Here is a 288,358-nt window from a genome sequence, read left to right as displayed (position 1 = left end):
TGGTTGTCTTCCTGTCCACGTCCATGTGTGAGCTCCCATGTTGGTGCATGCCTGTATTATCCTCAGTCTTGCCTATGGCTAAGCTAGAGTCTTAGGGATCTTTTGGCCAGTGGGAGGTGGGCAAAGGTACCATTTGTACCAACAAATGCTGATCCGTCTCCTGCTCGCCCTCACAACCTGGCTTCTGGATGCTTGACGGGAGCGTGCCAGTCTCCTGCTTCATATACCCAGTAATTTTCTCATCAGAAACATTTATTGATACTTCCTCCATGCGCAGTGATAAAGTGTCAAACAAGCAGGCAAAGCAGAGCACTAGCCCCGGTGGGGCTCAGAAATAACGGTCAGCAGCCAGATGTTTATCACATTTGGGTTTTGCCAAGGGAACCAAAAAGCCGAAAGCCTGAGGAGAAATGCTTGGACCAAACCAGGCCTGACCAGTGATGGATGAGATTTTTCTCCTTGGATCAAGTACTTTTGTTTCCTCTGATTCATTGACTGATCTTAACATTTCATTCAGTGTTCTGTCTCCTTCAAGCCTGATAAAGACAGGGGGCTATCTCTAGCCAAAGCCTGTGTGCTATAGCAAGCATGGCTAGCCCTAAATGCCCATTGAACACCACTCTGCCATCCTGTGACCCAACCAACTCCTTAACAAAACACCAGCATCTGGGCGGCTTAAACAACAGAAATTTCCCTTCTCACAGCTTTGGAAGTCCAAGGCTAAGTAAGGTACCAGTAATTCTGGGTTTTGTCTGAAGCCTGCCTCTTTAGTCTGCAGATGGTGGGTTTTCATTGTGTCTCTACATGGTACCCCCTCTACAGGGGTACCCCAGAGATTTCTCTATCTGTCTCAATCTCTTTTTATAAAGCCACAAATTGGATTAAGGCCCGCCCCCAAAGGCTTCATTTTAACCCAGTTACCTCTTTAAAGATCCTGTCTCCAAACGCTGCTCATTTGGAGCTCATTTACTAGGGATCAGAGGAGGATTAGGATTTGGCCCATTTTCTTGGCGATTCGCATCCAGCTTAACCGCTGCCTTCTCACCATTTCTAAAAATTACCCATATCAAGGATTGGTTCTGCTGCATCTATGTTTTTGTGAGTGAGGATCTAGTAGAAGTCACCTGTCATTCTTAGAAAAATAACCCTTTTGCCTGTCAGGCTTCTGCTTGAGTTCAGGAGATCCAGAGTTATGTGGCTGCCCTTGCCAGCATGTGTAGGGGCAACTGAGCTGACCTTGGAGACTGCCTCCCTAACCAACCATGTGGACACATAAGGAAGGAAACTAGCGACTGCTTGCCTTCAGCTCAGAGTGCTCACACTCCAGGATGGAGCCTTATTGCCGAGTTCTGACGCTTGGTGTGCCAGCTCACAGGGCTGACTACAGAACCCTGCTGTTTTCCTGTCTGGCTTGTCTTGGTGGGCGATCTTTCATTCTGTCATTCTCTTTTCTCTGCTGGGTCAAGGATACTAATACCGTCTTCCCTTCAAATCCTGTCACTGTGGACAAATGCCCAAGAAGAAAGCTGTTCTCCATCCTTGGTGATGGGGCATAGGAAACCTGTACTATTTTGCGTTCAGTCATGGCTATGAGCAGTGTGTGTGTGTTTCTGGGCTTCCTACTTATAAAAGCATTCCCAGAATACATTGTCCACCCCGCTTCACTTCTTCTCCTATGCATTCCCAAGCCATTATGGAAGCTCTTTGACTTTCCTGATGGAAAAATCTTCACTTTCTTATTGCAACAAATTGTAGCATAAGCCACGGGCCGAGAGCCGAGCCTCGGGAATCTCTGGGCATGCGCGGCTTTTCTTCTGTTGAATCAATCTGTGGTCGGCTGCCCTTACAGTACAGAGCTGCCATTTCTCTTCCTTTTCTCACCTCTTGGAAGAGAAAATAGGCAAAATAAATTAAAAAAAATGAAAAAAAAATCCATTTTTCCTCAGTAGGGAGCACCAAGAAACCAGCCAGGCCTGAAAAATGGGAAATGGTGGATATAATTTTGATAGACTTAAGACTTAAAAAAAAGTTTCAAACTAATCTAATCACATATAAAGCACATGCCTTATGACTATAAAAACTTGGTCTATATGCTTCTATGCCATTTATTTGTGTATTTTGAATGAAATCCTTATTGAGTTTTTAGAAATTCTCCAAGGGTGCATGAATGAACTGTCAATTAAATTGCACAAATAAAACTGATTTCTCCAGCATCATAAATTTGATCAGTTATAGAGAATGGCAGTAACACTTGTAAAGAACAGTAAGAGGTCCTTGAACTGAAAAGATGGGAAGTGAATGTCCTTCAAAATCGTAGTTCCAGTTTTTGAGACAGCCACATTATTTTGAGCAAGAAAAACACCCTCTGAACTAGTTAATGTAAAGCCCTTGAGCTTGTTAAAGCAGGCTGTCTTGAAAAATGGGCAGTAATTTTATTGTTCAGTGTATTCGAGGGAAGCGGCCCAGCCAGCTGCTAAGAAGGACAATGACAACCACAGCCCCAGAATGAGGAGAGGACCCTGCTCTGGTGGTGGTGGGTGGGGCGGGGCAGAGAGCGCCCTGCTCTGAGGAGAGTGAAAAGGAGAGTAGAAATTGCTCTTCCCACACAAAGGACGCCAATCATACTAGCACTGCCCTTCAGAATGAGAGAGGAAACAGTCTTCTCTCGCTTGGAATGGGAAGTATCGCAGTAATGTCCTCCCAAAGTGAGATAAATCGAGCCCACCAATTGTAAAAGCATCTCCGGCTATTTGTTCCATCAGCATTCTAGAGGAAGAGGTGAAAGGACCTGAAGAGTCCGCCTCCACCTCAGCCTTTGTAAACCAAAAGGCAATGGCTGTGATTTACGGAGAGGCTGCTGTGCTCCAAGCACTTGCCCATTCTTGTCGCAGCCCCGGTGAGGAGAAGCTTAGCCTGTCCGACCTTCCAGAGGATGCGGCAGGTACTCTCATGACTGGCCCTCCAGGGATAGAGCCATGGCTTCAAGAGCAACCCTCTGCTCCGTTTGTTTTATTTCTTTTCGAAAAGTGTTTGAGTCAGAGTGAATCTGAGTTCTGGTTTGGATAGCAAATGTCCCCAAAGTACATTTGCCATGTGTTGAAGCTTTGGTTCCATGGTAGCTAAAGTTGAATAGACCATGGTGGCCTGGGCTTCAACAATGGATGGATCTGTTAAAGAATTCATAGCTGAATGACTCTTATAAGATGGGACTTAAATGAAGGGTATGTCTTGTCCCTAGCCTCCCCCTACTCCCTTCTTTCTCCCTCCCTCTCTTGCCTTCCTCACTGCTGTGAGGTGAGTGTTTTGCTCGGTCACACATGCTATAGTTGTGATGTTCTGCTTCATCTTAGACCTAAAAGCAACAGAACAATCCACCCGTGGGCTGAACCTCTGCAACCATGAACCCAAACAAGCCGTTCCTCTGTCAAGCTTGATGGGCCAGGGGGTGGGGAGCGGGGTCAATATTTTGTCACGGTGAGGGAGAAGCTGTCTGACACACCAGATTGGCTTGACTATAAAGCAGAGAGCTGTGGTGGGCTTTCTTCTTTCCCACCCTCCCGTCCCACTGTACTAGTAATAGAAATCCAATTGGCGCGTGTGTGCACAGACGGATACTTGCTGCCCACTCAGCTACACGGCCAGGCAGCGCTAAGACGTGTCAGAATCCCCGGTGCGAGGGTACAGGCTAAGCCACAAGCTGTCCTTTCCCTTTCCCACACACACAAGGAGACAGCTTCCAGCATCCCCAGTTCACATCCTTCCAGCCCCACAGAAGAGCTGTGTTCTCTGCTCCCCAGAGCCACGGTTAAGAGTGGGCATTTTGGCGAGGCCACTTTGAGTCTCACAGACACCTGGACTAAGAGAGACAGGTGCTGACAGCTCCAGCGCCAGGTTTGGAGCCTGGCAGGGGTGTTACATGCCTTTGATCCCAGCACTTGGGAGACAGAGGCAGGTTCGAGACCAGCCTGGTCTCTGGAATGGGGGTTTGGCATGGGACATTTATTCTTCAGTAGCCTTGAGAGTAAGTGGATACTGAACTAGAGAAATAATGTCCACGGCGCTCTTCTCAGAAATAGCCTAATAAAGTGTCATATCGAAGAGAACTCAGGGAAAAAAGAGATCCAAAGGCAAGGCTGAGACAGAGAGAGCTGCAACACCATCCCATCGGAGTTCTGCAAGAGTCGGTGCCTAGAATCTCAAAAGCAACACCAAGGTCCTGTTGGGCCAAGCTGACTGCTTGGAAGAAAGACTTAGTAAAAAATATATGGAAGGCAGTCAAAGTCACCTCTATAGGAAAGAAGTCACAGACACGGTGTGCCTATAAGGTTCTTGGGCTGTGGTGTACACCGCCCATTTCTGGCTGCCAGCGGCTCTGTTCATGCTGGAGAAGTTGCCAGGAGAGTGCATCTGGATAGCAGCAAAATATCTGCAAGCATCTCTGGGACATAGCCCATAGACAGAAAACCACGGACTAGTGAGATGTAGTTACACCTTTGAAGCAACCGTTCTGCTCCCTAGTTATTAGCAGATTGATGGACTGTTCAGGGGAAATGAATAGGGATGTGCTTCTAAGTGGCCTTTTAAAAAATGGTCTAAGTCAACATTTTTATCTGAGTGAATATGATGAATAAGTAGAATTTATGTATATCATATTTTTCAAGGGATTCAGTGCTGGGAAGAATAAATAATATCTTAGGGGACTAACCCAGGCTCAAAACCATCGTTTTAATCAGAAACATTTGGTCAGTACCAAAAATGAGCGGGGATATATCAAACATCTGCATTTGGAGCTTTCTAAGTAGCACTATGGTAATACATATGACATCTGTTTCTATATAGATATATGTGTGTATATATTAACACACATGAAGCATTCTGATTAGCTGTATGACAAGCATTTTTAAATTAAAATAGGTTTTAACCATTAGAGGCTAGATTTTTAGGTCCTGAAAGCATCCAGACTTCTGACTGCTGGGGAATTGGGAAATTCATTTGGTGGCTGCACTTCCCCAAGGCAGAGTTCTGGGCAGGTGCTGTCTTTTTAGCTGGCATTTGTAAGGGACCCTGACCCCTACCTGGCTGGTCTTGTCCATCCAGGTCCATTGACCACCGTGGGCTTATTTATAAACTCTCAGCGTTGCCTGCCAGAACTGTGTTACCCTTTCCACGGTGGCTAGTGAGTGGACAAAGGAAAGCTGAGGAGCTTCTGCCCAGGCCATCAAAGACCCAGAGGAAAGAAAGAAGGCAATGAGTTTTCAATGGAAAGATGGCTTTTAACCTAAAAATAGCTAAAGAACAGGCGCTAATACCTATGAAGTTAGGCGAATAAGATGTAATCTACCCAGGTTTACAGAAACACAACGTCTACGGCAAGGAATCTTTTCATATTTAGTCATTGTGACTGCTTCTGATCATCCATCAGCCGTCTGTCCCGAGGGCCCCAAGCACAGGCACCATCTTTACTCCTGTTTAAATGGTGTTCTCCAAAGTAAGTCCCATGGAGAGGGTGTTCTGCTGAGCTTGTGAAATAGTGGGCTAGCTAAAAGTGGTTCCAGGCCAGTGTGCTGATACCAAGACTCAGCCCATCTGGACCCGGATCACCATGTATTGTTTCCAAGTATGTAAATCTGTCAGCCATCACTTGGTGGTTTCATCAGAAATGTCCAGTTTGGGTTATTAACATCAGAAGCTGCTTCTCTGACTCTTAGCTGGGCTACCCTACCCAGCCGCATCTGCTACTGTCTCGCCTTTGCTACCCCCTTTGAGTTCTTAGTATCATTTCTATTTTGATCCCTTAAATAATATTTTCAAACTTTTATCAACTAATGAAATGATTTTAAGCTAAAAAAAAAAGCATGAAAGTAATCCAGGTGTGGTGGTATATATAATCTAGGAAGATGGAGTCGCCAGAAACTCAAGGTCAGTCTTGGCTACATTGCAAGTTCAAAACCAGGCTTGCTCCACGAGACCCTGCCAAATGAATAAAGAATCCAAACTAACTAAATGAATTCTATTTTCTCCAATTCTCATCATGCTTTACGTTAAAAATAAATCATTCTTTCATTGGCTGCCTTGAAACATCAAACAACATTATGCAAATTCTCTCTTGCTCTCAGAGCTGTGGCTAGCTTTCCTGCTTTCAGCTGTGGTAGATGGAAGCTTATTTCACTCATTCGCAGTAGAGAACTTGAATATAAAATTCTCAAAGTCATTTTCAATGACAGACACAAAGACCTGTTGCCGGGCTCCTGAGAGCCATTGTCTCGGGAGCCCGTTGGATTCGATTCCTTTGATCTCCTGACTTTGTCCTACTGTAAGTGGTCTAGCATGGCTCTTTGATGTGTTTAGGCCTAGGCATTTTTTTTTCATTCATTCATGCAAGGCCATTTTATTCTAAACCCTCTTGTCTTCCTATCATCTCTGTGGAACTTTGTCTATTTTCTCTTTTCGTTTTCTCTGGTTTTCGGAAGATGCTCTGGTAACATGTTAAGCTGTTTCTGTGTCTTGTGCCCCTTGTTTTGTGTTTAGAGGCTCTCTTAGACTTTATCCTCCAGGTTACTTCCAGCCCCCTTTTCTTTCTCTTGTGGATTCTTCATCTTGGAAACCTAAGTCTTTTTTAAAAAATTCTCTTCCATTTTCTGGATGATTTTAGTTTTCTTCAAGCTCAGTATTTCCCCCCTTTTTTCTTGTTAATTTTCTTGAATTTTGGATATTTCTTGGTTGCTTATATTTTGAAACAGCTTTATCGATGTAAATCACATACCGCATAATCCCTCCGTGTAAAGAATAGTCCATTGGCTTTGACGTCCTCACATGGGTACATACCCATTACTACAGTTTTATTATATTGCCCCAAATAAAGCTCATGCTCCTGAGGGCTCTCTACCCAGTCCTCTCAAACACAAGCTACTCCCACTCCCACCCCCAGGCAATAACTGTATCTTCATCTTTGTAATAAAGTGTTAGGAAGCCTGGCTTGTGCCTCTCCGCTTCCAGAATGGAATCCAGTGGTAGGGAGGGAAGGAAGGAAACCAGTGGTAGGGATCAGAACTACAGAGTTCAGAGAAGAACTGGGGCGGCAGATGGGCTGTCCTGCTGCTCTGTGTTGAGCTGGTTCAAAGTCAGAAAACATTCCGTTGTTGTCGATGACGTGGGAGGATAGAATCTGTTCTGTTTGCAGCTGTCTCCTGCACGAATAACCTAGCACACGGGTATCATGCATTGGTAGATTCAGTGCACACAGTAGGTATCATGCATCGGTGTGTTCAGTGCACACAGTAGGTTTGCATTGGTCAGTTCAGGGTCATGCACCTGATGCTTCATACACTGTGTTCACGTGCTTATCTCGTCTTATTTGAACACTTGGATGAGGCTGGTTTGCTACTGTGTGTTAGGGAGGGTTCGGGTGTAATAGCTTATCTTCACCTTAGAAGGACTTTCCCTGCATGCCCCCGACCACTGGACTTTTAAGAATTTCACTGATGTAGAAGGACATTGAATTTTGGTTGGATTTATTTCCCATCCCATGATGCACCTATGTGTTACCGACAAGTCCAGAGTGGTTGCTGCCTCCTGCTCACTTGGTCCAATTAGCATAGTGTCATCAATTTCATGAACCAATGTGATTATTTTGTGAAAGAGACAGATGATCGTGATCCTTTTGAACTAAGTTATGACACAAGCTGGAGACTTCATATGTCCTTGAGGTAAAACTTGCCATCTGAAATCAAATTGCTTCAGTACCAAGAAAAGGCATTTGCTAGATCAATGGCTACAGGAGATGCTATACCACATCTGCTATGGCAGCTGCAATTGGAATCACTACTTAAGTTTTCAACAGTCAATTATCATTCTTCACGATCCGTTTGTGTTCTGCACTGACCAGGTAGGATAATTAAAGGGAGATGTGTTGGGAACCACCACCCCTGCGTCTTTCAAGTCCATGATGGTGAAACTAATTTCTGCAGTCTCCTAGGATGTGATACTATCTCAAGAGGCAACTCCAATGGCTTCTATTTGGCCTTGCCAACCAATAATAGCCCTCACTTCGTAGGTCAGGAAACAAATGTGGGAATCCTGCCAATGTCTGAGTATACCTGTCCCAACTATATATGCTGAAACTGGAGAAATAACTACAGGATGCTTTTGGGGACCCACCTGACCTATTCTAAGTCAAACTTCGGCCAAAACTCCATTAATCAACTGGCCTCCATAAGCCCCTACTTTAACTCGAGGGCCACAATGTTTCTTGGTGTCCTCCAGAATACTATTCAGATCCAGTTTCCAAAATGCTGAAGGTCCCTTTGAAGAAGGATTGGAGAAATGCTAACAGTACAACTTTTAGGAATTTTATCAAGGTCTTTTCTCGGGAGAACTGGGCCATCCCTTCATTCAAGGGATTATGAATCTGCAAACTGCCTCATTTGGGACTTGGTTAACACACCAAGATTCCCATTTGTCATGATCTAATTTAGCCTTCCTTTCTTTTGTTTGAGAATGTTTCTGCTTATACAGCTCAAACAAAAATGCAATAGATTTTTTTCTTGTTTTTTTTTTTTTTATCTGTTTCACTTCTGGAAACATCATGATTCATCTGTCAGTACCAAAGGGCCGTACAAGTCACACCGGCATTAGTCACTGTGCCTGTCTTGGGTCAGGCCATTATGGATATGGCTTTGTTTATGTCACCCATTACAATAGCTAGGATCACCTTGCCTTTGGCAATTCAGTGCTGCCACCTGGCCCCTGCTGCTGTGGGAGCCAACAACTGAGCATCAGCATCTCCAGCCTAAGGTCTGGCACAAAGATTAGAGGCTACAACAAAACTCTTCCAATGTGTTGGCACCCCTCTTGCCATTTTGTGTTTTATAGGATTGGTGAAGGGCGTGTCTCCTGGGCCTTCCCATTGGGGAGGAGTAGGTTTACACAGTGTACACACTCCAGCATTACAATTTTCCTGAGTCTTAAAAATCCCTTCATCAGAGCTGGGCACTCCCAGCACTCGGGAGGTAGAGGCAGGCAGATCTCTGTGAGTTCGAGGCCAGCCTGGTCTACAAGAGCTAGTTTCAGGACAGGCTCCAAAGCTACAGAGAAACAGAGAAACCCTGTGTCAAAAACAAAAGCAAACAAACAAACAAAATCCGTTTATCAGTATTAAGCCAAGGGATATCTTAACGCCTTTTCAGAGGGCCATCTCTTGGCAGATGCTTCAGCCAATCACTCAAAGAAATTCCTGACACCCTTTTAAGTGAGCAATCTTCCATATTAAACTTACATCAGTCCTGCATACAACAGACGTGATTTGTCTCCATTTAGAGCCAAAAGCTTTGGCTCAGAGAGCTCAATGCCTTACCCAAGGCCACACACCCAGTAAGGGGCAAATTATTTCACACCTGAAACAATCTTCTACTACCTATCCCTCAAGATGACAGGCAGCTTCAGGGTGATGCCTGTGTCCAAGGACCTAGCCCAGGAAACAGGACTTTCCTGGTGGTCCTGGCATTGCTTTAGGAGGAGGGAGACTGCCCCTTCGCCCAGGAGGAACCGAGCCAGGAAATCTGCATGCCCTCCCCATCCTCACCCATCTCAGTTTCAGTTATGAGATACCTTTGAAATTATTTTCTCTGAGCAACAGAAATTCCGACTCCTCTCCCCTTCGGTTTCTCAATGACACTCTCTCCCTCGTGTTGTTTCCTAGACTTTAAATAAAATGTAAGATCTGTGGGGACTGGAAAAAAGTCGGGGATCATGCTTCCAGCCACCAACTAATTCAGTGCAGCTCCCAGGTGGGAAAATCAATGGCTGCCTCGCAGAGGTGGATCGTGCATGCCGCTGTGTCACGCCGCAGAATCTCTCTTCTCGGGAACTTAAGTGCCCCTCCATGGTTCTCAACTCTTCAATGCAGGATGTTTCATGTTTGCCTTTCTTCAGACACACTGTATGTGTTTTGAGTGGGAATCTGAGTGGGTGGTGCCTGAGGAGATGGTTTCTGTCTGTCAGAAGGCTTGCTTGAATTATCCAGTACTAGCAGAAATCTCCGGGCATCTGCAGGCTGAGTTGCCCCTGCACTGGTGGAGAAATGGGCTCCAGGGGCTTCTACACCTACTGAGAGCCTTTCTCTGATGTTATGTCGCTCTAGTGATGTGTTCAGAGGTTGGTCAGGTGTGATAGCACACATCTGGAATCCCAGCACCCAGGAGGGAAAGCAGAGGCAGGACTGCTATATATAGCAAATTCCTGTGGAGAGAAAGGAATTTCTTTTTTTTTTTTTTAAAAAAAAAAGAAAACAAATTATCTTTTTGCATTTTACATACCAATTCCAGTTCCCACTCCCTCCCCTCCTCTCATTCCCTCCACCTTCCTCCCACCCCATCCCCATCCACTCTTCAGAGAGGGTAAGGCCCATTACTTTGGGGAAGATCCAATGCCCTCCCTACTATATCTAGGCTGAGCAAAGAATGGCTTCCCAAAAAGCCAGTACAAGCAGTAGGGATAAATCCTGGAGCCATTGCCAGTGGCCCCGCAGTCTGCCCCAGCCATGCAGCTGTCACACATTCAGAGGGACTAGTTTGGTCCTATGCTGATTCCTTCCCTGTCTGACTGGAGTTGGTGAGCTCCCATTAGCTCAGGTAAACTATTCAGTGGTGTCCCCATAATGCTCTTGACTTCTTTGTTCATATTCTCACTCCTCCCACTCTTTTTCAACTGGGCTTTGGAAGCTTAGCCCAGTGCTCCACTGTGGGTCTCTGCCTCTGTTTCCATCAGTTGCTGGGTAAAGGTTCTGTGGTAAAAGGGCAAGGCCAGTTCAGGCACCCTCTTCTCTATTGCTTAGGGTCTTAGCTGGGGTCATCCTTCTGGATTCCTGGGAATTTATTTCTCTAGTGGCAGGTTTCTTGCTAGCCCCATAATAGGTCCCTCAATCAAAATATTGCTTTCCATATTCTCATCTCTGCCCTTCCTCCATCTCCACTATCTCATTTCCTCAAGTTCTCCTCCCCTCCTCTTCCCCTTTCACCCTCCCTTCTCCCCCAGCCCCCATGCTCCCAATTTTGTCAGGCGATCTTGTCTATTTCCCCTTTCCAGATGGATCTATATATGTTTTTCTTAGGGTTCACTTTGTTAATTAGTTTCTCTAGGGTTGTGGACTATAGGCTCATTATCCTTTGCTCTCTAGCTAGTGTCCACTTATGAGTGAGTACATACCATGTTCATCTTTCTGGGTCTGGATTACCTCACGCATGATGGCTTTTTCTAGTTCCATCCATTTGCTTGCAAATTTCAAGATGTCATTATTTTTTTTACTGCTGAGTATCACTTCATTGTATAAATGTACCATGTTTTCTTTATCTATTCTTTGGTTGAGGGGCATGTAGGTTGTTTCTAGGTTCTGGCAATTACAAATAATGCTGCTATGAACATAGTTGAACAAATGTCCTTGTAGTATGATTGAGTATTCTTTGGGTATATGCCCAAGAGTGGTATTGCTGGATCCTGAGGAAGGTCGATTCCTAATTTTCTGAGAAACCATCATACTGCTTTTCAGAGTGGTTGTACAAGTTTGCATTCCCACCAGCAATGGAAGAGTGTTCCCCTTACTCCATGTACTCTCCAGCATAAGCTACCATTGGTGGTCTTAGCTATTCTGACTGGTGTAAGATGGTATCTCAGAGTTGTTTTGATTTGCACTTCGCTGATGGCTAAGGATGTTGAAACATTTTCCTAAGTGTCTATCAACCATTTGAGAGTCTTCTGTTGAGAATTCTCTATTTAGATCTGTACCCCGCTTTTTAATTCAGTAGGCTGCCCTTTTGTCTTATTGACTGTGTCCTTTGCTATACAAAAGCGTCTCAGTTTCAGGAGGTCCCATTTGTTTATTGTTGCTGTCAGTGTCTGTACTACTGGTGTTATATTTAGGAAGTGGTCTTCTGTGACCATGCATTCAAGGCTACTTCCCACTTTCTCTTCTATCAGGTTCAATGTGGCCAGATTTATATTGAGGGATTTAATCCATTTGGACTTGAGTTTTGTGCATGGGGATAGATATGGATCTATTTGCATTCTTCTACATGTTGACATCCAGTTATGCCAGCACCATTTGTTGAAGATGCTTTCTTTTTTCCATTGTATAATTTTAGCTTCTTTGTCAAATATCAGGTATTCATAGGTGTGTGGATTAATATCTGTCTGTTTTTATGCCAATACCAAGGTGTTTTCATTCCTGTAGCTCTGTAATTAGAGCTTGATGTCAGGGATGGTGATGCCTCCACAAGTTCCTTTATTGTACAGAATTGTTTTGGCTATCCATGTTCTTTTGTTTTTCTATATGAAGTTGATTGTTGATCTTTCAAGATTTTGATGGGGATTGCATTGAATCTATTGAATCTATAGATTGCTTTGGGTAGGATTGCCATTTTTATTATGTTGATCCTACCTATCCAAGAGCATGGGAAATCTTTCCAATTTTTGGTATTTTCTTCAATTTTTCTTCTTCAAAGACTTAAAGTTCTTGTCGAACAGGTCTTTGGTTAATGTTACCCTGAGATATTTTCTGTTATCTGTGGCTTTTGTGAAGGGTGATATTTCTCTGATTACTTTCTCAACTTCTTTATCATTTGTATACAGGAGGGTTGCTGATTTTTTTTTAGTTGATCTTGTATTGTGCCACATTACTGAGGGTATTTATCAGCTGTAGGCTTTCCCTGGTAGAGTTTTTGGGGTCTCTTATGTATACTATCATATCATATGCACACTGCGAAAGTTTGACTTCTTCCTTTCCAATTTGAATCCTCTTGATCTCCTTTTGTTGTTTTATAGCTCTAGCCAGAACTTCAAGAACTATGTTGAATAGATATGGAGAGAGTGGACAGCCTTGTCTTGTTCCTGATTTTAATGGAATCACTTTGAGTTTCTCTCCATGTGATTTGATGGTGACTGTCAGCTTGCTGTATATTGCTTTTATTGTGTTTAGATATGTTCCTTGTATCCCTGATCTCTCCAAGACCTTTATCATGAAGAGGTGTTGGATTTTGTCAAATGCTTTTTCAGCATCTAATGAGATGATCATATGGTGTTTTTATTTCAGTTTCTTTATATGGTGGATTGCATTGTTGGATTTTTGTATGTTGAACCATTACTGCATCTCTGGGATGAAGCAAACTTGGTCATGATGTATGATTTTTTTTTATGTGTTCTTGAATTTGGTTTGCCAGTATTTTATTGAGTATCTTTGCATCTATGTTCATGAGTGAGATTTGTCTGTAATTCTTTCTTGGTTGAGTTTTTGTGTGGTTTCGGTATCAGGGTAACTGTAGTCTCATAAAAAGAGTTTGATAATGTTTCCTCTGTTTCTGTTATGTGGAACACTTTGAGGAGTATAGGTATTATCTCTGAGAGAAAGGAATTTCAAAGCAATTTAATGCAGAGGGTGCTGAAGCTACCTTTCGTCCCCTTTGTCTCCACCCTTCCCAAGACTGAGGTCCGCCAGAAGTCCTGATAAGGACCACAGCTCTCTACAGAATTAGAGTATTTGTTTCCCACTTGGTGAACAGACGTTCACCTCACCCCTCTGCACAGCCACATAGGACTTTCCCACAAGCCAAGAACTAAGTCAGCAGTTTCGTTGTACTACAGGGGATTTCATGTCCATTGCTGCTCTAACTGATCATAACTATTCTTTAAATACACTGCTTAATACTTCTTTCCTTTGTGGGCATATGTGTCTCATGCACATGTATTATTCTAGGAACAGAACCCAGGACCTCACATGTACCCTGAATCCCTGAGCTTCACCTCTAGTTACTATGGCATATTCAATGCATGATTATTAAAATAGTAATTAAATTTGATGTCACTTGAAAAATCACTGACAGTACTGATGAACTCTGACTGTGTGGGCCAGTGGGATAGACAGTGAGCTCCATTCTGATGTCCTGGTTCCTCAGCAGATCAAAAGCACAGGTCAGTGAATACCTTTGCCTGGCCGAGAGTTTTTGACACTGGTGATATCAGAAGACACAGAATAGGGAGGGAGCTGGAGCCATCTGAAATGCCTATTAGCACATCTTCATCATGATGGCGTCAGTTGTGGCTGGGAGGGAGCCAGCACTGAGCTCCACTTCTTCGTTGTGTGACTTAGGGATGTGTTCCTATGCAAGGCAGCCGCCATTTGTCAGCAGCTTGAAGGGTTAGGACAGTGCATGAAACATGACAACACACGTGTGCCTTAGGTGGCCCTTAGCTGAGCCTGAGATCAACCTTCCTGAACAGACCCCCTCCCAGAAAGAAGTCATTCAGAAACAATGGCCCCAAACCCTGCAGTGTGACCGTGGCTAGTCCCGGAACACAGGATTGTGGGTGAGGTGTATCTGGTGTAACTTTATTTGAATTCCTCAGCTTTTTAGTTAGGCTGTCTTGGACTCAGTTGGAGCTTGCCTCTCCTATCTTACACTCCTTAAACTCCTGCCTCTGGATATATACATATATCCAAAATGGATAGATCTGTTTTTAACTTAGCAAAACCAGTGGTTTGGGAGAAAGTTCTCGGAAGTTACACCCCGCAGAATGGCGAATGCCTGGTAGGAGTTAGGACCCTTGAATCTGAAGAAAACCTGGTCCATCATCTAAGAGGCAGTCCTTCTAGATGATGTATGGAGGATCAAACCATTGAGAGCCTTTCCTTGGCCACCCCGGGCCCACCTGTGGCTCTGGGCAGGCAACAAGGCAGATAAAGCAGCATGAAGAATACAGGTCTGTCACTGTCCCCAAGGTTAGTTGGTGACCTGAGTTCATTGGCACTGGTGCTGGGCATTCTGGAATGAACTTGGTTAGAGACATCCCCGCCTTCTTTTTCTGTCTTTTCTGTTTGTATTTCCTTCCTCCGTGGTGTTGATCCTCTGGCTACTGTATGAGTAAGCCTTGCTCTTTTCTCCCCAGGGATCTTCCTAAGGCACACTCTTGGGTACATCTGTTCCCCTGGCTCTTCTGACTGCTGCTGCTTCAGCCTGCCTCTGGGGACATCTGTATTATAAGAGTGGGTGGTGCTTGAGACCAAAATGTGGAAGCTCTGACTGTCTAAGTCTGTTTGCCAAGCAATGCAGGAATCTACTGATGCCTAGAAGGTAAGGCTTCTGTAGCCATCTGTCTACTCAGGCTTAAACCTCCTGGGTTTTTATTCTCCTGCCCTTCAGGTCTTTAGGAGCGTAGCAAAGGAGACATGGTTTCCCACTCTCATTCTGCGTATCAGAACTTTAGTCTATTTAAGGTTTGGTCTCATAAGTTTTGTTGTCATGTTTGTTTTGTTTTGCGTTTCTACCATGCAGGGCTGGGTCTATAGCCCAGTGGTAGAGCTCAGCTCGTGCCAGGAGTGCAGGAAGTCCTGGGAATTTTCCGTTCCCAGCAGTGGGGGCTGGAGGGTGGATATTCCATGCCAGTCTTGATTTGATAAAAGACAAGGGATGAATAGCTGGCCTCATTTATCTCCGCTCACCTTATCTTATAATTGCAAAGGCCCACATTTTTATAATGGGGAGTTTCCCCCGAGACTTCCTGTGTGAATTGTTTATTTGATGGATGGCCCTGTACACCTGTGTGTACACGCTGCATGCCTAATGTTGTCATTTACTAGGAAAAACATAACATCGTGTCCTGAAAGACCTTGTCAGCAGCTGAGGCAGTGCCGGTCGGAACAACATTGGGTTTCCTCCCTGGTCTTGTGCTCATGGACTGGAATAAAGATTCCTAAGTATGCAGCTGTGGTCTGAGGAGGATGTTTGTCCTTTCAAGGCTACCTGGGACTGTGAACTGAGGCTGTCCAGGATGTACATCAAAATTTGTTTCCTGCCAGCTGCCAAATGTAGCATTCATCGGAGGTTATCAAAGATGCTGAAACCCACTCTTGGAGAGTCCACATGGGTCTTGCCACTTACAAGATAGGCAAGTTGGTGAGGGGCTGTGTGTAGCCCATTCCTCTTCACAGTGCTGTTTTGAGAAGGTCTCGTGTGATCTTGGGTGGGAAAGGGTCATTGTTTTAGAGCCTGGCTGCCCATCTAGACCAGCTACTCCTCAACATGTTTCCAAGGAACAATCACTCCCTAGGAGGTTGAGAAAAGCCATCCATCTATAGCTCACATATATGAAAGGCCAAATAAATCCATTTAAATGCAGCAGACAGTGGCTAAAGGTGTCTGAGGTTCTGAAAAGCAACTTTTGGGCAAACAGACCAGTCAGTAGGTTACTGGCTCAGTAACCTCTCCTCAGTCCTCAGTTCCCCAGATGTGGTTAATAAGGATGGAAGAAGAGAAGGGCGTGTGATCGGACTAACTAGTGAAATAGTGTTTTCGACTAGATGCAGACAGTGTGGGAATAGGGTGAGCATGGGGAATGAGATCCAGGTGACAGGATCGTAGCAGTGACTCTATCCGGTACCTTGCCCCCCTCGCCCATCCTCTGGTCCTGATCAAAATGAACCTGCCTGGCACCAAGCTGGAGGGGAGTGTCAAATGCAAGGAGCCTGTCCTTACCTGTGTGAGAGGTGGGGACTTCGCCAGTCTTCATGACTGTCTACCTCTTGCTGTGATGGCACTTGGGTGAGTCCTTAGGACAAGGAGTCCACCAATTGAGCTTTAAGCTTAGGTGAGCCTTCCACCGCCTCCTCAAATGTCCTCTAGAAAAGAAGACAGCTGTGCCTTACAGCAAAGAAACTTGGCAAGCTCCACCTTACCCACGGGACGAGGCTGGCTTCATCAGTGTTGGGAGGAGGGGCCGCCTTCCTCTCATCAGGGCAATGAGAAGAGCAGTGTTTAGCCTTGAGAAAAGCAAGAGATGAAGCCAGCTCAGGAGTTGCTGTGTGGAGCACCTGACCGCTGCTCTTCAAAGCCGTCAGACTGGGAAGTGCGGGTGGCAGAGGAAGCTGGTGGGACAGCATGGGTAATGTAGACTGCAGGGAAGGGAGATTGCACTGGTGGGAAACTCACAGGAGTCAGAGCCTGGAGTTAGTTAACAATACTATCCCAACATCGTCTCGTAGTTTGGGGAAGAGTTTCTTAGTAGTGTGAGACCTTAATGACAGGAAGGGGCTCATGGGGACTCTGTGCTACCTTCATAATAACAGTCTGTTTCTCCATAATCATCACAAAACAAAATGCCTAGCTTTAAAAAGGTCATGTGTCAGCAATACAAAGGTTAGTTTTCTGTCACAAATAGGAAGTAGTTGAAGGCAGTGGAGGTGAGCAAGTCTCTAAGAACCAAAGCTTCGGAGTGACCAACAGGGTGAGGGCTTCAGGAAGCCGGCTGCTCTCTCTGGAGAGCTCTATTTGTTCTTCAGTTTCCCATCACTAACAAAACACCTGAGACTGTCAGCTAAAACAGGAAAGGTTTGTTTAACTAGCATCTTTGTAGGTTTCAGCACATGGGTATGTGACCCTGTTGCTATGGCAACATGGTATGTCATGATGTGATCATGTGGTAAAGGAGGCCTTTTCACTTCGTGGCTGTTGAGAAGCAAAATATGAGAAAAGAAGTTAATGTTCTTTTCTAGCCCCCCCCCCCCCCAGTTATCCGACTTCTTCCCCCTAGGCCCAGTGTCCTAAAAGTTCACTACATCCCAACTGCCACAGGCTGGTGACAGTGCTGTTAACAGATAAGCTTAGGGTGACCTGATGATCAACACTATAGCCCTCCATCTCCAGGAGTCTGTCTCTCAGGAACTCACGGCCAACACTTAAGCAAAGTCAGTACACTTTGAACATCCCTCATAGAGAATGCTCCGAAAACCTAAACTTCTATTAGAATTCAGGTACCACCATGTAGAAAGTGCAGTACTGTGAAACTTGCTTTCACATATAAAATTATTTAGGTCACCTATGAAATGATCTTCAGACTACATTACAAGGTATATATTTATTAGACTTCAGCTCTAATCTGCCCAAGATGGCTTAACTATTCCAAAATATGAAAATATCCAAAATTCATAACACTTATTCAGAGTAACTCATCAAAGTCCAACTGATGAATGAGTTTTACTTGAATTGCTTATGTAAGTATAGGTGAGAGGTCGCAGGCATAGAAATGGCTTGAAGACAGATGCATCAGCCCAAGTCTGCTGCCGCATGGTGATGGCTTGAGAGAGCTGCAGCCCTGGAGCACACTGCACAGTCTGCAGCCATTTGGAGGGTGTCTCTTCCGGGCAGCCTTTGTGATCCGAAGCTCTTTGGGTAGCTCAGCTTGTCTGAGAATGACTATCAGTTGTCCTCATTATGTAGATGTATTTGTAGAGGGAGGGGCCTAGTGAATCCTGTCAGTCTCAGGGACTTCCTGAAGACTTTGTGTCATATAGTTCCTGAACTTAAAGAGCTTGCCTGCAGCTGTGTTTTACGATGGAATGTTTACCTCTCTTCAGAACATCCCATGTCTTAATCAGAAGCTTCCCTCTGAGATGAAGGGTTTTCTCTCAGAGGAACTAACAACATGAGAACACACCCCAATACAGACACATAATTAAAAAATAAAACCATGTTCTTGTAACCACATGCTCAACCCTGCCACTCCATCACAAAAGAGGTCTTTGTTATGACCGACACGAGGAGCTTATAGTTGAGATTTCTTAGAATCAGGAACGGAGCCCATTTTACTATCGTCAACTTCCCATGGAAGCCTGGAGTTCCACAGAACACACTTTGGGGAAGGGCATTCTGTTGGCTAGAGTATGTCTCTTCAGTCTGAATGCTTTCAAGAGTTTAGCTGTTAGGCCTGGGAAGGAGTATGTCACGTAGCTGTCCTTTGCAGTTTTTGAGTGTACACTTGCTCCTGTCAGTGAGCCCTCTAGAGTGTGGTCTAAGGGCCTTCCGGTGATACCTGAATCAGGGACCAGATTAGATGAGGCAGACCACATGTGGGAAGGATCCCCAGACTTGCCCTTTCATTAGAAAGTAAAACTGAGAAGTAAGGAGGTGAGTGTGAAGGGCAGAAGCTGCCCTCCTCCACAAAGTACCTCTCCAGGAAGCTGGTACTTGTTACCAAGAGAGGAGTCAAAACCCTCTCTATATTGGCTGGAGAGATCCTAGCAAAGATTCCAGTTCAGAGGCATGACTCACCTCATGCCCGTGCCTACCTCCTTTGGCCTTCTGCAGGATGGGTACCATTTTAGCTACCATCATTTGATGACAATGGCCCACTGTGTCTTGGTTGGCGGTTCCTGTCACCTGGCCAGTGATGAGTCAAACTGTCCTTTCAGCGATTGCCCTCACAGGGGCTTTTTTAATGGCATCTCCTGCTCCAGACTTGACCTTCAATCACTGGGCAACAAGAAACATTGAAAACAACCTCAACCGTACGGAAAATGCTGTGTGGGGAACTGCGTCTAAACGCCACCACTTTTGGATGAGCGATGCAAGAAAGTGGGCCGCCTGGCAGGTGCATTCCTAGCTGATGGGAACCTCAGGCTGCTAATGGCTCTTCTGGGACAGGGCTGTGCAGGCAGAGCTGGCTCTTGTTGTAGCAGAGTAACTGATAAGGGAGACATTACTCAAGCATGCCAAAATAACCAGGGGCCTAGGGAAGACCCGTAGCTCTGACCAGACTTCCTGGCCAAAGGCTAGCTCCTTCCCATGGGTACAGATGACAAAAGCTACTTAATTTCTTACTGTGTACACATCATGGCTAGCCTTCCATCACAGGGAACAGAAAAGCTACTTGTTAACTAATGCATCATGTGGGGGCCTTGGTATATTTCCACCGTGAAGGGCAATCATTTATTAGCCCCGTCACTCTTTCCTGCCGCGTAATTTCAAATTTCATCCATGCTGTGACATATATCGGTGCTTTGTATTGCTGAATCATATATAAGGCAGAGCCTGTCATTGTAGGAAAACAGTCACCAAGGGTGGGTGGGCCCGGGCCCTCCTGTAATGCTAATGGAGTGTGTCACTCCCAAATGTATGGAGCCAGTCTTCTAAAGTTCAAGTGCACTTTCCTTGGGATAAGCTCAAGTTTGGCTAAGAGGCCTGTGGAGTGGATGAGATCATTGATACTGTTATGTGTGACGAGACAAAAAAAAGTTTGTGAACTGAGAAGCCAGGTTGAGAGGCTACCCACCAGGCCAAGCGTGTACCTCGCTCTAAATAAATAAAAACCATACTTGATAACCCACACACAAAAAAATACAACTTCTGAAAAGCAGTACAGGCGGAAGAAACATCTGCATGCTATCCCTTTCCATCTTGAATGCCCTCCCCATGACACCAGCCTGGAGTTGTGTTGGGATGCTGCAGAACCTTTAATAGATGGGGGCTAGTGGAGGAAGTTACATCATTGGTGCTGATGAGACTGTGGACTGAGACCTCCAAAACTGGGAGCCATTTCCTCTTTTTTGAGTTGCTTGTTCTGGGTGTTTGGTCATAGTGTTGGACACGGCCTCTTCTGGTTTAGAAAAAGTGTTCTGGTTATCGGAGGAGATGTTAGTGAATCTGTATGCAGCTCTTGTCACTCTGTTGGATTATTGTATTAATGATGGCTAAGTGTTTTTTGGGAACAAACCTCTTGTCTCTAAGCTTCCTACTTTGTATTACAGTCTGGGTAGTGTTTGTTGGTTATTCTCTGTGGCAAATCATCTGATCCAGAAAGTTCCCTGGAGAAGCCTTCTATATAGATTGGTGGAAGATAAACAAGTTGTGGCATTTGCTTTGCACACTCATTGCTGTGGCTCTCAGTATGTTTTCATAGTAGATTATGCGTTTTGACGGTTTTATTGAGAGGTAATTCATACACCATACAATTTGCACACTTTCGGTACCCAACTCAGTGGCTTATGATGGGTTTACAGAGTAGCGAAAGCATCTCTACAATTTTAGAACATTTTCATCTCATTAGCTACACCCCAGTCTTCCCAGTTCCCCATCACTGAATAAGATATAATCTACTTTCTGTCTCTCTAGGGTTTTCTTCTGCAGACATTTTATATAAATTTACTAATACTCTATGTAACCTTTGGACCAAACTCTTTCATGTAGCATATTTTTAAAGTTCATCCATGTTGTGACACATATTAATACTTTGTATTGCCAAATTATATTCCATTTTATAGATATACCACATTTTATATATCCAGGTAGCAAATGATAATCACGCGCACTCTTTTCCCTTTTGGGCAAAGAATACTCTTGTTATGAAATTTGTGCATAAGTTCTTGGTGGGAAGTGTGCTCGATTGTTCTTGGATGTGCATTTAGGACTAAACTACTTGATCACTTGATAACTTCTGTTTAATATTTTAAAGAACTGCTAACCTGGTTTGAAAATATATGTGTAACATTACATTTCTATCAATAATATGTGAAGTTTATAATTGCCGCATACCCTCCCTTTCACTAACTGTGTTTATCCGGGTGTTGTCTGCATGTATGTACACATGTGTGTGTCCGTGCGTGTGCAGTCATGCCTGCCTGTGACTGTGTGCATGGAAGTCTGAGGTCGATATTATGAGTCTTCCTCTAACACTGTTCACCTAATTTTTTGAGTCTCTTAGTGAACCTGGAGCTCACTGATTGGTTAGGCTAGCTGGATAGCGGAGCTCACTGATTGGTTAGGCTAGCTGAATAGTGGAGCTCTCTGATTGGTTAAACTAGCTGACTAGTGGAGCTCTCTGATTGGTTAGGCTAGCTGAATAGCAGGCTCAGATTGTCTGACTCCCTCACTCCCAGTTTACAGGTAGTAGGATCATGCTTAAGTGCAGGGGATGTGAGCTTGGGTCGTCTTACCCAGAGCCTGCCCTTGCCTGTCTTGATTCTAACCATCGCTCTGGGAATGTGGCAGCGTCTCCTTGCTCTCCTTGTGATTCTCATCTGCACTCCTCTGTCAGGTGATTTACTCATTTACTCATGTGCTTAGTGGCCACTTGTATTTGTTCTTTAAAGAGATGTCTATTCTGATCCTTGGCCCATATTTTAATTGCACTGTTTGTCTTTATGTTATTGAGTTGTAATGGTTCCTACTTTGTTTTATTGGCTTATTGATTTTTGAGGCAAGGTTTCACTTTGTAGCCTAGATTGGCAATCTTCCTGCCTTGGCTTTCTCAATGCTGGGGTTACAGATGTGCACCACATGTTTGGCTTAGTTATTTTTTATGCATTTCGAAGACAAGTCTTTTAGCACATATATAACTTGCAAGTATTTTCTTCTATTCTCTGGGTCATTATTTCTGCCTTTTTAACTGTATATTTTTAAATTTTAATGAAGTCAAATTTATGGGGTTTTTATTATTGCTGCTGCCTATGCTTTTTGGCATCATCTCTAAGAAACCATCAGTTCAGACAAAGACATCAAGATCCACTCTTGCTTTTGCTCTGACATTTAGGAATTTGATTCATTTTGTGTTAATCCATGTGTATAAAATGTGGATGGGCCAGCCCCATTCTGCATGGACCCTAAATTGTTGTACATCACATTTCTGAAGAGGCCCAGGCAGGCACCTCTGTTTTGCAGTCATTCTTGTTGACAGGAGCTCACCTTTCCACACAGCTGCAGTCTGCAGCTGGAACTAGGCATCACATGAGCACAGAGGCCCTCATCACATCGCATCCCTCTTTGAAGCCAGCCTAGCTGGTATGTCCCACTGTCCCAACTGCCTTTGAGCACTGAATGTTGCCCCATCCTTCAGCACAACTGAGCATGTGCAGGCTGATCTGCTTTTCAGAATGTGGATGTCCTGGCAGCACCCCCCCCCCATTTATTAGCGTAGTAACCTTAGGGGGTGCTTAGCTTCTCTGGGTGCTCTTTTCTCATCTTAATGATAAATGCTTCGCAAGGTCATTGAGGAGTCAATGGGATATCCTAAATGGTGTGCACAGTGTTGGCGCCTGAAGCCTAGCAGGTATTCCGTAAATGACAATCGCCATTATTCCCTTGGCACTCCCTAACTTGCCTTGCCTCTGAGCCACTTGTCTCATCCTTGGAATACAAACTTTAGCAGAGCAGGAAAGCTCCCGAGCTTTGTTCAATCCTACACCCGTAGGGCCTAGAATAGTGCTCAATACACAAGACGCTCTCGGTAAATATTTGTTGATTGGTTAAATATACAAACCTTCCACCACGTAAACCTAAAGATAAGGATAAACATTTTTAAAGCCGTGTGTCCAGACGGTTGTGGTGACCCATACTGATGAGATGGAGTCAGGAGGATCGGGGGTTTGAGGTTAGCCTGGGCTACACCGTAGAGACATACATTCAAACAATTTATAAAAAAAACTACGAGACACTACAGAAATAACTTCTTTTGATTTTAGGGGAGCTGTGTATTGATGTAACAAGGCAGCAAACCTGCAAATGAGGTGAATATGTCGTCTCTGGGAGGTGTGATTTCATTTTCAAGATCCTAAAGAACCCAGTGATCCTTTAATAAAGTTAATTTATTAAAGAATTTTGAGGTCATAAAAAGTTAATGCCCTCTCCAGGTTTTCGCACTTTCTTGGGGAGAGAACAGCCTTCTCCATGACCCTTCTTTGGAGCAGCTATATTGAGGCCGAAGTGGGGAAGCGAGAGACACAGATGCAGCCTGCCTTGCAGACATTCAGTATCTGAATAGAGTGGGAATTTGCTCCACCCACTATTCCCTTTCATCTACCCCCCCATAATAGTAAATTGTCAGTCCTTTCACACCACCTTAAAAGGAATGGATATGGACTTTAACCCCTCCTTATTGTGTCTGCCCACTCAAGGCCTTAGGTGCTGACAAATCCTGAGGAATCCTGGGTAGGTTTCTTAGCGTCATCAGCAAGAGAGGACCAAACAGAGACAAAAGCCTGGGTCCTTCGACTCTGTTCTGCATTAATGAGTTCTGTAACCAGGGCAGTGTGGCCCTCTCGGTGTGAAAGCCATTCTGCAATGAAGCTGGGGAGAGTGAGTGGCTCTGAGGAAGCCACAGAGTCCCTTCACGTCTCTGGATCCATCCTAAGCAGGGCCTATCCAGCTCTTCCGTTGTACAGCCCTGCGGCATTTGCAGTAACGGAGTTTGTCAAGTGACTGTCAACCTCCAGATGCTGTAAAGACATATAGGAAGGATAACACAAGTCCATCGCTGGAGGATTACAGGCATGGCGTGTGGTACTACCTGTGAGCTTACGTGTGCAGCTTCACTTGGCCATACAGAACGAAGGAGAGGCTCAGATACAGCCGAGAGAAATAAATATGAAGCTGAGCCCATGGCAAGTCTGGTGTCTTAATGGCTAAGAGGTCACGTGTACATGTTACTTAGAAGAACAAGGCAGAGAGGCCCGGGCTAGGAGTTCTGAATTCAGGACTCTCCCTGGAGTGCAGACACGCTGTCACAGCTCTTGTTCCTGCCTCAGTCTCCTTCTCTGGAGGCCAGTCATCCTTTCCCAGGGGCTCACAGGATGGTGATGGAGGCAAATAGTGGTCAACAGGCTTTTGGAGAGGCTTGCAGAGTTGCAAAGGTCCAGCTTGCCGAACTTTAAGCTCTGTGACTTGCACATGCTATGCAATTTCCCTGGGACTTGTTTTTTTTTCCCCCATTGGTGGATGACAGAAATGACCTGGAAGGGTTCCTATCTAGACCTAGTGAGAGCCTCAGGCGGCACCGTGTGCAGCTCAGCAGTGGCCGTGTGGCTCTCTCGGTGTGAAAGCCATTCTGGAATGAAGCTGAGTTGACTGGGTGCCTCTGAGGAAGCTGATTCATGAGATCTAGACTCCAGAAATACCAGTGGAGCTGTAGCCCGTGGAGCACTAGCCCATGGAGCACTATTCAGCCTTGAAAAGAACAGCCGCCTGTCACATAGTGTGGCAGCAGGTGGGCCGTGAGTCACTGCACAGTGTTCAATCAGCCTGTCTCATAAGGATAAATGCCGTGCAGTTTCCCTCCAGTGAGCAGTCGAGCTTGTGGGATAGAAAGAGCAGGAGGCTCTGGGGAGCTGGGAAGAGAATGGAGAACTGCTCCCCCACTGGGTGTCGATTTTACAAGATGGAGGCATTCTGGACACCCGTCTCAACGTGCTGAATCTGCTGGAGATGGCTAGACCGAGTGTTTGGGACACGGAGAGTGGGCATGATGTTTTTGTGTAACAAATATTGAAGTTAGCACAATACTTAAGGTGATGCCCAGATGGCAAGGGCAGAGGAGGCCCCTGCTTCCAGGGAAGTTAGGATTCTTCTAGAGAGACTTAAGTGCACCATTGCTGGGGCAGTGGCCTAGGACAAGCTTCCGGGCACGTAAACTACGGGTTCTGTAGGTGTAAGTCAGGAAGGATTAATCCCTGTTCCTCGGTTTGCTGTGGGAATGGAAGGAAAGTGAGTTTAGGGTAGTGGGCAGGTACTCACTGTGTCAGCTGATTTTCTTACCACTGTGACCAGACAGCTGGCAAGAAACAACTTAAGTGTGGAAGGGTCTATACTGGCTTTTGAATCCAGTGTGTCTTAGAGGGGAAGACATGGCAGCAGGAGCATACGGTAGCTGGTCCCGGTGTTTGTATAATAGGGAGGCAGCAAGAGAAGAATGTTGGCACACAGTTGTTTCTCTTCTTTAAGGGAGGACTCTTTTGTCTGTTCAGTCTAGGACTCCAGATTTTGACAACTGCCGTGGTCTTTTCTCCTCAGTTAAAACTCTCAAGAAACACTCTCATAGACATGCCCAAGGAATGTCTCCTAAGTGACTCCGAATCCAGTTAGGTTGATGGTGAAGGTTAACCTAGCCCAACACACTCAGTAATGTTTTTCTTCCCTGTTGCAGAGAGGCCGCTTGTTCGTCCTGGCTGCCCAGAACCAAAATAATCACACAGAAACTGTGTTAATTAAATCACTGCTCTAGCTCTAGCTTCTTATTGGCTAACTCTTACATATTAATTTAACCCATTTTTATTAATCTGTGTATTGCCACATGGCTGTGGCTTGCCTGCTAAAGTTCCCAGCATCTGTCTCCAGAGGCAGTCTATATGGCGTCTCTCTGACTCCGCCTTCCTTCTATCTTGCTATAGGACAAGCCAGTTTCTTTATTCATTAACTAATAAAAGCAACACATAGACAGAAGGACCTCCACACCACTTCCCTTTACCATCAGGTACTCTCGCAAAGAGATTTGCAATCTGACAGAAGAGGTAAGGAAAGGATCCAACTACAACAAGCATCACAAACCATAGGAAAAGTGGGCTGTAGGAGGGGTGGGGGTGAGCAGGGAGGACCAAGCCTGGCCTGATCTGCCTTGGAGGTCCTTTCCTGTCTAAAGACAGAAGCAGAACAGACAAAGGAGTCTCCCAGAGATCTCATGCTAGTGACGTCCCAGCTGTCAGCATCTCCTTCTAGATCTGAGAGGCAGGAAGGGCAGAGGAGGTCTTGAGCCATAGCCTTCCAGCTGTGGAAACTCTGGGGCAGCCTGTCAGCCACTCCTGTCAGATTCCAAGTATGAGAGACGTGGGAAGTGGATCATCACCCCCCCCCTCCAAGAGGGCTGGCTAGCAGAGGCCAGCAAGGCCAGCAGAACAAGCGATAGTCTCTCTTTTGAAAGCATATCTTTCTGAAGGGATGGATGGCTAGGTGGTTTGGATGGGGCCTTCCCAGGGTGACCATCTAGATTCCCACTGAGCCCTCGTGTGGTCTTCGTCTTCACAGACAGTTCCGTGTGCTGGGTTTGCTGAGGAGAGCAATGCCATCGTTTTGTTTCCTCTTCTCTCCGTCAATACACCCAACCTTTACCGGGAGCATAAATGGTAACTTACTTTGATCAGCTGCCAACTATGGAATGCCAGGTGATTTCAAGGAAATGTCTCCATGCCAGACTTGTGCAAAACACCCATGTTTGCCTTCACTTCCTATGGCATGCATTGCTAGAAGATATGGGCCCTGGAGCTCCTGGACACTGATTATGAGCTGGCAGTGATCAAAAGCGACAGAATCTACCAGTCCCCCGAGCCTTGAGTGGAAGAAGAAGCTAACAGTCAGTTAAAAACAAAAAAGTGGCGCTAACATTTTAGATCCCTGAGTGTAAAGAGCTGAGGTCGGCTGTCACCTTGTCCGCATTAGGTCCTCACATTGTGATTTTTTTTTTCTGGCAGTATCCTGCTCTCCCTTGCACAGTCAGTTTGAGGAAGTGGAATCTGGGATCCTTGCCACTCTACAGTACCTGGTGGCCTGCCAGGACTTTGCATACAGTGCAGTTTTATCCTGGAGCAAATTTGGTACCAACCCAGAGAATTCTTTCCAATTTTCTTTCTCCACTTGGCATTCTTGCCACTCTGCCTGTCCTCCCATCAGAAGAGGAGTGAGCAGACCCATGCCTCACAGGCTGTCCTGAAGGTCACCCAGAAACTTCGGCGAATACCCTGATGAGGGTGTGGGGGTTAGGAGGTGAATCCGAAAGGTAGAAGTTTGCTAGTGAGGACTTCCTGAATGAGCATCTATGAGAACCATCCATATAGTTGAATTGGATAAGACCTGCTGGGATGGTTCACAAGGGTGGGAGCTTTGCCAGGACAAAACAGTTGGCCCATGAGATTGCAGGGGCTTTAAAGGGCACATGCTCTTCTTTGCCTAGTTTCTCTTCTTCTAAGCATGGGCTTCTTTGGGCTTAGATGCCTAGAGCCTTCAAAAAACCAAGTGTGTGTGTGTGTGTGTGTGTGTGTGTGTGTGTGTCAGATGGAGAGAAATTGAGAAAACTTAGGACAAGAGCAGATAAGAAAGAGAAATCGACTTTGAAATAGTTCTAAAAATGGTGTAAGAGTATTGTAGTCTGTTTTCTGTTGCTGCAACAAAATACTCAAGACTAGATATTTATAAAAGGAAAAAAGTTTCTTTGGCCTGGTGGCTCTAGACTGGAAATCCCACAAGCATGGCCCATTAAGGACTTCCTGCTGCTTTATCGGAGGGAGCCTAAAGAAAAACAAAAGGCTGCGTAGCCTCCCCTTGTGACCACTCACCTGGAGATGACTAATCCTGCCAGAGAGGCAAGAACCCACTTCAGAGGGCTCCATTTCCCTCCCCATCTTGCTGCAGATCCTAACACATGGTTGTCTGGGAGACACACTCACACCCCAGCAGAGAGCAAGAGAACATGAGCCGGCCCCTCTACTGTGGTTCTTCTGATTGTGTTACCTCTTGTCCATCTCTGTCCAGCCCTGTTCCTCTGAAGCCAGACGCCTCTGTCAGTTGCATTTCACAACAAAGAGCTGAGCTGTCTGGTCAACTCACGAGCCTGTGCGATGACAGACGGAAAGTGTAATAGTTCGGGAGGCAGAGGCTAGGCGCCCCTCGCCAACACGGTCTGTATCCTTTGCCTTGCCTTCCTGCGCTGTTGGAAGAGGATGGGGGAGTGTCTCCCCTCCCGAGTTCTGTTACTGCTCACCTGGACTTGACCTTGCACTGGAAGATTTGCAGAGTGGCTTTGACAGGAAGCTCTATACTGCTTGTGTAGTGCTGTCTTCAGTCGCAGAGGGAAGAGAAGCCGAGAGTGCCAAGCTCAAAGTGAGCCAAACGGAGAGCAGGGCTGGACGGTGGTCACTGGGATCACCACAGAAGATGGCGGGGAGTCCTTGTCCTCAGCTGCTGAGTGACTCCATATGCAAAGAATGCTGCACAGACACAGACAGCAGTGACAAGAGCTGAGCTCCTGGGTCCCAGACCCCAGCCCACGGGGGCCTTTCCACACAGAGGGCGAGGATATCAGTAGTAACTTGAATTGCATGTACACGACTCTTCCAGTGGCCCTGCAGAGTGCTGTCGTGTGTCATCTTCTCGTTCTGAAATGTAGCCTCAAGCTTAGCGGACCTAGAGTTGAAAGGCAGCCCCATGGCCCTGGACCCTGAAATACTGCTTCTCCCACTAAGGGGTGCTGTTGTCTGGGTTGGTGTTGGGGAAGGGGACTGCTAGGGGACTGTTGGTTCCTGGTGTAGAGGGTGGCCCCACAGCATTGCTGGGCCTTGTGACCACAAGCCCGCCATCACTTCCACTGGTGGAAGCGGTGCACAGACTCCGGGGCCACAAAACTGCAGAATGAGCAAGCTGTACAAAGCTTCTCATCTGTTAGGATTTTCTGGTTAGGAAGAAAGGTCCATAGAGTGAAAGCGTCTTGTTCACGTGTAACTGATCTGTGTGGCTTGTTGCCAGATTGTGCCAGTGGGTGACTCATGTCAGAGGTCAAGCCGGGCTTAAGCCACTGAAAATAATTATCACCCACTTCCATGGTGACATTCGATGCCCTGTCAGTGAAAGGGCCATTTTGAAACAAGCCAAGCAAGAGGCAGCAGCCCATTCCAAAGGAGGCTTTGTAGGAAACTAGACATGTTCAACCCGCGCCTGCTGCTTCCCAGCCAAATTATCTCAGGCAGTGTCCATAACTGAAGAAGACCAATTTCCAACATCTGGAAAATGAAAAAGACAATGACATCGCCCTTAAAAGTTCATCAGCAAAACCAACGGGACCACCTTGGAGCCCCTGGATAGCACATCTCTGAATATCTCTTGTTCAGGAGACAGGGGTTTTGAGTCTCTAGTGCTGAGACGCGTGCACACTCTTCACTAGTTCCTGTTTGGAAAAAGCTTTCTCCAAATGTAAGGATTGTTGTGTGCCTGGTGGAGAGAGAGGCTGGAAATGTCAACCGGGTTTGAAAAGGTAAGAGCCACATTGTCTCGTTAACTGCCCAGAAAACTTCTGATAAGAGATGCCTTCCACGTTCTGAAACTCCCAGCTCCTTTAAATACATAACGTTAAAAGTATAGTGTTAAGAAGCCCAAGACTTCCGGCATTTCAGATCTGTCTGGGAGTGCAGATACTAAAAGCATAACAGATATTTAATGGAATCTGTCTTTTTGATGATAATTACAGCATTCTGAAATAGGCTTTAAACACATCTGTATACGCAAACTGCTACGTGGAAATTGCTTGCTTCAAGGGGGCATTCAGTATCTCGCCAAACTTTCAAGTTAGATAACTACTGTTTAAATTGATGGCAGGTGTTTGATCTATAAATAAGAGTTGTACTTTGCACTGCGGGGCTCTGTTTACCTGCTGCAGTGTTCATTTGCAACACGCCGAGAACTGGAAAGGCCAGAGGCATTTGCATCAGTGGTACCCAGAAAGTGGCAGCTAAGATGGTGCTTCCACACTTCTGAATTCTGGAAAGAACCCATTCTTCTTTTGGAGATAAGAGGCTATGTTGGGTTGGAAGGTGAGCCAGTGGGCCTGAAGAGACCTGAGGAGGATAATGAAGAGACATATGGAAGGATCATGAGCACTAGGGCACTGGCCCAGAGCATCTAATAACCCCCATAGCCACCGAGAAAGATCCTCCCTAGGGGCTGGGGAGATAGCTCAGTGGATAGAGTTCTTTACCATGCAATCATGGAAACATAAGTTCAGTCTACCGAACCCACATAAAAACTGTATGAACCGTACACAGTGGCCTGTGCCTGTAATGCCAGCTGGAGGAGACAGAGGCAGGAGGATCCCTGGAGTTTATTAGCCAGATGGTCTAGCCCAATTGGCTAACTCCAGGTTCAGTGAGAGACCCTGTCTGAAAAAGCAAAGTGAATGCAAACGGGAAGACAACTTATACCAGCCTCTGGCCTCCACCCACGAATACACACACACACACACACACACACACACACACACACACACACACACACACAGAAAGAGGGTAGGGGGGTGAGAAGGAGGTTTCCATAATTTTTTTTATTGTTTGTTGTTTTAGTTGCTCTTCTTCCTCTTCTTCATCTTCCACTTCCCTTTTCCCTTCCTCTTCTCACCTTGCATTTCCTGGTCTCTGGGACCACCCTGGCTTTATCAACCTCATTTCTATGCAATATGGCAGTACCAGCAAATTTTCATTTTCCCTTGAGGAGTGCTTTCAAAACCGGCCCTTTCCCCATGACGCCCAGATCACTCCCGATGTTCCAGACACACCATTTTAGTGCGGAACCTGGACACACACACTGTCAGGGGCTTTCGCTGTTCCAATTCTCACACATAAAACTACATCTCAGGCCCATCACTCAAAAGCAGAGAGGCGGCAACAGCTCATTTCTGAGGGATTCTGGGTTCTGGGTTCCAGAGCCACTGCCGGAGCAGAGGCCATGGTGGAGATGGGGTGAACACTGGGCAAGGCAGTGCTACATGACTGGGTCCAGACTGCTCCCGTCGCAGCTCTGCCCGCACCTGTCCCATCTCACCAGGGATGAATTGTCCTCATCTAGGGAGAACTGAGGAAGCTGTGAGATAGATACCTGACTCCAGCACACACACCGTAGCCACGGGAGATCATTCCCCAGGGAGAAGCTCTCAGTGTCGACTGTGCAATACAGCCAGCAGGCCTCCCAGCCACAGCACAGAGCTCTCTCCATCCCTTAGGTCTGTCTTTTGTCACAGTTCTCCTCAGGTATTGGGTGAGAGGCCTCAGTATGGAACCCAGCAGGGAGGCAAACCGTCTAGGCTTGGGCTAAATTCATAGTCTCCTGTCATGAGTCAGGGCAGCAGAGGAGATGGTACATCAGGGAAATCAGGTTCTGTGATGAGACAGGTGGAATCAAGAAGGATGCCCCCCAGCCAGTGAGATGGCTGGTGACCTCTGTTTGACCTGAGACCCACATGAACAAAGGAGAGAACTGTCTCCCACATACTGTCCTCTGACCTCCACCTGTGTAAAGAGGCACCAGTGTGTGCACGCAGAACGCAGTCAGGTTTTTTTTTACCTGAACGTTTACCCTCTGAGGCCAGTGTGAGCTCCAGGGACAAATCCCTCCTCCAGAGCTGTGTGGTAATGAGAGAGAGAGAGAGAGAGAGAGAGAGAGAGAGAGAGAGAGAGAGAGAGAGAGAGAGCGTTCGTTGGGAATGAAGCCTGCAGTGGTCCTACATGTTCACAAACAGGGACTTGCTGAGTACATGGAGAAACCTTTGTCCTGCCATTACCTCCTCCCTGCAGAGGCTTCACAGAGTGGTGTAACCCTGGGGCAGCCATTCTGCTGTGTCCTCTTCAGCATCTCCTCTATTTGTCCCAGCCACACACAGCTTGGTTGGTAGAGGATTGTCTTTTGAGTCTCGTGTCCTGCTGTTACAGGGGGTTAGGGTCTGGCTAGGTGCTTTCAGGTTCTTGACGTCTTTATTTTATGAAATAAAAGGTGCACACAGATGCTAAAGAACCCAGATACCTTATTAAAAGCGCAGCAATATACAGATCAGAAGATATATCCTGTCAAGAGTGACAGTGGTTCACATGACTGAAGATACCAAGAGCCCTGATTGCCATTTGCGTCTTTCTTTTATGGGGTTCAACGGAAGGAGAAGCTTGTTTGCTGAGAGGTTTAGTGAGGGCGGTTCTTTTATTTTGATCGACAGGAGTGGATTATGTAATCTTTGCTCACTGTGCAAGTCCCTTCCCTTAGTGCATCTGATTTTAATCATAGGTACACCCAGCTATGCCTAGGCATAAGGTGGCTCCTAGAGGATCTCTCTAAGAGGTCACTCAGGGGACAGAGTTTGTCTATTGAGCAAGCACTTAAAATCAATCTGGGCGGGATTGGCTCTCAGACTGTGTTCCGGGATGCACCTGAGTTGAAAGGGGGGCATTATTAATGGATTGCTAAAAGGAGCGACCTTGTTTCCATTGTTTAAAGTGGACATCCTGCAGGTGGTGTTTCTAGGTTGCTAGGTGCATTTGGAAAGGGTAATGTGGATAGCCCAAACCAAAAGAGTTCCAGGTGGTGAAGCTGCCCTCTATGCTTGCCTGCCTCAATGCTACCACAAGCTTGGGTCCTTCCCTGGCAGTTTAGAAAAGTGTTTCCTAACATTGCTCTCTTTTTCTCTTCTTCCCTTCCTTTCTGGAACTAGGCACCCACCCCCTGAAATCAGCAGCAGGTATCTTGAGAAGGGACCCTCTATATGAAGTTAGATCTCTTTCCTTCTACCTTGTGAACCTATGATGAAGAAAGGACCTATGCTGCCCTTTCACAGGTTGGGCCCTTGAGCCGGGATAGAAATTGCTGGTCCCTGATGCCCACAGACGTAGATCTTCAAAAGCTTTGACAGACACAGCTGAAGTCGTCAGAGAAGAAGAAGCTTCAGTTGAGAAAACCCTCCCATCAGATTTGCACAGAGGCAATCTTGTGGGGTGTTTTCTTCATTAGTGATCAGTGTGGGAGGGCCAATCCCACTGTGCGTAGGAATGAGCAGACTAGGCAAGCCAGGAACAGATCAGTAGGCAAGCCTCCTCACTCTCAGTTCCTGCTTCAGGTTCCTGCCTTGAGTTCCTGCCCTGACTGCCCTTGATGACAGGCAGTGATGGGACTTGTAAGCCAGACAAGCACCTCCCCTCCCTCAAGTTGCTTTTGGTCACAGTGCCTTTCTCACTGCCATAGAAACTTAGCTAAGACACAGTACATGTGTCCGTGTGGAGACAGGGAGGAGGGAAGGGCATGCGCAGTTGGGAAAGGGACAGCCGGTCCTACACAGAGTTTTCTCCCCCTCCTCTTCCTTTCCAGGCAGATGACTTGTAAGCCATTTACCACGTGATCACTAGTAGCAAGGTCCACACTTGCCGTGTGTTTGAGATTAGTGAGCATCAGGCACCAGGTGCAACCCGGAGCCCCAAGTTCACTGAAGACCACAGGAAAGCTTCCGCTTATATCCAGACTGACTTTTAAAATAGTAACCTAATTAGTTTCCATATACAAGTTATGAAATGAGGTAGGACAGTATCCCCGTGGAGAGACTGGATATGCTTCAGTGTGCATGCACACACGTGTACACACACACGTGTACACACACACACACATACACAACAGAGGTCAAGAACCTTAGCAAAGTTAGAAGGCTCCCAGGCACTCGGGGAGGAAGAGCATGGTCACCTAATGCCCTCTACCTCCCCCGCCCCCCCACCTGCTGCTTCCCAAGGCAGCTGACTCTCTGACACAGTGACAGTGTTTGAAGGCTAAAGTTGTGTCCTCTGAAATCGTCATCAAGCCCGGCCCATTTCTGATTTTGTTAGAGATTTGGTTGGTTTTTCCCTCTAGTGCAGGTGGGGGACGTGGGTTTGTGTGTGCACATTGAGGGCTTTCTGGGGTGTGGAGGGGGCTGTGCGGCCATGTCAGTGTTGAGTTCTGAGGAACCGAAGAAATAACTATGAAAGTACGGCACGCATGGGTTTATCCTGTGTGAGTGTGTGTGGGGGGGGTGAGGTGGGGGTACCGTAACCCAGCCAAGAGCCTTTATCTGATTAATGTAGCAGAACTCGACCGCGGGAAACCCAACTCCGTATTAGCATATCACGAAATATGCAGTGCAGCTGCCTGGGAATGGCCGGTTTATTATTGCTAGGGGCTGTCCTGGGTTATGATCTGGAAGAATTTGAATCGCCCTCCACATTTTTTTCCCCGCTCCCGTTTGATTTTGGCAGTAGCAGAAGAAGAGAGTATTCCCATGAGATTCAATTATTTCCCTTCAAAATCCTCTTGGACTCATAATGGCTATTAAAAATGGAAGGCACCCATATCTCATGCCATTCAGCTTAACTGGTAATTAAAGTGCAATTAAATTTTCCACGGTGTAGATTGTGTCTGTTTTTTTCCAGGGGAATTACAAACCCTGAGCCCTTGAGAATTATAGGATTAAGCTATAGACATTTAATAATTCAACTTTGATCCGATGCCGCCACTGATGGGCCTCTAAAAGGGAATGGGGGTGTGTGAAGTGTTGTTCTGTTATTAATGGTGAATTTAAATTTTATTTGGTTTCTTAGAGACCAGAAAGTAACCAGCAGGCTATGAAGTAAGGGCATTGCAAGTATAGTTTTGACTTGGCAGCGGCCACTATCCCCAGTACAAGTGAGCAATTACCTTTCTCCTGCCAGGCCAGTTTCCCTGAAGTAGTTTTGTGCAATTTGGGACATTCCTGAGTTGTCACCAGTGAACAGGCATCAGCACTTGGCCGGAGTTTGGAGACAGAATTGCTTGGCACCTCAGTGGCCTTGGCCAAATGTCCATGGCTCCCCATTTCTTCCCCCCTGCCCACTTGCCTACATTTCTTTCTTTGTTGGTTAAAAATGATTTTGCGGAGCAGGATTGTGGCGTTAATCATGTTTTGACTTCCGAAAAACATTTTGCTTTTCTGAAGCCACGCCCTCACCAGATCTTTGTGTCAGGGAGAGCAGTCTAGCTGGAAGCAGAGGAAAGGGCCTCTTCCTGCAGCCCACCAGCAGCAAGACACTCGTGTCCATTGCCGCCGCCTGTGCCAGCAGCTTCTAAGAAAACAGAGGTACCGCAGCTTACCACACAGCGTACTCCTGATTGGTGGTGATTACAGATACTATTCTCAGTCCTGATGGGTGGTGATCGCCATCCTCAGACACTATCCTTGGTCCTGATTGGTTGTGCTTGCTGCCCTCAGATACTATCCTCAGTCCTGATTGGTGGCAACTGTCAGATACATTTTTCAGTCCTGACTCATCTCTAATTCTGGGGGAGATAGGACTCAGTGTCTCCTAAATCTGTTACAAAAATTCATCTCACAGAAATATCATATGTAGGGCCTGGGGATGCTCAGTCTGTATAGTGCTTATGACAGGAGCATGAGGGCCTGAGTCCAGATCCCCACTATACACCAAGAGACCTGCTGTGTGTTTGCACACACACACACACACACACACAGAGAGAGAGAGAGAGAGAGAGAGAGAGAGAGGGGGGGGGGTGGGGGAGTGGAGAGAGAGAGAGAGAGAGAGAGAGAGAGAGAGAGAGAGAGAGAGAGAGAGAGACCATGTCTCAAATTAGCAGGGTATGAGTTTAGTGAATGAAGACAGTAGGCCATGATTTATGGTATTGTGTTTGCTGTCAATCCAACAGATTTTAATGCCTGCATTGCCTGCATCTCCACTGTGGAACTCTGGCCCAAATGTGTTCCTTTCCTTTCTTCTTCTTCTTCTTCTTCTTCTTCTTCTTCTTCTTCTTCTTCTTCTTCTTCTTCTTCTTCTTCTTCTTCTTCTTCTTCTTCTTCTTCTCCTCCTTCTCCTCCTCCTCCTCCTCCTCCTCCTCCTCCTCCTCCTCCTCCTCCTTCTTCTTCATTTTAAATTTAACTTCTGTGAGTAGCAAATAAGTTGAATCACTCAAAAGACTCCTAATTCTTAGTGTCCCCCAGGAACTACTACTGAGTTCTCTGGCACATAGTAGGCACTCAGTCTGTAGATGGTCGCAGGGATGAAAGGAATCTCCCAGATGAATTAGATGATGGTGTTATTTATCCTTCCATCTAAGTCGGTTGTTCAGTCCTTAGGGTGGTAATAAGTACGTGGGAATATATGTCATGCTAGAGCTATATAGATTCTAGAAGTAGTGTGCCCAGGCCTGGGTGTACTTGCCAGGAAGAATGCCAGACCCCGACTCCTGCACTCGCTCACAGACCAGCACAGCAGCACAGAGCCAGCTCATATGGGAATGGCATCTAGCTCTGAGATGGCCTGGGCCCATGGCTAGGATGAACACTGAATACTGGGTTTTGAGATTGTGACTAATAAATGGTTAGAAAGCCAACTACTTCTTGACTCCAACTTTTCTCTGGTGGGTGCCATAGACTTGGGCAATAAACTGAAATCAATCTTTATTAGTTGCTCAAAACAGACACATTAGAAGAGCAGAATTTATGCAGAAAAATGTGGGACCCAGCTGAGCGTCTGGCCATTGCTTCATGCGTGGCAAATACTCAGCATGGTTCAGAAAAGACTGAAAGGGTTGGGAAGCATCAAGTCCTTGCCTAATATTTTATTAGAAACCCATAAGGACACGCTAATAAATTTAATCCTTAACAAATAAGAGTTTGCTCATTCTGGGCCAGGTTTACCTCATTCCTTGTGCAGTTTTACATGGGTCTTTCACCCTGTAGTTTCTTGTCTATGGTAAGGACATACCAAGTTTGTCTTTCTTATATCCTGAGGATTGGAATAGCCTGATTCTTGCCGTCTCTGTGGTAGATCGAAGCATAGTTGTTGAATTCACAAGTGGAAGAAATTTCCCCGTGTATTTGTCCTGTTTGGACAGGCTACATATTCTTTTCTTTCCCCCTTGCTCCTTGAGTCTTGGAAAAGCTCCTTATCATGTGTTTAAGTACCTCTGCCTTGACTCCATGAATTCGGGAATCAGAAAAGAAGCCTAAACTCTTGAATTTTGAATATGTGATGTGTCCTGCCTACTGTGTGAACATTTTAATAGTGGTTGTGGTACTGGAAGGTTTTGTATGTTGTGGCTGTTCTGTGTGTTTGTATATATGAGGGTGTGTCGCTCTGAAGATATCTGTTAGCTCGTATAACAAGGAAGTCCATGAGTGTCCGGCTTCGGGAATGGCTGCATCCAGAGCTCTGAAAACACAGCAGGATACGGTCTGTCTGGATCTCTGGTTCTTCTTGAGTCAGCCCCATAGTCAGGCGTACTGGACTTGAGGATTTTTTTTAAAACTGATGATGCGCACGTTGGTCATTTTTCTTCTAACATTTGCTGTCTATAGAAGTAATTTGTCCTTTTCCTTAAGAGCCTTCTGTTCTGGAACCTCCCAGAAGGAATTCCTTCCTTGTCCTGTTGTGGCCAGACTCTGCATTTGGACCGTCATTCATCTTTTCTGCTGGCATCCCCCGTACATGGAGATCAGCAGGACTCCCTTTTCTCTAGCCATCTCGGGTCTCTGTGCAGCCTTCACTCTCTGACACCATTGCTAGTCCACCATTTCTGCCGACTGAATTGGCATGTTCGTGCAGCTCCGCCCAACTAGCAGGTCTGGAGTGGCAGGGGTTCTCAGCAGCAGCAGTTGCACATAGGAAGCCTCGCATTAATTTTTGCATAGATGGTTTTTCTCATTTTGTTGTTGGTGACTTGTTCCTGGCCTCTCTCCCGACCCTTGGTGGGATGTGTACACAGCTGGAGGCAAATAGTAGTGTTGGAACATATGGTAAGCCATTCATAACGGGGTCCTGTGCCCAAGATCCCGGTCTTCCCTGTTGTTGGTGGAGGTTCTGCATGCCAGTCTGGAATTTCACATTAATTTAGCTTCTGTGACTCCAGTAATGAAGAAGGATAGGACTATCCAGGCATTGCCGAGAAGCTGGTCTGTGTGTGCCAGGGCAGTTAGAGAGGACGATAGAATTTCAGAGCCAGAAAAGACAGTCCAGAGACAGACCCCTGCTTCTTGGATGATGCTGTCATGACTCAGCGCACTAAGGAATTTGCCCATAGCCAGAACTGGTTAAGAAGCCAGAGGCTCTTGGTCCTGTCCCAGTCATCATCCCCCAAATCAATGCTGCCTTGCAGAGCGGACAGTCAGATGAATTTCCCACCTTCTTTGTAGCTGCTTTTGTGGAGGCACTTGAGAGAGTATTGGAAGCTGCGGGCACCTTAGCAGCGTCTAAAACATGGTTATTTCTGTCTCTGGTGCTGCAATGCTTCTACTTGGGAAGATGTATGATTTTTTAAAAAGAAATCAATATTTTAAAAATAACAACTAACTTTCTAAGAATAAGTGTATACCGTAAAATGGGTAAGAGCTTCATACCAAGTAGCTATTTTGTAAATTCTTTATGTTGTTTTAAAATTAATTAATCAATTTTATGTATATGAATGTTTTGCCTGCATATATGTCTGCACACCATGTATCTACCTAGTGCCCCCAAATGCCATAGATGTCCAAACCCCTGGGACTGAAAATACAGATGGGTGTGAGCTATCATGTAGGTGTGTGTGTGCTTTGAGCTCAACCCAGGACCTCTGGAAGAACAGCCAGTGCCTTTAACCACTGAGCCATCTCTCCAGCCCGAACTTTTGTAAACTTTTAAAAATAATCATCCTATGATTTAGGGGAATGACTTTCTGGCTCTCCGATGTTAGGATTTATGCTAGAACCTCAGGAGACTTGTAGCAGTTGGCTTTTGAGGACCTTGTGACCATTATAAACTTCCAGAATCTCTCCATGGAGGCACTACTACGTCACGCCTCTCTCATTCTTTAGGTCTTCTGTAGTTTTTCTTAATGAAAGCTCACACTGGAAGCAACTCAATTACAAAACCGCATCACCATGGCCTAGGTTGACAGCCAGGGTGACATACTCCCACAGGCAGCTCACCAGGATGCTGCCGTCTGTCCGTTAGCCAAAGGGAATGATTGACAGGCAGAGCAGGACCTTCCTGAGGGTCCACAAATGACATTGCTGTGTTCTGTAAGAAAATGGGCTGGTGTTGTTCAAAGTCAGCTTTTGATTCGGGTGGTCTCTGTTTTGGTTTAGGTTTTATGACTCTTTGTTTCCTTCCTGTGACATGATTTTGTTGGTGGTGTTGTTTATTGAGTCCCCAGCTGGAGTAACTTACAGTCAAAGCTGTAGGCTCAGTTTTAACTTGGCATCGTGGCTTAGCCTTAGCCCAGCCGTCTCAACTGAGTCTTAAAAGTTCCTGATTCTACCACTCTTTGTATGAAGGAAGGTTCCTTCCATAGCCCTTTGGTCTTCATTCAGGGTGACTCTGAGAAAGCAGGGATCCCCTCTTCCTGAGTGGGTTCGTTGTTGAGCTCAGGAGCAAGCAGAAGTCAGTCCTCCTGAGCCTTGCAGCTGTGCAGGTTTGACCAACTTGTCTTCAGTATCTTCAACCATAGCTAAGGATGCTGAATCGCTCCGGGCCACACTGGCTCCTTCAAGTGCCCCGCGACCCCAGACACTCTTCTAGAAAGTTTCTCAACCACTGTGGTGTTATTCACCTTGAATCAAATCTGCTACTCCCTTTATTGACCTCATTATTGTTTTGTTTTTCTGAAAATTCTTCTACATAAAAAAAGCATTTGGCACATTTTAAAAGTCTAACTATTTTAAATGTTTGTAATTGGTCCTGGTATAATGTAGCACAGCCCAGGAAAGTAAACTTCTTTATGGTCGTGTTCTCTAAGTGGAACTGTTTATTGGGCTCCTCCTTCAGAAACTTGCCTATAAAAGCCAAAAAAGACCCAGTCAGTTTTTTCTCTGCACAGTATTTCCTAGCTTTTCAATTCTCAGGATCTTCTGTAATGGGCAAAGAATTTGCTGGGAATGACCCCACCCCATATGCTAATGACCCCACCCCATATGCTAATGAAATTCAGTGGGCACCAAGATAAGCAGGGCCTGTGGTGTTTTGCCTCCTCCCATGAATCTATAGTCCTGGTGGCCAAAGGAAAAAGTTGTCCTTGGGCAATCTGATTTTTTTCCCACTCCCCAAGGCCTGCACTGTGGTACGTCTCATCCCCCTTGTGGTTCTGGAATGTCCACGGCTTGCTGGCTGGTCCCTATTACTAACTGAGCGAAAGCTTCATTCTTTTCTTATGATTGTGTACAGATCATTCTTCAAGAAGAAAGTTTTCATGAGTTGGTATTCCAGATGTCCCCTTTCTCAGCCAGTGTGATCTGCGGAAGAGACTGGCTTGTTCACAGAGGCACATCTGCATGGCAGGCCCGTGTGCCATACACCGCTAGATGCAGCACTGTAGCTTTTTTTTTTTTTTTTTTTTTTTTTTGGTTTTTCGAGACAGGGTTTCTCTGTAGCTTTTGGTTCCTGTCCTGGAACTAGCTCTTGTAGTCCAGGCTGGCCTCGAACTCACAGAGATCCGTCTGCCTCTGCCTCCCGAGTGCTGGGATTAAAGGCGTGCACCACCACCGCCCGGCAGCACTGTAACTTTTAAAAGTCATACGTGAACCTTGTCAGCATATAGCTAAGCATATCGTGTGAGCCGCAGACAATAGTGATATGATTGCAGAACATAGCATATAGTTATAAATTACACCAAGGAAGGAAAGACACCCTGTCATGGGATCTTCATAGTAGGCCCAGAGGAGGGGCTGCCGTAGCCATGACCACCATAAACAACCTGAGTTCATCCTCCTGAAGAATATGAAAAAGTAGGGTGTCTTATTCTGAGGGACCTCAGGATGGCGGGCTTTCTGCTGTCACTTGGAAGCAGAGGGTCTTAGAAATCAGGAAGCAGAAGCACAGAAGGGCCACTGAGGAGTAGCAGGGTCCCTAGCAGCTCGGTGTGTCCCCTCCTGCCCTGCCATGTAGGCGTAAGCCAGACCCACCAGCCCACTCTGTTGTGATAGGCCCTTGTTTCCAGCACATTGGCCAGTTATTGCCCAAGGCTGCAGAGAATCTTTTTGGTTCTTCCTTCTTCTCTCTGTGAGAGACTCCTCGGGGAGCTGCCCAGTCCCTGTCAGTTCCATTCCTTGGGGCTCACCTCTGGTTATTAGCTTCATGGCGAACACTGCTGTAAGAGTGAAGTGAATGGGTCTTGGCTGGCAGGCATCCATCTTCTTGCCTGTGGCCTGAGGAAGAACGCTCCTTGAGAACAGGCACGGAGGCTGTGTGAAAGGAGGGTCAGGACAAGTGGTCCAGAATGAGGCTGGTCAGGTAGGTCACATCTTAGGTGGATGCTGCATAGCAGTCTCCTCTGGAGTCCTTGGGGTGGTGGGAAGTGCCAGCTGCTCACACAGTTCCTGTGAATCCCAGCACGCATCTCTAGGTGAGGGATCCCACAAGCAGCCCTCTGGCTCACTATTAACAAACATCAGGGAGAAATTTGCCCAGGACAGGACAGACAGGACCTGTCAGCATTAGAGGCCAAAATACAGAGCAATGGACCATCTATGGTCATTTACTCTCATGGTTGATGTTCCAAAGAGGAAAACAATTTCATTTGCATAATCTTGCTCTTCACTTAGTCGCTTCCCAGACTCTTTGCATTCTGCCATGATGCCAGTTTTACTGGAAGCGGGATGGAGGGTGGGAGATGGAGGTGCTTCAAGACTGAAGCGTCTTCCCCCATGGAGAGTATAGGGGAAGCTGCCCAGTGTAACTAAGCTGCAGGCTCTGCTTGGTAAAGTCACTGACCCCAAACTCCGGGTCAAAGGAAGGGAACCAGGGGCTGACACATTTACCTTCAAACATCTGGATCCAAGAATCCCTCGGAGTTTCCTGGATTTTGAAATAGACAGTAACAACTGAGAGTTGCATATTTTTTTAAATAGCAATGCTTCCACTTTCTAGACTAACTCATTTCCCCTGAGGAACATTTGGCATACACGCATAGTCAAGAAAACTCTTCAGGTTTTTTTCACACCAAGCTGCAAATCTGAGCTGCTTAGCATCCATGAACCCATGTCATGGCAAGTCTTATAGCTTTCGAAGATGGTAGAATTCTCTGGAAGACAGAGGAAACAGTCCTTGAATGAGAAGCATTAGCATTCTCTTGATCCAGCTCTTTTTCAGAACCTAGAAGCAATTGAGAAGTCCCATCTTGGCCCAACTTTGGAAACATGCCAGTCAGGACATTTGTAGCCCAGCCTGAGCTCTTGGGCCGTGTCCTGTACTGCCAGAGAGCAGAGCCTCAGTCCTCACGGTTGTCCCTGTCGCTGGGCTGAGAGCTCCTTGTATATGACTGGGAGATAGCTCAGTGAGTAAAGTGCTCACTTTGTCATTGAGAAAGCAAAAGATGAATCTTTAGAGCCCAAACAAAAAAGTCAGGCATAGCCGTGTGTACTTGTAACGTGGAGATCGGTGAATCTCTGGGGCTCACTGGCCACTCAGCCTAGCCTACTCAGCTAAGTTTCATGCCAGTGTAAGACCCTGTCTCAAAAAATCAAAACAAACAAACAAAATGTAGATGGTATTCCTAAGGAATGACACATAAGGTTGTCATCATCTGGCTCCCTCAATGTGTGCACGTATGTGTGTTTATACCCAGACGCATGTGTACCGACACACACTTGAACCTATGCATGTGTACACACACACACACACACACACATACAACCTATTGGTACTACTGCTGAAGCAGCATCCTCTGGTCCCTGGTCCCTGTCTAGAGTTATTGCTACTTAGTGGCTTCTCCCCCTCACTTGCCTGTGACCTTCCCATTCGTACTGACTAATCAGAAACGTCTCAGGTCAGCAGACATTGGCTGGGCAGGGTGCAAGTGTATCACAGTGGTCAAAGAGTGAGTCACAGATGCAGAGGACATGGCAGAGTGAGGGACACTTCAGGACGCTCACAATCATTCCTAGCAAAAATGCTTCAGCATCTGTGCATGGTGTGTTTTGTCAGCCTGGACTCACTGGACTTGATCTGTAGTAGCGTAGAGGAGGCTGGGACTGATGTCTCCGTTCCTGCTGTCTGTACAAAGAAAAAAATGTATTTCTTAAGAAAATGATAAATCTGTAGGAAATGGCAGAGGCAATCTAGCCCGTTCCCGCTGCTATTCCAGCATGCCACCCCGAATAAACATAGTTAATCATAGTTGGCCCCTTACTGTGTGCTAGCACAGTCCCACGGAGATTCTGGCTGGCAGTGTTGTCAGCCGCTGCTTGCTGCTGTTGCGAAGGTTCACACAGATCAATCTCCACTTTGTTAGGAGAATCCAGAGCTCCCCATTGCCATCCGTTTGGATGTTCTCTCGTCCCGCTTAGTCCTGTTTTGTAAATTTGTATTGCATTTCGTTTTCAATATAATGTTGGAATGACAGGATCTTTGATTATTGTACGTCATTATTTAAGTTCCAGATAATCCCTCCGTCTTAGTCCTGAAAAGAGATCAGATGTCTCATCCCAAGAACCATGCTTCCTCTTTCTTTGTGGCACACTCTGGATTCTCTTGACCTTCAGATTTATGCATTAACTTTAATGTCCTTGATGTGTAAGGCTTTTTTTTTTCCATCAATAGGATGGAAGTGTATCTGTATCTGCTATTTGGGGGATATTGTGATTGCTTGTAATATGATCTGAAGAATATTAATCAGCTACTTAGAGGTGGGGCCACCAAGATGGAGCAATCAAAAAAGGAGCATGTGAGGTCATGGTGTTTTACCTGAAAGGGAATTCTCATTGTACATGCTCTGGTCTTGAGGAAAAGAATATGGACCACAGAACAGATGCCGGTGATTGGCACACATGGGCCAAACGATGAGGTCAAGCCAGAGGTCGGGGACCCTGAGTCACTCAGCACAGTTAGAACGAACTTTCAGGCCACCAGTAGACCAATGACAAACGGAGGGACATAGCCAGACCCCAAAGCAGGATGAACGCTCTGGTTGAGGAAAAGACCATGGAGCGGGACTGGGGCCACATTCTGGCTGCTTGGCTCTGGGCGACCACAGAGGACCTGCGGGCAGCCTGGCCTGTGGAGTGGGGTGAAGGCGAGGTACCCATGTCAGGAGGTGCAGATGGTGGATGTTGACCCTGAAATGATGGCTCTTGGGAAGCCTGTGTGTCCTTGAGGTACAGGATTCCTACGTGAGAGGATCCTGATGTGGGCTGAGATAGGCTACCTTCTACCTTAGTGACAGACCTCCATCCCTGTCATTGAGAGTAGGGTGTCTGAGCCACCACTGAGGAGTCCGTTCATGATGGGAAAAGAGGGCATCAAGAAAGACAGTGAAGACGGCCGAGAGCAGTGAATCCATTCCATATGGAAACAAAAAAGTAGCCTAAAAGTCTTAAATATATCGCAAACACTTTTAAAGCGGAATAAATAAAATGGGAGAATTGAACCAATTAGAAAACTGAAAACTATAGTCAGCGAAATAAAACAATGAATTTGTATATTGAATCAAAAAAGAAAACTGAGGAATTTAGTTGGACAGAAAAAGAAATCTTTTTAAAAATTATTTTTTTAAAAATAACTTATGGACTAGAGAGATGGCTTGGTGGTTAAGAGCTCTTGTTACTCTTCCTGACGCAAGGGAAGGGGGTGGAAAGAAGGAAGTGAAGGACGAGAGTAGGGCCAGGGCAGGGCGGACGAGGGACACTGAACAGGACAGCAATTAAGAGACTGGGCTAATGGATCTTCAGTGAGGTCTTCTTTTAAAAGAAGAGCAATGGCAAACCGAGAGGGCTAAAATGAGATGTGCCCAGCACATCCATGGTAAGGTGACAGTGTGACTTCTAGAGTCTGAACAGAGACTGGGACGCCCACCAGGTCTCTTCCGGGCCTGAGCCTCGCCTAGAAAGCAGAGAGCCTTGGCACCGCTCCGTTCCTGCCAGCAAGTGAGGCCTCAGGTGGAAGTCTCCCGAGCAAACGTGCAGAGAGCATGCATGCTGCCTGCACCTCCAGAACACAAGCCTTCGCCGCAAACGTGCAGAGAGCATGCTGCCTGCACCTCCAGAACACAAGCCTTCGCCGCAAACGTGCAGAGAGCATGCATGCTGCCTGCACCTCCAGAACACAAGCCTTCGCCGCAAACGTGCAGAGAGCATGCATGCTGCCTGCACCTCCAGAACACAAGCCTTCGCCGCAAACGTGCAGAGAGCATGCTGCCTGCACCTCCAGAACACAAGCCTTCGCCGCAAACGTGCAGAGAGCATGCATGCTGCCTGCACCTCCAGAACACAAGCCTTTGCCGCAAACGTGCAGAGAGCACGCTGCCTGCACCTCCGGAACACAAGCCTTTGCCAGGGACCGTTGCTCGGTGTGTGTCTGATTTGTAAAGGGACATATTCATCACCATTGTGAGCCTGGGTGGCAGCAGCTACTGAGATGAAGGAAGAAAGCCAGAGAAACACTTAAAGGTGGCCCATGCCTTTGAACTTGATTTCTCCCCCAGGTCCCTCCCCTGCCCAGCTCCCCCTGCTCTATGTATCCCTCTCGCCTCCTTTGCTGCTACAAGGGTCACAATCTTAAAAAAATAAAGCTGTGTGCTAGCCACAGACTGTTTGGCCTATTTATAAATCACAGCTTAACAGTGTCTTCATGGACTCATTCTGTGCCCCTTTGGCCTGGCACCCCCAGAAAAGGATAAACCAGCAGAATGTCAAAATTCCATGTTTCCTCAGGGGTTCGTAGATGGAAATATGTCCTCTTAGCTTTAACTAGGAGCTTGTTTGGTGCCTGTTATCACAAACAGACCTCTTTTGGGGTCTGTTGTGCCATGAAGATTAAGCATAAAAACTTAAAAAAATCTGGTTGCAAAAGAATCCCTGGCTGCTAACAGATCTAAGCATGCCCCACTCACCCCCCTCAAAAGAAAACCACGCTAGCACAGACTCACTTTGCAGTATCTTGTGTTATGTGACTTAAGTCAATTCATCAACTTTTGCGAATTTTAATTTTCTCACATATTAATGAGAATGTCTGCAATAATGTTTATCCCCCATGCAGCTGGGGGATTCATTATGCAGAACTCAGTCCCTATACCAGTACCCTGCTAATTGTAGGCCATGAATAACTATTTCTTAATGAAATGAACGAATGTCTAAAGCACTTGGAGGCTCCTAGGATGTAGACTCAGCTGCATCCTAAGCCAGCCCTTGGGCAGGACACTTTCTCTTCTGCTCCTCTTCTCTCTCTCCCCCTCCCTCTCCTTCCTTCTCCTTCTCTGTCTATCTCCCTTCTCTCCCCTCCCCTCTTTCCCTCTCTTACACACACACACACACACCCCTACACCTGTCTAAAATTAGACTTTTTATGAAGCAGTCTAATTGTGTCGCTAAGCCTGGCAGTGAGAACTTCTGTGGAAGGGAGTGGCTCAGAGGAAAGGGAAGGGGCAGGAATTCTGGAGGGACATAAACAGAAACATGACTGGGAAGGAAGACGGTGATGGGGCACCAGGCAGGGTGAGGCTGGCAGTGCCACGCAGAGGCTCTGCTGGGGCTTTTCCAGTGGCTCCCCAAACACGGAAACAGTCTGGCTGGGAGATAGAAAGGAGCAGGTGAATAAATTGAATTTCTGCAGAGCCAGTCCCTCCTGGTACTCCTGGGAGTGTGCATAATTCCACTTCCCCCCACTTCAGCCCCTCCCCCATCCTCTTCGTCTCTGCTTTCTCTTTCCTAAGAGTTAGATAAAATCATTACCTTCAGAATATGATAATCCGCCTGGCAGAGCCCAGCTCCACAGCCCCACTCAAGGAAAACACAGACAGTGAGCATATAAACCTTGGTTGCCGACGGAGACACAGTGCCACTCTGCCCTGACTTTGGGACTCCTGCCGTTTCCATGGGCTCTTTGTAGTGTCCTGGTGTTCACAAAATAAGCCAAGCCACTGCATTAGCAAGCATTGCAAGCAGCCCTCTGAGGCCCAATGGGGGATTTGGAAGGATTCTGCCTGTGCTGACCAGACCTCTCTTCCTGGGTGAAATACCATTTTCCTTTTTTTTTTTTCCAGCTGACTTCACTCCCCGTCGAATGCCTGGAGCAATTTAGTAAAGGCTAGTGGCCAGGCAGGGGAGGTGTCGGCATTCTGGGGCATCTGGGAGGAGCTGCATCAGCCTTAAACTTGGCTTCCTCACAGTGCAGCCTATTAAAGGGGGACAGACAGGGTGAGGAGCACCGTCACAGCTACGGCTCCTGCGTTTCCTGCCGTCTAACAGCAACCGAATCCACTTTTGATTTCCCTGAAAAAGAATTTGTCCGGACATATAGAGTGGATTAAGCAGGAAATATCTTTACCTCAAAGTGGAAATAAGTATCCTGACTAGATGAAGCAGACTGCAGTCCCATTCCAGATTCTGATTGGGCCCCAAGTTTTATCTCAGCAATTTTGTGATTCTTGAAGATATTCAGCCACCTTAACAAAAATTGGCATGGTCTATTCAGATGGCTCAAGAGAAGCCAGAAACTCCTGATCTTCCTGCTTCTAAACTTAGCTTAGCCTCTGCTAGGAACTTCCTGTTAATTTGTCCCTGACTTTTCTGAAAGCGTTCCCATCCCTGGATGGTCATTGTGGCTCGGTTTGGAGCAAGATGTAGGTTGTAGTCACTTTCAGGACCCAATTTTATCTTTAAAGAACTTTGTTGCCCTTGACTCTGGCTGGACACTCCCCTGGACCTCATAATGCCAAAGCAGGTAGATCACAGTGAACCCCACGATTGACTCAGCTGGTCCAGCATCCGTAGTGATGTGGGATTCATACGGCAAGCATAATAGTGGTATTTCTACAGCCGTGTCCTATACTCAGGATGCTCTTTAACTTCCCTTTTTAATCTACTCTTTGAGTTTTTTGTGCTGTTTGAGAACCAGAATTTTGAACAGACTGTTCCCACTGCCCAAAGTATTCTTTTTTTCAGTCAATCCAATTTTGATTCATCTATCAACCTGTCCCCAACAAAAATCTCTCTTCTGGGAAGGTCCCTCTGGGTTAGAGTAGGTCTGCCTGCTGGACGCCGTCCCGGTTTTTGTTAGAACCTTACAAGTGCTCCACAACTGTGGAGAAATGTAGCTACCTAACAAGGGAGCCTTTTCAATTGCCTTTGTGAGCACAGCCTTCTCTAAAGCAGGCTGGGAGGCCTTCGCCAAGGGAAGGAGACACCAGTAAGAAAGCCACTGGGAAGTCTTACACTGTCAACGGATGGAGGGGGAGGGGGAAAGACAAATGACGCTTATTTCAGAACGTTGATGTGCGCTGGCCAGGCATCAGGGCTGGACTTGACGAAGTGATTGTAGAAAGCATCGCTACTGTGGAATTGTGGGATTCAAAAGTAATGGGAACTATATGCAAACAGCAGCCACAGAATACTCCAGAGAGACGGAGACAGAGTGGCTTTCCCCGCCAGCAGAAGTGAGCCTTTTAAAGCAAGAATAGCAGTAATTTGCACAAGTGTTAAAAATCTACTTCCAACTGTAAAATTCCTGAAATATCCCTAGCAAGGCAACGGCTCTGCGCGGGAGATGATGTGCGATCTTGAAAAGCAGTGAAAATGGGATGCGCATTGTGAAGGCGCCACCCTAATGAGCACAGTTCTGCTTGCTCCTCCATCAGCCTGCTGGAGACCAGAGAGGTCTTCAGAGAGGAGCTGTGAAAGCCGAGTTCCTCCACGACGGGATTTGTCGAGTATGATATGATTTGGCATTTCTCCATTTTCTCTGATTTTGTGCAGACAGTAGAAGACTGTCATAAATATTTTCTGCAAATGGTGTTATAGATGGAAATGCAGCTGGCAGAGAAGCGGTCTGTGATTTGCTGGGTTGCTAGATTCCGGGTCTTGCGTGAGAAACAACCATGCTGGCAGGTTCATTGGCTTCACATTTCTCCAACACGCTTCTTTGTCTCTCACTTAAGTGATGAATTCAGTTCTGCCTGCGGACTCCTGGTGGTCGGGTAATGCTGGGCTACGGGGACTTCTGTGCGTAGTGGATTCGGGGCACATTAGGGGCTATTGAAACTGATTGGAAATGTTACCGTGCACTGTTAGATGTTAAGCCAGTGCACAGAGCTGCCTAAGACAAAGCCGGTGGGTAAGCGAGGTGTCGTGAGGCCTTGAGGTGGTTTGGGCAAATCATGTAGCCTCCTGGGATCTTGGCTTCCACATCCATGTAATCGTGGCAATAAAATGCAGTTTTTCCCAGTGGTCAATGAAGCTAGTGGCTATGAAATTGCCCCAAAGCACATGAAAAGCATACACTTAAGCACAATGTCATAACATAGTCTTTTGGCCTTGGCACCCAAACCCACTTTCTGTAACCCTCTTTACCTTCTTAATGTCCCATTGCCTTCACTGGCCCCATGGTCACCACCAGTCTCTACTCGGTGCTTATCTTTGCACAACTTTGCTCTCCGCTGTCAATCTCAAGCTTAAGGAGCATTTCCTCAAGAAAGAAACTTGGTCTGGCGAGTTGGCATACTTGGTAAAGACACTTGCGGCCAAGCCTGGTGACCGGAATTCAATCTCCGGGTCCCTCATGGTAGGAGAAAACTGACTCCCACAAGTTGTCCTCTGACCTCCGCACATCTGCCCTGGCACGTATGCTCCTCCCAGGTTAATAAGTATATTATCAATAAGTAAGTAATAAAAGGGAAAACTTCGTAGCAATCGAAATAATTAAAATTGTGAAATATTATTTCATAATTTTATACTATTTTAGGAACTATTCTAAAAAGCTCTGTAAAAAATACAGGAGCACAGGAGCAGGATAAGTCCCTATAATGTCTGTGCACAGGTCGGAACGGAGGATGGGAATGAAATACTCTCTAAATTATCCTTCTGAGCCCCCCCCAACCCCAGGAGGAGACACACTAGAGCATATTAGAAAAATTGTATCAACCCGAAGAATCATTTATGTGGGTGGTGGAATGCCCTTTAACTGTTGTGAGATGCTCTCAGACAAGCGGGCCATCTAGCTGAGGCTCCAGATGTCATGGAGCAGGGAAGAGACATCTATGCTACACTCTCTCTGTCATTCAGACCCGGGAAGTAAATGGAGGGAGGAACTGATTGTTTTCTGTCTGTGCATTTGGGAGTGGTTTCTTGAACAGCAGTGAGTGACTGCAGCAGATCCTATTGAGCTGTAAGTGGCTGGGACTCCCTGTATGCATCAGGGCCACACTGGGTTTCCTGAGGAGCAGTGGAAACCTGGCGACTAAGGGTCATGAATAGACATGCCCAGGACTTCGGGGGTGTTGTCTACACTGGATCTTTTGTCTTTCCACACAAGTTTTAGAATTCTGTGGATTATCTATACATAAACTCTTATTGGGATTTTGGTAAGAATTGTTTGACCTGGTGGATCAGCATGGAGGGAATTGGTGTCTTTCTCGGCCTTTCAGCATGTGAACCCAGTATGGCTTTCCATCTTGTTTAGATCTTTGATTTATGTTTTGCACTCTGTAATTTTCAGTATAGGCATATTATACCTGGCATGTTTTATATATGTATATTTTAACATGTTTCTTTATATATAAAAATAATTTTGTCTGCTCTTTGATTTGGGTTTTCATGTATTTGTTGTAGAAATTAAATATGCGGTCAATTTGTGTATACGGAATTTCTATCGTCTGGACTGAATTCAGTTGTTCCCTTCTGGAACATTCTGTTTTGTTTTATTGAACCAAAGATCCAATCCAAGGTCTTCTATATGCTGCCACTAAACTATATCCCTCGCCCTCTTCGCCCTTTTAATTTGAGACTTATTGCCCAGGCTGGCCTTGAACCAGTCTGTATCCCACCCAGCCTTAAACTTCTAGTCCTCCTGGCACAGGCTCTTGTGTATCTGGGACTGCAGGTCTGTGCCACCAAGTCTGGCTTCTTGGGATGATTTTAAAACTTGCTTGGTATTTTCTGTCTGGTTTCTACCTATTTTAATCATGTAATCTTAATTAGAGACATTTTCTTCCCTTCTCATCTGTATCATGCGTCTTCTTGTCCCATCTGACTGCCTGGTTGCACTTCGCTACTGAGTTAGGTAGAGTGGAGTGGTGACAGTGGACATCCTTGTGTTCGCATCAGTGTTAGAGAAAAAAGATTCAGGCTTCATGGTTGCCAGTGACATCATACGCCAGCTGCCCTTTGTCCACCAAGTTCAGCTGTTTGTAAGTGTGCAGTTCAGGGTTTTATACATGTGTAAAAGTTATACTGGAGGCCCTATAATCAATATTTGAGAATATCCCTCCCCTGCAGTCCCTGTTCCCTGACTCAGCCTAATCAGCTTCATAGGTGCACACTCTACTGTCTCTGGGTTTTTGCTTTTTCTCAGAACTGCATGTCAATGCAATCATACAGGGTGTCTTAGTTAGAGTCACTATTGCTGCGATGAACCAGCTTGACCGAGGCAGCATGGGGAGGAAAGGGCTTACTCGGCTTATGTTTCCATGGTTATCATCAAAGAAGTCAGGACAGGAACTCAAGCAAGACAGGAACCTGGAGGCAGGAGCTGATGCAGAGGCCATGGAGGAGTGCCGCTTTTACTGCCTTGCTCCCCATGGCGAGTTCAACCTGCTTTCTTAAAGAATTCAGGACCACTGGCCCAGGGATGATCCCCCCCACAATGGGCTGGGCCTCCCCCATCAATCACTAATTAAGAAAAATCCTTACAGACTTGTGTAATCCCTGTTTTACAGAGGCATTTTCTTAGTCCAGCTTCCCTTCTCTGGGTGACTCTGGCTTGTGTCAGGTCAACAGAAAACTAGCCAGCACACAATGCACGCTCTCCTTTGACAGCTCTCACTGCAGAGGTCCACCATACTACAGCCACCTCTCCGTTCCTGCCCGCTGCTGCTGATCAGGGACGGTTTCCCATTGGATCCATTGGTTTGGGAGACACCAGGCTTGTTCTTCCCTCCCGCCAGCCCCACAACCATTGCACCATCTTACTTCTCAGGGCCCTTCCAGCTCTTACCTTCTCACAGCACGTACTACATTTTTAACTGACTAACATTTTACATACTTTTTTCAAGAAAGAATAAGGGTGGTCCCTAGCCTGCTACAGTATTTGAAACAGAATGGAAACAAAGTTTCTCAGATTTGAAAAGGTTCAAATAAATATTTTTAAAATCTTAGAAGAATAAATGTTCAGACTCCACTTACAAGTTCTTCCCAGTACGGTAATGGCAGAATGGCTCAGTCATGTCAGTGTGCTCAGCTCCCAAGAGGCTTCGGTGGTCACACTCAGCTTCAGAGCTGGCTTTCCTTGCCTGTAGAGTAAGAGAGAATAAACTGTGGGGGACCAATGAAAACGTCCTGGTAAAAATCACATTCCCATGTTCTCTCCAGGACTCAATATCTACCATGAAGTCATTGTATAATTGTTTATCCCGGCTGGCCTTCATAAAACACGTAAAAACAGCATCAAATATTCATACCTTAAAATGGTGCTACAGGATCTGCAACAGGCTCGAGAGAGGCAAAGGACAGTCGTGTCACTATTAGGACTGTTAAAAAGAAAGCTGCTAACACGAAGAGGAATGTGGTCCCTTCTGCCTGGACATTCTGTCCAGTTTGCAGGACAGTTTCCCTACTTTGCATCATAGTGTTGGTGGGCAGTGGGGGGGGGGGAGCAGGTTTGGCAGAGGGAAGAAGAAACCAGGACAGAAATCCAGCCCTTGGTGAAGAGTCAGCCAAATCATTTGGTGAGATAGGAGCACATCCAGGGTGGTTGGACCACGCATAAATACAGAGACAATCTGAAAGTTACAGACGTAAGCCATGGGCACTCAGTTCTCAGTGTCTTTAAAGAAACCTCAGAATCCAGACATCCTGGCTCAGAATTGTCACCTATCTGTTTGCGACTCTGCCTGTGCATAGAAGCAGCCTGGCTGTCCCAGCCTCAGCCAGGCTCTCTGTGTGGACACACATTCACCCTGAATTTAGAAAGAACAGTCAAATGAAGAAAGGACCAAACAAGCCTTTCGGCTCTTGGGAAATAAGTCACTTACACTCTGGGTCAACTATGGGAGTGGGTGTGGAGCTGTCTACTGGAGCATGGGTAGCCTCTCCAGGATCACTTGCCAGAAAGAAACTGACACTTGTTCCACCAGCAGCCGTCAGTTGCCAATAGTTCCCAGGCAAGCAGCAGGACTTCGTGAGCCCTGTCCCCCTCCAGGCTAGGATTTGGGTTGACTTGCTATTGCGCAGGTCTGGAATGTGTCATCACAGGTCATGTGTGCTGTGGCCCTGTGGTGCCCGGCAGATCCTGTTTGGGTGTAGATGTCACCTACCTCTGGTTCCTATCATCTTTCTGCCCCTCTTCCACAATGACCATTGTCTATCCTTATTTTTTAAAGTATGCAGCAATGTCAAGCAATTTTTCCATGCCCTGCAACTAATTAACGCATATTTATCAGCCCTGAGGGATATAAGAGTTTGTGTTTGAATATTGTTGTACGCTTTCCCAGTGCGTACAACACTATCCTGTCGCTCTTTTAGACCTGGGCAGTGGTGAGCGACGTGGTCACAAAGCTGCTGCAGCCCTCTTCTGTCTCCTTCTCTCTAATTTGCTGCTTTGCAGTCCAGGCTCTGCTCCGGGGCCTGGACATTTAGACTAAACACAAAGCTTCTTCGGATTCTTTAAAAAAATAATTAGAGACTCATCTCAACAATGGACGATACACAAATGACCCCTGACCATCAGATCTGCAAGAATAAGAAAGCCCCACCTTTCGGGCAAAGGGCCTACTTGGAAGTGTGTAAGAGACGCGAAACATGAGATGTGTTATTGTGTGTACAGAAACGGTCCTGCTCACTAAGTTTGTGTCGTAAAAGAAACCCAAGAAAGACTTCATTGTTCTGTTGTCAGGTCCCGTTACAGTGTGGCTCTGTGAGCGTTCTTCTCACACGAAGTAAAGCGCACAGAGGTAGCAGGGACACATCTGACTTTCCCGGTGCCGTGGGACGCTGGGAGCCCGTGTCATAGGTACAGTAGGAGTTGAGGGTTTGAGGCGCAAGTGGGCATCCCAGCTGCTGTCCCCAGTGCCAGGGATGGTCCATCCACTCGGCGATTAGCAGCTTTCCGGACTAATAGTGTGGGTTAAGTGAGGCCACGGCGAGGGCTTCTTGGGCAGTGTGCTCTGTCTTTCCTCTCTGGCTTTGCTTCCTGTTAGAGAGGGAGCAGGAGAAGGAAACAACCAAAAAGTTATTTGTTACAAATCAAAGCTTCCCTGTCACAAAGACATAAATAAGTTCCTTACAACAGCTGCTTTAAATTAAACAGAGCCTGGGGCACATAGGAGGAGCCTGAGGCCACTCACAGAGCCGTCCCAGTTACCCATGGTGTCTGACGCTGATTCCTCCCCGTGAATGGAGTCCCAAAGCCGAGTATCTCAGTATTGAGTGCAAACTGCTGCTTCTGCCATTTTACCTGTCAAGTCTGTGTCTGGAACAGAGTGGGGAGCGCTGCACCCCACTCACTGTGTGATTCAATTTGATTTAAGGCTCAGAATGTAATAAAACACCAGCACCTTTGGAGACTTGTGGCTATAGGAGTCTGTTTCTCCCTCCCTCTCTCCCTCCCTCCCTCCCTCCATCCCTCTTTTCCTCCCTTCCTTCCTCATGAAAGATAGAATTGTAATACCTGCTTTTCGCACCAGGTTCTCAAGATTTCTCATGGGGTGGGATTGTCTCCAAGCTCATTTTCACATAGAAGATGTGCAGTACGTCTCCAGGGTACCTGCTGCTCCGGAGGCTGTAGTCAAGCAACCCCATCAATATAGTCAACCCAAGGTTGTCTGTAGCCTGTGAGCAGTGAGCCTACGTGAACACTGTGGAGGCTCGAAAAAGAGAAGGCGTCACCATCTCTGAAGGGAGAATGTAAAACCCAGTGACCGGGGTACTTTTGGTTTGGTTCAATTAAGGAAACTGTCAGACATTTGCCGGCTGTAGTAGTAGGATGACCTTTCATACCCGGTGGCCAGCTCCTGTTATGTGTTAGCCCTTACCTTCCCAGCTCTTTCCCATTGGTGAACTGTCGTCACGACGCAGTCTCTTTGAATCTGTCTCGCTGTCTTTTATTATTTGTGAAATTTCTCACACTCAGTGCTTCGGACTTTGTTCTGCCCCATTTCTTCCCTTCTTTCCTCTAAGATCCCAGCTAGCGTGCATTTCCCTCCTGTGAATTACAATAAATACATCCATTCGTCCTGCATTCCAGTTTGCAGATCCAGGACTAATCTGATCTTAAATTATTAAGTTATCACTTCTACAGTTTCTGTTGCCAACTTTTATATAATTCTAATCTTTGTTAATATTCTTCCTTATTATTTAAATTTTGAAATATACTAATTATTGTTGTTTTGTTTGTTTGCTTATTTGAGACAGGGTCTCTCTACTTAGCCCTGGCTGTCCTGGAACTCTCTGTGTAGATCAGGACGCCCTCATACTCACAAAGATCCGCCTGCTTCTGCCCCTTGAGCTGACACGCAGATTAAAGGTGTGCACCACCACACCTGACATATTATGGTTCTTTTAACAGTCTCTGTCAGAACCTAAATGTTTTCTACAAAGGTCTGTTCCTCTGTGTGTTCCCTCTCCCTTGGTCTTCTGACAGTTGTCTTCTTGTGCACCTGGTTAGAGTTGTGCTGACTACAGAATATCCTACAGAGAAGCCGAACAGACAGCTCGAGACTTAGATGATGCTGTGTCACTCACAGAAGCACATTTTTACCGCTAACAATCAAGATAAAAATGTATCACCTTAATTCAGACAAGGTTTGGATTAACTGGTTCATTCTGCGTAGCGGTGGCTCCATTTCTTGTCTACCACACTATTCCTGGTCGCAGTCCTTTGGGAGCACTGATAGAAGTCTTATTGAGTCCTCAGTGTGGGTTACTGTGTGCCCTGTCGGTGAGGCCATCAGAGCCACTGCGCGGCTGATTGGTTTGCCCGGCCCTGTCTCTCAAAGCTACAAGGATGAGCTCTGCTCATCAGCCTCACCTCCCTAAGCTTCCAGTCCTTTCCACAACTGTGAGCTGTTAGGACCCTGCTGCTCCCCATGGTCTGGCTTGCCTTCAAACAGGGTTTTAAAGATATTTTTACCACTTTTTTCTTGTTCGTAGCAGGAGTCGGTCTGGAGCAAGCTAATCCACCATTGCTGGGAAACGGGGTTCTGCCGCAGATACTTAAATCACATCTCAGACAGACATTACATCATTTAACACAAAACAGGTGGACATTCCCTTAATGCTCAAATGCCATCGCTGCTCAGATCTCCTTCGATATCTGAGAAAGGCCTTCGAATCGTTGCTCCGTTTGAATCGAGATACACCAGGCCTGCACAGTACATGCGCTCGTTACATCTCTTAAGTCTTTTTAAATCCCAACTGTTCTCCCCTGTCATCTCTTCCTTTTCCTTCCATGACCTGTCAAGGACCCTGCATTGAGTGCCGTGGGTTCCCACAGCCTCAGTGCCGCCAGCTGCTTCTACGCTCTCCTTTATCGCTTGTGTTTCCCATAAAGTGGAATCTAACTTTATGGGCTCCATTAGATTCTGTTTGGGTTTGTTGGTTTCTGTTTGGTTTGGCAAGGATGCTGTATAGGTAATGCCAAATAATTTTAGCCGCGTCCCATCAGACAGCACTCCATGTCTGGTTGCCCCATGCCAGTGACTGATCAGTGGGTTCAGATTGCAGCCGTCTAACCCACCACTGGAAGATTCCCCCAGCATCCTTTCATCTAGCAGATTTATCTAGTGATACATTTTCTCCCTGAAGCGGATTTTCAGGAGTTGTAAGCTGGTCTTTCAAACTCCATCACCAGTCCTCATTTCTTAGCTAAAACCCGTACAACGAGATCTATATATTCATGCAGACTCAACAGGCAGGTTAAGCTCTCATCTGAGAACCAGCAAATGCTTTGTGTTCAGGTTTTAAAAGCAGGCTCCCTGTAAATGGCAAGCTCAGCCACTACTGAAGCAAGATGAGGGTTGCTGTCTCACATGGAGAAAACTGGGCACGCAGCAAAGGCAATGCATGGGCTTCTTTTCTCTGTGTCCTTTGAATTCTCGGCTATTCCAATTCCCTGACTCTCGGCCATTGCTTGAACCTGAGAGCAAGACCTTGTATGCCTACACTGGGAAACAACTGGAACTAAAGCTATTCGTGCACTGCCCTATCCTTCTATCAGACCCATGCCCTCTGAGCACTTCCTCACAACAGCCTTGGGGGCAGTTTTTGCATCATAGGCCCAGCCTTCTGGGGCATGGGATTGCTTGCCTCCTTCTTCTCCTCCTCCTTCTTTTTATTTTTTATTTTACAAGACAGAGTTTCTTTGGAGCCTGCCCTGGAACTCTCTCTGTAGACAGGCTGGTCTCGAACTCACAGAGATCCCCCAGTGTCTGCCTCCCGAGTGCTGGGATTAAAGGCGTGCACCACTGCCGCCTGGCCCACTTGCTTGTTCTTATAAAAAGAAAATGTGTAATGCTCAGATGAACACAATGCCCTGTAAGCTGACTGTGGTGTTATATGCTTCTCACGTGCTTTTGTTGAGGTGTTTCTGAGTCTGGGGCTGTTTATCCTAGCAGGCCCTCAGGTCCTGTTGAATCAACTCTATGACCTTGTTTGTCTCAAATCCTTCTTTTTTGTGACCAGTTTTAACCCTAGTGTCTCTGACATGAGGGCTTCTTTTCCAGTTCTCGGTCTTCCCTATCTGGTGAAGCTTTCTTCACGCCCTCGAGAGCATGCCATTGATAGAATACATGGGAGCTGGGCATGTCTGCAGTGGACAGCCTGGCCTCAGACCCCTCCCCTCCAGATCTGCATCCAGCCTCCCAACCATGGGTAGAGTGCCTTGCCCTACCCGTACCCCACAGGCTGAACCCAGCACCCCATCTTCTCAGTCTAAACTATCTCCCTCTTGCCTGCTCCCCAAGTCACTGTGGTCCTTGCTGCTCCCCAAGCACCAATGTCTGTGCTGTGTCTCGGGGAGGGAGGGATACTCATCCCCTGCCTATGTTGTGACGTAATCCTTATTTCTCCAGCTTAGCTCTGGGTCCACCAAGGGTGAGAATGCAGAGCCTGAAAGTCCTGGACCCAGAATCCGGCATCTCACAGTTACGCTGTCCCCCCTCACTTTCATGCCCTCATTCCCGTTCCTCCCCAGCAAACCTTCAGGCTCTCTTTGTAGCCTTGATTGACATCTGATAGCCCTGTAGGTGAAGACCAGCAGACCCTCCACTCTCATCACTTCCCTGTGTGGGAGGTTCATGGAAATCCCACACCCCAGGTGGGCCACCCAGCATGAGTGAGCCCCCCTCTCAGCTCCCCGAGGTGCTGCTCCAGCCAGTAATCATGACTCCAGTTCCACATGTCAGCTGGGAGACCTCCAGGAACCAAAGTCCCTGGCAGACTCCAACTAAGAGCCAGCTCACTGAATTTTTGTGTGGGTGTCCCACCCCCACCCCCGCTCCCCACAGGAACCTCCTCTTCGCCCTCCCTTAAGAAACTCCACTCAGTTTTCAATCTTCCGGTGACCAAGGCAGGTACCTGTCACGGCATAATTATGCACCACTTTCTCCGCCATCGCCGAACCGAAAGATTTTCTTTCCTCCTGCTCTGTGACATGACAGACACCCACTTAGCGGAGAGATTATTAGTATAAAATTACTTTTTGGCCTTTAAATTTAACTATACCATATTCACAGCAATAAAATAAAACCCCAAATCCAGGTGTGCTTTCCGGGGAACGTGTCTGGGGCAATTACCTTCTGATAATGGCGTCCTGCACTTAAGCCTTTTGTCTGAGGCTCTCGAAATCATTTCCATACAACTCCATAATGATGCTCATTCTGGAAGGGACAAGAGGTGAAATGGGTGAGCCCGTAGCATACACCAGAGATGAAGGTGATCAGGGACCCAGGTGTCTGCTTTGTTCCCATTCTCCTCCCTTTCTGGGTCTTTAAAGAGGCGTGGGCCGCCTTCTGTGGCACCGCGCTTGCCCCGGGGTTGCCAATCTCCCTTTTTAAGAGCGGGAATGGATAGGTTTCTATATCCAATTTCATGGGGAGGGGCTGAAGCAAGCGGAGGAGGTGCGGAGGAGCTGTTACATAGGAGAGCTTTCCCGTGGATTGAGTGGCCTCACAGATGAAAGGCAGCTGAAGCAGAGCCACGCGGGGCCAGGACTGTCTAAATCAGCTCCTGGACCGTGTGTGCCCCTGGGCTATAAAGACAGGTGCCTCCGTCTCCACATAAGAAGTGTGTCCTGCTTACTCTTCCTGGTTCTCTAAATGCCCATCCTTCTTCCTCTAGCACAGACATTTCAAGTTCTGGGTACCAGCTTACTGCACATGTCCTTCTCCAGTCCGTCCAGCTGCCAGTCACTTCTCTCCATTGGCTACTCCATCATTTTCACCCTCCACTCAGGCTAACAAATTGGAACTGAGTATATGACTCACAGGATTTGAGCACTAAATTACTCTCCTTCCTGTAATGTTGTTTTAACTCTCGTATGAATGTTTCTCTGTGTCTGGTAGGATCACTGGGCCTTGAGAAAAACACTCATGTCCGGCCAGAGTGGTATTTCCCCTCGAGCCCGGACATGATCCTTCATAGACATCAGAAACTTGGCGTTCACTTAGAGCACTGGTTCTCAGCCTGTGGGGTCACAACCCCTTTTGTGAACCTCTGTCTGCCAGAAACTTATACATTACAGTTCATAACAGTAGAGCCACACGGGGTATGCAGGTATGAAGTAGCAATGAAAATACTTTTATGGTCAGGGGTCACCACACGAGGAACTGTATTGAAGGGTCGCAGTGTTAGGAATGTTGAGAACCACTGGCCTAGAGCCTGTTGGAGGCAGAGTAGACAGTGCTGTGGGATCCAGTATGATACGACACAGTACTGAGTCCTCATTCTTGATCCACCACGCCCATCCTATGCTGTGCTTTATGCCTGTGACAGTCGGTATTAATTGCTAACTTGACAGCCAGGAGACATGTCCCTGCCCCCCCCCCCCTGTGCGGGGCTGTCGACAGGTCAGCCTCTGAAAAGGTCTGTAGGGAATTGTCTTGACTGTGTCGATGTGGCAGAGGGACCCCCTTAATGATGGGCAGGACCATTCCCTGGGCTCGAGCTCCCATGCTGCGTAGAATGGGGAGGGAAAGCTGAGTAGCAGAATGGATGCGTTTATTGCTGTCCTCTTCTGAGTGTGGATGGGCTGTCGCTTGGAACTGTCAGTCAGTGAATCCTTCCTCCTTTAAGTTACTTTTGTCATGGCATTTTATTACAGGAACAGGAGAAGAAACTGAAACAATACTAAAGACCTTACATATGAGTTGAGTTCTACATGTTGGGTGTGGTGAGAACACATACAGACTGGGGGATCTTAACCAGTGGTGAGAGAAAGTAAGCACACAGGAGCTGGAAGAAGGTAGACCGTGATGGGAGCCACAACTGAGACTCAGTCAAAGGGCTTTGAAGAGGAGCTGTGGCAGCTTCTATTTGGAATCAAAGAAATTCTCACCCGTTTAGTCAACAAATATATAGTGGTGGTATGTGGGAACACCCCCAGTCCTCTTCTCCAGAGGAGGGAGGCCCTGCCTGATGGTCATGTGGCCGTCTTTAGAGCTATCTCTTAGAAAATACTGGCCCTGTGCTCTCCCTGCTTCCGCCACTCCTCATCTGTGAGCCCATGCAGCCTGTGGTTAAATGCTCCTGTGTAGCAGATCCCTTGTATTTACTACACACACACACACACACACACACACATACACACACACACATATTGATGGAGCCAGGCTAGTGTTGGAACTCCGTGTAAAGAGGACCTGGATCAGATTCATATTCCAGAATGCAGTGCGGGATCCTCTAGATGTAATTGCAGAGGTCCAGGTGGATTTCTCTTTTCTAGTGTTAACCATAAAGTCATCCAGTTGTCTCACCCCACCCCATTCCCAGTGCAGAAGGATTCTAGGGATCTGAAGAAAGATTGTTACGTATCAGTTCCTCTCAGCACTGGCTTCTGGATCGCACACAATTTCCCTTCAGGAGCTGATTAACAGCCACAGCCTCTCTTCCCCAGTCTTCCGAGGCAGCACTGGCTGCGAAGGTGAGAGCTGCTGACACTGTTTGCCCTTCTGATCTCTTCCAGGATCTTTTTCCCCGGAAGCCACCCTGTCCGAGGTGTGCAAGTGATGAAAGTTGGCAAGCTGCAGCTGCATCAAGGCATGTTCCCCCAAGCCATGAAGAATCTGAGGCTGGTGAGTGTGCCAAGACTCGGGTTCTGCCTGGTGTACCTTCCTCTAGCTGTTGCCAGGCCTCTGCTTGGTAATTGCCAAGCTCTGTTTTAGTGTGTGGGCACAAACACATACATACACACACACACACCCGAGTATGCTGGTAAATGTTTAACAACCATGTCTAAAAACATTTGTAACACTTGCCAATTTCTGTGGTAGGAATGTACCCAAATGTAATTCATTTTACACTGCCAGTACAGAATCAACCTACTTGTGTATTATGTGTGCATGTGTGCACACACATGTGTGTAGGTGCTTGTATAAGTGTGTGTACATGCATGTGGAGGCCAGAGGTCAACCAGCTGTCGTTCCTCAAGAGCCATCCACCTTATTTGGGGGAAACATGGGATCTTTCTGACTTGCAGCTCATTGATTGGACTAGGCCGACTGGCCAGTGAGCACCAGGGACTTGACTGTCTCCATCTCCCCAGCATTGGGGATTATAAGTCCACTCATCTACACCCAGCTTCTAGCATGGGCTCTAGGGCTCAAACTTAGGTCTTCATGCTTGCATGACAGACACTTAACCTACTGAACCCTCTCCCTGGGCTCCTAATTATGATTTTCATAGTCACTCTTACAAACTGGTGTGAGTCTCAGAACACCACAACACGTGTGCCCTGACCTACAAATCCCCCTTCTTCACATTCTCTGAACATGGTATGTCTCTTCTTACGGTAGGCAGGACCTGGTCCTCCGACTCTAGACTCTGCATCTCCCCTTCCCTCTCCCCACTGCTAGAATGGTTGCCTTGTATCAACACTGACTTACAAACTCTTACGTCTTTACAAAGCCATTTCCTCTACATTAGATGTACCTCCTAGCCTCCAGGGCCTGGCAGGACCCTACTGGTCCTTCAGGGCTCAACTCCAATGTCTTTGTTTCCTTGGTTCCTACAACTCTTTGCTAGTGGTGCGCATGGAGCACTTCCTACATTTCAGTAGGGAGCCACTGTCCCAACCCCGGCAACCTGGACGTCATTGTTTCTCATCCCAGTAACTAACTCAGCATCAGGCAAAATACCTAGAACTAAGAATGTATTTGTTGTTGGAGGAAAAGGAAGGGAAAGAATGAGAAAGTCAATACAGTCTTAGCAGGAAGTGTTAGAAAATGCAGTGAAGACCTGGGTTATTGCTGGACCGCATTGCTGGAGTTGTGTATTTTCACCCTCTTAAGAAGTTTCTCTACCCAGAACAGCCCAGGACTCTCCAGACTTGGCCTTCCCACACCTTCAGACTGCCTCTCCGCAGTCCACGGCAGTCAGTTGCTTCTCTGGTCCCTGCACTGTGGGTCGTAGGAGACATGACCTGGACTATGGGCTTTCTTTGGGAGCCTTTGACACCTGAAGGGTCTTCTGGGACTCAGTACTCATATGTCAGAAAAGCAGTGGTAGAAGGATTGAGCACCCCTGCAAGGCTTCCCAGGCAGTGTCTAGAGGTTGACTGGGCCCATGCCATGGCGTTTTTAGCCAAGAAAGCTGATAAATGCCGAAGGGATTATTAATGCCAACTTGTATTGCACGCCAGCCACCTTGTCTACTCCTGCTTCCTAACCGACATCAGCCGTCAGCCAGTGGGAACAGCATTGGGGCTCTTTGGTGGTTCCGCTCTTTTCCCCCTCTTTCTTTAGCATCTTCCCCAGATGAATGCAAGGACAATCTCCTGCAGTCTTGGGGAGAACTTCCCTTCTCTTGTCTGGTCAAGTACGCATCAACCAGTCAATCCAGCTAGACAGAAAACCCTTTGGTCTACTGAGTGAAGGCTCCAATAGAAAACAATATGGAGTGAAAGCTTCCCACATATATCATGTACCCAACCCAGGGTTGCCATGCATGTAAGTATTTCATAAGTGATTAAACTGGCCCCTCAGTATATGTGGGACTTATCCATACATGGCTATACTTGGTCCTCATGACAGATGACAGCTGAAGGTAAGACGGGTGTTTCCGTTCATGTTTGGAAAATGAAACACTAAGTTGGAGATGCGTAAAAGCCCATTTAAATCTCTTTGAGGGACAGCCAGTTCTGTGTGTTCTGCTTAATTCAATGTGAGTTGCTGATTAAATAACACTGCTACTTAGAATGAGACCCATTATGGTCCCCACAGTTTAATGGAGGAGACAGACATGTGAAAAGGTTTTACGAATCCACACTAGAATGCAAGACTCCTCCCTTCTCTCAACTGTCCCTTTTAAGGATATGATGCTTCCTGGAAACACTCAGTATTCAGAAATGCCTTCAAGCCTAGCTGAATTTCTGATGCCATTGTGGAGGCGAGCTGGGGAGACATGAGAGCTTGTCTGGCCCTCTTCCGCTCTTCACCGGGGGCTGAATTCTTGCCATCATTGCAGAGCTTCCGCTGGGGGCATTAAACACCCTCGGCTGCGAAGACTACCGTGAGCCATGCAGACAGCGGGGGCCTATGGGTGCTATGGCTTGCGTGGAGGATTCTTGCAGGCCATGGCCAGATCCTTCTGATAGCCTTCCTGTTGCTGTAATGCTTCTACCCTCTGTCATGCCTGTCCCCTTCTTGGGAGGTTGCCACACCCTCTCCAGAAGCTTCTGTTGGAAGTCTGCCTGGCAGTCCCTGCTCTTGGCGCCAGAAATAAGCCCAAGCGTGAGTGCTGAGGAAGGCCAAGCGAAGGCTGTTCTGGGAGGGACCTGGGGTCATCGGCCATGCTTCTGATTTTAGAACACAGTCTCACCCAAGACAGCCTGTCTCACTCTAGACAGGCCCAGGCTTCTTCCGAACACTGTTTGACTTGAGATAAGTCTCCAAGCTTCTGGTATGTTCTTATGAGAACCCCAAGAGTGAATATGTCCCCTGGCAACATGGCAGAGCACCAAGGGTGCCAGGTTTAGAGTCACGGGCTCAGGTTCTAGTGCCACCATGTAGCTTTATAACTTGAAGTGAGACACTTAGTCTCTCTGATTATGGTTTTATTTTTTAGGTGAGGATAACAACTCTTCTATGGAGTTGTTTAGATACGTGGTTGAGGTAGTGTTGAGGGTAGGCTTGCCAGTCTCAAGCATTTGGAGACTATGGTCCTGTTGTCTGGAACCTTTATTAATTGTGTTTACAGTTTGGGGTCACAACCGGTCTTCCTTTTGAACAACTACATCCTTCATCTTAGGGTGTTACCCCAAGGGGAATGGGGCTTCCTCAAGGGACTGATGTGTCTTATGTGTCCCCTGATGGTGCCAAATACAGACACGTGCCATCCACCCTGACAAATTTGTACTGGAGTGAACGTATTTCTTAGTGAGCAGGAGCCCCAGCATGTCTGTGTGTAGCAGCCCTCTCTTGACCGTTTCTGAGCATTTCCTAGCAGATGAGCCAAACTTACACTGGCCCGTGAGAACATGCATGACCTGCAAGCGTAGGGGCAGGTCAGGGGCTTCCAGAAGAAAGCCTTCCTCCCGAGTTCCTTCAGGTCAGGGGCTTCCAGAAGAAAGCCTTCCTCCCGAGTTCCTTCAGGTCAGGAGCTTCCAGAAGAAAGCCTTCCTCCCGAGTTCCTTCAGGTCAGGGGCTTCCAGAAGAAAGCCTTCCTCTCGAGTTCCTTCAGGTCAGGGGCTTCCAGAAGATAGTCTTCCTCTCGAGTTCCTTCAGGTCAGGGGCTTCCAGAAGAAAGCCTTCCTCCCGAGTTCCTTCAGGTCAGGGGCTTCCAGAAGAAAGCCTTCCTCCCGAGTTCCTTCAGGTCAGGGGCTTCCAGAAGAAAGCCTTCTTCTCGAGTTCCTTCAGGCAGTCTGGAAAGCAGGAAGGAAGCCATCGGCTTCACCCTTTCTAACAGAGCCACCCTCTTCAGAGAGGCGCCCTGGCTCAATCCTGGGAATAATGAAACAGCTTCCATGCGGTTTCAAAGCCCAAGCACGACACAGATCTGAGAGTGTCTTCAGAAACAAGGATAGGAGTGTGTCACAGGTTCAGCTCGGATCCAGCATCCTGTAGGGGAACCTGCACGTCCAGCTCTGATGTCGTTTGCTGTCTGCTCATTGCTCAGCTGAAATCCACTCCTTGTGACTGCTCACAGCAGCCCTGCAGGCTCTGCACAGTGCTCCCTCCTCCTTCTCTCCTCTCTACCACTCTGGTGTCTCCCCGTATGTTCCTCCAAAGGCTTTTGTTACTAACCTGACTTCTTGGCCATCAAGGGCCACCTGCCTCAGCCACACCGTCAGTAGGCAGATGTTTTTCGTGGATTTGTTTGCTGCTGACTCCCCACCCTGGGTCCCAGCCTGGTTCCTTTGCCACCAGAAGTCACTCCGTCACCCTTCCTTTTCCTACACAACGTTTGCTACCCAGGTTCACTGTGTTTCTTCTCCTCTTGTTATGGGGATCTGTTTGGCTTTTCCTGGTCCTAAACGGGAAGTAGAGGCTTCAGGTCCCAGAAGTTTTTCCTATGGCTCATAGAAGCCACACTTGTCAATGGCACCCACTCATCCAGGCAGCCCACAGCACAGCCATGCTGGTCTCCACTCCAGACGGCACGTTGCTTTCTCGCCCTTCACAACAGCCAAATCATTCAATTTTTCTCTTCCCATTTCTTAGCTCTCTGCAGTAGTTTTTAATCTCTGTGCTTATGCTCACATTTAGGAATCTGATCCAAGCCCCTGCCCTGCCAGAGGAGAATGAACAGATCCACAGACTTGTATAGAAACCCACAAAGCTTTTCTAAGACTCTTTAAGCATTTTTGGCCCCTCTGTACATGTAGGATCACAACTTGGCGTGTGGGGAGGAGGGAAGAAAAGAAGACAAGAGGGAAAAGGACATGGTGCCATAAATGTTACCAATGCCATCAAATCCCTTGGCTCTGATACTTACGAATGTCACCTACTAAATTCCAATAGGAAATAATAACATCAAGTGTGTGTTTTTAAACAATAAGAAAGAGAGGAGATACAGGTAGAAAGATGGCTCAGTGTTTAAAAATGCTTGCTGCTCTTCAGAAGACATGAGTTCATTTCCCAACACCCATTTTAGAAGGTTCACAATCTCTTGTAACTCCAGCTTCAGAGAATACAACACCCTCTTCTGACTTCCATGGGCACCAGTACATATGTCCATGGGGGCGCGCATGTATACACACACACACACACATTTTTAAAATCAAATTTTATGAAAGAGGAGGAAAAGAAAAAATGATGATAAAATGTAGGTGGAGTGGTTAAAGCCATCTTTTAAGCAAATAATCATAAATCTCCCTGTTAACAGTGCTAAACTCAGTAGTGGCAAGGAGCTGAATGGAAAACCTGGACTGTGTCTCTGGCCGGCACCATCAAGGTGTCTTCCTCCCACCCCCTTACAGAGTGATGCCAGGGACAGCCGGGTGGAACAAGGTTTGCCTACAATTCAGATTCTCCAGAGGTCCGCGTTTCAGTTGAAAATCGCCCACCGTACAAAGAGCCAGTATTAATCTTCAGCAGCGATCAGTAGATGCCAGCGTTGAGCTAGCCGAAGCATAGGAGTCATTTGACAGTGATTTTACAATAGCCATCATCGAGATGCTCCAGTGAGCAATTACAAATACTCTCCAAACAAATGAAAAAAACATAGAAAGAAGTGAAGAGGGAGACAATGTGAAGGAGCAAACAGAAATTTAAGAGCCCATAAATTCAGTGGGCAAAATAGTGGAGAGGAACTGAGCTCAGGAAGGGAGGTCACAGCATGGGCTGGAAAACTCAAAGACAGAAGGAGGGACTGTCCACTCTGAAAGCAATCACACAGGAAGGAAAGCATAAAAAAGTAAAATTGAACAAGGCCTTGGGATCCTGGGGACCGATGAGTAGTAATGTTAGCCATCTGACATTACACTCCCAGGAGGAGAAGAGAAACAGAGCAATACAGAAAGTACTTGAAGCAATATCAGAGGCATCCAAACCAGAAAAGAAAAAGAAAGTTTTGTCTTTGCCACAGATGACAGATTTTCTATGTTGAAAACACACACGCACGTGTACATGCAAAAACACCCCCCCACACATTATGACTAGTAAATTAGTATAATCTAAAGTCAGCATTCACAAGCCATTTGTGGTTCTATATACTAAAAAAAATGAAAATGAATATTTTCATTTTTTTAATATTTATTTATTTATTATGTATACAATATTCTGGCTGTATGCCTGAAGGCCAGAAGAGGGCGCCAGACCTCTTTACAGTTGGTTGTGAACCACCATGTGGTTGCTGGGAATTGAACTCAGGACATTTGGAAGAGCAGGCAATGCTCTTAACCACTGAGCCATCTCTCCAACCCCGAATATTTTCATTTATAATACCATAACATACTTTAAAAATAACCTAAGTAATTAAGGAAAGAAATTAAAACATAAACAGTGACATCTCATGCTTATGAATTGGAAATTTGAATATATCAACATTGCTCAAAATGATATACACATTTCCATCAAGTGATCTATTTATTTTACAAAATTTAAAAAAAAATCTTAAAATTCACATGGAAACTTAAAAGACACCCTCATCCCCAACAAAATAGCCAAAACAAATCTCTAAAAAAGGAACCAAGTTGGAGAATGCCAATTCCTGATTTCAGAAAAAAAAAACTTATTACAAAGCTATAGTAATCAAAACAGTATGTTACTGGTATACAGATGGACACATAGCCCAATATGTATACAATAAAAATGCAGAATGAGACCCTCACACATATGGAAAAGTAATTTTCACCAGCACCACTCAATAAGGAGAGGACAGTCACTTCAACAAGTGGTGCTGGAGAAACAGATGTCCACATGCAAAGCCATCAAGCAAGATTCACCTCACCACATAGAGAAAGTAACTAAAGTGGATCAAAATCCTAAACTTAACAGCTAAAACTAGAAACAGATTAAAACCAATAAAGAAAACCTCAAGACCTTGGATTTAGCAATGGTTACTTGACTATGACAAAGGCCTGGGCAATTAAAGACCTAGTGGTCAACACAATGAACCTCATCAAAATTATAAACATTATGCATCAAAAGGCAATCCATCAATGGAGTAAGAATGTAACTATAGACACACAAAAGCATATTATTTGGCCCTAAAAAGGGTGAAACTCTGTAGATGAAAGTTTCTGTCCCACCCAGTTCCACAGCTTTTCAGTTCCAAGTGAACACAGAGAGACTTAAACTGTTTGCCTATTGCTCAGGGTTATTACTAACTAGCTCTTACAACTTAGATTAACCCATAATTTTTATCTATGTTTAGCCATATGGCTTTGTACCTATTCTCAGTAAGACATTCTCATCTTGCTTCCTCTGTGTCTAGCTTGCAACTGTGTCTCTGCCTTTCCTCTTCCCAGAATTCTCCTAGTCTGGTTGCCCCACCTATACTTCCTACCTGGCTAGTAACCACACAGTGTTTTATTAAACCAATACAAGAGACAGATCTATACAGTGTAAAGCATTATCCGACAGCAAAACTCTCACACATGCTATGCCATGATGAACTTTGAAGGTATCACACTAATTACATATGACATACATTGCTATATGATTCTGCATTTGTGAGGCATCTAGAACTGCTGCACACAGCTGCAGCAAGCAGAGCAGTGCTTACCAGGGCCTAAGGGGAGCTCCTAGGGTAGGTGCTCACTATGTAACAGACACAGCCTTTCAGCATGGCATGGTGCAGATGTTCTGCACGTGAATTGCAAGCATGGTTGCCCAATAGTGTGAATGCACCTGTGCCACTAGCCAGTATACCTAAAGATGGCCAACATGGTGTCTTAGTTAGGGTTCCTATTGTTATGATAAATCAGCATAACCAAAAGCAACTTGGCAAGGAAAGGGTTTGTTTCTCTTTACAGTTTGTAAGTCTATCACTAAGAGAAGCCAGGGCTGGAATTTAGGGCGGGAACCTGGAGACAGGAGCTGGAGCAGAAGCCATGGAGGAATGCTACTTACTGAATTGCTCTTTCTGGCTGCTCAGTTTGCTTTCGCAGGATCACCTACTGAGGGTTGACACAGCCCACAGTGGCCCTCCCGCATCAAGCATCACTCAAGAAAATGCTTCGCGGGCTTGCCTACAGGCCAATCTGGTGGAGGCATTTTCTCAATCAAGGTTCATTTTTCCCAAATGACTCGAACTTTTTACCAAGCTGACACAGCCGACAAGCCGGCTAACCTGATAAAGTTTGGGCTAGAACTTACATATTTTACTGCAATAGTTTTCTGAAGTGATGGAAAACTACCTGAATTTGGCAAAAGTAAATCCCCTGAATTAAATCTAATTCTCACCCAGATCTGTTACTCGAATAGAACTAAAATCCCAAGCCAATCCTCAGAGTAACAAGAGGATAAAATGAGTCCTGCCGATAGGGGAAGAACAACCTGAATCAGAGTGGTTCACCAGAAAGCCTTCAAAATGGCGCACTGTTTTCAAGTGTACTGGGAGGAAAGAATTGACAACCCCCAAACCCAGATTCAGTAATAGCCTCTGCCAGATGTTGAGAGGGAGATCGAGCAGTTCACAGTCTCAGGGAAATTAAAAGACCTCATTACCATCCGATCTCTCCTAAAAGAACTGACGCCCAAATCCTTAAAACCAAAGGAAAACAATAGAAGAAGGAATACCGAAGCATCAGGAAGAAAGACTGCAGTAAGCAAAAGTGTGAGTAAGTGGATTGGTCCTTCTTCCCTCTAGTTTTCTGTGCTGACAGTCAACGCCAAACTTGTAGTGCCGTCTGAGGTGATTCTAGAAGTAAGTAGTGAAAACAGCTGGATAATGACACTCCAAGGGGGAAGGTAAAAGACAGAGAAGAGGGAGGTCTCTGTACCAGATTCCAACTGCCAAAGTGAGGGCACCACTAGTCTATAATCAGAAAGGAGGCGGGGGCTTAAAGCAACCGCTTCTTAAAATGCTGTGTAAAGGAATGTATTCAAAGACACTACGGACGGGTGCCATAGCTCGGTTGTTAGAGTGCTTGCCTAGCACGAGCCTGGGGTTTGATCTCCAGCATCTCCTTACAGGAATGTGGTGGTGCACCCATGTAACCTCAGCACCGGAGAAGGAGAGGCAGTAGACTGAGAAATTCATGATCATTCTTACCTATACAGCAAGTTCAAGGCGAGCCTAGACTACATGGGGATTTGTCACTACATAAAAAAAATCTTTAAATGACATGTTAAAAAATATATATGGGAACGCAGAGGGATTCAAAAAAGAAAACAAATACCAAAAAGGAAGAAAGAACAAACAAAAAATAAAATTATATATTTAAATTCTAATGTAGTAATAACTACATTGTGAATGATATAATCTATGTAAGTTATCTAAATACTCTAAAAGGTAAAGATTAATAGAATAGATGTATTCCCAAGTAACCCAAGTATGTACTGTCTATAAGAAACTCTATTAAATATAATGATATGGACAGATTGAGAGTAAAAAAATAGAAAACACATCATGAAAACATAATCAAAAGACAGCTGGAGTGGCTATATTAATATTATATAAGTAGACTTCATGGCAAAGAAAACTTTTCTGGAGACCAAGGGCATCACATAATGGAAATGTAGTCATCTACTTAGAAGCTATGATAACACCAAACATGCTTGTCCCAAACCGCATGGTTTCAAACGGTGGGGGAAAAAAACCCTGTAGAGCTCTGCTATGGAGCCCGAGACAGGAGGATTACTAGGTGGAGGCCAGCCTGTGCACCCTAGCAAGTTCAAGAGCAGTCTGGGTAGCACAGCAGATTCTGTCTCAAACCCCAACCAAACCAAACCTATAGATCTGACAGGAACTAGAAAACCGCAAGGAGAGAAGCAGCCTGCAGCCTTGCCGTCTACAGTTGACGGGAACGACTAGGCAGAACACCGACAAAGACGGAGGAAAATTTATTGCTCCCACTGGTCAGCCGGGCCTTAGTGATGTTTATAAAATGCCCTCCTCAACAAGGGCGGGAGAGACGTGACGTCCTTTGCAAGTGTGTAAAGAACACAGGTAGAGTAGAACACATGCCATCTTCCAGGTCATTAAACAAGTACCAATAAATGGAAAAGGTTCATGAGTGTAAGAGTCACACAAAGTAAATTCTCTAACCCCAGTGGAATCAAAATAAAATTAAAACAATACTTGGAAACAGAACAAATATCTGCTTCCCCTTCTATCTGAGGGAGTGTCCCACCGCTACTGCCGCCCGAGTCATGGCTTAAATGTATTCATTTGATGACACCAACGTCCTGGGAACATGTGTGACTCCTGCAGATCCCTCGGGAACTATGTTAATGCTTATTGAGTTGATTCTGGAGAGATTCAAGGGATCTCAGTTCAGTTTCCAGCACCCACGTGGTATCTTACACCATCTGTAACTCCAACTCCAGGGGGTCCATTGCCCTCTTCTGGCTTCTGAGGGGACTAGACAAGCATCCAGTGTACCTACATGCATTCGGGCAAAACACTCAACTCATAAAATAGAAATAAGTAAGTCTTTTAAAACATTATTATATAAAGATAGTACCACAATAACAACTCTGTGTATGTGTGCATGTGTGTATGTGTGTTTTGCCTGAATGTATGTGTATGTACCATATGCATGCAGTCCCCATGGAGGCCAGAAAAAGACATTAGATCTCTTGGAACTAGAGTTACAGACAGCTGTGGGCTGATTTGTGGGTGCCAGGAACTGAACTCAGGTTCTCTGCAAGAGTAATGTCATACAATGTTCTTAACCACTGAACCATCCCTCCAGTCCCAACAATAGCACCTCTTCCTGGCATGTTCTTTCTGCTGCTGACGGGCACCCTGAGCTCACCACATCTGTAACCCTTCGTCCTGTGGGCATCCGAGCACTTTGCCTTCACCGTGATGACCTCATAGGTCCAGACTGACAGGGCCACAGCCCCTCCCGCCCCTCCACAGCAGGGACCCAGACTCACTGGAACTGCCTGCCAGTACAGGGCCAATGAGTAGACAGATGGTCTCTCCAAGGATAGGCTGCCTCCCCCAGCGCATTCCCTGCAAGGGGAACGGACATTTGCAGTGAGTCTTTAAGGGGCAGAGTGGAATGGGGTCTGGAGGGAGGCTGCTGAGCTCACATGGATCCTCAGAGGCTTTGGGGTTTCCTGCTGCCCATTGCAAAGGGACTCAGTGGCCCTGGAGTGGCCTGTGGGTATAACTCCACTGCATTCCCTTCCGGAATGCCCAGGCCACCTCCCCAGCACACACAGGGCTTTCTTCCTGGGATGGACAGAAGAGGAGAACTCGCTTCAGTGTCCCCTGGGGTGACCTGATCTAAAGGACCTTATCTTGCACATGTTTCTTTTCCTTCTGATTTTTATGTCCATATTTAAATCATGCTTGGGGAAGTCATTTATTGCATTCCCCAGGCTCACAGTAGAAAGCATATGAGATCCTTGATAAGCTTAATATATTTATATTAAAAATTAATAAGAAAGCCATATTGTTTCCAACTTTAAATCATAATTTGATCTCATTCATTTTATTTAATACATGGCCACAATTCTAAAATTACTTTAAAAAATAGGATGAGATGGAAATCAGTTCTGGGGCCCTTTTCTTTATTTCTCAGCAGAGAGCCCTGCGCCTCTCATGTGGCAGACAATCTACATTGCCATTTCCGGTGTGACATTTAGAATCCGTGCGTGGGTGCAGCACATCCCACTGGAGGCTGCCAATAAATCCTCCGTGCCTGATTGTATGCAGGCTCCCTTTAAATGCTGCCATTAAAAAATAAAATTTAATGGAAAGCGAGATGCTTTCCCCAAACCGAGCCTGCTCCAATTTCATATTTCCTTAATCTGTTTTATACGCCACCGCAGGAAATTAAACTGGAATTGTTCTCTCTGACGTGCACATGTGTAGCATCTGGGAGGCGCCGAGCGCAGGGAGACTCAGCTCCCGGCAACAGTTGCTCTGGCTTGCCCAAGATTTACGGCAGCTTCATTGTGGGGGGCGAGGTGAGAGGAAGCAGTCACCTTCCAGCTAGGCTGAAGAGGTGTCCCGAGCACTCAGGGCTGTCTTCTGTCCCAGGCAGGTATTTGTAGACACGAGTGGCATCCAGGACAAGGACCAGATGTTCTCCTCCATCATCAGTCTTCCCTGCTCAGCATCTCACAGCGTTCACACTGCAAATACGTGAAAGTCGCTGGCAGGCTTGGCGTTCTGCTTTCTTTCCATTTCTCTTCCACATAAGACTACCCCTCAGAGAAAATCTTGTTCATTTATTTATCTAAGCTCTGGTTTCTACACAAGTGATGCACTTTTGGCCTTTATCCCCCACCCACCCGCCACTATCACTGCGATCTTCACGTTAGTCCTCTGTCCCCTCCCTATACTCCTGTCCTCTGCTTCTAGCCATTGTGGTACAGAATCCTGGACCACTAGCGCCCTATTCCCGTATGACCCTAGTGTTGAGGTCCCCAGCAAATGAGAGGACACAGAGCACAGCCAGCATCCCTTGACCTGGGCCGCGCCCAGGGTCCTCAGGCTGTCTAAAAGTGGTATCCAGGACGCTGTGTTTCTTCGTGGTCACTGCACTGTCCACAGCTAGAGGCTGTACTGGACAGGAAGAGAGGACACTGGCAGGGTGCTGCGAGCTAGGCAATCCCACTCTGCCCCGAGTCAGGCCAAGTGAGTTGGAGTTGTTTCTTCTGATCAGGGCTTCTGGCTAGGCATTTTTGCCCTGCCTTCAGGAAGCTGTCTGGGCAGTGAGGCTGTGAGCTCAGGTGGTGGCAGCTTCCCTGTCTTCTGGGTCCTGCAGCCCCAGTGTGGTCATAGGTCCCAAGTCTCCAGTGGAGCGTGGGCACCTGCCCTGCTACCAGGTGGCAGCTCTGCCTCTTCAGTGGACAGGAACATTCTGGTTGGGACTGGAACTGCAGGAGGGTAGTGAGGAAGGAAGACTGGAAGCAGAAAGATGCCTGGGAAAACACAGATCAGCCTTCCACTGTCGGGGTGACAAGAAGACAGGTTGCCATTTGTCTGTCAGTCAAGTCACAGAGAGGCCCAAACAATAGTGAGGCCAAGCCTTTGGTCTGCTTAGGAGCTGTGAAAACATGCCAGCAGAGGGCACTGTGCCAGGGGAGCCCTTTCTCAGGATAGATGCAGAGCCAGGTCCTGTTTGCAGGAGGCCCTCCCAAGAAAACATTCACCCTCCCCTGTACAACACAAGCGTAGCCAGCCCCAGGTAAGCAGATAGGAGCAGGACAGCCAGAGTGGCTTTTGAGAATTCGCCATGAAGGATCTGATCCAGGAGCCTCTGTAATGACACCGCCATACAGGTCTCTGCCTCAGACCCCAGCATGTCCAGCACAGCCGAGGGCCCAGGGCGATGCAGAGAAAAGAGAATAAAACATGAGGCTTCAGATGTTGGCTTTTAATCTCCCAGAGTCGGTGGCCTGCAAGGTGGGGCAGCTCCTCCTCTCCCCCTCCTCCAACAAGCCCTGCCTCAGAATATGTGTGCAGTAACTGCAGCAGGACAGACCTGTGCAGATTTTAACAAGAAACAAGTTCCCTCATCTGTCCCGGCCCCTCCTGTAGGCCCGACTGCTGCTGCAAGCCCCGAGCGTCAGGACTTTCAGTTTTCCTTTTTCTTCCTACTGACATCTAAATGTAACCCCACCTCCTGCCCCTCTAACACACACACACACACACACAGAGAGAGAGAGAGAGAGAGAGAGAGAGAGAGAAAGAGAGAGAAACAGAGACAGACAGACAGACAGACAGACAGACAGAGCCTACTTGTTTTCTGTTCTTTAGCCCTAAAGGGAACACCCCTACAGAAACATGAAGAGAAGCCAGGAGCTCAGGCTGGCAGCGGCCATCAGTCAGAGAGCTTAGTTGCCCTGCCTTCTGTCTTCCCCTCTGTAGAGGCAAGAGTGTCCGTCTTGATGGATGTAGCGAGGACAGAGTGGTCCCACTGAGACCTATTCGGTGCTTTCCAGCTCCAAAATCTCTATGGCTTTAAGGTGCACGAACCCAAGAAACCCAAGAACTGCACCCCTAAGGATTTATCTCAACAAATACTTAACAAAGGGGGGAACAAAGGAAAAGGAAAATACATACACACACAACAATAACAACAGGAAACCCATAGCTGGAAGATCTGTGTCATGTCATAATCAAAAACAACTGGAAGTGACCTAAATTTTCAAGAGTAGTTTATGAAGTAATGTCTGTAAGCTAAACATGGTGGAGTTACACACACCTGTAAAGTGGCAATCGTGCTGACTTTAGACTAACCCACAGTGGTGGCCAGTGGCTGATTGCTGGGATCACGGCACTTGTGCCCAGTGGGATGCATGTGTGTTTTGCAGGGTGCTTTGGTTGCCCTGGAGCCCATCCCGTGGTGCTTCCCAGCCACCAGCCATCTCGAAGGGTCTTTAGAACACAGTCACACAGGATGTGGTAGCTTTGAATTCCCTTCCCTATTCCCAGCCTGCCTCCCATTGAACAGTGTGTAGTGCTGCTGTTTGAGCCATTCATTGCTCGTGCAAACCATCCAAAGACTCAGTAGAGCAAAGAACAATAAGATTATGTTCACAGTTCCGGGTCATGGAACTGAGCATAGTGGGAAATGGCTTCTGCCAGGATGCTGGAGTCAGCTGAAGCCCCACTGGACACAAACCCGGTGACTGGGCTCTCCTGTTAGTCATCCAGAGACGCCACATGTGGCCACTGCACGCAGCGTGGGCATCCTCACAGCTTAGAAGCTGGTGTCTCAGGAGCAAGCACTAGAGACCAAGGCAGAGACTTCTTGCCTTTAAGTTGCTAACTTTATTTCTTCTGGATCCTCATACTGGAGTAGCCACAAACTCAGCCCAATTTTCAAAGTATCCTAGGGGTGGAAAGTCAAGATTTAGTAACAGACCGAACATGGAGGCTGAAAGAAGGGAACGTCCGCATGCTGCCACCACACTGGCACACACCAGGAAGAGAACGCAAAATGTGTGTGCACAGTACATAGTGATTCAGATGAAAAAGAAAAGTGCCACAGGGCAGCTGGATGGCACAGCAGATGGAAGAGCTTGCCACCAAAGCTGGCAACCTGAGTTCTATCCCTGGGACCCACAGGGTAAGAGAGAACTGGCTTCCTCACATTGTCTGCTCACAAAATACATGGAAGTTTTAAAACCTTTTGTTAGGAGGAAGCAACTTACTGTTTATTCTTTTGTGTGACTGACCTGTCTCGGTGAGAATTAACGAACCCCCTACGTTACCCACCTAAACCTGTGCATTAGTGTAGTCACTGGAGATCATGGCTGCCCCAGGGTGCCCAGTGCGGAGCCCACTTTCTAAGCACCCAGGCAGCACCCATGCCACCTGTATTCTGACTCCGTGAGCCATGGTGCTGCCTGCTTCCTAAAGACCAGATGCCCACCTGTGGGCCACAGGGCCCCTAGATCATTGGGAAACGGTGAGAAGCCAGGCAGGCGCTTGTCTGTTTTGAGATAGTAATCTGTCACCTAGGCAGGGGCATGTCTGTTTTGAGATATTAATCTGTCACCTTTCCTTTATCTTTAGGCCTTCGACATTATGAAAGTGACCCATGGCCGAGAGCACAGCCTGATTGAAGATTTAATTCTTCTCCTGGAAGAATGTGATGCCAACATAAGAGCCTCCTAAGGCCAGCCAGAGGGACAGGGGAGGTGGCGCACCCTCGTTGAACGCCTTATTGAGGTCACACACTCTGTGATGTTTGCTATGTGAACCTCCTGTAAAAAAATGCCATTCTGTGTTTCTGTGGGTAACTGTGTTTCTGTGGTGTGTTGTGAGAAGACCCATTCATGGTCAAGCAGAACCATTACAATAAATACAAAAGTTGAAAAGAGTTGAAAATGCCATCTGGCAGCTTGGCTTTGCCTACTCATGGGTGACTTTGATGTTTAAAATCTCAGCATTGGAAATAGGAACTTACCAAAAAATAGGATGAAAGGCTGGGTGGTGGTGGTGCACACCTTTAATCCCAGCATTCAAGAGTCAGAGGCAGGTAGATCTCTGTGAGTTCAAGGCCAGTTTGGTCTACAGAGTGAATTCAAGAACAGCCAGAGCTATGTAGAGAGAGCCTGTCTCAAAAGACAAAAGAAAACAGAAATAGGATGGAATAAGCTAAACCTTCCTCTTTGGATGGATATAGAGGCCGTTGGACTAACATAATCATTTTCACCTCTACTCCTAAACACAAGTGTATGTCTATTTTGTCAAGAAGTAGATGTTTTATTGCTGTTCTTTTGTTTTTATTGACATGTATTAATTGTACTAAATAATGTGATTCGCTGTGATATTGCAGTGCTTGAATACACGTGTCTAGTGTGCACCTTCCAGGACAAATCTGGCCTCCCTGTCTTTCCCCTGCCTCTACAGTTCACGTTTCTCACATCACCCACCCTGACTTTCACACACGAGGGAGAAAGGGTCACACTCATCTCCGTCCCTGGCTTACTTCCCTTCGTACAATTTTCTCCAGTTCTGTTCATTCTGCTACAGATGACAGAATCTCACTCATCTCTACAGATTAATAATATTCTGCTATTTACCTGTCCTTCCTTTTTCCTTGTGCGTGTTGGTGAGGGCCTAAGGTGATTACAGCCTTGGCTGTGATGAGTAGCTTCACAGTAGACATGGACCGACAAGTATGTTTGGGGGTTACAGAGTTCATTTCCTTTTGACATGTACCTAGAAGTAGCATGGCTAGATCCCATGGAGTCCTGTTCTCATAGGGCCTCCTGTCATCCTGGTTTCCGTTCCCACCAGCAGTGTTCCTTTTCTCCATGGTCACACCAGCATCTGTTACCTGGGGGTCGTGCTTGCTTTGTCATTGGCTCTAGTGGCATGGTAACTGCGCACCTGATTTTCACTGCAGCTTCGGTGTCCCCGATGACTGATGATATTATTGTGCCTCATGTGCTTGTGACTGCTCAAAGCAGCTGCTCATTGTGTAGTCAGAATCTTGTTCTTTGAATTCCCTACACACTATAAATATACTATGCATTATGGCTATGAACCCTTCATTGGGAGGACCGTGGGCAAACAGTTCTCTCATTCTGTAGACTGATTCTTTCCTCCGTTGTTTTGTGTGCTGTACAGAACTTCCGTGTAACCATTTGTCTCTCTTTGGTTTTGTTCCGTTCACTTTTATAATAATATAAAAAAACCCATTGCTTATTCCAGCATCTGGGCATTGCCCACACTGACATGTCTCCATGCGTATTTCCAGTTCAGATCTTGCATTTGGTCTCTGGTCCATCATGAGCTGAGTGTTAGGCCAGAATGACAGATGAGAGTTCGGTCTCCATCTCTTGCATGTGGTGCCCGCTTTCCCTGCATACCTTGCTGAAGGGGCGAGCTACTCAGCCTGCATGGTTTGGGCACCTTTGTGGAGAATAAACCGATTCTAGGTGTGCGAGCCAACTTCTGGGCTCTCTGTTCTGTCCCACTGGTCCTTGTATCTCGTATTACTCTATGACCACACTGCTTCTGCCATCACGGCTCTGGAGTACATCCTGAAGGGAGGCCCCGTGTTGCCTCTGGCCTCGTTCTTTTTGCCGAAGATGATTTTTATCTGTTCTGAGCCTTTGGTGAAGAAGCAGAAGTTTCTTTCTGAATCCCTCTCCAACACAGGAGTCTTTATCTCAAAGCCCAGTTCTAGGTCATATCAGACATTACCAGAAAAGGGATGTAAGCCTCACACAAAAAGAAAAAGATATGGAACTCAGCTCGTTGTGTAAACCTTGTGAACATTTTATAATTCTTTGTGTATGTTATTATTTTCTTGAACTTTGTTTTCTGTAATTGCTTGAATCTGTGGTTCGGTGTGTTAATGGGCAGAGCAGAAAGCTCTATTGCCCTCCAGTAAACTGTGTTCTCACCACTATTCAAATGGACTGGCTTCCTCTGTTATTGTTGTCTTGTCTATTTTCCAACCCTTTGGCCTGTGTCTCTGTCTTTCTGCTTTAGATAAATAACAAAAGTATTTTCCTTGTCCAAAAAAAGTTGAGCCTTGTATGGTTCCCTGGTCCCGGAAGCAGTGTGGTCCTTCATGTTTCAGTGAGAGTCTGGTAGTAAATCAGGCCCGTGGGTTGTTGCAGATGACATGGTCCTTAGACAACAGACTTCCATCCACACCTTACGTTACATGGATACAGATGCAGGGGATGAATGCAGAACCCAGAATGGCGACCCTCAGAGGGAGGGAGGGAGGCCAACACTGTCAGACGACACACGGTTGTCTTACTGAGCCTGAAGGAACAGGCCATACTTTCATGACAGAGAAAACTGACAGCTGGAAGCCGGGGTCCGCCTGCCAGACAACCACTGGCCATGGAAACAGTGAAGTGTGCAGGATGTCTTATGCACACCCACAAGCTCCAAGGCCTTTTCCTACGGGTGCTTCTGCTCATGCCCCCGCCGCTATGCAGTCAGCACATCCGTAAGGCACATGCAGTCTCTACTAACCACAGTAGCATGCAAGGTGGTTTCACAAGTGAGGAAACAAGCTTGAAGTCAGATGTGCTGGAACCCCCATCCCCCAGATTTATTAAGTAGCTCTGAGATGACCTTGACCTCAGCCTTTTTGGAAGGACCAGTTCTACCGAGTTCAGCAAATACGTATTAAATGATTCTGATGTTTTCCAGGAAAAGATAACACAAAGGCCAAATAAAACCCATATGATCTCAAAATGAACACTGTCTGGGAGAACTTGTATCAGTTAGATTTTACTGTGTAACAAATAACCCTAATACTTAGAGGCTCAACTTAATTTTGTTTAGCTCATACTGCTGTAGGTCAGTATTTTGAGCTGGGCATTTCTGATTTGTCCCAGGAATTATGGCTCCACATGGTCATCGGTAGGTTGCTCAGAGAATGGGAGTGGCTAGGTGATGTAGCTCCTTAGGTTGGCTAACCAGCTGTGCCCACGTGCCAGGAGAGTTCCGAGAACAGTAAGTCTGTCAACCCCCAGTCGACCAGGACTTTTCAAGCCTGCTGCCGTCACATTGGCTTTAGTCCCACAGGTCAATGCCAACCTCAAGGCCAACTTTGAATCACGTTCCCTTCGTTGTAGAAACAGCTACAGTCCCACTGCAGGGCACAGACACAGGGATTGGGAGATAGTGCCATCTATGGCGTTCACCATAGTAACCCGGAAACCATCTTTATGTTACTGAACATTTAATGAATATGATGAAATCTACGCTCTATCCTTCCAGAAACAGAACAGAATAATTTGTTATTAGGATCCAGATTTTTAGAACATCCCAGAGTCCGTCAGTGAATTCTTTGTCATTCTCACCAAATAAAAAATAAACTTCCTACATTTTGGAAAAGAGAAAGCCAGTAGAGAGTTGCACTGTTCATTCCCTTTAAATTTGCTGGGGAAATGCAAAGGCCCCAAGAGAAAGTCGGGGGAATAGCTAACGTGACCCATGGGCAGAGTTCATGAATAGATTGCTGTACTTGCCAACTTTCTGAGTGAAATTTGTCAGTCACTGATGATCCTGGATTAAGAGATTTGTCTTCACGCCTCCTAGAGAAAGTCTGATGGGCTTTGAAATCCCTCTCGGCCGGCTTGTAATGTGTGAGGATGAAGGCGCCCTGCCTGCATCCAGTTTTAATAAAAAGCAAATATTTGAGCAGAGGTAAACATTTACCCAATAAAATTCTAGCAAAATAATTTTGGCAAAGAGGGAAATGGTCAGAGAACACAATTTAAAATCCGTGTCGCCAGTGGCTGAGGATTGATTGCGGCCCCAGCCTCCGCGAGACTGTTTCATTAATCCATAGTCATTGTAGCGGCCGGCTTTTTTCACATCAGTAACTTGACGCCATTAGTCGCTCCTCTGGGATGAGAACACATTCAAACTGAAAATGAACACGCCGGGCATAATTTATAGCCGTGCCACATGAATGCCAAGAGTGTGGGGAGGAAGCTGCTTGGGAACCTACTCACAGTGGCTACTCAGACCTCACTTCCTCTGAGCAGCAGCCAGACAGCTGCAAACCACAGCTCCCAGTTAGACTAGCTGCAGGGAGGGCGGGAGATTCCATACAGAAGCCAGATGTCTTGAAAATTCCTTCTAGTCCAGTCAGGAGTGGATGTTAGGCTCCCACAGGGGAGCCCACTGGGATTCTGCAGGGAGAAGGTTCTGGACCTTGTCTGTGGAGCACCGTGAAATCCTCATGATGAGCAATCAATCACTGAAGGAAGCTTCTGGATGGCGATGACCCCTCCTTTCCGCTGAGGTCCAGAAGCGATCAAGCTGATGGAGGAATAAGCAACACCCCCAAGTCAGGATACCTTCTCAACTCTTCGGGCTTTGTAAACTTCAAGTGGATGATGCTGACAGCATGTTCATACTAATCCAAAGCAGAGGGAGCCACAGCTCTTCCTCCTCCATCTCTTCCTCCTCTGTCGCCACCTCAGGACTCCATCTCCCTCCCATTCAGTTACTGACTCTCCCTTCTCCTCTACCGAGGGAATACATCCTACCCATCCCCTGAATTACCTTTGAAATTTCTTATCCATTCCCAGAAACTTCCCAGGCTCCAGCATCGTCCCTCAGCTGCTGGACAGATGCCTCGTTCCTCTCCCCTGTTATCCTCCCCTTTCTCCTCCCTCAGAGCTTCAGAGGCGCCTCCCAGAGGAGCCTCCCGTCATCATGCCCTGTATCTAGTCTTCCTGTCCTTGAGAGACAATTTTCTGTCCTTCTGGAGTCTTGTGTGAACGTAACCTTCCACTCCAGCTAGGCTAGCCTCCCAGGCCCAGACCCCAGTCTTTGTCAGGGCTCTGTGTGTGTGCGTGTGTGTGTGTGTGTGTGTGTGTGTGTGTGTGTGTGCGTGCGCGCATGCATTATAGAATATCACTGTGGGATCTGAAACTAGAAAGGAGGGGGGACATGGAGATCTGAGGGACTGTAGGGAGAGGGTAATAGAATATTTTTGACATACGAGTAAAAAGGGGAGAGAAGTAGAAGAGATGGGTCCATCCACAAATGTATCAACCTAAATATGAAAATGCCACAATGAAGTCTGCTACTTTGCATGCTGATTGTAATCCATTTTTAAGCAGTAAATATAGCGGCTGGAGAGATGGCTTAGAAGTTAAGAATATGGGTTGCTCTTTCAGAGAACCCAAGTTCAATTCCCAGCGCTTATAATGGCAGCTCACAACTATCTGTAACTTCAATTCCAAAAGGAATGTTTCCCTGTTCTGACCTTCAAGGTAGTGCACAGACATGCATACAACCCGATGCTTACACATATAAAATAAAAATAAATTATTTTTTAAATTATTTTCCCTTTTAAAATAAATGTTGACTAAAAACTGTAAGTCAACTTTCATTCCTATGAATACTCCCAGATGAGGCAATGATGTGGCTTTATTTATTATAGAATATTATTTTAAGGTGTGTTGCTTTTATTTATGCTGCATTTGTTTAACTCTGTGAAGCTGTGATTCTGTGCCTGTCTAAAACACCTGATGGCTCCAATAAAGAGCTGAACGGCCAATAGCAAGGGAGGAGCAAGGTTAGGCGGGGCTGGCAGGCAGAGAGAATAAAAAGAAGGAGAAACAAGGAAGAGGCAAGAACTCATCAGGGGCTCTAGGGGCCGGTCACCCAGCCAGCTGTGGAGTCAGAGGGAAAGTAAGATAAGAGAAGTAAGAGAAGGAAAAAGCCCAGAGGCCAAAGGCAGTCGGGGATAATTTAAGAAAAGCTGGCAAGAAGCAAGCCAATCTAAAGCCGAGGTTCCTAACCAAGAGAAAGCCTCTGTATGTGGTTTATTTGGGAGCTGGATGAAGGCCCCTCCCCGCAAAGCCAAAAGAATAAAACATCACATAACGTGTAGCTCTCTGGTGTTCCTTGTGTCTATATTTCTGCTTAACTCTATGGTAGAGCATCTTTATTGTAACATTTTCCAGGACTCTTTCGTTCCACTGCTCTTGCTGTGAATTTACAGGAATCCTTGCTCATCTTTTGTTCACTAAAGGATAAAACTAAAGGGGAAACGCTGATTTTTAGTGTTTTTAAAAGGTGTTGTCCTAGTCTCTGATCTCAGTGTTACCTCTCTGGGAATATTAAAGATGGGAGAGAATTAATTTTTCCTTGCTATGTATTTTTCTATCAAATTGTCTTATTTTTTTTCTTGTGCTAGGCTCCAGATTCCACATCTGTCTTTTCCCCTGTCTCTGTTTATAATTTAAGGTAGGATCCCATTCACCTGCTCCGCACTTCATAGCTTCCTGTTGTAGAGCAGGGTGTCCTGCAGCAAGGCTTTCCATCAAAACAGTGGAAAGGGAACTGTGAATTTTTGAAACACTGGAGAAATTTAAGGGCAGTGGAGGAAAATCTAGGCTGATGTGGAGATAGATGTCAGAGTGCCAAAACTGTCCCCAAAGGCATTCGTCAGTGCCACAGTCTCGGACATCAGAAGCTTTCCTGGGAAGGAGTCAGTTTCTATGGCATCCCTGAGCCAGTCTGACCTAGAGGAGAGCCTGTCCCTATCTCACTGAGACCTCACATGGCTGAGCATTTACTGTAAGGGGAAATAGCCACGCTGGGACATGTGTACTGAATGATAAATGAAGGGAAGGAGTGGCAAAAGGCACCCGTGCCACCAACACATAATGACAAGGCTGTGTGAGCCTGCTGTCTCGGCAGGCAAAGCTGGGTTGGGCAAGAGACATCACACTTCAAATCGATTCAAAGTTGTCTCCAAGCAGCGGGCTTCCCAGGGCTCTACAAGAAATGGATAGATGGCCTCACACAAGCCTGCCACCACCCAGACCTCAGGAAGCCCAGAAGTCATCATTCAAGGTCAGCAAATGACATTGACTGTGGTATTCAGGAACTTGAGATCCAAAGCAACTTGAATTCTAGCCAGGAAAAACAGACTTAGATTTCACATAATGGGAATAAAGTAAATTATAGAATTCTGGGAACTCGAGAATAACTTCATATCATGAAAATGAGAAGGGGGGCTCATGAGCACCCACCCACACTTGAGGAACTACTGACAGTTAATGTCTGCTGGACAAGGGGAGAGAGCTAGTTTTAAGTATGTGGTTTCTGTTAGGTCTACCATGCTCCAGATGGTGCCTCACCCTCGTATCTGGCCAACAAAGATTGGACTCAATGGGAAGGAGGAGGAGGCCTGAAGTAGGGACCAGGTGGGGAAGGGACAGGGGCAAGTCTGTAGGGAGTTACACAGAGAAGTGGGGCATGTGAATACGATCAAAATACACCATATGCATGCCTGGAATTCTCAAAGAATTAATAACATATTACACATTTTTAAAATGACAGTCTGTAATTGAATAAGAGTCATGCAGAGTCCAGAGGTGAAAACATATTTCTGAAATCAAAGTGGCAATGGATATGCTTGTCAGAAGACTGATCGCAGTGAAAAAAATAAAAAAAAGAAAACAGGGTGGGCAGGAAGACAGCTACAGCTAGGTGTCCCTGACAGTGTTCACAGAGGGGAACACATAGAGAACATAATAAACACAAAGATGTGGGAGATATTTAAACACGAGTTATAGTTTGATCAAAGAACCAGAGAAGGGCGAGGATACAGAGGCCAACCTGAACACACAAGGTCACAGATTCCTCCAATGTGACAAAGGCATTGACACAAATCAAAGGTCTGGTGAACCCCGAGTGTTGGGGACTGTGGACCCCCAGATCCTGAATTTCCTGTAAACAACTTGTTTTCCTATGCTTGCAGCTGCTCTGAGCAAACCATTTGTTTTCCTGTGTTTGCGGCTGCTCTGAGCACAGAATGGGAGTGGTTTCTGGTGGGCTTGCAGCTGAGAGTTAGGGCATGGCCATTAGTCAAGGAGACCCTATATAAGTTGCCCTGGAACACAATACAGTTGGCATTCTTGATTCAAGGGGGCATTCTTGGCATTCTTGTTTCAAGGATGATCTCTGTCTCTGTCTCCCCTCCCCCCCTTCAGGAATGACGGTAGAATGAAAGCATTTTAAAGCATCACCGCAAGAGGAGTTATTACTCACAGACCACAACCTGAAGGATGTGTGCCAAGCCTGGGGGTGTAGCTCAGCGGTAGAGAGCTCCCCTAGCATGGGATGGCCCTGGGTTTCATCCTCACTACAGCAGTGCACACCCACCCTAAAACACACACCGTCACAGGATGGGGAAGGAACCACGGGTGAAAGGTCAGTATGGTAGAAGCAAGGGGAAAAGAAAACAACCAGCAGCTGGCACTCCAGGCCACGCAGAGGCTCCTGACCTTGGCAGTGGCACCGACCTCTCCATATGATTCTTTCACGATTAGAAGTGGTAGCTGCTTTCTGTTGTTACTAAATTTGGGATTATTTTCCTATTAACAGCTTATTTATTTTTATTTGTATGTATATGTGTGCTTGTCTGTGCACCACACACATGTGAGTGCCACAGAGGCCAGAGGAAGAAGGCATCAGAATTCTCTGAGCTGCTATTATAGGTGGTGTTGAGCTCCCTGGTGTGGCTCCTGGGAACTGAACTCAGGTCCTCCGCAAGAGCATGCTCTTAACCACTGAGCCATCTCTCCAGCCCTGGGTTAACTTCTTGGTCTTTCTGCTCTTCCAGTGTTCAGTTCCCTTTCTGTTTTCCAGAATGTACTTTAACACAGGGAGTTAAAACCTCCAGTGTGGATGGGGAAGGGGCTATGGGGGCCCCATCCCAGCTGAGGGTCTCTTTCCTTTGGGTGTGTCTGCTGGCAGGTGGCGCATTCCCCAGCAGATAATCCCGTACCCATGTGCATATGGGCAGCATCAAATGGACTCAGTGAGATTAATAATAATAATAATAACAATAATAATAGGGGTCTAAAGTTGGGAGGGAGATGTGATGGGGAACTACTAAGAAACTTTGGAGGAGAAAGTTAGGGGATAAAATTAAATTGCATATGTGTGTGAAACTTTCAAAGGATAAGTAAAAAGTATTCTTTAATGATCATTTACATTGTTCCCAACTGTGTCGCCACCATCCCCCAAACAGCTTCATCTTTCCAAGGTGTAGACAGCAAACGCCCTATAAACAGCAAACACCCACCACCCTGAACCAAAGCAACCTCTTAGTTTTCCTGTGCACCAAGGACTCTGTTTTCATACAAAGTGGAACCAGATGATGCTCATCTTTCTGGGTTTGCCCAATTTTCACTTAGCACAATGTCTTTGGAGTCAGCCATGTTGTAGCACATGGCAGAGTTTCATTTTCAGGCCGAATATCACGTGTATGTCTACATCATGTTTCCCAGGTCCATTTGAGCTGCTCCCGACTTTGGGCAGTTGTGAAGAGCCCTGCTATGAGGTCTAATGACTAAATATCCCAGGAAAGTTTCTGCTTCCTGTGTGCTTCCAAGTAGTCTGCAAGTTCTTTTGGTAGCACGCTCAAAGCTAGAATTGCTGGGTCGTGAGGTCAAGCCAGGTTTATTTTCGGACGAATCTCCATGCTGCTTTGCACAGCAGTCAGACTGTTGGAGATCTGTCCTTGCAATGTACAAGGATTCTCATTTCTCCACACCATTGCCAACGCTGTTGTCTTCCTTTGTTTCGTTTGAAGTGGGAGTCTAACTATGTAGCTCCAACTTCCCAGATAGCTAAGATTGTAGATACATGACACCTACGACACAGGGCTTATTGTTTTCTGGGGTCTTGTTTTGTTTATTTAATTGTAGCCACCCTAATGGATGTGAAATGGAATTTATTGTAATTTTGATTTCCATAACGATTAGCTAGACTTGACATCTAAACTGCTTTTTAAAGATCTGGAATAAGTATAAAATATTTTTCTAGGATACTTAGGAATTTTTGTTTTAAAAGGTAAGACTCACCAAAACTCACCAGAGACGCATGTGCCTGTAGTCCAACTACCAGGAGTCTGAGCTAGAAGATTTGTTTGAACCTAGGACTTTAAAGCCAGCCTGGACAACATAGAGAGACTAAGTTTCAAAAAATAAAATCCAATGGAGGGGATAATAGCTGAGCCACTGTGCAGTGCTGTGCTGTGCTGTGCAGTGCTGTGCTGGGTGTTCTTGCATCCACTGGGCAGGTTGTGTTCTTGTGCCGTGAGGCCCTGCAGGCGCTGCTCAAAGATGCAAGCAGAGGAATCTTCATCCCTCACATCTCTAAGGATGCAGTGAGACCACATCAGACACAATGGTTAGTGCCTTTTGACAGTGGGGAACTATCTGACATTCACTCCCATCTTTCAGTTCAATGTGTTTCATGGGTCACATGATCTCCGATTATGAAGGTGACACTTAGGACAATTTCTATGGCAAATTGAGTCCCAAAGTACAACCCCCAAGGGGCCCGCATTAATAATGGCCCATAAGAGCATCAGCAGGGGGCTCGAGCCGGGTTCTGGCGCAATGAGATGCGGTTGCTAATGTAGCATTTCAGGAAGACACAGACAGGAATGTGTTATTAAGATGTGTGCAATGTATTCTCCTTTCAAAAAGGGATGCTCACATTACCATAGACACCACCGGATTACAGAATAATGAAGACAGAATTCTTTTTGCTTGAATTGGGATTTCCCTGTGGCTGAGTTAAGAAGCATGACCCAGCACCAGTGAATTGGAATGACTTTTCTTAAGGATCAACCACTCTGATTGCTTTGTTTATGCTCTAGGCATTCCTGGGCGGTTTACTTTGTCAACACAGGAGCCAGTGCCCCCAGTACATGTGTGTGGGAAGCCTGGCTGGATGGTGCATAAGTAAAACCTGTAACTATAGCAAGTCTGCCCAGCAGACACTTCCCTGAGGTGTCAGGATCTGAATAGGCCTGTGCAGGACAATATACTGCATATCAGAAGACACTGCTAGCATCTGGGCTAGGAGATGGCAGCTGGGTAGAGTCGCTTGCCACATCGGCCTGACGACATGAATTCCATCCCAGAAAACTATGGCTGGGATGAGAGAACTGGAAGGTGTCCTATCATGCGCCACTCACCGTGAGCCTGGTGACTCCATGTGTCGGCTCTACCATGTGATAGCCAGATTCTTAGGTTTGATATGAGGAGCGCTGACTCAGTACATTGCAAACGCGCAGAAAGTGGAGAGAAATAAACAAGAAGCTGCCCAAAGCAAACAAACAGAAATGAAAGGAAGAAAGAAACATAAAAGCAGAGAAAACTAAAGGGAAAATGCATTGCATACACACAGTCACGGGACTTTGCTGTGGGTGGACTTCCGCCATGCAGGACATGAATTTTTAATTAACATTAATGATTAAATATTATCTAGCTCTTTGATTTTCTGGTTTGCTTTACTTTTAAACATTCTCTCTCTCTCTCTCTCTCTCTCTCTCTCTCTCTCTCTCTCTCTCTCTCTCTGTGTGTGTGTGTGTGTGTGTGTGTGTGTGTGTGTGTGTGTGTCTGTGTATCAGGCCACCCTGCAGGAATCGGTTCTTTCCCTTCATAGGTCTGGCAATTCGACTCAGATAGTCAGTCTTAACAGCAAGTGCCACCACCCCTGGCAGCTGAGGTCAACAGCCACTGAAAGAGTACATTGAAAATCTGTTCTATGCAAGACTAGGTGCTGGGAATCAGGGAAGCAGACATTGTCTCTGCCCAATGAGAGCTTGCGGTCTACCTGTAGATACGCATCCTGGCATGAGAAAGCATCACTGTGAATGGATGATGAATGGATGTCTCCCATGCTCCAGGGCCTCAAGGACAGTTGCAGCTGTGCTATTTGCTTTTCTATTGCTGAGCTAAAAGGCCATGACTAAGGCAGCTCTCAGAAGGAAGGATTTATTTGGGGCTTATGGTTCCAGAGGGATAAGAGCCCCACCATCACAGTGGGGAAGCGTGGTAGCCGGCAGCAAGTACCTCAGCAGGAACAGCTGAGAGCACCCAATCCCACATCACCCATCCCAACCACAAGCAGGAAACCGAATACTCAAAATGGCGCAAGCTTTAAGCTCTCAAAGCCTGCCTGCAGTGACATACTTCCTCCAGCAGGGCCACACCTCATAAACTGCCCAAACAGGGCCACCAAGTGAGGACCAAGCATTCAAATGCCAGAGGACAGCTATCATTCAAGCCACCACTGTCTCCTATAGAGAGTCCTCACTGAAGGCCCCACAGAAGGAAAGGGTACCAAGAGACAAGTGAAGGACAACTGAGAGACTGGGTTGAACTCTGTCCCCTTCTCAACTCACCTGTTGAAGCCCTAACCGTAGGCGCCTCCAGACTTAACTCTGTTGGGAGAAAGGACTTTTAGTTTGTAATTAAATGCAAACCAGGCCAATAGCATGGGCCCCACTCCAGTCTGACGGGTGTCCTTCTAAGTAATGAAGGACACAGACACTGAATGTTGTAAGAAAGGACAGGGTGACAAGACAATGAGGAGGTGACCACTGCCAGCCAATGAGTGCAGCCCGAGAGGAGCCTGAGCCAGCCAGACCTGATCTTGGGATTCCAGCCACCACCCCCCCCACTGTAGGGAAATCCATTTCTACACTGCTTCCCTTCCTTTCTTCCTTCCGTTTTTAAATTTGAAGCCTAAATAAACTATATTAGAGTGTATTATTTACTTCCCTGTATCTGTGGGAAAAAAACAAACAAACACCAAACTACCTTGGAGAGGAAAAGATTCATTTTGGTCTCTTCAATTTTTTAAAAATTTTTATTCCTTGTATGCTCTACCCATAGTTCCCGCTCCTTCCTTGGCTTGTTTCTCATAGTCCATCTTGAAGGAAAGTCATGGCAGGAACCTGGAGGCAGAACAGAAGCAGACACGGTGGAAGACGACGTTTCCCTGGCCTTGCGTTCACCACGGTTTGCTCCGTGTCTTTTATTACACAGCCCAGAACCACTGTCCCAGGAGTGTCACCGCCCACAGCGAGCTGGGGCCTCTCACACCAATCATCAATCCAGAAAATAGCCCAAGCCTACAGGCCAGTCTAATGGAGGCATTTTCCCAATTAAAGGTCCCTCTTCCCAGATGACCCTGGCTTGTGTCAAACTGAAAAAATAAAAATTAAAAAAGTTAACCATGTACAAACTGATATTGACCATAGACCACGATGTCTGTTTGACTATTTTTTTTAAACTCTCAGAATTATAGAAAAGTTGAAAATAAAGGCCATACGTTTCCCCTCAATTTTTGAATGAGTTTCTGAGCTGCTAAAAGTTCTTCAGTCTTTCCTACTGGTCAGGCACAAACGCCAAATGAGGCAAATGGTTTGGAACAGGGGATTGATGCGATTCTTTGGGAGGAAATGAACATACAGGCTCTGGGGAGTACAGAAGACACAGGAGGGGTGAGGAGGTGGGGTGTGGGGAGATACAGGGGATGAGGAGGTGGGGTATGGGGACATACAGAAGGGGAGAGGAGGTTGGGATGGGGGGATACAGGAGAGGAGAGGAGGTGGGGTATGGGGGATACAGGGAGAGAGGAAGTTGGGGTGGGGGGATATAAGAGGGGTGAGGAGGTTGGGGTGCAGGGGGATACAGGAGAGGAGGTGATGTGATACGCAGTTTGGACAACTTGCTCTATCTCTGCCAGGCACTTGCAACCTTGGAGAAATCACCTCCATGTCCGGTGAAACTGGGTCTTGGTTTCTCCCAAATGGACCATTTGTGATTTTATGTCTGAGGGGTTTTTATCAATTTGTTTATTTATTTGAGACAAGGTCTCAGGCAGCTGAAGATGACCTTGAACTTACTATGACCTCGAACTTCTTCCTACCTACACCAGGAGGGTTCTGGGGTTTCAGGCATCTGGCACCACACCTGGTTGATGTAGTTGGTGCTGGAGATGGAACTCAGGGTTTTGTGGATGCTAGGCCAGCGTCTACACTCCATCCTGTCTGCTTTAAGGACTGAGGACAAAACTTTTCTAGTCTAATGGAAGGCTCCATGTTTACCGGCTTTCCTCTTCAACATGGCTCTGTCTCTTACCCTTCGGTTGCCTCCTCCAGGTGTGTCCAGGCTGCAGCCCAGCTCCAGTCCCTGCAGGCCTGTCTCTTCCTCCACACGCCTGGGACGCATCATCCATTCTCCCTGATCTATCCATCAGGCTGTCCTCTGTGCTGCCGGACATCTGCCCCAAGCCCTGGAAGCTGAGCCCATTAAATTACTGTTTTTTTTTTTTTTTTGTTTGTTTTTTTTGCCCTTTCCTCTATGGGCTCCAAGGCTCTGGGGAAGAAGCCTGGGTCTTGCCTCTCTGTCACTGGAGGCACTGACTGAGGGGCTCACAGTGGTTCATCAGTGGATACATGTTTCTGCGGATCAGATGAGGAATGCCTCTGAGGTAGCCTCAAGCCAGCAGGGGACAGGTGACACACAGTCCACACAACAGGAGGGGAGGCTGAGGGTGTAACCAAGTTCTCAGGAGGGGCAGCTTTCGAAATGGATTTCCATCCATGGAGCCAGGGTGGCCATACACAGGGCATCACTACCCAGGGGCGGGGACTAAAAACATGCCGTAGCTCCACAGAGGTTTGCACAGTGTCTGTCTCGTCCGCTGTTGGTCCTTTACTTCCAGAACCATGTGTGACACGTTGCAGGGACTGCCAACACTTGAGCAGTGAGCACATGAGTAGCAGAAGCAAGTCCTGGAGTTTCCAGGGCCCTCTCCAGCTATTCCTTCTTCCGCACATCTCCCTACACTAAGCTCCCAGCCTGCCCTCCTGCCAGTCCTCAGGATCAAAGACTGGGACAGGCAGAGCTCCACCCTAGAGGTCTTCTCTCAGCAGCTCAGGTCAGCTGAAGCCGGGCCAGGCGGGATGTGACCGGGGATCAGCTGCCCTCAGGACCTAGTTATGTTCTTGTCAGCGCAAACAAGACTCCTGTGTTTTCGTTTTGCCGTTCTTAGGAAGCTCGGTGTGTTTTAATAAGGACCTTAGAGACGCCCTCCTTTGCAAGTGGAAGAATAATTCAGGTGCAGTAATTAGGGTCCGTGCCGTGGCCATCCAGGTGGAGGATCCTAATGAGGGCTTCGCTGCCCCTCCACCCTCTTCCTTTTGGGGCTCTCCCACGGGGGGCTTTTACTAGAGAAAGAGCAGATCCACTGTCAGCGAAGGGAAGTCCTGCATTACTCAGGGTTCCCCCGAGGAGCAGAACCAATAGAACGTGTATGTAGAGAGCAGGGAGACCATGGCCCTGCACTCAGTAATAGACTGGCCCAGGAGTCAGCGGCAGACCATGGCACACAGGCTGAGATGCCACGCGGTGGTCAAACAGGTGCTGATCACGGGCAAGGTGTAGGCCTGCATCTCCAGCACCACAAAAAAGTAAAGAAATAAAATGACGGCGGGGGTGGGGTGGGGGCAGTCACTAACCCTGAAAGAGAGGTCCCTGGAGGCTATGGAGAGGTATCCTACCACTGATGACGTCAAACACACTACCATGGAAAGGGAAGTTCCTCCCTCTCCCCAGGGCACCCTGAGCTGTCTGGGGTCAGGATTGGCATATGTGACCTTTCCACGTAACAGGAAGCCCTGAGGTTTCTGAAGTTGTGGCTTCTCTAGCCATTGTGGCTCTGACATACAAATTTCCTTTTCATACAGCTCTCTCCACTCTCCACAAACCTGTAAACCTGAGTGGGTAGGTGGGCAAAGGGCAGGTGGTTAGGATGGGAGTGTGGCTTCTCTCTAGCCCAAGGAGGGGGAATCAATTGAGAATGAGGAGCGGGTTACTGAAGTTAGCATTTCAGGATGCCAGAAAGGGAAATTCATGGCACGGGAACCCGGGAGTGGTGGAAAACTTTGATGGTGGGAAATCCATAATTTTTCAGAGAGTGTAAGTAAAGAATCAAGGCAGGCCGAGCCTCCTGGACAGGACCCCTCTGCTGCCGCTAGAGTCAAAACATCCCTTCTCCGAAGCAGCTCCTCGGAGGACTGTCTTTCCTTAGCCAGCCATGCAAGGTATTCATACCAGGAGCACCCTGCCTCTTGCTTCTCCCACTTCGAGTTGATTTGGAATTGCATGTGTATGGGTGGAACATTCTAGACGACACTGAGCCAGACCTCAGCAATATGTAGCTGGACTCAGCTATGTCCTTACAGTCCTGTCCACTCAATGCCACAACATTCTTTGCTTGGTGGAGACCCAGAGCTGAGGTCCCAAGCTGGGACAGAGCACAGCTTCCTTCTCTTTTCTTCCCTGGGAACTCTCAAGAAGTGATCTCAGGAACCCCGAGGTAGGCTCCAGTTCACAGGGCAGGAACCCACCTGTTCACTAATAGCAGAGTTGTCCTTTCATCCCCCAGATAGACAGGCAGATATGCATTAGCACAGCGACTAAGGGGCGCAGTTTCTCAACGAGTATGAAGTAAAGATTCCCCAACTGTTTATTCAAAGTGGTGTGGAAAAGAGAAGGCTGGGAACCACCTCACTTGTCAAGGTGTTTGTTGCCAGGACAATTTGTAACTCTGTCACTCAGCCACTTGGAAGATCTGGGTTGAAGGAACAGACAATGAGGCAACTTTCCAGCCTGGGGAAAGTAATGTGAAGACAGTTCTGTAATGTGGGTGGGACTAGCCTTTAAGAACTTCCTATGAGCAATGCTTTGTGTATGTGAATGAGGAACGTTGACCTCGAGACGTTCTGCAGGAACAGCTCTGCGGAAAGAAGCTGGAATCCAGGAATCCTGAGTGTTCGTGTGAGTTCAATCTGCAGGTCTCTGAGCAGGGACTCACAACCAAACATGAAACTTAGCCCAAACCCAACATGAGCCCTACCACCAACCCTACCCTAAACAAAACCCCAACCCAAACTCTAACCCTAACCCTAACTAAAACTCTAACCCTAACCCTGAGCCTTAACCTACTGCTAACACAAATCCTAACCCTAACACAAAACCTAACCTTAAGCCTAACCTAACCCTAACCTAAACACTAACGCAAACCCTAACCCTTAACCTAACCCTAACTACACTCCAGAAGTTCCTACAGAAAACCCTTCAAGTTTTGTTACTGCTAAAGTTTAGATGTAGTAATATGAGCGGAGGGGCTGTGTCCCCAGCACCCCGGCCACCTGGCTAGCTTATACCCTGATATAATTACACGGACACTGTATTCTTTTAAATACTGCTTGGCCCATTTCTATCTAGCCTCTTCTAGGCTAATTCTCACATATTAATTTAGCCCATTTCTAATCATCTGCATAGCACCGCTAGGTGCGCTTACCGGGAAGATTCTAGCCTATGTCCATCCTGGGTCGGAGCTTCATCGCGTGTCTGCCCAGGAGAGGGGAGCATGGCATCTCTGCCCCAGAGCAGAGCTGTTGAGTCTCTGAGCTCACTTCCTCTTCCTCCCAGCATTCTGTTCTGTTTACTCCTCCCACCTATGTTTTAACCCATCAGGGCCAAGCAGTTTCTTTATTGCTTAACCAATGAAATCAACAGATTGATATATGACACTCCCACATCATTTAGATATTAAGTGCCCCCTGCCAGGTCTATGTGGTAATGGGTTTGTCCCCAACCTGGCACTCCTGGGACACCTTTAAGAGGTGGGACCTAAGGGAAAGTTTCCATGCCATTAGGATGGCCCAGGTGTCCTTCCTCGGGTACGGTCCTGCTCCTGTTCCCCTGCCCTCCCCCACTCCATTGTATAATGACTGTGTAAGACCTTGACACTGTGATTTTGGACATCCAGGCTCCTGAACCTTAAGCCAAATTGTTTCTCTTGCTGATAAATAACTCCTATTCTGACAAAAGGTCAGAAAATGAACAAAAATCACGGTTGTCTTAGGCCTGCTGAGCAAAGAAAGACCAGATCACAGCACGCCCCGCCCACTGCCTACCTCTAACCACTGAAAAATCCCAGGGGAAACCAGACAGGACAGACCATGCCTTGGCTCTGACACCTGAGAACCCAGACATGCCCTGCAACCTCCGAGTCCACTACAAACCATGGCTCTCAAACCAGTACCTGACTTCAGGACTCCTCAGCCCAGGGGGGGGGGGGGGAGAGAGAGATTCCCAGAGCGCACAGGTTTCTTTTGTATATAAAATTCCCCTTCCTTCCCCTTCGCCTAAACCCTCTGTGTCCTAACTGAATTTCTCTGCGGCTCTGCGCTAAGTCACAGAAATCACCTCCTGCCCCCAGACACCAAGTTCAGAGACGGATGTGCATGCCCTTCTTTAAGATGCATAGAAGCACAGCCCAAGAACCTGGTTCATCTTCTAAGGGAAGTGCTGAGCCATGTGGAAACTCCTTTTGGTACATTTGTGAAACGAATGGACAAGCGAATCCAGGAAACAGGTAGAAGGAGGAAAAGCCAGCTCTCTTTGGGGACATCAGGAGATCTTTATTCATTGTTCAGTGGACAGATGAAAGCGTGGCCGCTTGATGTGTGTAAAACTCCTTGTAACAATGTTTTATTCCTCTTGTTAAGGCTAGTTCACAACTAGCAATTTATGCCCAGGAATGTGTCAGAGGAGTAACAGAAGAGATTTACACTCAGTGTTTGTGACAGTGGGAAGTGAGCACAAGCTCACAATCTGTGGCTGGGAACCGGGTGCGTGGATGGGACCCGGCCCCCGAGATGAAAGGCTCTGCAGCTGGCCCAGAGTTCTATCGTTAGGGCATGCTCTATGCTGTTCCAGGAAATGCACACGGTGGTACTGAGGGGGAAATGGACCTGACAGGGTCATATTTGAGGTTATTTGGAAAGAGGCAGACACAAAGAGAGAAACAGGTGCACACGCACGCGTGCGCGCACACACACACACAGACAGACACACGCACACGCACATACACACACACACACACACAGAGAGAGAGAGAGAGAGAGAGAGAGAGAGAGAGAGAGAGAGAGAGAGAGAGAGAGCGCACAAATTAATGGCAACAGCAGCAGCGTTTCTCACTGGTGTGAACTAAAAGGTGATTTTTATCTCTTAGCTCTAGCTTGTCCAGTCTTTAAAAATCAAAGACTAAAGGTGCTTAGGAAGCACACCTGTAATTCCAGCCCTTGGGAGGCTGAGAAAGGCAGGGTGCTGTGACTTCAAACCCAGCATACACAACCTAGTAAGTTCCAGACCAGTCTGGGCTACAGAGTGGGACTTGCTCTCAAACCAAACCAAACAAAAAGTGAAAACCTAAAAAGCAAACTGAGCTCCTGGGTCCCACCATGGAAGAAGGAGCAGGGCAGTTCAAGCCAGGTGTGATCGTGTGTAGTTGCCATGCCGACACTGAGGAGGCGGAGAAAGGAGGATCCAGGCCAGTGAGAAATCCTGCCTCGAAAAATGTGGTGGACCGTGCCCAGAGAAGAGCATCTGAGGTTGACCTCTGCCCCCACACTTAGGTCACCCACGTGTGCCCCATATAGACACACACACACACACACACACACACACACACACGGATAGCAATCTAGAGACTGTGACTGTGCAAACGAAAAAAGTGTTTCTCGTTGCTTTTTTTTTTTTTTTTTTGGTTTTTCGAGACAGGGTTTTTCGAGACAGGTAGTTTTGGAGCCTGTCCTGGAACTAGCTCTTGTAGACCAGGCTGGTCTCGAACTCACAGAGATCTGCCTGCCTCTGCCTCCCGAGTGCTGGGATTAAAGGCGTGTGCCACCACTGTTTCTCATGATGACACTCGTTGTCCTGGCCAGTGCTCATCAGTGGGCCCGTGTGAACTGAGGACAGGCTGAGCTGACAGGTCATGTCTGACCCCTGGAGAACAGAGGAATGGGGGTCTTCATGGAGGAGTGGGACGACCGGAAGCAAGCCCGTCCATACCATGAGTTCCCTGTTCTCCCAAGGGAGTGAGCTGTACACAGCAATCCTCGAGCGTCCGGAGAAGGTGTCACTACCACTAAGACCCCTGATTTGGTTTTTATTTGTGGTTTCTTTGGTGACCTTTGGGGACCCAGGAAGGTCTTGTTTAGAATCTGAGGAGAAGAAAAATGAGGGGTCTTAGGGACCCACACTCCAGGCAAGGTTGTCAGAGCAGGTGTCCTGGGCAGGAGCTAGAGCATGTGTTTGTCTTGGTGGCCACCTGCCTGTCCCCTAAGCACTGGCATACCCGATGACTGGAGGTACCCATTGCTATCTGTGTGGATGCCTGCCCTGGGGGTCAGGGGCTGCTCTAGGAGCTATCTGTACAGTCCTGATCTTTTTTCTCCTCCTGGAATGTGCTTAGACATAGTTGACACAAATTCCAGTGTAACGAGGAAGCCTGTGTCTCGGCTTAAGTCGTCCCCATCACTGCGCACACCCCGATTCTGTGTAACAACAGAAACGCTGAACTGAGGTGGACTCTATACCATGCCAGTTGACTCTGGCCCGGAGGACCATTCCTGGGATTCGGTGGCTTAGCCCTCACCTCCATCCATTCCTGCCTGAGTCTCTGATTCTTTAGAGGACAGCGCCCAGTGGAACTAGACAGGGGAATCCCAGAGACCTGTGGGGCCCCACCCCAACCGGGCTAAGGTGTAGCTTTACCATGGTGACCCACCTTGGTCCTTGAATGGAATACCTTTGTGCACAAAAGAACCTGCTGGATAAAGAAGGAGGCGTGACTCTGGGGAGAATAAAAGTGAACATTTAATGCCACCATAGTTTGATTTTTTTAAACACCAGATTGTTTTTTTTACAACATTTTATACCTCATGTGCCACAAAGTCAGAGACCGTAGCCAGCAAACAACATCTTCACACCAGGAAATCGCACAGAGCTTCACGGTTTCGTGTCACCAGCTGATGAGACTATAGAATTCAATTCTTTTCTGGACTGTTTTCCAGACAGTCTGTTCATATTTACCATAAGCAAGCCAACAGCTAACTTTTATATAGTTATGTAAAAGCCCACACACAAAACCCAGCCTGCATACAGACTGCTGGGGACCTGCCCAAGGCAGAAGAGTTAAAATTTCGACTATTGAACAAATGACCGTGTTTGAAAAATTAACAGCAAACACTCGAGAGCTAAGAACTTAATTTTTAAAACAGCACCAATCCTCTACCCAGTTAAAACAGTGACTTTGAAACATCTGACTTAAAATGAAGGCGTATGGACTTGTGAAGTTGCCAATTCTGATACAATGAATGCACTTGAGCAGGCCTTGTCTCCAAGTCCCCAATGGGCCCATTTCTACAGATAAGCATATCGATATATACATACATACATCACTCATGTGGACTCTCATAGCCAGAGCTGGAAGAACGGCAAAGATTCTGTACCACAATGTCCTCATTTTACAACTTAGAAAATCCGAGTTCTGGAAGCGTTGCTTGTGTGTCCCAGGCCATAGGTAAGTCTACTGTTGACAACGGAATTAGACTCGGGGCTTTTGTCTGAGGCCCCTCATCTGTGTTACGTGTGTTCTGCACAGACACACCCATATGTACACGTACTGGCACAGAGGAGCAGTGTGTGTTCATGTGCACCCTCTGGGTGTAAGATGGTCTAACAGAGAGAGTCCAGGCATCTGGGCTCATGTCCCAGGTCTGCTGTGAGTCCCTTCTGTGACCCGGGCCAGTTAGTGACTGTGGATGTCATTTTCTTCATCTATATATGTCCTTCCCCACGCTGGGGAGAGCTTCCAAACCATGTGCCACCAGCTACACCATCCCTTCCCTTCCCAACTATCCCAGGAGGGCAGCTTTTATGGCTCCCCCACACACTGCCTAATACAGGGGGACCTGAGGCCCAGAAGAATGCAGCAGCCTACCCAAGGTTTATGGCTAGTGATGGCACCAGCTGTGGCCCTGGCTCCCTGCCTCCTAGCTCCATGCTTTTCCTCCCAGTTCTAGCTGCCTCTCAAATGAGACTACGGGCCCAAGCCCCTCTCTGCCTTTCAGAGATCCAGCGAGGGGACACATGCCATACGTTTTATGGGTTGTAAGACTCACTAAAGTGCTTTGGTTTCTTTAACAAATAGATCGTTACAACATCTATCCAAAGAGAGGACCTCTTGGGGATTTCGGGGATGAGTAAAACAATACTGTCAGCACTTTCCCCAGGAGCTGTGTGAGGACCCAGTTGGAGGAGGCTGCTGGATCCTCTGCTACTGAGGCCCAGGGAACCTGCTTTCCAACTTCGTCACCACGCCAGCTTGAAAGGAAGAACTTGGTCTCAGTCCCTTTGGCTGCCTACTAGAGAGACAGCCAAGCAAAGCTCTGCGCTTGGAGGAGGACGTCCCACCCCTGGCCCTTCCCTGGCCCATGTCTCTGCTAATAGACTTTGCTGGAGTAAAGAAAACAGAAGAAGACAAACACAGACTGAGAAAGCACATGCTCCAACTCAGAACATGGAGGGCGTTCTTGACCGGGGTGCATACATAGATCCAGAAACACGGGCGGTGCTACGGACCATTCTGAGGAGACAAACCAAGGATGGTGTCGCTGCAAACCAAGCCTGGCAGTGCAGGAGGCTGGCAGTGTGGAGAGCAGAGACAGGATGACTCCTCTGGGGAAGGCCACTCCAATGAACCTAAAACGAATGCGTGACTCTGGGATTGGAACGCTTGCTCCCACAACTGTGACACCGGAAATTGCTGTATGTGGAGAATGTTAGGCCTGAGCCCTACCCACAGTGCCACACTGTGTCCAACACTGTGACGTCAGCTCAGGTTTTGCATACATTCCCCCATCCCCACCCCGAGTAGAATATGTTTGTTTAGGGATGGATAAATAACTCATAGGAATTTTCAAAAAAAGCTTTTTTTTTTGAGAGGATATATAGGATTTAAGAGAGTTTCCTGGGTTAGAATTCTGCTTTTATTCTTATGGAAATGATGCAGAACTTGTCCTTTCGAAATACGTTCTGTCTGACACACCAGGAAGATGGCTAAAGGATACAGTTTATACATTGTTTTACGAACAGCTTTGTAATGCCATAAAGTGGTTACAGATATTGTTCAGAAGACGAGAGAGGTATTCTGTGGGATGTAAAAGAATGCTGTGTTTCTGTCACTTCAAAAAAAAAAAGCAGACGCATTTACCAATCATGTCTGTGAAACTTGCCCTCCACAGTTTAGCTTGGCATGGAGACCAGCGAGCTGGGCCAACCTCTCCCACTGTGGGGCTGTCCCACGTGTGTTAGCACTGAGGACACCTCTTTCAATGTGGAAAGCTGGGCCAAGCTGGTAGGCGGTGGCAGGGATGTTCCAGGGGCAATGGCAGTGGATGGCTTTGTCAGCTTCAACTCCTAGAACACAGGGTTTTCAACCTGTTCCTAATGGGCCCCGGCTTTGAGTTTCAAAGATAAACTCCCCTAAAAGGGAGGAAATGTTTTTGCATTATGTCCAAGGAAAGAACAACTTTTGGGAAATCTGTTTTCAATTCTGGAAGGAACTCGTTTTGAGTAATTTCTTTTACAGACCAGAATTCTTGATGGAATAAGGAACCCCCAAAAGCAGTCACTTTGCGCTCAGGGCTCAATTACAGATCAGCAAAGGCCATGTTTGCACTGGGCAAATTGTGGGCTCTTGCCAACCTCACCTTTGCTATGGGGAAGTCAAGGTCAGACAGCAGCTTCAAAATACAAATCTACCAGGGAGGCGTGTGAATGAGCTCAAATTAATGAGAATCTGAAGACCAGAGAAGGTGGCTGTTCCCTGGACCTGGGGTCCATGCCCAGATGCTTTTCTGGCTAGAATGGAAATCAAGCACTCCCTGAGTGTGTAGGTCCTTTTGAAGCGGCTCCCTACACAGTCTGAGTGCTCCTTCCTGGACACAAGGCCCCAAGCTTAAGGCTGAGTCCTGACAAATGGGACCTGGTTCCTGCCTGTTGAACATTTCCGGTGCCCACCCCCTGCCTTTTTCCTGGGGCTGTGTATGGTGGTCTTTACCCCAGGCTCTAGCTCAGGAGCCCTTCTCCTGCTTGGAGGTCATGGCTGGGGTCATTGCTGCAGCACTAGGGGCTCCACCTCTGCATTTCTCCCATGTTCAGAACAGCAATTGGAGTTGAAATCATACTCGCCAGATTCAACTCTGCTGAGATGAAAGTAAGAGATGGCTACCTGGGGGTGTTCAGGAGGGTTCAAGGAGATCAAAGCCTCCAGCTCTGAGGGGGGCCTTGAAAGCCAAGACAAAGCAGCAACACAGGCTCCCTGGGAGCAGCAGCACCCCTCCCCACCCCCAGATGATATGAACTAAGGGTGATTGCCAGTCTTGGGCGAATGATGCCCCTGTTTCAGATTTTTACTCAAATATTTTGTTTTATTTTTTTCTTCCAGTTTTACCTGGCTGCAAACGCTTCTTCCTCACATTAAATTCGTTGAAGTAGGGCTAGAGTTGGGGGGGGGGGGGGCGATGGACAGAATTTAAGTGAGGCCTATGTGCCTAAATATTCATTTTAAAGAAACAATTCCTGCCCTTCTATGGACAGATGATGAAATAGAAGTGAGTTTCTTGACGCCCCCTTTGCCCTCTTGTCCCCTCCCTTTGGCCTCCCAGCGGCACTGGCTGAGATGGTAGGCCTACTTCTTTGTGCCTTAAGATTTGCGTCCCTACAGGCAGCTCATAGGCAGGGCCAGAAGCAGGTGCATCATTGGAGGCAGGGATTCTCCACAAGTTATCAGTTAAGATAATGCAATGCCATGCGGTAGATCGAGATGTTCACAGTTTACTTTGGAGGGGGACAGGATATGAGAACGAACAAGAGCTACACACTATTTCACACAACATCTCCCTGCACCACACCTGGTAGGTCCTGGGGGATGACCTGCCATGTGGATGTGGCCTCCTAGGAGGCATACCTGGCTCGGTGAAAGAACCCTAGGGACACCGCCAAGCCACCAGTGCTGTAGCATGAAGTTGCTTGGAATGTATGCAAACAGGTCTTCATGGGAGGCAGCTGAAGGCCTCTCCCCCAAGAGAACCTGCTGACTGGGAGTCTGCTCTCTGCAGATGAGTCAGCCTGGTCTCACTCCAGCAAAGGCACTGGGCTCTGTTGGTGGCCAGCGAAAGGATTCCCCGAGGCCCGTGACCTCAGGGTTGAGGGAAAAGGCAGCAGGGACTAAAGCCAAGCTCATAGATACTAATCAAACGAACCTGCTCTGGAGAAGGGAAAAGACATCCAGACATGCTCTCCTTTAAAATCTTTCCCAAACCAAGGCCTTTCATGAAAAACAAAACACAGAAGTATATTTGAAGCCAGCAATCAAAACAGATGTTCATAGTATTGGCATCCCTATGAGTCCAGAAGCTTCCAAGAACATTGCTGTTAAGCAGGCTGTGCACACATGTGTTAGGAGGCTGAGCTCGGCCCTGAGCCCAGGACTCCTGGAGAATGGCACTGGGGAGGAGCTGTGGAAGATCTGGGGAGGCCCTGCTTCCCCAGGAGACAGAGGGGGAAATGTGCTATTCCAGAGCTCAGACCATTCAGCCAGCAGCTTGGGACCCCTCTTCATAAGAGTCAGCTCTTAAGGAATGTGTGAAGCGGTACCTGTGACCCATGGGGCTGGCTTTCGATCCACAGGACTGACCTCTAGAACAGTCAAGCTGGTGGTCTCATCTGAGCCATGTTCTGGGTAAAGGATCAGGTGCCATGGCACTCACGTGACCGCAGCTTCTATGTGGTGTGTTCTGTTGGCCACATACCACGCTGCACTGGGATACATGTGTCCAGAGAAAGGGCTGGTCCAGAAATACAAAGTTCTTTCTCTTTGGGGAGCATCTGGGTTCGAGGAATTGGTTAGTGGGAGGGCGTGGATGCAAAGTCCTCTTTCCAAAACCCCTGAGCATGTATATACACAGGCAGACTGTGTAGGCTCCTGGAGAGAGAATTCTTGGTTCTCCTGGGATGCTCAGTTTTTCCAGCAGCCTATGGTCAGCCAATGCCTGGCCGTTCCATGCCTCAGACCTATGTTCCTAACATGGTCCAACAACCCTGAAGGCAGGGGAGTAACCTGAGAATGAAGTCCTCAGTTTTAGTGGGGAGCAAGACCTAGGTCTCCCCATTCATTCAGCTCTGACCTGCACATCTGGGGTCCTAGAATTTAGAGATGTGATTCCTCTCAGTGTCTCAGGACACCAAGGCCACAGGGACAAGCTACAGAGGCTTTAGGATAGGAGAGAGCTGACCTCTTGCTAGTGGACAGGATCCTGGGTGACAAAAAGCTATGCAACCCCAACCCCAAGCTTCCTTTTTCTAAATGGATGTCAAGTCCCTGAACCCGTGTAAGCCCAAGAGTATCAACACAGACAACCTCCACCCTGTGTAATAACACCATATTGCATGAAGACAAAGAAACAGGGTTCTGCTCAAGTTGTCCAACCTTTTCATCCATAGGCTTTGGGCTAGAAAGGAGCATGAACTTGTTTTGAGGGCCACAAATACATGAAACAAAGAAGAACAGGTCACCCTGAACCCTTCCCCTTAAAGACATCCCTCCTCATCACTAATGCTCATGCACACCCATTCCATGCCTAAGCCTGGAGCTGTTGGCTGACCTGCTGTTCACGGAAGGTGGCGTCTTCTGTCCCCTGCCCTCCTAAACCTCCCTGGGAAACACACTGGCTCATGCCAATGGAGTCTCCATGTTCTGAGTGGCCTTACTGGAACAACCATGAAAGACAGTTAACATTTATTCAGCTGCAATACTGATTAGGAAATAGCACAACAAACACAATTTCTTGGGAACAAACAGCAAGTCAGAACCAAGAGAAAACAAGCTGCAAATGCATTTCAAAAACTGGGTTGAGTTTTCGGGTTTTGTTGATTTCTTCTTGACTAGCACCATCTGGACACAAGAAAGAACGAACACAAATGTTTGGATAATCATAAAGATTTGCAAGGCACTTAATCCATCATTCTGGGTCGTCTTGTTGGTGTTCTGCTTTCAATGGCAATCCCGCGTCACCCTCCCCTTCCTCATGACTGCAAGGTAAGAATCTCTTGGCTAGCAGTCCTTATGTACAGAGTTCTTCAAGGTTCCTCAAAGTGCTTTCTCAGTCCCACGGGTTTTCCCATCACTTCCTCCTTCCACGTGTTGGTGTCTTTACCTTTCTTCCCTACAGAAAACAAAGGAAACATTGCCTTTCGCTCCTCGCTCACTCCAGACTTGCCACCAACCTTCATCCGCATCCTAGTGTCTTGAGCGTTGCCAGCACAGAGGGCCTGGGAGGGTGGTGTCCTGCTGAAGTCCTAGGGAGTGAGGGCCTGACGGCTTGGAGCCCGCTGGTCCTTATCGGCGCCTGGAGGTGATGTCAAAGCAGGTGATCATCATGAGATGGGCCTTGCAGAAGTTGACACGGCTCTCCAGGCGCTCTGTCACGCCCTCCAGCGCCTCCAGGTACTCCAGGGAATCCAGCTGCAGGACCTGCTCCAAGTCAACTGAAAGAGAAAGGAGCTCCTGGAGATGGGACAGCTACTCGTAGGAAGGGCTACCTCCCCCTCCTCCCCTGGGCTAAGGTCGCCTGAGGTGGAATGACACACACACATACCCATTGTGGTTTCTAGCTCCTGATATTCAGAGATGATTCTGAGGAACAGGGAGGTGGTCTAGAACCTTCCCATGTTTTCCCCAGCTGCCTCCAGCACAGATTTGTGAGGTCCCCACTCTACTGATCTGTTAACCAAGGCAAGCAACTCTAGGGTGCTATGGCAGCAAGAGTCCGCCTTTCAGGCGTTACCTGAGTGACATGCACACCACAGAGTGGTGTTACCTGAGTGACATGCACACCCTGGAGTGGCGTTACCTGAGTGACATACACACCACGGAGTGGCGTTACCTGAGTGACATGCACACCACGGAGTGGCGTTACCTGAGTGACATGCACACCCTGGAGCGGCGTTACCTGAGTGACATACACACCACAGAGTGGTGTTACCTGAGTGACATGCACACCCCACCTCCCTGGAGAGAGCAGGCTCCCATTCCTGTACGCTCTTACTCACTGGTCACTGGGGAGGGGGAATATGATGTTTAAAACATGTGTATTAATAATTAAAATTCCCTTGAGCTCAAAAAGGCAAGTTGAGTCATATAACCATGATGCCTTGCACCCAAGGTCTTTGTCCATTCCCTTCCTCGGGGCAGAGGTCTGGGGTGGGTCCCTTTGCCCCATTATGACTTGGCGGAGTGGTAGACGGCCTGGTCCCTGTTCTAGGGGTACTGCCAAAGGTCCACACGGGAGTGAAGCACAGATAACAGTGTGGGTGGCCTGGCAGGGGCTTCACATTGGAGTCCTAGCTGGGCCACATCACCTCGGCTGGCATCATTTCTTAAACAGCAACGCAAGTGGCCCTCTCCTCCTTGAGTTTCTGACAAGAACGGCCCTGCAGATGAGATGACGTGCAAACCTGCTACAGACACGCGAAGTCTGTGGTGGAGTGGGGTTCTCTCTACAGGAGCAGCCTCCATCTCGTCAGAAAGGGTCCCTGTTCACGCTTATATTGCCAGTGCGGACTGCAGCTAGAAACAGACCCAGGGCCTTGCATCTCAGCCCAGGTTACTGAAATCAGAGCCTCACCCTTCCGGAAGCACATCAGGCGATATCACAGGCCCTGGAAAGAGGCAGCGGGAGGGCAAACTAAAACTGGAGGTGGATCCCCGCACATGGCCGTTCTAGCACGGCCTGCAGCCCATCCGAGAGCGTCAGCACGCAGCCTCCTTGATTTTTTTTCCAATTCCTGTTTTAAATATATCTTTTTTTTTTTTTTAAAAAAATCTGTATTTCCCTCTTTCATGTAACGTTCTATCCATTGTTTTTCTCAGCATCAAAAAGAAAAAAAATTACTGACTCTTGACATGGACCAAGGCAGGAAGAGAGCAATCGCCCCCTCCAGCCATCTGAGGCCCATGTGTACTGATAGGCAAACTCATTCACATCCCAGAAAAAAAGAGGAAGTTTGGAAAATGAAGATCATTTTCAAGCCTGCCTTGGGCATAAGCTGCTTTTGAAAAACAAAATTCTAAGAAGCTGTTGAAAATGAGGGTTCTGCCTAAGGGAAGCCCCTGTGGTTAGGAAGGACCCAGGGACCCATGGGAGAAGCTAGTGAGAGCAGAGAAGGAGAAAGAGGCATAGGGTGTGTGTTAATGTCTCAGTCACATTTTAGCTCATGTCCTTGTTCCTTTGCTGGATGAAGACACTGTTGTTGGGAGAGGTTGTGTCTTCGTCCAAATCTCCCACCAAGGAATTAACCATGTACCATGGGAGCAGGCATTGAATCATCTACCTCCAGGAGCCGCCAGCTGACTGAACTCTGAGGTAACTGCAGCTCTTCCCACCAGATGCTAAACACCCTCTCTAGGCCGTGCAGCCTAAGCACTCATTCTGGCTTAGAATCACCCTATGAGACAGGCTTAGCCACTCTTCCTTTTTACACTAAGGAAACCAAGACCCAGAAAGTCAAACATTCCCCCAAAGTCACTCAGTCAGCATATAGCAAAAAACAAAACAAAAACAAAAAACAAAAAAACAACCAGTATCCAAATCAGGTCTACGGGACCTTGAGCAGAGCCACAGATGCAATGGAACATAAGAGGACTCTCTGTCCTGTAGGCTACCCAGAAAGAGGCAGTGTGATAGTGGGTTATTGCTCTCAGTGGGTACAATCAGGAACTGGTAGATCCTGGCCCTTCTGTACCGGTCTCATTTCCACTCTGTTTTTAAACCAGCTCTTTGAGACCCAATCCTAAGCTGCTGGGTTCTGCCTGTGAGTTGCCCGTGAGGGAGTGCCAGGAGGGGATGACCTTAGGAGAAGAATGTTCCAAAAGGGGTGCGGGTAGCTGAGGGTTGGCAGGAAGAGCTGAGCAGGAAAGTGGGGGAGAGAGTGTTTGTAATGATGCTGACATATTTTACCCACGGACAAGTCTTCCAGGATTGGTCCCGAACCAATGTACTAGTCAGGGCAAAGTTAAGCCTTCTTTTGCAGTAAATGGAATGACGAGGAACAAATAAATTAGAGCTAATCCAATCTATCCCTCAACAGGAACAGTAGCATTGTGGAGAGTGACCAGGTGGTTAAGATCACCTGGGCTTTTGGCTTAACGGAGATAACCCCAGGGCCGGTCCCTCAGACTTACATTCACGAAGCCACTTGTTGGGGTCCAGCATCAGGTACTGTTTGGTTGCTTCCAGCTCCTTCATCAGCCACTCGTACTTGGCTCGGACCTCAGCAATTCTCTGCTGCCGATGCTCCAGGATTTTCAGCTTGGCGTTGAAGCACATGACCTCCTGCCCACAGAGGAAGGGGGGGTTGGAGAGGGAGAGAAGCAGAAGGCCATCCCTCTGCTCTGACTCTGTCCTGTAGCCTCCTCCAGAAGGGAGGCTTGGGAGAGGACCAATGACAAAAGCCCAGCTTCCCAGAAGCATGGCAGGGAGCCTTGTGGCCTCGACAGACAAGACACTCAACTCCTGGGAGACTACCGAAGGCTATTCTCACCTAGAAGGTACAAAGCCCCTCACAATGTTGGTGTTCACTAGGGTGTAAAACCTCAAAACAAGAAACCAGAGAAGTCCCTGAGCCCATCAGGATGCAGCTCACTAACACTTAAGGTGTTCCAGAGAAGGAGCATATAGCACCTATCCCACAACCCCCTGCCGCCACCCACTGCCCACACTGAACCCGAGAAGGCTCCCCTGAAGTTCTTAGGGCAGGACCTGCCAGGAACTGGGACCCTTGGGAAGGCAGTGGCCTCACCTTGCTAGCTCCCCCTCTTCGTCGCTGAAGTCTCTCCACATCATCAATTTCATAGACTTTAATCTCAAAAGGTTCCCCAAGCCCCCTCTGGGTGCTCCTCAGGGGGCCGTCCACCCAGCGGACCCCTGTGCTGCTGGCAGTTTTCCTCACAGGTGATGGGGTGTCAAGGGACAATGCCGGAATGAGCCTCCGCCTCTGAGAACCTAAGGCAAGAAGAAGAGGAGATGCCGGTGAACTTGACCAGAAGGGAAAGCATAGGGTCATGATGAACATTCCTCATTAGCCACAGTCAGAACAGACAACATCCGCCATCAGCTTTGGAGCCGTGTGTGAAGTCCTCCAGCCTCCCACTACCCATTTGGCCTCTTAACCCATCGTTTGCTTCATCCCCAGGTGAACAAAATCCTTGTTTGGCCTTCAGGGCCACCTCCTACCAGGCACTCCCAGCATCCCCCAGGGTATGCAGGGAAGGACATGAGCCAGGCTGGCACAACCCTGGCAGGGCTAGGTGTTCTGATGAAGTTATAGGTGTCCCGGCTACAGGAACAATGTCCTAGTGTTTGGTACTGTGTCCAGAGACCTACTATAAGTGATGATGTCATAAACTACCCAAGAAGTCTTCTACTCTGTGAAGAAGGCTGCAAGCTGCACCCTGATGTGGGAATGTCATATATCAATCTGTTGATTTCATTGGTTAAGCAATAAAGAAACCGCTTGACCCTCATAGGTTAAAACATAAGTGGGAGGAGTAAACAGAACAGAATGCTGGGAGAAAGAAGCTGAGTCAGAGAGTCGCCATGATTCTCCCACTCCAGGCAGACGCAGGTTAAGATCATTCCTGGTAAGCCAGCTCGTGGGCTACGGCAGATTATTAGATATGGGCTAGTCCAGGTGTGAGAGCTAGCCCAGAAGAGGCTAGATAGAAATGGGCCAAGCGGTGTTTAAAAGAATACAGTTTCCGTGTAATTATTTCGGGTAAAGCTAGCCGTGCGGGCGGCTGGGTGCCGGGGACGCAGCCCCACCACTCCTCCTACTACAGCACCCCACTCTCAGTCATCCTTCTCTACGTGGGGGAGCTGATGGGGGGACCTCTGGCCTCACACACAACGGAACGGAGCTCTGGCATCACATAAGGAGCTTCTCCATGTGGACAAGCCTAATCTTGACTGATGCATGGTGTCTCGTTAGATCCCCGCATGAGATGAGACAGGTACAAAGATGGCGGACGCTCTTCCTGAGTCTTCCTCAGTCTTCTCTTTGTGTGTGAAGGTTTATGTGTGGGCACAGGTGCTCACACGCATGCGGACAGGTGTGCGGTGGCCAGAGGTCACTCTTCAGTCATCATCCACCTTGGTTTTTGAGACATCGGCATGGAGCTTGCTGAGTAGACTAGGCTGGCCAGCCAGCAAGCCCCAGCGATCCACTTGTCTCTGTGACCCCAGCACTGAGATTACACACATCTGACCTTTTCTTTATTTTCTCTCCTCTCCCTCTCCTCCATTCCGTCCATACTCCCGCCCTTCCTTTTTTCCCCCTTAATGTAGGTCTGAAGACTGAATGCAGGTCCTCATACCTATGTGGCGAGCACTTTATTATGCCAGCTGCCTCCTTAGACCCAGAATTCCTTCATACACATACATGAAGGGCATGTATTAATAGTCATTAATTGATTGCTGGCTTGTGGTGTGACAGAACCATTTCCAGGAGGTGACAGACCACTTTGAAGAGGTTGGGCCTAGTGGCAGAAACTTAGGTCACTGGGGAAAGTACCTTTGACATATCTCAAAACACAGACTATAAATTGCTAATAAATAGCTGGGTGATGGTGGTGCACGCCTCTAATCCTAGCACTCGGGAGGCAGAGGCAGGCAGATCTCTGTGAGTTCAAGGCCAGCCTGGTCTACAGAGCTAGTTCCAGGACAGGTTCCAAGGCTACAGAGAAACCCTGTCTTGAAACAAAACAAAACAGAGAAAAATTGCCAGGTTGCTGGTGGGATCTGGGGTAAGTGTCAGCAACAGAAAACCACAAGAAGTAGAAACCGCCAGCTAAGTAGATATCCTAAAGCACACTGTCCCTTCATTAAGACACATAGACATTCAGTGCGTAAACACAACACTTGGGTTGATAACTCTCTTCCTAAGTTTGTATCATGAATGGGTCAGGTTTGGTTTAAGAAGGGCATAACTGGCTGGGCAGACATTGTTCCCCAATGGGCCAGGTTATCTTCACTCTAATTCAGAGCTTGAGGCTACACGGTGGTGTGTTGCCTACCGCAGAGGGCTAGCTAGGAGCCGTGAAGAATCAATGAAAATCTACTCACACAAGTTCCTCTTGAGAGTTTATAATGACTTTCCGTTGCTGACTATGCTCTATCGTGTGCTTTTAGTACAGTTCTACGGAGCTCTACAGAATGCATCTGTGTGCTCTTATTACAGTTCCCACGTGCTCAAGGGGTAATGCCACCTGGCTGTACCTTTTCCAGGCTTTCACTATGCTCACTGAGAATGCGCCCCTTGAATGCCCCCCACTATGTTGCAGTAAGTGGGCCATACACTTGCCGCTCCAAACCTGGATTCCCATGATTTATTTTCTCGCCTTCCAAAGCCATCCACTCTGTCTGTCTGTCTAAGGACAGGCCCTTCCCCCACAGCCGTCTTCGCTTGCTTTGATTTGTAGGATCTTCTTGCCTATGGCAGAAAGCTTCCTGCACTGCTGGTCGGCAGGATGTGCCCAGCACGTGGCAGTATGTCTCTGTTCGCTGCTCCCTTTTATGCTATTACTCCTCTCTCTGAATATTTCACACCTCTCAGCGTTGTCTTACACCCCACGAGGCTGCCCATCCTTCCACATCACCAGCTCTGTCCTGAGTGTAGAGGATGCCTGATCAGTGTCCAGCAACTGCTGCGGGGCAGCTCCTGGGTGTCCCAGAGGCCAGTGTTTTACAGCTGTGCTCTACAGAGTGACACTGTTAGGAAGAGGTAGAACATTTGGAAGGTGGGGCAGAGTAGGTCTTGAGTAGCTGGGGACATGACTTTGAATGGAATTGTGGGAATGCAGCTTCTTTCTCCCTTTTCACTCCCAACCACCATTGCATCACTCTCTACTCCTGGGATGTGCTGCCTCAGCACTGGCCCCAAAACCAAGAAAGTCAACAGATCATGACTGAACCCAGAACATGAAATAGCCTCTCTCCTTTTTAAGGCGATCATCTCAGACATTATAGTAACAAAAAACTGTCTAATGCAATAACTAAAAATGAAGTTCACTAACATACGGTTTTTCTATGGAAAGAACGTCAGACTATTGTTTTTAGTTTTATAATAATAATATGCCCAGCATTATTTATCAAACCCACCATTTTTCTTGTACATAAGAAAATTGAGGCCCAGAAAGGCCAAATAAAAGTCACATAGCTCATGGCCCCAAGTTTAATCTTTCCCATATGCCTTGCTGTGAGCCCAACCTCATGTGCTGTTCACCAGCGTGGGTCTCTAGGAAGGGCTTGAATGGTGGTGACACGCGGCAATGCTGGATCAACTCTCTGCTATGTGCTGTTCACCAGCGTGGGTCTCCAGGAAGGGCTTGAATGGTGGTGACACGCGGCAATGCTGGATCAACTCTCTGCTACATAGACATCACACGGGATTCAGAGGGCTCGTGGCTATTTCCCAGCGACACAATTCTAATTCTTTCCCAGTAAGAAAACAACTAAATCACCGCAGTTCTCCGGATGCAAAGGCGATCCCAGATAAAAGATAACTGCCTTCTTTGCAATTCTAAATCTCAGGCATCACTAGTGACTGAGGACTGGCCTTCTAGTTAGAAGTACCCTTTGAGGAGTCTTATGGCTTCTCTTAAAGAAGTTGTTTGTGATTTATGTTGATCGCGTCTGACAGCCAGCATCTCTCTTAATAATAATCATAAATAAGCCAGACAAGGTCACCTAACCTGAAATGAGCCCATCTTCCCAGCCGTATCCATCACCGAGCCCTCGGTCTACGGTGGCTGAGCACCGAGGTCTAATGCTTGGGATACCCCGTATTAAATCCCATCCCCAGCCCCTTCCCTGGCATTTTTATGTCACACCATTTTCCTTCAATAGCCTTCTGAGAGAAGTCCCTCGGAGGGCAGCGGCTACGAAGGGAGTTGGCCCTGGGCAAGGACAGGTGCAGCGTCCACCGCCTCACTCTGAGCAGTTACGGACACTTTGCTTCCTTTCGTTCGTGCGCTTTCCTGCTTCAGTCCAGCGTCGCAGACAAACCAATGTATTAAGAAGCCTTGACTAGAAAGTTTACGGCAGTGGAAGAATAAAGTAACTGGGTTGCAACTCACTAAATTAGAAAACAGAAACAGAGTCCACAGGGAAAACACAGGTGAACCTTAAAGCGAGCCTTGCGCTGTTCTCCGGGCTTTGAAGATCAGCACTGAGCAAGCAGTAATAACAATGCCTGTCAATCAAGTACTAGGAAGGCTAGCATGTTTATTTCCCATGAAGACTGGTGTTCTTAAATATCTTGCTATTTTCAGCAACTAACACCAGCGCGTTTCAGAGCTCCTGGCCCCGGGGATAGACCACAGTGGTTGCCTTGTTGCGCCAAGAGCTTGTCACTTGTCACCCCATCGTACATGGGGGTTGTCTGCAAAGCCAGAGACAGGGATGGAATAAGAGCTGAGCGTGAGCACAGCAGACTCAGAAACACACACCCAGGAAATGCAGATGCCACAGCGGCAGCAGCCACAGCAGTGCCTGAGCCTGCCCGGAATGGAGGGCCCTCACTGCTGCCTCGTGCCATGATCTGCGATGGCCGGACAGATGGATGGGCCTCTCTAGATCACGGCGTATGGTAATGGGAAACCATAAGCTTACATTGTCCCTTGAGATGGAATTCTGTGATCCCAGGAAGAAAAATAGTTTATGGTGGGCATTGATCTCAGCCCTTATGTGGACCGGTCCCTTGCAGAGCTTGGGGGTTACAGCTGGCAGGAAACAGGCAAAACCAATCCCGTGGCAGGTAGGGGAAGCCCATGGGCTGTTCCTGCAGCAGCTACCACTGAGAGAAGGCTCCGTTTCTGCATGTCATCCCATCTCTTAATCCCAGCCAGGCTGGTAGCACTGACACACAGGGTGAAGGATCAAGAAAGCTCTCAATTGCAGAGCCTGGCAGGGCATACAGGACAGGGAACAGGCTAGACAGGCCATGAGGACATTATACTCCGCTGTCCTCACTCAGCAGAGGTTCAGGAGTATACACAGGGAAAATGATTTTATTTAGTTAAGAACAAAAATCAGAAGCTTCATCACTAAGGACAATTTCTTTAGCATCCAGAGAGTTTCAGGAAAAACTCTCATGGTATCTAAATTATTCTCAGCACCTTTGTCTCCGAATTTCCCTCCTGACTGTCCCCTGAGTTCATGAACTCCATGGCACCTGGGCCACCAGCTCTGACCTTGGTCTTTTTTTTTTTTTTTTGTCCAACATAACCTGCTGTCACATGTCCACCCCAAGCTCCAAGGAACCTATCAGTCGCTCAGATGTGAGGTCCTTTCTGATGGCATACTCTGGACACGGCAGAGAGTCGCCCTAAAGCAGGTGGGCAGGACAGCATGGACTCCTACTGCCTATCACTTAGGGAGGGGCACTGCAGGAAACCTGTGGTTGTTCTGTGTCTACCACTGCCACAAGTGTGTTTCCGGTGCGAGTGGAGACTAGCCCTCTCCCACCCCACTTTCAATGAAATGACAGTGCCCCGTATCTCCAGGAGGGGGATCTGCAGGGTCTTGGAGGCCACCAGCCTCACATACAGGCTTCTGTAGTCAGAAGGGCAGGGGCTCTGACCCCTCAGAAGGTTCTAGACAACAGTCGTCTCAGCCTTTGAGTAGAAACACGTGCACGTGAAGGCAGAAGTGACGCAAAACAGAACGAGCAAGAATGAGCTCCCTCCTGGCACCCCCACAGCTAGCATCCTCCAGTACCCAGACCCCCCACAGCTAGCATCCCCCAGTACCCAGACCCCCCACAGCTAACATCCCCCAGTACCCAGACCCCCCACAGCTAGCATCCCCCAGTACCCAGACCCCCCACAGCTAGCATGCCCCAGTACTCAGACCCCCCACAGCTAGCACGCCCCAGTACTCAGACCCTCCACAGCTAGCACCCCCCAGTACCCAGACCCCCCACAGCTAGCATCCCCCAGTACCCAGACCCCCCCACAGCTAGCATCCCCCAGTACCCAGACCCCCCCACAGCTAGCATCCCCCAGTACCCAGACCCCCCCACAGCTAGCATCCCCCAGTACCCAGACCTTCAGGAAAGCCTCTGGGGATTGTGTCCTCAGTCAAGGACCCAGGTGGCAGGACACTGAGGAAAGGGAGCCCAAGACTCCAGTTCCAGTATCTGGACACACTCCCATGGCTGGTCAAAAGCAAGGAGACGAACCTTGCTTCCATCCCAGAAGCCTGATGCCTCTGTCCTAGCCCATGCCTGGTGCCTACCTGAATTGGACCGCTTCTTTGGGGTCTTGAGGCTCCTGCACCTCCCTCCCACGGAGCTGCTGTTCTCACTCATGGAGTCCTGGGCCGAGGATGCGCTACCGGTGGCCTCGCTGTCCCGCATCATACTCTCATAGCCACTGCTGCCGCCGCTGTGGTAGAACAAGGCCGTCTTCCCCATGGCAGGTGGCAGCTCCCCGCTCAGGACGCTGCTGTTGTCACTACCATGCCCGCTGCTGCAGCGGTGAGGCTTCCGAGGAGGGGTGATCTTGCTGTAGGGTGAGGGCAGAAGGTGGGCGGCTGCAGGCTTGTCCTCTGTGGGAGCTCCACTGCGCTCCTCTGCCTCTGCCCGCAGCTGTGCACCCCTGGGGCCCGCACTGCCCTGCAGCAGCTCTGAAATGCGCCCATTGACGGCTCTCAGGGGCAGTTTAGAAGCCAGCCCAGAGCCCCGGCTTCTGCTGAGCGACTGCGTGGACCAGGACATGTGCTTCCCACTGGGTGGCAGGTTGGAGCTCTGGCCCACAGACTGTGGCAGGGACTTGGTAGAGAAGCTGAGGGTTTTGGTGGTCGAGGTGGACAGGCTGCGAGATTTGGGACTGGCTAGCAGGAGCTTGCTCACTGCGGAGATCTTAGACTGGCTGGCCTTGGGAGAGGCCCCTGCAGACTGGGTGATGCCACAGCTGGGTGGTGAGGCCCCTATGCTGCGACCCAGGCTCCTGCCAGTGCGAGGCATGGTGCTGTCTTTGCCGGCGTGCATGCGGGAGCTGACGGATGACAGACTTTCCGCCCTTTCCAGGGACAAGCATTCATAGTGGCTGACTGTTGTCCTGCCAAGAGAATTGGTTCTGCTGGCCAGCTGCTCCAGCTTGGCGCTGAAGAGCTTACTGCTGCTACTGGCATCCTTGGTCTTGCTGTTGGACTCATCAGGGAAGCAAGCCAAGAAGGTAGCGGGCTGGTTCAGTGGGCTGCCGGTGCTGCTGCTGCTGCTGCCACTGTGTTGAGGGCTGGCCCTGTTCTTCTGATCCAAGCTAGATTTGCGGACAGGAGGCAGAGGCGGGGTCCCTTTGGGCCGTGCCAAGACACAATGCTTGGGTGATGCCACCTTCCTCTCCAGTGTTGTCTTCGAGGACTGGATACCCAGAGCCCCGCTGAAGCCATTGCTGTCTGCCAGGCAATGGTAGAAGCTGTCCAACGCCTCATGCCTGTCAGCTTTCTGAAATGCCCTTGGGAGGCTGCTTGACTTGAGGTTTTTGTTGGAATGTATGGGGCTTTGGGCCCCCAGGCCAGGCAGGGCCATCTCACAGCCATCCACAACTCTCCTGATGCTGTCAGTCACCTGCAAGGTAGACGCCTCTCCGCTGCTGCAGCTGAGCCTGTCACCAGAGCTGGGCCTGGCATTCGGCTCCTGCTCTGACTTACCTTCAGTCGTCAGGGAGCTTGTGACGGCCTCGCCCCTCACCCCTTCCTCACCGGGGTAAGCGCTCTCCTTTTTCACCTCTTCTTCTCGTTTGAGCCAGGGATCTTCAAACTTCATCTCTCTCCTTGCATTGGCTTCCTTGCTTTCCTGGGATTGGGCTGTTTTGGGGGCTTCCTTTGGGGTGGCAGTGGAGGACTCGGACTCTTGCACATTTCGGGGGCTCATGGCAATGCAGGGGTAGACCGTGATGTTGGTCTTCATGGGGATGTAGCCTTCACAGCTACTCAGGTTGGCCGTGTTGGAGATGGTGACCATGGCCTTGCCTAGGGTGGAGATTTTGCAGCCTTTGACGGGAGGGGCTTTGTTGACAGATTCTTCTCCCGTCTCAGACAAGATGAGTAGATTGTCAGGGCCCACCTCGGGCTTCTCTCTGCATACCACAGCGGTGTTCTGGATGGTGTTGACGAACTCTGCAGCTGGGGGTTCTGCCATGGCTTCCCCATGCCCGAAGCACGTCTGCGCTATGAAGCTGTGGCAAGACTGCTCCCCATCGCTGCCCGTGCTCATCTCACTTAGCCAGGAACTGATGGAAGAACGCCGGCTGCCTGCTTCCCGCGTCTTCTCATCCAGGCCCAGCTTGGGGAGCGGCAGGAACTGCGTGATGCTCACCTCTGAGACGGGGGCCATGCTGGAGTAACATTCCAGGTCTTCACTGATGCTGCTGATGATGCTGACAGGCCGGGAGCCTGAGGCCAGGGCCTGAACGGAGCAGTCGCTGTTGAAGCTGATGATGCTGGTGGGGCGGCCACTGTCAAGCACCCCACTGATAGTCAGCTCCTCCACCAGTGTAAACACCAGCTCATCCTCCCCGTTCAGTTCCAGTGGCTGCTGCACGGTCACCATCGTGGTGCTGAGAATCTCCTTCTTGGAGTCTGCAGGAGGACCTTCCTGGTGCCCATCTTCAACCAGGGTTCCCGAAAACCCTTCACTCCCAGCAGACATGGACTTCTTCAAAACCTGGGGACTCATTCCAACCGGGGGAGTACGGACGTCAGGCTGAAGCAAGGATTCGCTGGAGGCCATGCCAGAGTCCTTGCTCAGGGAAGGTGGTGGGGCAGAGGAAGGCAAGACCCCCTTCTGGGTGTAGACTTTGCATCTCTGGGAGGGAGAGCTGGGGGGTTTGTACTCTGAGGTCTTGGACAGGCTGGCAACGCCTAGCCGTGGGGAGCCCAGGGGTCTGGGCTTGCCCTCCACAAAGCCACATGAGTTCAGACTCTCCCGGCTGCTCTGGAGACTGGGACTCTGTGTGAGCTGGGAGGTGCTGTGCTGGCTACTGCTGCCCGGGATGCTCCGAGGTGAGGCAGGACTAGGGCTGCTGCTCCGTGTCACAGTAGGCACAGGGGACCGTCTCTGCTGCACCTTGGAGGCTGGAAGCTCCGTGCTTTCCCTGTCGGTGGTCAGCTGGCCATTGTCTGACCCGTTATCTTCTTTATCAGACTCAGAGAGTGTATCCGGCTCTGCCGCTTGGCTTAAGGAAACACATCTACCTGCCTGCTCTGGCCCGAACTGGATGGGCAGCTCTTCGAAAGGAAACTTGTTGGGTTCTTCGCTGCCGTCAATGCAATCTAGTCTTTCTTGCAGCTCGGCAAAGGTATTGCACTTCAGACAGTCTCTTTCCGACTTGTTGGCTGCAGCTTCTGTTGCCTCCACAGGGCGGCTGTCACCCCTAGTCTTCTGTAGGGCCGGCACAATGGGCACAAAGTCTGGGGGGCCCTCGTTGTCAGTAAGCTCCTTGTCAGACAGGGCCGTGCCATTGGGCCCGATGTAGATGACGGTGTCGCAGGACTGCTCGCTGCTGGAGGAGTAGTCAGGGTCACTGGACAGCGGGGCGAGGGGGAATTCGGGATCCACCGAAGCCCGGGCATGGAAGGGTCTCAGCTGGGTAGGCCTGCGCATTCTGCCCTCCTCACAGGAGCTTTCTCCCCCCGAGGAACTCGATGTATACTGCAGTGTGGGCAAGAGAATCATTAATGGGGAGTTCTCTCAAGACAGCCCTCCCTCCTAGGGAGCCTGTGTCATATGGCAGGTGCAAGCTGCTAACTGGCCCTAGGCTCTTGAAGATCCGCCCGTGGAGGGGCCAGTATTCACTGGGCTGTGCCAGGACACCTCCCAGTCCCACCCCATGGGCATGTGTTCCCATTTGCACACCGGTGAATTAGCTTGCTCGGGAAAGGTGGTGACCTATCCAGCACCACTTGACTTCCTCAAGGCTATTCCCCTGCCTCAGACCACTGACCATGAAGACTCACTTGTTTTGTATATACTTAAAAAGAATACACAAAGAAGGAAGGAGAAAGTCCCAAGCATCACTAGTTGGCCCATAAATGTTTTCTTTCAAGCTGTCCTGGCTTTGCTTCTGCCAAAGGAAGCGAACCTACCAACACCTATCAATTCAGCACAATGCAGAATCCAGCAGATTAATGTGAGAACCTACAGCCCGAAGGCTCCTGACATTCAGGGGGGTGCAGAACCATATGGGTGGGCATTAACCATCCTCTGCGGAGCCAGCCCACTGAATGCAGCCCTCACCCATGTAGGTTCCTTCCCATCCCTCAAACAGTTTTCCTCCTGCAGTGGCAATCTATTAAAATAGTCCTTATCAGGCGTCAGGGCGAATAACCCAGGACAGCGTCAACTATAAAAAGGAGACTCAACCTTCTCCTGTGTTGGTCAGAAGGCTTTTCTCTTCTGAGATGCTGGCTGCAGCCGCTACACTGGCACAGTCCCTGGTGCTCAGAGAAGGGTGATGCCGATAGGCTTTCGTGATTCTCTTCTTATCCCTAACGTATTCTCCCTCCCACGGAAGAGTCCCTTACCTTAGTCTTCTTCTTCTTCATCCTCAAGACCCTTGATGCAATCTGGATGGTGGACAGGGTCTCCGCGTAGCTGCCGGCTGCGGCCGAGATGTGTGCGATCATGGTGGTGCGACAGTTCACGTTCCCCAGAGACTCCCTCAGGAGCATGGTGAGCTTGCTCTCCCTGCCAAGCAAAGTGGATTAAGGCTGCATTAGAGGGCCATGCCTCATGCTGGCTGTCAGGGCAGGACTTCAGGTTTGCGCGTGGCTATTTGGTTGTGGGTGGTGGTTTTCTTTCTTTTTTTTTTCTAATGGCATACTAATTAGCATTGCTTTGCAGCATGGGGCTATTTGTACTTGGCAGCTGAGCAAGTGCTTCTAACTCCAAGGATGGGATTCATGCAAACACCTCCCTTGGCACTTCTGCCCTGGCCACGATGGGCTGTTCTAGTGTGTCTGTTTGTGTGCATCTGACAGCTCACATAATGAGGCCTGGGAATAGGAACAAGGAGAGGGGATCAGGAGAAAATGGCTTTGTGACCAGTGATCTGGCATGCTATCTGCACACATAGGCCTTTGTAGCAAGTTTCTGCACACTGGCAATCCCTATCATAGAAAATGATGCTATGAACTTGCACTGAGGTCCCAAGTGTTATGTACAAAAATCCCCCTTTACAGCACAGTGGCAAGCTACAGCCATTGCCTCCCAACTCTGCTATTTGTACCCAGGATCACTGAAGGAAAAGACATCGGTATTCGCGATAAGTAGAGAAATGCAGACACAGCCCAAATAGTCACTTAGCAACAGCAGAACTTTCTAGGAAGGTTTCCTCTGGGAACTTGGCAGTTGCTATGTGGAACCACTATCTTGGTTAGTGATAACAAGGCCCAGGGCTTTTCAGAGGCTTTCTAGGCTCTTTAAGAATTGACCCAAAGGAATGGCTTGTGTTTTTCCCTTCCTGTACTTACTCCAGCGAGATCCTGCCCTGCTCCCTGAATCCTCCCCATGCACGAACTCTGACTAGGTGAAATGCCATTTCATCCCTGGAGCATCCCTTCTGGAAGGCCGGGGCGATCTCTAGGTTTCCTGTGCTGTGTTTCCTATTCAGATGGGCGGGGTCCTCCTCAAGACCATGTCCCTGCAGAATCCCCTAGAGAGGAACAGCTCAGCAGACTGTGTGGGAAGCTGGTCACTGTCAGCACAAAATGTTTTATTTTATTTTTTTTCCATAGGACTTATGTCTGGCTTCAGGAAGAAAGATGGTGGCACAACTGTTTCTTTTCATACCTGGGACCAATTAAGTTGTTCATTTGGGAATGAAGGGTTGTCACATTCCAGCTCCAGACAATTTATAAATAAAACAGGAAAAAGTGAACAGGGATAGGAGCTGTGAAAGGAGAGGGTCGGGTGTATCTGACCACATTTAACTCCCTTCAAAGAATACCATGCAGGAATGTCGCAGGAGGGAGGTTGAGGCCCAGTCCTAACCGACACTTAGCCGCGATGGTGTGCCAGGAAGGGGAAGATGGATTCCATTTGGACTAAGCTGTGATCATATGCAGTCAGCTCTGATAATTCATGGCAGTGACACACTATAAAGTACCATGAACTGTGAATTCTGGGACACTGAGTCATGGCTGGCAGATGAAAATACAAAGTTTGTATTCCTGGGAACCTCCATGGGAATGGCAGTGTGGTCAACTGTCAATAGGTTACCTTGTTTTAAGCAAAGTTTCTATTGAAAAGCACCTTCTTTAATATCTGATTTTTAATAAATAATGATGTTTATACAATATGTCTTTATGATGAAATACTACCAGGAGTGTTCAATAATTCCCCGGCCCTGAGAGATATGACAGCAGATATCTGATCGTCAGTCTCCCAGAACACTGCCACTGTTCTCCTCTTTAACTGTTCAGCAGCTGAGGAGTCTACAGATTCAGCCTCTTTGCCTTTTCATAGCTTCATCAGGACCTGTAGATGTGCCCTGCACCATCTCAGGGGAGGCTTCACTTACAGGGAGCACGTTCTTCCTTCTCTCTGGCTGCACCATACTATTGATGCATTGACGTTGGACTTGCAGCCGAAAGCACATTCACTCATACCTGAATGAAGCTTCTCTAAATCCCCTATTTTCTCCACGAGGCACCGTGCAACCTCTTTGTGCTCCGTTCTATCAGAAAGCACTCCAGTGACAAGCTAGGGAATCATTTGAAACAGTGAAATCTAGCTGGAGAGATGGCTCAGTGGTTAAGGGCACTGACTGCTCTTCCAGAGGTTCTGAGTTCAATTCCCAGCAACCACATGGTGGTTCACAGCCATCTATAATGAGATCTGGTACCCTCTTCTGGCATGCAGGCACACACAGAGGCAGAGTGTTGTATGTATAATAAATACATAAGTCTTTTAGATGAAAGTGAAATCATGGACAGAAAGCATAAAACATTCAAAAGCACAGAAGGCAGCATTCACCCTGTGACATCTCAGGGGGGGAACACATGCATTAGGGTCTCAAAAATTTCCCCCACCTGTGCACTGTCCTTAAGTCACCGTGAAAAACACCAGGAAGATTGACTTGGAGATTGCAAAGAAATTTTATCAAGTAGGCAATGTGCAACTATAGAATCTACAAATGTTCCCCCCAGATGACTAAACTATGAATTTCCTTGTGGTTAGTCTTGCTAATCAATGCACACGGCCAAAGGCACACATTCCCGGCTCTCCATAGACTCTCTGTCAGGGAAAGATCCCAAATCAAATAGCATGATACAGCATTCCACCACTGCTGTCCCATGCTCCACATCATCCACATGTGGGATACAGCTGTAGATAAATATCTGTGGCTTTTTTAAAAAGAGTCCATATGGCTGGAGGAAGCCATGACGTGTGCGTTGCTTGGCAATCGATATCTTTGCAATCTTGTGGAAAGAAAGTCAGCAGAACTGCTAGCCAGACTGGCACAGGTCTCTAATCACGGGGGAGGCACTGACTGTGCCTTGGGTTCCATAATATTCTATAATATGTATGTGATAGACAGCAGTCTGTATTGCCCCGTATCTATCTACATGTTCCATGGAGGAATAGCTAAAGTCAATTCCAGAGAAACGGACAAAGAGAAAGCACTTAGCTTTAGAAATCACTGGAGCACCAGGCCCCAGCCATCGTCACAGCTCAAACTGCTTCCTGCTCCGTGCAGAGGCGATCTGAGCTCGCTAAGGGACTGCTTGGCTCTTCGTGTCCAGTGAGCTAAGCATCTCATTAGGAGTGTGGCTGCTCATTTAAGGAACATTTGTGGAGCCCTGACTGACTCAGGTAAGCGAGATTGACTATACTTAAGTAACCCATGATTCAACCAGGCAAATAGACATGTAAAACCTCGTTATGACAGTATTCAATAAAGGCTAATGACAGCTGCCACCAGCAAGGTGGCTGACTAGATGTCCCTACTGTACCCTGAGTGAAGTCAAGGCCACAAATAAACAACTATATTTTGATTTAAAAAAAAACAGCTAAATGATGGTGCCAGAGCGTAAACATTCAGGGCAAACACATAGCGGGAGGAAGGGCTCAGCTGGCCCAGCATCGCTGCCTAGAACTCTAGTCAAGATAGCTTAGACACACTCCTTCCCACAGGGATGGTAGTCAGGAGGGCTATGCTCATACCTTCACCATCCGGGTCAAATGAAGTCCTCAGCACAGAGGACCCCTGCAGTCCTTACAGGCACTAGGCCATAAGTGGGGTCCCCCTGCTGAGCTACTCCAGAGAAGTCAGCACTATGCACCCCATCCAGCACCTGAGCTGACTTGGTGCCCGGCCTCACAGGGACCCAGTGTCTGGCTGAGCCAAGCATCTGTATCACCTGGGGTTGAGCTGATGGTGCAGCTCAGTTAAGGAAAGAGTGACCTGTCACTACCTGCCCTCCAGACCAAGCAGCTGCAGCGCTGTGCTCCCTTGGAACTGAACTCCTGAAATGTGAACTGTTGTAGCCGCCTGTTGTGCTGCATGGTGGAGGAAACGTTGTCCTGCTCCCTGGGCCCTGAGCTTCCAGCCACAGCTCTGTGCTTTCTGGGGCATTGCCAGTGTACCATCACTCCAGGGTCTAGTGACTACCACGTGGCCTCAGCTCAGGGCCTGAGTCACCGCTGTGCCCTATTGCCTCTGGATCCCCAGTTCCACCTGTGCGCTGGAAGCAGGCTGTTGTGTGCTGTGCACCTCATCCCCAGTCCAGTCAGAGGCACAGACTACAGCCCACAGCTCTAGGTCTAAGCTGCTGGGGTGTGCCTCGGTGCCACCAACAGCTTTGTAGCCAATATGTATTAAACTGTGCCTTAGAGAGTGTGCTGTGCCCAATCCCAGTTACTCTCACAGGTCTGTGGGACCCGAGTACAGAGTTATGGCTCTAGGCCCCTCTGAACACCCCCAGCCTGGAATCTCAAGCTATTGCAACCACTTGCAGGATGTATATCAGACCTGATACCGCAACTCCTCATTTTAGGGTAAACAACAACACAAAGACTCCAAAAGCAAAAGGGTGGACATTAGTATGTTCCCAAACAACCAGCGGGTCAAAGAAAACAAAATGAATGATAAAAAAAATCTTACAACTGGTAACAGTGGGAAAGCTTCCCACCAAAACTGAAAGCAGCTCCAAGGACAGGTTTTAGAGCAAAATATATTTAACAGAAGAAAGATCCCTGTCCCAGCAACAGCCTGACATGGTGCCTCAAGGATGAAGAGGAGGAAGAAGGGAGGAGGAAGAGGAGGAGGAAGAGGAGAAGGAAGTGAAAAGGGGAAGGGAAGAGAAGGGAGAGGGGGACGAGGAGGAATCTCCACAGTTAGCAAAAAGAAGGAAAAAGTCAACTTTAGGACAGAAATTAGTTAGAAAAACGACTACAAAAGTTACAGGGCAAAAACAGACACATTGATTTAACAACTATAAGCAACTACAGAAAATTCTCAAGTATATTATGTGGGAAGGAGAAGGGAAAAAAGAGATTAAAATAGTAATTAAAATCTCATAACAAAGGAGCCCCAGCATTGGGGTGGTTTCACAGCTGAATTCAAAGGTTTCAATGAAAAACAATGCTCACACATCTTTAGCTCTTGCAAGAGTTACAGCTACAAGGAACACCTCACACACGTTTTACAGATTCTGTCATTTTAAGGTAGACAAAGACATTGAAGAAAACAACAGGCTATCATCTCTGGTCAATAATAATGTAAAAACCTTCAAGGAGACATTAGTAAACTGAATTCCACATAAAATTGATAAATTATGATCAAGAGAGATTTGTCTCCGGCATGCAAGGCTGTTTCAACCTCTGTAAGTCAATCAATAAGACATTCTATTAATAGACCAAAGGGGGGAAATTCTCACCATCATCCCAATTAAATAATAAGAAGCATTCCATAAAATTCAACAGCATTTTTAATTATAAAAACTCTCCACAGTTTAGTTATAACGTCTGTGGGAAATCCACAGTTAACATACGCAGTGGGGGAAAAGACAGTGCTTCCTCTAAACTCCACAATAGACAAGGGTGTCTGTCTTGCCATTTCTACTAACCACAATCCTACAGGTACAAACATTCTCTTGTGAGAATAAAAAATGAAAGAAAGAAATGAATAAAAATGATCCCAATCTGAATGGAAGAAGTAAAATTTTCTCCTTTTGGAGATGGCGTGGTCCTGTATGTAGGAAGCCCAGGCGACTCTGCCAAAGGAACTAGCACTGAGTCAAGGGAGTTGAGAGATGAGATCAACACAGATCCCACTGACACCAGAGGGAAAGCAAAGGTGTCTCTTCCCACTACGGCTTTTTAAGCCATGTAGGAAGCCTTAGACAATGCAGAAAGAGAAAGAAAAGTGCACTGGCTGGGGAGGAAGAAATAAAACTGTCTTTATTCATAAATGAGAAAATAGGTGAACAGAAACCGGTGGCATTTCTATACATAAATAATGAGGTATTTTAAAAGAAGTAAATCCACTTTAAGATGACAGGAAAATAAAAACTGATTTAGGGATAAATTTCATCAAGAAGATAAAAGACTTATACACCAGAAATTTTAATAATCTATGAAAGAAATGAAAGAGGATTTAAATGAGTAGGAAAGATACTCCAGAATCATGGGTAAAAATAATTAATACTGTTAAAATGTCTAGGGCTGGAAAGATGGCTCAGCAGTTAAGAGCATTGCCTGCTCTTCCAAAGGTCCTGAGTTCAATTCCCAGCAACCACATGGTGGCTCACAACCATCTATAATGAGTTCTGGTGCCCTCTTCTGGCCTTCAGGCATACACACAGAAAGAATATTGTATACATAATAAATAAATAAATATTTTTTAAAAAAAGAAAAAAATGTCTATATTACCCCAAATATTATACAGGGTTAATGAAATACCTATCAACAACTCAATAGAATCTTTACAGAAATAGAAAAAAAAATCCCCAATCCCTAAGTAGCTAAGCAATTACAAGAAAGAAAAATAAAGTTGGAAAACTCACACTTCCTGATTTAAAATCTATTTTAATTACAAAAGCATAAACAACAACAGTGTGGCCCTAGCATAAAACACACAGGCACCAGCAGAACCGAATACTGAGTGTAGAAATAAATCCAAGCATTTATGGTCAACCGATTTTTGTCAAAGGCGTCAAGAAGAGTCAACGGGTGGAAAAGACGACGTCCTCAATAAATCATGGTTGCCACATTTAAAAGGACAAACTGGACCTCACACCATATGCAAGAACAAACTAAAAATGGATAGACTTAAAACTGTGACATTCTTCCTGGACACTAACCCAAAGCCTTTAGGCTGCTCAGTCATGGGCGTAAACCCTGAAACTGTTTGCCCAGATAAACCCTTTTTTCTTTCTCCATTGGTTATCTCAGGCATTTTGCGATAGTGATGAAAAGCTAGCACAGGAAATAACTATGCACGTGGTGAGGATTTAAGGACTTCTCTGAGGGGCTTCCGAGAACACCTATGTGGAAAGAGTTCATATAGCTATGATTTCACACTGCAGGTATAAGTCCGAGTCCATGAAATCTGAGCCACACTTCAGCAGTTTACCACTGCGTGTTAGGGAGACAAAGCCTGTGTGAAATTTGGGCCACGTGAATCTGTTTGGTCCTAGACACTGCTGTTCGACTTACTCAATTAAGGTAAAGTTTATGCTAATCAAGCTTCTTATTGTAAAAGACTAGCTATAGATAGCGAACAGTCTCAACCAAAGAAGCAAATACAGTGTAACTCGAATGTATAACCAACAGAAGCTTCCGAGTTAAAAATGTGCCCTCCAAGGATGGTCTTCAATAAGATTTCTATCAGTGTTTATCCAGCGTGGAGATGCTCAACAGATTGCACACATTGCACAGAGACCTTCCACTGTTTATCTAGAAGGCCATTCCTTCTCACAGGTGCAAGAAAAGTCCACTCAGTGACGGCCGTGGTGTAGAACCTAAGTTACTCTACATATCGTAACCCTCCATTCTGCTCAGGGAACCACCCATTCCACAGCTCTAGCACCCAGGTGCCACAGCAGAAATTTGAAAGAGAATCCACACACTCAGAATCAGTACATAAAGAGCCTACCAACTCCACTATACAGTCCTGCATCAAAACTGAAAAATATTAATTGAGCAATAAAGCAATAGAGTTGAAGATATTCTTGGAGGGGAGGCCGTTGGCTTTCCTAAGGAAAGGATTGCCATGGTGATGGGTGAGAGGCTTCATGCGGCGATGTCTTTTAACTTGGGCGGACTTACCGCCTTCCCAGGGCAGTCTGGAGATTTTCAGACAGCCTTAATTATTAAAAATCTCTTCCTTATATTAAACTTCAATATTTACAGCATCAACCAAGGGTCACTATCTCTGCCCTCTAGGATTGTACAGGGTAAGAACAAACTCATTGTTCACATGGGCTCACTTTTCACATTTTCAGAGGTATTTATCATGCCTTGCCTAAGGGTTCTGTTGCTTAGGAACATTCAGTTTCCTTTCTATTGTTCTTTCAAATTTTTGGTTGGTCACTGGAGCTCACAGAAACCCCCTCCCTCTCACCCAAGTGCGTGTGTGTGTGTGTGTGTGTGTGTGTGTGTGTGTGTGTTTACATGTGCAGTGAGTATGGAAGCCAGAGGTTCATGGTGTTTTCCTCAATTCTCCATCTTATTTTTAAGACAGTCTCTTGTTAAACCCGAATCTTACTGATTCATCTATACTAGATAGCCAGTGATATCCAGGGATCTGCTTGTCTCTGTTCCCCTCAGCTTGGGGTGGTGGTTCCAGATGTGTGCTGTGCATGGTTTGCACATGGGTGCTGGGGATCTGAACTCAAGTCTTCATGCCTTTGAAGCAAGCACTTTATTGACTAAGCCACACTCCCCTGCCTCCCAGCCACTCAGTTTATCACCTTTTCTCTGCTCAATCTTACGTCAAATAATTTAGCTTTGCCCCTAAAGGAGCGTCCCTTTGCTGGAAGCTTTGGGAGACAAACTCTGTGGCAGTCATTAGTTTAGGGTGGAGGGTGTCCACATTGATTTCAGTGGAGAGGGAGCTGTACCTGCCATTCTTAAAAATCAACTACAGGGATTAGAATCATGGCTTTGGGTTACAGGTATCAATCACTCTGGGACAGGGGTCAACCATGTGGGAAACTGCTCTATCTAGCCACAATAACAGTTGTAGATACCATGGTTCATGCCAGCATCACTGGTGGTGATATTCAGTGCATATTGTCACGTCAGGTGTTGGGACAGTAACATATCCTGAGGGAGCTGGAAGACTTATATCTGGAACCTTCTCAGACACTGTCCCATAAGTCTCCTCTGAGAGCTGATTAGAGACGTCAGCCTTTCCGTGAAGTGAGTGAGAGCCACAAGCACTTTTACTGAATCCGGGAAGTTCCTCTAGTGAATGTTGGTGGCTCATGGGACTTGCCAATCACACAGCTGGCGTCAGAAGTGAGGTGTGGACTCTTCCCTGTCTTGTGTGTCCTTGAATCCAAACAACCAGAAACCTTGGGCAGAGCCACATCCTGGGGACCGTGCCCTCAAACCTAGAGCTCTGTCTGACTTTTGCTGAATTTTATAAGAATACTCCAAACACCTGCGTGATGGGAAGGAGCTGTGATTTCATTTGACCCGTATTCGCTCAGACAATGCATATAACTTAACAGCTTCAGGGCAGAATGGAAAAGATTATAATAATTCATTAATATTCACTTCAGCATAACCAAGAACTAGGAGTGTCAACACATTAAATAAATTGGTCCCAAAGAATAAAAAAGATAACCAATGCAGCAAATTAGTAGACAAACAGGATAAGAGGCGCACAGCTGTCCCTCGAGTCAAGAACTACCAGAAATTACATCCATTAACAAAGCAAGGACTGCTGGAAAGGTGTGCTTAGTGATGCAACAAGACCCGCGGCAGGCATCGAGCATGCGACCGGCTCTGAAGTAGAGAAAAGACTGTCAATCCGCCCACCTTAGGACCAGATTAAAGGTTACCTCCCCCACAGCTAGAGTGTAAGTACAGCTTCCACACCAGTTCTTCACTTCCTTCAGAAACCTTATTTAGTCCAAGCCATATTATCACCAATGGTCAAAGACTGGCCGCAGAGACTTTTACAGTCCCGACACTGTGGGCTAGTCTCTGCAGTGGTCAACGGCAACTCTACCAAGGGGCGGGACTAGGGGCCATCTCATTCCTGCTGCAGTGTGGCTGTCACATACCTTCAGAGTAAAGAGGACATCACTGCACTCTATGGAAACTGTGCTTTCTTCCAGCTCCCCGTCATCCTTGGGTCAGGAGTACACGCTCTTGTTGTCAGAGACCTCTGATGGTACCCAAACTGGACTTAGGGATTGGCAAGGCATAGAGAGGGTGTCAAGAATCATGTTGTCATGGTAACCTAGAGGCACTTCTCTGATTCTACTCACCACTGACTTTGCCCTTGGTTGAATGCAACAAGATCTTATTCCCCCCAGTGTCTTCTCCCAGGTGTCCCCACCATTTTGCTTGCTACCTTGCCTCATGATCTCCTAGGTCTCCTTAGTTCTAAACTTATGTATCTGGAGTATTTTTATTCCTATACTTTCCTTTGAGCTTCAGTATGGGTTTCAGGTAGCAAAAGCATATGAAGTGTGTGCTGGACGTGCATTGTGTTAGGGCCTCTTTTTGCACCTCACTCTGTGATCTTCCTTTTCACGGTTGACATCAGAACTATGTGGAGTTGGTAGGGGGCGGGGGAGACGACATTTGATCTACTTGCTTGCTGGGCAAACACAAGGACCTGAGTTCAGATCCCCACCCCACCTCCCTGCATACAAATGCCAGGCACTGTGGTAACGCATCTGCAATCCCAGTCTTGGAGAGGCAGAATCAGTGGATCCCTGAGCTCCCTGGCTGGCCAGTCTAGCCTGATCAGTGAGCTCTGGGTTCAGTGAGAGATACCGTCTCAAGAGTAAGGTGGCCAGTGAGTGAGGAATACAGCGAATTTTGACCTCTGCCCTCAACCCCCCCCACACACAGAGGAAAACAAACAAACAAACATGAGACAGAGAATTCCAGGCTCTGTATGAATGGTGGCTGATTTACTTTGTAGTTCCAGGAACTCACGCGAGTCCCTTTCCTGGCACGTTCCTTATGAAAGGCAGACAGGAGATTGATTTGGGATAAGCAGTGAGACATGGGGGCTCCATTAGAGTAGGACCCTGACTCTCTTTAGTCTTCAGAGTCCACTTAGCCCATTCTCTGCTTCCTTTGTATGGTTAGCAGAGAACACGTGAATCTGAATCCCCAGTGGTCTTCATTTGCAAATGCTTGGCTGTGTTCTGACCTCCCTGCACTAGCCACGCCCTCTCCTCCTTGCCCTCACCAGGCTACACATCCCTGGGCTCCTGGCACATGGTCACGGTGAGAGGCCAGTGGTCAGTGACACGTCTTGTCAGGAAGGGCTCAGCCAAGACTGAAGAAGGGGTGAGACAAAACTGTGTGTGTGTGTGTGAGTGTGTGAGTGTGTGTGTGTGTGTGAGTGTATGCATGTGTGTATATGTGTGAGTGTGTGTGAGTGAGTATGTTGTGAGTGTGTATGAGTATGTGAGTGTATGCAGTATGTGTATATGTGTGAGTATGTGAGTGTATGTGAGTGTGTAGTGTGTGAGTGAGTGAGTGTATGCATGAGTGTGAGTGTGCGTGTGAGTGTGCGTGTGTGTGTGTATGTGTGAGTATGTGAGTGTGCGTGTGTGTGCGCGTGTGTGTGTGAGTGTGTGTGTTAGTGTGGGGAGGGCGAGTGCCCAAGTGGTGCTGGGATGGAGCACAGGCTACACAGGCACTAGCAAAGCATCCTCCACTGAACTAAGGCCCAAAGGCCCACAAATGACTTTTCTATGAAGTCAGCCTTGGAGGGCTTTCAGGAGATCATATGACATTCAGGGTTGGAATGAGCCTTGTCTAGTTTCCCCAGCCTGGTTCCTGACCAATGTCCTTTGAAGCACTTAGTTTAGGGATGTGGTCATAGGGGCATCCTGCTGCCATAAAGCCCACCACTTCCTCCACATTTTTACCTACAATCTACTTTCACTATTTTCCCTAAGCAGTGTGGAGTGGGGTCTTATTGAGGTTCCTAGCGACCAGTGCCGTTGGGTATGTTTTCACGCGCTCACTGGCCATTTGCGCGTCTTCCACGGAGAAGCTGCCGTTAAAGTTCTTTGTCCATCGTTTACTTGCTTTTGTTGTTGTGTTTTGGGACAGCTTTATAAGTTCTGAATATTAACAGGGCGTCTCTATGTAGTCATGGCTGGCCTGAAACTCATTATGCAGACCAGGCTGGCCTTGAAATCATAGTGATCACCTGCTCCTGCCTCCTGAGTGCTGGGATTAAAGGTGTGCGCCACCATGCCTGGCCCGCCCTGAAAAATTTTTCTTCTCATTCTGCCCACTGTTTTCAACCTCTTGGCAGTATCTTCTGATGTGTAAGCACTCTTCATTGTTATGTAACATGTTTCCAGACTCAGATTTTAATTTTTGTACTTATGCCTCAAAATCCTTCCAATATGTGGTTTATTTTGCTCAAGACACTTGTCCAGTATGGTCTTTGTTACTTGTAAGCCACTCCCAGACTCTAGCTGGGGAGTGAAAGGCCATTTTCCACACATGCGCCATGGGGTTTCCTGGCTGCATCCCTTCTGAGATCAAATAGAACTTATTTCGGGAGGTAATGAGGACAGCGCTTGCTGGGATGCCTTCTGGGTATCACGTGTGGACTAGAGAAACACGATCCCACGGTTCTCACAAGATGGACCAGCTTCGCCGGCACAAAGAACAGGCTTCAGTAATTGGAAGGAAAAGGGAAATTGGGTTGCAGACTGGCTTCTGCCACAGGTACAAGTCTGAGGTAAGGTGACCACAGACGGCCATTCACATACTTTAATAACTTCGCGGAGAGCCTGTGAAACTTCAATGCGGAGTGACAGAAAGGAATGACACATCTAAAACATGTCTTGTATGATAAGATTACATTTCCCTAGGGTTCTAGTTTTGTTCGGACATAAGGTAGGCTGTTGTTGCGTGAGTTTTACATTTTACTAAAATCAGTCATTGTTTCTGGGCTGGGACTCTATCACAGCGGCAGAGAATTTGCCTAGTGCACATGAGGCCCTGTTTCACCCACAGAACCAGAAGTAAGTTACTCACTTTTACAGTGCAGAATAAATGCGATCTGAGGTCAGAATGGCAGCCACCCTCTTTTCTTCTTTCCAGAGGCAGGAATAGAACCCGGGACCAAACACATGCTCAGCCAGGGCTCTGCCTCTGCCCTTCCCTCCCAGACCCCCTGAGAAAGCCTTAATGGGCCTGTTTTCCCAAAGACCTGCTGACGGGAGTCACAGGTTAGGGGTTAACCACCCCTTCTTCCTGGGGCTCTTTCTATTGGGGGCGGGTGTTGGGCTGAGGAGAGGGAACTGCAAAGGGAGGTTTGGTTTCCCAGTTCAAACTCAGTGCTTTCCCATAGGCCATGAAGGGCACTCCATGGGCTGGCAGACGTCCCAGATACCGTAGAGGATGCCAGCTTCTGATAGAATGAGGGCAAAGGCCCATTCTTGCCACATCCAGACCCAGCATAGGGTCTAACAGAGTTCTTCCTATAAACATTCAAATAAGTATCCAATGGTTAAACTTATCCATCAGAAGAGGCCTTTGTCCCATGGGATTTTGGAACACCTTGTTAAAAAGCTCCAAAGGGAGCTTAGTCCCTTGCACCAGCACACAGAATGCCGTGCTTAGACACATAGGTAATTTTGGAAACATTTGATCAACGAACATGCAATGATAACTAGAGATACGGTAGACTCTCTATCTGTCCTGGAAAGACAAACACATGTGAGACAGACAGAACTCCAGTAGGCAGCCCGTAGGTCCTGATACGCCAGAAGTCTTGGTTTTGTGATGATTATCCTGTATTTCATTTGCTTATGGGATCCTAGATTTCTTACTTAAAAAAAATAAAACAAACCATTATAATTCCCAGACTGTGGTGTAGGCAGACCTTCTGGCCCTCTCCTCTCAGCTTGGCAGACACACGTGAGAGGTGTATATTGTAGAAGAGGTTGTCCTTTACAGTACTAATCCTGCTAAACTAAGAAACGTCTTCTGGTGAATGTCTTCCTGATACACTCAAGTAATTCATAACTGTGCCGAGATGCAATTCTACACAGAGAACTATGAGCTTTAGTTGTGACAATTTATTAGATTCCATCAGAATGCAACTGAATGGTAAAATGTCGATGAGGAAGCTTGGTTGGAGCTTGATGTCCCCATTTTATCAAGGGAGCACACCGTTCTTTTTTTGTTTCCTGTCATTGGTTGAATTTGAAAAAATATTTGCGATTTTAAAGCACAAAACGGAATAGCATAAAATTGCTGATAGCTTTAGCATCAACCAAATAAAGCAGTCTTCATGGCTCAATTTGAGTATTCAAGTTTTGGAAACAAGTCATCTAAATTAGAATTGAATTTTGTCCAGACTGAATTGTAATCTGCAATCAAGCACTCAATAATTGAAAGAGGAAAACCTCGGGTTTTGAGGCTGGTCATGAATTGCAATTATTAAAAACAAAACCTGTAAACAGAGGACCCTGTGATATGGAGGACGAATGTTCAAGCAACATAAAAGATTCAAAGCGAGAGCATCTGTAGTTCTTTTTTATTTTCTGGGAGTTGATGTATATTTTTTTCCCTCCTTGAAAAACATATCCTATTGAAACAAACATATTACAGATTGTGGGGCACACAAATTCCTAATTACTTTTAGCTAAACTGTGATAGTCTGCCAAGAGAAAGGGAAGCTGCAGTTATCAAACTACACAGATAATTTTATATGTTATCACATTTTTTAAAAATATAAAATTTTAAGGTCTCAAGGTAAGAGTTGAAAACACTCAGTGTTAAGGATAATACCACTGTCACGGGATTTGCATTAGTTACCTTTGAGGGACAATAACAAAAATACTGTAATCATCCCAGAGCAGAAAGGTTCATTTGAGCTCACAGTTTCAGAGCTTTCAGCCCACAGTCCGCTAATGTTGGTAAGGTCAAATATGGCAGAAAGGGTGTGTGGGTGAGCAAGGTTCATCACCCTTTGGGAGCCAGGAAGCAACAGATAGTGATAGGAGACAGAATCCCAAAACCCCCTACAAGGGCACTCCCCAGTGACCTAACTTTCTCCCATTAGGCCCACCTGGGAAAGGTCCCACTACCATTAGCACTGTGGCCTGGGGCCAAGCCTTCCACACATGGATCTTTCAGGGACATGAGTTATCAGAATCATCACAAAATCCAAGCCCGATAAGACCAACGCATATCAAAGTACATAAAGCTATAGCTGGAATAATTCTCCTTATTTACTTTAACATTCAGCGAAGCAATCAAGAAGTTTGAACTGTTTTTCTTTAGTGTGCAGAGATATTTTTCATTTCGTAAGAATATTTGAGAGTAAATTTTGCACTTCATCTTGGCCAACAGGCTGAGGAGTGTAGCACAATTAATAAAAATCCAGAGACAGAAATGTGGGTTCCACTGGAAGGTCAGAAAAGCCAAACAGCCAGCCACTGGCTCTTACCTCGACTTCAGTCTGAACTGGCGATCCCGCCTCCAGGAATTTTAGGATGAGATTGTATCTGAGAGCTGTCTCCTCCTGTCTTATATTCCTCTCTAGGGCTGGGATTAAAGGCATGCACAACTAGTGCCCAGTTTCTATGGCGAACTAGTGTGGCTACTGGGATTAAAGGTGTGTGTCACCACTCTCTGGTCTGTAAGGCTGATCAGTGCGGCTGTTTTACTCTCTGAACTTCAGGCAAGCTTTATTTACTAAAATACAAATGACATATCATTACAGAGGGGTGGCAAGAGTAAATCCCGAGAGGATGGCTCACCAGGGTTCCTAAGTTTGTGAGAAAATACTTCAAAATGTTAAGTTGCACGGAACATCCTTTTCGTTCTGATAACAATCAATTATATGGTCCCTTTATTCAGGAGAGAGAGAGAGCGTGTAAGTGACAAAGACAAAGAAGGATGTGCTGCTTGGGTCCTACAGCACCCTTTCCAAGCACAGGGACACAAGGCAGACAGCTGTTAAAACCATATTAAATAAATTGTTGAGTAAGACAAGCTCAGTCAAAGACGCAATTGAGGTCGGGGACTCAGGGGAAGCAGTGCTTCCACAGGCTTTGGTGTTCATGTGGCCTGGGGTGCGGGTGGGGTTGGTATGGGAAGCAGGGGACAGAGCCTCAGAACCATCTAGTATGGACATTTTATTAGGAAATTCTCCTTCTGCAAATGGTCTTCTCACATACTGAGAACACGCTCTTCTTGAAACAACAAACAAACGAACAAACAACCCAGCACCAGGGACAAGAAATTGCCCTGAGAATTCAGAACCTTGGTCTGAATCAAAGGCAGCCTGATTATCTGGAGTCTCAGGTTCTGGGTGGTCCAAACTATTTCAAGCTGATAATACAATTTAGACTACCCTTAACTGGCACCTCGTAGAACTAGATACAAACACTCTGTAAAGTCCACCCTCTCTATCCAGGTCTCACGAATAAAATGCCCATACCATGGAACAGTCCCCAGACAAAAATAAACACACAAAGATTGGAGGCGCCATGAAACAGAAGCAGCGGGAAAAGCAGATGGCAGCCGAGATGCACACACGGATTTCAAGTAAACAACCAAGGGTTGATTAACATCTTCAAGGCAATTAAGATGCTCAGAGAAATAAACAACAACAAATTGACCAGGAATGACCAGTTTCTGCTTTGGGCTATGTTTAAAAGGGCAGAACTGGGTTTAGCCTTTAACTTTAAATAACTAGACAGCCAGACAAACTATAAGAGAAAAAGGGGGGCATGGGGATTGAATAACAGGTACCATCTGTGTGAACAAAAGTTCTCAGAAAGGTTGCACCTTCTTACAGAAGCCTCCTAAAGAGCTCGTTGACAGACCAGATCTTTAACGCTGTTGGAACGCTGCAGGTCCAGGGCCTGGTTATAATTTATCTCGGGCTATCTTTAGATCCCTAAAGAGCCATCCCTAACCCACTTCTGTGTTGTAACTAGCATCCCACGGCTAACAGATTCAAAACCTGTTGGAATGCACAAGCTAAAGAAAATCCCGGTTTCCACCATCCAAAAGGCCATGAGTTTTCAGATAGCATCCGAGGCCTCCAGCTGAGATTTCTCAACTTTTCTTTAAGTGCCTATTAAATGTTCCCACCCAAGTGTTTAGAAAGTGTTTTGATTTATGACTTTCTCTGAGCTGTTACTATAAAAACTTCATGAGACTGTGTCCTCATTGGAAAACAGATCTGTGTTCATGGTCATTCATATCTGGCTTCAGAATAAACTACCTCTTATCCTCTGAGTTGAGAGTTGTGGCGTTTGTGTTGACATCTAAAAGTAGAGAACTCATACTGAGGCAGCAGCAGCATCGAGCCCTCACTGTGACACTCAGTTCACAGGCCATGGAGCATCAGTAACAATCTCCGGAAGGCATCACCTCCCCTGGTCCAGCCCCCTGAATTTCTCTTCTCCTGGACCCAGGTCTGTGACAGGGTCCTTAAAGCCTTCTCTAACTACATGCAATGTCTCTTCTCACGTCTGTATCGGCTCCCAGCTCTCATCTTCAGGAAGGCCTCTTTGTTACCCTTCTGTCATCATTCTGTAACACACACATGCACACAATTGTGTGAAGAGTCATTGTGATCCAAGAGTTCATAACAATAATAAAGCCAGGAATAAGAGAACCTATGATTGCCACTGACCAGTCAATCAGGTAGAACAGTAGTATAAGTGAATTAAAGCCAATGAAATTGGTTCAGCATGAGAACCCACTAGATTCTGACCATGTGGAAAATGGCAAGTGTGTCTAAGCTTCTGAGAGTGTGCTTGTTGCACGGAGTGACACTAATCGCTATGTTACTGGGGAGCTTTTTGGTTCAGCCCTGATCTTCACACACAAGAAAAACCCATCCCAGGCCTCAGAAAGACATACAGTCAGGCATTCCTAGGAGCCAACCGGGCACGGATACATGTGTATAAGCAGGCAGAGTGGGAAGACCTGCTGACCCACGGGGCATCAGACAGAGAGAGCTTGACAGGGTGTTGCTTTGATCACGAGCCACATCTGTCTGGTTGGTTCACATCTGTTATTAAAGACACAGAGTTTAAGATAGAGTTTGGCCAAATGAGTCAAACCACTTGGGAACCCGAGGGAGAGGCTGCCGTTATCAAACCAATTGGGAACCCGAGGGAGAGGCTGTCGTTATCGTGATGAGTTCGTAGGCTTGGGGACTGAGCAATGTCAATACAAGTGAAATGCAGCATGAGTGGCTATGAGGTGCCTACAGAGACAACATGGCTGTGACAAGGTAGACAGACTGTTATGGAACAACATACTGGGAGAGATGATCTCTGAGAAGGCTTCGTAGAGGAGATGGTTCCCAGGTAGGCCATGGGGAACATGAAGGAATATACATTAAAAACAATCGTGCATGTGTTTGAGGGCATGCGCGTGGAGGCTAGTGAACAATCTCTATTGTCACACCTCAGGAGCTGTCAATCCCCCCCCCCCGTGTGTGTGTGTGTGTGTATGTGTGTGTGTGTGTGTGTGTGTGTGTAAAACCCAGTCTCTCATTGGCCTGGAACTCACCAAGTGGGCGGATATACTGAACTCTCAGAAAGGCTGGCATGTGGGGGTACTAAGCTGGAGGATGTATGTTTACAAATGGTGACCGCCAAACTGAGAAATCACTTCCTGAAAATTTATATTGACTCTGCTTGTCAGTAGCAGTAAGAAAGGAGAGACACAAAAGCGATAACACCTGGGGCCACAGCTCTATAAGGTTGAATGGACATCGTCAGGTGTCTTCAGGTCCACTGCTCTTCAAACCTGTAGTGGGTGCCCTGAACCCATCTCTGTCCTGCGAGGTCTCTATTGTGCCAGAAGGAAACTGGGCTTTGCTTTGGTTAAAGCACCACGAGCTACATTAGACAACTTAGTACTATTTAACTGTTCCCATGAATAAATCTATTTGAAGATTATTCAATTACACAACAGAATGAATTATCACCTCATTTGCATGGACCAAAAAAAATCTATTAATGCTCAATTGAGCCTGAACCGGTTGCGAAACAGGTGAGAATTTATGGTTGGATACTCTGATTGAAGCTCAATTAATGTTCAAGACAGTTTCTTAATGAATTAAGGCCTGACTCATTTGTATGCTCCGTCCCTTCCAATGCCTAATTGTGCCTAAATCAAGCTATCCTTGAGTAACCACAGAGCCCTCGGGGTGCCTAAGGGCATTTGGGGCTCCTCTGCGCATTGGCCCGAACTAACCCCAAGCCATCCTTCTTCAGCTGTTTGCCTTCTGTAACGAACAGGACTTGTGGTGTGACTATTCGTTATCATTAAATATAACAATAAGCTGTGGGTTTGGAGTCTCATTTAGCTCAGCAGTTTATCACGATGGGTACCAGCCAAGCTCTCCGTCAGTACAGCACATGGCAGAACAGCTGTGGAGGGTGCAGGCTCTGAAGGATGAGTGGTGGGGAGACAGGAAAACATGGTTAAGCACCAGTAGTAGCAGGAGGTAGGTAAGGAGAGAGAGGGCGGCTTAGCCACAACATCTGAGGCTGCAGGTTGCCGTGGCTCCTTTCTCCCTCCTCCTTCCCTCCTCCCCTTTGTGCAGTCTAGGGGCTGGTATGCATACGATTATCCTGTATCATACTTGGGGGTTTCATGTCTGGCCCCCCTGTACTTCTGAGTTCTCAGTGCCCCTCCTCTTACCGAGACCTAGTGAGTACTTTTCAATGAAGAAGTGATTGAAATGAGTAAGTGGGTTAAAATAAAATTTGTACTTAGGCTCCACATTTCTCCACATAGGGCATATGGGCTGAGGGATCCAATGTAATGAAAGGAATTTATAATCTATTTGGCCAAAAGAAAGGCCTGCTTTACCCACTAGAGTGGATAGAATGGGGCCAGCTGAACCCAGATCACTACAGAATATGCTTACACAGTGGGTGGCCTTTACAACTATAAAATAGACATTCTCAAAGGGACATCTTGTCCATGGGATCTAATTTTGTTCCACAAGGGGAGAACACAAGAATGAAATCCTAGCTAGGTGGTGGTGACACCTGCCTTTAATCCCAGTACTAGGGAGGCAGAGGCAGGCGGATCTCTGAGAGTTTGAGGCCAGCCTGATCTACAGAGTGAGTTCCAGGGCAGCCAAAGATGCACAGAGAACCTGTTTCAAAAAACAGTTCTTTTTTAAAAAAAAAAAAAAACATGAAATCCTGATTTCAAGGTGGAAGATGAGGATTGAAATGGTTCCTAAATACCAGCGGTGGTGCTGGCATCTGTGTTCCCTGGCTTTACCTGCGTGTGGCTCTGCCAGCCCAGGTGGCATCGTCTCTTTCGGAAACCACACCTGGCCCCCTCCACCCCATTTCTTTGGGAGCTCAGAGTAAAGAAAGTTGACAAATTCCAGTAGTGAGAGTGATTGTCTGATCTGGCACCTGGAGCCGTTCCCAGAGCTTTTCCTGTCAGTCGGAGGCTTGAGGAAGCTCGTTAGCGTGGGCATGGCAAACCTGGCATCATCCACACCTCCTGCCTATTCCTTCCTTACACAGCCGATATGCAGCAAAGCTTCAGGATCCAGAGGACAATAACCTCGCCTACTGACCAGGGCCTGGGAACCTCTCAGGAATCCTCAGAGACACTGCCATCCCAGGGAAGGAAACCCACAATTGTGGTCCCATGTGTCAGCTGTGGGCAGCACCCAGCTCTCCAGTTTGGGAAGTGGACCCTCTTTTCTTGCTGAAGCCCCAAGGCAAAGCAGGAGGGCGGTGTGGTGGAGGTACCACGGGGCTTTATTCCTGATGGGGGTGCTAGAAGGCTGAGATTGGCTAAGTTCCTTCATAGCCAGTGCTAAGTAGGACACTCAGGCCACTGGGCTCCACTGCAGACTTTCAGAGCCTGTTTCCCTGCACACAAGCTCTAGCTCAAGGGCATCTTACTGAACGTGGCTTTGTGTGTATGTGTGTGTGTGTATGTGTGTGTGTTGTTGTTGTCGTCATCACTAGGGGTTGAGTTAGAACTGCTCGTGCTAATCAAACCCTCTACCACTGAGCCACTAAACCTTAGCATTCCTCCCCCTCCGTCATTTTTACTCTTTATTTTGAGACAGCATCTAGTACTAAGTTGCCCAGGCTGGCCTTGAACTTGCAATCCCCCTGCCTTTACCTCTAGAAAAGCTGGGATTACAGGCATGTACTAGTAGTAGGTTCAGCTCTTAACACTGACATGGGACATTGGGTTGATCCTGGGTTTATGGCGTGGGTCTGGAATGTAGGCCTTCTTTCCCTTTTTCTTCTGGATTTCTTGTTCCACCTCACCACTGGCACCTGGCCACCAGTCTCAGTTAGGCCATTGTAGAAGCAGGTGAGGTCAAGGAAGCCACACGGATGCACACGCTGGACTCTCCAGCCCCTCCCCAGACTATAGCTCACTCGCCAGTCTCTAAACTCAGACTGTATCAACACAAGGACATCTCATATCTGTTGACAAATATTCACTGTGTATCAATAACCTTCCAGGCACCATATTAGGCAGCAGGGACACACGGGGAGACAGTGACACAGCTGTATTACCTACCAGCCGTGCGAATTTGGATAAGGAACTCAACCTCACTGTGCCTCAGTTTCCCAGCTTTTGCTGTAAGACTGATGGTTGAGTCACAGTCATAAACTGATACCCATGAAGCATTCATAATAGCCTTAGCAGCGTAGTAAGAGGTATCATCACTGTGCTCCCATTTCCAAGGGGTGCACCCACACACTGAGACAATGGGAATGTTCTATTGGGAACTCACCAAGGCCAGCTGGCCTGGGTCTGAAAAAGCCTAGGATAAAACCGGACTCTCTGAACATAGTGGACAATGAGGACTACTGAGAACTCAAGAACAATGTCAATGGGTTTTTGATCCTACTGCACGCACTGGCTTTGTGGGAGCCTAGGCAGTTTGGATGCTCACCTTACTAGACCTGGATGGAGGTGGGGGTTCCTTGGACTTCCCACAGGGCAGGGAACCCTGATTGCTCTTTGGGCTGACGAGGGAGGGGGACTTGATTGGGGGAGGGGGAGGGAAATGGGAGGCGGTGGCTGGGAAGAGACAGAAATCTTTAATAAATAAATAAATGGGAAAAAAATAGAAACACGGAGAGCCAATTTATTCGCTGTGCTAACTGCCTGCCACGTAGCTGAAAAGCCAGAAAATAAGTATTGGAAACAATTTTCTCCTCCTTCCTCTGATCCAGCAGTTCGTAAATTAGCTTCTCCTCCCTTTGAAAGGCTGGAGAGGGGGAAATCCTACTCTTGTTTCAGCCTCTTTACTCACGGAAGTGAGAGAGTCTGACTATTGGGATGGTAAGTGTGAACTCAGGAATGAGCTGCTCAGCTCCACCCATCTGTCTCCTTCTACCTTAGACCCCACCCTGCCTTCCTCTCTGGACTACCATGGCTGTCTGGAGAAGGGACCCAGTGCTTCTGACCTGAGTCTGAGTACCGGGGGGCTCTGTAACGGGGGAGAGCTCCCTCTGTCCTGCTGGGACTGACAGGATATGGGGTTTCAATTCCTAGTCCACTCTTGAATCTATTGCCTGTTGACTCGGAATCTGGAAGGAAGAGACTTCCACTGGCAACTTCAGAAGTTAAGCTAAGGGAAGATAAGGTTGGAAATGAAGATGTCTCTTGGCTCCCACTGGTCCTCAAACCATAGTGCTTCGGTATCTAAGAGCAGCTAGTGGCAGTGGGCAGAGAAATAGATCACCGGTGATGACTTTGCTGCCCAGAGGTTCTGGCTGCACTGGGGGCCGACACTCTGCCCCTAGTTCAGGAGAGCAGTTCCCCAGAACAGGAAGGATGAGCCAAACGTGGGCCATAACAACTGACGATGGAATCCAGGCTGCGGTCTGGTACAGCCCACATCACATCATTTCTCTCCTAACGACTTGCTCGCAACAGGCTGGGGGAGTTAATCAACAGACAATTGCTGCCTGGACTGTTAAGAAAATAATAACCGTCTCTGTAAATTCTGTAATGAACTATGAAAATACCACCGGCCAGGGAAGAGGCAAGGAGGGAGGAATAAAAGAGAGTGGCATGCTGAAAAATCTCATAAAAAAAACAAACTTCTTTCTGTGTCCCAGAGATGCTCTGAGCTCACTCTCCTTGCTTCCTAACAGTCATTAAAATGTATAAAAATGAATGTTTTTAAAGCAGCAATACCAAGAATTATTACTGCTGCGGTTGCCTGGCAACCTGAGACTTTAGTTATTTTATTTCTAAACAGGGAAAGCTATAAACTGGTATCCGGAGTTTGTGCAAATAGTTCTAAATTGACGTTCTCCCCGTAAATCAGGAGGAGATAATCCAGCATTAATGTGCACTTAGAGGAGGTTAAAAAACGCACATGTGCGCTGCTCTCAACACAAAGATCCTTACACGGAGCTTCTCCCCAATTTCATGCTATCTCGAGTCAATCTTCCAGCTGACATTCTTTTGCATTTTTTTTCCTCCCTGGCAAATATCTATTTAATTTTATGGTACCTGTAAGTAATCTACATTCAAATCCACGGGACCAGGACTGTGTGACATCAGGGGAACGCAATGTCACTGCTAACAGCAGCTCAGGACACCTCTCCCTGTTCTGAGAAAGCTGAGAAGCCCACATCTACCCAGACACTGGGCGGATGAGTGATGAGTGTTTTAAGGCCAGGTGGGGAAACGTCTGTGTGCCGCCATGGTGGTTCTGTGAGGCCCAAACTGCAGCCCTGCAGCCGCACCTGGCTTCTCCAGGTATCTGCACCCCACTGCCTTCCAAATGAGCAGACATTAACATTTTAGGAAAACTTGGCTCCCCCTCTGCCTGAGTCACTGACTGGAGTTTGTTTCTAGTGTTGCCTGCTGGTCTGCCTGCAGAGCTGTGCTCAGGTGCTCCTCTGTCCTCAAGATGATGTTGATCCCTTACCCCACTGGAGCCTGAGGAGGCGACTCTTCCCCCCACGGCCTGCGCAAGGAGGCTCTGGTACATCAGTAAGAGGGAGACTTCTGGAAGTAGATCCTGCCTGGGGGTATTTGCTTATGGTTTGATGTTTGAGATTAGAGACTGGCCCAGATGCATTTCAAGCTTGGTGGAGCCATTCAACCCTAAAGAGCAAAGAGGAGCAAGCCTGCTGCAGGAGCCCAGAGCTGACTAGTAACTGCCATGAATAAATGGGGATCTCAGGCCCACAGCAGCACAAAACAAACCTGCAATGAGGGGGCACGGGGACGTAAGCAGGGCTTACGCCACAGGTGGCTGTGTGGCACCATTTCCCAAGGTGCCAGAGAAGAGCAGCAGAAAGAGACACAGCCTGAGAGGATCACAGGATGGTTTTCTGTGACCTTATCAAATGCGAGTGCAGACATTAGCAAATAAATATCCGTGGTTTAGAAACAGTACAAATACACTGCTGGCAAATGGGCAGAGAGAGTGAGGTTTTGGCCCTCAATTCCTTAAACAGCAAAGGATTAAGGAGGCTTTCATGAGAAGCCCCAGAACTCATTCCACGATAGTTTGGAAGCAGCTTTTCAGGAACAGACCTGTGCAAAAGCAGCCAATGACCTTAGTGTGTCACAACTCCAGAACCTCCCACACAGACTGTAACTCTCTCAGGACAGAGACAAGACTGCTGAGGAGCCATAATGATCCCCTAGGCCTCTAGTGGTTCCCAACCTGTGGGTCACGGCCCCTTTAAGGTTGACTCACCCTTTCACAGAGTCACCCAAGATCATCAGAAAACATAGATATTTTCATCACAATTCATAATAGTAGCAACATTACGGTTATGGAGTAGCAACAAAAATAATTTTATGGGGGTTGCTATAACACGAGGAATTGTATATAAGGGTCACAGCATCAGGAAGGTTGAGAACCACTGGTCTAGGCCCACACAGGAGTTCTCTCCAACATCCTACCCCCTTCTCATTATCCAATCAACAAGCACTCGGTCCTCCTTCCCTCTTCCCTTCACAAATATTTCCAGTTGCCAGCCCATGAAGGAATTGTGGGGGAAAAAAAACAACCAGTCTCTCGTCTCTTTACCAATCATTTCTCAATGAAAAGCTTCATCATTTTGCAGAAGCCCAAGTACGCGAGTTTGTTTTCTGTGAGGTCTGTAACAAGCCCTTGCTCGTGTCGGATTGTGAGGCTTATTAAAGAGACGGTTTCTCCAAACGCAGTACCACTCACAAATAGAGTCAACAGGCTTTCCGGACTTTGAGGGACCACTGTGTGAAGGATGTGCTAACCTGGGGCTGGTACCCACCCCAAGACAACATCAAAAAGGGACTAAGCTCCCTCCTAGGGAACTGGCTTGTGATTAGAGTTTCTGAGTTGCTAGAAAGTCTGGGATCCTCCAAAGGGCTGGGACATCCAAGAGTGAACACATAGGACATCGGGTTGCGGCATGAGAATTTATGCCGGCTACCTCTGCCCCCGCCCCCCTCCATCCGTGGTGGAGATTCCTAGCAGCTCGCTGCACAGGAAGTGCTGAGGACTAGCAAACAAGTATAACAAATGAGCCTACAAGGAAATTTGTAAATGTGCTGTCAGAAACCTCATCACACGAACAGGTTTCCCTGGGTGTGAGACTCTCTGAAGTTAGGAGAGAGGAATTTGTGCTTTCTGTCATTGAGAAACTGACTAGGGGGCTGGGGCCCCTGCTGATCTCCCTGCCGCCCCCACAAGCTTTTTTCAAAGGTGTCACCATTTAGGATTGATAAATGAACGGCAGGCACTGGGATTGGCCAGGCAGCCTGTGCTGAGTAGTGGCTGAGGCGGGGCACTCCCTCCACACCTGCCCCTGCCATCTGCAAAGGCAATAACATCTGCAGAGCCAGAACCACCCAGGGCACATCTAGGGTGCCTGTGGGAGCACCCAGGATGGGTAATGAATCCCAGCTCACTTTCCGGCTTGCTCACATGACAAATGGTCCAGCCCAATGATGAAGAGAAATGGAGACAGGCTGTAGCCCCTCCGTGCACATTCCAGCTAATTTCCCAGAAGCCAGCACAAGTAATGCTACTTCTGAGCAGAGTTGTCTAGGGTGACAGATGAAGACCAGTGGGGTTTTGTGTTTTGGAGAGATGGGGAAGGCAAAGAATATGAAATTTGATTTTCTGGGATTTTTTTTCCCGCTGAAAGTGAACGGAATGCTAGGAAACCACGCAGCCAGGAAATATCCCATTGTCTGGGAAGCCAAGGCAAAGACAAGGATTGATGCCCAGAAAGGTTAGTCTGTTAACATAACGTGGCAAGTCATGACTTAGGAGGCTGGTGGTCTGACGAAGGGAATGTGGACCATCCTGCTGGGCTGAATGCGCCACTGTGCACAGGCGGCCAATAGCTAGCAGGCAGAGCTCGGTGAGAGCAGGCACTGGCCATCCCTGTGGTCTCAACTGCCAAGGTCTCCCAAACTAGGAAAAGCCAGACAGTTTGATCTCTTCATCAGTTGCCTGGCATATTTGGGTAAATCTTCATCTTACCTTCCTTTGTTCTGGGAGAGAACAGTACCTAGTTGATTAATCAATCAGTTTGCAGATGAGATTCACAGACACTAAATAGTAAATCTATGCTGTGGCTGAGAATCCAAGAAAATGTCAGAGCAAAAGTCTTGCAAAGTTTATGCACAGAGACAGTCATTATGGGCCAGAGGTTGGCAGCACAAATGCCCCAGTCCTTAGACGGCTGGCCAAGCCACCATGCTTCCTGACACCGAACAGTGGGCAGCCCAGCAAGCTCTTGGTGATTTGTGAGGCAGGGCCAGGGTCACTGATGGAAGCTTGTGTTAGGCTGTTAGGGTCAGGGGAGAACTCCATGACAAGCTATCATGTAGACGCAACATTTATGTTAAGTCTGTGTTTACATACACTATAGAAACATTTTGCTCATCACCTGTGTGGCCGAAATGTTGGGAAGGAACTCCTGGAAGCAAGCAGAAGGAAGTCTGGAGAGGCTGGTGACATTCTATCACAGCCTATCGACTCTCCCAAGAGGGCAGGTGGTTGGCCATTAGGACCAACTGACGCTAACAATATGTTTAATCTAACAAGAGACCTTGAGCTAGTAATAAAAACAACTCGCCCTGCTTCTCTAGTTGTTTACAGTGGAACCAAACTGCAGCCAGAAAGAAGTTACTTTACTTAATCAAAAAAATTTCATACGCTTACATTTATCCAGCCCTCCCACCATCAGCTCAACAGTTTGAACAGATAAATATTTATTGAAATCATAAAGGTATTCCACTCTTCAGGACTAAAACAGGAGTGATCGACTAGCCTGTCAGTGACCTCATAACAAGGTGGCATTTGGAACTGTATCTGCATGATGACCCAGGAAATTATCAGTTTCGAAGACATGATCCTCATTTAATGGAAGCCAACCAAGTCCCATATTCTTTTTGTCTTTGGAGGATCTTCAGCCTCAATAGTTGAAACCACAGTAACCTTTTGCTTTGCCAACTCTTCAACCTTCTGGGCTATTTCACAGAAGAAAATATAAAGAATGAAACTTGATAAACCCTTACCTTGATGAAGTTCTCGCACAGGAAATGTTCCTTTCAAGGGTGAAGAATGTTACTTTGGGGATTATCTATCTGGGATACCAAATTTCAAGAAGGAATACAGCTACGATTCTAACTACCAGGTAAGCCCGGAAGACATCCAGAATGCCCCTCCTGGTGGGGAACGGTGCTTGGGGTCTGTGATCAACTTGGAGCAGAGGAATGGAGAAGGCAAGAACTTTCCTTTCACCTTAGGCACTATGAGGACACCCCAACTCTCCTCTTTCTCCCATAGCAGTAATTTGCATTTAAAGAATTTTTGATTAAAACAAAATATCTTCTACATATTTACTCGTGGCAACTCTGTAAGACAAATCCTTTCTCCACTTTAATCTGATAACATGGAGCTAAACTATTGACCGATCGCCATTGGTCATTGGGGACAGCCTTGTTGATTCGATTTTCATCCCTGTTCTTCGCCTTATTTCCCTGTGGTGCATATGGAATACAGAGGCAGAACCCTCATTTTAAGATGAGTAGAGGTTCCTATAACTCGTAAGATACACAGCTGAGCTGGGCAATGGTCGTGGGGATAAGTAAGGCTGGGTCATTCATGACATGGCATGTTTAGAGCTATACCAGAAATGGAAGAAGCTCTGACCTTATCTTTCTGGAGCGGTACTCGTGAAAAGGGAAGGATCGTGTATATGGAGTGAACATTTGCGCAGGATGAGGCATGGTAACTCCCCCAGGCTTTTAAAGCTCTCCTAAGTAGGGCTATCGGATGACGTACAAGATGCCTGTAGTACCCATGCAATAATAAATAGGCTTATACTTAAACTAAAAGGTGTGGTTTACCGGAAATACATATTTAATGAGTAAGCTGTATTCTTGTGTGTGGCTTTAGCCTGGCTGACCCATTCCTCTTTGGTCATTGCTTGCAACCCCATGGGACAGACACACTGATGTGATGTTTCCAGAAACGCAGAAAGGGTAATTACAACTGGAGGCCTCCGCTGGCGTACTATGACTGTGCTGGAGTTGAGCATCTCCACGCTTTGCCGTTTGGAAGACGATGCATGATGCCATCATTAGCTAAAGCAAGTCTCTGTCACTGGACTCAGAATCCCATCCAGGCTGCCCCTTAGCTGCCCCTCTCCCGGGGTATCCCTCCTGCACAGAGACCCACTTACTTGTACGGGATGTGTTTGCTGCCATTGACAAGAGCCAGGATGACGTTGCCCAGGGCAGACAGCGAGAGGCACAGCCCAGAGCCTCCTTCTCGGTTTTTGCTGAGCGCTTTCACACAGCTGCCCAGATCGATGAGATGCAGGCGGCTGCGACCTCCAGACACTGGCACGGGGGAGGAGGCAAGAGGGAAAAAGAGAGAGTGGGTAAGTTCAGGTCCACACATTTTCTCTTCTTCTTGTATCTCTTTGGGAATCTCGGAGAAGGGAAAACATTAACATTTGGTGACAGGAACAATTCGAGCTGGGGTTTCAAACAGAACCAGCGCTCTTAAATTCTGTCCACCACATCCCATACACTGTTTAAAACTTAATGTCACTTATTTGACCAATAAAGGAATGCGTTCTGTAGACTGGATGGGTCCCTGAAGGAGGGTAAGGGCCTTACCCACTGACCTCCCAGTAACGGTTCTGAAAACTGTTTACCAAGTTAAAATCTGAGCAGCTCACGAGTGATTATCTAGTTTGTCATTGTCAGGTAGCCAACCTAAGGCTCAGCCAGGAATCAGGTTGGTAACCCCAGGAGAAATCTGGAAGATGTAAGATCCAGGTGCAGAGACAGGAAAGACCCAGCTATTTGCTGAGTGCCTGCCAAACGCCAGGTGCACAGACATCCATCTCATTCAGTTCCCACACAAAATCATCCAACACTATCATCCTCTTCTTGTAGATGAGAAAATTAAAGCTCAGAAGAGTTAAGAATTTCCCTCATGAATTCTGGCTGCAATGAAGTAACCGGGACCAGGAGAGGTCTTGTATCCAAAGCAACCAAAAATCAACAGAATTATAAAATAGTTGGTTTTAAGACACCAGACATTAAACAGGGGAAGAGTGACTCCCGAGACGCACGAAACAAACAAGGCAAACACTCCTGGTCTCACTAACTGTGATGAGAGAGTTTCCAGGCTCAGTACAAAGAACCCAGGTCGAACCTCGTAGATCCACTGAGCTTAAGAGAGGTAGAATCCAACTTCTAGGGAAACCAAGGCAGCAGCCATGCGCAGGACAGAAAACTAGAAAGGCAAGGCCTGAGGGATTTGCAGTCTCTGGATTCAGTTGAGTGCTCAGCAGCAGTTACATGTGAGAAACAGCTAACAAAAGGCTGTGGTGCCTGTTCCCAATACCCAGAAAACCTGAAAGTTTATGTGCAAAGATAAATAGGCATAAAAAGAAGCAGGTAGACAATCCCCACCATGAAGAAGTATTTGGAATAAACTCCAAAGCATAGCTATTAGAATCCACAAAGAAGGTGATGGAAAACAGTTACTGTGCCAATGTTCAAAGGCTTAAATACAGACATGGCCACCCTGGGTTGTATAACAAGATGTCTCCATTAAAATAAAAGTGTATATAATAATCTCTAAGAGATTAAAACAAAGGTAAAATTGTGTCTGAGAGTTTACGGCAGGTTACACATTAACACAGGAAAGATTAATAAATTTGGTAATATATCAATATAAATCTTCAAAATGAAATAGAGAAAAAATATAAAAGCACACAACAAAAATAAACAAGAAGAGAGAGAGAGAGAGAGAGAGAGAGAGAGAGAGAGAGAGAGAGAGAGAGAGAGAGCGCAAATGGGTAGGAAATTAAAAGGGCTACCGAACAAGCTCAGCTGTCTAAAATACACATGGTTGAATTTCCAAAGCATGGTACAGCTGCAATATTTGAATAAATAACAGTCCAAACTTTCCCCAAATGATGGAAACTATCAACCCATAAATCTAAAAAGCTCAGTCAGCCCCAAGAACAAGAAAAATGAGCAAATCCAAAGAAGCAAGTAATGATTGCACTACTCAGAGCAGAAGGAGCAGAGAAAACAGCCCAAGGAGTAAAACCACATCTCATACACAGGAATAAGGGTAGGTACGATGGCCGATTTCTCCTCAGAGATAAGTCAGAAGATAGCACAGTGACATTTTTAAAAACCTAAAAATTGTCAAATGAACAGTCAACATCTGGATTAAGCATCATTCCAAAGCAAAGGAGGAAAAAAAAGGACACTTTTCCCCCCTTGATGTGGGGCTGGAAAGGTGGCCCGTTGGGTAAGAACACTTGCCATGCAAACAGGAGGGCCCGAATTTGAACACTTGGCAGTCACATAAGAAACCTGGCATGGCCATGAAAGCCTGTATGCACTGTAGAGTGGCGGGGTGCTGGGGGTGGAGTGGGCGGGTAGCACCTAGAAGCTCTCTGACCAGCCAGACTAACAAACAGCACAGGGTCACAGAGAAAGACCCCGTCTCAAGGGAGCAAGGCAAAGAGCAACAGAGGAAGAGGTGACATGTTCCTTTGGCACACATATAAATATACGTATACTCTCCACACCCACCCCAACATGCTGGCTTCACATAAGGTGGCACCTGGGTACCTCAACACCTGCAGGAAGAACTCAGAGACCACTCATGAGGGGAGCATATGGATTTGCTGTTGGATAAGAACTGGATGCAATCACCTTGGCGCCTTCCACTCGCATGCCCGCTGCTGGGGGTGAACATTCCAGGAAGGGCAGCACAGCCCTTCAATGGATCCAGCTCGGTGCCACACTTTAGACATGAAGGAAGTTCCTTTTGCTCATTTTCAGCCGTCCCCGGGGGCAACCCCTTAAAAGGAAGGCCGCATTATCTCTCCTCTATCTTGTTTCAGATCATGCAAGATTGGCTCATGGCAGTGATGTGCGAGGGGAATGGTTATTTTTAAACAAAACACCGTCTGTATTTTTTGCAGCCTGGTTATACAGACAAGAGCGGCTTAGGTATTCCTCACGCATCTCAGATGAAAGGGCAAAGACAGGGACCAATTTGGACTTCCAGACTTAATAGTCCATTTGATGTAATGGAATAAAATGTATAATGCACGCGTAGCAACACAGAACACAGAGAACAAAAGGTGGCTTAGATAGTGCTGGAGAGCTTTATAAAACACCTGTAATTACCTGCATGAGTCAGGACGAGAGGCGCCCTCACACAACGGAGAAAGCTGCTCTCCCGCCTATACCCACTGGTGTTTGGGTGGTCAGAGAATCTGATTTGTACAAATGGTACTTAATCTAGACTGGTGTGAAGTCAGTGGGCACAGGCTGTTTGCTAGTGTTGAGCGTCTCCACCACTGCAAGTAGCCAAGTAGACAGGAATTCCGCAAGGACTAAGCAGAAGCGGTGATAGTGACTATAGGCAAGAAGTAGGTTCCTTATCAGCTTCTCAGATTTCTGAGGCCAAGGACACAGGAGTTAAAGGAACGTAGTTGAATCTGTCTTGAGCAACTTTATTATTATTTTTTAAGAGAGTGTCTCATGTATCCCAGGCTGACCTTGAACTCACTATATTTCTGAGAATAATTCTGAACTTCCGATGCCTCTGTCTCGGCCTCCTATGTGCTGGGATCACAGGCATGTGTCACCGCATACAGTTTATGTGCTGCTGGGGACCAAACTAAAGGCTTCATGCATGCTAGGCAAACGCTCTTCCAACTCGGCGACAGCCTCAGCTCAAAATTCCTTATAGTTTAAGTCTAGAGTTAGACCAAACCAAATTCCTCACACCCCTTACTTTCCCCATAGGGAGTAATTCTTCTAATACCACTCAATGCCGACATTATGCATAAATTGCACTGAAATTATAGATGAGAAAATTGAGATTGAGATCCACACATGCTAAAAAAAATCATCCATGATTTCACTGAAAATTAATCCCGAGTCAGAGGGAAACCCAAAGTGAACTCTAAAGCATGCATAGCCCCTTACTCATCTTGCGTCCAGGTGGCTTCCAGAGCAGCCCTGGACTGGACGCACCTGGGACCGTGAAGAACTACCGCCGCCCACCTCCCACTGCCATGCCTTCCCATTGAATTGGGTTGGAGGGCAGCATGGGCACTGGGATTCACATCGAAGTTCTCCAGACAACTGTCACGTGCTGCAAAGTCGAGGGACCACCATCCTCCCCCTGGCTGAGATGGTCACCCTCTCTGTTGCCCAGCGAGACGCTGACTGACAACCACAGCACACCAAATGTGTGCAGCTGCTTTGTTAAGCACTTTGATTTCTAAAGGACACACGGCCTATCTGTTAAAAGATTGGATACTTATGATACTTGCATTTATTATAATAAAAATATAAATAATACAGAAATCAAATATTATTTTGTAGGGAGTTTGAACATTTATATGTAAATTAAGTTTAATGTTTTGGGAAGGCATTTTAAAGAAAAGATTCAAGTTAAATTAGATGTATGTGAGAAATTAGAGTTGGGAAAAAAAGAAAAGGAGCCAGAAAAAGGTAGGATCCAGTTGGCAACGAATGGATCTTTTAAGTTCTTGAATCTCTTTGAAGAAATTAAAGTTAAAAAAATGATTAAAATCAGCATGGTTCATGAAAGTTAGAACTTTAAGTGAAAAACTCATCTCTAAGCAAGCCCACATTGCAAGCCCCTGAGATCTGTGAATAAATACACATTTGTTATGTATCTTTGAATATGATTCCCCCTTGTTAGTGGACTTTCTCTGTGAACTGATCGTCTTCTGGTAGTTTAATGTATCCATGGCATCAACAGACACGAGGGTGGCTTACATGCTGTGATAGATATTTAAAACAGAAGGTCAAAAGGTAGAAGACTCTGTTTCATAGGTGTTAGCTCATGGTCCTCTGACCCCAGCATGAGGCAAGGCTGAACATCATGGTTGTAAGGATGTTCACGTCATTGCAGCCATGAAACGTAAAGACATAGAAAGATTAGGGCCAAGATGTAGCCTTGAAAGCTAGGACCCCTGGCTTTCTAATGCTTCTTCCAATAAGGCTCCACTTTGATGTCTACCACTTCTCAATTGTATATTCAAATGTCGGATCTATAGAGACATTAAACCGTTCATTAGGCCACAGCCCTTGGGACCTAGCATCTCTGGAATAGCCCTAACACATACACTCAGGGGTATGCTTGATCCCTTCATTCAAAACCCAAACAAGTTGGTCTTGCTTTCTGAAACTAGCTGTACTAGATGGCAGAGGAAGTCAGGGTTAAAAATGGCCCACATTCCATGGCATGGAATACACAGGTACTAAGCATTGGCGAGTAGGCGCAGGACCAGCACCACAGAGACCCAAGATGAAAAGCTGAGTCTTCTGTTCTCAGGAAGCACATAGCCTACGAGTCCAGCAAGCCGCTCTGGGGTTCTAAGGAGAAAATTATTGCACAGAAAGAAGAATCTGGAAAGCTGTGAGGAGGAGGCTTTTATGGAGGAAACGGGCTCAAGAACTCACTATGTCTTTCCCTTCCTTCCATCCTGAGGTGAGGTATTTCTGACATTGATGGTGGGAGAGATTAAAGATATGAGCATAGAGTCAGTACTGTTGCTTCATAACTGACTCTGGTTAGGGAGCTAACTAACCAGTCCTGTAGGGTGCAGCCATCTTCCTGTTCGGGGCTTTGCTGCTGGGGACAGTAGCAGGGGCTGTGATGGTTTGAAAGAAAATGGTCCCCCAAAGGGAGTGGCACAATTAGGAGGTGTGGCCTTGGAGAGTAGGTGTGGTCTTGTTGGAGAAAGTGTGTCACTGTGGGGTTGGGCTTTGAGGTGTCTTTTGCCCAAGCTTCACTCAGTGTGACACTGAGACCACTTCCTGTTGCCTTCTGATCAAGATGTAGCCAGCACCGTGTCTGCCTGCATGCTGCTCACCATGATGATAATGAACTGAACTTCTGAAACTGTAAGTGAGCCACCTCAATCGATTGCTTTCCTTATAAGAGTTGCCGTGGTCATGGTTTCTCTTCATAGCAATAGAAACCCTGACTAAGACAGGGCTCACCCCCTTTAGAAGCACGTTTATAAGACAGATGATGGATCCATAGAACAATGTAACTACACAGCTCTGGGTAGGGCATGGGTGACTGAGGTCATCATAACCTTTGTAAAGACAGTGTTTGACCCCTATCAGAAAGCCAAGATGAAGGAAACTGTCTGATTATTCTGGTGACCAGATGAGCGCAGGTGCAGGTGCCTGTGTAAGTACATTCATGCATGTTCATGTGGCCAGCCTTGCCCACGGTGGTTCCCAGGAGGAAGCAATGTGAATGAATATATCAGAGGCCCAGTGTTAGCTGTCAGTGGACACTGGATGTTTACAAGCTTGTTCGTCAAAATATCATTACAGAGATGCTTTGGAATATTCTATTTTTATTATGCTTATGTATGGTGCATGTCATGAGAACAGTTAGGTGCAGGCTGTGGCAAGTGTGGAATCATTTCTCCTTTCCACCATGATTTCTGAGCTGGGAATGCAGGTCATGTTTATGTGGTAAGCACTTTTACCTTCTGAGCCATCTCATCAGCCCATACACAAATGCTTTGAAGGATCACACTTACGAAGAAGACAAGGAAGACTGGTTTCACTGGCTCACTTGTGAAATATTTAACTATGCAAAGATGTGTCACATTTGCTTCTGGTGCAGAATATTTAACTCTGTGAAGCTGTGTTACACTTGTTTCTGCTGCCTTTGCTAGTGATGTAAAAGTGTGCTGCATTTGTTAGCGTTGCATCTGTTTAGTTATGTAAGGATGTGTTGCATTTGTTTCACCTTGCCTGCCTAAGGCACCTGATTGGTCTAATAAAAAGCCAAGTGGCCAATAGCTCGGCAGGAGAGGGATAGGCAGAGCTGGCAGGTAGAGAGAATAGGTAGAAGGAGAAATCTAGGCAGAAGAAATAAGAATGAGAGACGAGAACGAAGAAAAAAGAGAGAGTCCTGCCCAGGGTCAGAAGACAGGCAGCTGCCAGCCAGTCAGCCATGGAGACAGCAGGAAAGTAAGATATACAGAAGGAAAGGTAAAAAGTCCCAAGGCAAAACATAGAGAAAGAGAAACAGATTAAAATAATAACCAAGATAAGACTGAGCATTCATAACTAAGAACAAGTCTCTGTGTCATGGTTTGGGAGCTGGTTAGTGGTCCACAAGAAAGCCTGCTACAGTTCACCACTCTGAAGTAACACGGTATCCGTTATGAGGAGTAGCACTTGCTTATTTGGGGCCTCTCTCCGGTGCTGAATTTCCATGGAGCCTACCAGCCTTTATAGATTCAACAGTCAAGACTTATCGGTGGAGAGAACCAGCTCTGCTGATATTCCAATAGCAACTAGAGAGCTATTTTAAGCCCAACCTGATGCTATCTACAAAACAGCGATACATCGACAAAAAATGCTCTTTTCTATCCTGACCAGACGGTTCAAGTCATCTACCTGTCTAGGTGTGTGTGTGTGTATGTGCGTGTGTGTGTGTGTGTGTGTGTGTGTGTACATGCACTGCAGAGATGGGCCTACGACACTGAGCATATTCACACACTATGTATTTAGTTCTTGCAGCAGAGATCGCCCCTGAATCCATCATCAGGCTAAGCCTGTCCCAGTTGGTTAACAACCCTGCTTCCTGCTTCCCCGCAGGGTGACTAATTAATAAACCTTCCCTTAATTGAGTTCTGGCTGCCAAGTCCACGGGGATTATAACTTATATATAAGTAAACAAAATTTCCATTTTAAACAACACTCCAAATCTTCTCATTATGAGTTAGCCACATAAATCCACTGAAATCCTGCCGGGCCTGAAGGCAGGGTCTGATCCTTTGCCTCTGAGATGATGGGGCCCTGGCAGGTGGGAGGGGTTTGTCCTTTGCAGGTTGCAGCCTGGACCCTCCCCTTCTCCCACCTAGTTTGCTGTAACACTGGACAAGCCCCTGAGAGGTTTGGAAGCCGTTGGTGGCATCTGCCTTTTCCTTTGGCCTGAATTTATTATTTAAAAGCAATTTTCGTGCTTAAAAATAAAAAGATGAATTGGATGTTAAATATTTAATAAGTGCTTAGGATTTAGTAGGACCAATCTGGGAGCAAGTCTTCAGTTTTAGCAAATGTTCTTTTAAATCATTGTGGAGTCAGAAATTCAAATTTTTACATTTGAAGTACTTCAGGGAAATCTTTCTGTATGTTCATTGTTAGCTATAGCTTCCAGACTCTAAGTTGCAAACAAGACCAAGAAATAAAAACTGAAAGACCAAAAGAGAGTTGCTAGCTTAGTGTACAACTTAGAGGGACATTGTTCCACCCCCTGGGCCCCTCTGCTTGGTGCCTTTGGGAGCCCTGGTCTCGGGACCCAAAGCTGTTGGGAGTTTCCATTGCTGGCCATCGAAGAACTCACTGAAGGCTATGATGATTCTTAGTATTGGCCGCTGTTTAAATGGCTAAACTAGTAAGTGTTCCAACTCTCACATCGACTCTGCTAAGACCTTACCCAGAACAAGCAGCAAGGGCAGGATTTGTAGCCAGCTCCCAGGACTGCTGGGGGAAATGCAGTTCAGCAGCTGACTTCTGAGCTCAGGGTCTCCCACCTCCTAACCCCTGTTTCCGGCCTCGACAATGTTGTGCTGAATGGCAGTGCTTGACAAGGCGCGAACTCCCCTTTGAGAATTAGTGTCCTTTAAAGGCTTCCCATTCAACACGTCTCTCTGGATTTAACCCCCAAATAGAGGGCATACCTGTGAGGGATTTCTGCTTATTTTGAAGAAGAGAGATCTGTTTCTAATAGATCTAAAGATCTAACTTGGATCTTTGAGGTAGGAAGACAAAGCTTTAATGCAGATATTAATCCAGATCTAATCTGAGCTACACCTTCCGCTGCAAGCCTATACAAAGAAGAAAGCATTTGCCCTTTGCCTGCTTGCTCTCATGTTGCTAACCAGTCTGTTCATTCACTAGCATGGCAGCCTACTTCTCCAGGGTTCCAGCTTTAACACAGCTAGGATATCTAGCCTCATGGACCGAGCAACTACTGGACTCTTGGGCCTTCCTTCAGAGGCAGCCATTGTGGGATTAGCTGGACCACAGCCTGTAAATCATTCCGTAAGTCCCCATTTTCTCTCACCATATATATACAAATACATATATACATATATATTCATTCTATAAGGTCTGTTATTCTAGAGAATTCTGATTAATACAGGTCGTGACCCCTATGCAACTTGTGAACAGAAAGATCTAGTAGATGTTTTTCTTTTTTTAATTCCTTTTCTCACACATCCAAGGCAATGGCATTGGTAAATCATTGCCAAAGCCAACCTTTTGCTTCTGTACAACTCAAAAGAGAACTTGAGCCTAGAATCTACAATTCTCTTGAATTCCAGACCACTGAGTTGCTGCAAGTGGGTACCATACCCTCTGCTAAGGAAGAGTGTTGAGCCTTAGGTGAGGGGTGCTGGCTGGCCAGAGCCAGGTGTGGAGTCAGCTAGGAGGGACTTACTTCCGCCCTTCCCACTCTTCTCCATCCGGTACTGGTAGATGTGCAGGGTGAAGAGCATGTGGGAGTTCCGGTGGTCATCCTCATCACAGTCCTGTTGGTTGCTCCGTCGCGAGGCAATGGCAGCATCCAGGAAGAAGGCCGCCTTCTCTGCGGTGGGGGCCCGCAGCTCGCTCTGGTTCTGCAGCTGGAGGACAGAAAGCAAGAGCTGAGACCTTCAGGCTTCTCTCCTGCCTGGGGAAGTCTCAGTCCACACCGTAAGGTCAGAAGTCCTGAAACCAGGTTCTATACACATGGGCCATTCTCAGCATAGCCAGTTTTTTCTTTTTCCATTTTCATGTATGTGGTATACACGTGTACATATGCATGTTTGCATACATGTGGGCACACTTGTGTGCATGTAGACGCCTGAGGTCGATATGGGGATTATCCTTGATTGTTCACCGTGGCAGGGTATCTCAACTAATTCCAGAATTCCAGATACAAATAGTCTCTTGGCTAGCCTCCTCTGTCTCACTTTAGAAAAGTTGCTCTCAACCTGAGGGTTTTGATCCTTTGGGGTCGAATGACCCTTTCACAGGGGTCATCTAAGACCACTGGAAAACACAGATATTTACATTGTGATTCGTAACAGTAGGAAAATTGTAGTTATGAAGTAGCAACAAAATAATGTTATGAAGTCACTACAGCATGAGGAACTGTGTTAAAAGTTCGCAGCATTAGGATGGTTGAGAACCAATTTGGGGGTTAGAATCAGAGGCAGGCTGTCAGGTCCACCCCGTGTTTACTTGGGTTCTGGGGCTCTGAATGCTAATTCTCACACTTTTGTTGCTAGCACTTTAATGGCCAAGGCAGCCCAGCTTAGTTGATTTGCTTCTGAAAATGAATATTGACCACATTTATTGGCTGTTACTTGGCTTTAGTTATTTTTACAGCTGGCAAGTGGCCATACGGCATACGGGGCACTAGTAGCAGCACATGCCCATCTTTAGGGACTGGCGTCCTAGGTCGTTCATCTACTAACAGAAGAGATGCGACTAGGTCTTGACCTTGGAGATTGGAGACAGGTGCTGCGAGATGTGTTTTTACATCTGACAGGGAAGAGACTTGCCTAGTGTTCATTGCCGATCTCTCAGTTACTTAACAAAAGCAAATTTGAGGTCACATTTACCAGCATAGTCCTGAACATTCAGAAGTACACCTGATGTACTTCTTGACAATTATGACAGTCCTAATTGTCAACTTGACAGAATGTAGAATCACTTAAGAGATGGGCCTTTGGGTATGACTCTTAGGGCTATCTCAATCATCACGTAACTGAGGTGGGAAGACCTGCCCGTATGACTGTGACCAGCTGCTTCAGGCTCCTGCCGCCTCGGTGATGGCCTTCATCTGGGAGTCATAATAAAGACTTTCTCTGTCAAGTTGCTTTTGTTGGGGTATTTTATCATGGCAACGGAACACTCTCTAAAAGGCATGTAGAAACACCTAGGTAACTTGAAGGTCTCATCTGTATTTAAGAGACATCTGTTTTTGTTTTAGTTCCTGATTCTGAATTTATGCTTAGGGCAAACTTGCAAGTGATTAGCAAAGACTCTGTGGGAGCTGTGTCAAAATCTTGTGAGAACCCTGGGTCTGAATCCCAGAACTCCCCTTTGTGGTGGAAAAGAAAATCTACTTTTTGGTTTGGTTGAGACAAGCTCTTGTCCTCCCTCACGCTCCCCATCTTCTCTCCATAGCGAGTCAAATGCTGGCATGACAGGTGTGTGCCTGATTTAGCTAGAATTTTTCAAGCAACTGATTTGCAACATGTCTTAGGATTGGTACAAATTATGACAATTTTCTACTCTGACTTCAACCACACCTATAATTTCCAACTGCGAGAAGCAATATTTGGTGCAGGCAGGATTTGCAAGCTAAGACCATCTTTAAAAACTTTGAACTTCGAAAGGGGTTTTTAGCGGATGTGTGTGCTTTTGAACTTACTATCCAACCTAAACTAAAGAATTACAAACACTTTCAAGAAGAGTTTCAAGAGACCATTACTTTCATCTTATTTACCTTCCATTAAACAGATCTTTACTTAAGAGAACTCACAAACAAATCTAAATTAAAATGTGCTTGATTGCCCTGTCAAGCTTGCAGCAGGAGCAGTAGCCAGGGTGCTCCTGCCCCCATCATGGGGGCTGTGCATCAACATCTGGGTGCTCCTGCCTCCATCATGGGGGCTGTGCATCAGCATCAATACATATGTTATGCTTCAGAGTAACAACTCACTGGATCATAGGGAACTCTCTAGAAGTGTGCATTGAGGAGTGAAAAACTTTACCACATATGGAATCAGACCCTCTCCAGGCAACTCTGGTGTCACTGCAGGGGTTTCCAAAGGAACCTGGAAGGTTCTGAGTACCTCTAACAGGGGCTGAGCAGGGCCAGGCTTGCAATACTGGCTCTGGGGCATTCCCACCCACAGAAATGATCCACCTGAGAGGAGGTGGGTATTTATCAAAGAGACACCTTCTGAAACAGGAGGCACTTGGGATGCTTACTGCAGGGGACTGGCAGAAATGACTTTCTGGATATGAACCAGAATAGCCATGAAGTCATCACATGTTACACAGCGAAAGACAGAGGCACTCACTACAGGGCTGACTTCCTGAAAAGGCGAACAAGAGCTTCTCTTGGCTTCCATGGTTCTCGCAATTATATCACGGTTCTAATTAGAAATCGGTTATTAGTTTTCCCACAGCACTGCTAATCCGGTTGTAAAGCTGTGCCAGAAACACAGTTTATAGAGCCATAAACAGCCCCAGGAATGGCTGCAGCTATGTGTGCAGAGCAGTAAATATTTCAGTTTGTTGTTAAACAAAAGGAAGATTGTGCTTCCCCCTACCCTTTCTCAAAAGGCGTCAAGAAAGTGGAAGCCATTTCCCCCAAATGCTATGACAATTGTAGTTTCTGCTCATTGTCAGTTAGATTCAAGGTACAAATATTTAGGTTGGGTGAGCAGATGGCCCCACAGCTGCAGGCCATAAAGTTCCAGTCCACTTAAAAGTAAACACTCATAAGCCTTTCCCAGTTTGCATGGTACGTGACTCCAGGGCTAAGATGTCCCATCCTCCAAAGGGGAGACGAACCACCCACACCTAAGCCAAGCTTCCGAAGCTGTCACCTGTGTGCCACAGATGGGGTCCTCACAGAGGTACACGCCTGGAGACTGTCCGTCCTGGAGGCTGCCCGTGGCCACCTCGGACAGCAGGTCCCGAAGATTCTCCTCTTTGCCCCACACCTCAACAGCCGAGATCCGGACTGAGAATCGGGCCCCGGTCTTTTCTTTGCGCTCATTGATGAGCTTGAAGAGCCAAGAAATAGCACATGGAATGATGCCCAGGTTCTGCATCGAGTCGTCCCTTCCAATCATGGTGTAGGATTTCCCTGTGGGGGCCGGGGAAGAAAGCGACACAGTTGGAGAGGCCAGACATCAATCCCTATAGCAGCAAGAAACAGATGCCGAGGACGCAGGAGGAATATGGGGAACTGGGAAGAAGGCAAGAGTGAAAAGACCAGAAAAACAGCCAACATTTCCTTGTAGTGGTGATGAAACAGCTATAGGAAAACGTGAGAGCCCAAACAAATGACAAGATGAAAGCACACGGTACCTCGCAGAGGACCTCAGACATGGCAGGCTATGTGCTTTCTCCATTGTTCCACATGAGGGAGGAAGCTAGGGCTTTCCATCACCGTTACAATCCTTTTTATAGCCACCCCACAGATTAAATCCACACACTCGGGCTTTATATCCTTTCTCAAGTTAAATGCTGTGTATTTTTTTTTAATAGTGTGAGCAAATTCCATTAAAATCAGGATCCCCGCTTTGATCTTGTGATCAAGAAGTGAAGAAAGGAGTGGGGGCGGGGCATGTAATAGGCTCTCTGATCACAGGGGATGGGCCCCTGTGCCCTCTGCAAGGCCTCTGGGATGATCCCTTCTACTGGGGACCACTTTTGGAGCTTCCCAAATTGCTAACTCATTCTGCATGTCAGACAAGGCCTGGGCGGAAACAGAGGGCTATAGGTGAGGACAGAGAAGAGGGTGTGGAGGGGATTTAAGCCAGTCCTATGCAGGGCTAGCTGGTGGCTCCTTTCCACATGCGCAGACAGGGAGGACCCCTCGCAGTCTGAATGCTGGAGGCAAGGACAGCTTTGCTTCTCCCACTTGGGGCTCTGCTTGGAAATGTCTCCATTAGCTCCGCCCACCTAAATCTGCTCCGCAGACATCCCCTGTTGAGGACATGCACAGCTTTCCTGCTCACCTTCTGGGACTGCCTATGACCTAGACCAAGCAGGAACACTTTTGCTACCCCGTTGTTTCCTCCTACATGAATAGGTGTCCACTTAGGACCGACCCTTCCAAGTCAGGTGCGGTTGTTCGCTATCATTCTGTTTGGCACCAAAAGGGGACTTAGCCCTTCCTTTCCTCGAAGACCCTAGACCCAACCCTGAAACACAGACGAGATGACAGGAAACATAACAATGTGCCACACAAGAAGTGGAGTTTTCACTCACCCAGCTTGGCGTGGCCAAAACAGAACACACAGCCATCTGCCCCATTCACCACCGACTGGATCACCTCAGCCACCGTTCCGGCACATACTTCAGCCTGGAAGACACAAGAGGAGGCACAGGTTGTAAATGCACCATGCAGCACCCTGAGGTGCCTTGACGACACAGAAGTGAGTCTACCTTCTCGAGGCTTAGGGCCCAAGTGCCACCACACTCCCAGATGGTCCAGCCTCTGCCACAGAATTCTGAGGGAACTCGGAAAACTTTGGGATCTTCCATTCTTTGCTAGCCTGCGTGTCAAGCACATCGGTTCTATGCCTCCCTTCCGTTAACTGACGGTGCTCTCCAGCCTTAGATAGATAAAAGTAGGTACGGGTTGCAGGGGGAGAATGTGATGGGTTCTGGATCCTATTCCCCTCTGTCACCTAGCACTCTGAATTCCAGCCTCCTGGGCAAGGCACTCAACTCTCTACTGACCCTCTGCCCACTAGAATCTCACCCCCCCCCCCGCATGCATGCGCACACACACACACACACACACACACACACATATGCATGCATGCACACATAGTACACACACATCTCTGAAACAAGCTAGCCATACTGGAGGGGAAAACATGGCTGCCATTTCAGGATGGAATGTAACAGAGGAACATCTGAATTGTAACAGATTTGAGAATCTCCAGACCTACATCTGCTTCCTCGCCCTCCCTCCTTTCTTTGCTCATGTCCCACTTTTGAAAACCTCTCTTCCTATCCAAGCACTCACTGTAAACAGCATCAATTGCCCACACCGGTGTGTTATCTGAAGCGCTCTTTAGCTGAGTGTGCCTCATCTTCAGGGTGCTTATTACACTCTTTACACAGAGACCAGGTTCTCCATCCCTTCTTTGCCCTCCTCTCTCTGCTTTAATGCCAGATGACAGTGCATGCAGCAAACTAGAGGCATCCAACCAGGTTTGTGGACCACCTCAGAGATTCGGAAAATCCCCAGTTAGCATCTGAGGCTTTCACAGCAGCAGGAGGACAGAATTATTTTCCCTGTCTCGGTGCCTCGCCTTCGCTTCTGTCTCAGGGCTGGCGTCAGAGCCCACAGAGGCCCCGAGAGCCGTCAAACGCTGGGGCTCTGCAGCCATCAGAGCAATGTGCCTCCCAGTGGGAATCTGAAAAGCAGCAGTCTAGGCCATGAATGTAGTTATTCAGCTCCGTGGCGCAGCTGCGCAATGAATCTAAGTATCTGGAAATCAATTTTCTCTCCCAAACTGAAATTGAAAAAAACCGCACTCCCAACAACTGTCAATTGTTCAGGGGTGGTCGCCTCAGCAGCTCTTCAGGGGTCCCCTTCAGCCAAGGGGATGGAGGGATGGGGCTATGTGAGGGCCATGAGATCTTATACAAGTCCCAGGACTGAGGCAACAAGGACAACATTAAAGCTGAGACTAAAGCAGTAGAAGAAATTGGCCAGAGATGTCTCCGCAAGAGCAGGGAAAATCTACTGCCCAGGAGCCTGCCTTTGAGTATGAAAGGAGGTAGGGTTGGGAGACTGTCAGTTGCTGGGCCACACATAATATGAACCACGAGAGTCTCAAGTCACCTAGGAGAATCTGGGTTGTGTGTGGAACAAACTGACATTGAAGTCACCAGCACAGAGGCCAAGGGACAGTGGAGACACAGGAATGGCCTCATAGAGTGTAGGGAGGTCTGCACATTGCCCTGTAGAGCTTCTGCCTCGCTGTTCACAGAGAAGAGAATGATGAGAGATTTGCTTATGTTGGATGGTTAAGGGATGACAATGACCTATAGAAACTCCCTACTGTCCTTCCCCATATGCCCTGAGAAGCAGAAGGCCTCCTGAGCACACATGCCATGGCAGAAACAGCTCTTCCCAAGGCCCTGCTCACTCACCTACAGGTCGGAGTCCTCCCCACCTACCCCTAAGACAGATCCAGTGAGGTTTGTACCAACCGTGAGTAACCATGCTGCCAAAGCTGTTTGGGGGTAACAAGGATAGCTCCTAATGGCAAGAAGGAATAGGACCAATCTTATCATTACTCAGTGCCAAGGAGATGGTGTTCTTAGAAAGAGGAGAAAAGAGTTCGTAGACGCCTGGGGTCACCACAGCGACAGCTGATGCACAGGCAAGGACCCGAGAGTGGCCCTTGATTCTTGGCCAGTGGAATACAGTGCTAATGGTGGTGTCTCCATTCTAAGTCAGCACAGCTAGGCCCTGGACACTGCCATGTCCTCAAACCCAGGCTAGCCCGCTGGACAGACGGAGACAATACAGATACAAGAACAGGTGACCCAGACAAAGCTACTCCTCACACTTACTCATTTTGTGCCTTGAGGCTTACGGGTGCCAAGCCTATGGGCCTGAGCTGGCTATAATGGCTTTAACTAGTGGTATGAGATTAATGATTATGACGTCATCTTAATAAAGACAGTGCCCGCTGTCCTAGCAGTCAATGAGGCATATATTTTTGTCATATAAGGACATTGAGACCCAGAGAGCTGAGCGGCTCGCCCAGTGACACACTGCTAGAAAATGGTGGCTGACATGCTGACAGGTCAGAGACCTGCTGTATTGAGCCGATGAATACGGTGAATGAGGATGTGGAGGGATCCAGGGAGAAGCTAAGGTGACAAGGGTCACTGGTGGAGTCTCACTTTCCTTGTCTGTAGTGTGAAAAGAATTAAAAATGCCCCTTTCTACCCAAAAGAATCCAAGGGAGAGTCCACGGCTTAGTGCCCATGGAAGTTCTTGGAAAGCGCAGAATCTATACTGTTAGGCTCCTGTGGAAAGCAGAACATTCTGAAGTCTTTGAAATTGCAGCTACGAGCATCCTGAGCCTGGGAACCAAGTGAGAAATGTAAACAAAGACTAGCAATAAAGATGGCTTCTTTTTTTTTCTGGAATAAATCTAAAACTCGTTAATAGTTCAGGTTTAATTTAGGGTGTGCTTTGGAATCCTTACAACTTCCCCAGATAGCTCTTGAAAAGTTTTACCCCTGTTAATTAAATTATTTGTAGGCTATTTATTAGCCCCGGTGTCAGGTTTAAATTACCCAACCCATTGGGTGGTGCGACGTAAAAAGTGAAATGAACGGGAAACTGCAAAACTGAATCACCAAGGACCTTATCTTCCTGTGGGAAAACCTGAGAACCCGCGGGCCCGAGTGCCTGCTGGTGGAAGGCGGGAGTTATGTAAACACCAGTAGCCTTGAAATCACATACAACACTGACTAACAGGCTGCAAATGGGACGGTGGGAGCTAAGATCCTAGGTCAGCTGCAGCCTTAACTCGCGTACTATGAAGAGCGCTGCATAAATCTTGGGAAGTACCTAAAAGTTTCTCAGAAAGGTACAGGCCCCCGATGGCTATGCAGACAAAGAGGCCCCCATCTGTCTATATCATGGTTTATTCACATATGGGCCTATTCACTGATTGTTGGTATTGAGGACTAAACCCGAGGCTGGGTGTGCAGCAACATCTGATTGCTATCCCAAGCTCTCCAGTTCCATGTTTCTCCACTGACCCTGGCTGCAGGATACACACCAGCCCCAGTTCCCCTACTGAGCACTCCACATCCTCACTGGGACTATCGTTCTGATTTCCCCTCTCCGTGGGTAAAAGACATTGCCTGACTTTAATTCGGTTTCCTGAAACATTTCCCTTGTTACAAAGCCAGGCAGGAGTAGCGCTCTAATGGATCAGTCCCTAGCATTTTATTGTAGTTTCCCCCCATGACATTCAACTTTTCCTGTGAGCTGCCTTGTTTCTTCTCCCCTGGCATGAATTTCAAGGTTGTGTGTGTGAGTGAGTGTGTGTGCATGTTAGAGGTCGGTATTGGGTGTTCTCTCTTTGTCTCTGTCTATCTGTCTCTGTCTCTGTCTCTCTCTCTCTCTCTCTCTCTCTCTCTCTCTCTCTCTCTCTCTCTCCTCTCACTGATCCTGGAGCTCATCCATTTGGTAAGACTAGCTGGTCTGTGAGCTCCCCTGCTCTAGGATTAACCATGCCAGTATCTCAGAATATCTGGGGTATTCTGGGAAGCTCAGAATGACTTCCAAACACGGTGATATGGATGGAGACCTTGCCCGTCAGAGTATCCCAGGAAACACCCTCCCAGTTCACACTCCATTAACCAACACTACGTAGCCCGGAGGGGACTTTTGCCCACCTGAGAAGCATCTTGTGGGAAAACCGCGTCAAAGGCAAACATCTTCGGAGGAACCTGGCTGCTTCTTTTCTGGAAGGCATTTTGGCCTCCACAGGTCAGGGGGTCATACAAGGTGATCTGCTTCTTCCGTGGATCCACCTTCAGGAAAGAGCTGGATTCTGAGGTATCTCGAGCAGATGTGGGACAGATACGGAGCATGACTTTCACCTGTTAAAAACCAAACATGGCCACAACATGGATCAGAGAGCTGGCTATTTAACAGCGGAGTGGTCTTCTGCACGCGATGGTATAATTATTCATGATAGTAGTGAACATTTTCATGATACATCATGGTGAAATACACAATGAATCATCCACCTAATCCTCACCGGGTCAGGGGAAGGATGGTTTATTTATAATTACCGGGTAGAATATTTTGATATGTCCATTAATGCAGAGAAGGCACACTATGTTCTTTGTCTTCCTATTAATATATATTAAAAATTAACTGTGCCCTGGTGGCCCAATTACATAGATGAAAAGCTAATCTGGACTGTCAGGCTATAGGGGCTGGTGCAGTTCCCTTGAAGCTCAAAGATCAATAAACCATGCACATAAAAGTTAGCTTCGTAATTTACTCCCCAGCTCAGCTCATCAGGGCTCTGGGAGACAAAAATCCACAGTTATTAGTGTCATCATTAAAGCCCCATGAAACGGCCCGTTTTTAATGGCCAGCATTTGAAATGTTTTTCAAGGGGCAAGTGTGATAAAAGATTTTGTTTGCAACATGTTATTTGGGATCCCATTACGTGAGCAAGGAGAAACTTCATTTGGGGGGATGACAGCGTGTCTCCGTCGAAATCAGGAGGCAGTGCACGCTCGCCCACCTTCAGAGTCACGGAACATAAGCATCTCTAGTGCTTATGACCAGTTCAGCTCCGCCCCACAGATGAGGGCAGCGGCAGTCACAGAAATGGACCACCTGCTTTGTAGTCCTAAGATGAGCAGAAATCAAACAGAAGGCTAACAGCGATCTGCAAGCTACAGTCCTGGGAGACTGATTTAGCTCTGTTCTCAGCTATTTTTTTTCTTTTCTTTTTTTTTTTGCTATGTTGTTTATTGAGTCCAGCATGCGAAAGGCACACAATGCAGATGTGTGGGGCAGACAGCTGCAGAGACAGGGGATTTTAGTAATTTAATGTGGCAGGTAGTGGATGCTCAAGGATGATGCGTCTTCAAATCCTGTCCTCTGTCTAGCTAGCTGTTCTAACTGATGTAGCTCCCATCATTCTTTGGGGGCAAGACATGGTTATAATTTGTGCGTGTGTGTGTTGTAAACACACATGGGTTCCCGTGTAGGAGTACACATGTATATGGTTGCATGTGTGCATACATGCATGGCCAAAGGTTGATATTGGGAGTCTTCCTTGATCACTCTCCACCATATATGTCAGTGAAGAGCCTATCATTTGACCGCAGAGCTTGGCAATCAGGCTGGTGCAGCTAGGCTACTTGCTCCAGGGATCCCCTATCTCTGCCTTCCATGTGCTGGGTTACAGGCTGGCCTTCACGGCCCACCTAAAATTTAGCCGGGTGCTGGGGACTCAAACTCTGGTTGCCACGCTTTCGTGGCAAGTTCTTTACTGTTCCAGCCATCTCCAAAGCCCCTGGCCACCCATGTTTTAATAAAACATTTCAAACATACAGGAATGTTCAGAGAACAGTGCATATCATGCACCGTGGAGTAAGGTCGTCCTCTTGCGCATCTCAACCCCGTTTGCTGAGACCCGGGAACAAACCTCCAGTGTACAGAGTTCAAGCAGGAATAATTCCAAGGGTACCAGGCTCATTGGATGTCTAGTGCTATACCCTATCTATGATTCTCTTTATAGTCACCATATCCAGTGTGGAATGGAAGTCAGGGGTCATGATGAAAGGATACCGTTGGCCTCCCAGCATTAAGACTGTGCTTCTCCTATGTGAGACCATAAAATACTCACTGCCATTTGGAGGTGAGGGTCTGTGTTATACACGCAGCCTGTGCCATCATCTATGTGATCTTATTTAGTCCTCCTGGTGACGCAGAGCATTGGCACACTTACCCAGATTTTACGGTGAAGGAAATGGATACCACATACTGTTGTATTCTAGCTACATTCTGTTGCTGTGATAGAACATTCTGCCTAAAAGCAACTTGGGGGAGGAGAGGATTTATTTGGCTTACACTTCCTGGTTGCAGCCCATTATTGAGGAAAGGAAAGGCAGGAAACTGAAGCAAGAACCTTGAAGGAACACTACTGACTTGCTTTCTGAATCACGTGTTGGTTCACTCTTACCTAGCTTTCATACATAGCCCAGGACAACCTGCCTAGGAATGGTTCCACCCACAATGCTAGGTCCTTTCTGCGTCAGATAATAAGACAGGCCCTCACAGACATGCCCACAGACCAACTTGACAAAGATACTCAATTGAGGACTCTTTATTTGGGTTATTCTAGGCTGAATCAGGTTGACAGTTCATACTAACAAGGCCACACACTTTGGCCTATATTGCTGTAGCTGTAGAGGGTAGGGCTGGACCAGACTTATATCTAGGGCCCCACGCTTTCTCCAGCTGGCTTCTACCTCCCATAGTCAAACTTCTGGGAGCCTCACTTTCCCCACCTGTTTAACAATGCCTGCCAAACAAAACTGCAGCGGGACTTGTAAAAGTTGCTGTGTGAGGCGCTGAATGTGGAGCAGAGAGCACAGAGAACTCGATTCCCGTTCTCTCCATGACTTACTCCCTCTACCTGCCTTCCTCTGGACCTGACAGTCTATTAGTTTTCAATGACAATGCTGATGATAAAGCTACATAATGCCTTGCCTTGGTTTGTGGGTACCATGTCACACAAAGAGGATCCTAGGACAGATACTATAAATATGGATAGTTACTAAGCACAAGATATGACTAGGATCCTACCTTTAAGCCCCATAGCCACTATGTGCTGGCCAATAGCCACTATCTGCCACTGGGTCATATCCTTGTTTCCCAGCGCTCTCTATAGCCTGATATTTTAACTCCGCTCATGAATAGGTTTGTCCCAGTTATACCACAGTATGCTCCAAGCAGGTATCCACAGAGCTGCTTCTGATAGGTGACTGGGTCCCCCATGCTTTCTGCGAGTGTGTCTCCCCATCCAGCTATGAACCACGCAAGTCAAGGATGCTGCGACTCCAGGCAGAACTGATGGAGCCCCACGGCCCGCTGCTTTTCTATTTTGCAATTTTGCATGCCATTCCTAGGTAACTAGAGGTGCTGAATGTGAAATGTCAGCTGGGCTAGGCAGAAGCCCACGTGGAGAAGAAGGCAGGCAGGCCTTGGCTCAGTCAGCCATCTGAGCGGGAAGCATATGGCTGCATCTTAATGAAGCACACGACCCTTTTCTGCAGATGAGCTAATGCCCCAGCCTGAAGTCTAGCTAAGGAGATACACGGTTCCTTAAAATCCCATTGAACTCGGAGCTGGGGAAAACGCCACACTTCATTCTTTTCTCTGCAATTCATTTAAATAAATGGAGGGCTTTCCCCCTCCTAGGAAGGAAATTGGGTTTTTCTGCTTGGCCTCCTTTTTGTCATTATTCCTTTAGTCCTGCACTCCACTTCCTGCTTAATCCTCAGTAATTAAAGAGCTTAAGAGACACCACTTATGATCAAGAAAGTTCCTCGGACGGCTTGCCAGGAGCCCTTGCTTTTGTTGCAAACACTGTTAGATTCTTGGCAACCTCTTCGACCCTGCCCTCTGCCCTGCTCCTCCTGGAGAGTAAGAGCCGCCAGGCACATTCAGAGATGAGCTCAGCTCTCAGGGTCAAGACCACAGTCACTTCCAAGAGTGGACCCGGGACAATGGGATCAGATAGTTAAAAGGACAGTCTGAGAGGTGGAAAGGAGGGGCAGACGCCCAGAGGGGAGACTGGCAGTGGGAACCAAAGGCCTCTCTGCCTGGGAGCCACTTTGCCTCATTTGTCTAATTATTCAGGGGCTGGTGCGAGACAGCTGTTGCTCAGGGCAGCCGTGGTCTTTATGTTTGCTCATTAATCTTTTCAACACTTCAGGTGGATGGCATCCTGAGGCCGGAGAGAAAGGGATCATGAGATACACATTGAGCGGGACTTAGCGCCACTCTCCCAAGCTGCACACACATCAACGAGGAGGTGACAGCCGGCTACCACCCATTGTATAGAAGGCCGAGTGGGCCCTGTGATCGCTTGCTGCTGCCACCAGCACATATGGTCCTGGTCAGCAGACACTGTTGTCGGTCGCTAGTTATCACGGCACAGACCTAGTAAGACTCTTTGTTGTCTGTTTCTCTCCCCAGGATCTGTTGACCTGGAGGACTGGGTTCAGCTATACACTCTGGAGGGCTTTGAGCAGGCTGATGGATCAAAGGGTCTCTCACCAATCAGAAAGACTAGACAAGGCAACAAGGGGCAAAGAATTCCGTGTTTTTTCTCATGTAGGAGCTCACTGAAGCTCCTTCTGTGAACACCCACAGTGAATGCCCCTCAAGGACAAGTGCTAGACCAGGGACTCCTCAGCCAGTCGACTGTCATCAATGCTGGGTAAGAAGGTGGCTTTCCTACTCAGAGTCATGAAGTTCAGCATTAGATGAACCACTGCATCTTTCCAACCCTTTCTACCTCCGTATTCTAATTCCCTTAACACAGATGTTTAAGAATCAGCTAAGTAGAAACCGGCCAAGGTATAGATGCAGCAACTGACTCAAATTGCTGTTTAAAGTCATTTTGGTCTCATTCTGAGCAGGACTGTGGTTTTCCTTAAGACATCACCTCTGTGAGGTCCTGAGTCATGTGTGAAAACTTCCCAAAAAGGAAACAGAGGCAAACTGAACAGACTCATTACTGAGGTGTGGTGATACACGATGGAGGTTCGAGTCCTCAGGGGCAGAGGCAGGAGAATGCTGGAAACCTGATGCCAGTCTGACTTGTGGGGCTAAGACTGTGTAGTGAGACTAAGTCTCAAAAAAGATAAGCTGTTCAAAAGCCACCACAGGAAGGGCGGTGATGAAAAGAGGGAAGAACACCATATGAGGACCTAAAAGCAAAGGTTGCTGGGTATTTCAGTAGTCAAACGCTTGCCTAACATAAACAAGGGTCACAACACACATGTACATGTATGCATATGCATATGCACAGATGCATGCAGAAACACACACACACCTGCATGCAAACACCCATATACATACTAAGAGGTCACCAATTTAGACAGCATGACCAAACTACAGAGCTGAGCAGTAGCTGACGCCAACCAAGGATCCAGTTTCCTCTGCACTGGAGCAAATGGCAGGGATGGGATCCCAGGTGACGGGAATACTGATTGTGCTGCCCCCAGTCTCACCTGTGGGTTGAAGGCTGTGCTGAGGGGACCAGCCCCTCCCTAGAGGAAAAAGGTGGAGGGTGAAAGTCAGGACCATGGTGTCCTTGGGATAGATCGGGAGGCCTTTCCTGGGTACCTGCTAACTTAGGTAAGATCCAGCTGTGTGGAGAAAAAAACTTAGGCATGGCAGAGGAGCTCACTGTCTTTAATGGATGCATGCATTCCTCACAGGTGCAGGATTTGGGGGCACAGAGCAAAGCAGGGGTGGGCCTGGGTTCTCACTTGGGCACCACCGTTGATACCTGCTGTGCGGGCCTTGGTGTCCTTATCCCTGAGAGAGATCTGCCGTGCTACCTCCCTTTACGGACAGATGTGGAGATCAAAGACATAAAAACTGTGTGTAAAGCAGCTCACGGCACCAAACAGTGCAGCCGGCTCCCCACACCTGCAGTGTCCACCTGCGCTCCACTAACCACAGACAGGGAAGACCCAGGGACACCACCACGTGTGCCCTAAACATCAAGGTTTCTTAGCTTATCACCAATTCCCTAATGCTACAGAACCACAGCTACACAGTAACCATCTACACAGCAGGTACGAGAGGTCATATGTTATAACCAATGTTCAGGAGGATTGGGTAGGGTATGTGTAAATATTGTGTCATTTTATTTATGGGACTTGAGCATCCATGCACTGTAGAATATGCAGGGCTTCCCAGGCTCAGTCACCCAGAGATACTGAGGGATGGCTGTATGATCTTCAGAGAGGAAAGTAGAAATTCAGGGTTTGTGGGGGAGGGAGGCAATAGGTTTCTTCCCCTCAGATCTACTGATATAAAATAGACTGTGTATATCAAATTAACCCCAGATGGGTTTAAGGCAACAGCTCAGTGAATAAAAGTACTTTTGCAAGTATGAGAACCTGGGTTCAAATCTGTGCCACGTAGGGTGGGGGTGGAGTGGGGTGCCAGATCTGGAGAACTCCAGAGCTCACTGGCCAGCCAGCCTGGCCTGAGTCCACTTTTAGCCTCTATGTGCTTGTACACCTATCCCCATGGACACACCCCTCCACCATATTAAAACATCATAAAGCGAAATAAAGCACACACACAAATAGATACAATAAAAAGGATGTCTCTCCTTCCTCCTGTCAAAACTACTTATGTATACTTACATTATTTTTTTAAGGTGACCAATGCAAACACGGTTTGATCTGGGCACCTAAAGGCTCAATGAGTTATTTCTTAGACTTTATCCCTTTCTTCTCTGTCTTGATCAGGCAGAGGGATGGGTGTGCTCACTCCATCTGATCACAGTGCCTTTGTCACATTCTGATGACAATGGAGAGATGGAAATCTAAACAGTGTGCACTTCCCCGTGTTCTCCTCTCGGCTAGCAACCTCCACAGCCATCCACGCTATGACACTCTGACAAACACATGGTCAGAGGCCTTGATGGGGTGCCCGTTTCTGAACACCCACGGCGAGGGGATGCCGTTTTCCAGCCATCACTTAAAGAGATCCCTTCTCTTTCAATATCATCATGTGGGATTATCTGGCTAGCCTGACGAGGGCTACTGTTCTTCACAAATAGGAGTTTCTTTCTGCCTCTTATTTATTCGAGATGTCTCCTTAGCTTTAGATGACAGGCAATAACAGTAAAGCAAATCAAAGTCAGGTTTTACACAAGATGAAAGTTTATATACTTCCCTGATAAAATTTCTAAAAGGGAGATAAAATTTGTTCTTTATGTTCTGTTTGTGTGTGCGTGTGTGTGTGTGTCTGTCTGTCTGTCTGTCTCTCTGTCTGTAGTCATGACCACAGAGAACATGGGAGGATGTCAGGTGTCCTTCTCAATCACTCTCTACCTTGTTCTCTTGAGACAAGGTCTCTCACTGAACCCACGGCTGTCATTTTTCAGCTATCCTGGCAGCCATGAGACCCCAGAGATTCTTCTGTCTCTTATTTCCCCCACCCCAGCACCGAGGTTCCAGGCATGGGTGGCCATGCCCAGCTTTTCTACAGATTTTAGGGATCTGAACTCAGGGCCACAGACTTGGGGAGAACGGAAAAGACCAGGATGGTCCTGTTGGGCTTAGTTGTGCTTGTAGGTGTCTGATAACACCAACACTAGGCAATGCGCAGGGGAACTGAGACATCTGTACTTCCCGGAGTCAGAGCTTTGAAGCAGTATCTCACAAGGGCTCCATTGGAGCATGGCTACCATTGCAGGATCGCAGAGCCACACCTGAAGAGACCTCGGAGACTGGAAGGAAGCACAGCTCAGTCGCATGCTACAGAACCCATTGTGTTTAATTTCTTTGCATAAAATGCAGTATCATCCTTCATGAAATGGCCAAGAGAGTGGGGGCTTTGTTTATCCACGGGGAGAAAGTCCAGATCTGCGTGACATCTTTGGAAGGTGGAGGCTGAGGTGATCTCGGGCTTGCTGTGGGACGGTCTGTTCTGTGTTGACAAGAGTACCGGCACCCTGGCTATGACTTCTTCACAAGTATCACAAACCTTGCACGTGACCTTCCATGTGTTTTCCCCACAGCAGCTCTGCCAAAGGAGCTACCACTGGCCTTATAACTACCATCTTCCTTAGCTCCGTGATGAGCTTCCTGGTCCGGGTACTCCAGTGACTGCCCAAAGCCAACTGCCTGGCTGTGGCCTTGACCTGCTTCTCTTCCAGGATGCAGGCAGAACTGAAGCATCCTTGAGGACACGGTGAGGAGCTGGCCAGTTCCTTCTCTGGGGAATCGGCTTTTCAGAGGGAAGTTCATGTGGCGCCAGACTGCAAGTAATGAGCAGCCATGTCATCAGAGGAGAGATTTACATTATTAAAAGCCAGGCTGGGGAAGTTGACAAGTGGGGGCACAATAAAGCTAAGTGTGAAGGAGCGTGTGAGAGACCAGAAAATGGAACCTGCTAATGAGATATACTCCATAGAGAAGTGCTTCAGGGAGTGGAGGGGGCCTAGAAGATTCCATAAAGCTCTCCATCAGCAGGTATCTGTCACCAGGCGGGTCCAGCCAGAGACTGCGAAACAGGAGGGGCGGTGCAGGGGGAGGAAAAGCCCCTCCCTGTGAAACACTGCTAATGGCTGGCAGCTTTGGGAACAGAGTCCCTCACACCAATTAGTAGACCTGGGCGAGAGCAGGCCATGCAGCTGAGGATGGAGACAGACACATCTCAGGGGCCAGTCTGTCAGAAAGGACTGGAACTCTGACAGTAGCTCATTCTGTTCAGGAAACTTATTTTAAATGTATGAGCCGGTGCTGACTCCCTGCGACAGGCATCTTTGTGCCTGGTGGAGGTCGGCAGTGGGATGCTGAGTTTTCACTGGAAGATCGCTCCAATGTCAAGGGCATTCACTGTCAGATTCCTCCCTGTGATGTACGTGGTGCAGAGCTGGGTGCCTGGGGCTGGAAAGGGGCTCAGGGTTTGAGATCGAGATCGTTTACTGATATGTGCCTATGGACATGAGATTTAACCTCTTTGGTGCCTGGCATCTAAACTGGTCACAAGAAGGATGCTAGCCTAGCAGGGTCCTGTGACTACTGTGGAGCCAATGGCTACAGAGGACACACTTGGTACCATTAATCATTGTTGCCTCACAGTCATTTCTGAGGTAACTGGGCCACTGACGAAACCATGAACTTTGAAGTCAGACAGATTCTGGCTCTCGGTAGCCATGTGTCAACTAATATATTGTTTAATAGTCTCCCCGTCTCTAAATGAAGACAATAGTCCCTTTTGAAACTAGTTAATGGCTGAACATATTTAGGCATAATGTCTCAAATAGCCAAGTTCTCAGGTTGTTTTACATAAAAACCTCTTCCATAATTTATTCAAGGATGCCTTAAAACTGGATTTTCAAGAACGGGCACGAGCAGAAGGAACCTTGGCTTTTGACAGCAAGGACTCAAATGCCCTGTGCAGAATGTGATAACCGTACCGGAGCACACAATGGGAGGAGGCAAGAGGAGCAAGGACCCCTGAGCTGCGACAGCCAATCCCAGGAGGCCCCTTTCCTCTCTGGTCTGCAGAAACTCTGAGTCAGCAACAGACAGGATGTTCCCACTGAAGAGGTCAGTGGTGAATCTGTTGTTGCACAACCAAGACTTGAGAAGAACTATGTCTGCTAATACGGCCTGGGTTGTCACTAGAGAGCTGCTGTTCGGCTTGGACAACAATAGGCAGGACAATGAGAAAGCTATTTTTCCTTTCAGAACCCTCCATAGAAATGGGAAACTTCAGTTGCTACAGGACACTTGCTTTGCTGTCTCTAAATACCTCACTGCTGGGTTCTTCTGGATCCCAAGCATTGCAGTGTCTCATTGCTTCTGACCTGTGACCTAGACAAACAAATTCTATTATAAATAACTTTATTTACCTAAAATAAAAATGTCAGCACACATGACCATGTATAAATCAGTATAACTCTTCCTTTCAGGTATGCCTTTAGTCCATTTCTTTTATGAATCCATCTTAGAACAGTATCTACACTCATTCCCAGGCTTTCTTACATGGGTAGCTTCCAGGAGACAATCTTGTTCTTGATCGTGACATGAATGAACCATAGCTGCACAGGATCTGGCTTGAGACCAGTGGGAGGGGGGAATTTGTCTGGCTGGGACAAAGGGCAGCAAATTTAGCATGAAATCCACTAGATTCATCATCTCCAGCCTGGTAGCAGAGAACAGACTTCTGTCTCGGGGCTTGCTGAGAGACTGGGATCCAGAAGGGCTAGGAACTTTCCCTTAAAAGGCCAGGGGCACACGTGCTCACAGAGGCTCTGTCTCCGGAGCCTGGGACTCTCAGCTGTAGTCTGAGGAAGGAGAAAAGAACCAGGACCCACCCCAAGAGGAAAGATATCAGAAGGAGCCTGAGGTCAAAGGGCAGAACCTAGAATTATCTAGTGAGAACTTTGGGTTCCAGATAAATTTTCTCCCCACTGAAGCCTGACATGCACTCAGTAGACCACTGAACAAACTCTGCATTCTCATCTCCAACACAGCTACAGAGAGAGGAGGTGGAGAACTAGGAGCAAGAAAGAAAGTACAGCATGTCTCGGTCCCAGATCCCTGTTCCTTGACAGGTCCTGGAGTTTCAGCAGTGAGGAAGAGTGAGAAAGCCTAGTAACTAGTCATGGGTCATGAGTACCCTAATTCTTTCTCCCACAGTGCCTCACAGAGGGCCTCACATTGAGAAGGGCACACGGTCCATCCACTAAGCACAGGCTGGCCACATGGTTCTCAGAGCGCCAACGGCAGGGCTGTAAGGGAGAGGGGCATGGTCAAAAGGGAAGGGGACACTACCGCTTCTGTTTAAGGACTTTCTAGGTGTCATCTTGGATCTAAGACAACTCCAGTTCTCAGCTTAGCTCCAGCAAACCCCACACAAACTGCTGCCATCTTGTCGGAAGGGATCACATGGGGTGGAGGGAGGACATGCTGGTAAGAACTGAGTGAAACCCCAACTGGAAGACAAGAGCATGTTCCAGTGTGACTCTCCTGTAACCTCCTCTAGGGTTCTTACTAAAATAATAAACAAAGGAAATCAATATTAAAAGAAACTACCAACTGTTTGAGACCATCCTTCCTCTTGGCATTGAAATAATGTGTGTGTGTGTGTGTGTGTGTGTGTGTGAGAGAGAGAGAGAGAGAGAGAGAGAGTATATGTGTATGAGGACACAAATTTGACTGTGTGCATGTGTACATATGTGCATAAAATGTACACAAATGTACAGTCAATGTATGTGTATGAAGAGTATGTTTCAGACACTGTTTAATGATTTTATGTGACAATGTTTGGAATAACTATGCATACATGGTTGAGTAGGATGGGGTGATGATTAATCTTGGTTGTCAACTTGACTGCATCGGACATTAACTAAGCCATAAGCCACTGGGCCACTCCTGTGAGGTAGACCATTTAAAGCAGGAAGACCCACCCTAAATGTGGATAGCACGCTCTGGCAGCAACCTGGGTAAGAGGACATGGCAGAAAATAACTGCTTGTGTTTGTTTGCTCTCCATTCCGCTGGCCAAGTCCACTGACCTCCTGCAGCCGCATTCCTTCACTGATAGCAGAGTCTACTTCTTCAGACCTGCAACAGTGGTCAGAAGACCTCTAGGCCTTCAGGGCCAGATTGGAATTGCAGAGAAAAAAACAATACAACTGGCTTCTCCATCTCTCCCATGGGAGACAGCCTACATGGACTGCATCCTGTAAGGCAACCTAATACATCCCTTCTAAAATATCTGTCTGTCTGTCTGTCTTTAGATGTAGATATTCATTCTATCAGTTCTTTTTTTAGATTGATATGATATTCAATTCTTAGTCCATGTGGAAAATAGATTTTAAAAGCAGGGGACTTGGGATAATTTCACTTGGTCGTAATTCCTCCAGACTGGCGTGTGAGTTTGATGGAACCTGTCACTAAAAACATATGCTTCCCTGGATGGGGCCGAAGCAGACAAAATATTATGCAGTGTTGGATGCATAAACTCTGGCAACCTGCCAGTGTGTCAACACTGAAAATAAATACGATGTAACCCAGGTCTATCTTGAGGCCCAATCAGGTATCGAGGATCTTATTATGATAGCACCCACCGATGACAAGATCCAGACAATAAAGATCCTCCAGGCAGCACGGAAAGGGCTTCTGGTGACCTCCACTCAGAGCGAACTGATTGAATAAACTCTCATTCGTGATAAGAAACATTCGTCTTTAAACAAGGAGTACCGCAGGCTATGATGAAGGTCAAGGTTAGAATGTAGGTGTGTAGGTGGGACCAGACAGAGGCAGGTGGCTTAGGCTGGAAACGTTTTCAGTGGGCTGAGCCCCGTGGCTGGGATTCACATTTGATGATTACATAGGACAGTTGGGCTACAAGGGAAGCACCTATGTCCAAATTAGTAAAGACTGGTTTGGGAGGGTACAGAAGCCTGCCGCTTGGACATCTCTACAGCCTACTGCCACGGATGGAGCCTCTCACACAGCTGGCATTCAGCCCTGCAGCTCCAGAATGTTCTTAAGCTAGGGGTGAGAGAGCATGGGTGGAAGAGTCAGAAATGGATCTTTCCTGGAAAGGTTCTAGAGATGAAAAGAGATGTGAGGGACAAGCGCTCTGTCAATAACGACACCTTAGATCCAAGACTGGGGGGCGTTGTGAAAGCAGCCCGCTCAGATGTAACACTTGCATTCCTATATCTCTACAGGTGGGTAACATGGGAAGGATGGGCAGCTTCACTGGGTGAGCATGGGATACGGAGCCTGAAATACAAGAGATGAAGGGAAGCAACTTCTCAGTGTGCTCTCTTGGGGGTGCCTTGAAGCTCCTGGGGACTTTCACACTCGGTCTCAGCTCACGCCTGCGGTTCAGACACAAGGCATATCTACAGATGGCTAATCTCCGCTTTGCTCGCAGAGAGAGGCCCTTTCAGGGAAGAGAGGCTAGAAAGGAGAGCAAAATGGCTTCCTGAAATTTCAAGGGAGATGATTCAAGCCCAGACGCGGCTCTATGATCTGTGCATTTGCCCTTCTGCCACACTGCCTACTTGCAATGAAGAAGCAATACAGGAGTATAAATCCTCTCTCTCAAGCCAGCCAATTGCATATAAATTGTACACAAAACAGACCTCACCATGAATATATTTACGGCTGCCTTGGCAAGTTTTATGGAACGCTCTAGAGTCATTTTTTTACCCTCATGCCCTTGTGGCTTAGCTTGCTGAAACATAATTTAACCTAAAAAAAAAAAGCCTAGGCTCTGATTAAGTATAAATGACTTTTAATTTTAGATTAATGGTCTGATAGGGTGTAAAACAACTCAAAGTTGTGTAAATTTGTATTTGGGGATTTTTTTTCTAAAACTGTAAATTATCGACTTGATGGATAACAACTCCATTGAAACTGCTCTGCTCTGTTACTCAAATCTTCACAGTGTAACTCAGTGACAGGTTGACGCACACAATGACCCCCTTCTTGGTCACACCGTAAACTCACAACTGATGGAGCTCTCTGCAAGCAAGACCTGCTAATCACTCAGCAGACTGAGGCGGGCTAGCACTAGGTGACATGAAATTTGCTGTCCTTCTTCGTGTGTCTGATAGATTTGACTTCAAAAGATCACGAAAATCCTTGTTTGAGTCTTGGTAGAACCAGCATATAGCCATGCCTACCAGTATCCTAGACTTGCCTCAAATTCACAGTCCTCCTGCCTCAGTCTACTGGGTGCTGATGTAGCAGTGTAACAGGAACTCTTAAAAACCACACTTGAAAGGATTCTAATTTCTCTAGAAATCTCATGGTGGTGTGAGTCCCATGTCCCTGGGCAGTGAATGTTCATCTCATGATTCTGGTAACTCGCTTCACAGTAAATCCACTTTGACCCTGGCCTTTGCTTCATTTTTTTCTATAAGTTATCACTGCAGTAGGAACAGCAGAGAGAAACTAGACCATTTCCTCTCTCTGGTTCCCAAATTCTAAACAAGTGCCCTCTTCTTTACTGATTCCAGATTTCTGGTTTTCCTTTGGAAGGCAGCAAGCAAAAACAAGAGTTTCAAGTATTGAGATCATAGAATCCTCTATCCATTTTCATCATTATGATGATTGATAATGATTCTTCAACAAAACCTAGTGCTATTCTGATCAAAGGCAAAGCCACCAACAGTTTCTGGTTTGAAGTTGGGTGCAGCCAGGCCAGGATAGGTAGAGAGCCTGGTGAACATTCTTCAGACAGATCCCACTCTTGCAGATCTCTTGGGCACTGATGATGTGTCTGAAGAAACAACATTCAGAATGTTACTCAAGAGACCTACCCCTTTAATACATCGCCTCTGCGAGTTCGAGGCCAGCCTGGTCTACTTAGTAAGTTCCATGCCAGCCAGGGCTGCATAGTGAGTCCAAATCCCAAAAGGTTAACACTCAGAAGTGTATAGCTGTTTCTCTTCTTATGTGGAATCCGTATTTAATAACCCAGCTGGCAAGTGGGCCACAGTAATGACTATGTCACTGTGTCCCACACAGCCAGAACTGTCAGACGGGGTCTGCAGAGAAAGATGGTGTGCACTGAGGAAAATAGATGAAAGAAAATGAACCCAGGGTTTCCCTCCTCCTGGGCGCGTGTCACTCTAATGGCAGAACAAACCTCATGTTGTCAGTGGCAAAAGAGATTATTTGAAATAGCCTCGAGCCACTCTGCCCATTAGTACAGCACGGCAGAACGAGGAAGGAGGTCAGCGTGGAAAATGATGGTGAGGCTTCTCCCCAAAGGCAGAGTGTGGCAAGGCTCCGACAAGGAGATCCGTGAGTCCCAGGGAGTGAGGAGGGCTGTGCTGAGAGACTGGCTTGGTCTGTGGTGGCCAGTGTCTTCTATGCCCCCAGATTCACTCTCTACTTCCCATCCTCCTTGGTACCTGGGGAGGCGGGGATTCTGGGCTCTGCTATTGCCAGCCCTGGAGTCCTAGCTTTGCCCATTTAGCTCTCTACCCTATCCATACATTCATAAATCGTCCCTTTACTAATCTTGGTGGGACACCATTTTCCTGTCCTGATCCTTGATGCTCTGCTTTCTGCTTCCATGGGTTGATGGGTAGTTATCTGAGCAGTGACCGCCCTCGGAGGAGAGAGAGGAAAGGGAAGACACTGTGGTCTAGCCCACTGGCAAGTGATGGAGCAGAGGGTGGGAGGTTTGAAACCCTGTTCAGCCTGTCAGAGCTATTTCCTACTCTTAATAGCTGTGCTCAGAGCATCGCTGTGGGAGGGGTGACTAAAGTCTGACACCGTTTTTATTCCCAGACTCCCCCCCCATTATAACAAACATGGTGGAGAGAAATGGGGGCATATGTGTGAAGATGTGAGAAGCCTCTGTTACTATGGGAGCAGATGATGTGGAAACCCCGCTTTTTCATCAAATGGTCCAGGTTCTTCCCTCATGTGTGGCCATCCTCTGACAGGAATGGCACAAAGAGGAGATCACCTCAGACTTCTTAGTGAACATCAAGATTCCTCTTGGCCCCCACTTGATGCCTTCTCCCTATCCCCTACAACTTTCCAACTGTAGAGGTAAACACAACTTATTTATTCAATTAATTAATCATCTGCTTATTTATTTTGTACAAAGGTTCTAGAATGTTCTTCTCTAATCAGGTAGAAAATAGGGCATTATGATCCATGGGCCAATGGCAATGAATCAGTCTAATTTGTTTTTCCCCTGTGGATTATGACCTGGTGCCTGGGAAAGAAATAAAAGTCAGAAACATAGACAATACTGTTCATTCAAAGAATTATAAAAAAGGAAGTGGGGCAGAAAAGGTTTAGGTGGAGCTCTTTCGAAAGAAGTGATTTATTAGAGAGCAACCAGTTTCTGGTAACACAACCAGAAACTCTTTTTCTCTCAGTATGGTTTTTTGTCTAAGAGCTTCTTTTTCCTACCCAAAGTAACTTGGTATAAAAGTTCAGTTTGCTTCAGTAGGGCTGGTGCCATGGGACAAAAGACACGGAGTTAAATATCACCAGGACAGTGGTTTTGCCCAGTCACAGACAGTTCTGCAGACAAATGTTAGAGAAGCTCCACGCGGAGCCCCCAGATTTTTTTCTGCCATCACCCAAAGGGGACATGGGTTTACACCTGGCCCCTGAGTCTGGCTTAGCTTTCAACTCTTGATGTCTCTGCTCTGAGGCCCCTGCTAACTCTGCTTGCCATGGTCCATCAGAAAGTACAATGGGCCTGGCACTGCTTGGCTCCTCGTACTCAGTGGCCTTCTATGACCTCTAAACAGGAGACTGAGAGGGGAGATCCAGAAGGAACTTTGCATAAACTAGGGACTTCAGTTCGAATCAAGACTTCCCATGAGAGGACTGAGTTCAGGGAGCTGATAGCCAGGAGGCAGATGGAGCTTTTGCCCTGGAGCTGATACCGAGATGTTCAGCTTCCTCTGACCCTGTATTCTCTTCCCCAATCTGCTCATCCTGGACACGTGTGTCACAAGACTCCAAAGCACATCATGATATCGATCACTCATAGACGTCGACGCCATGTGACCTTGTGGTGACCTGTACTGTTATCTTGACCTCTGACCCAGAAGTATAGGGGACGTGTGACAATGTCAGGGAATGCCTCTGATCCCAATTGTAGGTCTTACTGGCTTTTGGGGGACAGATACTAGACATGCTGCTGAGCATTCCCCAAGACGTCAAGCACCCCTCGATCCCCACCCCGTCACACAGTTACTACCTGGCTCAAAGCATTAACAGTGCCATTTTTGAAAAGCCCTGCTTGGGACCTCTGTTTTCTCATATGCTAAAATGAAAGTTTGAAATTATGTCATTAAAAACCATTTCGAAGTCGAGCTTCTGGAATATAGATGAAGTATTTGGGAAAGTATATAATTTTACATTAAACTTGGATGATGTGAATCACATACCACACATGATTCTGAGAAGCAAAAATTAATTTTCTGAAATACATAAACAGGATCACAGTCACTCAGGCTAACATAAGCGAATATCCCGATGGCTCAGGCAGTCCCTCGTGTAATAAAGACACGAGGAACAGTACCGTGTTAACAAGGTATCCAGCAAGGCGTTCAGTTAACAGGCAGAAAAACAACCCCAGGTTCCAAATCCCAGGCTTCCGCTTGAGAGAGTCTGGTGGGACGTGATACATACAAAATCCCCTTTGTTTAAACCATGTGCCAAACAGAAAATGGCCAATGGTGATTCGTGAGGAAATGGGTTTCTGGAAGAGCCCTCCAGAAGATTCAGCTGTCCAGAAAAGTGAGAAGCCTGGGAAACCCCAGGGAAGCCTCTTGGCTGTCCATACACAGAGCGCAGACTTCAAGGTGGACAGCAGGTGACCAGTTCCCACCAGGATACACGATAACCAGAAGCTATTGTGTGGGCAGAGATCCCCACTGAGCTGCCACACAAGTGGCAACATGGAAGGATGTAGGGGAAGCCACCCTGGCTCCCCGTCCTCCTGTGCTGGTCACAGAAGGTGGCACCTCTTTGGTCTTTACAAACAGAGGCTGAAGAAATGAGAGCACCCAATGACTCCATCACAAACAAGAGGGACAAGTGACCTACCTCCAGTGAAATCCAGAACCTTCCAGAGGAGATACCAACCCTAGTGTAAATGGGGATAAGGTGGGCTCCTCTAGGCCAGCTCTGGGGTCGTTTGCAAGCCCTCACCCTCCTTGTTTGGGTAACTATTTGAGTTGAATGAGGTCTGATTGAAAACTGGCCAACGTAACATGTGTCAGCCTTCATTTCCCCAAAGAACACAAAGAAGTGCTGTGTTTCCCCCTCAGCCAATGGCCAAAAGCACAGGACGGAGAGGACCAAACTCCACAAAGCAGAGCAGAGCAGAGCAGTGTGGTGAGCAGAAGGAACTAATTTCGGGTGGAGACTAATCTCCATCCATTTACTTAAGAAACCTTGTGGCTTAGGCAAACCTTTAGGCTTTAATGCACAAAACAGCATTCTGCTATTCTACTTCAGATTAAATTTGCACCTAAGCATCCTGCACACACAGTCAGGGGCTGTAGTTGGATGGATTCCTTCATTTCCCATTAAGTTCTTGCAATTTCTTTCTTGTTCCTGCTCCTTATTCTGTGTGTGTTCCGTTTTGGTGAGAAAGGTTTTGTTCCTCCTCGGGTCTGGGCAGAATGTCAAGAACTCTACCAACGTGTATATTTATAAAGAAATTCATACCACCAAACCGATGCGTTCTGAGCAGGTGGCAGGAACCGTGGGATCGATCCGCTTTCTGCTTCTCATCTAGCAAGGGCGCTTCCTGACATAGAGACCTGGGCATCTGAGCTGCATGGGGGTGACTCAGTTAGTTTTTGTCCAGATGGGGGTTTCATAGGTCATACTAAATAGAAAGAAACAACATGCTACATGGCAAGCCTTCTATCTTGAGATGAACTCGGGAATTAGCATGTGACAGACGCAAAGAGCAAGGAGAAAAGATGCTGGGTCAATTCCTCCCAGGAAATAGGAACTGTGTGGTTAGGTTTGCATTTTTAATTTACTTTTATTTTTTAATATTTTTGAGACAAAGCTTATACAACATGAAATCTTCCACTTTAAACAAAGTGTGTGTGTGTTGGTGTGTGTGTGTTGGTGTGTGTGTGTGTGTGTGTGTGTGTGTGTGTGTGTGTGTTGGGGTGTGTGGAGGACGGAGGACAATCTTGAGTGTCTTTCTTCAGGTACAATCTACCTTTTGTTTTGTTTGTTTGCTTTGAGTCCATGGTTTCTCACTGGCCTAAAACAATCCAAGTTAGCTTAGCTAACAATCCCCAGGGACCTACATGCCTCTGCCGCTGAGAAAAGAGGCAAATGCCACCATGCCCAGCATTTTTACATGCATTCTGGTGACCTGAGCCAGGTCTTCACGCTGTGCAGAGAGCACTTTTTCAGTTGAGCCACCTCCCAAGCCTCAAATCTCTCTCTCTCTCTGTCTGTGTGTGTGTGTGTGTGTGTTTAAGTATATTTAAATATACAATCATCAATACAACGTAGATTCCACAATATTCCCATCAGCCCACAAAGAAACTCCATGCCTCTGAGAGCAACTCATGATGTCTTTCCCCTAAAGCCTTGGGAACCTAATCTATTTTCTGTCTCTATGGTTATGGCTGAGTATGAACATTTAGATGGCTTCTAGACAGATGCCATGGCAACATTCCCACATGCTCTGGGACCAGCAGCAAGAGGGCACAAGGGCAGAGTCGGGTGGCCCAGCGGGAGGTCATGGCTGCAGTGCCAGCAGTAAAGGCGTCTGTGCCCGAGAACAGCCCAGGAACAATGCTGGCAGGAACACTCCACCAAGCAGCTACCCCAGTACAGTGGCATACTTTTCCCCAGGGAGAGTCAGGGTGAAACGATGATCCACCCAGGGTCTGAAATGTAAAGACATCATTTACCTCCTCCACTTCCTGAGCTTGTGACCACTGCAGCCAGGTCAAAAGACAGGAGGTAACTAAGTCCTGCCCAGTGGCCACCACACCAGGAGGCGCGATGGAGGAGTCTCCCCTGCCTCCCAGAGCAGAGTCCTAGGTCTCGCAGCACCTGAGAAGCACATCCATGCAATTCTGGATTGTGTGCATTGGCCTCACTTGTAATCCTTAGCGGACAAAGCTATTCCCTGCGGATCTTGTTCCAACAGAATTCCCCATCGCAGGGATGACAGCCCACTCATCCGGGCTCGAGCAAGGCGGTGTTTAGATGGAAGCCGGCCATGCGTGTCTGTCGTTTGGATGATTAGCCCCTCTGACAGTGGTGCGTGCCTCTTTGAAAGTCTGGCTCTTCTTACGAGGGCCTGACTTCTCACCATGAAATCATTTTCCTGTTCCTCTCAAGGGCAGAGAAGGGCGAATGTCCTCACAGCATGTGAACTACAGGCTCACAGAAGAATCTGTGTCAATACACTGCAGACGCCTGGTGACCTCTGTGCAGCACAGACTGAAAGACGGGAGTCTCGGAATAGACTTCTCTGTACCCGGGAGCTCGTGGGGCAACTCCTCTTCCGAGCCACTGTGTAGCTTTCTAAACTCCAGAGAAGGGCCAGTCGCTCTGACTATAAATGAAGCAGCCACTTAGCCTAAGAAGAGCAAGGCCAAAGCCAATGGATACCTGCCTAGAAAAGCCACTCCACAGGGAACTGTGAGACAATTTACACCTGGGAAGCAACGGTAGTATTGGGACAAAAGGCTGGGTCTGTCTGGAGAACTGGCTCCTCTGCTCCTCCATCTAGGAGCCAAATAACCTTTTTCGACTGGGCAGACGTCTTGTCAATTCACAACAGAAGCATTGTGGGGTGTGTGGTAAAGTCATGGGTAAAAGTGAAGAGATGGAATGGTGGGTAAAGAACTCAAGGACCTGAGTTAGGACTCCCAGGACCCATGTAAAAATCTGGATGTGACTGTACACCTCTGAGGCAGAGACAGGCAGAACCCTGGGCTCTCTGATGAAGAAGCCACATCCACACCCTGGAAGCTCAGTGTGTTTATTACATACAGCAGAACAGGAAGTGGGGCTATTAAATACAGGTGAACAAAGAGGTAGGTTTAGCTAACGTTTAGAACAGTCTCTGTAAGAAGCCAGTCTTTAGACTGTAAACAAACCTGGGGAAAAAGCTAGGTTGGACATTTTCTGCACATACTGTCAACACTTACACTAGGATCCAAAGAAGGCTTTGCTGTCCTCCTGAGCCTCCGCCGGGGAAGGCTTTGCCATTCCCATCGGTCTGAGGCATGTGGCTCCTTGACATGGTTGGGCTCATGTCAACAGCACATGCTCACTCAGGACTTGCCTTGCTCTCTCTAGCTCACAGGGAGAGAAGGGATGAAAGTTCTACGGACCTGACAGAGGGAGAAGCATGGTCGGGTTCAGGGCTGGATCTTGAAAATGTCTTCAAGAAGAGAAGCTGAGGAACATCAGCTGCTCATCTCTGCCTTTTATGCATTGCAGTACCATGTGCTGATAACCTCAAAGCCATCCCAGGACCTGTGCTGAGGTAGTGGGACCGAGAGAGTGACAGGATGCGAAGATTCAATGTCAAATTCTCATGAGGAATTCTCTGTGCTGTAGAGGAGCTGGACCAGCGATGGCAAGACAACACAGTAGTGCCTGCAAAGGGCGGTCTGAGGGGGAGAAGAGAGTGATTCACTCTGTAATGGCGCTAGTGCAGTGCTTCTCAACCTGTGGGTCGTGACCTCTTTGGGGGTGACCTATCAGATAGCCTGCATATTAAATACTTACATTATGATTTATCATGAAGTAGTGATGAAACAATTTTATGGTTGGGGGGGGCATCACCACAGCATGAGGAACTGTATCAAAGGACCACGGCATTAGGAGACTGGAGAAGCGCTGCTTTAGAGGCTCCCCTAGAATAGAGGGTGGTCACATGCAAACAGGTCTATTGAGAAACTGCTATTCAGAAGGTGAAGGGCCAATACACCACAGGGACAACATTGTATACAGATAGTCAGGACACAAGGCCAGAGTCTGGGGTGAAAACAAAACAACACAGGAGTCACCCATAAGATCTTTGCTAAATCCTCTCTGAGACTTCCATGAAGAGATGCGAGGCTCCTACTAGGTAGAGGGTCTAATCTAAAATCTTACCCTTTTGCCATGAGGGTTTGCTTTTTGACGAGTTTTCCACAGTAAATACAATTACAAGTAAATTACACCACTGCCCTTGAGCTAGCTGCCGATTTCTGCCCTTCCTCCCTGTCCTGGATACTCTCTGTCCCTAGCACACCATCGGCAGGCTGTTTAAGAAGCTCCTGGAATTTACTACTGGAAGAAGGCACTTGGTACAGAGGAGAAGTGCTTTAAACCTGACCAGAACCAATTAATTCAGAGAGACAGTGAGATCCTGGGCAACGGCTGTAGACTTGCACCATCCAGTGATGTCCAAACAGTGATGTGCAGTTGCCTGGAGACAGACACAGTTCTGAGAAGCCTCTACAGTAGGAAGGTGAGTTGCACAGGGTTGGGGAATCCTCAGAGCATGCCTACTGCTAGGCAGGAATCTGTGGACATCAGGCTGCCTGGTGAAATGACTAGTTAACTAGATCGACTTTCACACACTGGGGCTGTTAGGATGTGCGCGGTGTACAAGGGACCTGAGTCAAGTCAACAGAGGCACCATGAACAGCAAACAGGCTTAGGACTCTCATATCTAAGAGAAGTGATCCCAATAAGTTGAGATATGCAAAATGATCCATTGTATATAAATGTAGTATGTATGGAAATGGATTGGTGAGCAAAAGTATTATGGATGTAAATGAGTTGGCCTATGGAACTGTACTCTGCGTATAGCAATAAGTGATTGTATAGTAATGTCTTATACGCTAAATTAGTGAGTTGTATAGTTGTGTGTGTAAACCATTGGTGTGTAAAAACATGCATATGTAATAAGTTGATTATGTAGATATGTTTTTATGTGTAAATTCACTGATGTATGTAAATCTACCGTATAGAATGAGTTAGTTGTGTGTAAATGTATTGTGTGTGTAAATGGGGTGCTAGTATAGCTGTATTATGTATGTAAATGGTTGGCGTGGAAAGAATACATATATAAATAAGTTTGGGACATGTAAATCTTCTCTATGTGTAAATTCACTGATGTATAGAAATGAAATGAGTTAGTGTGTAAATGTATGTAAGTCAGCTGATACATGTAAATGTGTTGTGTATGTAAATGAGCTGATGTATGCAAATATATCATGTATGTAAACAAATTGGTATATGACTATATTGTATTTGTAAATGAACTGATAAATAAATGTTCCATGCATGTAAATGAGCAGGTATATATAAAGGTATTGTGCATGTAAATGCTTGTATGTAACACACTTTGAAGTATGCTTAGCTTCTAGGACTAGAGTAGCATTAGCTACTGATTGTCTCTACTGCACAAGAAATAGGTTGTACCTTCACCAACAGGGTCTCAAATCCCAATGCTAAGTCAGAGGCTCTCTTCACTGAGCAAAGCAACCTGACCCCTCCGTGAGAACATTCACACCCTGTGCAGGTGCCTTGGCCCTTCAGGCTGGCTCTTCACTGGGGACAGGAAAACTACACACACCACATGGCTTCCCTCTGTAACTGAAGCTGCCCAGGCTGTTCCCCAAATGTCCTCCTCCCGGCTTCCACCCACCCACTTACTGCTGAGTTCTGCCCACGCTACTGTGTTTTCATTGTGAACAAGCCAAGAGCAAGTTGGAGGCAGCCTTGAACTGCTGGGTTTCAGCACAGCCTCCTGTCTGCCTACTGCCCATCTTGACAAACAGCCACCTCTAAACTGCAAGGGCTGACACTCATCAGGACACCTGGTGACATACTCATCCTGGCTCTAAGGGACGTTTTTTTCTTCTTCTCCCAGAGGGGTGGTAGCTACCCACTTGCAGAATTCACACTGGCTGCTGACAGCCAGGTGTCCCCTCAGGCTAGTAGGATACAGCCACCACACAACTGCCCTTAGGACCTGTGGCTTAGGAAGCAGCTCGGAGTCCAGACTTCTTTTCTCCAGGTCCATGGGATTCTCTAGGGCACTGGCGACTGGCTGCTGAGGGCTGGGCACCAGAGTCTAAGGCAAATGCTGCAGGGGGTAGGGACTGATGGGTGATGACAGCCAGGACTGGAGGGAAGGCTGTCCTCAGGAAAGAGGGTGCAGTCGATAGTAGGTGTGACAACTTGTCACACAGCTGCAGTCAGATTGCCCCAGAGGGTGGAGGCTGATGGCCCGACAGGCCTATACTTATACTTCTCCAGGCACTTTCAGGGTCCCTGAGAACCCTCACGGGGTGAAGGAGATGTTTCCACTCAAAGTCTGAGTTTCCTCTCTGCTTTTGTAACATACTCAGGGGCAGGGAACCCTAAAATTAGCATCCCACAAACTTTAAGACAGCCCCCAAACAGGATGACAGAATTAAAATGAAGCAATATTACAGCTAAGGTTTCACTCACAGGAGAAATCATTTGGGGCAATAGCTATGCTTGGCTTAGCAAGTGTCTCTCCTCTCCTAATGATCTTTAAAGGCAGGATCTCTCTCTCTCTCTCTCTCTCTCTCTCTCTCTCTCTCTCTCTCTCTCTCTCTCTCTCTCTGTGTGTGTGTGTGTGTGTGTTTCCGGGGTCAAGTGGGTCTCCATCCTTGGAGGAGAAATCCCCTTGTAAATAGCAGATGCTCAATACATTGAGTAGAATGAGTACCTGTGTTTTCCAAGGAATAAATAAAGGTGGTGAATACTTAGGGCCCTTTTCACAGACAACTCATGAGCTGGGGTGGGGCTGGAGTCTCATGCACAGTACTCAGAGGTGGGACAAAGAGGAGGAATGGCAGGTGACATGGGAGCTAGTCCCTGTGACATAGGCGCTTTTTGCAGACCAACAGACGCTGGGGAGACAGAAGAGAATGGTTAAGGGTGAGAGGTACAAAGGGGCCTGCCTGCCTGTATGTAGTATCTGATGTGGCATTAAGTATTGTGGAATATTTGTGCACTGTGAAAATGTATTGCTGTGATTGGTGAAATAAAAAACTAAACAGTCAATAGCTAGGCAAGAGAGAGAGGAAGAGGAGAAGGGATCTAGATGCCAGAGAGATTCATCAAGAGGTAGAACAAGTCAGACACACAAAATGGGAGAGAGGTAAGTCACATAGTAGAACATAGACTAATAAAAATATGGGTTAATTTAAGTTGTAAGAACTACTGGGACAAGCCTAAGCTCAGGCCAAACTCATAATAAATAATAAGTTTCCATATCATAATTTGGAGCTGGTGGCCCAAAAGAAAGTCTGATTACAATTAAGATTTCCTGTCTGAACTAAAAAGTTGAAAAATACCAGTCGAAGTGCAAGAGACCAATCCAAGAGCAAATCAAAACCCTTGTGACCCCATTGTAACAAACCCAGGATTTGGCAGGAAGAACAGAATTCTTTCAAACTGAAGTTCAGCACTAAGAACAGACACAGAGAAAGCACAGGGAGACTTCCTGCAAGCACACCTATAGGAAAAAGTCAGCATGGAAACTCTGCCTCCTACGGAGTATTTGCGAGTCTGCTCTCAAATGTCAAACTGCCCAGAAAGACACACTCACCAACCTTTATCCTTATCATCGCTTTCCAAGCCTGCGGTGGGGAGGCCGAAGAGTGAGTGACACTTGGGACAGAGTCTCCCCTATGGCGGTACAGGTATTGCGTAGCTCGTCAAGTAAACAGGGATGCAGAGGTGACTTCAAGGGAGCATTCAGAGAGGAAAGGCAGGACAGCGATCACATGGTGGCTCCGTGTACTGCCAGCATGGGAGCCAAGTCTGTGTGAGCAAATGTTTATTCAGCACCTTCCATGTGTTGGGAGAGACCAGGGACAGAGCACAGCCTGTTACAATCCCAGAATTCAAAGCCTCAAGGGTAATGAGGACAAACGCAAGGTAGTAGAAGACATATATCGTGGGCCAGAAAGAGACCACAGGGACTTGTGGGAAACTCCTTTAGGTAGAGGGAGGGGTGACACCCAAACTAGGATGCGAGTTTGATCCCCAGGTATAGTGGAACAAGCTAGCCGTGGAGGCACAAGCTTGTCATCTTAACACTGGAGAGGCAGAGACAAGAGGGACCTGGGGCTCCCTGACTAGCCACGCTGTGGAATGGGTGAGCTCCAGGCCAGTGAGCGCTCTTGTATCATAAACCAGGGTGGACAGTTTTTGAGGAAGCACAGGTTGACCTCTGACCTCCACACACACATGCACACAGATGTTACTTAGTTAGCAGTGATTGTGTAAATAACTCCCCTTGACTTTGGCACAGGGTTTAGGAGGGGTCTCACCTGAGTATGATGTCACACCTGTTTAGGGTTTTCATTCCTGATGTTTTTGAATGCTTTCTTGTTAACTGCCTGGTTGGACTGACTCGTGCATATCTACCCAGCTTTCTCCAGGGTGGCACCTTCAAGGTTGACACCCATTCCCCATCCCCCACTCTGAGATGAGCCCTTGCTTGGGACTTCACTGCAAAGGGTCTGTGCCAGAAAGGACAGGAACCTGCTGGTGGGCTGCAGGCTAGGACATCTCAGAACTGCCAGCAGTTGTCGGGGACAGCGGTCAAAGTGAAGAATGATGTCACAATGTGTAAAGACACACGGAAGGGAGACAGAGCCTGAATTCAGGTGTTCCTGGCCCTGCCACTGCCACTGTGGCCCTCCAGTCATTCACAGGGCTAGACAGGTTTTCTGTTGCTTAAAATAAGAAGAGTTCTAACTAACGCTGTTCCTTCCCCCCACACCTACTCATCTCTGCACCTCACAGGATATGACTATTCAAGACAACTTTAAGGTCTCGCTGTCCCTTGGAGGCATCCTCTATTAACAAACCAAACTCCAAAAAGACTAGGAAACATTGGAATTTCAAAATGCATGCAGTTTGCCCCTCGATCATCAAAGAAGAACGGAGAACGCGCAGGCGCTGCGGAGATGAAAGACCATGGCCAGGACAGCAGAGGGTGATGTGACCTCCGATAAAGCCCCTCCCAGCATCACCCCTCCACAAAGGACCACTCCTCATGGTATCATTCCAGGAGTCTTGCCTTAAGCAAGGGATGCTTGTGTGCTCTTTAGAGCTCCTGGAGGAACAAAACCGTTTGCACGCCCCTGTGACTTCTTCCCACCAACTAACTGCAGGACACTGAGTGCAGGTGGCACATGAAAGTGTTAAAGACAGGACGAACGCACACCTCCCCTGACTGCCGCGTGCCCAGCTGTCACCATGATTTGATGAGCAGCTGCAGGAATACTATGCTGTCCTCTGTAAAAAAAGAACACAGGAGAAAACGCGCAAGGAAGCCAATTATCCTGCATAAATTCCAGTCTTTTCTGCTCCGATCAGGCAGAGTGGTGAGAATAATACCTAGTTCTAGTTTGAGTTGTCTACCTAAAGCATGATTTTTTTTTAAAAAAAAAACTCTTTAGAATAGCAATGCCTGGGCTCTGTACAGAAGTGGAAAAATTAATTTATTTGAGTGTCCCCTAAAGTAATTTGACACTTAGAAAACAAAGAATACAAAACTGTGAAAGAGTGAATGAATGGGGGAGGGAGGGAGGGAGGGAGAGAGGGAGGGAGGGAGGGTTGGGTGAATGATGATCGGAGCATGAGAAGAACATGGATGGAGGATGGGTTTATGTAGGCAAAACAGAGGAATTATTACATATGACTGCTATGCTCTATATCTAGTATATTTTAATTTTGGAAGTTCTAGCTGCCTATTTTTAGTTTGTTTTCTATATAGTTTAGTTTGCTATAAAATATCTGAGGCTGGGTGCTTTATAAAGAAAATACATTTTGTTTCACTCAAAGTTTAGAGGTTTAGGATGGCAGCACCAACAGTGCCTTGTGTCTTAGGACTCCAGGTTACACCACAACATGGCACATGTATCCTGGGAGCCTAAAAGGAGAAATTAAATAGCCAAATAGGACGCCAGATAGACTTGAAGTCCTTGCTTTTTAATAAAACATGAACTAAATGAGATTCCAAGAGGACTCTATTAATCCGTCTCTGAAGTGACAGCCACAACGACGTCATTCCCTTTCATTAAGGCCTACCCCTTAGCCAGCCCATTAGCTCTCAACATGGCAAGACTGTGGACAGTTTCTAGCATGTGATCTTTAGCGAGAAAACTACAGCCAGAACACAGGGCTGCCAAGCTTAGCTAACGTACAGCTAGTGTACGGATCATTGTTCTTGCAGACAGGGAAGAAGTATCAGTCAACCAAGATCCCAAACTGTGAGGAGCTGTGAACAAGAAACCCTGACAAGGTGTGTCTACGAAGGCTGGTTGACAGATTAGAACTTCAGTGAGGCAGAGATGCTGGAACATTGCCAGTCCAGAGTCAGATTCTCTTGGGCATTGTCAGTCCCCTTCAGAGTCATTTATTGCCCTCCTCTGCAGGTGACCTGACATCTCTGTGACCCTTTGGTAAATTCTTTGGAATATGTAAATAGAATTCTACTTTCCACCAGTCAGAAAGCTGAGGAGACCATCAGACAGCACGTGAGGCCTATAGCTGAGATTCCCCCGCGTCTCTGTGGCACACTTACATTACACACTCACGAGTGCACTGGAAAAGGTTCCCCTGATTCTCTGTGGCACACCTACCTTACACACTCACCAGTGGCTTCTCTGGGGCACACCTACCTTACACACTCACCAGTGCCCTGGAAAAGATTCCCTTGCTTCTCTGGGGCACACCTATCTTACACACTCACCAGTGCCCTGGAAAAGATTCCCTTGCTTCTCTGGGGCACACCTACCTTACACACTCACCAATGCCGTGGAAAAGATTCCCTTGCTTCTCGGGGGCACACCTATCTTACACACTCACTAGTGCACTGGAAAAGATTCCCCTGATTCTCTGGGGCACACATACCTTACACACTCACCCATGCCCTGGAAAAGTGTCTCGATTCATGGTTTTCTTTGTTCTGTTACTATGAAAACTTCATGGAATTTTTGCCATGTTAGAATATGGTATCTAGGGAACCTGAAATTGTATTGTTTTTTGACCAGGGTCACTCTTAATTGGTTCCAGAATAAACCATCTCTTTTGTTCTTTTGAGGTGAGAGCTATTTGTATCAATATGGCCTAAAAGACACTTTAAATGAACCACACCCATGCAGCATAAGACAAACAAACAATCAAACAAAAAAAATAACAACAACAACAAAAATACATGGTGGCAGTACATTAAACAAAAGAAAAAAGGGTGGCCAATTGGAGAGATCATTGAGATGATGCGGAAAATGGACACCTGGTCCTGTCTGGTGAGGCAGGTGGGTTGAGACCCAGAGGGCCCGTTGAGTCAAGAGGGAGAAATGTGAGCGAGGGTAGCTGAGGACAGGTAGACTGAGGCATGGTGGCCCCAGAAATGCTCCCCTCCCAGAAGTGTTTCCATAGACTGTGTTTGAGTTTGAGTCGGAAATGGCTTCCATAGGCTCATGTATTTTAAATATTTGGTCCCCTGTTAGTGGCATTATTTGGGAAATCTCCAGAATCTTGATTGAGGAAGTAGGCTTTGAGGGTTCACAACCTGGCTCCAATTCCTGTTCTCTATGTGTGTATCTGTCTAGTCCCCCTCCATCTGTCTGTCTTTCTCTCTCTTTCCTTCCTGACTACCAAGTCAGTCTCCCTCTCTTGCTCTTATGCCTTCTGTGGCACGAGGACCTGCAGTCCACAGAAGCCCTTGTCTCCTCTCAGCTGTGTTTCTCCGGGCTAGCCTATCATGACAACAGGAAGGTGACTAATACACGGTGCTCATCCAACTCACAACGTGCACCTTTGAACAGATGTTGAGATTTTAACTTGTCTATCTGAGTTAAACACTGACCCAGTGTTCTCGACACTGAAATCTCAATGGAACTGAACGACCCTTCACCAGTACAACCTCCCCCAATGGCACTTCCTCCACTGGTGCCTGTTCTGCTCCCGGTACATACTCCTCTATCGGCTAAGCTAAACGCACTACTTGGTCTCCGTCCCCTGCTCCTCATCCACAGCCAGCCTTTGCTGCGAGCTGTGACAGTTGTGTGTGGATTTGCAAAGCAGGGTTAGGGCCCCAAATATAGTGTGGATGGCACTGCTGGGTGGGGGGCGGCTGAACTTTCATCATGAGGCCCTGTTGATGAGTCAGGGTGGCTTAGGAACCTGCCACATGCAAGGGGCAGGAGCTCTTACTGTACAGCACGATGCTCTCATTTCACACACTGGACAAAGTGAGCTAAAGGCACAACCGGCTCTCAGTTAAGAAACTGACATCATTTTTTACCATTCTTGACACACAAAAAATGCAAAAACACCCTTCCGATTAGCTATAGCTAGCCCAGTGTTTCCAGTCCAGTTAAGAGTCGTTGTTGGTAAAGAGAAAGACCCTGAGCTCCACCTGGCAATATTGCTCTCTGGATTGTTGGTTGTGGCATGGAACACAGATAATAAGAGAATAGGAAAGCAACATTGATGGAAATAACACTCCTGAATATCGCTGCTTTAGGATGCTTTATCTGGACAGCCAAATTCAACCACTGCTCATGTTTAGACATCATCATTACAGACCAATGCTCAAAGCCACAGGGAAGGACACACAGGGCTAATGTGGCTCTGAGCAGAGAGGGGATTTTGATTTCAGTAACTATTTAACAACCTGAAGAAAATGCATCATGCCTTTAAGAATGCACCCCAATGATTTCACATCCCTAATGATACATTTCAGCTCACTGAAGCATTAGGATGGTCTGAAGATATTTTCCATTTGATGCAAATCAGCAACAGGCAAGGACAGCGGCCACCAGCGGGTTAGGTGCCAAGACAAACTTGCCGACACAGGCAGCGTTGGACTTTCCATTCCTTTAATAAAGCCTTGCTATCAATCACTTTCAAATGTGATCATTATAGCAAGTCACAATTAACTTCAGCCACTAGGGAGGGAAAGACGTAAGAAAATAAGACACTGGAAATGCGAGCTTAAAACAATGCTGCTATTCTCTTGACATCGGTGACTGTCTAATTGTCCTCGGACCGATAAAAGGTGGCTTTTGGACCAAGACTGATAAAAAATTCTGTCCTGGCTTTATAATCCATCTTATGGTGCCCTTTGGTTAATTGAAACAGTGACATTTATTCCAGCGAGAAATCCTCATCGTAGCTCATGTTTTCATTCCACAAGTCACAGTGCTAATTGGGAATTACAGGTATTCCAAGATGCTCCAAGACCATCCCTGATAACAGCACAAGTTGCTAGCTTTTTAGAAGCCCATTTATAAGAATCCTCTTTACACACACACACACACACACACACACACACACACACACAGAGAGAGAGAGAGAGAGAGAGAGAGAGAGAGCGCTAGTAGATTTGAGGTTAAAAAGTAACAATATGGGGGAAACAGATGAAGATTGTCCTCACTTGAATTCAAACTCTGATTTAGTTTTCATACTGAAGCTTCAACTCCTCTCCTCTCTCGGCAGACGGGTACTCAGATTGCTTCCCTTTCCCATGTCTTAGTTCCGTACATGCTATAGACATGTACAGGGTCACACCAGCGGATTTTATGACGATGACAGGAGTGGACAGTGTGTGTTATTTGGTTGGGTGCCAGCCTTGGGCACTGTCACCTTTCTGACACAACTCCTCCAGGACAACTCACGCCTAGGGAAGTGGGCGTGGCCAGGGATGCAGGATTTCCATTGCCAAGTTCTCATCATCTCGGCTCTGCTCCAGGGTGGCCCCCGCAGCGCTCAGTACCCACCCGGGACTTACAGCACTAGCCGGAATTATGTAGAGCCTTTCAATGCAGCTTTTCTTCCAGGAAGCTTACACCCTACTTAAGGAAGCTGTGAAAAATAGTCTTCCTTCACTGGAACACAGGATCTGAACTCTGGCTCGCCCATGCTCATTTCTTGAGAAGGAGGAAATGCCTGGAGGTCTTCGTACCCCTGAGACTTTTCAGAAGACTCAGCCCCTCACCTGAAAATCGGTACAGAAAGTTAAGGGAATCTGAAAAGGTACAATCCTCATGAAGAAATTGGCTGGAGAGTTCTCTTTCCCTTCTTGCATCAGGAAAGCTATGGAAAGAGAGCTGGGGCACTGAGCTACTACTCCTCTATAGCCTTGCGCTTTTCTCACCCAGTTTGCATTGTGGAAATATCCTAGAGCAGAAAATAAGGTCTTCGTAGGTAGTTGTGTCTGTCATAACAGAATTCAGTGGAAAGGTGCTGCCTACCCCTTGTAGCCCCCTGATAAAGAAGATGACACCCACACAAACCCACCAGCAGGATTCAAGGAGGCACTGAGAAAGTTAGTGAGGAAAAATATGAGTCCCTTCACACTTACTCACACGTTATGCCTCTCCTCTTTAGTGGCCTTTAATGGAGAACATCCTCCTAAGGGGTTGCCTCCCATTTGCAAGACCAAAGAATGCTGGGATGTAAGCGAGCATGGCTAGTCTATGGAAAGATCCTATGATTTGGATCTGACATGTTCCCTGAGGGTCCCTGGGCTCTGGGGTCCTACCAGGGCTCAGCAACACCGCACCTGTGCGGCCCAGCAGTTGGTGCTTTCGAGAACTGGGTGGAAGCCTGAATCTATGTGAGAAAAAAAATCCTGTAAAGGTTAAAGAGTCAGTACAACTTTTCCACATCTGCCTCCTCCGGAGATGGGTTGGAGAAAGGGTCAAACTCATAGAGGCAGAGAGAATGAAGGAAAAAAAAGTCCCCACCCAACGAGTCATAACTCTGTGTACTCGGCTGAAGCAACCCAAATCAACTTCACATGGAAAGGCGTAATTGCAATTAGGGAGTGGAGGTCACATGGGTTTATTTCCGGGAAGAGCTAACAATTTAATTTACAAAGCCATCAGGAGAGCCACAGTGACAATGGCACTGCAGTTCTGCAGCCAGGCCTACCTCAGCAGCACTCCAGGAAGGAGCAATGCATTTCTCCTGTCATTCATACTTAAGATGGAGCAGTGACGGTGAGTGACGGCTGGGAGCCAGAATTTTCCAGCCGACCTGAATTTTTTATTTCATATATACTTGAAGTGAATTTTAAAGACGGACTCGAATCTTCACTCTTCTCCCTGATAAAAGCTTTAGGATGGGGGGAGGAAGGGGGGGAAGGGCAGGCATGGTAATGAGGAATGGGATAATTTGCATGTGTTTAAATGACCTGGACCCTCTCAGGCTAGAAGGCAGGAGATTTTTCTCCTTGATAAGACCTGAAATCACTTCCCCGAAGCTGTGCTTGCCATTTTTCCTTGTTAAATAAATGAATACTAGCTACATTCATACCTTTGAGAAAGTCTTCCTTTAAATAAATCTTATTACTATCTTCTCTTTGTAATCAGAGCAGCGACCTGACTGAAATGTCTCTTCTATAGAGTGCCACAAAGATTTAGTAATCGAAGAACTTCTGCCCTGAAGATGTCAGCAAATATACAAAGGACCAGAGTTCTAGCAAACACGCTCATGGTGGTTCTTTACCATGCTATTAGTTTATACCCCCCCCCCCAAAAAAAAGCTTGAAACTTTGAAAGCTCTGTTGAGAATAAACAGTGACATAAGCTGCTCGTGTGTGTGTGTGTGTGTGTGTGTGTGTGTGTGTGTGTGTGTGTGTGTGTGTGAGATCAGTGGGCAGAGTGAGCCCTCACTGGGTGTGGATGGTGGAGAATAGAGTATGGGCTCCAGCCTTTGTTGCCCTAGGAATCTCATAGTTCCACACCTCCACCAAATTGCCAGTGTTGGGTAGCACTGTTCAGAGAGGAAGACTCTCAGTGAGGCAGGCCCTGACAGCCAAGTGGCCCTTTATGGCAATGAATAGTCACCCTTAATGAACCCCGTAAAGCCTATGGGCACAGGAGGACATATTATCCAGGGTGGACACACGTATGGAGGGTGAAGCTGTGCACTAATCCTCCTTGTCACAGTACCTACACTGAGGTGGCCATTACCTTCCTTTCCCCTGCCGTACCTCCATCAGCGGCCCTCCTGTGGGACCCAGAAAACAGGAAGTCTCTGTAGCCACTTGCTAAGTGAGTCCAGTTAGCAAGGTAAGGCCCTGCCTCCGTCAACCCTCATCTGTACTGGGCTGTTTCCCACAATTCCCCCTCATGTGTGCTTCGTTCTGTTTCTTCAGAATCCTTTCAGACCCTGTATGATTTCTTCCCTTGCTTCTAAAATCCACTACAGGAAGCTTTCAATATTTGCGGAATGTATTGGGGGGTGGGGACATGCTAGGTTAACCAAAGACTGTCACTTTTTTGAGACGTTCCTGGCGGTTGTAAGGGAAAAGAAACTCCATCTTCCTCTCATGCCTCATCTCCATTCAGTTAGTCACCTGGGAAAGGAGGAGTCAAGTAGACTCCAGGTGGACTGTCATCGATCCAGAATGACAGCAGCCATTGCATCCTTGCCTTTAACTGTGTCTACGGAGCCAGAAACCCCAAGAGTTACACAGATAACAGGCTTTTCTCTGGACCCTGGCAACCCCCGATGAAGAGCTCCGACATTACACCATGACACACTAACAAATGAACCTTAAACATGCCTGCTAATTAATTGTGCAAACAGATTTCACAGGGCGCGTTTGCTGACTTACGAGAGAAGAAACCATTTTCAAACAGATTACAAGTATCATTTACATATAAGCCAAATCAATGAAATAGAAATGGAGGCTAAGCCGCTTTGATCTGCTAATCACTTGTATCTGACCATTAAGGATGTCTTCACAAAGCCAGTTAATGGTAGTTAGTTCTTTGGACATTTACTCATGTTAAGTCAGTCATTTGAATTCCCTTGAGCCAGGGTCCCTCATATTGGCTTGAATCAGCGCCATTTCTTTGATTGCCTGGAAGAAGGCACAAAGTGTTAAGAGCTATGAGGATGGGCACTCATTTCTGCCCATCCATGCAGCCCCTGACACACAGTAGGTGCACAGGAAATACTTGTTATGTGCCAGGAGCTGATCTGAGAGCTGACAATCCTAATCTGACACCCCAGAGGCCCAAGGTAAGGGATGAAGAACATGAAGTGGTTTTAGGCAATTCAACCAAATCCATCTACTTCAACCATATAAGTAGCATCATTATTTATGCTCTATATTAAACTCAACTATGTTTCTTTGAGATATTAAAATGTAAATGGGTATCTGGGAAGAGGGTCTCGCTGTGGTTTTAGCACAGCAAATACATTCCTACAACTACCTCTCTGAGGACAGTTCCTCCAACTGCCACGTCACGATTCCCCAAGGGTCGGCTCAAGAGGAGGGAGGTCTCAGCAGCCGTGTGGCCGCTGGTAGACAGAAGCCACACCATTTCTCGTGAGACTCACCGGCTGATGCCCATGACATTTCCATGGCAAATTCGGGTCTCTGGCTGATTTCTGCATTGCAAATGGGCAAGATAGACAATAGCTCTATTCTCAAATGATAAACGTATGATCTGCTACGTATACCACCAGGCATGGGTGTGCACTGGACGTCCTTACACACAGATGCTACATCTCGCGAAGTCCAGACTGCCCCCATGCTCTTGAACATCCATACCGTGCTCCGTCACTGCCGGGTACAAGAACTCTCTCCACTGTTATGGTCCCTGACCTTCGTGCCTTGTCACCTGGATCTTGGAATTCCCAGAGTCCTTTAGGGAAGCAGACAAAGGGCACAGGGGGCCTTAGGCAGAGGCTTAGGCCTAGGCCCACCTGAAGAAACGCCCACAGAGACTGTCAGGCCAAAGTGAGGGATGACGGCAGCATATCTGGCAGGTTCTACTGAGCATGTCCTAGATAGGGCCACCCGGGGATGCTCAAGCATCTGACACCGTTCCTAAGAGATACCATATAAATGTCCGTAGTCATGAAGAGTGGGCTGTTAGTTATAAACAGGAGAGAGAGGAGGTGACAGCGGGCTTTCACCTTGTCCCCATGACTCATCTCCAACACTGAATCCCAACACGTTAACAAAATAAATGTCCTCGCACGCTTAAACATGAACGTGATGGGTCACCCTGCACTGTGTGCATCTACCACAATTAAACACGTTAACACGTTCACAAAATAAATGTCCTCGCACGCTTAAACACGAACGTGATGGGTCACCCTGCACTGTGTGCATCTACCACAATTAAAGAAGCCCTGCAGTCACTCAGACCTACCTCTTCATAGCTCATCTCATAGCCACCATGGCCCCACTATAGTCCTTTCTCAGTGGTTCCCACCCTCGTATGCCCAATCTGGAGGAGACATTCTGGGCCATTCTGCTGCCTCCACTGGCTTTTACATGGTGTGCACATGGAGAAGCCCCTGCAGACTGTGGCCTAAGGTCTGCCTTAACCTCTGGACCGAAAGATTTCTCAGTTAACACTCATCTGCTGAAGAACACCATAGAAAATTCCAGAACTGGGTGTTTTCTACTACAGTGACCGTTGCTCTATCTAACCTCATTTTTAAAATCAATTTGCTTTGGGGAAGAGCATCATGAAATAAAGGCTTTCCCCGGGGGATGGTGGTACTGGGGGTGCCCACTGGAAAGAGAAGAACCAGGAAGAAGAGAATGAAGGAGACTAGACACAGGACACAAGGTCATTCTGTAGGGACTATGGTCATCTGGAGACCATAAATTGGAGCACAACCAAATTTTGGTGTCAAGAAGAAAAAGAATTAGTAAAATCACAAACTACAGAGTGTGGTTCTGTTTTCTTCAGAATGGCCGGCTACTTTCTGAGACAAAGCCCAAGGCCGAAGTCAGGTTCCACGTTCTCCGTACATCTGTACTCTGATGAAAATAATGAACAGGATCACCATATCTCTCCAAGTGCATATTTTTATAAGTCCCAGTTTATTTCTTCACTGAAGATTAAGCTGTAAATTACTTCACCCAGACGTTTATCTTGGGAGAGAAAGAGTTAAGAGTTGACATTTAGAAATAAAGTTATCATCTATGTAGCCTGGCAGTATCTTGTAACAGACTTCCCTTGCGTCTTTCTAAGTCCCTGTGACGACTCCAAAGTGCATTTCTTGGCTGGAAAGGCAAGGCTGAAACAGTTCCAGAGCTCACACTGGGGGTCTGGTTCAAAGGCAGGAGTCACCGCTTCTTTGAAGGGGAGAGAGACTTGGAAATGACACGGGAAAATTAAGGAGTGGTTTCATCTTCAACTTGTTTCCCCATGGCTCTGCTTCTGGCTTTTGTCTCTCTGTTTTTGAAAAGGCTATGATCCTGTTCAACAATGCAAAGCCATTTTCCCTCCCTACCCAAATCAAATCAGATCCCCAACTTAATGTACGAGGCAATTTGTACAGCCAAAGAAAACTTGACGGTCTCTGGTTGCCAAGACAGTCTATGACGGCAGAAACGGACAGACCTCACAAATCTGTGTCACGTCCCCACATAAAGTTCCATTGAAACATCAGACACAGTGAGAGAGGAACAGCAGTGAGCTCTAACTATAGCAATGCTCAGCAGTAAAAGTTGTTATGAGCTTCTTTGGTGTTTATCTCTAAGCTTTTCTATGATTATTTTCAGTCACGGATTGACCCTGAGTGAATAAAAGGGCAGAAAGCGTGAACACTGTGACCCCCAAACCAACTTCGTTGTGTCAATTCTCATTCCTGGCCCCTCCTCATTTTGGCAAACGAGAGCTCACAGCTGTTCTCTTCTTTCCCAACCTGCTCAGAGCGCCATGCGCGGAAGCAACAGTAGAGGCAACAGCTGGCACCTACCTTGCCCATGCCAGGAGTGTCCTTCACCTTGTTGACGGCCCTCAGGAGACAGGGTGGGGCCGGGGGAGGCGAGGTCTGCAGGACCCCACTGAAGCTGGTAGCAAAGAGGGGAGCCTCCGCAGCAGACGGCGTCGAGGGCCGGTGTTTCTTCTTCTTGGATGACAGGTTTAACTTCTGGGCAGCTCTGCATGGGGACAATAAGGAGGAGATGATGTGACAATCAGAAGCACGGGACTAGCTACTTCTCTCCTTTCTCTTAAAGATCCCCTTGATTATCCCTTCTGTCTTCATTCTTGGTGCCCTGCTGCAAGAGAACTTAGTTAACAAGCTATGTAATCACTGAGACAGGAGAACGGAGCTATACAACCACATGGCTCTAAGATCACACGTTACAAGGACTGGCTTGTCCTCCACATCACTCAGACATGAATGAAGCCGGTCACCTTTGGAGGATATGGAGCACCTATTCTGTTAATCACCCCCACCCCAATTTCTCTGGCATAAGCCCAGCTGTGAAGAACCATGTGGGCTCATTTAAAAACTCTTACACCTTGTAAAGCCAGTCAGATGAAGAATCTGGTAGTGATCAATCGGGGCATGCTCTAGCTGTGGAAGTAAGATCCAACCCCCAGTGCACTGGAGAGATGTAAAGCAACTGGCGTGAGAAACAGTGAACCAGGAGATTCACTACAGTGAGGCGCAGGGCACAGACTATCATCTGCTCAGCTGGACAATGGGTTCTTGTGTAGGGCAGGCGGTAAGGACAAAATGCTATCTGTAGGTAAGTATAAGGAAGGAGGGGGTCAAGGTAACAAAGGGACACAGAAAGGTCCAGATGGGGACAAGTAGGAGGGTGTGGCTGTCAGCATCATCAATAACACTGGCTGTTCACACCACATCTTCCATCATTCAGGTGCAGTGCAACGCGTAAGATATGATAATCCTGCTATAGAAAAGACAGAAGTAAGGCAGTGGTGTGAGACAAAGGCATTGCACACGTCCTGTTAGACTATTTCGGAGTTAATTCTTCATATAGCGTGTCATGTCTTTCTATAGAAATATATAGATATATATGGGACTTTTATGGGGGCAGGAGACAGTCTTACTATATAGCCCTGACTGGCCTTTAACTCGTGTGTGTGTGTGTCTGTGTCTGTGTGTGTGTGTATTGGGGGCACTGAGGTGTACTTATTCCCTTATATCAAGGATTTTTTTGCAGAGTGGAGAAGAGTCTGACCGTGACTGTGGCCACCCACCGGCGACCATCACCTGGGGCAGGACCGGTACCGAGGAACAGCTTAGAAGAGGTTGTGTCTCTGCCAGGAATGCCCATCTCATGCGAGCCACAGGTTAAAGAAACAGGCTCCCTTGTAACTAAGGCATGCACAAGGATGATGCGCAGGGGTGTCCCTCCTCCCTGCCCCACCCCCACTCTCTGCTAGATTCGTTCATCCAGCACACAAGCCCTCAGTTCTTTGTCTCTTTTGGAAAACTAAAGCTCACATGACACTTCTGCAGCTCACCGTGGTGCTGTCCTGACTCGACTGAGCCAAAATCCCAGCAAGTGCCACCTGTCAGCCTCTCATCCAACTCCCTTCCTTCCATTCTCTGCAAGCTTTTTTTCAGTTGGGCGTCTGTCCCCAGCCCTCTGAAATTGCTCAGATGGTTACTCAGAACTGCATAATGGCTGTCGTGGGCTCAGCCCCCGCCTGGGCCTGTCAGAGCCAAAGATGCAAGCATCCTTGCCCCCTAAGCTTCCAAGACACCCCATTCTCTTCCAGTGTCCTTTTCACAGGAGACACAGGGCTTGGTCCCTACTTCTGTGTGCAGCCACTGGTGTTGGCTTCGGAGATCACATCCTCAGCCTGTGACTCTCCTAACGTTCTACCCAGCTCAGCCACAGAGCTTGCTATTTATTTATCCAAACGCCTCTTCAGCACTTCCCCTTGAGTATTGAGTAATAAATGTCACTAACTTGCCATCCCTAAGACTACAGGGCCCATCGCCTTCTGCACAGCTTGTAGGCACTCACCCCTCCCTGTCTCAGAATAAAACAACCCCCTCTCCAGGCACCCAGACCTTGTCTCACACAACACACCGAATCCACCTCAAACTTTATCTGCTATAACTAAAACTAAACCCAAGACTTTCTCACCACCTCAGACTCCCATGCTCCCTCTCACTCACCACACACTCCTCCCTTTGATCTGTTAATGTTTATTGATTTGTTGATGTCTATTGGTTAGGCAGTAAATATTAAGATTAGGCCACCCCTACTAGTCTCCAAACACTCTTAGTATATTCCCACCTCCCATTCCTAGCCCTGCCCCCAGGGAGAGAAGCACCTGGTTGAAATATCACTTTATCCACACATTCACCCTGCCCACGACAGAAGACTTAAAAATGGTTATATCAATATGTTCTTAAACCATGGCACCTCCACTGTTGAGGTGGGGTTCGTGTTCCTCCTCCTGGATCCAGAGAGGAAATTTGAAGTTGCCTTGGTCTGCAGGATGTAATGAATGAACTATTGTGTGGCTTTCAAGGTTGAGTTACCAAAGGCGATGTGGTTTTTTAAGGCTACATGGAAGCCTGGGTCACATGTGTGGACTCCAGAGGACAGACTCATGAGTAAATTGTCCTTTAGATGATTTCTGTCACATTTTCTGCCAGGGTCTCAGATATCAAGGCGTAGACAGAAACCTCACCCGTCACCTCTTGTCTGAATTTCCAAGCCCCAGAAACCACAAAAGCTAATAAATGATCATTGTCACTTTGAGCCACTGTTAGGGGGGATGCCTAGTAACAGCCACAGAAAGGAATAGCTCACTCTGTTGTGTGGCTCTTTCCTCAGGATTGAAGCCTTCCTCTTGTAGGGAGAGAGAGGCTCATAAAGCTCAGGGAACTCATATGACCCATTCCTGGGTTATCTAGGCAGTACACAGCTGCTGGGAGAGAAGACTTCACAGTGCTCACTGCAAATCGTATGCATCCCAGAGAGGCAGCTTTCAGAGTCACCACCCATACTTGGGTGGGCTGTGCAGCGAGACAGCTCCCGTCAGTCATGCTGCTATAGTGACACCTCGCTAGTGCTCCTGTGAGTAATGTCTCATTGTGCTCGCGTGAGTGACCTTCACCGTGCTCCCGTGAGTGACCTTCACCGTGCTCCCGTGAGTGACCTTCACTGTGCTCCCGTGAGTGACCTTCACCGTGCTCCCGTGAGTGACCTTCACCGTGCTCCCGTGAGTGACCTTCACCGTGCTCCTGTGAGTGATCCTTCACTATGTTCCCAGGAGTGACCCTTCACTGTGCTCCCGTGAGTGACCTTCACCGTGCTCCTGTGAGTAACCCTTCACCGTGCTCCTACAAGTGATCCTTCACTGTGCTCCCATGAGTGGTCCTCCACCATGATCCTGTGAGTGACCCTCCACTGAGCTTCTATAAGTGACCCTTCACCATGCTCCCAATAGAAGCCCTTCACTGTGCTCCCGTGAGTGACCTTCACCGTGCTCCTGTGAGTGATCCTTCACTATGTTCCCAGGAGTGACCCTTCACTGTGCTCTCAGGAGTGACCCTTCACTGTGCTCTCAGGAGTGACCCTTCACTGTGCTCCCAGGAGTGACCCTTCACTGTGCTCCCAGGAGTGACCCTTCACTGTGCTCCCAGGAGTGACTCTTCACTGTGCTCCCGTGAGTGATCCTTCACTATGTTCCCAGGAGTGACCCTTCACTGTGCTCCCAGGAGTGACCCTTCACTGTGCTCCCATGAGTGACCCTTCACTGTGCTCCCGTGAGTGACCCTTCACTGTGCTCCCAATAGAAGCCCTTCACTGTGCTCCCGTGAGTGACCCTTCACTGTGCTCCCAGGAGTGATCCTTCACCGTGATCCCAATAGAAGCCCTTCACTGTGCTCCCGTGAGTGACCTTCACCGTGCTCCTGTGAGTAACCCTTCACTGTGCTCCTACAAGTGATCCTTCACTGTGCTCCCATGAGTGGTCCTCCACCATGATCCTGTGAGTGACCTTCCACTGAGCTTCTGTGAGTGATCCTTCACCGTGCTCCCAATAGAAGCCCTTCACTGTGCTCCCGTGAGTGACTCTTCACCGTGCTCCCATGAGTGACCCTTCATTGTGCTCCCGTGAGTGACTCTTCACTGTGCTCCCAGGAGTGACCCTTCACTGTGCTCCCAGGAGTGACCCTTCACTGTGCTTCCAGGAGTGACCCTTCACTGTGCTCCCAGGAGTGACCCTTCACTGTGCTCCCAAGAGTGACCCTTTACCATGCAAGGTGTCACCACAGGAGCATGGCTGACCCAGGAGCTGTATTATTTAGTTTCCTGCAAAAAGAGCAGTGGACATGGTAGAAACAGAAGGGCCATCGCTAAAAGATACTAAGGAGAAATAAATGACAAACAGAAGAAAGTGCCCATCAAGCAAGGGTGTTAACTATGTTCACTGGCTACCTTTTGAATCCTAGATGAAGACTCCACTTAGCACAAAACAAAGCCAGCTCCAGAGGCCCTTCAGACCTTAACCTCAGTTTGAGCAGCTTCTTCTGACAGTGTGCTGGTTAATATTCCTGACACCTTGGCCAGAACTAGATAGAGATCTAGACTCACTTCGGAGATGAGTCTCTAGGATGCCTGTGAGGGATTATCTAGTGTATTGAGGTGGGAAGACCCATCTCAACATGAATGACATCATACCATAAACCAGGGGCCTGAGCTGAATAAAAGGACAGTGTGCCAATGGCCAGCATTCATCTGCTTCCTGACTGTAGGAATGTCACCTGCTGTCTCACGCTCCTGGCACCATGACCCCCCCACTGTGATGGACATGCCATGCCCTCCATACCCTCCATCATGATGGCATGCCATACCCTCCATACCCTCCATATCCCCCACCGTGACGGACATGCCATACCCTCCATATCCCCCGCCATGATGGACGTGTCATACCCTCCATAAATTACCTTTGTCAGGGTATTTTGTCATTACAACAATGAGAAAAATGACTAACGTAGATACTCTAAGTAGGTAATAATAGGCAAACTGCATAAATTCTGACTATTGTGCTCACATAGTGCTTGGCAAATCATTATCTTTTTTATTATTATCATCATCACATTGACTGTTACCAATTTGGTTTGTCCCCAGTAAGACTCAGAAAAAACCCTATCTGCTTTTAAGGCTCTTTTAGGAAACTAAATAAAGATGTCATCAAGGGCTTAGTGTACCAACGAAGGGTACTTCAGAGAGGTCCATAACAAGTACTGGAGCTAAGATTGAGTCTCGATGGAGGACCCTGGCATTGAACCTCATCACCTTTAAACAGGGATTCGATTTGTGTGACAAAAATCTACCGGAGCAAAACACTAGGTGAAACATAAACGCATATTGACTTTATAATTAGAAGAGAATTTTCCTAAAAGTGAGAGAGCCCATTCTTGATAAATCAGCCTCCTATTTTGTCACTGCAAGTGTCTAAGTGGTTGGCGGAAACCACTTAAAAGGAATATCAGAGAGGAAAACACGCAGGGAGGAGGCAGGCGATTTCCTGTGTCTTGCAGCACAGAGACTGGATGTAAAGACAATTAGACTTGCCAGTCCACTTAGGAAAGCCCCACTGGCTTCCACTAAGAAAAACTAGATTTGATTAAAAAGAACTGTTTCGAGTCAAATTTTAAGTTCTTTCATTTGTAAAATGTGTGTATAATTCATATTAGGAAAATTTCAGAAATTTGAAATGAATAGGATATCCCTTCTAGCCACGCATTCCTCAATGGCACTTTAATTCTGACATCATTATAACTGGCTCTCTGATCTGCCTTCTATATTCCAATTCTGAGGAGACCCGCTGCTTCAGCTCTTTTTATATAGCGCTTCAATGACACACAGATAGGAGAAGGTTAAAGTTTAGAAATCACTCATGTATAATGGCATTATGTGGGGACATAAAAGGAGAGGCGGTCACAAAAGAATTGAAACGGTTGACATTCTGGAGAGAAGTGCATTTTGCAAAATTCATGCTCTGCAAGTCCTTTCCCCCATATCAGGGAAAACAGGTGAGTTGTTGTTTTTTAAACAAATTTTCAAATAGCAAATAAACCTAAAAGACCATATTTACCTGTCTTGTTCCAACGAAGGACAGCGTGACATATTTCCTGAAGGTATTCACCCCAGTGCCCCTCTTTAACTACACATTAACTTCATGAACTTCCCAGTGCTTATTTCGAGGAAAAAGATCATCTTCCTAGCAGGATGGAATGAATATTTACTGAACCTGTATCTAGAAAGTGGCACCATGCTAGGCACTGTCACTGTGAGGAAAGATGGAGGATGCTCAGGCTGGGTGTGGTTCTTCCCTCTGGGCTCTCCATCCCTCCTCACCACCTCTGTGCTCTCCTTCCACAGGAATCAGCTTAGAACTGATGTGATCTTCATGAGATTCCCTCCTATTCTCAATGGCCAGGTCCACTGAGTTGAAAGTTTAAAAACGTTATCAATACTCATAGGATGGATTTAGCTGGTTCAAACAGGGAGGTTATTTTAGGCCTCAGCTGTCAATCAAAGTGGAAAGTCAAGGATGACTTTTTTCTTGTTTATTGCATTTGTACAAAAGACTATTTATTAGATGGCAATGCTGGAATTTCAGAAGTGTAGAACAATTAAATGGAAATCCTCAGTGTATCTCAAGAGAGTTAAACTGGAGCCTACCATATTTGATGTCCATTGATTACTATAATATAGACTGTCATATTTGAAGAATTACTAGATTCAAAAAGAGTACAACTTTCCTTAAAGGTTGGCCAGAAAAAAAATAAGGCAATGCAGTCATTTTTTTTTAATTTAGAAACTTTTCTTTGTTATTTATTAACTTTTACTTTTCAGTGTAGATACTATTATGGCATTTTTCAAACAAAGTGTGCTTTAGAAGGTTCTCCTCCACATCTCCCTCCCACAACCTCCCATAATACTCTCCTTTCACAGGATGATTGTTTTTAAGGACCTTTATTCATTTTGTGATTCTGCCCAGAACATGTAAGCATGCCCCGAGAATATCTCATCTTATCTGAGGGGCGTTCAAGGGTGGAATGCTCAGAAAGGTGAAGAAAGCGTTTATACAGATTAACAGGTCACTCGAGGTCTACTCAACCCAATTCAGACAATGCATGGGTGGGGGATCAGCTGAAAAATGACAGAGCCTCACACAGCCACACCTGCTACCCAGACGGGGTCCTGACCTAGGAGTGAGACTGTGGCCGTCAAATCGCCTCCATCAGTGTGTGAAGGACAACCCAAGTTACAATTTACTGTGAAAATGGCTGACGCCATTAGGGCTCTTGTGCCGTTATAGAATATGTCAAGGCTCGGAGGATTAAGACTCTCTGATAATGAGCAATGACATGACAGATCACCGGCATTCCCAGGAAATCCACGGAGTCAATGACACAGGGAGAGAAGATAATAAAACAGATGACAAATAGCGAGAAGAGGTGGCAAGAGTTCGTGGTTCGAGGCGGACCCTCTGGAAATGGCATTGAAAATTATGAGTTACGCCATCCAGGTGTAGCAAACACCAGCGATGCCTCATGTTGAAATAACACCAATTTCAAAGCGTTCTGGCCTCGCTGTGAAATACAACGTTGTCACTTTGGAATTCCCACAGTCAGGAACAAAAGCGCCCACCCCATCCCATACCCCATTGACTTCCCGTTTCCTAACTGGTTGTTAGGAAAGGCTTTTCTATGTCACCCAGAGACTGCAATATATATATGGGTCTTGGAGTTGTTCTGATTTCTATGCAAGTGATCCATTTCATTAGGAATGATAATTCATGTCATGGCTTCAGATAAAACATTTACTGCTAGGAGGCAAAACATGGCCGACCATTTCTATCCAACAATATCACCCTAAAATATTACAGGGAATGTATTACAACTTGAAAATGGGTTGAGTTTTGCGAGTGAATCTCATTTGCAGCCTGTCATGAGAATGGTTGTGCATTTGTTCTTCTCCTACGAACCGACCCCACCCACCTCAGCAGGCTTATCCAGCCTTATTTAAGTGATATTTTAAAGCAACACATCTTAAAAAGACGATCAGGGGTCAGCCCTGACCCAGAGGCTCCTTTGCAGTGTGCTCTTCTGTTTTGGTGTCGTCTCCCTCCCTGCACTGTGGACTCACTGAAGACGGACACCACGTGGTCACCTTCTTCCGCGGCCCCAGACTTGTCTGACAGCTTTGCATCCTGCTGGAGGAATAGCATAGAGCCACACTGGAGTTCTTTAGATTTTCCAGTGTGTGTGTGTGTGTGTGTGTGTGTGTGCCTACAGAGTGGAGAAGAGGGTGTCAGAAACCCTGGAGCTGGAGGTACAGGTGCTCGTGACCCATCCGACACGTGCTGGGAACGGAGTTTTCAGGATGAGCAGTTAGTGTTCTTAATTGCTGAGCCACGTCTCCAGCCTCCACACGGTTCTTAATCAATCCAGCCTTTGGACTTACAGCAGCACACGAAAGTCTCAAGGTTAAGCAGCCTGGAGTTCTAAGTAGTGCTGAAAGCGGGAGTTTTATGGTTTCCCACAGCATTGTCCTTACATCACCATCCCCATCTGACCCGATGCCATGAGTCAATCAGAGGAGGGATTTGTATTGAAAATTATGAGTTACAAAAAAGAAGAAGTGTTAGCAGTTACCTGATTTAACTGCCGGTAATGGTTGTCACGCCTGGAACTAACACTTAAGTGGCTTCTGTCAGAATATTCTATCATGGCAACAGCAATGAAACTAATACATAACTTTTCTGCTCAGAAGCCCACCCCGACGCCTGCAGATCTTTCTGTTCTATCTACCTAGACCCAAACATGCTTAGTACCAAGAAAACTGGGTGTTCTCCTACCCTCTCCTGTGGCACACCTGTGCAAGCCTGGCTCGACACACAAGTGAGAGCCGTGAACACCAGACCTAAGTAACTGGAAATGCAGGTTACAGCTCCCATCCAGTGCCAGACAGAGATGGTTCTAGTTAATAAACGTTACTGCTAACTTTTCTGAAAAGGAGAATAGGAAATTGGCTGGCCATATTAAATGGAATTAATGAAATCATGTGTGGTGGTTTCATCGTAAGTTCATATATTTGAATGCTTGGACATTACGGAGTGCCACTCCTTGGAAGGGGTTAGGAGGTGTGACTTTGTTGAAGTAGGTTGGGCTTGTTGGAGGAAGTATGTCACTAGGGGTGGTGGGTCTTGGGGTTTTAAAAGTTCAAGGCAGGCTCATGTCTCTCTCTTGCTGCTGCCTGCAGGTCCAGATAGAGAACACTAACCTACTTCGTTTGCCTGTGTGTCACCTTGCTGAGAATAACGGATTAAACCTCTGAAACTATAAGCAAGCCCCAATCAGATGTTTTCTTTTATAAGAGCTGTCATGGTCATGGCGTCTCTTCCCTGCAATAGAACACTGACTAAGACACCATGTCTCTATGATATTTAGATTGCTATTTAGATTGTTTATAAATTTCAGGCAGAGAAAGACAGACATAAGTAAATTTACAGCTGCTCCTTGGAGAATGGATACTTGACTTTTCTGCTGAGAAGTTGTTGTTCATAAAAGATGTATGTGTGTCTTATCAGCATACGGACTGCCCAACCAAAATTAAAATTCCTTCAAGGAACAAGCATATTCCAGATAATCTGACTTCAAGGTTCTGACGAGTTTAATGCTCTTTTCATTACACTGGGCTAAATCACTTAACCGTATGCTAATGCAAAGTTAAAAGGAAGATGTTCCATGATCTACCAGAATCAGGCCACCCACCTACAGACCAAGGGCAGCCATTCCCTTGGAAAGTGGTCATGTTGCTCACTCCTAAAGTCTTCACAGTTGAAGCCATAGTGTGTCATGCCCGTCCCTCTGTATATTGATTCTGTGACATTTAAAGCTGACACGGGGTTGCACACTTTGGAGATAATGTGTTGTCTGAAGCTGCAAACTGCCGTCAAGGCGTGAGAACTAGGAACGGGCAGGGCTGGCAAAGAAAACAAAGCCAAATCTAGAACTCTTTGCTCAATACCTGCAGAGTTTTTTTCAGAGCAAAACTAATTAATTGTCAATGCGAGGTGACATGCTAACTGGGTTTGAGGGTTTCTTGGTTAATTAAATTTGAATATAAGTTTCATTTGCTAAAGGAGGCCAATTTTCTTCCCTGCAGTATTTTTATTTTCAAAATTATTTACTGTAAGTTGAAATCTGAAGAAATAATTACCGAAGGTATTTCAAGCGCACACGGGCGGAATGGGGTCTCCACATTGGCCACTGCATGAAGAGAACAAGAAGTGGGTCAGACTCAGCCCCGTCTCCGCAGCAAGGCTGGACTGCCCTAGATTCCTGACAGTTGTTACAGATTGCTGGTGCTTCAGCAGCCCTGCTGGAGTCTGAGAGGTTGAAATATCTACTGTCCTTGTTATGATTGGGTTATAAAATACCCCCCAACTCAGGTGTGAGGGGCTTGGACCTCAGCTGGTTGTGATATCTTAGAGACACTAGGAGGTGGGACATAGCTGGAGGAAGTAGGTGTGTGGTGGTTAGTTTTGAGGGGTACCTTGTTTCTGGTCCCCCTTCATACACACACACACACACACACACACAATCTCCACGAAGTTCTGCCTCACTCTAGTCCCAGAAACGCAGGGCCAGGTGACCATAGACTCAACCCCCTGAAATTAGGAGCCACCATGAATTGTTCTTCCTTTCAAGTATTCTCTTATATATTTTGTTCACAACAGAGCAAGAACTAGCACACAACCTCCCTCAGCCTAACCACTCTAAAGCAGGTTGGGATGAAGCTCACACTGATGGCTAAAACCTACGGCGGATGCGTTGTGCACAGCCGTGCATGTGTCAGATATGTGCTGTGCTCTAGAACAGAGGCAATGAAGCAGCTGTGTCTGGTTTTACCAAAGGGCTAACACAGTCCCCATGGAGCAGGAGGCACAGGTTAGATTACTGTAGAAATCAAGAAGAGTCTCCAGTGATCATGGCCCAACCGGAAAGACAACGGGAAATGTTTTCAGCACATCTGTGCCAGCGCTGCTGCAAAGACCTATAATTTGCTTTCTGTCACACATACTCGCTTATTTGATCGTTTCAGCGGGGGCTGGCAGGTAAGTGAAGAAGTAGCCTGAGGAAGTGAGGTCTGGGTAGCATCTCCATCAACGGGAAGCAGAGGGAGCACTCACCACAGGCCCTTCCCACTGTTCCCCACCAGTCTCTCTACCGCCGCATCTCGTGTTGTTAGAGTCATGTTCACGTTGTTGGGGTCATGCTCTGGCACAAGCCTCTGCAGTGCACTTGGGAGATGGGCAATGAGGGAGGGGGCAGGGGACAGGCCAAGAAATAAAGAATTTAAAAACAAGATGAAGCAATGGAGTCCGCTCATGTATTATTTCATTGATCAACTAATTTTTCATGTTCTTTCGTATTACTTCTTTGTCATATAAAACAGTTACTTCGTATCTTTGAGAAGAATTATCAAATGATTAAGTGAAGCTGTAGATCAAGGAAACCACTCGGAAACAAATAGTGAGAAATAGTGAAATCGATCAAAATAAAAGGAAGATTTATTGAAAATTCCCTAGTGAACTCCACCAAGTGACCCAGATTTCATTGATCTGTGTACTTGACTGGCCTTTATCTTAGCAGACATACTATGCGTGGATGAGTGAAGTGTACAAAACTCAAAGTCAATTACTCTTCTGGGGACATTCTTAGTTATTAGATCCCCAAGTTGAACAGTTCCTTTGTATGCTCCAGAATTGGAGCACAATTACACAATTTTATTTTTATGTTTATCTGTGTGGCGTGCACATGCTTGTGTGTGTGTGCAGGGATGTGCTTTCATGCCTGTGAAGATCAACACTGGGCATGCTCCCTAGACTCCTCCCCACCTCTGTCTCTTCAAACAGGGTTGTCTGACTAGACTGTCCGGTGAGAGACCTTCAGTGTTCTGTTTGTCTCTGTCCACTCCACAAATGCTGGGGTCACACTCCTGCCTGGCTTTATATGTAGAACCTGGAGGCAGGGTCAAACTCAGTTCCTCATGCATGTATGGCAGGAGCTTTACCGACTGAACCATTCCCCAGCCCTAATTATGCTATTTTAAGTATCCATATCGATTTTAAAGTAGTATTTTAATTTTATCACCATGTTAATTATTCCTATAATTTTCTGACACCGAGTGCTTAGCTAAGAATGAATCATCAGGCCTGATATCATTGTGAGGAAATTAAATTGATGTCCTGATGGCACATCTAGGAACAGACTGTCAAAAGCAGAACATGTCGGCCAAGCCTGTTCTGACGTAAAGAGGGCAGATGTTGACACATGTGTGTGGTCTCTGTACAGGTTCTGGCATTAGACACACCCAGCAAACATTTGCTTTTGCTCTTCTTACAATAAACCGTTAATATGAAAGCTATATCCTGAATGTGTTTCAGGAGATTCCTCCACAGAAGCTTCTAGATACATGGGCTGTAATAAGAGCATCGCAAAAGGGGCCCTGGCTTTAATCCTAGCCCTAGTCAGGGTTTCTAGAGCTGTGGTGAATACCATGACCAAAGCAAGTTAGGAAGGAAAGGGTTTGTTTGGTTTACACTCCCATATAATAGTCCATTACTCAAGGAAGTCAAGCAGGGTAGGAACCTGGAGGCAGGAGCCGATGTAGAGGTCAAGGAGGGGTGCTGCATACTGGCTTGCTCCCTATGGCTTGCTCAGCCTGCTTTTTTATAGAACCCAGGGATGACACCACCCACAATGGGCTGAGCCCTCCCCCATCAATCACTGATTAAGAAAATGCTCTACAACAGTGGTTCTCAACCTTCCTAATGCTGTGACCCCCTCATGTTGTGGTGATTCCCAACCATAAAGTTATTTTCATTGTTACCTCATAGCCATAATTGTGCTACTGTTATGGATTTATAATATAAATATTTTTGGAGATAGAGGTTTGCCAAAGGGTCATGACCCACAGGTTGAGAACCACTGCTCAACAGGCTTGCCTACAGCCCAATCTTATGGAGGTCTTTTCTTAATTGGGCTAGTCCCTCCTCTCAGATGACTCTAACCTGTATCAAACTGATATAAAATTAGCCAACACACTAAAACAATGGGGATTTTTCTATCGGGAACTCACCAAGGCCAGCTGGCCTGGGTCTGAAAAAGCATGGGATAAAACCGGACTCGCTGAACATAGTGGATAATGAGGACTACTGAGAACTCAAGAACAATGGCAATGGGTTTTTGATCCTACTGCACATACTGGCTTTGTGGGAGCCTAGGCAGTTTGGATGCTCACCTTACTAGACCTGGATGGAGGTGGGTGGTCCTTGGACTTCCCACAGGGCAGGGAACCCTGATTGCTCTTCTGGCTGACAAGGGAGGGGGACTTGATGGGGGAGGGGGGAGGGAAATGGGAGGCGGTGGCGGGGAGGAGGCAGAAATCTTTAATAAATAAATAAATAAATAAATAAAAAGAAAAAAATTAGCCAACACAACCCCTTTTTCTCTGAGTAAGCTCTTAGTTTACCAGCAATCAAATGGACTATGACATTAATGCATGCCAATCTGGGTTCCTGGTCATCCTGAATTTGAGTTTGGTTACCCTGATGGCTGAGCTGGTCAGAAAAGAAGACTCTTTTGTTTGAACTGGTAAACTGTGGTCATCTACAGCTTAAGTCAGATGTCAGGAAGATTTCTCCTTACTCCACTGTTACACTCTGAAAACCAGATCACGAAATCAATGCTGTGTCCCTCGCCTTGGGTACTGGAGGAGATCACTTACTCGATCGAGTTTCTTCTCTGCCAGTGTAACCCTCAGACAAGAATGACCAGGAAAAAGAAAACTGATTGTCCACTTTAACTAATGTAAGCTGTGTCCTGGGGGCACTTAGAAAGAATGGTTTGAGATCAATGCATACAGAAACCAAAGCCTGTGTTACATAAACTGACAGAGCTGCCCCACGCTGAAGTTGAGTGTGGCCCGTGTCACTTCCCATATTGCACTGGGGTTAAGTTGTCCGTACTGGGCATGAAAGTGGCAAACCCTGACTACCATGCCTCTCATGGTCACCACAAGAAAGAGGACACAAGAGGGAGCTCATACCACTTCTTCCAATTGGCCAGAGCACTACAAGGTCACAAGCCAGCTTTCATTTCTATAGTTGTGTTCCCCAATTTGCCTAGCCCACAATGCATACTACACATATGTGAACAAAAAGACGGATGTATATATGGATGAGGGCATGGATGGATGCATGAACCGCTGGGAGGATAAACAGAGTTAGCTCAAGACCTTGACATTACAGAAGACAAGAATCTAGCTGCAATTCTTCTTGACAGGGTCAACCTCAGAGTCCCCGCATGCTCCTCATCCATGACAGAGTTTGGAAACACTGGTCCAGGTGGAGCGATTTTTATCTAAGGATTGGTCCAGTGCAGAGGCCCTGCAGGGCTGCTTTGGGATGCTCTTGTACATGATTCAAAACAAGCCTGTCGGGATACATTAATAGGATCTTCACTGTATGTGGGGGAAAATGATTGTTTGTATTGAGCAGGGAGATACGGTTCTGTTTCCCAGTTTTTAAGGTGGTCCTTTAAAACTGAGACTTCTCGGGTTATCCAGGATCTTTGATTTCCATCTCCATATCCACATGCCCACTGATGCCGTGGCGCTCCAAAGGAAGAGGCAGGTAGCCAGTGCTGATGTTCTGTGTAGTCTGGTCCAGTGCAGCTTCTGACAGGGTAAGGACTTCAGCTGTGGTACCTGCCGGTGTGGACCTAATAGAGTTACTGTGCTAAATGGACACAGCCTCAAAGCTACCTTCAAAATTCATTTCCCTCCCCATAGAAGAGTCCATCCCTCAGACCTCATCAGAGAGAGTTTGTGTGTGAGCAGATGATGGATACCGGGGAAACTCACCACTCCTCAAAGCACAGAGAATCAGTGTTAGCTGAGTTACTCAACCCCAAAAGGGACGTCTACATCATGCTCCCTCCCCAAGGCCCAGGAGTCAAAGACGAGGGGGTGGAGAGATTGTCAGAGCCAGTGAGGAGGAGGGTGGAACTGAGGATGTTTCTGGACATCGCAGGAAAGCTGAGTTAGTGAATTCACAGCAGCTGTGGCTGCTTCACAAGTTCAAGCCAGACAGTTTTTAGAGCAGAGGGGAAGGGATTCATGAGCCACCACCCACGGCTGAGGAGCTACGGACAAATGACAGACGGCTGCTGGGAGAAGGGGAGTCTACTCTTTAAGGGTGTTGTTCCTGGTAGGTCAACCACAGTGGAGTGTGTATATAAAAGTGTACGTGGACAACTCCAGTGGGAGTTGATGGGTTATCAAAAAACAAAAAACCCACAAAACTGGGGAGTGAGAGAGTAACTGGGGAGATTTAGGGGTAAATATGACGAAAATACATTGTATGAAATTCTCAAAGGAGTAACGAAATTTTTTTAAGAATGGTTCCTGGTACCTAGTAGATATTAAACAAACATTTAAAGAATAAGTAAACGAGTGCATTTTTCATTTGTTTTTAACATTTACTAGCTTCTAGGCAATGGTGATACATAAACTGTTTTGTAATACGTTATTTTCCAGGCTACACATTCAAAGAATGAATGTTACAGCTGTGTTCATTATAATTAATTTTCTGCATCATTATTGATCTGTGTCCAACATGTATTTTGCCAGGCCTTTGGGAGTGAGATTTTCTTTCTAAGTTGTCTGTTGACACAATAACGCTGCTAGGCTCCCTGAGAACCAGAGGCTGTGGATTTGTGTTTTGTAAAGTTAATTCTAAAAGTCAATTTGATTAGATGATTGGGTTTTTTTTTCCATTTCTGACCTTTAGAAAGGAAATCACTTGCTGGCAGGCAAGCTGAGAGGGCTGTTTCTCTTTTCTCCAGGGGACCTCCAAGTCCATGTTTCCTTGGCTTCTTCCTGGGATAGTTCTCAGAGCAAAGTGGTGTCCTGAGAAATCCCTCATATTTGCATGGAAAAACAGACTTTTCCCTCAAAATTATATTTTCTTTTTGTACATGTTATTGAGACAGAGTTTTACTAAGTTAAGCTTCACCTGGTACACCCCATGCTCTAGCCCCTGTCTCCTGAGTTATGGGATTACAGACATGCATAGCTATACTGAAATTACAGACATGCATCACTATGCTGGGATTACAGACATGCATCACTATGCTGGGATTACAGACATGCATCACTATGCTGGGATTATAGACATGCATCACTATGCTGGGATTACAGACATGCATCACTATGCTGGGATTATAGACATGCATCACTATGCTGGGATTACAGACATGCATCACTATGCTGGGATTATAGACATGCATCACTATGCTGGGATTACAGACATGCATCACTATGCTGGGATTATAGACATGCATCACTATGCTGGGATTACAGACATGCATCACTATGCTGGGATTATAGACATGCATCACTGTACTGGGATTACAGACATGCATCACTATGCTGGGATTACAGACATGCATCACTGTACTGGGATTACAGACATGCATCACTATGCTGGGATTACAGACATGCATCACTATGCTGGGATTACAGACATGCATCACTATACTGTAGTAGGAGCTGTGGGCTGCGTTCCTGCCACCCAGCTCCTGGCCGCCTGGCTAGCTTATGCCCCGAAATAACAACACACAAACTGTATTCTTTTAAAACATTGCCTGACCCATTTCTATTAATGTGTGTAGCACCCCAAGGTGCGCTTACCGGGAAGATTCTAGCCTTCGTCCATCCTGGGTGGGAGCTTCATGGCTTCTGCCTCAGAGAGCAGCGGCCTGGCATCTGAGCTCACTTCCTCTTCCTCCCAGCATTCTGTTCTGTTTACTCCACCCACCTATGTTCTAACCCATCAGGGCCAAGCAGTTTCTTTATTAATTAACCAATGACCTTCCTCCATCACTATACTGAGATTACAAGCATGCATTATTATGCTGGGATTACAGACATGCATCACTATGCTGGGGTTGCAGCCCTGCATTGCTATATTGCAATTACAGGCAAGCACCATCCTGCTGGGATTACAGATGTACATAAGTGTGCTAGAATTATAGGTGTTCATCACTATGCAGGGGTTACAGGAATGCATCACCATGCCTGTTTCTCAAAATCCTATTCGTAAAGAAATTAAACCCACAATATTCTTGAATTTGAAGGTATTCTTATGAGACTCTCAAGTAATGACAACAATTTAACAATTTAGTTCCAGTCTTATTCAGCATTTGCTGAGAATGAAGATGAGGAGTAAGTCAAATACCAATTTTAACCATTTTCTCCCACCGAATGCTGAGAACTTCGAAAACAAAACAAGTATGAATGGTCTAAGCTCATACAGTAAATTTTCTAGCATAAGCCAGCATTGCCAATGTTACTTGGAAACAACTCTCTGTAGTTTGAAGGCTAAAAGTATTCTCTCTTATCACATTGTTAGGCCTAAGCTCCCCGGTCTTATTCCTTACAGACACTGTCTATGCATGCTTCCTTTTTAAGCTCTAGAAAGTAAAGCAAGATCTTTATTCAAGTATTTTCCTGTGGGTGACAAGGGCTTAACGACCATTGTTGAGCGAAAGAATGAATGCAGGAGGCCTCTAGGGATATCAGTCAATAAAGTGCTTGCCATACAAGCATGAGTATTTGAGTTCAAATCCCAGAAGAACCCATATAAAAAACTGAGTGTGGTTGCATACCCTTGTCACCTCAGCAAAGGTGAGATGGAACAGGGAGACAGGCTTGCTGGCCAGCTGGTCTAGCTTATTTGGACAATTGCAGGCCAGAGAAACCCTTAAAGATGGGAGGCGCCTGAGGTTGTCCTATGATACTCTGATTTCCACACACATATGCACACACCTGAACCTACACACACATGAGGAGGGGATGGAGGGAAGGAGAGAGAGAGAGAGAGAGGAATGTGTGAAGGGATTCAAGAATGTACTATATAGTTCCCTTCCCGCAGAATTCTGCTCTCCAGAATTGAAAAATCAGCCAAAAGCATGCACTCTAAGGGGTTTCCCAGGGTTAAGAGGCCACTCCTCTGCCGTCACCAGGATGCTCAGCTCACTGTAAAAGTATCCAAGTCATTATCCCACACTTCAGGTGCTTCGGAAGGCTCGTCGGGATCTTCCTCCCTATTATGGGTTTCTCAAGTGCAGATTAATAACCAGCTAACAGAATGGAGGCAGAGAAAGCTTACAACACAGAGAAAAGACAGGATGACCGCAGACTGCTGTGAAATCCCAGACTCTTCCTACGGTCTCCTGGATACAACTCCAGACTTTTCCAAGTAAGAAGAGGTGGGCTGAACTTGTTTTTCTGGTCTCTCTCTCCCATGCAGCTTTCTCCTCCACACCCTTGTTTTCCAAGAAAGGACTTTAGAACTGGCTATATTATCTTTAGCTATATCAGTATATTCAGATATATTAGTATAATCAATCGTCTTGTAATTGAAAATGTCCCCTGTCAGTCACAAAGCTGAGGTTATAAGCACAGGGCCAAGTCAGTTCTTATGCCTCCCCATTTATGGATCCATGATTTACTGTTTCCAATAAGCTGTAAGGATGGGATGCAATTCTGAGTTCTATTTTTCATATGTGATAATCTGGATCCTCTATGTTTCCCAAAGGTGTGAAAGACTTGGGTAAGGTGATGTGAGCTTTAGATGAAGGAAATGGGATAGTTGGGGTGTGCTCTGAAGGAGATATTGGGATCCCGGTCCCTTTCTCTCCCTCCTTGTTTTGTAGCCACCATGAAGAAGGTGTCTTTTCTTCTGTGTTGCATTCCCTGTGATGATACTGTGTCTTGTCACAGGTCTATGGATTGAGACTCTGAAACCAAAAGTCAAAATAAGCCTCTTTTTTAAAAGTATATTTTATAAGAGATTTTTTTTCACAGTGGCAGACAGTTGCCATGATACAATTGCTATTTTTCATTATTATGATATTCTGTTTAATTTCTTTTGGTTTTCCAAGACAGGGATTCTCAGTGTAGCTTTGGAGCCTGTCTTGGAACTCGCTCTGTAGACCAGGCTGGCCTTGAACTCACAGAGCTTCGCCTGCTTCTGCCTCCCAAGTGCTGGGATTAAAGCTGTGCGCTGCCACCATCATTCTAAAATTCTTTATCAAATACCATATTTAATTTTAGACCTAAGCATTTTTATGAAGGTTTATATGTTAGCTTCTATGATATGTGTCATTAGAAAAAGGGTGATCATGAGATATGCATATACTTGCACAACGCCATCCTCTTTCATGCTAGTATGGGTAAGCAGAAACTCAAGGTAATTCCACTCTAAATTCCCAGCCACACCCTCTGCCTCATCCTTCACCTCTACCTTCGTTCTCTCCTTCTGTGGGACCTGAGAGTGTTCCTTAGTGGGAAGAGGTACTTTGTGGCTTACTGTTGTGGCAGAATCAGCTGCTGTCTTGGCCGTTCTTTTCCTAGATTCATTTTCCGATCCCAGGACAAATGCCTACACTGTGTTAGGTGCTCAGTTAGTGCCCTTACACTCCACATCTGCTTCCCAGCCTGCATCTGATCCACAGGGCTAGATTTTAATATCAAGTGATTGACGGGATTTGTATTAAGATTCTGAGAGCTTTAATCACGATGCAACCAAAATGGAAGTATCTATAGATTGAGTTGCTGCTGCCAAAAGTTAAACGCTGGCCACATTTTTTCCCTGCCTTTCTGTCCAGACTCATCCCCAACCCTTTTCCAAATGCCACACAGTTAATTTTTTGCACATACTAATTCAATACTGAGAGAAAGAGCCCACACAACACATAGGGTAGGCTGAAGCAGAGAGAGCAGTCTGGGCCGTCAGCCTGGCCCTCCCGCAGCCCCCATTCTCCAGCTCCCTTTCTCAGTATCCAGGAACTCTCTGGCACGGAACATCTGTGTTCAACTGAATAGAAGGTGCAAATGACAGTTTGGGAGATCGGGCTTATTACCTAAGCGGGGACCTTACATATTTATGAACTGACGTCTTGGATTTGTGGCTTTGTGGGATTCCTCCATGTCCCTTTCGTGCATCAGAAAGCAGAGAAAGGCCTTGCAGGCTTGCCGCTGCACTCCACACCTTCACGCCGGCACCCAGATACGGCAGGTGGCTCATTTGTGGAGATATCCAGGGTCAAAAGAAAGTGAAACATGAGCCTCTCCGGCCTGCTGGTCTGAACTTGATCCACAGAGCACTGGCCCTACTGGTAAAAGTAGCTGCCGTGGGCCTGCCTGTAGACAGATATGAACATCTGCATGACCGCAAGTGGCCCACTAACAAAGCAAATGCATGTACTCAGTGCAGGGCTCCACGGCACCCCCGGACCATCTCGTGGCTCTCTATCAAAACTGGCCACAGGAACCATCCATTCCTGTCAAACATGGTTTGGATTTTGCTTTGTCTTGACAGAAAATTTCCTGCCAGAAAACACATTCTTACAATGAGGAAGGAGGCCACCTCCTCACCAACTTGAGCTCGTATGGTGTTGCAGAAAGTCATAAGCCATTCTACAGAAAAATGGTGGCTCCTGAGGCTGGGCTCAAAGAGAGTGGACAATCAGGTGTCACTCTCGGTAGCTGTGAACAGTCCACACAGAAAGAAACACCAGCAGAAGTGAGAAAGACCCCAAACTTCAGCAAAGACTCACCAAGACTGGAATCCAGACCCAAAAATCTTTGCTCCTCTACTGGTTATACTCCTTCATGATGAGGATTCTGTGAAGTAGGCAAGGGATAGCTTTTGATACCCTGAGCCCCCTCCCTTGATTTTTGTTCTAATTTAATTTTATGTATATGTATAGGTTAAAACACCTGCATTTATGCCTGGGTACCATGTACTTACAGAAGTTGGAAAAGGGCATGGGATTCCTTGGAACTGAAGCCACAGATGTTTGTGAGCCTCTGTGTAGGTGCTGGGAATCGAACTCTGATCCTCTGGGAAAGTAGCCAGTGCTCTTAACTGTTGAGCCATCTCTTTTTATCCCCCCTCCCCCCTTTTTTTTCTAGAAACCAATTTCAATTCCCCCTCCTCTCAGGGCAGAATCTAGAATTTTTCTCCTATACTTGGGTAGACTAGATGACAGAAGGCTCCTCCCAGGGTCCCGGCTTTCAGTTTCAGCTGTCACTTTGAGATGGAAGTTGTATTGCTTCCAGGGACACAAGCATCAAACTACTGGCCCACAGCGTCTATCCTCCGTCTATGACAGAGAACTGGACACACCACGAGAGCAGTAATAAAAAGGACGATGTTTGGTCCAATAACATGGATTAATGTTAGTATTGAGCATATGAAACAAAATATTAGTGCTAAACAGATATCATCGTCACGCTACTCCACGCCGGAAGGCAACTACTGATCTTTTTGCTCATCTAGGCCTTTGGACACATTGCTGCATTCTCTGTTCACTGAAGACCTACCACTGAGGCAAAGCAAGACCTCTTCAGCCACCTCTCCTTTCCGCCACACAGCCAGGCAGCAAGGAGGGCCCTAGTCTAGACGCAGAATGTGAAGTTCAAGGGAAAGTGCCATTCCCAGAGATTACAGTCTACTGAAAGCAGCGGATGATGATGACCCCTTCATAGCCATGTGTGGGCTCGACAGACACATGCGCCAAGCACTGCAGATGGCCCTAGGGGGGTTAAAGGAAAATTACAGGAGAAAAGCAGAAAGGAATTAGCCAGAGGAAAGAGAAAACCCTGTGCAGGGGGACAGCAGTAAGGGTCGGGGAGGCGGTAACAGAGGAACACCTTAGGAAGAAGCATCTCAGAATGTCAGCAGCTAGCACTCTCAGGGGCTACGGGATTTCTGTTGTTGCCTGTTTAATCACCACACAATAATCTGTGATTATTAACAGAACTCAGAGTAAACACACAGACTAAACCACTGCCCCAGCTGAGACTAAACGCCCAGGCTTGACCACAGCCCAGCTGAGACTAAACGCCCAGGCTTGACCACAGCCCAGCTGAGACTAAACGCCCAGGCTTGACCACCACCCCAGCTGAGACTAAACGCCCAGGCTTGACCACCGCCCCAGCACTCTTCCCTTCTCATTGCCTTCCCCAGACCTCCAGTCACTTAAGAGCTTGGGTCTTTATTGAAAGTGTCGGACAGTTGGGCCATCACCAACACTCACAGAAGACACAATGCGGCACAGAGCTAAACCCCACTCATTCCTTCATTTAATTCTTCCAGAACCTAATGAGATACCGTCCTTTGGATCTGGAATGCTCCTCAGAGCCACGTGTCCAAGGCTCGCTCACCAGCACGGTACAATCGAGAGTGGTGGAGCCTTTGAGAGAAGCTATTAGGTTTTTAGATCCATGAGGTCATGATCTTGACGGGAACTTGGATTTTCTGGTCTTTCTTCTTCACTTTCAGACAATGAGGTGAAGGTCTACTACACACTCTTCAACATGATGTGATCCTTTGCTTTAAGCCCTAAGTAAGGAAGCCAATAGCTTCCTGTGGGCCCAAGTAAACCCTGTCTCTTCAGAACGTGATCATGTGGCACTGGAAAGCTAGCCCAGCAGTGAGCTTCGCAGACATTTCGCGGATGTGAAAATTAGGAGCTCAGAGACGCTCAGCAATTTACAGATTAGTAGCTCAAGGGGAGGCACTAAGTGCTGGTTACACAGTTTAGCTGCTACCAAATAGCAGCTTCTCCCACTGACTCAGAGTGGGAAGGTCCGGCCTGAGACCTCGGGCTGCGAACACAGCCCAGCACAAATCGCAAACATCGTAGTTTTGCGATTTATTTCTGTCACTTTACTGTACCTTCTTAACTGTGACCCTTGTAGATGACAACGTCGTGTTGTGATGTCTACGGGCTGGGCAGGTCTCTGAGGAAGAAAGTCTCTAGAGAAAATGAGTTTTTCCTCTGACCAGGGAAACTTACACAGCTATTGTCCACAAGTCAAATTTCCTCTTGTTCTTCATCTTCTTCTTTGAAAGATTTGTTTTACAAGCGCTCTCTCTGCATGTATGCCTGCAGGCCAGAAGAGGGCATCAGATCCCATCATAGATGGTTGTGAGCCTCTATGTGGCTGCTGGGAACTGGATTCATGACCTCTGTAAGAAAGGCCACTAAGTCATTTCTCCAGCCCCAAATTTCCTCTTCTTACAAGTCTAATGATAAGAATTTGTAAGATAACAAATGCAAATGTATAGATTTGCTGTAACATAACATAATTCAAGATGTGTACACAGTGGGGGATGTCTAAATTGGGATGATTGACATATCCATTATCTCTCACATCTTTTTAAGGGGATCACACTTCAAATCTACTGTTAGTAGTTTTAAATGTGATGATTCTCCAAATCTATCAAAGACATGTTTCTTGCCTGCCATCTCTCTGAGGGACTAGGTTGAAAGGTCAGGTTGAGGAAAGATGTATTCTCTGCCTGGATTGGCTCTGCAGCCAAACACACCAGGAACTCGGAGTTCTCTGCAGTGCAGGTGGGATGAGGGTGAAACAGATGTCATGGGGAGAAGACCTGGAGGCTGGAAAAACGAGGACCAGTGGGAACAAAAGAGGGGACAACCCAGATCGCAAGTATGGTAAGAGAAACAAGGGGGTCTCCATGTGACCCTGATCTTCAGAGATGAAGCTCTCAGGGCGCACTTCGCGAGAACTTTTTCACAGAATGGAAGCCGTGGCCAAGGAAGATGGCTGGGCAGACAAATGTACTCACACAGCAAAGTGTGAGGCTTCTAACGAACCACCTGGCATGGCCCGTGTAGACCTTCTTGACTGTCACAGGACTTTACCTGAAGCGCCTCAGGAACACCCAGATCTTTTTCTCTCATCTTGATTCTGCTTTTTTATTGTTTTTGATTTTACTTTTCTTTTTCTTTTTTTTTTATTGCTCAGCAGTTTTCCCGACACCAATCACTGCCTCTCAAAGACCTTTTGTAGGTATCAGCAAATCTGGCCGTTTTCTTTCTCCTCATTCGCCACTAAGCTGCTCTCCACCCTCCATTAAACCCCTGTTTTTGGCCCCTTATCTTTCTCTCTTAATACAGCAGAGAGGGCCCAGGGGGACTTAAGGCCTTTGCACCAGGAACACTTTGAAGGCACCAAGAGGCGTGGGCCAGGGGAAGGAGAGGCAGACAGGGATGTGTGCTCTGTTAAAATTAGCGCGCACGTGGAAGGTCACTCCTCCTGGTCTTTTCTATTTCTAGAGAAACCGAACGCCTCTGCCCCAAATCCTTAAGTGTCAGGAAACAATCTTTCTCCACTCGTCAGGGAGGTGGCAAATTGACACCTGCCGTAATGGGGGGACCAAAAACAAGCGCAGCGACAGGGAGTGTGGGTACAAAAATTCTTTCAAGCCTGACTCTGATTATTTAATGTTTAATGATGCTCCCTTTCCCTGCATGCCTTGCTCCAGGTTCTTCCCCTCCCCTCCAAACCTCTTCCAGATGCGTGAGTCTGCCAGAGTTCATATAAACCAGAAACCCAAACAAAACAGCTCCAGAGCTCACAGCCTTCTCCCTTGTGATACCACCGCTTCGTGTGCCGAGGCTCCCACGTGACACGGCCAACATGTGTTTTCTGTCACAGATCCCCCTTGATAACAAAGGACATATTTTAGAAGGTGTGGTCCTAGGTATATCTGGCTGGCAAGAATCACAGAGCAGTCTGGGGATTCCGTGTGGCTTTAGGCTGATTCCCCTCAGGACCTTGGAGACTCTTGATAATGTTAAGTGCCAATTAATAAAGTTAGCACCGCTTTGGGTCAGGTCTGATCTTATTCTGCTGCACATAGAACTGACTTAATATTCAGGAATCTGCTGTGCTCGCTCAGTCCCCCACTGGCAGGGCTGTGTGTTGCTTTATAGTACTCCCTCTGTCCAGGGCTGGGCTGGGTGTGTTCACAGCGTATCCAGAGAATGGGCCTTCGTGATGTTTCAAGATTTGGAGGGAAGAAAGGGAGTGGGAGACAAGTCAGGGAGGGCAGGCAGGTGGGAGGGATCTGGGGTTGAGATCCAGAAAGGCGAAGAACTCCTGACAGCATCATTAGAAACCCTTTTCCAGATCAAAGCAGCTTCAGGTGAGTGCTACCAGAAAGGCTTTAAAGGGGAAGTTAAAACTGTCTGTAAAACCAAATCATAAAATAAAACAAAAACTCCTCAGTGAAAGGTGTCCATACCTAGGGGATTTATGATGGTGAACGTCTCCAGTAAAAAACTATTTGTTAATCTAGAAAGCTTAAATGGCTCTTCCTCTACAGCATGAACCTTGTTTCAGATGCAAAAGCAAAGACAAATCGTATTTTTAACTTTCAGTTCCTGATCTTTCAGATAGCCATTCCTTTTTTTTTTTCTGTGACATCGACCTGATTTGGGTTTTCGTGCTACTTGGTAACTGAGGTGACTGAGTCAGATTCTTGCCCACACAGAAAGATGGAGGACCTCTCACATGGCCAGCTCTCACCTCGCCAGTGTGCTGCCCCCCAGACCCAGTGTGCAAGAACAGGGAAGGGTCTGTCTCCAGCAAAGCTGGAGCACAGCGTTGGGATTCAGTGAATTCTGAGGCTCAGTTTAAAAAAAAAAATCAATCTCCCATCTATGTAGCTAGAAAGAATCTGTTCTGAAAGCCACGGGCTAACTTCATTTTCATGATTCTGTGAAAAAAACGCATTTCAATCCCACCTTTGATTCTAAGGAGGGTCAATGCCAAATATTTTACAACGCTGAGTAAGTCCCCTTACAGCAAGACTACCAGTTCAAAATCCTGATTCACTTCCTTCCCATTTTATTCTCACCCTCGGGAGAACGCTAGCAGATTCTGTGCCAATAGTTTGTGTGTATTGAGAATGCCAAGAGAAAGCACACACAAACTGGACCTCCTAACTTCTTAGCCACACTTTGCACATTTGGGTTTCACTCTCCTCAAAGGAAATTCACTGAAAAAGTTAAAATTTAAAAAACAAAACAAAAACACAAAGCACATCAGACAGAGCAAGGAACCAGAGGAACATGTATAACTGTTACTCACACTGCTGGCCAATCCATCACCACTGAGAAGGCATGGCTAAAGAACCAAGCGCAGCATCCAGCTCTCCACATCTGCTAATAAATAGCTGCTCTCAAGTGTCTCCTGCAGATCTGGGGCCATCTCAGGAGGAAGGAAGGGTGTGCGGAGGTGCAGAAGAGGCTGGGAAATTCTAAAATCCATGGGGGTCTGGGAACTTTCGCAGCAGCCCCTGCTGCAGCATTCCTGTGATTCCAGCCTCTGACTAAGCCAAGATCCTGTCCTCTCTGAGCTCCCAGCCACCTTCCTGGTGCAGGTCAGTCCCTGCTTCAACATCGCATTGCCCTCCCAGAACACCGCATGGATGGGATGCAAGGGGAGCTGGCTGAAATGCTGCCAGTTCCTGCAAGCAGGCTCACTCTTTTCCCAGAGCTGCACCAGCCTCTCTGTCTGCTGCTATCTCAGAGAGCCAGCAAGGGAGGGGCAGAGGCAGGCAGGGAGGGAGGGAGGGGCGGAGGGAGAATGGGGGGGGAGGAGAGGAGATGGGAGAGAGAGAAGGGGGAGTGAGGGAAAGAGAGAGGAGCAGGGAGGGAGGAAGAGAGAGCGAGAGGAGAGAGAGAGAGAGAGAGAGAGAGAGAGAGAGAGAGAGAGAGAGAGAGAGAGAGAGAGAGAGGAGCTTTACAGAAAGACCAGCAGAAAAACACTTGCTGCAACTCTCATTAACCCACAGTAGCTCAGGAATTTTCTGAACACGGCAGCTGAAACGGAGACCAGCAAAAGCAAGTGCTTGAAATCTTTAATTACATACAGAGCACATGTTGAGTCATGTATGTGTAGACAGAGCCTACAGGACCAAGGTTCTGTGTATGTGTGTGAGACTCCGTGAGAGAGCATTTGTAGACACACAGATGTGGGTCCCTAGGGGAGGAAGGGCTCCAGGCTTTAGTTGAACAGAGGTATCCAAGCTCACAGTGTACCTGTCTTAAAACTGTTTAGATGCTGTTGGTAACCAAAGCCTATACAAGGAAGAACAGCCCCCGCCTCAGACACTGTCTTAGACTCTGCTTTTCCAAGCTGGGTTTTGGGGGGCACTCCTCAGAAACAGTTTCCAGAAGAAGGAAAGTACGGAGGCCGAGCAAATGTTACAGTGAGCCGCTCAAGTTCACATGCTCTTCACTGAGTGGGCGTGGCTACTCAGGATGCTACACACACTAGCAAGGCCCTGTGTATGCCCAGAGCCCACAGGAGAGATTGGCCCTAAGCAGACACTTGAGATAGGGTGTGGGGGGGGGGTTTCCTCAGTCAGTAAGTAGTACAGGAGAGAGAGAGGCTGAAGGGGGAGGGCGGCTAGAGGGCGTGTCATGATTGTCCAGCACAGGGATCGCAGTGGATTGATTTCTCAGGAATCTTTGCAACTCTCTCTTGCATTACAAGATATTCCGTTCCCGTGTTTCCACATTTCCACATAGTACCCGCCTTAGGCGCCCCTGGTGGTGATGTGTTAGAACTCTGAGTCCCTGGACCCTCGCCCCCAAATTTTGAATAGCTTTGAGAGACTATCATCTGTACTTTCGCAAGTTCCGAGATTAAACCACAGGCAGGGTGGAGTTATTGTTCAGAGAATGGATGAACGGAACGTTGAACGGGGCAGGCATTTAACAAAACTTCTGTGGGAATCCAGACATGGAGAAAGGTGTAGGCACCAAACCTGCACAGGAGGTGTATAGAGAAGCAAGAGAGTGCCAGGAGAAGGGCATCCTGGAGCTGAGGGAGTGACCGAAGCACTGATTGACACCTGGGCCACTCAGAGGATTCTGTTCAGGGTATGGACTGTGAGTGTCTTCAAAGGCCCACACATTCCGAGCTTGGTTCTCACCTTGGTTCTACTGGGAAGCAGTAGAAGCTTCAGGTGGGATCTAGTAGGTTTTAATCGTGAAGGTGGACCCTCAGGAGGAATCGTGAGACTCATGGGGTGAACAGGCTCCTCCAACATGCTGCCCACCATGGTGTATTCTAATGCCTTGGGCATGGAGCCACTGATCACAGCCCGCCACCTCCACAGCAAGGAGCCAACTCAAACACTTCCTCTTTTTCAGTTAATTGATTTCAGGCGTTTGCTACAGTACTGGAAAACTAATACACTGCCTAGAATGCTTTTGTTCCCCAAGCAAATCACCCCTGTTCAAGTCACAGTCTCTAGAACCTTCTCAATCATTCCAGAGGTAGCGGTTTTAATCTCTTCATGTTTATATTTCTCACTGCAAATGACTTTTTGCACTGCTGTTACTTACAGGACGATAGATTTCATGCCTAATCAATGATGGTGACCGATTTGTGTAAACCAGATGCTCTGTCAATCATCAATATAGGTCCCAAATTCTGGATACAAGTAGACCCTGAACAATCATTTGTACAGTACGACATAAGACAATATTAACTTGAGCCATTGGCACATGGATATTGGCTCTGTTTGAGTCTTTAAACAGGGTATCTTTCAATATTTCATTCTTTGCATGCCTGAAACCTTCCACAGTAAAGAAAACATTTCAAGTAAATTAGAATGTTTGGGATTTGAGAGGGTTATGAAAGTGAAGTGTAAAAGTTCATCTATGCAGGAGGTTAATAAAATAAAAAAAACAACGAAAATACCAAAATGAGGTGAACTTAGCAGAGAAATACAGTACTGTCAACATGGTTTTTGATGGACTGGTGTATGGAAGCCCAAGAACCTACGATGACAAAGCAATGACCTAACTCTGCTTGAAGTAGAGGGAGACTTGAAATACATCTCTGCAGAAGGTCTGCAAAAATAATTGGCAGAAAACAAAATCTCGCATTTGCTTGGTTTTAAGAGACAGGCATACTCACACATTAACAGTTAGGATGCACACCGATTTGATAACTGAGTGAACGACGCTATGCCGTGGTGAAAAGAGAAAACTCCAAGTGCCATTTCACAGTTTCTAAAGACTTCCATTTGGTACCAAGACCTCCCGGGGACCATGGATGGGTTGTGGTTCAGGAGACTCAAAGTGCTTGTTCATGGTCCTACAGGAAGCGACAGGATCTGGAGCCCAGTTTTCCTCACACAATCTGCCACATTGATACTGTACCAAATTTAGACCTTAAATATGAAAATGGCTGTTAAGCTTGGTGAAATGGAAGGAATTGGACGGTGCTGATAGAACTCCATCTGGAAGTCCATTGTTCTACTTGTCAAAACATTCAGCAAGCAACACCTTCATAGCCTGGAACTTGAAATCTCCACCTTCCAGCTCCAGAAATGTGGAGCGGCCCATGAGATGCCAACAGCACTCTCCTCTCTTTTGTGGGCAGTGGAACTCCAAGGAACCACATGCAGGGGACATAGCAGGGTATCTTCCGGATCTTTCCTCGAGGGAGAGGACTTGTTACCCTATTGATCACAAGTTACCCTATTGACTGGACAGTCAGCCTCCTTCTCTGAGCCCTTTCAAGATTTGCCTCAGCTGAAGAAAGCTACAGAGAGCTGTAGAAAACTGGCATCCTCAGGGTGGCCTTTGCACAGTGACCAGTGGCCACCAGCTAATCCAGCACAGAAGCTGCACTGGGCCATGCAAGCTCCAGAGAGTCCCTGGAGGGTTGAACAGCTTTAGTAGAGCCTTCTTGGCAGCTTGACTATCCCCCTGTTCAAACTTCCATCCCTTCCATCCAAGTGCTTATCTCCAACAATCACAACCCACCACATGCCCACGTACAGGTGTGTGCGCACACACACACACACACACACACACGTTCAACTTCATTCGAGTGTTGGCTTCCTGAGAATTCAACCTGCCACATCCCAGGTGTCCTGCTCTGTTCAAGACTCATTACCAGCAATTTCCAGTTCCCATACACGTACTTCTGGTGATATCAAAGAGTCAAAGCCATGGAAATGAGTTCTTCCTTCTTCATGAAAATGTTGGGCCACTGGTTTTTTTTTTTTATCTCCAAATACCTCTCTCATCTAGTGGAAATAAGAGGCCATGGAATCCTGAGGCCTTCAGAATTCATTCCTTCTGTCTACAGGTCTTCCTTTCGTTAAAAGTAGCCTTTCTTTTATTTAATGTGTATGTTGAAAACCTTGTAAGATTTTATTTGAATTTATAACTATTTTTTTTTGTTGTTTTAAAGCACTGTCTGTGAGGGCCCTCGGCTGCCTCCCACCTGTGACATCTTTTGGTGATCCTCAGAAGACGCCAGAAATATGCTAATTTTGGAAAATAGATCAACTCATATATAAAGATAAAATCATAATGTAGATTAAACAAGAGATGCCTTTTGGGCTAACTTCTGCTTCATTGGACAGAGAGAGAGCTACAGATGATGGTAGAGCTGATAAGAGCTATTTCCTGGAGTAGTTCAGACAAACAATTAGTTTACAGGGCTATCTGGAGAATCTAAGATGGGTCGCCTTAGAAGACACAGCTTTCAGTCAAATGAATCAAATTCTTCGGCTGAAATTTTCTAGTCTCCCGTCCCCTCTGTCCCCAGCACACAGCGATGTGAGTGAGGAAGGCAGGCCCGTTGACTACTAATGCTGACGGAGAGGAGGGGTTTCCTTAGTCCTCCAGGGAAGGGGTTGTTCTGAGTAATGGTTAAAAGGAACAAACTGAAACTTCTGAAGCTGTAGGGCAATTCTATGTGGAAAATATGTATTCATACACAAGGAAGGGGGCCTCGTGGTTACCAAATAGTCCTAAGTGATGAAAAGCCTCTAAAAATAACCAAATCTAGCCGGGCGGTGGTGGCGCACGCCTTTAATCCCAGCACTCGGGAGGCAGAGGCAGGTGGATCTCTGTGAGTTCAAGGCCAGCCTGGTCTACAGAGCTAGTTCCAGGACAGGAACCAAAAGCTACGGAGAAACCCTGTCTCGAAAAATCAAAAAAAAAAAAATCAAAATAACCAAATCTAAATTACCTACATGAGTTCCCTGTGGGAGGCACTGAGAGTGTAGAAAGCCTTGATCTTTTAAATATATCAACTAAAATGAATCATGCGTATTCTGTAAAGATGTCAGAGATACATAAAAGAAGTCTGTATTACTGGCTATGCCAGCCTATCAGATCTAAATAATTTATTAGTGATTATATTTAGTGATCAGTTTTTAATCAGAACAGGGGCTTTAACTGAATGAATGATGGTATACTATAGGACATATTGGCAGTTGTACATAATAACATATAAAATTCTTCACATTTTCAAAACTTCTGTTGTTCATTAATACAGTTCTAAAGTCGGCTGGTGAGGAAAGTATACCCCAGTCACTATATGCAGTCAGCAGACATTTTAAAGTCTCACTGTAGGCTTTTCCTTCCTTCCTTCTCCTCTTCCTTCTACAACATTGTGTGTTGTTGTGAAATAATTATCTTTCCAAGGTTCCGTCATTGTGTAGTTTATCTTTCAGAAGGAAATCAAGGGTTTGCTCATATTAAATTTGACAGGTTCTATTATAGACTGTGTGCCCCATTTTCTAAACCTCACCATGAAATGGCACTAGGCCTGAACACCACAACAAGTTTAACTGAAAAGGGAAAAGGAAGAAAAGGAAGGAAGAAGGCCCAGAATAATACCATCTGTGCCTAGAGATCGAAAGAGCATGGATGGGCATAAAATTACCCCATTCAAATACAGCCCAGGTCCTATGCTTTCCCCTGTCCTTGCCCTCCCTTGACCTACTTGCTGAGAAGATGGAACCATTCGGAGAACTGGGGAGGCAATGCTTTATCAAGCAGCTTCTAGGAATCAGAGAATATGGCCAGGGCAGAGTGGTTCTCTTCTCTTTGGCAAGCTCCTACCTTGGCCTCTGGGCATGGAACACAACCTTCTACAGACATCCTTGGGTAAAACTGCCTACTAAGATCAAGACAAGCCTACCAGGATAGCCGGGGTCACACAAAGGGACAGGCCTGGCAGAAAAATGGGTCGTATGACTACCAAATCCCACAAAAAAAGCCTGGTTGGCCTTGGAAAAGCCAGCAGACCCTCACAAGAGACACATATTCAAACAGTCCCAAGGCAAGACGGCCACCCTGCAGACAGACCTGAATAAAATGCCAAGCTCTACAGCATCCCCGCTACCACCCAGGCTCCTTTCATGGACACTGGTCATCCTTCAGAGACAGGCAAGGATGCCCTTGATCTCATGGACACTGGTCATCTTCAGAGACAGGCAAGGATGCCCTTGATCTCATGGACACTGGTCATCTTCAGAGACAGGCGAGGATGCCCTTGATCTCCACTCAGGCAGGCTTAAGAAAGGGTTTTCATCTCTCTCAAAGGACCTGAGGAATTTTCTCCCTACAGCACATTTGAGAACAGATCTCTTTTGTTGAAAATAATCAGAACATCAAACACTTCTTCCATAAAAAATAAAAAACCTAAAAGGTCAAAACTTCTAATATTTAGTTAGATCTGTGTGGGGCAAGGAAGTGCTTTCAAGAGCACAAATGCTAAATTTGGGACATGTTAATATCTTAGAAACTCCCTCAGTAGGCAGGGTGGCTTGATGACACATGAGGAACTACCAGTCTTTGGCCCTTCAGAATGGGAGCTTCATTCCTAGTCTGTATGGACAAATATGTACAAAGCCTGTATGTTAGATATGTTCATGAGAAAACCTGATGCATGACCATCTAGACAGAATTCCCAAAAGATAAGTGGGAAACTGTACATTCAATTTTTTTACAAAAAAAAACCAGAGTCCATAAGCATTTCTTTCCACTATTATGGAGAGTTTTTCATGGTAATCTCTCAAGGCAAGAGGGAGCTGGAACTCATCTGATGTTTTTTAACCTGTTTTATGTAAGACATATTCATATCTGGTAAATGTCTATCTACAGCTATCATTGATTTTAAATCTCCAGTCGGGAGCTTTGATAAAAACCCTGTTGAACTGACCATTCCTAGAATGTAGTCATAAAGCAGCAGGCGGGACTTCGCTGATGAGAAAGGCAGAGTCTCGTGTGTCCTGGATGCTGGGTCTGGTGTTTGTTTCCTCTACGGTGCAGGCTGTTCTAGCTGGTTTATATGATAACTTTATACGGTCCACGGCCAAGTTCCTAGAGGACGATATAGATGTGCAGCTGGTGTGCTGTGATTGTACAGCACTGTGCTCGGTACCAAAATAGCAGACTGCACGGGTGCACGATGAGGCGATTGCCTGGATCTAAAGACGGAAGCATCTCGGAGCCAGATTTAGCAAAAGCTTCAGCAATGCTCTGTCTGTGTGTTGATGAAGGACTGGAGCTACTGCTAGCTGCCGAATGCCTCTAAAGACGAGGCTAGTCTTGGCAAATATGCAACTGTTTGTGCTGCAGGTCACCCAGTCTCATGACTAGCCTGAATAGCAAGTGTCCTCCACTTAAAAAGTGCTCTGTGGATCCAAACTATTTCCATGATACCTGTGCTCTCATGACACCCTGCTAGAGCAGACTTCTGGTCTTCATTTACACGTAATCAAAGAAGATAAAGAAATTTAACCCAGTTGCTTTTAGGAAGACATACAACAAAAAATGACAAAGAGCTCTCTCCCTACCATCAAGCTAAGCTAGCTTCAAAGCTCTTACTTGACTGAAAACAAATAACTACCACAAGAAAATAAATAGTTCTTAGGAACTTAGACCCAGCTGCAGGGGCTGTCTATATACCCACTTATTTCATCTGCATCCCAGCTTCATGACATATATACCATTATTTTCCTTGTTGTAAAGACAAGCAAACGGGGATGAAAAGATATTAAGAGCCTTCCTCCAGGTCACATAAGTGACAAAGTCAAGACTTAGTCCCAGGGTCCCAAACATTGCAGCAGACTGTGCATCACTCCAGACTGTCTGATACAAACCACAGAATCTGTCTTTGTCTCTGGAATGGAAAAATGGTGGTACCAATCTCATGAAGTTGTCAGGATGCCTAGAAGAGCATTTGGCAGTGCCTGCAGCATCACAGTGTCTTGTATGTCTTGACTGTGTTGTATCTCCCCCTCCCCAGCATCCTGCCTCCATGGGACTAACCTACACATCCTCTAAGAAGATCTGCAAATTGCTTCGCATGAGCTGCCTGCCTTTCTGGTCTCTGACATTTGGACCCCTGAATCCTAGACTGGATTGAATGATGCCTCTTTGCTATCACGGATGGGGCAACGTTTTCTATAACTCCAGCATACTGACTGTTTACCAGGAAGCAGAAAGTTTCACCTTTATCCTCACTCTGACTCTTAAGTATAGCACAACACACAATCCATCATGTTCATATTCAGCATCTTGACATCCGAGGCCCCTGCTCAGCACTACAGAATTCCTCTTCCAATCCGGAGGTTATGTTTTACATTGGCTGGGATCCAGGCCTTGCCCTGGTAGAGTCTGCAGACTACATGAGGTGCTGTGTCTTGGACCTTCTTCTGAGAGTTTGGAAGGAACTCTGTGTTGGAGTTTGACAAGTTTTTGGCAAGAGTTGAAGCAGTGTTTGCCAGTTTGCCCTAGGCACTGAGCGTGGTAACGCGTATTACACCAGGTGCTATTCATATGTTCCTTAAAACAAACCCAAAGTTCAGCCTATCATTTGAATTATACAGTGTCCCGAGTTTTGTGCTTTGCAGGGGTGCTGTATAATTTTTTTTAACTGCAAAGACTTAGAATGTGCTAAGGGCTCAGGCCTACAAAGGAACCTTGGAATATGGGCTAAATAACCAATGTGACTGCTTCCAATCAAGGCAGAACTCTCTAAAGCTGCACAGTGGAACGGGCGTCCTTCCCACAGTCCAGTCAATCAAGCGCCCAGGAATGAGATCAATGTCCTAGCGAGATGCTCTACTTGTGCATTTCTCCAAGGGAAAGCCAGCAACTTTCATCCGTAAGAATGTCAAACTGGAAGGATATAAAACTGGAGCAATATCTTTGCCCACTCCACATACTCTGGGATAGATGTCTAGGATCCTGGAAAGTCCTGGTGTTCCTAGCAAGAGTTGGATCTCTCTGTATTTCAGTTGATGGCAGGAACTGCTTGGCCTCACAGACAAGATGTGTTTCATTTGTGTGGGGGGTAGGGGTGATCCTGTGGGTATGCTTACTGAAGACTGTATGTGGACATTAGAGGACAGCTTGCAAGAGGTGGTTCTTTCCTTCCACTCTGTAGGTCCAGGGAAGCAAACGTAGTTCATCCGGCTTGGCAGTAGGCATCTTTACCCACTGAGCCTTGTCACCAGCCTCCAAGGTGTGCACCTGAAGTGTACAGGGTAGAAAAAAAGTCTATGCAGGAAAGTGATGACCCTGACTCTGCCACACCTAAGCCAAACCCTGAAAGAAGCATTTTCCACTTAGGAAAGTAATCCTTGTATCTTCTAGCTCATTTACTTTGTAACTTTGTATCTCTAAGCCTTTAGTGCCTGCCAGCCACCAGATCCACCAGCTAGAGACCACAGCAAACCAAACAAGACCTGAGTTCAGTTGCACATCACAACCCCCTCCCCCAGACAAGGCAAATCTGAAAGCCCTGCGTGCTATATCCAATAAGAATGGAATTTCATAAGTAGCATTGCTGTTTTGAGTCCTGACTCCCTTGTGTGTTATTCCTGAGTGAAAATAGAAAAATCTGTAAATGGAAACCATTTGGCTTCTCAAACTTTGCTATACAAACAAATCTATTTATCTATGCATTAAAGATCTTCCCACCAGGAATTTAAGCAAGTTTACCTGACTTGGTAAAATAAAATCAGATAATAATGCATACTTTTCTGTCCAAAGACTATGGTAACACAAGTTGTATCTGAAATAGGTGTACTTAAATAGAGCTGTCCCTGCATTGCAAGCTGAATGGGGAGGTTGTGAACAATTTGGCAACAGTAAAGCATTTCTGAACATGAAATGACTAAAATTAATTTGAAATATCATACGAGTAATGAATCCGAGGTGTCTAGTCACGCTCAGCATATTACATCACGTGACTACACTGTAGCCATGGTTCTGAGCTCATAACGTGCTTGCTTCACGGTGCATGTGTCCTGCCATCCGTGCCAATAAGTCTTGCCTGAAGCAATTCCGCTCAGGTTTGAGACATCACGTGAGGAATTTCATCAGTGTCCTTCCTAGGCAGGTGAGTTCTCTGCTCTTATGGGAACATAACGGTTTAGTTACAGAAAACCAAGAGTGTTCTCCTGTATGCCTAGACTCCTCAGGTATGTGTGAAATCGGGGTTGCGTATCTTCAGGTTGGACTGTGTTAGAATATAAGGTTTAAAAATGCTGATTGAATTTGAGCATGGAATTAGGACAGAAAGTCCAGCAACTTCTGAAATCATCCTAAATGCACTTTTGCCATTCTGTACTACGCATTTATATAAAGCATCGCTCGCAGCAGTGATTGACGACTATAAAACCAAAGTATCAAGCAAGCTGAAAAGCGTTAATTCTGTGCCTTGCAGCATCAAATACTTAGTCGAGATTTAACCTTATATTCAAAAACAGATAAGCAAATTCATCTCATTTGTATGTAGATTTGCTATCATGTTTGGTTAATAATACTAATGTACATCAAATATCTTACAATAAATGTGTTTATGAATTGTTATGCAGTAAACCTTTGGTTTGCATACCTGTTTTATACACCTATGAGTTAAGGGCTGGGTGGAAAGGTGTTAGGCAAGCTGCCATGATCGGAGAAGTGTGAGAGGCCTGGCTTTAGCTCACCTGTTGTGAGTTAAGTCATGTGGTATGATTTTTCTGGGCCAATATAGTTAAATTCTCCATACTCGAGAGGGTTTGCATCAAGCCTGATGACATTTGTGCAGTGTGATTCTCTCCAAAGAGGAGCTCATCACACGTGCACACGTGGGCACACACTGCCGTTCCTCTAGTGCTCTTGCACTTTTACTAATATGGGTCACTGCTGAGGACACTGAAAATCGTCCCCCAGCTTGGAGCCGCCACACATCTTCCTCTTTGAACAAGAGTAACATAAAGCATTGACTGACATCAAAATAAAAGAGATTTGAAATTACAGCTGGTACGAGATGCATTCAAAGTTCTCTTGGGCAACCTGTAACCTCACGACTGTAATGAAATCTGGTTTTCTTTAAGGGTGTCTGCTGACAAACTGCTTCCCTTCCAACCCACGCTAGTACAACTTCACATCCGAGCTTCATCAGCAAGTCACACCCTTTGCTACAGGTCACAAAAGGAGGAGCAAAGTCGGTGGAAGAAATATTGGCAGGTAGCTGAGGGGAAGGAGGGAAGAGCAGCCTCGCTCTCTTCTCCCCAGAGCATTTCAGATTTTTGTACCGTGGAAAAGGGGAACCAGGAGGTGGTGGGTGAGACTAGCCTTTCTCAGAGGCAGCTTATAAAGGCAGCTAGTAAATTATTGAAAGTCCCAGGCTAAAAGAAAGTGAAATATTAATGACTGTATTATTGTAGGAAGAAAACCTGAAAGTCCATGGAGGTTTAAACCATCTTTGCAAAGAGAAAGCACCATATGCAGGAGGACCAAGTCCCATCACAGATAGCTCAAAGAAATTGTCCCCGTGTGTGTGCACATACATGCACGCACGCGTGCACATACACAAAGTAATTAGGTTGTCACTTGCAGTATCTTTCTCCTGCCTCTTGCTTTTCCAGCTTGATGTGGTCCACTAACTCTGTTTTCAACTTACTATTCCCTAACCCTGTGCCTTTCGAGGAAGCTTTTGACAAGTAGACTGAATGATAACATTCCACTAGCTTCTAGCTGAGCACAGGGAGCTAATAACCTTGACAACAAGGACCTACACCATCATTGGGGTTACTAAGAGGTCTCTGATTCCATTTCCAGGATCTCCGATGGCGCTGAAGTAAACTTACTTGAACGTATTAGAATATAATCGTCATGCTAAGCCAAAGAAGCCAAACTCAGAAAATAAACCTTGAAGGTTTTCTCTCATATGCAGAACATATAATGTATATATTACATATGTATGTGTGTGCTCTGCTTTCATGTCACATGTATATGGTATACACAGAGAGGAAGAAAGTATCTAAAAGGAGTGAAGGGGAAACAATAATTAATAAAGGAGTAAGAAAGGCAAACTATTATATGCTTTCTCTATGAGAATCTAAATTTATATACATATGTATGTATACATATATTCAAAAACATGGCATAAAACCAGAATAGGGACTAGTGAGGGTGGAGGAGAGATGAGAGATGAGGTGGATACAAGCAAAGTGCAATGTATACACACATGAAAACATCACAATGAACCCCATCAGTTTTAACTACAAACTTAGCGAAAGAGCATTTATTAGAATATAGAGTGTAGCAGACAGTCTCTCAACCCCCGCCCCTTTGTGCCCAGGAAGACCTCCATAAAGGAAGACCTCTACTTGGGAATGAAGGGATACGGTTTGGGGGTAATGATGATTTGGAAATGTTGAAGTTCCTGCAAATTACATGTGCAGTCACATTATTTTTTGAGATGTGGATAATATGACAAAATGACCGTTTTGAAAATAGCTTCACCTAAGTCCTGCTTTTCATTCAGCAATTGAAAGCCACTCCCGAAACAATGCACCACTGTAATTACCTTCATTCTTGTTCCACAACTGGCCACTGTAAACGCAATCCTTAGACACACAGAGTGTACGCCCATGGGTTAGGTGTCAATTCACACCAGAGAGTAGTCAGTCAACATGCAGATGCCTTGAGCAAGCGCACACACACCCGGGGAGGTTGGTTAGTCAGCCCTCGTGTGTAAAACTGTCAGGTTCACCCAATTCCAAAATATTATCAGAGATCCACTGGGATGTTTTCTTTAAACCAGGGAACACTGACTTCTCAGTAACTTTGCAGTCAGAGAGGATCCTCTCACATGCGGTTACCCCGCTGACATTTGTTGACACTTGCTGGAAAAGCCAACATGTGGTCCATTTCAGTGAATGTCGCAGTGTGAACTTGGAAAAGAACCACACTAATCATAACTGAGAAGAGCACCGGGTATCAGGTCTCTTAGCCTTGCCCATTCCTGGTCCCTTCTCACCAAAGGGATTGCCATGTAACCCCAGGTACAAAGCATGCAAGAAGGGTTTACAGCCAAACATCTCCAGGCAATAAGTCGTAACAAAATTTATCTTAAAGCAATTATCTGGCTTAAGCTTACCATTTATTTACGACAAAAGCAAATTTACATACTAAAGGATGATTGCTGAGGTTGTTTATTTGGAGATACCATTTGATACTGTAGAGTATAGAGCCTACTCAATGATTTAGGCGTTCGTAAATATTTTGATTTTAGAGTTGTCAACGCTAAGGACACTATCTCACATAAACATGTAATACAGAATGATAGAAGTATATTAATGACATATCATAAATTACTGGAACTTCCATCCTCATTCCATCCAGGCCAAAATTCATTTAACTATTGCTTTTAATGAAGCTCAAGTCAGCAATGCAAACAGCAGGTTTGTTTACTATCATTGTGTGTGTGTGTGTGTGTGTGTGTGTGTGTGTGTGTGTGTACGTGCTAATACCGTGGAAGCCAGCGGTCACCCTGGGTGTCTTTCTCCAAGCACCCTCCACCTTGCTCTCTGAGACAAGTTTCCGCAGGGGACTTGGGACTCACTGACTAGGCTAGGCTGTTTGGCCAGTAAGCCCAGAAATCTGCCTGTCTCTGGCCCCTCATGCTGGGATTGCAAGTGCACGTGCCACACCCAGCATTTCCAGAAGTGAGCTCTGGCACCATACGCCAGATGGTGTGCACAGAAGGAAATGTGAGCATCGTGTGAAGACCATGGCTGAGGGGAAGCTGTGCAGGTGAAGTGTGGTCAAGAGCGGTCGGAAACACTTCAGATTCATCATGAATTTGATTCTGTGTTAATTTTAATGTCACTGCACATTCGGAAATCTTTTATTTTTCCAAGTTTTTGCAACATTTAATTGTTGGGCCCCATATGCAGTTGAACTAAATTTAAGAAGCTGTGGTCTAAATATCATCCCAATAAAAATTGAATAATAATGTTTGCTAAGGTTTGAATACGTGCCCTGAAGTTCACACGTTAGAAACATAAGTCCCAAGGCAACAACAGAGAGGCGGAGCCCGAAAGAGCAGAGTAGGTCATGAGGCATCTGCCTTTACAGGATGAGTTTGTCTGCCTCAAGGGCAGTGTCTTGCTTTTCTGACTCCTGCCATGTTATGGCAAGAAGATCCTCTTGTGGTAGAGCAGTCAGAATTCTCTAGAGAAACGAAAGTGACAGAATGAATGTGTGTGTGTACATATATATATGTGTGTGTGTGTATACATATATATATATATGTCTATGTATATATACATGTATATCCACCATTTTTCCTTGTCCTTTATATAGGTGTTAGCAGAAGGTGTGGCCCAGATTAAAGGTAGCCTTTCCCACCTCAGAAGATCTGGATTTAGGGTGGGTCTTCCCACTTCAAATGATCTAATTAAGTAAAGTCCCTCACAGGTGTGCCCAGCCTCTTGCGTTTTAGTGAGTTCCAGGGGTAGTCAAGTTGACAACCAAAAAAAAAAGCCATCGCATGCGGGCCGCCTGACCTTGGACCTAGCCAGTTTCCAGTAAGCTGTGTATAAATCTCTGCTGTGTATAAATTACCCAGTCCCAAGCAGTCTCTGATGGCTGGACAAAGTGAACTGAAATGGCATTTGGGGATTGAGCCATGTTACTAGATGTATATAAATGTGAACTAGTTATACATTCCTTGTTAGCTGACCCTGTATTGTTTGATCTTTATAATGGATCTGATCTTGCCTTGCAGTGATTTTTTTCCATTAATTGCACTATACAGCTTATTGGGTGTTTACAGAGTGAATCTTCTTTAGGTTTTTTTTATTCTCAACTTCTCTGTGTTCTACACTTTTTAAACAGCACCATTTATGGAGAGTATGCAATTAGATTTTATTTTAAAGTATAAGCAGAAAATTATATTTTAATTGGAGTATTTAGTTGCTTTCCATTCAGCTAAATCCCTAATGTACTTGGGCACATACCTGCCATTCTAGAGTTGCTTTTGGCTAGCCTACCTATTTTATTTTCTCTTTTCTCATCTTTGCAGCTTTTAGATTAATCAAGTATTTTCCATTTTATTTCGCCTTCTACATATATTATTTTCTCATTACTCTACAGTTCACGCTATGTGCCCCAGAATTACTGCAGTCTAGCAGAAATACAACTTTAAATGATGCTATGCCTTTCTAACGCTTTCGTTCTATTCCATTCTCTTCTTTTTAATGTGGCTTTGGTCCTACCTACAGCTAATGCTGTGCAGACTTCTACAAGAAGCTATTTTTGTTGTTCTATGTGACCAAAATTTATTTCTACTGGCCAGTATATTTTCTCAATATTTTATTTGATAAGTTTACAGCCGTAATTTGAGAAAAACTCAACAGCGAATGCCCATAAATCACATTTAAATTTCTTAAGATACGTTTGAAACTTAAATAGAATTCTATCGCTCCTCTCCTCTCCACTTCATCTCTCCAGCCCCTCAGAGCTACTTTCCCTCAAACCCCTCCCGTCCCCTCACTCTTAAGTCGATCACTTCTTGTATTGTTCATTATTGTTACATAGATATGTAGACACAAATACACAAATACAAAGTGCTGAGTCTGCTTTTGTTATTTCTATGTATATGATTTCAGGGCTGAACAGAGCTGACCACTCTGTACTGGACAACCAACAAGGGGGTTCATTCCTGGAAAGGGCTAATTCTCCTTCCCCAGCAGTCATCAGTTGCCTGTAGTTCTTTGTCTAGGAGTGGGACTCTGCAAATTTTCCCCATTCCCTGTTAATACGCCCATTGATATTGGAATTGTTCCTGTCTTGTTTATACGGCCCTTTGAAAAAAGATGGCTTCGCTGTAGACTTCCTGGTGGTGCAATTTTTGAAATCTTTCTTCTCCATCTTCTGGGATGTTCCCTGAGTCTTAGGTGGGGGCCTGTGATGGGACTACATACAAGGAGCGTTTTCTGTTAGTTCTGTCGTCTATCCATCCATCCCTCTAAACGGCCATCAACATACATTCTATTCCCAATGTATCTCAGCCTGGCAAAAATTCACCCTTTCCATCGTCCGATTCCTTTCTGAATGTGTGGGATAGCTTTTTTCTCCTGAGCACATTCTTTTAATACTTCATTTAGGGTCGCTCTACGACTAGTGGATTCTTGAAATTGTTTGTTTAAAATGTCCTAATTTCACCTCAAATGTTGACAAAGACTTCCATCCTACTTCTGTGTTTCCGTTGTCAGTGGAGTTCTTTGAGCACATGCATATGACATCCACTGTCTCCTAGCATCCATCATTTCTACTGAAAAGTAAATGATTGCTTGCACTGCTGTTCCTTTGAAACAATGTTGCTGCTGTTTTCCTCACCATTGTAATGACTGTTTTTCCTTTGGCTTCTGTCTACAGCAGTCTTACTAGTCATGCTTCTGTGTGTGGATCCTGGCTTCGACAGGCGGAGCTTCCTGAATCCATGTTCTGATGTTTTTCTTGTTTTGTTTTGCTTTTTACCATTGTTAGAGAATATTGTTTCTGTGTCATTCTCTCCTTTTTTTTAGACTCTGGTTACATGTTTGAACAAGTGTAACACACGTGTCTCTTATGCTTCTTGCTAAATTTTCATTCATTTGCTCTGTGCATCCACATGGATGTGTTCTACTGGTCCATCTTCCATTTCAATGATTTTTATCTTATACTAAATTTAATGCGCTATGGAACGTATCTAGTGAGATCCCAATAATCAGTATTTCAGGCTTTTTAAGTTCCAAAATTGTCAATTTGTATTTTGTCTTAAAAATATAATTCCAGAGAAATTCTCCATTGTACCATCTATTATCTTGAACATGTCATTCACAGATACTTTATGTTTGAGTAGCTTATGTCATTCAACTGAGTAACTTATGTCATTCAACTGAGTAACTTACAGAACTTTTTCTGTTGCTTATTTTTCTGTCTTGGGATTCTTTCTTGAGATACTTACTAATTTTGTTGAAAATAAATTACAAAAAAATACAGGCTACTGATGAGCAGCCTACATGGGATTGACTGACTCAACCCAAACCAAGACTGACTTAGCAAGTCTAGGAACCCAACTCAAGTCTTTGGTCAGCAAGTGCCTTTATCTGCTAAGCCACCTCATAGACCCTGTAGTGTAACGTTTAATGCAAACCACTGTAGAAAAGCCTAGAAGGGCAGGGAATGGTTTCTCACCGGCTTTACAAAGTAAACTAATCACTTTTTGTGAGAGGGTTAATACATGAGTTTGCGTGTATTAACTTAATGTGGCTTAATTCTTACTTCATTATACAATCTGCAAAGAAGATTTTATAAGGAGAACCCAGAGTCCTGCCAGCCTCAAACTGCAAAGGCAGTCCCAGTTCCCCAGCATAACTTCAGGTAACCACACGGGGACAGGTCAGTGTGAAAACTGTGCTTTGCTTCCCAAGTCATTGCAAATCTGTCCTGATTCACATTTTCTCTGACTTTCCATCTTCGGTTTTCTTTTAAGAACACCATAGACAATGCTATAGCTTGTTCAGTTCTTGACCAATGTCCCCTTATAAACTTACATGTACACACAGAAGAACTGAGACTGCTGAAGACTCCTTCCACCCCGACACCACCAAAGTGGACAAAGTGGACAACTGACAAACACTCTATTCAGGATAATTGCTAGTTGCGCTCTCTCTCTCTCTGTCTCTCTCTGTCTCTCTCTGTCTCTCTCTGTCTCTCTGTCTCTCTCTCTCACACACACACACAGAGAGAGAGAGAGAGAGAGAGAGAGAGAGAGAGAGAGAGAGAGAGAAGCTTTTGAAGCATGTTAATTTCATCTTAACACACACACACACACACACACTAATAGTAGAGAATCCAAATTTTTCTTCAGTGAAACATATGGAGAACCCAGAAAGACCACTGGCGTGACATTTCTGGCCACTGGAAAGGGTTGAAGCTGAATTTAAGAAAAGAGCTGACCCCTTGAATTTGGAGACTCAGAGGAACAGTTCCCAGAGGCCCACAAGAGGTGACATCAGGAAGGGCCTGGTGAGGTCTCACATAAACCCCAAACTCTCAGGTTTAGAGATCTTCAAAGTCCATATACCTACATTATGGTAAAGGGAACTGAAACCATGAGAAATTTTTTAAGTACTAGCCAAAGGTACCAAAGAGGTTCGGCTGTTTAACCCACCCAGCATGGCCTCCCTGTTTTCTCTCCTTCATTAGGATCTCCTCAAAGCCAGCAGCTCCCTCTCCATCTGTTATAGACCCCCAGGTTTGCTCTCGTGCCCTAGACCAAGTTAGGTTGGGGATAATGACGGTCGTGAGGCTAGACACGGGTTGGCTGTGTCTACCTAGCCATCTTACAGGGGAGCAGGACGTGCCAAGCAAACATCATTTTTATATCAGAACAGTAGAAAATAACAGCCGCCAATAAAGTGGAGCGGCTTTAATTCTAAAATATCAATACTGAGCTGTTTTCTTTCTAGCTGAGAAATATGAAAATATTGATGTCAGCAAAACAAAGGCACCTATATGTCAGTTCTGACCTAAAAGTTGTAGGCCCTCCATCTCTGATTGAAACTCATTTCATTCTTTTGGATAATCTTGGCAGACAATAAATACGCTGTCTCAAAAGAAAGAATGTACAAAATTAAATCTGTGCAGTGATTTCTCATGGGATAAAGTCCAATCTAAGCAATAAATAAAATAGAACCTTAAGTCTGGAGTTAGAAATGTGTTCAGATTTCTATAAAACACAAAGAATTTGAAGGCTCTGACCTACTTGGAAACATTATAGATATTTCCAGACAATACTTACTTCCTCTGTTTGGGCTGATCTAAAAAAAAAAAAACCAAAAGCTACAATATTCAGTAGTCAGTCATGCAGACCTCAGGATCCGTGGTGAGAGTGTGCTCACACATACGTGTGTGTACACAAATGTGTGCATGGATGTAGAGGCAAGAGGATTAACCTCAGGTATCATTCCTCAATGCCCGTTCACCATGTTTTTGGAAACAAGGTCCCTCACTAGTCTAAAACTCCGCTATTAGGCGAGGCTGGCCAGCTATGGAGTCCCAGAGAGGGCGGGGAAGCACTCACTGCTACACCTATGAATTTTTATATGCGGATTCTGAGGATTGAACTCAAGTCCTCGTGCATGCAAGCTCTCTGCCACTGAGCTATCTCCACTGCCCCAGCAGATTCTTAACACAGAGGTTGACTTGCAGCAATAAATGCAGCAGGAAATAATTCTCATGTATTCCCAAATCTTTCCCATCATATAAATCGTCTTCTAAGGATTCAATATTGATGAAGCAAACATCTGAAAGGCGGATTGATGGGTGACAGGTGCTGCTTTTTGATAAGACACTAATATGAAGCGCTCTCCTTTTTATTAGCCAGTAGCCCACAGACAGGCTGGAAACACAAATATGGCTCAGTAATAAAAACAGGTTCTGCTGAAGCCTCGGTTGTGGGGAGCCCCGTGGGCAGAATGAGAATAAGCTGATACAGCGCTGGTGAGTCCTATGGTTTTGTTCTTCCATACTGGATCTGCTGACTGCATGGACCACAACTCATTCACACCATGGTTTCCCAAGAAGTCCATCACTCAGACTACAGGCCAAGATCTGAGTGTAGCAGGCGAGGAAGTGACACTGGGTTACCATTCGGGGCAGCGGAACAAACAGGCACGGGGCAGTTTGGTGGATAGAGGATAGGCAGAGAGAGAGTCTCACACAGCCTAGGCATTTACTAGCAAGCTGCCCTGAGCATGGAGCTTAACTCTAAATGCGCAGATTAACCATCCACCTTAAAATGTGACTGCAAAAAGTTCTATAAGACAATGAGGATGAAGTTTTTAGCAGAAAGTACCAGACATATTTACACACACTCATTACCATCACAGATTTGTGGTGTAGTTGACCTAAGCCATACTCTGACATCAGGACACCTTCTGCCCAGCAAGTCTGCCTTTTCCTGCTGACCTCCTTAGGCTTCACATACGAATAACCCAAAATGGAACCCAAAATAAAAACTCGATTCATGTTCTTGCTTTAAAATACAAAACAAAACAAACAAACAAACAAACAAAAAGCCTTGCAATTTATCAAACACTAAAGCCTGTAGTCTCCGAGGGAGCCAGGGCTGTGTTTGAACTGTACCAGTTCTCTCCGACCGTCTTCAAGAAGGAAAGACTAGGCTCACACTTGCTATCCCAGGGTCAGTGTAGCCAGGTGCATAGTTTGGGACTCTTAGGTTTTTACCCCAAAACTTAACCAAGGATCTTCCAACTTTGAAATGGCAACACGAGTCCATGAGATCCTCTTCTTTATTTGCCTCGTGCATCCAGCCCATGTTTATTTCTAACTACCGTGTAACTGCAATTTCAGCAACGTCGCTGCAGTCCAGGTTTTAAAAGGATGCTGGTAAAGTGGTTAGAAGGCTCACTGAGAAAAAGTGCTTGCTGTGCAAGGGCGAGGACACAAGTTCAAATCCTTAGAAAAAGCCACACAAAAGCCAGAGGCTTACCATGAGTGTCTGCAGTCCCAGCGCTCCTATGGGAAGGTGGAAAGTGGAGACGGGAGAATCCTCAGCAGCTCATAGCTAGCCAGCCTGACATAGGCGGCAGATAAACAATGATACCCATCTCAAGCAACATGGAAGGTGAGGCCAAAATCTAAAGTGTACTCTGACCTCCACACCTGTGCTATGGCATGCACACACCTGTACTCACACATACAAATGTGCACACACATGCACAAAAGAAAAGGATGCATAGATGCCTGGGTCTTCCTCAGACTGCTGCATTACATTCACTCAAGACATGAAGGATGCTAGGGTTTTCCCACCTGTTAAAGCTTGGTCCCCAGCTTGGCACTATTGGGACATAGTGGATGGAGTCACTGGGAGGTAAGGTCTTCAGGTCACAGTGGCTATACCCTAGAAGGGGATTGTGGGATTCTGATCTCTTCCCTCACTTCTTTAGTTCTTGCTTGTGAGATGAATGGTTTTGTGCTCTTTGCCATAAGCAAAATAAATAACTAAGCTCTCACAAACTGAAACCTCTGAAACTGTGAGCCCAAATCAAGCTTTTCTCTTCAGAAATTGTAACAGTAACAGAAAGCTAACAAAGTAGACACGGTTATAACCATCAGAGTAGACACATTTATAACGATCAGTTAGTGGTCTATGCCTTGATCCTCAGTACAGAGACCCAGCTAGCTGCTCAAACGTGAAGTGTCATGTCTCACAGTGAGCAGCTTTTCAAAGATGAGAGTTTGCCTTCCTGTCCTCCGAATTGACAGAATCCAGTTCAAGGGATTTGGGGTGCTGGCGCAGCAAGCCCTCTGAGCCACTTGCAAACAGCCTGACAGAGCAGCTTTATCTCATCAGCACACTGTGCTTCAGCAGGCTGCGGACCCAGCCGGAGGCATAAGGAGTCTGGTCTTCTCCCTGGTCCCTCCATTCTTATCCTCTCCCAGAATTAACCTCTTCCAGTCTCCCTCTGAGTTTAGTGTGTGAAATGCAAATGCAGGAGCGCTTCAGAGCCTGGGATAATTACAATAATCTCCTTAAAGCTGAGTTGCTGCTGTAAGTCTCCACTGTAGCCCAGACCTCCGCTCAGTTCACCACACGCCATCTAAGAGGCAGGAGGAGATGGGCCGCAGCCGAGCAAGGCCAGCACCGTGGGGCAGATCTGATCCAGGGTTGAGACGCTCCTCTCCTCAGATGCATCGCTGATTTATCCTCCAGATCATCCTTCAGGAGCCAGACTGTGGTGTTGCTTAGACTTGGATGCAACAAGTACCCTGGCCAGTGTCCCCTTGGTCCTCACCTCTCACACAGAGCACATACCAGGGTCCCCTTGGTCCTCACCTCTCACACAGAACACATAGGATGTTCATGTGGTTAGACCCTCATGAGGAGCTTCAGGACATCTATCTGTGGTGATGATCACAGCTTCTGGGACCCTATCTGTGTAGCCATCTGTTGGCAAAGTTGTTGGCCAGATGCCAGGGGAATACAAAATGGTTTGTTCATGTTTTTTTTCCCCAATGTAGTTGGAGGATTCTTAGAAAAATAAACAGAGTCAAAAAGTGATGAAGAGATAAGTAGGAAGCACCAGCAGGAAGTTTCCTTGCTTTGAAAAGCAAAAGCCAAGCAAACACCCAATTAAAAGTGTAGTGGCTGTCCATATGGCTCTGTGGGTGTGGTGGTTTGAGAACGGCTCAAACCCATAGGCTCACAGCTTTGAATACTTAAACCCCAGTTGTCCAACTGATTGGGAAGAATTAGGGGTGTGGCCCTGTTGGAGGAGGTGTGTCCCAGGGGTAGGCTTTGAGGTTTCAAAAACCTCTCCCCATTCCCAGTGTGTGTTCTCTCTCTCTCTCTGCTTCATGCGTTCAGATTTAAGACACGCGCTCTCAGCGTGTCACAGACTCTAACCCACTGAAACTCTAAACCCAATTCAACTTTTTCTTTGATAAGTGGCCTTAGCCATGGTGTTTTGTCACAGCAATAGAAAGAGAAACTGAGACAGTGGTAGAGCACCAGTTAGCATGTGGCTACGGCATCTATGTACTGAGCCATCTACCATGTAGCTGCCATCTATCGACCTATTATCCGACCACTTTCAAGCAAAGGCCCCACCTTTCATCTATTACTGCACTAAACCATGGAAAGTGCATAGACGGTCCGTTCAAGGTGTGTATGGACCACTAAATCTGCCAGTATCTGTCATTTCACTCCAGTCATTTCAGGAAAATGTAACACATTATCTAGTATGTGAACAGCAGCATAACGTCAGCTACCTGGTGACCTGCTGAGGGCCGCAGAATGCTCCTGCCATCATTTCTCCACAATTAGAGTCACCCCATAGACGCAAGAGTCCACGACGGCTAACAATCCACAGCTAGCTGCGAGTAATAAGCCCAGGCCCAGGCCTAGGCCCAGACCTTGGGCTCTGGGACATGACACTTGTCCAAGGAAGTAAACCGGGCTAGAATTCAAAACTGCTTCTTCCTGTTAAATGAGCCAATCTTCACCTTTGTAGCTTGAAGGAAGGGTGGTTGCTTTGCTACGCTGTTGGGAGCATTCGATAAAATGCTTTGTATAGCATTACTGTGTGTATTAAAAGTTCTATGTGAAAATAATTTCTACATTACCATATATGACATTCTCCCCCTCTCCCTCTCATTTTGACTTACCTACTCGGTCTAATACTTTGCCAAAACTTATTCTCTGGAAATGATTCATTAAATCGATAGATGCCTTTCTTTTCTCCAAATATGAGCCTCATTTAAAAACAAGAACCCTTGTGTGGAGTTTGTCAGTGGTTTTATAAAATGCACAACAACATGGTTTGAGCCTGAATGGATGGGAGAGACAAATGGGAAGAAGGCATTGCAAAAGAAGCCTTCAAACAGACAGACTTATGAGAACCACCATCTCTGAGCTTTGCTTATGTTCGCCCCTGAGAAAGTACACCGTTTTCTATTTTTAGCTGGTGCCTATAGATGGCTTGGAATTCCACTGGGAAAGGTCAGGTCTTGTCTGAAAGGAGGCTGGCTGCCATAAATGCCGAGATATTTAAGAATGGCGGCTGCAGGGGGAGGAGACTATCATGTAGAATGCCCCACCCAGACAGACTATTGATCACGATGCAAAGCATCACTAGATGGCATCTGCATCCTTCCTTCATTTGTTCACTGAAGCGACAGAGCAAAAGTCAGCCCTGCTCACGTGAACAGACACAGGGCGCCACTGTGATGTCTTGCCGTGAGGATCTATGGTGACAGGATATGGCTACACAGAGTCTCCCACCCACCAGTACAGGGTCTCCAACCCATCAATACAGGGTCTCCCACCCATCAGTGCTTTTCTCCGAGTCCTGTACATGTAGAATTCACGTGGTAAGAGAGTGTGTAGACGCTCAAGGTGTGTCCACCTTTTTATTTTAAACTTGACAAGCGGGCTAGGCTGCTTGGCCAGTCAACCTCAGGCAAGGGTCCACCTATCTCTGCCTCCCCGGTGCTGGGATTGCCAGGATGCTTCCATACCAACCATTTATTACCTGGGCTCTGGGAACTGAATTCAGGCCCTTTGCTTGCAAGACACTTACCAACTGAGGCATCTCCCCAGACCTCCATGGAGCCTTCTAAAAATTAACTTTCATTGTGATATGTATGTAAAATATCAATACATATACATCATGCCTTTTTCCACTAACTATTTCAAGTGTATGAGTCAATGGCATTAAAATCAGGCATAATGTTATTCAATGATGTTGGATTCCCTCTTGTATGCTATGAATATATTTTATTATTATTGGTTAATAAAGAAGCTGCTTTGAGCGGGGAGGTGGTAATGCATGCCTTTAATCCCAGTACTTGGGAAGCAGGCGGATCTCTGTGAGTTCAAGGCCAGCCTGGTCTACAAGAGCTAGTTCTAGGGCAGGCTTCAAAGCCACAGAGAAACCCTGTCTCAACCTCTCCCCCCAAAAGAATCTGCTTTGGCCTATGGCAGGGCAGAATGGAACTAGGCGGGAAAACAATTGCAGGGAGAAAGAAGGTGGAGTCAGGAGATGCCATGTAGCTGCCAAAGGAGAACGACGCTGCTGGAACCTTACTGATAGGTCATAGCCTCATGGTAATACATAGTTTTAAACTTAAAATGTTAAGGGTTAACTTAAAATGTAAGAGCTATCTAGAAAGATGCCTAAGCCATTGGCCAAACAGTGTTGTAATTAATATAGTTTCTGTGTGATTATTTAGGCATGGGCAGCTGGGAAACAAACGAGCAGTTTCTGTTTACAATTCAACCTTCCCCACTGTGAAGTCCCAAACCTTCTCACGGTTCCAGCCTCAAACTCTGTCTTCAAAAAGGGTTAACTCTCTATTCTCTCTACCTCCAACCTTTGGAGATCACCATTCTGATTTTGATCTTAATGGCTTGCTTGATCTGGGCACCTCATATGAACAGAGTTACATTTATTATCTTATACGCACACCTTTATCACTTAGCAGAACGTCTCCCCTGCTCAGCCACATCGAGCATGTGTAAGGTCATCCCCCTTTAGTGGCTGAACAATATTTCATTATTTACTCACAACACATTTTGTGTTTTTATTTATCTATTGATTAAAGCTTAGTCAGGTCTATGTTAATTCCTCAGTGCCTATTGGAAAAATAGACAAAAAACTCCAAAATGTCCACTTTTTTTATTATTATACTTAATGTAGACAAGAAAATAACTTCCAAGGCTCCAGTTACAGGGCCTCTCACACAAATTTACTCTGTTGAAAGATTCACCCAAGAGAAAAAAATTTAAGTTAATGGCCTACAGTATTTAAAAATGTAAGAGACTCCACATTGCTGGAATGATTTTCAAATCTACTATTTGGAACAAATCCCAAATTTTAGTCTCTGAACAATGCTCCAAAATTGGTTCCATTTTCCTATAACATTTTCCCCATCAGTATAATTTATGAGTCTGGTATTCCAGAGAGGAATCCATTGCAGGAACTCCAGAGAGCACCGAAGTCTCTGGTCACCTTAGAATATACCCAGGGACCTACTCGGGCCTGCTTACAGGGTTCTGAGGACTGTCTGACAGTGGTTAAGATGTTTCACAGGACTCGAGTGGCCTATGCTTTCACTAGCTTCACATGAAAAGCCTCGTGTAGCTCCCTTGAGCGTCTGGACCTCATCTGCATTTCTAAGATATCACGGATGTGTACTGGGACCATTTCATTAGCTTGTTCTTTGCTGAGATAAGATTTAGACCCAGAATGAAGAAAAACGCATCCAAGAATTATTAACACTTGGGAAGGTAGGGGAAGCAGAGGGGTCACAAATAAAAGCAGAGAGAAAGAAGATGTGAAGGAGAAAAGAAAATCTGTGCAGTGAAAGCAGAAATAAAACTGGGAGAGAAAGAAAAGATCAAAGCCTCGTGCATGCTAAGCCAACATCAGCTGCTGAGCTATGCCCTCAGTATGGCTGCAATTAGCGGGCCTGAAGGCAAGAACAGGAAGCTGAGAGACCACATCTTGCTGTGGGGCAATGGTTTTACCCTGCAAACATTTGTTTCTTGTACTTCTTTAATAAAATGCTGATTGGCTGGTACCCTGGCAGGAAGTATAGGTGGGACAATGAGAACAGGAGAATTCTGGGAAGAGGATTCTGCAGTCTGCAGTCGTGACCCAGACACAGAGCAAGCAAGATATGACTGCCTCGCTGAAAAAGGTACCAAGCCACGTGGCTAACATATACAAGAATAATGGGCTAATCTAATTCCCTGTCATGAAAGTAAACATTTTATCAAGTGCTCATGTACAAACTTCATGACTTGGACTAAGGATACAGGAATTCTTCACAGAACTTGATATTTTCTTGCTTTGAATTATTATAAAATCATTCTCCAAAATACAGTCTATGCTAAAAATCTTTGTGCTGAAAACATTTAGCCATGTAGGACAAACTTAACATGCAGATGTACAGGCTGAAAGGGGGTATATGAATGGGAGCCAAATAGAAAAAAAAAAGAAAAAAAATAAAAAGAGTTAATAAGAAGCCTGAGCTAATGGGCCAATCATTTTATAACTAGTGTAGACCTCTGTGTGAATGAATCTTTGGGACTTAACATTTGCAGGACTGGGCGGGACAGAAACCTCAGTCAACAACATCTACAACCATCAACACAAACTAGAGACAGAGAACTGGGAGTGGGGTGAAGTTAGGAAGTCTTAAAGCCCCACCCCAGGAGATATACCTCCAGCAAGGCCACACCTCCTGAAGCATCACCAGATGGGGACCAAGTGTCCCACTAGCCAAGCCCATGAGGGCCATTTTCATTCAAAACACCACACACACCCTTTCCAAATTAGTTTTTTTGTTAATAACTTGTTATTCCTTCAGCCCACGACAACTGCTCCCTCCAAGTCAAGTATAGGCAGCGGTGGTAAAATCAGCGTCCCCAAGACTGTGGTGCTCACAGGCACAATAATCCGTGTTAGAAAAGGGCTGGGGACAGCAGACCTGGACAGCAGTTTGAGCTGGGTGACACTGGACGAGTCTTTTGACGTCTCTAAGGGTTACAGCTTATGTCGTGACTGTTCTTCAGAGGCCCATGCACTGTGGGTGTTTGCCCAGCTTGAGGCACTATTGGAGTAACAGAACCTTTAAAGGGTGGGAACTAATGGGAAGAATTTAAGTCATTAGCGATTTGCCCTTGGAGGGGATGTTGAGACCCTGGTCAACGCTTTCTTTGCTTATTGGCTGCCAGAAGGCAAGCAGTTTTTTACACTACGCATTGCCTACTTGATGCTCCTCATCACAGGTCTAAAAGCTGTGAGAGCAACCATCCGTGGACCAAATCCCCCAAAACCGTGGATCAAAATAAACCTTCTCGGCGTTATACATTTAATTATCTCAGGTGTTCCTTACAGTACTGGGAAACTGCTTTGGATTGAGGTGTTCTCTATCATACTGGGAAACTATGTTGGACCGACAATAAGCAATGTAGACGGGGGTGGATTTACTTTGTCTTGTGGTCTGAGAGGGTGCCAGTTTGCCACGGTAGGGAAGGAAGAGTGGCTGAAGCAGCTGGATTCATGGAGGCAGGAGTGTGAAGCTGCTTGCTCATATCATGGGGGATCAGGAAGCAAAGAGAATATGCTGAAAGCTAAATCGGGCTGTTAGCCATAAGATATATTTCCTCCAGCCTGACCGACCGCACCTCCTAAAGGTTCCACAATCTCCCACAAACAACACACCAGCTGGTGACCAAAACCCATAAGCCTATATGGAGAATGCGTCACACTGGAGAACAGCAACACCCGTAATGTGCTAGGCTCCATTTCAGTGCCTTACATGAGGGTACTATTAGGAGCTTGAGGACCAAAGGAGATGGTTGCCTTAGCCTTTAGCTTGGGATGAAATACTCTATACTTGTTTGTTATTTATTAATCCTTCCATTATGCTCTGTTTTGAGATGCTGTCTCTTGATTAGCCTCGTGGATTAGACATCAAACAGCAGGTACTTAGCACCCTGAAACTCCTGGGACCTAGATATGGGGTAGCGGGGAAAGGTGGACTTGAGTTTGACCAGCACCTCCTTCACTTCCCAGGCAATTACAACTAGGAGGGTGAGAGCAAGTGGCCTAGCCTCTGCCCTGGGACTGTTGTACTTGAATGGTACATAGTCAGTTTGCTTGAACTGATGAAGGGTCACGTTCCTAGAAACCACCTCGTTCCTCATGAGTCCCCTCCCTGTGCTCCCATACAGCAGTGCCAACGACAGAGGCCATGTGTGTTCTCATAGCTCCATTGGAACTGAAAATCATAATACATTTCTTCTGCACACACACACACACACACACACACACACACACACCTCCCGTGAGTGAGAACACCCAGCCAGGCAGGAGGCATTAGAGGAATACAGGAACTGGGCCCCCCAGGCAACCAGTAAAGCAAGTCCTTTGGGGTGTCCATCCAGCGCCCCCCTCTTCCCAGTCATGCCTTCTCTTAGTCCAAAGGATGAGTTCTTAAAGTTCTATCTTAAAACTGAGTATTTCCCCACTAAATTGTCTGTTTAGTATCCCATTCTGTCCTTACTCATGGAATCAGACAGAGCTGGCCCATTTGCTTCCCCCCACCACCTACTCCCCTTCTGCCTCACTCTCGGCTCTGGGCTTCATTGGCAAGAATGTCAAAAACACACATGGTTCCCCAGAGAGTTCTATTTGGTCAGATGCTGCAGTGGCACTGGGGAGCAGGAAGAGGGCCACGTGCTACCACAACAAACCAGAGCCTGCTCCAATAGCAGGGGACATTTGTCAAGGTCTGCAGGCCAGATTCCAGTCCAGGAGCTCTTGGTAATACAGAAAGGCTACATTTTAGAACTGGGTAATGATAACATTGTATTCACCTCTTAAGACAATAATTGGCACTTGGTCACACCTGCAGTCACTTGTTGCAAGATCTTGTCCTCGTCTCTATAGGGAGTCCACAGGCAGTCTGATGTACCAGGCCATGACACATTAGTTTCATGTGGAGATCAAAGGTCTGGGGACAGGAAGCAATGGTCAGCACACAGGTCTCTGCAGTGTGGGGATGGATGTGGGAGCCTTTCTGAAGAATCTGCTGTGATTCCCACTTCACTGAAGGGCTCCCAACAACGGGGCCCCAGTGGTGGTGCCGCTTTCCCGGGATGGGGGAGGGTCTGTGGAGGGGGTGGAGGAAACAGTCTAAACATAGAAGCCTGAAACTGTACTTTTTCCCTTTATGTGACAAGTGAGCATTTGAGTGTTTTGGGAGTACCGCTGTTCCCTAGACAGATTGACTGAAACATGGGAACAGAACCTGAAACAATTCCTGTGCCAGTCAGGCTGGTGCTGTGGGCAGAGAGGCCCCTGCCAGCCGCTGCTCGTGGAGAGATCTGTATAGGAAGAAACACAAGAGAAAAACCATGTGGTTGAGCGCGGGCTCTAACAGCTGCTTCTTCTCAAGGGAGAAGTGTTTTAAAGATACCACAGACAGGTGCTCTTTGGTTGTATTTCGTGGTTTTATTTTAAGAAATAAAAACTGTTACATATTTCCCACTGCTGGGTAGAAACGATGACTTCCGGTGTTCTCTGGTGAGCACTGGCATCACGATGGAGATGAGCCTCTCTTCGTCCTCAGAGGTAGTTAGGTCCCTTTGGGAATAGTTCAAAAAAGCCACGTCCTTGAACAGGGGCAGGGATAATTTCAGCCTGCCATCCTAGCTAACCTCTTTTATAGGTGTGTGTGTGTGTGTGTGTGTGTGTGTGTGTGTGCACTTGTTCATCTGTGAGTGTTTTTGTGTTCAAGTGCAAGCATGCCAGAGAATCCGTGTGGAGGTCAGAAGATCACCTCAGGTCTCATTTTTCAGGAGTTTTTTTTTTTGCTTTGTTTTAGTTTTAATAATTTTCTGTATAAGATGGGTGTATGTATGTTTACATGTATGTGAAGGCAGGTGCACACATGCCACGATGTGCATGTAGAGGTCAGAGGACAGTCCTGGGTCTGAGTTCTGACCTTCCACCTTTTGAGACAAGGTCAGAGGCTGCATGGCTGGCCCACAAGCTTCCTGTCTCAGCTCTAATCACTCCACATAAATCTGCTGGGATCATAGATGCCCAAGACCATGCTTGGATTTACATAGGATCTGAACTCTGGTCCTCATACTTGCAAAGAAAGTGCTTTACTCCCTGAGGTTTTCCCCTCAACCTCTTTATTTTGATATGTGGAACCTAATAGCATTCTTGTCTCAGCTCAAATTATCAAAATATACATTTGAACATTATCCAAAGATAATATTATTTTCACATTTCTTGTTATAAGGCTAATGATAATTGTGGAAAATTAAGAGGCTGAGCCTGTGCCCTTTATTCCTTTTTATTTTATTTTATTTTAATTATGTCTTATCTTTATTTTCAAGACAGGGTTTCTCTGTGTAATCTTGATTTGAACTCACTTTGTAGACCAGGCTGACCTCAAACTAGAGACCCACCTGCCTCTGGGATTAAAGGTGTGCGCCACACTGCCCAGCTATTTTTTTTTAAGGAAAGAGAAACAAGGGTCAGAGATTTTCGATAACTTCATTCAAATCAAAAGAGGGACAACAAAGAGCAGAGTTGGAAATAAAATCCTAGACACGTGACCGCAGCCTTTTAAATAAGGAAAAGCATGTGGAGCAGGCACAGTGCCTGGAGCATGGGAGAGACTCCTGTGCTGGCAGCAGTTGGGTACCACAGTGAAGCTGTGGATGGGAGAGCACTGGGGCGAGAACACAAAGGTGCGCTGCATGCCACTGGCCCCGAGCGAGCCACCAGCGGGGTCACCAGTCTCCTTCTCTATAAAAGGACAGCGTTGGACCAGTCATTGTCTGGGCCCTTTCAACTGAGCATATTTAAATATCCTATGGGTTTGTAGCCAAACTTTAAATCCTCCTGTCTTTCTTCTCAAGCTTCCTTAAAGTGTTAGGATTAAACTACTCTAAGACTTGGAACACATATGATAAATACTCTAACATCCTCTACAGAACCAGACCCACTCAAAGACCCACTCTGGTGTTTGGGGTGGGGGCGTTGTTTGCTTGTTTTCTGCTAAGCCAGCAGTGACTCTGCGTGTCTAAAAGCGATCCCAGCTCCAACTCCTGGAGAGCACTGGTAACCAGGATCCACGCTGGTTAAACAGCACACTGGACTGTGGCCTTTCAGGGAAGAAAACCCACTTTACTGCGGAGGTCAAGACAGCCCTGACTGTCTGCCAGAAGCCCATCCCCTCTGTGTACAGACACTGTCGGAGACAGAGCCTGGCCCGGTCTACCGCCGAAGTCCTCAGGGCAGATCTTGTCGAGGATTACTGAGAAAGGCCATCGGGATGCAGCACCCGCTCTGCTGACCCAATTCTTGTGTGTGTGTGTGTGTTGTGTGTGTGTGTGTAGGTGTGCACATGCCACAACACACGTAGGGAGTTAGAGGATAATCTTGGGTATGGGTTCTTACCTTCTACCTTTTTAACAGGATCTCTAGTGTCTACCACTGTGTGCACCAGGGTAGCTGGCCCATGACCTGCTTATTTCTGCCCTGACCTTACCACGCGCAGGCTGGGATTAGAAACACACACTACTGCTCTTGGTTGTGTGGGGGTTCATGCTCAATAATTGTGCAACTGAGTTGAAAGAAGCAAAAGTAACTAAACTCACCCCAGGTCATACTGTTCTAAGTACGTTTACAACTTGGTGTTGAGCCATGTCCACAGTCACTGTGGGCCACATGTGGCCCATGGGTCACAGGTTGGACCCATCTGATAGAGTATCACACAACTGAATCAAATTCCTGTTTCTCTTGTCTTCAGTCTTCCTTGGGCTAAGCCCTCTCACCTCTTCAGTTATTCCTACCGGACATAGTTTCTGGGCCAGGCAGGCTCCTTTTGACTTGGTATGTGTTGTGTGTACGTGTTCATGTGGGAGTGTAGGAGGCCCGCCTTGGTCACTCACCAGCTTATATTTTGAGACAGGGTCTCTCACTGAAGCTGGAGCTCACCAGTTCAGCTGGACTGACTGCCGGTCTCCATTGTCCCCTTCCTCCACCAGTGCTGGCGTTACAGATGGGGTTACCACTGCACCCAGCTCTTCACAGGTGAGTGCTGGGGACCAAGCAGAACCTCAACGCCCCTTACCAACTGCACTATCGCCTCAGGACACTCTCTTTTGTTTTTGATTATTACTTTTCTTCATTCATTAGTTGATTATTTTTTCTCTATTCACAAGAGATCATTTTCTTACCCTCAGCTCCCACACTACTTTTGGTACTAGGAAATCCCATGTCTTACTAATGGTAGGCAAGGTTACTGCTCTTTTTATTGGTATCAGAATCAAATATGATTCTTGTTCCTTTGTGTATCACAAGCTGAGGTGTACGTGGAAGCAGAGAACGGTTAGAAAACATCATGAGATACTGAATCCAATATTGATGCATAGCCCTGAGATATTAATGAATGAGTCTTCTAATTTATGCCCGAAGGACTAGTATTTTACCATGCTCAAACCCACATTCTCTAGAGGGAAGCTTATCTTCGATGTGTGTTTCCAGTTATAACATGAGGTCATTGTTGGAACTCTGTGTGGAAGAAAGGCTCGTACTCTAGCCACATGCAAGTGTGCTGTCCCCTTAAAACAAATGGGAACTCAATGACTGTTCCACCTCGTGGTTCTAAATACCATCAACATGCCAAAGATCCCCAAATTTATATCGGCAGCCCAGACAACTTCCTGAACTCCAGACTCATTCATCCACCTGCCTGTCATCTCCCCACGGACGTCTGTGACCATCTTAACCTTGTTCTGTGTGAGCAGAGCTCCTGACCCTCGTGTGTGCCTCTCTCGTCCCACTCCACAGTTGCCCCATTCTTCTAGCAGACGGAGCCAAAGTTAAGGACAGCTAAGGCTGATCTCTGTACTCACTCCACTAAGCAGAAATTCTGGCTGTCCTTAAAATATGTCCCGAACCTGACACCCTCCACGTGTTCGCTGCTTCTGCCCTGGTCTGAGCCACCATTCTCTCTCACCTGAACCACGGCAGTTAGCTCCGCATTGGCCTCATTTACACCCATGATTACCAACCCACCGTCTATTTCACTCAACAGGCAGCCAGAAGAGGCACCAGCCAACGTGAAGGTCAGATCGCGTCAGGAACCTGCTACGGTGCCCCATTTCACATGAGGTAGGAGGTAAATCCTCCCACTCCGAGACACATGCTAAGTAAATGAAAATGTGCACTCACACTAAAACGTGTACACTGCCTTTCACAGCAGCATTCTTAGGGGCAGGAAGTGTAACCACCTAAGGCTCAGTACAAGTAAATAGATAAACAATGTGCGGTGTGTGCACACACAGAATATTACAAAGACATATAAAAGGGATGAAGCACTGAAACGGGCAGTGTGTGCATGAGATGAAATATTATAAAGACACAAAAAGGATGAGGCACTAACAATATAGGCCACAACATGGGTGGATTTCAGAGCGTCCAGTTAAGTGAGAGAAGCCATCCACAGAAGCCGACATAGTACAAGATTCCATTATGAAATGAGTAGAACAGGCCAGTCCTCCATCACGTAGATATGCAGAAAAGAGACCGGTGGGGGGATTGGAGGAGGGAGAGGACAGAGTGACGTATTAGAGGGTAGACCGCTTCTTTTGGGAATGATGAATATATTCTGAAATTAATATGATGTTTATACAAACCTGAACGTCCTAAAGTCACTGAAGGCTAAACTTAAAGGGTAGATACAAGATATGTGATATTTGTGGATGTGTAGTGTGTGTGTGTGTGTGTGTCCTTGTGTGTAGGTACATGCTCAAGGGTGTGTGGGTGCATGTGCTACTGTGTGTGTACGTGTACATGTCTGAGTGTGTGCATGGTTTTGTGTGCACGTGTGTGTGTGTGCGTGCATGCGTATGTGGAGAACTGAATTTGACCTTCAGTGTTGTTCCTTAGGAAACCTCCACCTTGTTTTATTGGTTTTTTGTACTTTGCTGTTGTTGTTGAGACAGTATTTCTCACAGGGTCTATAGCTCACAGATGACGCTGCGCTCAGGGAGTCCAGGGGTTCTCAGGTCTCTGCCTCCCCTGTGGTATTATTAGAGATGTGCACTAGCATGCCCTGCCTTTTACATAGGTGCTCGGGACCAAACACAGGTCATCACACTTGTGGGGAAGCACTTCACTCCTGAACTTCTCCCCAACCCAAGGCCCTTTCCGCGGCCTCCTAGCCTTGCATAGCCCAAGCCTCCTGGGGCCAAGGGACTCTTCCACTGTGCCTTCAGCCTCTTTTCCAGCCACCATGGCTTTCTGGTCACTCTTTCATTAGCCACCACTCTAGGTCTCCTCAGAAAGGTCCAGAAACCCTCCCTGCCTCTGTCTTTGGGAAAATCAAAGCTGTACATAGGCCTTGCCACTTGCATTTTTCTTTCTTCCATAGTATTTAATTAACACCATTAATCTACCACACAATCGGTGTGTTCATTGTGTTTGAGGGGTGCAGTCCATAGCCCCTCTTCCTATCCCACCCCACGAGTGTGTCTACCATCTGAGAAATGGGTCATTAGACTCTATGTCCACGCAGTGGAATGTTTTCAGTAGGAAAAGGAATGAGGTGCCAATGTATGCTAAACATGGGTGACTTGTGTTGCTTCTACACCCTGGCTGTTAACAACACTACCGTGAACATGCATGTCCAGGTTCCTGGGGCACATGCTGTCATTGCTCTTGAGAACATATTCTAGAAGGCATTGCCAGGTCACTGGGCGGCTCTGTTTTAAACTGTTGAAGAAGCACATGGCTCTGTTTCCACGGGGAATGCTTCACATTACATTCCTATCATCATAAACAATGGCTCCAGTTTCTCCGCACCCTTGCCAACCCTCAAATGCCTCCAACACTATCTTTATATTATAGCCATCCCTGTGGTTTAAAGTGCCATCCCAACATCTGCATTTCCTATATAACAAATGAAGCTGAACATATTTTTATGTGGCTATTGGCCACTAATACGTCTTTGGAAAAATAGTAAAATCCTCTACCCATTTGTAATTGGGCTGTGTTGTTGAGTTAGTTATAGTTTTAAATTCTAGACATTGAATGCTTTTAAGATATGTGAGGCTGGGCGGTGGTGGCACATGCCTTTAATCCCAGCACTCAGGAGGCAGAGGCAGGTGGATCTCTGTGAGTTCAAGGCCAGCCTGGTCTACAAGAGCTAGTTCCAGGACTGGCTCCATAGCTACAGAGAAACCCTGTCTTGAAAAATCAAAACCAAAAACTAAACAAACAAAAGGAAGATATATGATTTGTAAATATTTCTTTCAATTTCCCTCACTGGTTTTCAGCCCTACCCACACAATGACTTTTCTGCCTCCCTTAGACAGGGCCACCGACTGCCCTCACTGTCAACAATAGTGCCCAGCACTTTCTTTCTCACATATCCACTAGCTGAGGTTTCCTCGGCAGAGCTGGGGCCCAAACACATGTACAGGTTAGAAGTCATTCCTGTGTGTCAGTACTAGGTAGCTGCCTGAGCAGCGTAGTCTAAGCAGCAGAGGTGGTCAGTCTCAGTCCATTTCCAGTTGCTATAACGAATAGTCAAGACTGGATCACCTATGAAGAAAAGAGGCTGTCTGTGCTCCACAGTTACAGTGGCCAAGATGTCCAAATAACGTAGTGAGGCAGGGCAATAGCGCAAGCAAACTCACAACGAGTTAGCAAAACTGGCCAAGACAATCTGTCAAGAGACCAAAAGCATGGTAACTAATGACGTGCACTCCTAGCCAATCACAACACACCAGCAGTGACTGCCAGTTTCAAAAGGACCAACCAGAAACGTTCCTGCAGCTGCTTAATTTCCCTAACCCCACCCCTCCACACACACACACATACACCTTTTTACAACAAAGAGCTTCTGCATTGAAAACTCTTGGAGTCTGTGTCCTTGCCTCTGCGTCTTCTCACCTCCTGCCCCCCAGGAAACAGCAATTGCACAACAGGGAACAGCAACAAGCCCACGAAAACTAAAACTTCAATGTATTGCTGACTCCTGGCTGCATCACAATGTATCACACTGTCACCGGGACACCACAAGTCATCCATGTGGCAATGACAACCATCAGTTATAAACCCACATGTGCTATGACAAGATTTTGAAATAGTTGAAACCCCTGTCATGAGCAGCAGGCCGATCCTTCCAAACACATGGGCTTGCGCCTAATAGGAAAGGGTTCAGGAAGTGGGTGCCTGGAGGCTCCATGGTCGACCATGTGCTTAGCAGGCTGTGGTGGGTAATAGTGGCTATCAGCTTAACAGGATTGACAATCACCTTGGAGACAAACCTCTGGGCATGTGTGTGAGCAAGTTCCTAGACTAGGTTAATTGCAGTGGGAACCCTCATATTAACTGGCTGGTACCAGTTCACAGACTGGGATCCTTAATGGATTAAAAGGGGACAAAGGAGATGAACAACAGCATTCATCTCCGACTGCTTCCTGACAGTGGTTGCAATGTGAACAGCCACCTCAAGTTCCAGTTGCCATGACTTCCTCACCATGACTGACTAGACCTTCAAACCATGAAGCAAAGTAAGACCTTTTGCTCAAGTTGTTTTTGTCTAGTCCTTTCTCACAGTGACAAGAAAAATAGCTAAGTCACGTCCATAGGGGCCTGGGCTCCCATTCCCAACACCAGAAAAACACCTCTCCTCCCAATCAGCAAGAACAACAAGACCAAAGTCATTTGTACCCTGGAGACCACGTGATCATAGCTTTGACCTTAGTGGACTCCCCCACCTTTATTCCCTCTGTGTTTCTCCAGGTCTTGAACACACAGACTTGCCAATGTTCTCTTATTGTCTACAGTTGCTCATTTTCCCTAAACAAAGGGTAAATTGTATCAGGGTGATAGCAAGAGCCCAAGGGAACAACACACCGCTTACATACGTGCACAGGAACATATGGCCAGTCTGGTGACTTCTGTTTTACAGAAGATATTTCATATGTGTGCCATGTTTGGCCATATCACGGAGACTTATAACTCTCTGTTTGTCCATGGAGGAGGCTTCACTTAGACAAAGAAACAGACACTGAGCAACAATACCTGCAGAGTACGGAAGGCCTGCAAAAGGGACCCACAGGACACTCCTGGACGCACTATCACCTTGAAAGGAAATTGGCAGCTGCCTTATCTGGCAGGAGGATCAAGGGGCATCAGAGAAAAAAAGGCCACCCAAGGCAGCCACTTGCTTATTTATCAAGCACTTTGAAGGAAAAATGCTGCATATATAATCAATACTGATAGCGTGATAAGGTTGGCAGGGCCAGTGTCTGCTGGCAAAGGCTTGACCAGCAGGACTGCATAGGCATCCAGCTGGCCGTCAGTTCACTTAATGAGTGCGCCATGAGCCCCGCCAGGGCAGAGTGCTGGTCACCATAGGACACTTGCAGGAGTAGAGGTGGGCCTGCAACACTCTCGCTGCAAATCTTTGCGTGGCTGGCTCCAGCACAGCTTCCTACGTGTCGGGTGCTCTCTGGTGTGTTTGCTGTCTGTCTCCTGCTTTCACAGCTCAAGATCTATGCGAGCACGGGGCTCGCTGCTCGTGTTCCCCTACTCTGCAGCACCTGGAATCATGCCAAACACAGAGGCACAGGCTCAATAAACACTTGTCTAATCAATTAATTAATCAATGTGAATATTACATATACAGAGATAAAAGCCCCCACACTGCTGAGGCGAAAGGGGGGCTGCCGAGACAGGAAGTCACTAATAAATACAGGCTTTCATTCCTTGATAGGACATATTTCAGTACAGGAAAATAAAACTCGTGTTAACAAAGTACACATTGAAAACACTGTGGTAATGTTTGTCAGCCTAACTGCCCTTTTGATTTGGCTTCTTTTCCTTCCTAGGTGCCCACTGCCAACCAAGGGTCTAGAATGGCGATCAAGGACTGGCACAATGACTCAGAGGATGAAGGCACTCGCTGTGCGAGCCTCGATATCTGGGTCCAACCCCTAGAATCCACATGAAGGACAGAGGAGGGAATGCGCTCCACAAAGATGTCCTCTGACTTCCACATCATGGCAAACTAAAAATAAAAATCAATAGAAACGCTGGGTGTGGTGTGTGTGCCTGCAATCCCAGGAAGGGAACTCAGGGAGAATCTGTGTGGCTCCCGAACCAACAAGACAAGGCTACTCGGCAAGTTCCAGGCCAGTGACAGACGCTGTCTCAAAAAACATAAAACGCTGCATGGCACCTAAGGACATGCCACTGAGATTGCTTCTGGCCTCCATACACACATGCACACACATGCTTGTGTATCCACACACGTGTGCTCCCATCCACACACAACATGCAATCCTTGTGTACACACACATGAGTTTAAAACTAACAATGAAAAGTGGAATAGTCTTAATTTACTAATTATTTTTTTATGTCCTGACAAAATAACATAAGGGCTCTGCCCTTTCTTTCTTCTCTCTCCTCTCTCTCTCTCTCTCTCTCTCTCTCTCTCTCTCTCTCTCTCCCTTCCTTTCTTTCTTTTTTATTTTTCCTTTTGCATGACTGGAGATGTAACTGAGGACCTCACATATAGTAAACAAGCTCATGACCTCTGAGCAACACCTCCCATATTTACAGTTAAGCAAGAACAAGTCTAGCTTAAAATTCCTGGGCCAGTTCTCAAATCTATCTGTCTGTCTGTCTGTGTCTATATTTATATATGCATGTATGTATATATAATCTATATCATATATTTAAGAGAAGAGATGCAGACAAACAGAAGCTGTTAGGAAACTAGAATTTGAAAACAACATAGAGATGATTTCAAGGTATGAACAGATAGGCAGGAAATTATACAAGCTAGCAAGATAGTCATCTTGTCCTTCGGGAGATGAAGAGGAAAAACAAACCACAGTGACAAGGTTGCAGACCACAGTGGCTTTTCCAAGTACTAACTCACGATTCTTTGCAGCTTAAATCCAGGCCTTCCTTCCCATGTCCAACTGACCCAAATGCTCAGCAGAGCCAAGCTCGGTCATTCTAGCAGCCTAGCTCATCTCTCCTTTACCCAAACATCAACCCTACAAGGCCTCCAAACTTAATGCCCTTTGGGAACACCTCATACTCACAGATCTACGCCTGGTTGACAATGCCAGGGACATCAAGCCCACCATGATCTCCTGAACTGAGCAGCTCAAAGTCTGAATAAACAAAAGGTGTAGCCCGGTACACCCTCTCACATCTCCAGCTCATCCAAACCACTGTTCTTGAAAGCATTAAGTCTTAGCCCATGTTTTCTGTGAAAAGACCCTTTTTCCTGATATATATACACACACATACACGCTGAGACACAGACACTGTCACCTACTGGGCCAGCTAGTTGATTTGCATGCCCACAGAGTTCCCCCAGTGGCACTCACCTACAACATCCATAAACTACTTTTTGGCATCCGGGGCTGGCTTGCACCCCCACTCAGGGCCCAGCACGGAGCTGTGCATACTCTAGGCATGCAGTGAAAGTTCCCTCTGATGTATAAGTAAACTGGGGTTGGGGTGTGTCGTCACGTGACTCTAGGTTTTTTCAAATCATTAAAATAAGCATTGTGATGATGAGTCCAGGTTAGCAGGATAAACACAGTCTATGCTTTTACAAGTCTGTGTGGCAGCCTTTAAAAGGTCTGGGAAATGGAAAGTCACTTTAAGACACTTCCAGATGCTCTGAGCTGTGCTTCAGCCCCACCTGGATTTCAGGTAATCAGGAAAAAAAAAAAACCCATGGCTTTGTTATGGCACAGGGGACAACTAAGACTGAACCATGACAGCTCTCCGTGCAGGTAGGGAATATTAATAATACATGTGGATATTAATAATACATGTTAAATATCTGAAGATGCTGCCAATCAATTGTGCTACCCACCCCTGTTTTTAATGAATGCCACCAAAGAAAATTAAGCCACAAAACCTCCACATTAAAGGGAGTTAATGGCTTAATTTTAATAAGATGAAAGGCAAGACAGTTTCAAGTCCAGGCGGATCAGCCATGCCTGGCGCTTTCTGAGTAACATTCCCTGTAGGCCACAACACGGGAGGACAGGAGAGTCAGGAAACGTGCCTACACTGGGGTAAGGCGTGGGTGCTAGGCAACAGCAGGGCTGATGAGGGCAAAGGGAGGTCACTTCAGCTGCAGCTATATCTCCTTCTCCCACAGTAGGGTGAGGAAGAAGCATTAATCACCTTTCCTCCATCTATCCCAGGGATGAGCAAAACAGCACGTGTCTACACAATACAGTGTGTGTGTGTGCATTGTATACCTCTAAAAAGATGTGTACATATATTATCTATGTGTATATTTATATTTAAATAACTGCTTTAGCAAGTAGTTTCATTTGCTGGAGAAATGAAGAATATTTTCCTGCCCCAAAATAAATAAATAATTAAGCCTTCAATGGTCTAGATACAAACTGCAGAAAGTAAATAACTAATTAAAAAAAAAACCCTGAGCTTTTATTTGTACCTTTCTGCCAGGCTTCATAAGTTTTTAATAAAGAGAAATGTCAGTCAATTCAGTTACAACAGCCTAGCGCTCCCTCCTCCTTTGAGATCTAAGGATTTCAGACAGGAAGTCGCTGAGCCCACTCCCAATTTTGACAATCTTGTTGGCAGGTCCTCTTCCTTTCCCATTCTCCCCTCCCTAAGCTCCTTGGGATCTCACGCAGAATACACGGCAGTCCTGGGACCAATCATGATGTCCTCTGAAGAGCGTGGGTCTAGCTCCTGCCTCTTGCAGAGGAAGGATATGTGAAGTCAGGTGAGCATGCCTTCCCTGAGCAGCGTGAAGAGAAGCAAACCACAGGTGGTGTCTGGAATAGGGACCCAGATCTTGTCCTTCCTTGTCCTGCTCAAAACCAGTGAACCCCTTCAGTGTAGCTTTCTGTCACTGACTAAGAGCGGTGGCTGTTTTCCATTCCTGAACTTCTGGAGGAAGGACGATCTCTGCGGAAGGCTGGCAATGCTGTCCAGGTGCAGGATGGGCAACGGGGAACGGGGAACAGGAAGTTGTTTAGGAGTTTCTTTAGAATTCCAATCTTCAGAAAGAGGTGGGAAGCCTCTACATTGGTGCTACTCTCCTCTACTCCTGCCTCACTTCTTGGGGAATTTCAAAGGCCGCTCTACACAGACCTAAAGGCTACAGGTCAACCGGTTTCCCATCTCAAACCCCAAGGGCAATCAAAACCAGGATTTGTATGAATGAAGCAGAACAAGTGAATTGGAGGCTGCAAAAGACTCCACGAAGCCCCATCCTGCTCCAGACTCAAATGAGAGCGTAGACCCAGAGTAAACAAGCAGCTGTGCCTTGCTCGGCCACTCCCTCTACTCTCCTTTGATGTCATCACACAGCTATGCAAGTAGCTAACGTGTAAGCAGACATTTTAACCACAGGATGCTCGGAGATGCTAATGGTCTTGCCGGATTGTTAGGTCGTACTGTCCAAAGCTAGAGGCTTCCTGGCTTTCTTCCTGCCGCTTCTGAGCAGACAGGGCCATTGTCCTCTTCTTCAGCAGGATGGTGCATGTTTGTACCCAAAATCCCGGGTGCTTTTATTACATTTATACTAAAGCCATGGGATGTGAATTCCTTTCTCTCGGAGTGTCAATTATCTTAAAGAGAGGGAGAGAGCTTTCAAAGCATTTATGGGGAAAGGCAACGTAGTGTTTACATCAAGATCCTCACAAGGTCTGCCCCACAGCTCACCTCTCCTCTACCTAAGCAAATAGAAGAGATGTCAGGGGCTGGAAAATCTTCCCTTTCCCTTCCCATGGGTGATTTTGTTAACCTCATAAATTCTAGGCATAAATCTTCCTTTAGATAATCATCATTTAAAATAGTTCCCTAAAACACTGTAGGGCTGTAGTCTCCGCGCCTTGATTCTTTCTCCTTCCAGCTTATTTATTATCCTTTGTTGTATTGAAACAGGAAAAGAGGCACTGCACTGACGGGCCATGCTGCTGACCCAGGCAGACTGCAGCCATTTATACACTAGGCTGTTCTAGACTTCAAGGAGTCCATAGGGAAAAAAAAAAGGTCCCCACCAGTCAGGACTCTACAGTGAACTCCAGAGATTGGCCAAAGGGGTAGACAAGTGCCCTGAAAGTAGGCTTGGGCATCATTCTAATGGGCACACCTACTGTTCCCATGAGGAGGATGGGAGGGAGGGGCGCTTTATTGAGGTCACCTCAGCAGAAGCTCCAAGTTTGTGTCTTAATTGTCTCCCCAAGGGCCCATTGTTAAAGGCTTGGTCCCCACTGTGGCACTATTAGAAAGTGGTGGACCATTGAGAGATGGGGTCTAGTGGGAGATCTTTAGGTCACTGCCCCTTGGAGGGGATAACGAGACTCCAGTCTTGTCCTCCGGGCTTGGTCCTCCACACATCCCTTGCCGGTGACATGCTGTCCCATCACAGGTCCTAAAACAATGGAGTCAAACTGATCACGGACTCGGGGCATCTATAACTAGGAACAACAACAAGAGCAAAAACAAAACAACAAAAGACAACTGAGCCTTTTCTCTTCACAAACTGACCGCCTGGGATTTGTTACAGTAAAAAGAGCTAGCTAACATGACAGATTTCCTACCCTGACTGGCTATGGAGGAGCTTGGACCCAGGAGATGACAGAACTTCCACTCTGTGAAGAGGCAGAAACCGTCTGAAGTTACAGATCCCAGCCCTTCTGGGGTGGCCCTCCTGTGGGGTGCAGTCATGTTTCCTTTCTGCCAGTAAGTGGCAAAAGACTATGCTTCCAGGCTCAAGGACCGTCTTGTGGCTTTCCTGCCCCTGCCATGGCTCTTTAAATAATTCTTTTCAAAACTAATTCATTCTATAGAGTGTGCATCCACTTCTGCCAAGATCTCCCCAACTTACCCAGAGGTTGAAGAAATTCAGAGACACAGGCGGTCAACAGACCTGAGGGTTCCGGGGTATCTATAGCAGTGGGTACATGGCTCAGATCAGTGTAATCCCTGTCCTGTTGCCCTGTGCCATGGCTTCAGGCTCCCTCTTGCTCGGTTTGGATTAGGTTTGAAGTTGGTGCCCTTTCTAGGACATAACATCAGTGTTTGTGCTCTGGGCATCAGCATGGAACTTCAGACCAGTAGGAATTCCTCTGCATGGCACAAGCATGTGAGCAGGCACGCGTGATCATTCAGTCAAGAGAGTCAAACACATTTTACTTTGTCTGGCCCATCATTTCCTAGAGAATCTACACGTGCACACACACACACACACACACACACACACACACACACACACACACACACACACCCATTGCTATTAAAGTAACCCAGAGCAGGAAGGTCATGACTAACACAGGTTTGATTAGCATCTTAAGCTCTTTGCTTCCGAGTATCTGACTTAGATCCCTCTTATCTTTGAGTTTGGATCGGGGATATTCCCCAAAGGCCTTTGTCTTAGGGCTCCCCCTGTGGCACTTTTGGGAATGGGACCTTAAGGAGGTGAGGCCCAAGGATGTTAGGTTTGAGGAGTGTGCCCTTCAGTGAGACCCTGCAATCTCAATCCTTACTGTCTCTTCCTCCTGCTGCCTCTTAGACATCACCATGGGAACAGACCTAGAGCTCCCATACAGTCCGCTTTGATGCACTGTTCCACCAAAAGCCAAACCACTGGGCCAAAGGAACAGGAACTGAAAACTGTGGAACCACGGGCCGGAAAACAAAACAAAATATCCTTTACTACTTTTCAAAACTGACATGCATTGTCTAGTAATGCAGTATATATTTTACATGCCAAAAAACCCCCACAAAACTGGAAGTTAAAGGCAATTAAAGGAGAATTCTTTATAAATTCAATTTAAAGTAAATTCATTTTCTGTATAAAGACAGTTGAAAATTATCATGTCATTTCTTATTGTCAACAATCCCCAGAAAACACAAAGCTAACTTACATTTTCCCATAGAGGAACGTTGCCAACACCTGGGACTACACTCTCGATCAGGGTCCACAGTTCAGCAAACGGCCAGTCCACTGCCAGCCCATGACAAACTCACAAAAACATTTTAACACTTCCAATAAAGGATAAAAAACAAAACAAAATAAACACACGAACAAACCCTTACTTAAAATGCAATTCATGGTTTTACCAAACGGTCAAAACACATGGACAATACTAATTGCAAAAGGGACTTTGTAGTTTACAAAGTCCATATGTTCAAAAAAATTAAAATTAAAAAAAAACTATAAATGACCTCATCTTGAGAGCGTAAGCTGTGGTGTGCACAGATCGACCTTCTGAGGCCCTGGGCAAATGTGTACCAGATCCAAGAGTTCAGGAGGACAGCTCCCCAGGTCAGGAAGGGTGCTGGCTGAGGAGAAAGCTCTGGCGGGAAGCGCCCTCCACTCAGAACAACCTGTCTATGCTCAGCCAGCCCGCAGGACGGGAAAGATGCAGTCTGTGTTTCTCCTGCCAGAGCAGCTGGTTGTCCGAGGATGCTCCCCTGCCCCCACATCCTCTGGAGCTCACAGGGAGCCAAGCTACATGAGTCCTTCCCAGAGAATCCCATCTGTCCTTGCCCTCCAGGGGCTGGAGTTCTTCCCCTCTGTCCTCTAGAAGTGGTCAGCACCTCCCTCTCCATCCCGCCTCGTCTTGCTCAGTGATCCACGTTCTTGGCATTGTTCCCAGTTGCCCCAGTCTCTGCCATTGACTCTCAACCTGAGTTTGGGGTCAAATAGATAGATTGTCCAGGCAATGACAATTGGATCAGTATAGGGGAGAGGGGAGTCTCTCTAACTACCTGCGCTTATGTTGAGTATGTCGGGGGAGGGGGAGAAGCCGGGAGGGAGGAAAGATGGCAGTACCTGTGCCTCAGGGATTTACAGGTGGCCTCCAAAACCTTTGGTGTACCTCTTAATGTTGGAGTACCTCTGTGCAGGTGACGCGCAGGGGCAGCAGGGAGCTGGAAGGTCTAAGCTGAGGCTTGGAGACTTCCCATCAACCCTGGTTCCCTATTCTGGGAAGCTCCAGCCCTAGCCCATGTCAGTTAATGTTTGCTGTGAGCCTGGGTGCAAAGCCTAAGACAAAAATAAAGGGAAAACTCAGATACGCAAAGAAACAGTATGTAAAAAGATGATGGAGACCTTTCTCTTGTGGTGAAAGAAGATCTGGCATAAACCACCAGGGGTGAAGAGCAATCCATTTTGGCTCATGGTTTCAAAGACATCACCCGTCAGGCTGGTAAGAGATGATGGAGCACAGTGGTTCACATCTTGAAAGCAAGAAAGCTGCCTTTCTTTCTTTCTTTCTTTCTTTCTTTCTTTCTTTCTTTCTTTCTTTCTTTCTTTCTTTCTTTCTTTCTTACATCAGGAATATTGCCACAGCAACAGAAGCCTGACTGGTACATAAAGGAACAGATAGAGATCCGAGGAAAGACCAGGAAGGGCAGGGATGGCGTGACTAGATGTAGGTGAGGTCTACCCATTTTCCAGACAGAGAGGAGAGGGTAAGTGGGTAACTTATTTTTCAATCTCTGCAGCACAGGAGTAATAAAATATATTTCACAATGACTCATGAAAAAAATCATTAATGGAAAATCTTAGACAATGAAGCTTGCAACATAATATTCCCAGCTACAAAATAGGAGATGTGGATTTGTCCCCGAGCTCTTAATACACAATGAAGTTTCACACTTACCCACCACAGTTTCCTGAAATTGAGTCAAAAGGAAAGACCACAGATCAATCTTACAACCTGCTACTTCCTTCCACACCTTGACTCACAATCCACACAAACTGTGGTGGCCCCAGAGTTAGACTAACAATAGCTGTACCAGGAGCAGGGGAAACACACTGCACACACAGGGACTGGGACAATAGTTCCTCAAGAAATCTCCCTAACCAGTGCCTTCATGGTCCCCTGAAGTCTATGAGGCCCTTCATGTCCCTAGCTTTCCTTCTATCATGCATGTTCCAGGCCATTCTGGCTCTTAGGTGACCTTTCCAGTCAAGAAAAAAAAAAGGAAGCCGGGCGGTGGTGGCGCACTCCTTTAATCCCAGCACTCGGGAGGCAGAGGCAGGCGGATCTCTGTGAGTTCGAGGCCAGCCTGGTCTACAAGAACTAGTTCCAGGACAGGCTCCAAAGCCACAGAGAAACCCTGTCTCGAAAAACCAAAAAAAAAAAAAAAAGGAAGAAGACCCACCACAGTATTGATCCCTTGGAGACACACAATGCTGTAGGGATCTCAGGTTTGATAACTACCACTGCATAATTCTGGCCTCACTCCTACTTCTGAGTCCTGGGGCATGTTCTTTTTTATTAACATGTGTTACATGTACATATTATGGGGGTCTAGTGTGGCATTTCACGTCATAAATACCACCACCCGCTCGGACTAACTCGAACCTCCTTTGGGCCACCCCACCCCCCACATTCTCCTTATGCCGCAGTCACCTCTGTTTCACAGTCAGGTCAACATGAGTTGTGTCTGGGTGTGAGATGGGTGGTAAGGAGACTTGTCGTTTTGTTTGTCCTGTTTTATTTAACACGATGTCCTCCAGCTCCACCTGTTTTGCCAAAAATGACAGGATTGTATTCTTCTTTATGGTTGGGTGACGCTGCATTGTGTGGGGAGAGCACGCTCTCTCCATTCATCTGCTGACAGGTACCTAGCATCTACTGCCAACTGTTCCTCAGCAAAGGCGCCAAGACACACAATGGAGGAGGGACAGCCTGTTCCAAAACTGGTGCTGGGAAAGCTGGACCTGCATTTGTGAAACACAGCAAGGAGATAGAGCTCACTGTGGAAGAAAATATCCACCCAAAAGCCTAAATTTAAGACCTCATGAACTGTGACAGAGCTCAGGGGCTGAGCGCTCGCCTGTGTCGGCCTCTAGATTCAGTCTCCAGAACCAGAGAAAAGAGAAATCACAAATGAACAAACCCGACCCCGAAACTCTGGAACTAATAGAAGAAAATACAGGGCACGCACTGAAGACAGCAGTGTGGGCAGTGACTTTAAATGTTTTGTTTTATTGTTTATTATACTTTGTCTTTTCGATTTGGGTCTTTGTGGGGGGTCTTTTTTGTTGGTTTTGGTTTTGTTTTTGATGTTTAGACATAATCTTGCTCTGTAGCCCTGGCTGGCTTTAATCTTACTAAGCGACCCAGGTCGACCTTGAATGTCACAGAAATCCTCCTTCCTCAGCCTTTCAAGTATTGGGATAACAACTTTACGAAACCCTGCAATCTCAGGAAACAAAAGTAAAAATAGACAAGTCAGGGTCTCACCAAATTACTTCCACTCTTCAAACAATTTCTATTTCTGCTTCTCCAGAAAATAGCTCCGTTTGGTAAAGAACTCAGTTCTTCTTCCAGCTCAGGTAACCACAAGGTGCCCATTCGGTTCTTTATTGACTCATCAATCCCAAGATTCTCTACATCCAGGTCCTGCAGCTAGTCCAAGTGGTCCCAGAGTAAGCAACAGTGTCCTGTGCACAAACATGCCACGTGCCCAGGGGCATCAGTTCAGTGCGGTCTACACAGGCACAAGGCACTGGTTCTATATCCCCCCGATAGGCAAGGCTGAACTCCAGAAAGATGTGTATAGCCATGGAATCTCAACCGTTGGCCCACAGACAAGCTAGATTAAAACGAAACCAAGGTCCCAGAGAGGTGGTTCAGCAGTTAAAGCACTGGGTGCTCTTGTAGCAGGCCCAGGTTTGGGTCCTGGCACCCACATGGCCGCTCAAGACTGCAACTCAAGTTTGGGAGATTTGGCACCATCACCTGGCCTTTGTGGGTACTGCAAGCCCGTGGTACGCATACCTACGTGCAGGTAAAAAACACCCCCATACATAAGATAGTAATAAATGAAGCTAAACGGCTAACTAGATAGGGAAACAAGAAGATTTAGAAATCCAACCTGATGGGACGAAAAGCCACAACAGAGGAAACAGGTAAGAAGCCGGACTTACAGAAACTACTGATTAACTCGCTTGGATTTGCGATTTTTCCAGACCGCAGGATGGAAATAATTGGCTGTTTGCAAACAAAATGCAGAAAGAGGAAATGCTTGGTCTAAAGCTGTAATTAGCATGTCAGTGCCATCTATGATGTGTGCACACAAAGAGATACGTTTCTGCTGAAGTGGCTTCCTCTTCCACCTCTGCCTTCTCCTTCCAAAAATGGGCCTGAGCGACAGACAGAAGGCAATGGCAATCAGGCTGCAGACTGTTGGTGGTAAGACCTGCTCCTACCAACATGGTCCTTTCCACAGATGTGTGCTCTTGCCAGCAGCTCCCCGTTGTTCTGAATCGTGGAGGTGATGGGCCTTGGGGAATTACTATGTGGGAGATGAATGCTTTGCTTTTATTTGCAGGCTAAGGACGCTAACATTTCTCCTAACTGGGCTCACGTCATATTTGATGAATGCTCAAACATGATCCTACCAGTAGCATTTTCTCTGAAAATTGCAGCGATTACTCATTAGCAAATGAGGCCCCTTGGGCAAAGAATCTGCTCAGAAGACTGAGTACCGTGTTTCCAACACATGCAACAAATTAATCCTGAAAGTTTGGCACTCAGAATGGGGATTAAAGTGTTGCAATTAAAATTCACATGTACAAGATTACATCCATTACTGCTTCTAAAAAATTTATTTGCCCTTTCTATGGCAAGTTGCCTATCCTAGCCTAAAAGACATTAAAAAGTGCACGAAGATACAAACAATGTGCCTCCATGATCAATCAGGTGGAAAAGAGACTGGGTTGAACATGCACACGTACAGACCCCAGAAAGGACTCTGATCAGACCCGTCAGTTGAATACAGTCACCATCTGCTTGTTCTTCCAAACCACGGAGCAGGACTGCCCCAGCCACTAAGGCTCTGTCCCTCGTCAGAGGCACTGCCTGGTGTTTTCATCTCGTGGTCTGGCTGGTTTCTTGCTCCCACCTGAAGCTTGGATTATGTGAAAGGATGGGCTTAAAGACAGTTGGATGGGTCTCTGCTGTTTGCTACTAAGCCTGGGACAGAGCCTCCGTGTTTATATCTCAGCTTCCTACCGCAGAAAAGACACGAGTAAGTGTCTCTTTTGGGGCATGGTTGGAGGTACTGTGAGTGCAGACAAAGAGCATGTGTGCGCTCCCCCCTTTTTTCTGGATTTGGTTCTCAGCTTCCAGCACCCACAGAGGACTGTCAATCTCTACCCCTTACTGTGAGTCTTATCCCCAAATAAACAAACCTTTGTTATACTCCATTGCGGGCTACTGTGGAGCCCTTTAATACACCTATAGATAGGAATAACAGCACAGCCTGAGAGCAAGTCTGGCCCTCCAGCACCCAAAAATAATAACCCGCATCATTTATGCAAAATTTCCTCAGAGAAAATTCAAGGATGTCCCTACTACCTTAAATCACGAAAAGCAATTTGGCAGCTTCTAGCAAAGGAGGAGGCACACATCCCTAGGACCGAGCAACCTCGTCACTACCTTCCAAAACTGGCACGTGAACGCAGGGGAGGTAATGAAAGCATTTGCAAGCACAAGACATTAGAACAATAATGAGCAGAACAGCTAAGTAAGTTGTGATATTTCCATAGATTGACTCCTCCCCCAAATTATTAAGATGTATAATAGTGAACAGGAAATGTTGCAATAAAGACATAGATGGAAATATTTATACAAACTCTCAAACTGTGACCCATTTCCCATATTACTTAGTGTTGTGAGGAGGCAGCCGCTTGTTGGTTCACAGACACTTAGCCCCGAAATAACCACACAGATACTCTATTAATTAAATTACTGCTTGGCCCATTAGCTCTAGCTTCTTATTGGCTAACTCATATTAATTTAACCCATTTCTATTAATCTGTATATCATCACGAGGTCATGGCCTTCCAGCAAAGTCTCAACACATGTATCTCCAGCAGCTCCATGATGTCTCTCTGACTCTGCCTTCTTCCTCCCAGCATTCAGCTTAGTTCTCCCAGCCTAACTCTGTTCTACCCCCATCAAGCCAAGCCAGTTTCTTTATTCATTAACGAATAAAAGCAACACATAGACAAAAGGACCTCCCACACAAATTTAGAGAAACATGCATGCCACAGGTGTATAGACCACACATTTCCAGAAGGGAAAAGTCGAGGGACGAATAAGTGTCTGCAGAGACTTCAACTACACTGATGTCTTACTTCCTTAAAGAGATGACGGATGGGGATATTATAACTTAGAAGCTTTCTTACATAAGTCAACTTGTACTTTGCATGCATGAAATATTTCTTGACATGAAAATTGTTTCTTGGTCTGTTTTGAGGTGCAGTCCCAGTCCATATCCACAGCATCCCTGCCCCGACCTCCTGAGTTCTGAGGGTCAGGTGTGCACAGCGCACACAGCGTGTGCTCTGGCTTTGGTTGGTAACCACTAACATCCGTCCCCTGTGATAAGATGAGCAGACGTGACAGGTTGCTTACTTTATCTGGTAGCTTCCCCTCCTAGGACAATTCATTACAAAAGCTTCCCTTATTATAACTCCTAATGGACAAGAAAAAGATTCTCATGTTCCTTTCCTAAGCAACACTGTACCTCAATGGTGTCTTTAGATAATGGATCATTCTCTCATTAAAAAGCATTTATGGAGCCCCTGGAGCATGTACAGCCCCGTGCCAGGGCCGGGAAATGATAATGTGGTTACATTGTAAAAGGAGTGGCCATCGCAGCTTCATTAAAATTTAAAATACTTTGGTAATTCAGTTCATGCTTTAAAAATAACAATTTTAGAGTTTTTTTTTTAAAAATTAGAAAACCCCAAGTACTCGAACAGGAGGATGTAAGAAAAGAAACTTTTGAACAGAAGAATTTAATGACTGCTGAACACATGGAAACTTTTAACCAAAGGAATAAGAACAGGGACATTTTCAAACGTTATATAATTTTAAGTTATCAAAAGGCAAAGGTAACATTCAGTCTTGGTAAAAGGCCAGGAAACTGGGTACTGAAATAGCATCCAGGCAGAATCTGACCATATGCACCGAACACCTTAACAATATCAACAATCTTTGCCCCAGTGATTCTCCTGCTAGACTTACAGAGGAAGACAGCAAGCAGGGGTGTGCACAGAAAGTTTTGTACACGGCTACTCAGAGAAGCAGCCTTTATCATAGCAAAGCACTTAGGTACACAACAGGGTATTCATTAAACAGGATATAATCGTGCAATGAAATAATTGGCAGGCTCATATGCATTATTCTTCAGTTCCTATAAAATGGCACAGGCAAGCATTCCAGAAAAAAAATTAGCTGAGACCATTCTGCATGCACAGAGAGATCTGATGTTGTAAAAGAAGCACACTGTCACCCCGCCACACCCATGGGGTTCCGGGGCTCCCTGGCTACTCCTGATCTGCAGGTGCGCGAGTCCCTTGCAGAAAACGGGACACTTTCATAGAGGAGAAGTGACGTGACGGTCACACCAGCGCGGAGTGGCTACAGGACTGCAGGTATGCTGCAGGACGGATCCTGCAACCCTGTAGATCTGCCTGAGCCCAGCGTTCCAGGTGCAAGGCACCCTCCTCTCTCACTACTTTGTACCTGGGGGCCTAGTGAACTGCTATGCAGAACACTGTCCTGGAAACAGTATCCATCCTCTCTCTTATCCCACTGGGCTCCTCCCAGTGGCTGGGAGAAGGCAGGTCTCCTCTCAGCATCCCCCTTCAGGCACTTACTAGTACTGCAACTTAAGACGCTGATGTCTGAACTTCTTACCTCAAGGGTTCAGAACTAATTCTAGCTAACTAAAAACAACCAATAGATGCTATTGGGAAGTAGGAGATTAGTGCAAAATATGATCTGGAACCAGCCTAGGGCAAGCAGTGTGATCGGGGACAAAGGGCTCCATAACAGCAGGATGATTGACAAGAGCTGCACCCATGATCCCAGCTCTTGAGACGTGAAAGCATGAGAAAAAAAAAAGGGTCGAGACCAGCCTGGGTTACATAATGAGACAGAGGCCAGCCTGGACTAAAAACACCAGAAACGAGTACACAGGCCTAAATATCTAGCATCTGTTTCTTCTTGAACTCAAACAAAGTTTCCAAATATATGACTTACAATCTAGGGACCCAGGCCTTAATGCGAGCTACCTAGGCTTTAGTCCTTATAAGAAAGCCAAGCCCAGCTGAGAGCTATTTGCATTCAGAGAGGTCCCATAGTCCCTGTGGTAGAAAAGAGAAGGGAAGAGACCAGACAAACCTGAGAGGGTGCTTCTCCCCTGCAGAGGAGTCTGCCCGCTGAGAACTAGGGCAGTGTCTGGGGCAGGGCAGGGCTTTCCCACTGAGGTCTCCTCAGTGCTTTCCTCGATGTTCGCCTGGTGGTTTGCTGACACCGTGCTTTCAAAGGCATTGTGTGGAGGCTCCCAGTGGAAGGTATCAGGGGGAAACGCAAAGTTCTGGTCAGCCAGGGCTTTCCCACACTATTATCCATGCCTTTGAGCACCTCAGAAGGAGACAAAGGAAGGAGACGGACTGGGCCAAAATGTGCTTTTCTCTTTCCTATTCACCTCACTAGATGTGCGGAGAGAAACAGGAATGTATTGGGAAGGGGCGGCTGAGGCCAAACTCCAGGCAGATTTGATTTCCACCATTCTTCGGATTCACACCCCTAGATGCTCAGAGCCGCATCCAAGCACTGGGGAGGAGAAAGCTAAGAAGGTAGCCTCAAATACTGCCTGACTGCATGAATGCACTGAGACAGATTAACACAGTGGTCCCTTTTATCCAGTTGCAGCACCCTGTGACCAACGGCAACCCTTAAATAGGAAACAGAAAATTCCAGAACACAAACGTGCAAGTTTTAAATCGCATTCTGTGCTCAGCAGCATTATGAAACCCCATGTCATTTCCCATCATCCTTCCTGGGCTATGAAGTTTATTGCTGTCCTGCATGTTCCTTCTCCATATGATACCCACAAGGCCTATACCATTCCTTTCCCATCATCATTATGTGGGCAAGTACAGCTCAGTAAGATACTTTGAGAAAGAGACCACATTCATGCAAGTTTTATTATAGTATACTGCAATAATTATATAATTATCAACTATTAGTAAACCTTTACTATGTTTAATTTTACTATGTTTTAGTTGTAACAGTTTAAGCTAAACTGTTATAGTTTATGTGCATATAAGAAATAATATGATCTATCCAGGGTTTCAGGCATCCTCCGTGAAAATTTAAATGTGTACCCAACAGATAAGGGGGAATTACCGTATGGAATTGTAGCAAGAATCACAGGAACAAACTGTGAAGAGACTCTATTCTTCAGGGAAATGATACCTTCATTCAAAAAACTTAACAGCAGTTACAAGGAGTCTGGGATCTTATTAAAAACATTCAAATTACGAGGAGATGTTGAATTCTCTACCAACCAACTGTTCTTCCTCCAACACACAGCTTCCAAAGCTGCATGAGATGTCTTCAGTCAAAAGCTTAACCTACATCCAGTGTCATTCACGCAGAAGCTCACCTGGGCCTGATCATTTGGGCTCTTGGTTAGGTTTGTGGCCTCTCTCCCGACTTAAACATCTTGAAGGTATTTATACAATTTAAAAATGTTTACCACTCCTGCACCGAAGCATACAAAGGCTGTGACTATGGAGTCAGAACTAAGACATGCAGAAATCTATTTTTTTCATTTTGGGACCACAATAATTTTGACTGTTGCCAAAGCTCTTGAGCTTTGTACTCAACAAATGTAAACTAGAGAGTTGACAGGATCAGTTTTTCAACTATATTGTGTGATCCTTACAGCAAAGTAGAATCCAATCCCCAAAGCATCAAACAAAATATATTACAACACTGAAAATCACATTTCATAACAAAACTGTAGCACAGTTTAAACGGCATATACAGTAGGCAATTAAAAAAGTAAAGGGAAAGAAAAAGAAAAACCATAGAGGCTGAGAAAAGAAACAGAGAGAAGTGTAGGCACAGCCTCTGACCCAGGGCTGGGGCTAGGATGAAAGGACCAGGCTTCCTTCTTCACAAACAACTTAAAGAAGTGTCAAAAGCTCAGTAAACACACCCTCTAATTCGATATTTAGTATGAAATTCTGTGTGAAGACACAATCGACATTACTGCTTTTTCCTTTCATCTCAGGATCTCAAGCAGCCTTGCATGGCCATAAGGGACCCAAGTATATCAAGATCAGTAAAAGGGATCTGGTGCTGTGATGTGGTTGCAGATGAAGAAGCCTGCCGTTGACTCCCTCCCTCACACCATGCACAGAAGTTCACTTAGAATGACAGAGACCTAAGTGGACAAACTGAGTCTGGCAGACTCTCAGGAGACAGACAGGATTGAGTCCTTGTGTGTAGGACAGGATCGAGTCCATGTGTGTAGGACAGGATCGAGTCCTTGTGTGTAGGACAGGATGGAGTCCTTGTATGTAGGACAGGATCGAGTCCATGTGTGTAGGACAGGATGGAGTCCTTGTGTGTAGGACAGGATCGAGTCCTTGTGTGTAGGATGCGGCATGGATTCTTATATGGGACATTCCAGGTATGAGCACAACAACTGAGAAGGCAGATCATTGGGCTTCATCGAGAGTCAGAGCGTTTGCTACTCAGTGGATTATTAGAAAGGAAACAAGAGACAGCCTAGGGAAAGGGGAAAGTATCTGAAAACCAGGCTTAATATTCAGAACTTCTACAGCGCTCCTGTAGAGAGCAGAAGACGGTTTAGAAAACAGGGAACTGGTGGTGGTGGTGCACACCTATAATCCCAGCACTCGGGCGGCAGAGACAGAAAGATCTCTGTGAGTTCAAGGCCAGGCTGGTCTACAAAGCAAGTTCCAGGACGGGACAGTCAGCACTGTTACACAGAGAAATCCTGTCTCAAAAATAAAACAAAATAAAGCAGAATTGACACTTTTCCGAAGAAGATAAACAACCAATAAATACACAAAGGATAATCAACATCATTAATTATTAGGTAATGCAGATAAAAATCACAATGATATACACTCTCACACCCACTAGGATTATTCTAATTGTTCTAAAGGAAAACAAATGGTGAGGAAGGGAAAAAACAACCACCGTGCCCTCCTGCATGGCTGGGAGAGATGCAAAGCTGCATAGCTGGGGTGGAAAACAGCAGTACAGTTCCTCAAAAAGTGACACGTGACATTGCCTGCCATGGAGCTGAACAGTCCCACTCAGAGCTGTATATGCAAAAGAGATCATCCCAGAGACCCAAAGAGATACTTGCAAGGCAGTGCTCATAGTGCCTTCAGCAATGGTGCCAAAGGGAAACCAACCCCAACGTCCAGGCTGAGAAGAAAAGAGAAAGGAAGTGTGCCATATGCACACACGGGAGCGTTCTTCAGGCGGAAAGAGGATTTAATTAATGCACACCACTGCGTGGCAAACCTTAAGAACATTGTGTCAACATAGTAAAAGAAGCCAGACACGAAAGGGGCAAATACTGTTTGACTCTGCTTACATGGCAAGCGCAGAACCGGCCAATCCTGGACATTAGATAGATAAAAGGATGAAGAGAAATGTGTGGATGGAGACTTGTTCCTTCTGGCTACAAAGTATCTCTCTGGAGTGATGAAGGGTTTGGAGGCAGGTAACGGTGACCATGGTGCAGCAATGAGAATGTAATTAATGACACTGAGCTGCACACTTTCAAATGCTGAAATCATAAATTTTGTTTTATGTACCTGATCATGATAAATTTGTTCCTTTAAAATAAAGAGGTCTGAATACATGTCATACTTTGCAATCAGACGATGGAGCACGCGTATTCTCCACTGCAATTCATAAACTCTTCCCATACATTAAATCACAGAGAAAACTGCTGCAAGATAATTGAGTAACTAATAAATAAAACAACTGGGCCCAAGGAGATTGCTCTGGGAATAAAAGCTCTCACTGCAGATGTGTGTGGACTTTGACCTGAATCCCAGAACACACATTAAAGCTGGGGACACGGAGGGATATCTGTAACCCCATGCTCCTAGAGAGAGATGGGAGACAGAGCCAGCGCACTTCTAGAAACTCATGGGCCAGATAGCCTAACAAACACAGTGGGAGACCCACCAAGAGAGCCTGTCTCAAACAAGGTATGTCACAAGGACTGGTAGCTGAGGCTGTCCTCTGATCTCCACACAGACACTACGGCATTGTGTGTGTGCTTGCACGCACACACATACACATGCATGCACAGACATGCGCGTGCAAACACAAACTTATGCACAGATATAAACACATGCATTGTGCACACGCACAAAGTAGTGAATAAATGAATGGAGTCAGTATTGTCTGATCACAATTCAATTAAGCTGGAGAGACATTTAAAGTAAAAGAACAGAAAGGCTTTTCTGAGACAAACTTATAACTAACTAAAGAGAACCTGCCCTGATGTGAATGAGGCCCTAGAGTCTATCCCTAGACTGGGGGACAGTGGCCCTCTTCCCCCTGGAAATACAAATTGTTCTCACTTTTAAAATATGGCTGATAATAAGTAAAAAATATTAATAAAACACCATGTATCAGAATATAAAACATAATATGATCAACAGCAAAAATTTATAACCTATGTATTTGCATCAATTTAAAGGATACATTAAGTCTAAATGTTATGTAAAAGAACAATAGAAACTAAAAGAAAGTACAGAAAAAAAAACAGACTGAAAACATAAGCCAGTAAGGTAGTAAATAGGAAAGAAAGCCCACCCAAGCAGCTAAATCCAGCAAGACATTGATCAGAAGTCCGTACTCTATCTCAAAATGTCTTTCAAACTTAAATATCCTACATAATATTTCTTTGGGTTTTATTTTTAATAATCGTTCTCCTCTGTGTCCCCTGGGAAGATGTGACACATGGCTAAGTTTCTCGGAGTCTATGTCGGTGTTAGCAGAGAGCCCACCCAGCTAGCAAGGCAATCTCTGGACTCCTTATTTTCCCAGTGAGAAGATTACATCAACTCGACGAAAGGCACCAATGTCAAACAGTGGTGGCAACAGGGCAGCTCAGCACCTTGGCTCCCATCCCATCACTGCATCCTCTGCACACTGTGCTAAATGTTATGCAAACGGTTTTATAGAAAAGGATCCAGCTGAGTTGTTTTTGTTTTGTTTGTTTGTTTTGTAATTAGCATAACTCCTTTCTGCCTCCTGTATTAAGAGACTGAAAGCAATGGATTCTGCCCTTCGGAACTCCAAAAGCAAGAAGGAAACCCCTTAACCTCAGTCACCCAGTGTAGGAAGCAAGCACATTCCCTCAGCCTTGGAAACCCGGGAACAGGAAGGAGGCGCATGACTGCCTCCAAAGCTAGCCAGGGAGAGCAACTTACAGATGGACCCATGAGATCAACAGAAAACAATGAAAGAAAAATGACCAGCCAAAATATCAACCACAGGAAGCAGCTGAAGGCTCAAAGTGATCCAGGAGAAAGAGAAAGCTGTCGTGTTCTACCCAGACACACATGGGCTATATTTTGAATTGTACTATTGGTGTCACTCAAGGCAAAACACATACCCATAAAGACAACCTTGATACATTTCTCAGTAATAACACAGCCACCGTGGACAGACATCCTTTCTAGGTATGAGAATAAAAAACAAGTTCCATGTATGGTAAGCCCACTTGCAATGAACCTACTAGCAGCAAGCACTGGCCACAGGCACCTAAGGTAACAGACGGATGCTAGAACGCATCTTATGGGAAGTGGATTTCCTCGGTGTAAACTGTCTCTGAACGGGTATGGCTTTGTCTTGCGTTATAGATCTTGCCCTCCAGCAGCTGCACAGCAAGGCTATTTCATTTCCTCATCAACCAGAGGTTTTAACATAATCTTCACAACAAAATTCCATAATCCTATATGATATGGAAAACTCATCATCATTTCCATCTCCCACATGTCAAATGGAAAGGGCTTAGACTGGCCAGGTGTCGAATGCATATACTTCCCTGTTTCTAGTAATTCTTCCGGTGCACAGCACAGAATAGAAATGTGTGTCAACCAGAGAAGAGATGGATCATGGGGACAGGGTCTGGGGGAAAAAAGGTCTCCTGAAGGTAGAAGCCATTGCCGAGACTCCATAAACAAATGTGATTCAAAAATCATCCAATGTCCCATGCAACCAAATTCTTAAGAAAATGTATTTCCTTTTGAGGCGCATGCAGCTAGTCTCGGGCCTTATAAACAGCTCTCCTTGGTTTTTAGAAATGTAGTTTGGCTTGGTTTGTGTTCTTGTTGTGTTGAATTTTTTGTTTTGTTTTGTTTTTGATTTTGAGTTCTTTTTTCCACTGCACTGCCCTCAACCTGTGGAAATCACTCCCATTTGACATCAATGTGCAGGCATGTAGACCTCACCCGCATCAATCCTCAGGGATGTAGACCTCATCCAGAGTGCCATCCTGATGCTGACAGCAGCTGTGGATGCCAGTCCCTTCCTGGGAGCATGGCAGATGGTTTGCTGCTAGGCTCATTCAGCTTCGGAACCCACATGTTGCTACTCTGGACGCCCAAGCCCGAAACATCAGTGCAGAATCAATCCTTTGGTTTTAATGTTCTCAGCAGCCTTCTGTTTTGGGCCCCCTGCATGTTCTCTACTTTAGGAATGCTCAGGTTGTATTCTGTATTGCTCTAAAGGTATAATTGCTATTGGATGCTACAGGCTTTAAGCATCACAAAGCTAGCCAGATGTGTTAGTACATGCCCATAACCCCAATATTTGGGAACTATAGGCAGGAGGACTAGGAGTTAAAGTAGAGAATTGAAGTTTTAAAATAGCCTTGGCTGTCCTCTGAATTTCAGATCAGCCTGGGCTACAAGAAAACAAATATAAAAACAAAACAAATATCACAAGGTTCCCAAGTCTATCTAAAGACTGTCATACATACTTGGGCTCTAAAGGTATGATAATAATATTTTTAATAACTAGATAGCATGATTATTAAAATTCAATGTAACTCTATGTATAAAACTCAATACTTTAGGTTATGACTCCAAGCCTACAACTAAAATACAGCTATTAAATTCCAGACCAAACTAAGAAGAACGTGGAGTGTTTTTTATGAGATCTACACCAAGAAAACTCCAAATCTCCTCCACTCTTTTAAGCACCGGCCATTTCAAGACCTATCTTAATGCCTTCCTAATATGATCTGTCTTTCTCTTGTTCTACTCTTGATGCTATAGCAAAATATTTTACATAAGTTATTTATGAAGAACCGAAATCTTTGTTCACCGTTCTAGAGATTGGAAAGTCAGAGACTACGACACAAATCAGCCCAAAGCCAATGCCTTGGTGGTGCCGTCTGTACTTCCCCACAAGGCAGACTAGTGGGACGGGCTTCCTCGGGGCTCTCTTATAAGGGCCCAGCCCTACTGCTGAAGGCCTTGCCTCCAAGTCTACTCCCTTCCTAAAGGCCTCACGTTTGGTACTAGAATTTGGGGTTGTGTCTTCAGTATCTTCTGCAGAGAACAAAGAACAATGCAAGAGTGTCTAACTGGACAGGCCACACAACAGTCGCCCCGTCAGTAAATATGCCAAGAAGTACATTATCTAGACGCATCCTCCTCACAGTGACAAGCAAACAGGCAATGCTGAAGCAGAGTGACGTCGGCAAAGCAGAGTACCCATCAACCAGCCAACAGGTCTAACTCTAACCCCAGAGTCTATAGACTTTGTGGAATATGGTCTCCACAGAAATAGGCTGAAGGAGGAAACACAGTCTCCAAATGTGAGGGAAACTGTCGTGTTCTTCCCTGAGTACCAGAACCTTCTTTTCCTTTTCCACTGCAGTGTCTGTGGGAACTCCGTAGCGACAGTAGCCATTTGTCTGTATGAAACGAGGGGGCTGGAGCTGTGGGATTCTCCACAGACTGGAAGAGGGCAGAACCTTCAATTATATCAGACAGCTCTCCAGGGAGATTTCTGCCCAGGAGACAAGCTGTTCATGCGAGTTTCTA

At 46.5% G+C, this 288,358-nt stretch overlaps 2 protein-coding genes across 2 annotated transcripts in view; one reads left to right on the top strand and one right to left on the bottom strand.

Moving 5' to 3' along the window:
* The window catches only part of Smyd3 (SET and MYND domain containing 3), a 556,763-nt gene extending 476,737 nt beyond the window's left edge, over positions 1-80,026 (top strand). The window contains exons 11-12 of the mRNA XM_075989284.1: positions 61,241-61,349; positions 76,867-80,026. Of these exons, the coding sequence (XP_075845399.1) occupies positions 61,241-61,349; positions 76,867-76,968 (211 nt within the window). The 3' untranslated portion in view covers positions 76,969-80,026. The remainder of the gene's footprint in view (positions 1-61,240; positions 61,350-76,866) is intronic.
* Positions 80,027-103,817: 23,791 nt separating this feature from the next.
* Kif26b (kinesin family member 26B) lies at positions 103,818-228,759 on the bottom strand. Its single transcript, XM_075989283.1, has 12 exons — positions 228,306-228,759; positions 202,220-202,403; positions 165,081-165,287; positions 160,905-160,998; positions 159,512-159,774; positions 156,343-156,526; positions 147,023-147,182; positions 118,679-118,841; positions 114,389-117,806; positions 107,895-108,097; positions 107,278-107,428; positions 103,818-104,582 (listed from the first exon to the last, which is right to left on the bottom strand). The coding sequence occupies exons 1-12, from the start codon at positions 228,374-228,376 to the stop codon at positions 104,434-104,436; spliced, it is 5,247 nt and encodes a 1,748-aa protein (XP_075845398.1). The 5' UTR covers positions 228,377-228,759; the 3' UTR covers positions 103,818-104,433.
* Positions 228,760-288,358: the final 59,599 nt, after the last annotated feature.

Source organism: Microtus pennsylvanicus, chromosome 10 (assembly GCF_037038515.1).
Source record: "Microtus pennsylvanicus isolate mMicPen1 chromosome 10, mMicPen1.hap1, whole genome shotgun sequence".
Lineage (NCBI taxonomy): Eukaryota > Metazoa > Chordata > Mammalia > Rodentia > Cricetidae > Microtus > Microtus pennsylvanicus.
Note: the sequence above shows the minus strand (reverse complement) of the source record. Positions and strands in the feature narration are given on the sequence as shown.

Bases quoted from the DNA above. Each gene is read 5' to 3' on its own strand.
- Kif26b (XM_075989283.1), bottom strand. From the start codon at position 228,376: ATGTGGAGAGCTGGATGCTGCGCTTGGTTCTTTAGCCATGCCTTCTCA. The intron at 165,288-202,219 runs GTAGGTGCCAGC...GGTTTTTAACAG, and splicing joins ACACTCCTGGCATGGGCAAG to GTGAAAGTCATGCTCCGTAT. The intron at 160,999-165,080 runs GTGGGCAAAAGT...TGTGTCTTCCAG, and splicing joins TCCCACAAGATGCTTCTCAG to GCTGAAGTATGTGCCGGAAC.